Raw genomic sequence first — 282538 nt, forward strand, 5'->3', positions numbered from 1 at the left:
ACGAAAAAGACAAAAGTAAAGGTAATAATATATTATAGGTACTACAGTTTTTAGTCGGACGACTTAAAAGTGAAAAAAATAATGATAAATAAAACAAACAAAAACATTTTTCCATATACATGTTCATATAATATAATATATAATATTTTTAATATAACAACTAATATAAATATATATATATATATATAGAATATATATATTTATATATAAATATAATATAATATATACAATGTGTACACGCGATTTACATAGTAATAATAATTATTTTTTACAGGTACGAATAGGTACAATAGTTATCATATTCAATGTTTTAGGCCTATAGGCGTGTTAAAAAACAAAAACTGCATATAAAATATATACATAAGAATAATAATTATTCACATAAATATATACGCGTTATCTATCCACAATACAACGGTCGTCAAAAATAGTACCTACACTTTACACAAAATATAAATCGTTCACAATAAATGTATTTGACACGATTTGTTTGATTAGCATGTAATACAATAATAAATAATAAATAATATGAATTGCGGATGACAGTGAAAGCCAATAATATTCAATTCGAGGAAATAAATAATAAAAAAATGCATATCGTCCTGACGTAATAAGTATATATATATTTATAGATTATATGTAAACATATTTGAGCTTTATCGTTTGTACTGATGATCTAACCTCCTAGGTCGGGACACGCGTATATAATATAACATACACATGAAATAGGTACATAATAATATGCCCAACACACTATATTTATAATATATATAACGTACAGATAATATAAGTATTTTCTTTGCAACAATAATAATGTAAATACATTTTTGATTCTCATCATAAATAAAATATAAAGACCGCTCATTCACGTCGAGTGCAAACGATAAAAATTCTTGAGTGGGCTGGAGGGTGATGATGGTAAAATGTTTGTAGGACATAAGGACTGTGTTTCAAGGCCACGTCAAAAACGACTCTGGAAGGGATGATTTTACGAAGAAGTAAGACATCTGAGTTTTATTTTAATTTTAGATAGTTGAGCAGACTCTTCAAACACCATATTGAGATCATTTCATTAGAGTAGGTGCATGTGATTGCTGACGCAGTGAACAAATGAATAACCTATACATTTACTATTTAATCATAAAAAGATACGGATACGATTACCTATTATTGCGTATATACAAACAGCGTATACATCGCAGACGCGCAAAACCTAACGATAAAGCTATTTAAATAACATCGTCATTCGTGTGTGCAAATACTAATGTTAGTCGGACTTAACCTGGATTTTCATCACGGCAATTATTTATTATTCTTTTAGGAGGAGAATTGATTGCGATCGATATCGTTATCGTATAGCAATGATTTTCAACCAAAAATATTAAACAAGCCAATAGTATTTCGTGTAATGGTCTTGCATTTTTACAAACAAATATTTGAAATTGTAATTATAATATTTTAATGATAAAATGTACCAATAACTATGAAATATATATTATTCAAATTAAAAACGAGTAGATATACTAATGTACATAGAATTTTGAAAATATATAGGTAGGTATTCAATTATTAAATTTTTAAACTGGTTGCACTAAACTTAAAAAAAAATGGTTGTGATTGCAATTCATAAAAAGTTGAAAACCACTGCTCTACAATATACTATAGTCACTATAGACATAACTTTCAATTCCTGCCGGTCAATGATGATTAGAAAACTTAATGGTATTGTCAAATAGTGAGGTGCCATTTATGATATTATATCACTGAGGGGGACAGTGAATGTATTCAATAAAAAAAAAAATAACTAATGTTAACACATAATAATAATATACTAGTAGGTATACACAATGCAAGAAAAAAACGAAAATAGTACAACACTAATCAATATTATTTTTAACAGTTTAACACAACTTTTAATCAAAATAAATTATTTGGATAATTAAAAAATTTAAGGCAATAATAATAATAATATATAATAATTATTGTTGTTGTATATTCTTTGTACAGAAAATAGTGGTTAGAAACAAAAGTTAAAATGTAATTAAAATTGAAAAAAAAAAGGTATAATAAAACTATATAAACATATAATCTTTATTTCGGATTTTAATCGTTTGTTCATTTATGAAGTTGAAACATGTGAACTTTCATAATTGACGGCTTAACAAATGGCACAAGGTGAACACATATTTTTAAATAATTGTGAATACCGAAGCCTAACAATAATTTTTAAAATAATATCAATTTTAGTTTTTAATTTCAGATTGAACTCTCATTCTATTTTCAAAGAGCCAAGTTAAGCATTATTTGTTTCTATTCGTTCACATATTTAAATCACCAAATTAGAGAATAATACATTTTTATAATGTTAACACTAAACAAAACAAATAAACTAGTATATAAGTCAGAACTATAAGGAAATATAAATATATGTATATATATATATACATACACACATATCTGATTATGTATAATATATACATAGGCATTTGTAAATTTTTACCAACAAGTTCAATGACAAACATCAATGTTTGAAATAATATTATACAGACTGATTTTTACAAAATATACACAACTCTATGTCCAAAGTATAACTAGAAAGTTATCCTTAAATAAATAAATTCAGGAGCTTGGATTTAGTTCATTGGAAAGTACTACCTCCTCAGTAACAGATTCCGATATAAAATCATTTCCCGTCATATCTAAGTCTACATACATTTTGGATTTTTTTTGTTGATTACAGTCACCATTACGGCCATCCACGTCATCGGGTTTGAATCCAAAGTGGTCGAGACCAACATGAGAATTGGAATTTTCTGCACCCGTACACATGAGGACATTGGACAGTATCATTTTCTCATTGTCGTTTTGATCGTTTGAGAAAACCTCTTCACTACTGTGCATTTGATAATCACCATCTTCGGCAGAAAATTCAATAGTATTGTTCATCATTGCTTCTAGAACACTCATATCTTCTTCTGCAACATCTTCTATTTTCATAGTATTATTAGTTTTCAATGAATCATTTTTATTGCTTATACTAGAAGAACCCATTATGTCCATTTGTACACTGTCTTCTCCGACAACAACATATTCTACATCAGTATCTACAGTACCAACAGACTGTGTACAAACGTTATTCATTTGTTGTAACATATCAGTATCAGAACTAGTGTTATTTAATTTGAATGTCCCTCTTTTTCTAAGAGGGAGTCTGCCTAATAGAGCCTCTGAAAACTTTTCATTACCACAGTCTAAAATTTTAGTAATCAATGGTAATGATTTATTTTCAATCGGCACATTTATTTCAGAAACGCTTAATAGTGGCGAATCTTTTTTCCTTTCAGGATTTGAATCCATAGACTCTTTGAATGCTTTTATGTCTTCTGTAGTCAAAACATATTTTTCAATGTTTCCATTATCAGCTACTTTATACAGAACAACATCGTCTGGATTGTCTGGTGGCATATGACTTTTAATATTCCTTAATATCGGATCTTCTAAATTGGTATCTATTATTGGTACATTAGACTGAGCTACTTCTTGTATATTACTAACCATTTCTTCTGGTTGCTTAAGATTAGCAAGGTTCATATTATCAGTGAGTTGAAAATGAAGAGCGTCTTCTTTGGCTAATATGTCATATACATTCTCAGTTAATGTGATGTAATTACCATCGCCATTCTCAATTAATATTGGGATATCCGTTGGAAGACCAGCTCCTTTTAATGCATTAATGTATCTTTCAGAATTCTGAGTTTGGGTTTCTTGAGGTTTTTGTACTTTAAGTTTATCATCAGATTTATCATTTTTGGTTAATAAGCTAGCTAATAATGGTGACCGATTGACATCTTCATCTGTCTTGATATCATTAGGCATTGATTTTTTTACATCATATCTATTCTCATCCACCGAATCTGCCGGTCTTTTTCTACTACGTTTATACTTTAAGTCTATGTCATCGCTGAACTTTGGATTATTATTGTCTAGACCATTACTCATAGGTAATTCTTGATGATTTATAGTCGCTATACTACTATCATTAGTTCTGTGTTTTGAAGGCGATATGTATGATTGATTAGATCCTGCAAGTGATAGTAGTATTTGGGCGGATTCTGTCTGTGGTGGAGTAATAGGAGCTGGTTTGCTTACCAATGGTTCACAACATGGGCTCTGAAGATGAGCTTTAGGCCGACCCCTGCCAGCACAAGGCCGCCTTTCATTGGTATTATTATTTTGGCCAAGCCGTGCAATAACAGCTAAAAAATAATTACAGATAAATTATCTAATTTCTTCAATATTAATTGTTGTAGTTCATAAATACTTACACACGGACGAAGGGTAATTTCCATTTTCTGTAACTTTGGTTGCAATAGATGTAACTGGAATTGGTGTAGGTGAAACTTGACAGATTCTAGTTTGAGCTGTTGTAGTACAAACAAGGGAAGGTGGTTTTATAGACTTGGAATCTTGTAAGCTTTCATGAGCTAGTGATGATAAGCCTTTAACCTGAAAAAAGAGAAATTAATTTTATTATCAAGAACTTAAAACTTTATATCTTAAAAAATATGTCAGCATACTTTAGCTTCCTCCCTCTAAACCACATGAAACATGATAAATTTGCAAAACCAATTTAATGTTGTTATTAGAGTAGGGTGACCATATTTAAAAAAACAAAATGGGACAAACAATTTTAGATCAATTCTAAAAAAAATAAACCTTCAAAAATCCAAATTTAATACACAGAAAACAAATAATGTGCTGGCATCTAAAGTCTTAAAATACAATAAATGATTTTTAATGAAACTTAAACTATGTGACAACTGACAATTAGCAATTATTTTTTTATTCATTTCAAGAAACATATTATATTAGTAAATATTATCTCCATGTAAAATTAGTTATTACTTTACATTTTATTATTTACAAAATTATACTTTTATATTTTTTGTACATATTGTTGAATGAAGTTAAAATAATTGTTTTAGACTACTTCAAACAAAAAAAAGTAAAATCAAGTATCAAAGAAAATCAATTGCTTAGTTTTAATAAATAAAGAAAAATGAATAAAACCTTAATTTTAAAAACAATCATTTGCTTATCTTTTATAATTATTTCTATTAAAATATTCAAATATGAAATTTGAAAGAAAACTTATCATGTAAATATAATATATATACTAATAACAACTATTAATGTCATAAATCATAAATAACCTTACAACTAACTTAATCTAAAAAAATGTTGACAAATTGTACTAAGAAACGTTATTACTTAAAAAAGCAACTTAAGTTACGAAATAATAAAACCATAGTAATGCGTGAACAATATTTAAACATTTCATGAATCAATAGAGAGCTAATAATCTTTTAAATGTGATACTGCTCATGATTGGTCAATTAAATTGTATAGAACAGTTAAATTCATTATTTCTTCATGCAACCATGAATAAATAAAAAAAAAAAAAATAATAAATGTATTAATATTTTTAATATTTTATTTATCAAAAAAAACATAATATTTATTAAGTGAACTAATTCAATAAGTTAATATAGATAAAATGGTAAAATAAAATGTAAATTTTCTATTTCATTGAGCACAAAATATTTTTTTATTTCAATTGACTATCTTTTCTTTTTCTTTTTTTAGAAAATTTATATAGATTATTCATCTACAGAATTTTCCTCACTGTCACTAAAAAAAAAAAAAAAAAAAACAAAAACAAAAAATTGGTCACTCCCAAGCCAAAGGTGTAAGTGATATTTTAATATATTATTTTAACATTTTTATTTTCAAAATGTAGTAACATACTCCTTAATAACTTAAAATTCTCAACATTTAGATAAAAATCCCTTTCTAACTTCAACTTTTTATTGTCTTGAAATTAATAATTATCTATATTTTAAACTATTTTTGTTTCCTTTTAATTTTCGAGTTCCCAAAATCAACTGTATGAATATCAAAGTATTTATTATAAATACAACATTAATAATTGCATTTCTTTATAACTAATTTGTTTTAATTAATATTTTCTTTGTAACTACATTTTTATTTCTGAAATTATTCATTATAATATTATTTTATATGATTGTATTTAATACTAAGATTTATTTAAATTTATATCGCTATCAGTAATATATTTTAAAACTAGTTTTATAACATGAATTCAGCTAACAGATGAAGATATGAATAAATATAAACAACAAATACATCAATTTTTTATTATGTATGAAAATATAGCATACAAGAATAGTTTTAGTATATATAAGATAACCAGCAAAGTATTAAGTTTAGTATATTGATAATTTTATCAATAACTATTATAAATTATATAACTTGCACAGTAATTTGTATAATGGTAGTATCTTAATAGTTAATAATAATAATTAATAATATAACAAACTATAAAGTGGATATACTATAATTAACAAATGATTTATGTTTATAAGGATTATATTATCTAAAATTTAAAACAAACATGCAGTAGATGCTACTTAATGGACTCACTTTATGAACAAATTGGGACCAAAACATTTGAGTCCCATTAATCTAATGAATTGAAAAGACAAATGGTCCAAGAATAGCAATATAAACATACACGTTTTAATAAAATGAAAATTTAATTTGCTATGTACTTATAAATACTTATTATTATATATTAGATATGAAATCATTCATAAAAGAAAAAAATATAACAATTGATAACTAATCAGCTTATCATATCTTTTTTTTCAATACTGAAAGTATTTAACTTATTATATTATATAGGTACTAAAATCCTTCTCTAAACATAAAAAATGTAGTAAATATTATAATTTATTTTGCACAATAATTAAAATGTTTATCTATTAGAATTAATAATTAATAATAATTAATAGATGTCACATTGCTTGAACATGCAAAACTTTAAATACTAAGATGCACTATTTATAAAAAAAAGATTGTGGATTATTTTTATACTTCACTTTTTTATTAGCAATAAGTATATTATATAAAAATGCATGTAACATAAAAAAAATGTTGTATTAATATTTATTAAAGTATAGGCATGGGCACCCATAGGACACATTTTAAGATAAGGGAATGCAAAATAAAATAATCTCAAATTTAAGTTAAATAAAGATGTAATGTTGAACATATAAATATAAGCTATATGTTATTATTTATATAATTAATACTTAGTATATTTTAGTTAATTAAAATACATTTTAATAAGTACAGGAAAAAAAAGTATAATAATAAAATAAAATATAATAAAATATATTAATTGATGTTAGTAAATATGATTTTTAAGACATTTCTTCATTTTATGATGTCTAAATCAGTAGATAATAATAATATGGTAATATTTATTAAATTATTAGTTAATATTATTTTCCCAGGGAGACAAGTGCCTTGTCCTGCTTTCCTCCTTTACAAATGGGCATCAATGAGTATTGTTAACAATATATTTATAAAATATTAGATTTATATCCAGGAAATAAGTTTTGTTTGACAATAAAAACAACTAAAATATGTATTAAAAATAAAATATTATTAAAACATAAAATACAAATATTACACTATTTTTTCAATAATTCGCAGTTAACGAGTTGTGTACCGACAAAATTTCTCATACACGAGTTGTGTGATAAGAGTGGGTTACACCAATTGTGTCCCAGTGATAAAAGAGAAATATATGAATTGAGTCCCAACTATTTTATAAAGTTTTACACAAGTTGTGTGTTGATAAATCAATATTTTTCACAAGAATAAAATATGTTGTTTCGTTAATTGAAATAAAAAAGTTTTATAAAGTCGAGAAATTTGTCCATTTCAATGTTGTATAATACCCATGTAATATATTTTATAAGATATTTACCGAATAACACTTTTCGATTCTGTTCATTATTATTATTGCATGGAGATACGACGAGTATATTATTTTTTTATACAAACTTTTTCATTTTTTGTGTAAAATATTATAATATATAACATACTTTTAATTTTTTAATAGACAAATTCACGATTTGAATTTATAAAAATTGTTGAACACAATTCGTGTAACCCAAAAATACTGCCGGACACAATTTGTATGCAGCCATAATTTCCACCATAATTTAGACTTATAACTAGTTTCTATGTTACTTCAAATGTAAGGGGAGATTATTAATTTGTTTACCTATTTTTATTAATTACTCCATGGCGTATACATGATACTCATTAGTTTCAAAATTGTTTTGTTCTTTTTCAATACGTCAAAATAATAATTTAACAACACATATTTTGTTTGTTTTTAATACAAATTGAATTTTAGTTTCTGGTCATACCTCAATAATTTTAAAAATCAGTGGTATTCATTGTTACAAAACAATCAGACAAAGGTTTTTGTCCAGATTAAGCAAAATTAAACAAAATCTAATTTAAACAATGTGTATTTAACAATATTTGATTCGATCTTAAGAATTTTATCTCTAATACACGGTTAACAGCAAACAAATTAAAGAAATTATATTATATAATTTATTATCAAATAACAAAACTACAGATAAAAATAAAATTAGGTATAAATATGATTTAACATAACATTTGCTAAAATAAGTTACTAATAAAAACACTAAAATTAAACAAATTTATTTATTTATTCTTTTTTTTTGATAGTTATTCACTTAATATTATATTCCTATAAAATGCATATACATATTATACAATCAATTATTTTTTTTAGAAAATATTTATATGTACCTATATAATTATAGTAAAGGGTAAATACTAAATTCTTTGATTTATAATTTTTTTTACTGATTTTAACTATTAGAATTAAAACAATAACTAATGTAAAAAAAATAATTGTTTTATCAAATATAAAAACTTCCTAAAATATATTGAACATTTCAACTGTTAACTTTTATTACATATACAAATAAATAAATTATTTTTAAATACAAATTATATCTACATTTTTAAAATCGCTAAATTAATCTTTTTTTTGTCACTCTTGTCAGTCTTATCATCAATAAACATAACAGTAATAATTCCAAACCATTTCATAAGACAACATAGAAGTAACCTATCTATACTCTGTCTCAAAAGAGAATAATTACTTTTTGTGCATACCGACTGACCAGAGTGGCAGTGGCAAGGCCAAATTTCTCTCACCTAGCTAGCCAATTTTTTCTGAAGATAATATATAAACATTTACGACTTATACTCATAATTAGTAATATTATTACTTTTAATTTAGGGACCGCCCAATAGTACGGATTGTTGGTGGGAGATACAGGGAAATGGACAAAAGTTGGTTGGCCGACTGATTATTCTCTTTTGAGACAGAGTATTTCAACTGAGATTTGATAGAATAAATGAAAGGTAATAATACAATATCTGGTTTGGACAGTAAAAAATCATTTCCAACGCTTCAACTGGCATCAAAAATTAAACTTTCAGTATAGGCGTGAAAAAAAATACTTAATATTTTATTAAAATTTCTTCTAAAATAATTACCTATAATTTATATAACGTAAATAAATATTATACAATAATATGTTTTATATATAATGACTGTAATTTACCAATGCATTATTGTAAGTAACTTTTAATAAATAATTTCACATTTTGTATTTAAAATTTATAAAATAGAATAAGGAGTATAGTTTTCAATAAGAAATTAAAATGATTGAAATATTATGTGTGTAGAGCCTATAGAAACATTTGTACAAATATATTTTAAAGTATAAAAAAAAAATTATTAATAACATGAAATAGTTATCAGTTGATAAATTTTACCACGGTTATAATCATAATTCATAATTCATACAAATCATTATTTAAACATTTCCTAACTTTTTTGTATAATATTTTATCTATTAAAAAATATAAACTATAATAATAGCAGTACCTAACCTAACCTATTATAACTATTTTTATTGAATATATTTGTAGATACTATCTTTTTAAGCATAGATACTAATTTAATTTTTTTAATGATGATGTTTATTTCAAGTGCATTTTAAATAGCGGAATATATTTATTAACTATTTAGAAATTAATAAATAAATTACCTCAAAAAATTTTGCTGCTTCCACAAGAGCGTGTAAATTATCTTCAGTAACATTTGTTTCGCCACAATACATGAACTCAATTAATGATTTGAGTACACTAAATTTCATATCTTTGAGAACAATCATGGGATGATTACCTAATTCACGCTGAAATTAAAAACATTACTGTTTTTAATATTAATATATATATATATATATAATGTAATTTAATTAAAAAAATAATTAATATTAAAAACATGAAATGATACTAATAATCAAGTTTAAAATGCTTCTAAATCTTATAAGATTTTGGTGTATTTAAAACAATAAAATTACCTCAAAGTATGGGCTGCAAGCTGCAAGAACTGATCTATGAACTTTGAGACTATGTGTATTACACATCAAAGTAACATCAACCAACTGTTGACGTTCCAAAAGATATCCCAAACGTGCAACTAAATGAGTAGAATGATCATCCCATGAAACCATAAAACGTGTTGGATTCCCCATCTAAAAATTTAAAACAACCATTATTACACAATAGAAAAAAAAATGAAAAAGGCAATGCAATCATCTTACTGATAAGAGTTGATAGCCTAGTAAATAATAACTGTATCTAAACAAAAAAAAATTAATACTCAATATAAAAAAACCACCAAGATAACTATTTTATCTTAATATAATTTGCGTTTACATCAATAACTATTTAGAAAACACATTACACATGCCACTCTATGGCAAAACATGAAAAGTGTCATTAGATTTTAAAAATGGTCTTAATGACATAACCATAAACGTCTGAAATGGTATAACTATTAAAACAATCAAATACCTACCTATCCAATGCTGCTAACAAATTGTCTTATAATTATTGCATGCTAAAAATTACAACAAAACTAATCACTTGGTAATCAAGTTTATAATGTTTATATCAGAAACTAGTAAAATATGCAGTAGAGCAACTAACCACTAACTAGGTATTGGGTATCACAGTGATAGGTACAATATAAGCTTGGAAAATATATTAACACTTTCTCCAATAAGCAGTATTGCACTATTGCAGTAAGCACTTTAGTACTATACCACTATAGGTGTTTGCTGCTCTATAGAATATTATTGTTGCCAATTCATTGCTGCCGCATTTTAATTAAATGACAACTGACTAGACAAAAACGAGGATAACGTTTATAGTGTTTATACAGACATCTCTGACTGTTTAAACGCAAATCGTAATTAATTAACAATTATTATCAGCGTTGTACTAGAACTTTAACCTTACAATGTTGTAAAAAAACAATTGGAACTCAACACACCCAATAATATCGTTTTTCAAGTGTCCAAGACGTTATCGTTACTGTTAACAAATCGTTTCAAATCCAAAACACTCTTCGACTGACAGACGATACGCTGTACACGCGTAATTAACCACACGCCACCACTTTCGCTCGAGAAACCCGAAAACTGATGGAAAATCGCGGGGAAACCGAGAATCCAAAACGCAGATTGGTCACAAAACCATTGACTGCTTTTTCGTAACGTACGAGACGGCTGGGACCGATGGATCGGATCGGACTCTCGTCAGCGGTCGTCTTGGTGTGCCAGCACTAGGGACAGTTGGGTCCAAAAAAAGGACCGCGTGGGGGGTCCCCCCTTCGAAAAAAACTAATGCATGGCGTACGCGACAGCGACCCATGCGGGGGGGAAAATCGCAGCTGCGGGAAAACATATGACGAACCGCGAGGTCTGATAGACAACCGCCAAGGCTAACAGTTTTTCACGTGACAACGACGGTTGATCCGGTAATCCGCCAAAAAAACCAAAATCGCATCAGATCAGTCGAAACCATCTCCTCAGCCAGTCCGAGGAAAAACGTAAAAGTTCTTGCGAAACCGACACAGCGAAAAGGATGTGGCCAAACGTACTCCCCCAGGTTAGATCTCCTGTTCTTCTTACCTTTGCGGTGCGGCGACACTACAAGAACACTGCAGACGACATAGGTCACAGGGCTATATAGGCATTGCGGTCTCCCCGCCCAGCGGCAAAGGCGACTCGGACTTGCACTCGACGAACTTGGACCGCGACGACGGCGACGGACGGCCGCAATGACGAGACTGACGGCGACACCGTCGGGACTGCGACTCGGCACAAGACGACGACGACGACGACGACGGTCGCACGGACATCATAACAACCGACCCGACCGGACGACGATTACTCCGGCGGCGATCTCGTCGTCGTCGTCGCCGCAGTCACCGATTCTGCTGCCGCTGTCGTCCGGATCGCCGAGACGTCTTTGGTCGTCACAAGTTCGCGTCACCGTCGCCACGATAACGACCAGCTTCGTCGTTGCCGCTCTTTCGTCGTCGTCGTCGTCGATTGCTCGCTATCCCGCGGGACGGCCGCCGAAACGGATTATGTACGGACGACGGCGGACGCGGAGTTGTCGGTCGTCGTCTCGTCCAATTCACACCTATAATAGGCGGTAAACCGAGTGTATATCGACCGACGTAAAACTAATTTTATTTGTTTGACGACTGTTAAGTGTGTAAGTGTGTGTGTATATGTGTGTGTGTGTGTGTGTAAAAAGTCAAAATAATATTATTGTGCCACCGAGTACGCGAACAGTGTGTAATAATAACAATAATAATAATAATAATAATAATAACACAAATGTTTGGGAATGATTCGTGATTGTGCGCTTGTACGAGCGGGGATCTACAATCGGTGGAGAGGGACGCGGCGGTCTCGAGACCACAGGTACGGCCAACGGGACCGTCGGCGTGACGTCACGTCTGCCGTTCGGTCGGACGGGACGGGGGCCCCGCGGAGCCCGATCGTTACTTTTCCTTTGTCCGCGCGCGGACGAACCGCCGACGCTCACCTGTGTCCCGGCGACCGCGCGACATGGCTGGCTCGAGTGCTCGACTTCAGCCGCGGCCGCGGGCCGTGTGCGCGTGCGCTCCGCGCGCGCAGTGTCGCCGACTGCACGACCGACCACCGTCCCCGTCCCGTCCGTCGGCCCGTAAATTACCGTGCTCGGCCCCCGTGACCGGAGTACCGTTTTCCGCGATACGTGTAAAATACAGGTATACACAGACGATTTGTGTACAAATAATATATTTGTTGATAATAATATTATTATTACAAGCGCGCCCGGTCGCGCGTGTGTACAATAACAGTATTATCGTACAGAGATGTATGTAGGTTAACGTCGAGGTCGCCACCGCCACCGCTGCTCATTAGCCATTAATCCGGTTCGATTTCCGACCGCGAACGCGTACACCTTTACGCGCACACAATGTACATACGGCAATGGTGTGTGCACTCTGCTCTTCCGACAGTTAATTTTTTTTCATTCTCTCCGTTTTATTTGGATTACCTATATTGTTACCTATTATTATTATTATGATTATTCGGTGGCGTAATCGTGTTTGTGCCGACCGGGTGAGTGGGCATCGGCACGTCCAATGCCCCCCCTCCCGTTGACCTATTGTTTTTGATCTGCGCTAACTTACTATACACTTACTTACTTACGCTATTATTGTATTGTTGTAAAATAGATTTTTGATACCCGATGACATTAAAATATTATATTTTTGTTATCCGATGAACTGCCAAATCTCTAAAAAAAAAAAAATCCAAATAATAATAATAAGAACTTGGAATGTTTTCTCCGCCGATTAGGTTACATGCCTATGTAGATGGCTGAATATGCCAAGAAAAGTATAAATCTATTATTATACTTTATTTTTTAATATTACTATGCAATTATTTTTTACTCTAAAATTTAAGGTATAAAGTATATTTACTTGGAAAAAAAACCATCTATATATACTTCAATATATTAAATTGTTTATTAAGAAAAAGTGTTGACCAACCCCGTGACCCCATGACCTAAACCGGGTACCTTCCTAATTATACCTCTGTACCTAAATAATATCCACGGCAAATCGCAATACTGATTACTGGCACTTATATATTTTTTAACCGGCGGCCATTTTTTTCTGTCTATGCCTACAGTATACGCAGTAATATGCGTGTACGTATTTAAAGTATATGTCCGTATATGGTGTCAAATTATATTTCCTACACCCGTGTGTACTTAACTACTGTATTTGTTTTCGCTTCACATTAAGGTATAACGCGTATACCGTACAGAACACCGAACACCGGGAGCAATAAACATGATGCGTGTGTGCGAGCACAATATAATTCGTGTTCGCATACACCGTAGGTATATAGGTTGCATAACCTTATACATATATATATATATATGTACATAAGTATATCTGGGTGACAGATGTGTGTTTGTTATAATATCGGGTTAACATTCGCGTATGGATTCGACGGCGGTGAATCGAAATGGACTGCAATGAATTGAAGGAAATTGCCAATTTCCCAGTCACGATGACGAATAAATCTTATAGGGGGACTGTTGTTCACTGCGCGTATTAAGTAGTTCGTTTTATTAAAAAAAAAAAAAAATCGTTAAGCTAACGAGTAATACTTGAACGATAATAATATGTCGATATAACGATATTATCTTTCGTAATGATTGAATATAATTGGATTTTATACGTGGCAATGTGGCATCGCTTGAGATTATAGGTTTATAGGTAGACAATTACCACAACTTAACCAAAGATGAAGGGCAATAATATTATTTTATGTTTAATTTGAATTTCGAAATAAATTAACACAAACAATTTTTTCATATTCTATTTTATTTACTTCATTACTTGTTTTACAAAAATCTATATTCCTATACCGTTATTAAATTAAGTAATAGTATAACAACTATAACATTACTAACCTACTGAGTACTGGCATACTGTCAACTGTCTTAACTCTTAACCAATTAATGTTTTAGAATCTGTATAATTGAGTAATCATACATACGGTTTTATATTTATTTATTTTTAAATGTATTGAATTTATTTCGATTTATAAATGTATATATTAGATATCATGTAATAAACAGATTTTATTTAATGATTACAATATTCAATGAGAATTTATTAACTGTTATTTATGCTTTATGCATGAAGCAAACGTAAACACTCAGTCAGGCAATATAAAATAAATTATAGGACATAATAAAAAATCTATTATAAATTCGGCCCTGATAATTGTTGCTAACACAATTACATTTATACATGTAGTAAACTCGACATGATGCTACTTGAAGGCAACAACAAATACATCTAATCGTGTGTATAAAGTCAAAAATTACAGGAAAATATAAAATAGTAGATAAATACAAAATAGCGAAATTATTTACATATTTATGCAAACGTATAAAAAACATAGTGCGTGTTTAAAAATAAATCAAAAATTATTATTTTGAAAAATCAAACTATATATAATTATTTTATATAACTGAGGTCTAAGAATATTCATTAATCGCGCATATAATTAAATAAGAAAAGAGAACATTTTTGGATGGTTATGGGATGTCTTGTATCAGTTGTATCTATTTGTTATGTAGTGTATCACTGTTTTCAGTCCTCACCACAAATCACGATTACTTATCTTTTTTTTTTTTATTTTTAAGCTAGAAAATTGTACAATCTGTAAAATAATTATTTACAATAAGCACAAGTGATTAAAGAGTTAACATAGAAAAGACAAAATTACATAATATAAAGTAACAAAGTTATCTGACGAAGAATTTCCAACATAAGCGCAAATTTAAAACTCTAATTACTAATTAGTACTATAGGTACATCAAATTTTTACCAAAATACCACTTATAAAGTTATAAATCGTTTTACCCATATCGAGCAGTGAGATAAACGCCTGCAATACGAATACGCCACGTTGAGCTTTTTAGTTTTTAAATTTAATGCAGCCCACCGTCTATAGGTATGTATAATATGTATAGTACAACATATTGCGTAATTGTTTAACGTCAAAATTGTAAACAAAATAATGTTGACACACGTCACTTGGTCTCAAAATTATTACGGATCGCATTTTTTAATATTTTCGGATAATATAACGACATTTCCGCACTTGAACATTATTATTGTCAAACCTTCGCGCCAAATGTTTGTTCGACGAACCCCAAACGGTAAACAATACAAGATGTGTGTGTGTGCCTACTACACGCGCCTCATCGTATTCTCGTATAGCATTCCCACACATATATTATTATAATATCGTATAGGTACACGCTACACATCGACTCGCGTGTATGTGGGCACAATACAGGTACAATCGTACTGTGTGTGTGTGTGTGTGTGTGTGTGTGTGTGTGTGTGTGTGTGTGTATTAGATTGGAGTGGAGTAATAATCGAAAAAAAAAAATGTTTTAATTATAATATATATATTTTTTTCCTTATAAACCGTTTTCATTATACGAAAAACCGGTTTCGAACGCATGCGGGCACGTGTCTTTTCCTCTGTACACGGTTTTATAATATATTATAATTCTTATAATATTATGTACTCTAACACATCGTCATTATAATATAATAATAATAATAATATAATAACGCTCGCCGTGACACACGATCCTGTTGTTGTTTTCCGATATGGCGTTACAGACGCATATAATATCTACAAAATTGAAAATTGTGTATTATAATTGCACGAAAAACGTCCAAATTCGATTTTATACTCGTCTGCGTCGGAGAATTTAAGCTACGCGGCCGATACGCGACGTGTCAAATAATAAATATTTAATACATCTACGGCAGTGGACACGTTTACGATTAAAGTCCGTCTCGATAGTCGATAGAACAACTTTCAGATTTCGTAATAATCGAACTACGCACGGTGCAGCAGGTAAAGGTAGATGCACCGCCGAGTGCAGGTACACGCGCGCGCGTGTATGGGGCACGAGATGTGACTGGCCGAGGTCATTTCGCACGACGGGAAATTTTTCCAACTTTCTTCTTCGATGTGGCGTTTGCGTAGGTAGGTGGTACGCGGTAAGCTTTACACGTACGAACGCAGCACGTTCAAACGTGTTTGTATGCGACCGTACTGTTTATAACGATATGGCGTTTTATAGGATTTTTTCTTCTACACTACGAACAGCACTACAAACAGACGTATTGAAACGATCATCGGAATCGAAGACACGCTAATGTCGGAATATTCGTTTTATTTAGGCCCACTACCCGCACATTATAATTATGGTAAATGTATAACAGCTAGTATATTATACAGGGTGATAGAGCAAGCACATGGTCACGTCTATTTTTTCATTGAATTATGAATTTATTCAAATTCTAAAGATTTTTTGTACCACTCGATGCATGTCCTGTGCCGATATAAACTTCAATGTTTGTTTCAAACGACAACGCCCTTTTTTACTGTTAATCATTAATTGGGTAATTTTTTTTTATAAATTTTCATGTTTAAATATAAATTATTCTGTTTATTATTTACGAATACATTTTCAATAACATTTAAAAATAAGTAGCCATATATATACCATAAGAAAATCACTAAAATATACTCAGGGATAGTCTTATTAGTTATTAATAAATATTCTAATATTTGTAATTAAATACTTTTTTGGCATTTCAAATACTCAATAGGCACTTTAAAAATACTTTTTTTTTCATATTTTTATTCCACGGTATTAAATACTTTTTTCGGTTTTACCGTTATATTCCAATAATCATAATTATCGTATTTCACTATTTTAAATTTTGTTTCAAAAATAATAATTAATGATGGTTTCAAAAATTTTCAATAAGATTTCATCAAACAAGCAGATGATAGAAAATCTAATAGGGTCGGTTCCGATTTTGGAATATTGTTGTAGCTTAAATAGCTGTATATATATATATTGGTTTTAAATATTTTTTTAATAAGTTGTACCTATTATAATATATCTATTTGTAAACACAAATGATACCAAGTACTTTATAATACGTATTCTGAATACTTATATTTGAAAAGTATTTTTAATTATAGACTAGTCAAGGACAATTGACAAAACACATTTAAGGGACGGTAAAATAATTTCCTTGGGTAGAATTTTTTTTATAGCCCACCACAGCAAAGCAAACACATTACACACATATATATATATATATAATATTATACGCGTTACGCACACACGCGTGTATATAGTAGACCAGCCTAAATATACATAAATATATGTGTAGCACTGAAGCAGTTCCGTCGGTCGGTTTTGTATAAGTGATTTTTTTTTAAGTTATTCTAATATTTCCAGTTTTTGTGTCTAGATAAAATATATAGACGGTAGGTAGGTACCTCTTCTTATTCTATAACATAATATGCACTGCGACTGCACCTATTATTATAAATTATATTATGTATATATATGCATGTAAGTAGGTAGGTATATTAAATTTCTTAAACCTTTTTCTAAACCTCACGGACCTTGGCTTCCCTCCAGAGTTATACGTGGTCACAGGCGTTACAGCTTACGCCTACCTACTATCAGTATAGTATAAATGTATGTAATACCATAATGTATTATTTTTAATTGCAGTGTTAGGTATAAGCCATAGGATATGTCATTCAAAACGAAAAAATTAAACAATTAAATTAGTATAGGTATTATCGATTTTATTAATAAGCATTTTACATATTATATTAATATTAGATATGTCACGTCTAATGTAGTGCGCAGGCCGCAGGGGAAGTTGACGAGTGCAATTATGGGGCCCTAAAAATTAATCCCCTGAACTACGGACTCGATTTTTTTTTTGCGATTACTAAATAAAATATAATTTTTTTTCAATAATATATAATTAATCGTTATTATTATTATTTTCTATTTTATAAAAATTAATTTAATTATAAATATCTAAACATTCATAATAATTTACTTTACTTAATTTTTAGTAGAGGGCTTTTATGTGAAATGTTCAATGGGTTTCAAAAATGCTGTAGGTACCACTTGAAATCTAGGGCTGTGTACGGCTGTGGTCACGCGTTTGAATAGGTATTAGATATTTTTTATATTTTTTATTTAAAATCAAAAAATAAATTTTATATGATTAGAACTTATTGATAATTTTCATCAATATTAATCTATATTTTATAAGCATGCTTGTGGTGGAGATAGAGAGTTAAGACAAAAAAAAAAATGCATTTAATAAATATTTATATATTTTATAGTCTTTAGAGTTTAAATATAGCATGATACTAATTTAGTTTTATATTTTTACACATTTTAAGAAAGATAATAGAATACAAAAAATTAAATAATATTGAAGTACCTACATATCACAAAACACACTATCCAAAACCTATTAATAGGATTTGTCGTGTGTATAGACAAGTTAAATGCAAGCCTGGATTAATGGGGGAGGGGGGCATGAATGAATGATCCTGATTCCCGGAGTACACTTCGTCCATTTTTATAATACACATTCAAAAGAAATTTCAAAAAATAAAATAAAAAAATTGTTTTAATATGCTATAAAAATGATTAATTCCTAAAAAAATCGATATTTGCTGACAATATGGTATAAATATTAAATGGTAAAATTTGAAAACTATAAACCAACTATAAGACCAAAGGTTATATTTATATAAATATATTTTTAATTTAATGTGAGCTGTCTGTTGTTATTGGTTTTTAAATATATATCTATCTAAATACCTTACATACCCACTTTTTATTTTATTTTTTAAATAATATAATAACATTGGCTATAACTTCACAAGTTACAATCGTAAAAACAGTAATAGATAGGAGGAGAAGTGGGTTAAAGTTTGAAAGACAAGAGTTGCCTAATAGAGGAACTTGTGTTATGAGCCAATGGATCTAAACTGGATTTGGTTAAATAAATAGAAATACCCAAACACTCGAGGTATATCACCATAAGTTGGCATCATTACAAGTCATAATATTTATCTTTATATATTATTATATTTAACACCATTTTTATACATGAATTTAAAAGCTTAAAGCATTGCTTGGTCAATTCAATGTATTTTTAGTTTTTACAAATACAATTTTAAATAATCTATTATAAAAATCACACATAGACAGTCTGTAGTATAATTGTTCATTAATATTGGATAAAAGATAAAAATTCAATAAATAATACATATGAATAAGGGACAATAAATTAAACAAAATAAGTTGGTAATTCCTTTATTTATTGTTGATACAACTTTATCAATCAAACATTTTACAAATGGAATACTTAGTTATTCATATGATATACATTTCATATTATTTTATTTATATATTAATATTAATAAGATCTAATTAGTAATAAATAATATATAGTTTGCTCTTATTCGATAGCATAGTTAATAATATATCATAAATAATAAATGTGTTTTATTTTGTTATCATAAATATTTTATTAAAAAAAAAAAAAAAATGGACTAGATACTTTTAAAATTCCAAAATAAAATAAAATAGTTTACAAAGCCATGTTTAAGTCAATTTGCTTCAATATGAACACAACTCGTGGAATAAATAATTTAATCATAAAATAAAATCTACAGAATTTGTTCAAAGCAAACAAAATAAAATTTTTTTTTAATTATTGCACATTCAATTATTTAAATATATATAGTAAATTTAAAAGAGTTGTATCTATTAATACTGAATACATTTCAAAACATACAGAGATTCAAACTTTTTAGTAATATAGTTAAAAACTTAATTTTGGTTTTGATTTTATGTACATTTTTTTTTATCAATGATAGTTTTGTTAAATTAAAAAATAATTTGTGATCGGTGTACAGTAATTATATAACAGCTTAATTATGTTCACACACACACAAACACACAAAAAATCTAACAATAAGTGTTTAGTAACACCGTATAACAATGTTAACATGTTTGTTTAACACATAACTTTAATAACAAAGAAAAGTTTTATTTGGTATATCATAATATTGATAATAATAAGTAGTGATGATTTTGTTATTGACAAGGAAGTGAACTGAATTACAAAATAATATATTACAATGTGTACAATCACATATATATATATATATAACAATAAAAGATCAATAATTCCTTATGAACAATAAAAAAACTTACATTATTTCAAAACAAATTTACAATTAAATAAATAACATTTTACAAGACTATTTGTCAGGATACAAGTTTTTTTTTAAAAATTATGTAGATAATACATTATAAATTAGATAATTATATTGTATGTAGAAGTAATAGGCAAGATATTTATAATAATGGTAGTTTAATAAGTCAAAATTAAATAATTGGTTTGTAGATCAAAAAATAATTTGGCACATTATAGAATATTATACAAATAAAGCCTAAACTTGGAAAGAAGAAATCAAAATCTTCACCATTTACGACTTCTATGATGGAAGTGTATGTATTTTTTACATACATATATTTATAAGTCTATTTACTTCATTAGGTATTAAAATATAAACTAAATTTTTCAATAAGTAAAAAATAATATGTTTTGTTTAATTATAATGTTTAAGTATTTAAAGATGAGTAATTTGTTAAAGAGTAATTTAATGAATTACATTAGATGGAACAAAAATAATATTAAATATTTATAAAATGTGAAATATTTTTTGTCAAAATTTACTTTTTCAAATTTATAAATGGTATTATATTAGTCTAACCAATTAATAAATAATATAAAAATCATTATTTTTATTATGCAAACATAATTTTAGAATAGTTATACACAAAATAGAGATGTCAAAATAATGTTTACATAGAGATAAATATATTTATATAAATATAAATTGTTCAGAATTTATTTGCATACTTTTGATTAGGGATCAATAACATTATCAAGTGTTAAAAAAATAATAATATAAAAAAAAAAACAAAATAAGATTAACTACACAGCCAGGTGACAATGTCTTGGAAGTCCAGTGGCATATTTTGCAGCTTCAAGCATCGATACTCCTTTACCATGCATAAACACAAAACATTCTCATGATGAAATAGAAATAATAATAGTTATAATAATATAATTCTCGCGCAAAATGTTAATGTGTTGCATGAGTCAAAACAGAAATTTCTGTGCAAATTTCTTGTGATTATCAATCAGTACAGTGTAGTGTGGTAAAGTGTGATATTTTATATCAATCAAAGCAGTTATCTATAAATTTTATTTTTTTGTGATTAAATTTTGTAAGTAATACTCGTAATCTAAGAATTGTTAAATTATACCTACAATGTTTAAAAAATGTATAAGTTTATTAGCAGAATTGCAAACAAAAAATAAATGATACATGCTATAAATTCATATCATAACATATTTTAATAAAATTGAAAGTGTTCGATTAATATTTTGTATAAGTCATTTCTGACAAAATCAAAGACAATTTTTTCTTATGAAATTATTAGTCATTATAGGTTATTGCTATTTTAAGTACACAAGATTTTGAAAAAGCACTACTTAACATTCATGAAGTTTAAATTGCAAACATTTTCATTTAGCTGAAAAAAAGAGTTTATTATTGGAACAAAAATGTTTAAATAGATTTAATTTATTTTATGGTCAAATTTAGCTTTGTAAAATTCTAAAATGTATTGGAAATATTTATTTAGGTATTATACATCTTTAATATGTATTTATAAATAAATCATAGTACATGTTCAACAAATACAAATTCTTTAATAGCACAATAAATCTATTCAATATTCATCAATTAGAGTATAAAATAGACTGATTATTGTTTTTATTGATTTAAAATATTTTTCAAAAAAAATGACAAAATTGATTTATTACTATCTAAATCAGATAATAATTGTTTTAATATAAAGTTTATTACGTAGTGCAAATAATATTTATTTGTTTACTCATCAATTAAAATAATAATTAATAATTAATTTTTGTTTCAAGTATTTAAAATTAGTTTGTTTTTTTTTTTGTTATGTCATTGCGTTTCTAAAACTCAAGCATTTGATTAGAAAATAAATAAAGCAAAAGCTAATTAGTTTGAACTCAACATTATTTCAATCATTGCAAAGGTCATATTTGTTAATAATATAAGTGTTATGCAATATCAGAAATTATGTACCAAACTTGCATATACAGAGCCTAATGTAAATTGATCCCTGCAATTTTCTAAAATAAAATATTGTATCCCTGCACCTGGCAACTCTATCCAAAACCAAAAGTTATTAAAATAAATAATCACAGAATTGAGAATACTCATAAGATTTTTTAAATTGTATACATTAATAATGTGTTGCCATTGTAGAATAAATAGCTGCATTGTAACTATACCTGTTTGAAGTAGGTAATGAACTGTTTTGTTCATTAACAGATACCACTTCTGTTTCATCATCAGTCTCCATTAACGCAGTACTTGAGTCATACTCTGGGTGTTGAATCATTTTAGATCTCAACAAGTAGACATATGTTTTATAACGCTTAAACTGAAAAAAAAAAATAAATAGTTAATAAAAGCATAATACGTACATTTAAGATAAAAACATGGGATAGTTTAAACATGTGGCATCACTTCTTGAATACAAAAGTTATTTTTTTTTTCATGATAAATTAGATGCAAAGTATGTGAAAAGGATAAATATTTATCTATTAGTTTTTATGATTACATTTAATTAATTAAATTATAATCATATGTTTATACTATTTTTTGAAGAGTTAATAATTATTTACATTTACCAGTATTGTTATGAAAAACAAACAGCATTTTTTTCTGCCTTTCTGGTATAAAAAATATTCTGCTTTTAATCTTACTTTTTATAATTTTATTATTTAAGTTAGATCTATTATAAATCACTCAACGGCCGCTTATAATAATTACTCAAAATTATGCATAGTTCTTATTTCTTAAACACTAAATATTATATATTGCAATTTTTACCCTATATTTATAACTTGATTTATAATGAGGCAATTTATTTCAAAATACTGATATGGTCTGGGTTGGTTACTAAATGATATAAATTAAACATAATGGTTAATTATATATATATTTTTTATTTTCAACACCTATTTTTCTTTATAATGTATAAGTAACTTAAGTTATTATGAAAAAATAGTGAAAATGATTTGTATTGTAAGAGGAAGCCAATAATTTCAGTTTTCTTGGGTAGATTTTTTTATTTTGTACACTCTACCAAATGAATAAATATTATTAACTAATAAAACTTACTTCTTCTAATAAATGTGATTCCTTTTCTTTATAAAATTGTAATGTGATGTTTTTAGTCCCACGTTCTGGCGGTTTCTTTTTATGTATGTCAAGTTCTACTTCTAGTTGTCGCAAAGTATCTTCATGTTCACGAAGTTGTTCCCGCTTTAAAAAATAAATAAAAAATTTTATATCTGTAAAAATGAAATATTGTAAATAATCAAACCAAATTTAATTTTGTTGGAGCTGATGGTAATAATGGCCTTTGGAATTTTTTCTGATTTCCAACAGCACTTGGCAATCGTGGTGCAGAAAAACTGGCACATACAAAATTAATTGTATTTATCCATGAATCCAATTCCTTAGAATCACTAATAATAGAAATAAACAAAAGTAAATAAATAGAAATTAAAAATTGTAAATGAGAGCTTAATTAAAATGATTACCTAGTTTGAAATAAATATTCTGCTTGATCAGCAGTAACAAGTCTAAACACATGTTGTTTTTTTGTATAGTCTGTAGCTTTAGTAGCTAGGCCATGATGTATATGTATTGCATTATGAATACTATCACTAATTTGAGATTTTCTAAATCCAGAATCATCTTTATGTAAATAAAGAATTAGATCACGTAATGTGCAATAGTACATTTTCCAACTACGTTTTCCTCTTGCAGCTATAAAATTGTAAGGGCACAATATTATCATTAATAAATATGAAATTATTATTATTGTTATTTTCTTACTTTTCTTTCCATTGGCTTCCATGCAACATTTTCTCATCACATATCCTTTTTTATACTCTAAAGCTTGAGTCATGACATTTTCATCATAACTTCCCCCACTTTTGCCTATTTGGCCAGGAATTTTATTTCCAAGACCATCAATTGGCTGACTAGCAATTGCGTTTTTTAGTTGATTTTCATCCAAATCATCATCACTAAAATATGTTATAAATTTATAATTTTGAATTTTCTATAATAAAATCTTTATCTCACCTTGCCCACTCAAGAGGATTAGACTTAATAGCCATGTACAATGATTTAAGAACGTCACGTGGAAAATGTTCATTATCATTTAAACCAGCTAGGTTTTCGATAAATTCATTACATGTCATTTTACGTCCAATCATTTGGCCATGTAAATCTGTATTTAATAGCATAATGGCGCAAGTTAATGTATGAACAGCATCTAAAAATAAAATAATTTAAAAGAATATTTTATTTGATTAAAAATTGTCTCTTATTTTTAGTTTAAAAATATTGACATATAAAATTAATAATTATGCAAATATATATATATAAAAAAAAAAAATGCAAACTAAAAACTTTTAAACAATTTTCTATAAGATATCAAGGTTGCAACTGAATAAATGAAACTGTTGACATGCCTACATAATGATAATAAAAAAAACAGGCTGTTTGTATTACATCATATGCAAAGGATTGTCTAAATCTACCTACACGCATTCATATGTGTACAATGTACATAACTATTCATTTTGTTTTAATTAAGGATTAGAGAGCAAAGGTAAAAAATTTAATTAAAATAAAATGATATGCAAGAAAAATAAATTGAAAACATAACTATTTACTAAAATAAAAACAAAATGTAAAAAAGATATTTCTTAAAAAATGAAAACTATAAATGTATTTAAACAATAATAGGTATTACAATTTTAATATTACCTTGAGAGTTGAAACATTGAGGATTGCAGTCCAAAAACCGTTTGGAAAAATGGACTAACACTCTTTCTCTTTCTTGGGTTTCTCCGGTCAAACTGAATTGTTTCAAAAAATGCCTTAATGCCAAATCTAACGAATTTCCTTTAAAATCAAAATACTTCAAATATTCTTCAGCAACTGCTCTACTGAATTCGTTACTGAAATCATTTGTTTATTATTATTACTACTTATTTAAAAAAATATATATATATTTTTATACTTTTTACTTAAATGTCGAGATACATCACTTTTTTTGAATCCTTCTAAATAAAATAAGCGTTTGGCAAGTCTTACTGCCGAGGGCATATCCACAGCTTTAGGCGAATAATGAAAACTATGTAAGCTATCAGAATCAAAATCTTCGTTTTGTGTCCAGTGCTCATCATTATTGGTAACAGAATTAGCCAACTGAGCTGCACCTTCCATTAATGCTAATAAATGTTGAACTTCTTCTTCGTCCTAAATTAAAATATAAATTTAAAAAAAAAACTAAATAATTGTAAATATAAAATTCTACATACTTTAAAATCTTGATGTTCATTGTTACTAATATTTTCTTTGTCATTGTAATATCTGTTATTATTTTCATTGTCTTTAACTAAATTTGTTTTTTCTGGACCTTTTACCTGTATGACAATTCGATGGTCTGTATGATTATCATAATATGTGTACTGTCCTTCTGTAGATCGCTTTCTTATCTTTGGTTCGCTTGCTACAATAGTTGAATCACTGTCACTAGGATCTGACACCTCTAATTCACGTGAGTTAATCAAGAAATCTGAATCTGCAGTGTCTTGGAAGTCAGGACTTGATATATTTGAATGACTGCTAGTTGGATGACTGTTGCCACGGAATGATCCCTTGGCTGGTCGTCGCCGGTCAGAAGGTGATGACATTATTGATGAGGATATGGATGTTGGTGACGTAGGTGATAGAACTTTTTGGAGGGAATTGCAAGAAGCTGATGTTTCATCAGGAACATGACCAGCATTATATGTCCACAACACTCTTTTGTCTTCCATTTCAAGTGGTTTTATATTAGTATTTAATAAGGTGTTACAAGAAGATGTAATATCTTCGTCTTCAGTATCAATACTCGTAGTAGAAGACATTGGGTACTCAGAATTTGAACGTAAAGGATCTTCAGAACGAGAGCCACGTTTATAGTTGGACATATTTGTAGGAGGAGGGGAAACTGGTGATGTATTTCCAGAATTAGGTTTTGCTATGTTTGGTCGATCATTTTCGACAGGACTACTAGGAACAGAATTTGAATTTACTTTTTGGAATTTTTTTGGGCCACCATTTTTTACCAAACAATCAACTTTTCGATCCCTCTTTGGTAATAAAGAGACCTAAAAATAATAATGATACATACTAAATTAAAGTGGACAAAAAAATAAAAACAAAAAATATCTTACCTGACTATTTTTAGACATTTTGATAACTCTCTCACCAGTCATCATAAATGCTTCATATTTAGGGGCTTCAATTTTATTTGTATTTGTTCTAGTAACCATTTCTAATGGTGGTGGATGATGTTGTGGTGGAGGTGGTGGGGAATCTATATCACGTAGTAATAATTGAGGAGAGTTTCCATCTTCAGCCAGTTTATCATGTACTTTATTTTTAATAGCAGGATCTAAAAAGTCGTTAATTTATTAATTTAACAATAACTTGAATAGTGTAAATATATACTAACCTCTGACTAGTTTCAAAATAATGGGGTTTTGTGCTAATCTCAAGCATTTCAATACTACAACAAAAGAATATAAATTAATGTTAAAAATATTATGATTGAAAAAATAATATAGACCTAATATAATAGTACCTAACCCTTGAAGAAAAAAATTAATTTAAGCATAAATATTTTCTTTAGATGTATTTAAAGTTTTTTTCACTTATAATAATTTAATAATAGGATCAAACACATTGCTGAGTATTAAATATTGAAATTTTCAAACAATAATTTTACCTTCTTTTATTGTACATGTTTGCACATCTTCATTATTTATCTTTATGATAACATCACCAACTTCAATCTAGAAAAATATTAATATATACTAAACTTTAATATAAAATTTATAATAAGTGAAAGTAATCAAGATTTTTAAAGTATTGAAGTGTATTGGACTCAGGCTTTGATAAGAGTTGGTACAAAACTATTCTGTATCGAATTTTTCTTCTTAAAAATTTGAATTAGCAATTATCAAATATACTTGATTTTTATAAAAAATGTTTAAATTATTAATTGGGTATGTTATAAATGTAACTGTTTATCTGCTATTTAAATCTTACAGAAATTAACATGAAAATAATCATTTCACATTCAGTTTTACAGGCGAGTACAGATTGTATAATAAAAAAACAAAACAAGCGTTGAAATTAGATAAGTATATTATTAAATTATTAGCTTATACAAATGTCTAATATACATATATTTTGAACACAAGTTTATATGGTATACTGTTTTTGTGTATTTTGACATTGTCATTTCAAATATTTCAATCCATCAATTAATTTAATTACAAGGACATTTTTAAAAAGATGCTAAACATTGAATCACATTAAATCATAATTGTTTGTGTTGTTAAGTGCATACAGTTAGCATGAATGTAGGATATTTCACTTAATAATCAATAACAATTCAGGGCCATATCACTTTCCAGATTTAGAAATGTGTGTAGGTAGGCACAAATTCTAAAAAGAGTAAAAATATGTGAGTTTTCTCTAAATGGGTTATGCGTAATGCGTGGATAATATCTATGTAAACATTAACTTGAAAAGGTAATGTTTTTGTTAAGACAGTAACCAATAGGCAGTTAGTTGGACCTCTTTGGTCATCCATAGGTAGGTCAGCGATTCATCATGATATTAAAGTGAATAGTTGGAGAAGAAACGCACAGAGCAGAATATGTCAAACACTTATCGCAGAGCAGTGAAATTTAACAAATAACAAAAACGAAATGGGCTCTATCGGGTGCACTGGACGGTAAACGAGTGCCTACACCTGGCAGCCGTTGAGCTGCTAGACGGACAAACGTCCGGGAAACGGGATTCGGTTTCGCAGACTAATCGGGTAGGTATCGATGGCGAGGATTGAGCACTGCAATACCTGAGCGCATTCGGCAGCTGGCGTGTTCTCGATGATGTCGTAGATGACCGGCGGGCAGTCGGCGATACCGAGCAAAGAAAATCCCAGTCCCGAAGGCATTTCCGGTCGGGACAAAGTAACCGAAATCTCGACGGCCATGGCGGCGGCGGAGGATGCTGCGAGGCTGGGGCTCGAGATGCCACCTGCTCGCGTTAGTGTCACCCCACAACGACGGACCACCGGACCCGGCGACGACCGGTCACTTGTCGGGCACGAGCGTACACACCGGTGACCGCCTAAGTCATGTACTCATGTCTGACACGCGGGTGTATGTGTGTGTGTGTGAGAGTGTGTGATCGGGTGAACGAGTGGGTGCGCGCGCGAGTTCGGTCACTGTTCACAGGCGGCCGAGGCTGCCGCTGCTACGGAGGCGGCAAAGCTGACGAACGGTCGAGAACATGACGAGCAACGACGGCGGCGGCGGCGACTATAATACAACAAATACACGACACTACGACCAGCACGGGCACATGATACGGCCGGTCACGGTGCGACGTGAGGGGGGGTGGGCGGAGGACACGGTCTCGGGTAGTATTATAGTGATATCGGCGACCCCGCGATGACGTCACGGCCGTCGCATCACCCCCACCGTGGCGCCAACGACGGTTATCAGTTATCACACGGCGGCGCACGTCTCGGCGCGTACTGCATTTACGCCATAATCGCGTAGGTATGGATGTGTTCAATATTAATATAATAATTAATAATATAAATATTATTATTATTAAAATATATAATGATGATGATAATAATAATCATCTATTAATACGTTCAACGTCGGAGGTAATTTTTAATATTATTATTGTTATTATACCTATTACAATATTGATCGCGGATTTATTAAAATTTAAACCTACGCGCGTTTGCCTATTATAGGTATAATTATAGCAGTACACACAATGTTCCGTTATAGAAGTTAAATGGTCAGCTGTGCGGTCGTGTCTTATGCAGCACTTGCACTGCATATCGCACTAGAAAACATTTATCTACAATATTTAAATTTTTAACAGACATTATTATGTATTGGGCACAAGCGTATGACGGAAAAATCCACTTTTACACCGTTCAATTATATCGCAGATGTGGTGATTTTTTAGTTTTGAAAAACGACAAACTATAAGAGCATTTCTTTTAGGAGAAATTTCTAAACATAATATAATATAACGAATAATGAACGAATAGTTTCTTAAAAAAAAAAGAGGACCAATGAGGCATAAAAAATATTCTCAGCCTCTCGGGTTGTCATTAAAAAACGTGAAAAGCCAATAAAATAAATTTTAGAAACGCCTAATTGGAATTTTTTTCGGCAAGTATTCATGGTTTGCTCAAAGTTTAAAACTGTAAAATAATTTGTTTTTTTTTTAAATCACAAAAAATGACCATAAAGATAGTGTACGTGCGCCAATATTGATCGCCTGTTGTACAGTAAACTCCGTAAAGTTTGTATAAGTAACGTACACGCATATATTATATCAATATAATATAATATAGATTATACTGCCAACTTTGACAAACGCATGCTGTGTGGCAAGTACGCGAATGTGCGATTATTGTGCAAATGTGCAATACTGCAATATCGTTTCGAACGTAGCAAAATGCTCTCTCGGAAACTATACGTATATTATAATACACAGGTAGCCCGCAGCCCGCTGTACCTATGTATACTATTGCATGCATCAGCTGTGATGGGTATTATTATTATTTTTATAAGACACGAAATTTACCTTTTCTACGTGATATTACATACGTATACCCACTTAATTAGTCCGCTCGCGGATAATATAATATCTAGTTATTATTCAACGTCGGGTTTACCGTCTAAATACGTATTTAATTGGCTTTCACGTGTTGTTCTCGTTCGTAAAGGTAGGTAGGTTAGGTAGGTCTGTTGAGGCATACCTCTCTCGATCGCAACGGCGGTCGGTCGTTACTCGTTACACACGCCCGTGCACACGCACTATGTATTAATAATATAATTTATATTATATATTATATTATTATAATTTTATACACACACACATCGCATCAACGCGCGTGTTTGCTGATGTCGTCGGAACAAGGTCGACTTTGAAACCATAAACGCGTCATTATAATATATATAATATATTACATCAATATTTACGCGCGTATAAATAAATATGTATAATAATATACGAATGCCAATGTCGACATGACTATACATAAACATCAATACATGTTTATGCTCCCAGTCGTGGATCTAAATGCTCGCGTGTGACGTTTAGACAAGGAGTGGAGCCAGCGGAGGCTATCGTGAAATTGTTTTTCAAATCTAAAATAATATTTAATAGGTATTATTGTATTTGTATTAATAGCTTTGTAAAAAAACATACATATTTTAACAAATATACAAGCAACTTTGAATTTAACAATATATTAGTCTAGCCGGTGCAAATTAACTTCATACATTATAATAACCCAATCCTACTCCTTATGAATTCTCTTTTTAAACTTTTTATTTTTTTTTATGGCGAAATCGGGGTCTTAACAATTTCAAATGGATTGCATGAAAGTGTTTGTTACCGATTAAAATCCCGTTTGATTTTTATTCTATCCTGTGAAATTTTGTTCTATTTACAAATGAAATTTGTTTTTTTTTTTAAACTTACTATCAAACTTAAAAGTTAAAGGTAAGAACATCAGCTGTTAGCTCTGGTCAGTTTTTACGATATTTTTATTTTCAAAATAAGTTTAATAAATCTTTCAAATTACTCAAAATTAAAAATAATAATATAACTACAGCTATTTTGTAGGTTTGTAAAACAGAGACTTCGTATGCGGATTGCGGGTGTCTTAATATTGTAAAATTTATCAATTATGATAATTTATTAATGGTTATTCGTTTTAAAGAAAATTTGAGTGGACTTTTTGTATCATTTTTTTAAGTTAAATTTTTTAAATTATTTTAATCTATTCTATAAAATTATGAGTTCATTTTATTTTATTAATTTAAATCAGCTAAATAAAACATAAGCATTTAATGTTAAAATTAAAACGATATATAACTATAACCTAATGTTTATATTACAATAGCTAGAATGCTATTCGGTGGTGATTTTGACGGAAAGCAATAGCCTCGATCAGGGCGAGAGGACCTTAAAGCTTTGTCAAAACTGCTACTGGAGTTGTGGAAATATGTAGTCGTGATATATTGATATTGTGTCTTGGTTGTTCGTCTTTGTTTATAAAATGGCAAGACTATCTATAGTCTATACCGTAGCTTATTTTTTTTTATCTTAGTAATTAGTAATTACAATAAATTATGTAAGTCTATACACATTTTAATGCTCTTACTTTAGGTGCAACTATAAAAGGTTATATTTCTGGGAATGGGAGAGGGAATTTATAATCTTTATATACCTAGTCTTCCTATCCAAAATAATTATTCGATGCGATTGCTAATTCGGCTAAATATATTAATATTTTGTTATAAAACTTTAAAATGCTATATGCTTATGACTAACACATTTAGCGCAAATGCGCAATACCTATAGAATCTATTAAATGTATTTTAATAAATTGATATATTTTCTAATTACAGATAATATTGTATAGGTAATATATCTTACCACTCATTGATCAAATATTTAATCAATGCCAGTATATCTCCCTCTCGAACACATCCTTGAGACTTGAGAGTGAGACATGTATTTAAAAATTATGAGTGATCTGTGTTAAAATAATACTTATTTGAATTATATACGTGTATCGTGTATGCTATTATAAAATAGCATATTCCTTTTAAATAATTAAATATCACTAAAAACAGTAAAAACACACTACCTATATATACATAATAATAATATAAATCAGTCGTTAAAATGTCCAACATTTCTAATTGAACGAATGATTGCAGACTATGGTGTAAATATTATATAATACAATAATACATAGATACTTGCCATGTGTTTAAAGTTAAAAGTGATAGTAAATATTTTTATGGAATGATCCTCATTTTTTTATTTGGTAAAGGATATCATAATAGATACCTGCACAAATAAATTTTAAGACATGTTTAATTATGTCTTTATTGCAGGTCTGTAGACATAAAACACAAGATTGATAAATAATAATATCGACATACAATTATAGCCATGATATAGTGTCACACAATAGGAACTAAAAGAAATTAATACTATTATTTTATTTTTTATTTCTATACGAATAAATAGTAAATAAATAAATTAAAATTACTTACTAATAGAAATAACGATTTAATTTAAGTTTTTGATTACAAATTTAGGATATTTACAGTCTGTGCACATTTTACCTTTTTTAATTCAATGATTCACGAATATATGAGCAAATTTTGATGCTATATAGGATAGTTATAGGATCTATTTAACATTAAAAATTAAAATTAATGAATGTAGGAAAATTGATTTTTAAAATTTATTTCACGATTTTAATATGAGTAATAATTATTATTGGTATTATAACTATTATATTATTATCTATGTACATATTACTCACACATAAATATATAGTTTGTAATTAACCTATATGCAATGACTATAATATATAATGTCTTACTTTATTTTTTATTTTTATGCTAATATATTATGTTATACTTTATAAGTTACTTCTATTTTAAACTTTAAATTTGTATGTGAAATGTTTTTTTTAAATCAATAAGTCTAAAAATAAATAATTATTTACTAGGTGTATTAGTATATAATATACAATAATTATGAAGTCTGACAAAAACACTGGTTGGTTATATAAGGCGAAGGTCAAATTTTTAATAGTTGATTTTTCGTTTGATCATTATATTATTTTAAAGTGGAATCAAAACTAGACAATATTTAAATCGATTAAAAAATGTAGGTATTCTTATCCAATTTCATAATATAAAAAAAAAAATGATAATTTGAACCGTATACAATAATTATTGAGTCCCCCCCCCAAAAAAAAAATCGTAGTTTCGCCACTGACTCTTTGCCTCACGTCATAAAAAGTTGATTTAGATCATTTTATACATAAATGTTATAAAGCATATATAATATATTACACGTATATACATATACCTATTGGCTATTATAGTGATTATACTTTTATAACTTTCCCTTTGCAGGACACACGCTGTACACTAATATGCAATGTGGTCAGTACTTATTGTAATGAATGAAAACCTGTGTGGGTACCGTACGACACTGTTGTAGAATAATTCAAGCTGCAAACATCAATGAGTGAGACTGAACAGGTAAGTGCGCACGCCACGCTACAGTAATGGCAGTGAAGCGCAGACCCAACGCGTTAACTCTCTTTGAAGTTGAAAACACATATCATTATAATATATTATTATACTTATACATTACACTGGGTATAATATATATAATTTAATATTATATTATGCAAATAAAATACGAATATAAATATCACTGGATTTTAGAGCACGGACCTGAGAAAAAGTTTAATTTCTGGTAAACATGCTTCAACTTTCAAGAAAAACGCACAATATTATTATATTATATTTATATTTAGTTATAAAAAGGCAGATAACGATTTTTCATTATTTACACTTTGTAGCAGCGGGTGCCTATTATTGCATATATACTACCGGTACATTAACACTGCCGGTCTGTCTATAGCCTACTGCCTTGCTTTTCTGCACCAGGTAGCGATGAATGGAACATATTTTCACACAAATGTCAATGGAAGAACTACGTGGTGAGTGGTGACGCGTTACGGGAAGTATTATTATATAAAAATATGTTGTATTTAATATTATAAAATGAGGGTAATGGTCATTACCTAGTTAAAATAGTATTCATTTTTTTTTATAGTGTTTAACTTAATTAGTTAATTAGTTTTCTAATCAACTTATTTTTTTTTAGTTTGAAAAATAATACTTCAACAGTTAGAATCATATTTATACATACCAAGCGTTTAAAGTGAAATTGATACTAATTTATTAATTTTAGGTTAAATCATGCTGTACACGAGAATTTTAATTTTAAACTTTCAGGGTTAAGTATATTATTTTTTCGACAACTAACTAATAAGAAATAAATTAACTAATATAATATAATGCCAGCAGTATAACAGTAGTATAACTGTACTTGGGTATTTTCCTATATGACTATATACATAAATACCTATTATTTATACATAATCAGTAAAATTAGCTAAAAATACAAAAAAACGAACTTTTTGATATATAATATATATTAATAATGAATTAAAATATAATCAACAAAACATCTGTAATAAGTATCTTACGAGTCACTAAATTTAAAGGAATAAAAATTATATACAGTTGCATAGGCATAGCATGTCGCGATTCTATTGCAAATTAGAGGCGAATGACATACGAGACTGGATAATGTCAACTAGGAAACTATAAAAAATGTTTGGGTGATCATTATTATCTTAAATTGTATATAGACTCGAAATACATCAATTCCTATCGTCAGTTTGAGGAATATATTATATGATTATTATTAATAGTTAATACTATTGTCGGACGTGAAAAACTGAAGATATAATATAATATATATAGTTATTTTAAAGTCCATATAACGCCAAAAAAAACTATTGATCTTGTCCTATATGCGTAACTTTGATGTGTAACAAATATAATATGTTATGCAAACTAAACCAACTACAACATATGTAATATACATATACAGATATATATATATATATATATATATTATTGATAGATCAAAAACCAAAAATACACGAAACGTGAAATAATAATATGTCCTTAAATCCTATTCAGAATAATAAAGCATATTGATTATGTCTCAGTGCTTATATGTAATCGTATAGAAAGAGAATACACGAATCAATAATGCGCATTTGATGGATGAAACTATCTTTTTTTGAAACTTCTAAATAAAAACATTTGTGTTTCAAGTGTTAAACGATTTATTTTACGAATTATTTTTTCTTGTTCGTTGTTGGTTCGTGTTTTGGTGTACAAATTGCTTCATTTTTAAATGTAAATAAGTATCTATACAAAAAAAAAACTTGCTATGAATTTTAGTATTTTGTAAAGTTTACTAGGCCATTCTGCCGTTTACGGAACGGTGACGACGATAACGAAGACAACGACGTGTTGGCGGTTATACCGTAAACTTCTAAAAGAAAATAATTGGCAATTAAGAACAATAATTTACTTATTCAGCTTTGCATTTTCTGCACGGTGGATTCTACCCCGTGATAAACACGTTTAACAGTTCAAACGAATACAAAAATCGTTCTACTGCTGACATTACCGAAAACAAAATATATATTATGTGCTCCTTATAAATAATTTTCGAATAAAATGTATTATAATTTATAACACTTTCAATAATGAATTAATATTAAAAATTCAATAAATAATTAGGTGCTTTATTGATTACAGAGAGATAGACATTTTAGTATTTATCTATGAGATTGCATTTGCTTATAAATACATTTTTCTATAATATATCATATTGTCATTGTGTTTCTGTAATATTGTATAGCCAAATGGAATATGCTTATTATTTCATCTCCATGTAATATCATGAATTTTTAAATATTATTTTTTTTAGAGACGATAAAAGTACCTTTATCGTTTAAAAATACGTAACATAAATTTAAAAACCAATTTACGGGACACATTACATTTTTTTATAATTTTTAAGGACATATAAAATAATATTCGTACATTTAAAATCGAAAACGTGAATTCGTGAATATATTATATACAAAACTACATTACTGATTACTATAAATGGTGTATTAGATTTAATATAAGTTGGTACGTTATAGGTCCAAAATAACTATTGTTCGAATAATTGATGACCTTGCTACCTGCTGAATAATATTGATAAGTTGTTCACTGCTGTATTCCATATTAGGGAACTATTCACTATTCCATACTTGGTACTTATCCTCTAGATTCAATATTTGCGTGCATTTAATATTCTTTTAAATTATAATTTATTATTAATACAAAATATTTGTTTATCATCTAATTATAGGGATGAATTATGATTAATTAGTGAAGTTGAGTATATTATTTTATAATATGATTTTGATAACAATTAATAGAAGAACATATGCATGTATGCATTAATACAATAATATGTGCATACACGTATACCTACTTTTACAATTAATACTTTCATTTTTAGATTTTAAATAATATTGATTTAAAAGATGAACATGAAAAAATATGTGCAAATGGAAACCGCTCGCTCTGCTGTATGTTAGGTGGTCGCTGTACATATTATAATGATTGTGTTAAATTTTAATTCAATGATGTGTCATTATGTACGAAAAATGATTTTGATCAGAGGCGGTCTGTTAGCCTATATTACTATATATCTTATGTTTTTGTAACTATTAATAGTAATTTATTTTATTGAATTAGGTTTAATTAATTTTTACCGAAAAATTGTATTTATGATATTAATATTCAATTATTATAATATCAATTAGGTAGGCAAATAATATATATTATCGTTATTATTTTTTGAATCGACACCACCTAATCGGGAAAAAGTTTGAATAGGTTCATATTCATGATATTAATAGGTAATAACTCAAGGTTAATCTATATATTTTAAAAATGCCATTGCGTTTATTAAAATTCATAATCATATTTTAAGTAAAATTTTTGAATAATAAGTTTTAACAAAATAATTCACATCGTTATTAATCATTAAGCTATGTAACTTCGTGTAAGTTTGAACATCGAATACCTGTAATTACCTGTGATTATAATATATATTTTAGTTTTTTTTAGTTTCAATACAAACTACTTATAAAGAACTTTGTATTTACATTTTCATGTCTATGGATATAAAAATCGAATATTAAATACATTTTCAACTGCAAATTTTCGTAATTATGACGAATTTTATTTATATTTGAATTTTAAATGCATCTAAAAAAAATGATTCTGCATATGTATTTGAAATATTTTTATACAGATTAAGAACAACTTATATTGAATATTGTATACATTTTCAATATTTTTGATTCAGTAAATATTTTTTTATCATCATTAATAGAAAAAAAAAAAAATTATCAAATTTTAAATGTCTATAATATTATACAATTTAAAAAGATTCAAAATGTTTGAACATTATAGTATATACTATATATACTATATAGGAAATGCAAACATTATAATTTGGTGAAAATTCCATTATGTAAAGTTATTCATTTTTAAGTTATACCAAAAAATAAAATCAATTTTGTTGAAAACCAGATTTCCCGTTTTACCTTAATTTTTTGTTTGTTTTTCCTGATTATTTTGAAAAATACTAGGAATTTTAAATTCTGATCTCTCTAAAGTAACTAGCTGTTTATCATGTATTGACGTATACAGACATATACACGTAAAAAAGAAAAACACCTCTTTGTAAAATCAATGTATTCATCGCTCTACTTAGATTCTAAAATATATAATATATGTACAGGTGATATGTAAATGCAATTTTAATCGTACTAATAATTATGAAAACTTTATCATGTAAAAACGTGGAATCTACATGTCGTTTTAGGGGGTTTAAAATAGGCAATTTCAATGAAATCTAAGGTAAATTCAATTTTATTATAAAAAATATAAAATCATAATATTATTATCAAGCTGTTTTACATGGAAAACACTGAAAATTAAAAATATATAGACATATTGTATACTTGCATTTATCACAGAGTTAAAATGACAAATTAACCAGTAACATATCAGAAATTATTTTTAGTATTAAAATATTATAATATTTTATGAGTTCTCAAAAGAATAAAAATAATACTATATTTTAAATAACTAATAGAAAATTAGAAAATAGCTTTGTTATGAGCACATCTATTGACATTTTTTTTCTTGAACGAAAATCGTATGTCTTAACTATGTACATAAAGTTTAAACATAATTTTTCGTATCCGATAAAAAAAAGTGAGCAAGTAGTGTCGTAATCCTTTATTAATAATATTACTACACATCTACAACACAAGATTTTACTTTACATACAAAATTACTCAAAAATTATGAAAATTATAATCTTTAGTTCATTGATAAAACATTATTAGAAATTATTTCAATATCAATATAAATATATAATATATTAAATTGTACTCATAAAGTTTTTAAACTAATCTAATGTTTCGATACATACATTTAGAATTTATGCATATTGATTATGTAACATCGTAGATTTAACAGCAATATTGCACAAATAATTATGGGTTCGTTGGTCATTTTTGCATTAGCACCAAAAATAGTTTATATAGTATTGTTCTTTAGATTTTACAGATGTCTATCAATAAAGCAGAGAATAGTTTTCAACATAAAATTTAAAGTTCTGATTCTAATTATTTTTTTACTAGTGATAAAAAATATAATAAAAGTATATCTAATTTATTATATAAATTAAATTTTTTTAACGAATTAATCTGAAAACCAACGATGGAATAATTTATGAGCGATAAAATTGTAGTTTCCAGTAGTAGTATTTAGTCTGATTTATATTTTGTTTTTGCTACTACATAATTGGTGTAGAAAATCAAAACATTTAATATCTGTAATATTATATTAAATATTGAGTGTTATTTATCTCGACTTAACTATTAGGGAAGTGGTCTCATAGTATTTTTTAATCTAAACTCAGTTTATAGGGGTAAAATATAAATATTTCATCTTAGCCAATTATTTTGAAAGATTATTATTGGTAATAGTCATGTACACTATGGACTATGGTCACTATATGTACAGCTTAACTGATACTAATCCAGTTTTTTTCATAGAAGACGAATAAGCAAAATCCATCGTTTTAAAGCAGTATTGCAGCAAAAGTCATAATAATAATAAAAAACTGTCAATAAGGACAATGAAGATTTGATAAATGTCTATTTGTAAAATAAAACTTCACTTTTTTTACTCAAATGATATTATACATTTATACTCAGTTTTCTAGTTTACTGATTGAATACTAACCCAGTCAGCAATTTCTAATATATATTTTATTTACTGAAAAATCTAACGCAGTTGAAATAAAATAGTATTTTAAATTTTAAATTTATAATTAATGATACAACAACTGATCACTAATACATATCAAAAAAAAAAATAAGATCTTAGTGCATAATGTGATAAAATAAGCTATATAACCAAATCGTTTATAATATTAACAGTTAGTGATAAATTAATAAGTACCTAAATAAAATTTAAAATAAAATTTTATATTTTTACAGAAAAAATGTACAATATATTTAAACTAAGTTTAAAAAAAAGTTACTCAATACGTACAAAACAAGAAATATTCGCTATAAAAGATCCCATCACTGACAATAGATACCAATTTTTAGAAGGCTGATCAGAGTATACTAGACTACTAGAGGTTACGAGTTGTTGGTTGTTAACTTTCTTATCGAGGTTCTAACCTCAAGAGGTTTTTTATTTTAGTTTAAGTATAATTTTTATTTCCAATGGAAGAGTACTGAAATCATATTAATAAGTAACTGATACATTGGTAAGCCATGTAAAGTAACGGTAGTCGTTTACTCGAGAGTTGTGCGCACAACTGAAATAACTGAAAAATAACGATATAGTAAGCATTAACTTATTTTTACGCATAACGTAAAAAAGAGTAGGTTAAAATGTATACAAAATACGTGGAAACAACACAATCAAATAATTTGTAATTATATTTTAAACATACATGTATAACACTTATGTCTTATATATTTACAAGTTCATAAGCAATTATGTTTTGAATTGTTAAACATAAATACATTTATTTTAATTATATTTTTTAATTAAAATGTTTGTTTTTGTATTCAGGTTTAGTTGAATTAAAAATACTTAACTTCGAGTTATTTTTAGTATCCTTGCTCATATCTAAAACCAATGGGTTGTACGATGGTTATGGGTATTAGCGACGAACATATCGCAGTTAAATTCCGTCTTAACTAGTTACAATGAGAATGGTTTGGAGGAAGCCGTTCATCGTTAGTCAACATAAGTACTTAGGTCAGAAAAAAGTTCCATTCCGATTGAATATCATGATGTCTGTCGCGAGAAACATTCTCGTCCATTGTACAACTGTTAATTGTTTCTGTCTTTAAAAATAACAATAACAATAAAATAAAATAGGTGCTAAACAGTTAAATTGTAGAAACTCACGAATTTTTGAAATTAAAAAAAGTTTACAGTGCATTTAAACCTTTAAAGTAATTAACCAACTGGCAAAATTAAGAAGAAAAAAAAATTAACTAAAAGTTGAAAATAGAACAATAATAGCGTCTGGTTCTTACCGTTTAACATATAGGTAAAAACTTGAGTAATTAATACTAAATAGATAAATAAACTGTCGAACATCAAACATCAAAATAGGTAAATGTATAATGTATTGGTATATATATAACACTGTTATATTTATACAGATTATATATATGTATACGTAAAGTATTTAATAAATAAATAAAATAAACAAATTGCAGTTGTTGAACTGAGCCTTATTTGAATGTTTTCGTGACCAAAACAGTTTATACAATGCTTAAATAAAACAAATTAGTTGAATTAATAATGAATTGTTTAGAAAGAGAGATTGTTTAACAAATCTTTGCGTTTGTGTGTTAACGTGTATCTTTATATATACTACAACAATAACAAAAACACGAACCTGCGGCGAAGGCCTCGTTTACCCTGTTTAATGTAGAACATTCCATTGTTAAGTTTTGAAAACAATGTGTAGGCTTATACTGTATTATACTATTTATACTACACTAATACAATATATATTTATTTTACAATATTAATATTTTATATTCATTCTAAAATAATAAATTAGAAATTATTGATTGGAAATCGGTAAATATCAAATTTGCTAAAAATTCTTAATCTCTGTAGTCATTTATTTTATAAAAAACGAATGAGAAAATTGAAAAATTTACTATTCAAATTGGCACAATAATAACCAACTAGACAATTAAAGTTCGCTGAGAAATATAATAAAAAAATATGACTGTAAAACTCAATATACATACTTTCATCATTGAATCTAAAATATAAAAGAATTTTAAAATGTATACTTGTATATTATGTAGTTACTTAATAATGTTTATTTGTCCATTAAAATAACTATATACTTATTTTTGGTTTTTAAAGTCTGTGATTTATATTAAAGTTGTGTTTGAACGCGTTGAAAGAATGATTTTAATTTGATTTATAATATAAATATAAAGGCCTCTTGTAAGCTTTAATTAAAAGCTCTACGGGGTACCTTAAAAGGGAACTTACATTCCTGTCACGTTACGAGTGCAGGTTAGTACGTGTTACACGTCCAAAACACTCAAAGTAGTGCATTATTGTTGTTATATTAATCGTAATAGTTTCGTAAGATAAAATTTAGTAAAAAATATAATATAATATAATATAGGTACATGTTATAGGTATGAATGGTACGATTAGAACACATGCGTGTGCATATTAGTGCAGATTCAACTATAAATTATAAAATATAATAGTGAATTGACTTATTTTTAAGCATAATAAATATGAAATATAATGTCATCTAAAATCGAAGGGAAAAACAATTGTCAGAAAAATGTTGTTTTGGCACGAAAAATAAATTATCGATTACATTAAATAATCTGAATAAAACTAAGCTTCTTAATGGTTAATTATAAGATATGTCATGAGAACATTTAATTTTAATATATATATTTTTGAACTATTTCACCAACTTCCTTACCCGTAAAATCATTATAACATTATCAATAACATAAAAATGTATTTCCAAAAGCGCAAAAATGTTCTCTATATCGCAAACAATGTTCAACAGCGCCTTACACAGTTATACATTATACCATAATATACTAATATAATAATACAGTGATAAAATAAGTTTAAAAGAATTCTAATGTCAACGAATGGTAACTATTTTTTAACTAATTGAAAAAAATAAATGCATTTTTTGTAAATTATTAAATAATAATTTAAATTTTAAACAAATATTTACTTAACTTTTAGTCATGTTATTTTTGTTGTTTATTTGTTGTTGTTTTTTTTTGTTACTCCCTTAACCACGTATGTTGGTTCTTATTATGCTTTTACTCGTTAAGAAATGTTAAGTAATAAAACATAGTTATTATATTCATAAATACTTTGATACCTACTTTAAATAATAATTCAGAAGCAATCGCCAGTTTTAAAACAAATGACATGATTAAAATAATATATTGTAATTATTATTAATAGATATTTCTAGATATTTACAGCAGATAAACAATACTACATTTTTGACATGTAAAGGGTTTTATCTCCGTCGAATTAAACTGCGTAAAATTTAGATTAATTTAGTGAACATAAAAATATTAGATTTGGTGCTGATGTCAAAATATAATTTACTGACCCACACATGGTAGTTTAGAATTGACCAATATATCTACCGTTACTGTCAGGTTCATATGTCATATAATATCCAATAAATCATGTAGGTGTGCCGCGTGCTTAGATTTTACTATTAGTTGTAAGAAATTAAATCGTAACATTTATTTTAAAGATTCATTAACAAAAAATTATAAATTAGTTTTTCATCGGATCTTGTTTGTAAATACTTACACACACTTAATATTTAACTAGAAATCATTAAATATAACTAACTATAGTCTATAAGTAGGTACCATTATTTATTTTTATTCTAATAAAAAATAAAAAATATTAAATGGTACGTAGGTATTAAATTTTGAAATTATGTTCAGCGATATTATATTATATATTAACACAATGTCATTTAAAACATAGTTTGACAATACATTTTCATTTACAGTTATTTCCTTTTAAATGTATTATGAAACTAAAATTATAGTTATCCCTCTTTTAGCAGGGTCTTTAATTTAAACCTATTAAACAGACAATGTCGGGCTTGGCTTAATTTGTCCTTCATTGTTAGTTAAGTTTTTGCAACAGTGTATAAATAGATATACGTTTGTTGTTTTCACAAAAAACTCGTAATAAGTAAATGCATATTATTATAGCTATAAGAAATAATAAATTTAAAGTAATATTTTTTAATTAAATTATTAGTACTAATTACTTATAAGGAATTTATAAGTGAGTAAAAATTCAAATTCTTACGACTAAAGATTAAGTATACTCATGATCATATAAAACAAAATTAATGTAAACTATACGAGTGTAACTATTAACTTAACAATTTACAAACTGATGACAAAACACAATAAACACATACAAATATTGAAATATGTACTTAATAAATATTTTTATTTAAACATTGTAATTAAATATAGTTTCAAAATTTTCAAAATTTTAAATTAATTAAATAATCTTTAACAAAATCATTGAATATTATATAATAATGACAATTTAATGATAACAATAATTAATTTTTTTTTTTTAATATAAATAAATAATTTAAAACTTTTTAAATATGTCATAAATTAATAACTTCAATGACGTATGAACAATCGTCTCGATATTTGATAATTATAGGGTATATTATCATGTCTTAACGTCGTGTACGATACATTATAATCTATACATAATATTACATATTATACAAGTATTATCATATAGTATACGATTTATATTTTTGTGTACGCAAATAATAATTACTTAATCATAAACACTTTAAGATTTATCATCGTTGTCCGTTGAACTATATTTTTATATTGTATATTTTTAATTATAATAATTAAATATGTGTTGATACGTTCGATTTATTAAATGTACGATTAATAAAAAAAAAACTATAGTATTTTTGTATTACCGTTGATTCCACGTTTTTTTTTAGTTTAGACTTAAGTTTAACCTATTTTTTAATCAATAGTAAATCAACTTAAGTTATTGTAAATTAATAATATTGTACGATGTTTTAGATTCATTTTTGATAGGTATTCATAATAATAGAACTTGGGCATACATTTGTTATTCGTGTAAAATAAAACACTTTTGACGTATATAATCATGAGACATGGTCAACTCCAAAAGACACTGTATTATCACCGTTTACTTTAAAAACAGTTGTATCTGATTCTAATGATAAATATCAAATAATATTATAGCCAAATTTGTGAATTTGTTATTGTGTATAACAATTTTAGATCTTATGAATAACTACCGTGTATTTCACTGGCTTATGAGCTCTATAAAATATCAGATACCTACAGTCTACATGTATGGTATGTATTAATATGTATTCAAAGTTTTATATGATATATATTATACATAAATAAATATAACGTATAGTGTGAGTAACATCACATCGTATAATATAAGAGTTGATACATGACTTTTAGACTATAAAGAAGATATGTGTAATGTAAGTAAAGTATAGCGTAACATTTTAGTAATAAATTCCAAAAGTATTTTATTCTCGACGTTAGTCCGAATTAAATATACTGTATAGTATAATTGTTATTGGTCTGCAGCAATATAGACAGAAGATACTATGGATAGCTTGTAAATTATCCGGAAGTTAAATTCTGAGCCAATTATAAAGGGTGTTCCAAATTCATGCTACAGTCACCACTTTGTACATGAAATTCAAAATTAAAACAGCACGAATAAAAGTTATAACTTGTAGGCTATATAAGATCGTAACTTCGTAAGCCAATGTTTTATAATATTATACATAATGAATAAAAAAGAAGATTTTTGAAGTTGACTTTTTAAAATTAAATTCCAAATAAACAAAGTTGGAAAACTTCCAAGTTTTATTTTTTTTTTTAAACTAATAAAATAACTTAAATTGTAGGTAATATAATCAATATCAATCACATTGGATACGAGTTTACGATTTATTTTTTATTTTTTGTCAAGTTTTGTATGAAAACCGATGTCACATACGTTTTGGAAGATCCTGTACATTTTCTTAGATTTTATTTAACGGAATAAACCAAACGATTACACAGTGAAGTGTATGTACAATAAAGAAAAATTATGTACACACTGCATGTACATAATATTACAAAGAATGCGATTTTCTTTGTGTGCTTATACGAGAATATGCTTTTTTGTGTAACGGGAAACGAATTTTTTAAAAATAGTTCATTTCCGTACGTTATATTATTGTAATACTTAAATGTATAAATATATGGTATTTTCCGATTTAACGAAAGTTAATATTTACATTACATACGAGTATATAAAATGGCCCATAAAATATCGCAGCAATCGATTTTGAATGAATTATATTAGGTACACGGCCGTATTGTATAACATTATAAAAGACTTTGAAAATATGTTTAGATCGGAAAACCAAAGCGCAAAAAATATTGTTTTGACGAAGATCAACACAACGGTGTTTTGAATATACACGTACTAGAAGTTTATAAAAATAATAATTATTATTTATTAAATTATTTCGATAACGTATTTAATATGATGTGTAATAAACATAATATAGATGATGTTAGATAAATATTATATACACATTACATTTGCACATGTGCGCTATCTATGTAAAGTTATGTACTTACACGTGAACTAGCGAGTATTTTGGCATGTCGTAACCATCGTGCAATCAACGGGGCGTCACGATTATTATTTTTATATACACATGTGTAACATAGAATGATATGGATAATTAAGCACCCAAAAACCGCGTCAAAAATAATTATAGTCTCAATAAATATCTAATGTTTTATCCCAATTATTACCTATTGGTTATTCATACTGAAATTAATTCTAACACCACTTCGGTAATTTCCTTCTTATCAATAATTCTAAATACACTTCTTTCAAACGGCACTGTACTGGCTCTCCTTAATTTATATTATTATCTATAAACACTTTAATTATCCACAATCGCAATCTGTTCGTGTCTTATACATTATACTGTTTACTGTTCTAATTTTGCTATAATTAGCTTTAATAATATAATAATACGATTCATTAATAATTAATCTGGTCCCATTACAAATTGTGTTTCTCGTCACATAACTTACATTATTTTTCTTCATCAATGAATTTATTAAATCTCTTGTTACAAAATTCTCATAAAAAACGTGAAGCTGTTTTTGAAAAAAAAATTGCAGAAACACTAACATAGGTACATATTATTAATCAGCTAATAGCATTTAGGATTAGGAATGTGCGTTTGGTGCTTTTATACGACAATATTCATTTCCAAATATCATCTCGTTTTGGCTCTTGTGCTAATCATTAATTTAAACGACATTCAGACGCTGCAAAAACGTAGCGCAAGTACATTCTGGCTATAATAATATTGTTGTACCAACTGAAAATGCTCAGGCCATCGTTACCGTTATTCGTTTAAATACCGACATCAAATACACCTACAACATGCGTTAAGTTGAGTAGCGGCGCCAAAATCGTCCGTTCGTCCGCCATAGACTGAAGCAGACTCCAGTACAGCTACTACATTGTATTATACGTATATACACACCGACAATATTATATTATCATCATACTGCAGCCGGCCGTAATCCGAAGTACTTGATTGTTAAGAGAACGCCACACGCACCCGCCTTTTAAGGGGTTTCATGTAGGTCACTTTTAAATTAAATTTTGAGAAGAATTAAAATTTTAAATACTAACTCGAAGTATTTTAAAAGTGGTCCCGCGTTGTCAACCCCAGTTCCACAGTTAATTGCTGTGTACCTATAATATAACCATGCGATTACATTGAAAAACGTTTCCGCACGGAAAATAACCGCACAGTCATAGTTGAAAAATAAAAACAATACTAACACGTAGGTCGTAGACAATTTATTTTGTCATATAGTAGTATCTTATATTTTTTATACGATTTAAATGTTTTAAAATTCGTTATTGTCGGGGCTTTCAAATTTAAATCGCGTTTTTACATTAATGATATCGGAAAAATAAAAATATTTCCGACACAGAAAATATTGTTTATTATATATTGTGTTTGGAAAAAAAATCTGTGACTAAAGCTCGAGAGGTTCATTATCGTGCAAAACGGTTTTCACAAATAATGTATCTATGGGTGTGTGATGGCGTCCTCTCAAAGGTGACGATCAACGACGTTGTTATAATTACTGTCGATGAATCTCCCGCAGAATATGAATTCTTCGCCGTGGATCCGACGACTGTTGAACAGGCCGGATAACGCGTTCATGTGTGCCGTGGACGTGTCGTACATCCGAGACAAGTTTAATCTCGTCGGGCTGGAGAAAACATTGCCGGACTACGAGACGGCGGTCCGCGTCGTGTTGAGCGACGCTCCGTATTCACGCGTTACAGCCGATGCCAACACTCAATCGGTGGCCGAGATGTTTTACGGTCTGGTACATGCCCGGTACGTAATGACACCTCGGGGCATCGCCAAAATACTCGAAAACTATTTGGTCGGCTGTTTTGGACATTGTCCGCGAGAAAACTGCAGACGTTCGGCCGCCTTGCCCATAGGTACAAAATATCATTAAAATACTCTGTAGGGTGCCACTATGCAGTATGATATAAACCGTCTGTCGCGTGTGTGTGAGTATGTCAGTGGAAAATTTAGGAATTTTTCGTGGAAGAGGTACAGATTATTTTCGTAACACAGTACCGTAGTGAATAAAATGCCGGAAAACGAGGTTTTGAGTTTTTCCCAGAGCCTCAGAAAATATTAAAGAGTTGAAAGTTAGAGAATTTTTTAAAAACAACACATTTCTAAGAAAAACCTGACATTTTTAGAAAATAAAAAAATCATAAAAATAACAATAAAAAATATACAAAGTAAAAAAGTTATTTTAAACAAACTATTTGTAGTAATAAATTTAGCTATTATATTACCAATAAAGTACGGACTAAAAATTAAAGCTGAATATTAAATTCTGATTGGATCATCGTTTTCAGCATTAAACAATTCAATATCTGGAAAAAAAATCCCCAAAACGGGTGCTCGTTAAAGTATAAGAAAATAAATTTAGAATATGTTTTAACACTATTATAAATACAAATATATTATATTCTAAAAATATCAAAATTGTATGTTTATGTACATTTTTAAGAATTTAAATTATAACGTTGTTAATGTTTAAAAGAATCATTTTTCTGGAAAATCTTTTTTTTTTTGTTACAAATTTTGATTTCAATAATATCAACTGTGAGAACGACAACTACGCATAATATTATACTATAAAATATTTATTTTTCGTTTTTTATCATTAGACGTAAAACTACACAACTTTCAAATGTCAGTTGTTGAGGGGGTCAATTGCTGTTCGTACCCCATGGGCCATGGACCTCTCCCCTGTAAATACACCATTGGTGTTTGTGTACCGTGTAGGGTTCAACTGAGGTCAGCGACTAATTTGTTTTGTTGTGAGCTATTTGCACTGTGTGTATACCTATGTTCATGTTTATGTTCATGTGTGGGGAGTACTCTTAACCTATGAAAAAATGTTATTAAAAAGATATGGGTATAAATTGCTATAGTTATTATATAACTGCTGTTAATAAATAATATAAAATAAATCATAACAACGGATAAAATACAGCTAGTATTAATAACTTATTTGTAGGCCTTTTATACCTCAACAATATGATGATTAGAAATGTATATAGCCATATACGAGTTAAATAACTCTGTTGATTTTACCAACAATGTTATAAAGATAATAAAATATATAAAAACAATGTCTTAAGTACCTACTCGCTATGGTAAATGCACATTTTACTGGTAGAACATTAAATATAAATAAAATAATTTACATAAAAACGGACCGGAAAAATATAACGCATATAAATATGAAGTAACTCGCATACCTATCTGTGAATATAATTATTATTAAATAAATTAGGTGTTCGCGAGGACGAGGGATATATACATATGATTCACGCACATTCCTACCTATTAATAATATATATTGTTTATTATACTATAAATAATAACATATTATATCATAAGTAAATAAAATTGTATTGCGGGGCTAACAATAATAATTTTCATTTGTATTGTTTTTATAATTGTTGCTAGTTTTCAATTATAAACTAAACATTTATTCTAAGAATTTCATTATAAAACAATCGAATTTAGAACTAGCAGTAAATTAGCTAACCACAAAGTATTTGTTCTAAATTCGATTATTATACATTGATATTTTCAAAAAATTTAAAAAATAGAAATCGCCACTTAAAAAAGGAAAAACTCGATAAAACGATAATGATAAAAATAGTAAAAGCGTAGTTTTTTCAATAAAAAATATTGTTAGTAACGAGTTCATATTTTATGAATACATGTTTCCAAAAACTTTAATACTCTTATATAGAGAATATTAGCAGTGTTTACTTTTAAAATATTCCCCTCGTACATAACATATACGACATGTACCATATAGAGTAAAGTATTTGTATGATCTAAACTCCTCCACCCACCGCTGTGTCTAAACTGCCGTCGACATTGTGACCATTATTCACACCACACATTAATTTAGTTTTCGCCAAGAGTCTTAGATCCGCTTCCGTTTTGCACGCGTGCATATTATATAATATTATTATGTACGGTACAGTGCGGCGATTCGTGTCTGTTGTTGTCGGCAAATCTCGCATTCTACACTCGACTTGAAATATAATAATATATATAATGTATACCCTCCTCGTCGCACTATTGTCGAATACATCAGTTTTTCAGACAATCGGTGAATTTGTGAACACTCGTCGTAAATATAATATATAAGTCAAAGCCAAATGTAATTCTTAATTAATTTCTATACATTCTATACAGTATAATGTACTTATACGCCTTTCAGTCTTTGACATAATAATATTGATATATTTTTACTCGTATAACCCTTTAGCCTTACACATTTTAATTATCTAAATGTTATGACGCCAATTGAACTATGTTCAATAATAGGTATGTAATAACTCTTGAAACTAATGGAATTTACTCTTTTTTTTAAACTATTTAATGAGTACGTACTCCGTATAAATATACATTCACTAGCTAAAAAGTGGCAAGGACTTTTCCGCCATTTTGCACTCATAAACTCAACAACTACATTATGAATTATGATAGGTTCAAATCAGCTCTTAGGTTCCCACTTCGTTTTTAATATGATTCATTTATTTCGTCGCAATATTGAAACGTCATAACGGTGTCTGAAATAGTCATTTAGATAATTATGATTAATAAATAATACAGGAATTCGGTAGGATCTGGTAATAAATATTAAATAACATTTAAAGCAATTTTATTTAAAAATATTTTTACGTTGGTTGTTTAAAACTTAAATTCAATTGGTTAGGCGTTGTTTAACTAATAAATTAACATTTTGGTCTTGCTAAGCGCGTCACTCATTGTGTCGAAGACGACGTTACATCGTTGTGTCAATGTGTAGTTCGAACTTTAATGATTTTTTTCAATAGTTGAAAGAAACATTCAAATATAATAATAATACGTGTGAAAAGATAAAGCTCCTATATGAATTGAGTTTTACGTAGCATAACGGAAACGCGTGTAACGCAATAATACTTGTGTGTGATGCGCGAGTGTATGATTTAAATAATAATCTCGTGTGTGCATAACCCGTACGAATGTACGACGTTTTACAATTCATCTGCTCGTTTGTTCGGACGACAAAAACGTAAAAAAAAGTCAAAGTAATTCTAATATAAATAATAGTTACCCGCGAAAACACGATGCATGGTAATTCTCTCGTTGTGCTAACTATAACTCATTCTTTCGTCGGCGAGCGCAAGAGAAGAGGAGTTGTAAAAATACGTACAAAATCTAAGAGTAGTTAGGTTTTAACGATATATAGTTACCATCATAGGCATCTTTTGGAGATCGCGTTTCAGCTAAATACGCGAATTTGGAACCGCGTAAGACCATGCGGTTGGGGGGGGGAGGTGTATGACTTCCGAAATTTTGAAAAAAAAAAAAAGAAGAGATTAAGATTATCAATGTCATTCAATATATAGGAACTGCAGTGTAAAATAGTTATCGATGTCCCATCATTTACACGCGAATCGCAGGTCGTGCCCGCGTTGTCGGGCTGTGCATACTATTATATATGACGGGCACGACCCGTGAAAACGCTCGTGATGGTTACCGCCATCGCCTACATCCGCGGGGACGTATACGTTGACCGAATGTCGTTCGTCATATTTTAGGGCTCTGCGACGTGGTGGGATCGGACACGGTGAGGATCTATTGTCCGCGGTGCATGGACGTGTACGTGCCTCCGGCGGGGACGAGAGGGGCGGCCATCGACGGCGCATACTTCGGCACCGGTCTACCGCACATGGTGTTTATGACGCGACCGGAGTACATGCCGCAGCGGCCTAGTGGTCGGCATGTGGCCAAGCTTTACGGGTTCCGAATTCACGATTCTGCGTACGGCGTGCAGCGGAACGCGGCCACCCATCAGCTCAGGCGAACCATGCAACTACAGTCTGCCGGCTCCACCTCCGCCGCCGTGACCGCTTCCGCCGCCAACTGCGCCACAATAACCTCTACCGGAATTTCATCAACCGCCGCGGCCGCCGACACTATCGCTGACGTGCCATCTAACGCAGGCGACCAAAAATTACGCGTTTCAAACATTATTAACTCATATTATAATAATGTCCCGTCATCAAAACGATAGTAAAACAATAATAAAATCGCGTTTTCTTAAAATAGTCTATTATTATTATTATTAATGCTCACGTTTATAAAATACATTGCATTTTCAATACATTTTATCTGTCATATTTACTTATCTCGTATAACTCCGCGAGGGCTGAATTGTGCATATGTATTGCGAAAATGTTCTGTTTTTTTATATTTATAACTTTTTACGAGTACGCTGTATTGTATTCACTGTTGAATAATAAATCATTGTAACAAAACATAATGCTACATTAAAATCAAAAAATTATTATTGTTATAACTTGTTAATATAATAAATTTTAAATACGAAAAAGATTCTGAGCGAAAACAGTCAGCCTAAAATTGAAATAAATTTTATGATATAATTATATTGCCTTTATTGTATTATTAATATTTAATTCTCCTTCGTTTTGTACTCAACTCTTATGATTGATTTTTCAATTGAATACGCACTCTTAACACTTCCCTGATATCAGCTAACTTCTTTCCCTTCTATTATTTTATAAATTAGTTCATTTTCGTGACTCAAATGTAACCAATCATGTTCCATCGACTTGCTATGATGGTGTTGAGTATATCTCCGCGTTCATCAATTTCACCAAGTATATTTTCGTTGGTACGGTGTTCTATCCTACTCACTCATAGCATCTTTCCCTAGCACTACATTAGTGCTTAGCCATAGATACAAATATATATGAAATAGATGCAAATATATATGATTTAATTATCATTATAGTAATATAAATATATAATATTTATTATTATAATAAACTTTTGAGTCTATACTCAAGTCCACATCGACTTGTCGTTGAATGGTATAAATAAGTATATAATAGCTAGAATTATGCTAATGTTTTTAAAATGTCTTTGTGTATTAAAATATAATTTTATACATGAAACTTTCATGTCCCTCAAATAATATGTTTGAATAACAACCATGAATTAAGATCAATTGAGATAGTTTATCTTAGTTCTGAGTTCATGATAACAACATTAAACTAAAATCATTATTCTAAATTTATATATTTAATTTTGAACAAATTTATATTGTATTTAAATGTTTTTCAGATTTTTTGGTCTCATTACTTAATATATGCAAAACGTCTTTTATTAAATTTTTCAGTCTTTTTTTTTATAAAAATTGAACATTTTAAAATTTTTAGCTTCAACATTTTAAAGCTTTTGATGAATTTTGTAAAAGTTTGAACTTAAAAATAAATAATTATAAAAAATTGTTCTTATATATTTTAAATATTCTTAAATAGTTACGATAAAAATTTATGAGAAACTTTGTACTAAATTTTTAAGCATTTGGAATGAACGAGAATATTTTTTGTCAACATTTAAAAACAGAATAATAAAATATATAATATAATATAATATAATATAAAAATAAATAAATAAAAATTTCAAATGAATATAAATACTTAAAAATGAATTAAAATGCTTTAAAATAAACTATACGTCTATACATATGAAATCCTTATATTTTAAACATTTGATTAAATACGATTTTATCTAAAGTATTAACAGTTATTCATTTTTGAATTACAACAAAAAAAGAAAATCTTTTGATGAAAAATCATTATTTTAATATCCATCAATGTCGTAAAATTTAAATTGCAGACGTTTATAAAAAATATTTGTCAAATTACACTTTTTTAATTCATGCAATAAAAACTTTTGAGAAACTTTGTTTTATATTTTCAAATTTTAACTATGAATATTAAATTTTTTATAAATTTTTAATTACAAAATAACTTGCAATTTTTCAAGATTTAACGATTTTCATTACTTAAAAAAAAATATTGTTACTATATTTTTCAGTGAATTTGTACACGAACAAGTTAAAAGGAACCTTGCATTATAAGTTAATGTTCAAGATTTTTAAACTAAAAAAAAAACTTTGCGATACATCAATCAGAAGAAAACTAAAAAAGTTTGAGTTTGAAATACATTTAAATAAAAAAAAAAAATAAAATTACTTAATGTCTAGTAAATGCTCATTTAAATATTTAGTGAATATTTTAAGTCTTCGTATGTTAATATTCTTTTATGAATTATAAGAATAAAAACGAAATTGATTTTGTCAAAAACGGGTATTTCGTAAAAATTACTGTTTTTCTTCATTTTAGATTCTGAGTGGAGTGATGAATGTTTGATTTTAGAAAGATTTATTATGATTATAATCATTTTTTGTGACTATTTACACAAATTTAATCTAGTTTGTACTTTTAAGTTATGAAGATTTAATCCAAAATCTCACATTAGTTATACATATAGTTATGTATAAATATTTAAAATATATATGCTCAATTTTTTTTTATAAACATTTTAAGTTCAAATTTTAAATTGTTTTGTGATTGAAAATATTTATAGTTATAATGATTTAAAATTTAATTCAAAGCTCCTCATAAGTTAAATTAAAAAATCTAAAAACTATAGGTACAAGTATAATTATTTTCTATATTCATTTTAATTTCATATTGGTACAAAATTGCACATTTAAACCATGTAGAGTAACCGAATAACGATTTACATTATTTTGTGATATATCTGTAAATAGGTAACTATTTTTTCCTGGCTATTTTGAAAAATCATTTTTTTTACTTTTGAACAATCAAAGTACTTAATAATTAGTTCTATTTTTTAATAAAAAAATTTAAATGAAAAATAAAAGTATGAACATACTAAAAAAAAACAATCATATAAAATTAATACATTTATCGTTTCCCCTAGAATCTAAAATAATTGGGTAGATCTTATTTCTGTGAAAACTTTAGTCTGTATAATTTCAATAACTTTTATCGTTCGGAATCTATATTTCTAAAAACCGTGTATCATTTAGTAAGCTAAATGATAAGTAAGGATGTGTAAGAAATTCATTAAATATATAATTTGTTTTAATTTTCATCCTAAACAACATTTGATGTTGCTACGAATTTCATTGTAAATTTTCAAATTTATTCTGTAAACTTTGTAAAAAATTGGAATTTTTATTTTCAACATACCCTGATAAAACTAATGATCACATGTCCACATTTCATAAAATATTGCGGTATTATTCTCACTATGCTGAAAAGTATTTACTGGAAAAAAATCCATACATCATTGTAAAGCTGACAGCTTTCTCTTTCCCTCCAGAATCTAAAATCAATACACACGAAAGAGAAGACAATTACAAATTAATAGTTGATTGATGATTTTAATGGCGAGACATTTCTTAAAAAAATGTTTTCTTATGTGTTAAGCAATATAATGTTGTTTTTAATAATTGTGTAATGTAGCATTAAAGAACGTTATATCTTTGAAATAACGTTATATTAAGAATAATTTATCGGGAACGATTTAAAAAAAATTACAGAAGTCTCAATACATCATAACGAATCCTATAAAATAATGAATTCTTTGAAAATGTCAGTACATAATTTTCATTGAAGGCCGAGTACTATGGAAAGTTTTGTAGGCTACCATAACGTATTTGAGGATAAAAATTGGATTTCAATTCTATTACATTGTTATCGAGTGACGAGGGATTAAAAAATAACATTACTCCATGTACGAACGTTTGAAATCAAGTTTTGAAATCCCACTGGAAAGGTTTTCTACTCACATTATCCTCTATAATGAATCCCCGAAGGTATGAATTTTGTTGATCCCCTTCTTTGAAATACTAAAGTTTTCAAAAGAAATGAAATTACTTTATTCGTATAACATTTTAATTAGTTATTTTAACATTAACAGCATAATAATATAATAATTATAAACACTAATATAAACGTATCGTTGAGAATCATATTATACTCGAACAATTTTTAATGAATCTTACGAGTTAAAGTCACCGTCTTAAACACAAATCGATACATAAAAACAGAATAGAAAGTTTAAAATTTTTAAATCGTTTTATTCTTCTGTTAACTTTTATTTAATACAGTTTAGATTTAAATATATATTTTCATAAAAATCAAATATCCCATAAAGTATAGAATCTGTTAGTAATAATAGAATTATTTATGTAAACGATATGATAAATAAACAGTGTATATCATATTTTTATATTCTATTTATCATCTATTTTTTATTTATATTTTATGAATAGCATATTATGATAATGGATATAGAGTGCATTTTTCAAGCAACTATAATTTATACTATTGAGTATTGGCATAAATGACATTGTAAAGCAATATATTATTTAAAAAACAAACTATAATGTACACTATAAAAATATTAAATTAAGTAAACCAACGTATACAATTATTAATATTCACATTCAGCAATGGCAATACGGCGAATACACGAGTGTCATGCATTTGTTTAAGATAAATATTTTTTCAATAACTACATGAGCGTCCTACATTAAGATCTTCAAAAAATCTTTATAGATAATAGTTGATTTTTTTTTCATAAAAATATTTAAAGGGTATCAATATTATATCAAAGTAAAATATTTATTTTAATTTTACAAAAAAATAACATTAAAATACTGTACACGTATTAGTTTGGTTTTGCATCACATATTTTACGGCACAAATAACAATTCGACTTTTATTTAGATAAAGATTAAAACGAAAATATACAGAATGTAGATAAACCGTTAGATTAGATCGAAACCGTCGCCGTTTATTGTGTATTTGTGTTGTATCCAAATATACGGCGGTATCGCATAAGACGTGCTCTGTAAAGGCCCTCGAGATGTGTACATAAAATTACGCGTACATTTGTGAAAATAAAATATATGTGAAATGTATTATTATATCATAAACAAAGCAAAAAAATCAGTTATATTACGCGGGTACACTATCGGTCTAGAATACAAATCACTATTTCTTTGCACGCAATCGTCCTAGACCACCGCCGCCGCCGCCGCCGCCGCGGTTGGACTATTCCAATAGCACCGCCGCTGCAGGGTCGGCACGGGCGCCTAAGGGTGACAACGATAATTATTTTTCGCTCGACTTGACCCTCCGGGGAGTATTTCGAGCAAAACGCGGGCGCGGGTAATACGCTGCAATGGCGGGACGAAAAAACAAACAAAATAAAACAACGATAAATAACGCGGACGACGATCGATACGATATTATACGGCGAGTGTAACGTGGCAAAATATTATATCTTGGCAGTATAGCAAAATATAGCTATAACAGCTATTTTAAGGTGTACCCGAATAATTGATTGTGCCGATGCGATATTGTTATAATAATAATAATAATAAAAACGCACGTAAAACACAATTAGTTCGAATTGGTTTTCGTGTTACACACCGGCGCACCGGCGCACTACGAGTTGCATACACGAGGCGCCGGCTTACGTAAAACCGAAATGAGAAAATCCGTGTACTCAAATATTTTTATAAGCCGGTGGGGGGGTGGCGGGCGGGTGGGTGTGCGAGGTGGCGGCGCCGGAGTGTTGGTCGGCCGGGTGAAAGTAGGAAAATCCCGTTGTCAGCCGCAAGTACACAACATTATAGTGACGATGAACAACGACGATATTATTATATATGATCGTTAATATCACACGATCTAAACGAATTTGACGGTTTTGGACGCATATTATTTTATCCTTTTTTTTTTTTTTTTCACCAACTCTTACGCGCATTGTATTATGCGTGTACGATCATCGGAACAATGGATGGTCGTGTGATTTTTTATTTTTTTTATTATTATTATTTATTATTTCCTCGCGCGGTACACCCGCGCCCACCTCCGCACCAGATGACGGCCGACGACGACGACGACGACGACGACGATGACTACGACTACGACGACTTCCCCGCTGCCGCCACCGCCAGCGAATATGTGAGTTGTGCGCGTGTTTGTTGTTCAATAAACCCCATCGCCGACCGGGGTCATATTTGGTCATGCGCATTCCGCCATCTGTCGGAAAACGGTCGTAGTCCGCGTACACGGGTTTTCGCCCAAATCGAACGTGCCCCAGTAATGCGGCCGCGTCCGTCTGCAAGCCTACTGTCGACGACGACGGCCAGTGTGTAGCGGGTTTTTTTTTAATTCAAATTTTTTTATTATTGTTATTATAATTATTATTATTATTATTGTTATTATTAATATAACCATTATTTGATCGCCGTCGTTGTTTTAGATGTTATTGTAGTAGTTGTTGTTATTGTCGTTTTTCTATTATTATTATTATTATTAATATTATTATCATTATCGTCATCGTTATACTATTGTATTATCATAATTCGATCGGCCGACGACAAACACCTGACCGCTGCTGCAAGTTGTCGTCGTCGTCGTCGTCGTCATCATTTTTTCGTATGAGTTTTTGTTTTTTTTAAACAATTATTTTTATCCGTTCTGTTTATTCGCCCACAATTCGCACACGTTATCGTAACGAAATCGTATTCGGCGTATGCGACCTGCATAATATTGTTTTACTGCCGTACCTATCATCGCCGTCTTCCGCGACCGTTGGACAAGAGTGCTCGGAACATCGTCGACAAAACGGATTGCAGGCCGATATGGTGGTGCGGCCGCGGCCCGCAATGGATTGCGACGGATGTGTGCGGGCGGTGCGTGCACCGTCGTCGGCGCGGCACTGAGACAAAAGGTCCAACGACGATTGCCAGGTAAAAATCGCACGACGGACAGGTATAAACGCCGCCGTCAACGGTTCGGCCGACGAACGCCGAGCATTCGCGGAACGGTTTCATGTACAGTTATCGTATTTTTTACGTATTTTAATTTTATCGTCATCACTGCCGATAATTCGGTTTTCGTGACGCATATCAATATATATTATATTAAACATTGTTCCCATCGATTTGTTTCCGTACCGTCCACCGGTGCCGAGCGACGTACATTTATTAGGTAGAATATTTCGCACGGTCATTATTATACCTGTTGTAGGCACGAGTGCAAAACGGACGGGTTAAACGCCATATCATTGTTATAGGTATATATAATTACGCGAAAACGCGAGTCGGCCACCGCGCTATATTGTGCTCATACGCGAAATTAGAATATTATAATATAATATATTATTGTACGCATATTCATCGCTGTGACGACGTGTAATGTCGAAAGTATTCTTTTGGAAAGGTCACGAAACACAGTGGTCTCCGAGTAGTTTGACCTTTAATTTTTGTTGAAACGACAAAAGTTTACACTAAACGCACGATAATCGCTCACGGAAAAGGTACTCATTTTCCGCCTGTCGGTGCACGGTATATTATGTATGTAGGTATTTTATATATATATATATTATAGTAATATAATGGCATATAAACGTTGGTCGGTCGGCTGTTGTACTCACGATATTTTTGCAAGTATAAAATTACACATTATAGACTTATATTATATATAGGCAGGTAACGAGATTTCGTTTTTACTTTTTATCCGTCTCACCTGGCAAGCTTCTAATATCGTTGCTATGGTGACGTACGATGTGCAGTGCGTTGATTGAAGAGAGGATATTGCATTATGGTCGCCAGTACTTGCGATCACCGTGGTGGGGTGGATGTGGCCAACGGTGGTGTTGTAATAACAAGTTAAACGATTTCACGGTGTAATTTCACACGGAGCACTACTCCTTGTAGACGCATAATATGCATGAAAATACGACAAACGCCGTTTTCCCGGGAAATGCACTCTTAGCTTGTCCGGGATAAATGTTCCGCGTAAATGCACGGACAAATTTCCTTCATTGGATTATGCAAATCTCTTGCTTTTGGCGTGTCCGCGTCACTGTGAATGTGAGCACATAAACAAACACCGGGAATTACTACGACTGGTGTAGTTTAAAGAAAAAAAACGACACAATAATAATAATAATGAGAAGTTGCTCCTTTTAAACCACTCGTTTTATTTGGACATGCTAAACCTGTTAAATTTTATAAAATTATGTTATAACATCTAGTTGTTTAATTCTTTATTATATTTCCAATATTATACTGAAATATTTTATATCATTTCAATGCTTACCAATACTAATAATTTCTATTCAGTATGTACAATATTTTAAAATTAATGGTACCTACTGATTTCTGTCTACACCTTTGACCTAGATATGTATTACGGTTGCGTTTCCAACCAACATAAAACCAAAAACCCTATGCTAATATTATTTGCTAAACGAAACAATAGTGGTATGGTATATAGTGTTTAAGCCAAAAGCTTGTTTCACCGGTTACACTGGCAGTCTGGTAAAGAAATCGTGCGGAAACGTGATTTGTATCAGTTTCTCGTATTATTATTATTATTATTGTTGGCTTTTTTTTTCTACAAAGAGTTTGGCTGTTTAAAAATATTAAAATGTCACTGAAATCGTAAATCTCAAGGTTTTTTTTTAACAAATTCGTAGGATAATGCCTTCAAGAACCATTAATCATTATGTAGTCAAGAGTTATAGACATTATAAGTACAAAATAATTTTGGGTTTTAATTTCACAGTTATATTTGACAAGACCTACTGTAACGGCATATAATTAAACGATTGTTAAAAATAAAAAGTAAAAGCTGTAGAATTATTTAGGGGTTATAAAAACTATAAGTTATCGTATCCTATTTGAGCTTTAAATAACAAAAAAAGCGTAAGTAAATTTTATGTGAATGGTAAAAAACACGAATGTGTTTCTTTAATATTGATGTATTCTTATTTTTTTGGCTGTTCGATTTTATAAGTTCGCATGTCCTGCATAAATAAATAAAATAAAATTGAAATCGAAGCATTAATAATCATTGAACAACCGGTGTTTTCCAGTGATGAGGTTACCTTTTTTAGTGCTGAACTGTCAGTCTTCAGATGTATAGTAGGTACCCACATATACTAAACATAATTTATTTAACGATATAATATATTATACATACATTTCATGCATAACACAGTGAAATGGCGTTTAATAACAATAGAACCTAAGTATGTATTTTGGCATTTTTGATTTTTACTATTTCTAGTTTTATCTTTTTTTTACGAAGAGGGTAAAAGTGCCCCCGGGGTTCTAAAAAGTCAACACGTGGCCTATACTGTAGAAGACGACAGGGATCGATACGGGTACGATGAAATGGTAAAGGTCAATCGCGCTTTTGTCTCTTATAAACTAGACGAAATATTTTGTACATTAATTAAGTCAAAAATATACTTTTGTCTTGTCATAATGCTATAGCATAGCCATTTGACTTTTGTTAAAGAAAATAACAAAAATTTATTCACTCATTTGAAAGACAAATTCTGCTTTTTTTTAAATAACGAAATACGATTCGTGGAATAATGATTATAAAGTGATTACTGATTAATAACTGAATAACAGTTTTAGATAATATTTTGTTAACGCGTAATGTATTACGTATTATAACTTAATAGTAATATGATAGATTTTGACAAGAATGGATCGTCAACTTTTTTGTAATACAATGACTGCGACGGTATGAGATTTTAATTCATTCTTAAATTTTCTTGTAATGTGTGTATAACAGTATAGGATAAAATAATATTATTTTAGAATGCAACCAGCTTTAGAATTTTATTGACACAACTTGTGGGTTCACTAGATTCTTGTAGCCCGTTTATTATTCTTTTACGATAACTAGACAATAATTTGACATTATTCCTCTCTTTATAGTAAACATATAAACGAAATAATAATAGCATGAATAAATAAAACTTATATTCATTATTTCATCGATATTTTGTTAAATAAATATTTGTATTTTATATTATTACTAGGGGTCACTGCCCCATGATCACTTCACTCGCCTAACTGAGAGTTTATAACTTTATAAAAATCTAAATGAAAAATAATATAAATATTAGAAATTATAATAACATTTATTTATTGGTTGTCATGGTAATCATTTGACGTAATTTGTATTCTGTGTCGGATTATATATTATTTTGTGTTGAAAATAATTTGTTTTTAATTTAATGTAAAGTAAAATTTCATACCAATACGTTGCAATAAAGATAAAATAGAATTATCGGAAAACTTAAAATTTAAAAGTTCAAGAATAAAACTTTAAAGTATAAAAGCGAATAAATTACATTAAGTGAAACTAATAATTGTTTACTAAATTATAACTGACAATCTTAAATAACATGTACAGAACTTTTGACTATAATGGAATCGATAAATTTTAATTTGTTTGTGGAGAAAAAATGTTAGTAAAAATATTAAATAAAATGTTTTACACACCAAATCCATGTTACCATAAAATGAGTTAAAAATAATAGAATTGCATGATTAAAAAAAAACGAGAGCAAAATTCGCGTGTTTTTTTCAGTTTTTATGTTTTTCATTGTATCTAATTTAAATAAATTAAGCTAAATTATTGCTTTAAAACTAGTGTTTCTAAAGTTATATAATATTTTATATTGTGTTTGAAAACATTAATAGATATGGATAAGTACAAACCAAAGTTCAAAAAATATATAGTATAATATCATAAATAGAAAATAATTATTCTGGTGGATGTATTAATTATTAATATTACTGGGTATTAACTGTAAAATGAACACAAAATATTATATATATTTTTAAACATACGATTTACATGAACCTAATATATGATAATAAATAAATAAATATATGCCCACAAAAAATAAAGTTATAAGTGTATGCAATAATAGGTCATTATAATTTTAATTCAATCGTAACATTGTAGGCATAATTTCTACAATTTTACTCTATCATAAATTTTATTATGATAAATATATATTAATAATAATTATATTTTATATTATATAAAGATTGTAATGTAACTTCAAATACTAAAGATCACTAAAATACTTAAATTATTGTATTAACTGTGTATTTTTTTTTAAATAAGTATTTAGTATTTATTTTAAGTATTTTTACTGTACACTAAGTGTTAAGGATTAAAATACTACAGGATTTAAGATACTCGTTTCGCTATGTTCATTTTGGCACAATGTAGTATTGTATTGTTAAATTACTTTTGAAAGTAATAATCAAAATCTGAAAAATATTCTAAGTGTAACGTAATAATAATATTATAATAATTAAATTTCATTTTTAAATCTCGAGTATTATTACTAGTGATTTTGATTAACAATTTTTATGATTTTTTCATGTACTTTGATGAAATCTTATAGTTATATCAACAATTAATTTTAAAAAAAAATGTGCAGTAAAGTAAATATTACACATCTATATAAAACAAACAAATATAATTTATGAAAATATACCTTCAGAATTTAATCTGAAAGAAATTTTAAAATAATTTTATCAATATAAGTAAAAATAAATTTTAGATACAATACATTTTCGTACTTTTTATACCATTACATTATACAATATATCTAATTGAATATTTTCCAATATTCGTAATATTATCAAAATGTAACTTGAAATTTTAATGATTCCCTATCAAAGCACATAATAAATGTGTAAAACTCTTTCAATTAAGATTTTATAAAAGTTTTCCGTGTACCATCAAATAATTAATATAAGACCAAATAAAAAAAACACACTGTCAAACCAACTCAACTTATTATTACTAAATATAAAATGAATCTTAAAAATGTATAATTAAATATATTTAATGAATACATTATAATACCTAGTCCAAAAGGCTTAAGAACTTTCTAACAGTATGTGTTCAATTAATTTTTCATTTCAACCCTGTTTTGAAAATTTCATTTGAAACGTTAAGAAACTAAATCTAACAGATATATCTAGGCATTAAACAATTTAGTTAATTTAATTTAATTTATATTTCCTGTTAAATTTATTATATTCAATAATAATACAGACAAATCCAAATAAAATATATAAACTCAATAAATAATGTTATATTTGTAATTATTTTATTTTAAACGGATTTAAATAACTTAACCATTATAGAACCTTACACTAAAAAAATTAAAGAACTAAAAGTAGACCGTCTGAGCTATTATATTATATTATGGTTAAAATTAAAGTCTTTCCCATAGATTAATATATATTTGTATATAATATGAATTTGTTAAATACGTAAAAATATAATATATCATTGAATGTATTTACAATATAAAAATATTAAATAGTATACAAAAACATTATTATTTATCGACAAATTGTGAATTCAAATTTTAAATGAATAATGTAAAATTCAGCATATAATATTTTAAATAATACCTTATATTGTGTATGTATATTTAACACGGGGTCACTATAATAATAATAAATCTACCAATTAAAGGCTCTTCGCTCTTATAATAATTTGGGTTATTCTAATTTGCATATAGTTCCAATAATTTTTATTTAAATAATAAATCTTAATAATTATTATACTACAAATCCATGTAATGACGTGCAAGATAAAATACGATTGTTTGAATAAAATAGTGTAAATACTGTAATTATTAAAATCCATTTATTTTATGATATCTAATGGTCGTAGTTGCCACGTTTTTAGTTAACAAAAATAATAGTTTTATAAATAATTAATTTTAGAAACGGTAATTATGCAAACTTATAATAAAAATATTATATTTATATACCCCTATTGTGCGCCAGGGAACGTGAAGCTAACCTAGTGCTCAACAACTGGTCTGTGTGGCATTGCAGTGACTTGTCCAAATTTTACATGTACGAATGTATCATATAGTATATATCATGTGTTAAAATAAAACGTGTACCTATCTCTTAAAAATGTTTAGACACATAACAATTTATAATATTTATAATAGTTAATTTATGGCATCATATTTCCTAAATAGGTTCAAAACGATTTTGACTATGATTCATTATTATTTATTATGTTTGACAAAGTAATTTCCTCCAGACGGGAATGAATCACGACTTTAACCACATGATTGATTGGGACAATTCAACCGATATCAGTATGAAATTAATTTACATTTTTTACTAGTTGTTAGTTATATTAAACAACGATTATAGTTCCAGACGATATACTTATTTTTTTTTAAATAATAGAAATATATAATATGTAGTACATATTATGAACGTTACTATATAATATTTTGTTTTTATTTTCAGTCATGTTTCAATATACATTTTTATTTTGCACAAATTTTTTTTTAAATACTAAATAAAAATGTTTTAAATATATTATTCATACTACATAGTTATTATAAAAATGAAGTATTTGCAGTTTCATGAAAATATCAATAAAAATATTTTATTGTTTTTAAAACTAAAAACGGCTAGGAAGTCATTCTACTCTATAATTGGTTTCGAATGTAACTTGTTATTAAGATCTGGTCACTATCATGGGTGTTTTTAGCTTGAATTCGGTGATAAATTATTGCATATTATGGAAAAAACTATTACGAATAAAAACTTTGGAAGTAAATCCTCTATTTCTAAAAATATTTTATAATTTCATTAGATTACTATTTATAATTTATTTTCCTATTAATACCTACTATGGTAAATTAAAATAATTATTTCCTAAAATATTGCATAGGTACCTATATTATATATATATACTATATATATTTACATCATATTGTATTATTTTTATTAAATCATTAAATAATACCGTGGTAGGTACTTAAGTAAGGTAAATAGAATCGTAGAATAAATAGTTTAAAATTAATCCAAATATTTTTGTTTTAATTAGTCTGTAAAGAAAACAATAATATACACAATGAACAATATCAAGTCTGCATTGTAAATATTTGAATCCAAACAAAATAAATAAAACCATCAAAGAAAAAATCTTTAATTTTGTTTTAAATAAGTATCCAATTTCATAAAAATTTGAAACTTTAAACGCTTGTGCATAATGTGTATTTTTAATATTTTTAAATGACTGTAATGCTAATTTATGAGTCACCTTATCTTACATTTTTAAGTATTTTGACTTACACCTAAAATTACTAACTACTAATTACTATAAATTAAAATTAATTGAAACAAAATACTAAACAGTTAAAAAATACTCTAAAAAAGCATAAAAAATGTTTGGTTCAATAATATTTCTTTATCATGTTTCAGTTAGATACTTCTTAATTTTAATAATTGTCAAGATTATTAAAATAGTATAAGAACTTAAGTGTACATAGCTTTCATTAATTAGTAAGCACTTTAGTTCATACCTGTGCAACATAACATTTTTTAACACCATAAACTGTCAATCTTGAGTTTCATAAAATTGGCGAAGGTCTTTTATAGTTTCTACACAGAATAGATATAAGGGTTTCAAGATCTCACTATGATTTACTGTAAATTATATGTATAATATACATGTATATTATCTATATTCTAGAAGCACTTTATATGAAGACAATTCATCCAAATGAACGATAGGCCAGCCACCTCTTAATAATTCAATAGATCACTAAGCCATCTGCCATATTTTCTAGTGGATCATCATTTTCTTGTCAACGTCTTTAGAATAGGTTAGATGCAAGATGCAATTTACATAAAAAAAAGTTAAAATTATGTATTATATAAAAATATGAAAAAATACACATGCAGTAATAATAAATATAAACTCTAACTGTAACCCAGTGTTATTCTGATCATCGACATACTTTAAAAAAATATTGTTATTTTTAAAAACGCAATAGTTTTAAATATATCAGCTTTTTAACATAGTTTAAATTTTAAAATGATAAAATAAAAATGAACAATTAATTTAAAAATACTATTATAAAAAAACAATAAAACATTTACCCTAATACTTCGGATAGTTCGACCACTTGGACAGCCTTTCCTTTTATATTACATTAAAATTTTTCCTTCTTTACTGCGTTCATTTTTAATATAATATATTATATTTTTTACTTAATGTAAACAGTAACCGTACACTATGTTTTCATTGTTGGTCAAGAGTTTTTAACTGTTTAAACAATTTGTAGTTTATTCTTTATTGCGAGTTTAAGTATAAAATTCTTTAGTTAAAGTGTTATTTATTAGAAACAAAGTAACCCTACGAATAAAAACAGATGTCAGCAAGTGTCTAAATGTACAAAGGTAATATAAATTGCACTGTGTTTAAATAGGATTTTCCACTGATATGGTAGGTGTTATTGATTATAAATACTGGGTAGTGTAATTAATCTCTCCCTGAAGCTTTTAATTTAGGATAAGGGTCAAAGGTATTCAACTAACTTTATCATCGTGGCAGAGCGCATTGTTGTGTTCCGTAACCACCGGCGGATCGCAATGAGCGGTAGAAACTAGAAAGTGTGTTGGAAGGTAGCCTATAACTGTTATCAATTATCATACATATTAAATCGAAAAAAAAATAGAAAATTTCAAAAATCTATAAATAGATACCATAAAAAGGTCCAACATTTATCTATTGAACATTTGATTATATGTGTAAAATGCAAATACATATAGTTGGATGTTCATTTTTAAACCACAAAAAAACACAAGATCGTTTTGTTAAAAACTGGTTTATGTAAATATTTCCATTTAAAAAAAAAAATTGTTTAATAAGAAATTTATACTTTTGATGATATGGTACAGAAAATGCAATTTAAATATCTAGTTTTCTACAGTGCAGAAATCCTCCTCAAAATTAAGAAATTTTTAGATATAGGTAATTTGGTAAAAGTTTTTGGACTCTTAATAATTTTCATCAAAGTTAAAGAACTTCAAGAACCTGATATATTTTATTATTATTTATTACACATTCAGATGACTTAGTGTGCAGATTTCTGTTAGTCCGGAACGGTTGGAACTATTGAACTTTACATGATACTGTATAGAATTAACATAAGTATTATGTACCATATGTAAACGAGTATGTAATTACGAATGACTACAACATTTTTAGTCAACATTATTCTTTATGACTTACCTATTTATGTTTATGGTTTGTAATAGTGTCACACATTCACGATCCATTACACAAACATATATTACTTAAAATCTAAATAAAGTAGGGATATATTAAATTATGTTTTTATTTTGAATTTAATAATCAACTATTAGAAATTTTTAGTTCATAGATACTATGTATGTATTAAATAGAATAGCACCTGCAGTATAATAAATTATATTATTTAACCTAATATCTGCATAGAAAATTAAATTCAAATGTATGCCATACCAATGTGGCAATATATGTTAGGTAATTCAAAATTATAATAGCCGTATACGTTTTATGGACCCTATATAGTCATCCTATAGTTAGTGGTTAAAGTCGTAAAATATGTTTTGTATGTATAAGCAAAACGCATGTACTTTTAATACGACTATAATACAAAACGCAAATATACGATAAATTATTAATTAATATCAAATTCCGTGTGTATATACTACAATAGGGTGGTTTTGACAAACGAACGCTATACGAATTATGATAGTTAATGAACACAGAGAACGACTCACGGCTGACGTTCTGAGGAAATAAAACGACTCTATAAACTTTATGGTCTACTGAAACCTATTGCAAACGATGATCGACTAAGTACACGCGCATATTATGTATACAATGTATATGATCGAAAATCCTTTAACAAAAAAAAAAAAATTGAACAGCGGATACGCACGACAGAGTGTTATATAATGTATCATATATATTGACATACGCAACTACGCGTCTAATAATATGTGAACATTTCGAAAGCAAATCCGTCTGATCTGACAAGAGAAAAAAAATTGTCAGACAGCAAGAAAGCAAAATATGAAAAATAAAAACCGGGCAATACTTATATATATGGGTAACGTGTGCGCGCGCATGCGTGTGACTGTTAGCGTATAGGTACTTTAAATCGTAAAATCCACGTATACGTGTAAGGATATACAGAGTGATTCACAAAACATGTTCACCTAATTTTTATAATTCAATAATTATTTTATGCAAGTTCTAATTTTTTTAAATTTTGAATATACTTAAAAATCACATTTTCAATTTGTTGTAGTTATTTTAACACGTAAGGGATATCCTATAAAAATAAAAACTTTTGTTTTTCAAACAAAAAATCCCCTTTCCTAGAGTAAATTATCTAGCGAATATTTATTTCTGAAAATTTTGACATACCATAATCAAAACTTGAACAAATAATTTTTGAGTATTGAGGTTCACGATAATGGGTTTGTAAAATATGATGGTAGGTTGATTTTAAAATGATAATAATTAATATAAATATTTATAATTTGTAAAAATGGTCAAAGTATAATAAATACTAGATTCAATATAACATATATTTTATATTTTTCTAAAACCACTTTTAAGGACTATATGATACTTAGTACAAACATCTTAATTAGAAAATAGAGTAACTACTCGTTCAAGTTTTGAATTATGTACTTACAACAAAATTTTCAAAAAAATTATCCATTACATAGTTTACATAAAAAGGAAACTTTTAATTTGAAAAATAGAAGTTTAGATCCTCATAAAAATCTCCTTATAAGTAGTGCAAAAATATGGTTTTCAAGTATATTTAAAAATGCCAAAAATCAAAGTCTGAATAAAATAACTATTAAATTAAAAAATGGGAAGAGCTTACTCTTAGTAAACCACTCTGTATAATACGGTGGAGACGAATGAGCTAATATTGACGGTACGTCACTCGCGATCAGTAGGTACATCACTTTATAGATATTTTTACAATATATAATCTTATGACATGACGCAGCGGATGGACAGTGTGTAAAATATTATTTATACACACACGCGGTATACGTCATATATTTTATATGTGTATGGGATCGTCACCGGCTGTACGTACGCCATCGTGACGATATAATATAGTTGACTTTTTACGATGGCTTTTCGACGAGGAAGCCAATTTGTCTCCAGCAACTCTTGTACACGGATAACCCGAAACAGGGCGATAAAAAAAAAAAAAGAAAACGAAAAAGAGATCTGAGGAGTGTGCGGCTGCGAGGACACGGCTTTGCGGTCCTGCGGGAGGGCGGAAAGTCGATCAAACGACCCAGTTTGAATGGAAAGCACTTCCGCTTTCCGACAACTGTTTGGCATATTGTACACGTATAAATATATATTATATAATAATGGCAGATAGACATACTCACACACACACACACATACATACAATATACATACGCATATACTTATGTATAGGGTCGAACGCAAAAAGCTCGAACGACCGGGTACTCCGAATTAGGCATATAAATAACACGCCGCCGGTGTTTACATAAAACAGCCACCGTCCGTCGTACCACCCCTATAAAAGCTCAAAGCCACCCCACAGAAACACGACTACGTCGCCCATGTCACGCGCGCGTACCCGCACCTCTACCGCAGTCATCTTGTCATCACCGTTCCTAGGCGGCGGTGTGGTGTGCCGAAAGTCCCTCTGGAACCTCCCTCATATCTTCCCCGACTAGTGTTCCATCCCGACCGTTTTTCCATCGCGGAATTGTGACACTCCATATATATATATATACGTATGTATACGGCGTGTACAGTAATATGGAAATCGTTAAATTCTACTATAGGGCCATTGGGTGGAAATGACCGAGTAGAATGTGTATACCCCTTTGCTCAGACTCCCGTGAGCAATGCATAAACAGTCATATATATAGTGTCAAATGAATACTTTATTCTTTTCTTGGAATGCAGTAAATAGTATTCCTATATAAGTGGTACCATTTTTTTTAGAATATATAACACGACTCCGAAATTGTTTAAAAATAATTTAAATCGTAAAAATGTAATAACTCGACGTCCTAGTTAGGCTACTTCAGTATACCACTGTCTCGCTGCACTACTGCAAGTTTAATATCGTCAGTAAGCAATAAGGGGTTAATCGGGAAGTGTTGTGCGGTAAGCGGCGCTGTAGTTTATGTACACAATGCGACGACTGTTTTTGTTTTAGACTCGGAGTGGAACGATAAGAATGTATTGATTTTACAACGATGTGTTTTTTTGTTTGTGCACATGTTTCATAGTAAAAATAATTGCTTTGATCTTCTACTTTAAGGGTACTTTCTGGTACAAAATTTGATCTAGTTGCCATTGAAGTAACTTTAATCGTTCTAATTTTAAAAATAATTTAATTTTTTGAACGACGCATAGATTTTTAATTTGATATTTTAAAGCAGAATATTTTTCGGAGTATTATACATAAAATTCGGACGAGTAGTTTATGAGTTATAAGTATCTAAAGTATTGTAAAGTGGAGTAGCAGACCAATATTTTGATGGGTATCCCTGTACCACTCCACTATACTCTCCTAAACTTTAAATACTTGTTTTATAAGTCTTTCTAACAGCAAATAAAAAATAACGAAAATATACAGTCTCAATTTTGACAAAATCGGATATTTAGACAAAAAATAATGGTTTTAATTATTTAGTTAAAAAAATATTTTTCTAGAAACTTATTTTCTCTACTATACTGTTACAATTCATTTTTCAAAATATTTAGGTTTATTAAAATCACATCATTGGTCTTACGGTCTCACAACCTTTATCCCCACCGTTATTGATATTAACTATCAAGTTAATAACAGCTAATTACATATAAGTGATTTTTTTTAGAAATAATTATTTTAACCAACAATATTATTTTCTAATAACAAAATAAATTATTAATTACAACATAACAATAACAACATATGTTTAATTAAATATATTTATAAATATCTATGTTTTATATATTTTAATAAAAATGTATAATTTCTAATTAATCCACCGTTTCCTAGTTATAACAATCAATAGGAAATATGCAACGGTATTTCTATAGTAACATGGTAAAATGTTCTTACTACGACCACTAACATTCTACACAATACCCTATTTTATACTTAACTGGTAACGTATACACTCTGTGTACGTATATTACATAAAACCAACAAATATTAGACTTATAAGAGTTCATTTTTGCCTTTTGCGCCGCTATTGCCTTCCCAACTCAAGCACAATACTAGGGCGAGAAACTAAAGTGTCTTCGCCGATAAATCTTAATCTATAAAATGAGAAAATAACCACCAGACCTACCCTGTACAACAGTGTGAGTAAGTGTGTGTATGTATTTCTATACAGCTTAAAAGTTTCACTATTCCTAATACTGTTACAGAATTAATAATTCACTAGTTTCGCGCTTCTCTCAATTATCGACCAGTCCTTGTAAAAGTTTCTACATTTAATATACTCCTTTTTATAAAAATGTATTTTTTTTTTAAATTGAATCCATCTTTGCGAAACTTGACTATTTCTTAAAATTTTAAATTAAACGTATGTTTACAATATAAACATAATACAAATAACACAATATACATATCAATATAAAATATGTTTTTATTTAATTTACACGATACATTTTAATCATTAATTTTAAAATGTTTTAAATGCAATGTTAAAATTAAATAAAAATAAAAATAAAATGTTAATACAAAATATATCGATGTACTTTACCTTTAACTCTTTAGTATGTACTTAAATCTTGATTGGAAAATATTCATATATTGATCATCATAAATAAAATAAATCCTAATACTTTCTTTAATTGATGAATTATACATTGGAATAATATATATTATATTATATTTTATTAAAATATGAGTTAGGTACATGCCTTTCTTTAATACGTAAACGTAAAATTTAAATATTTAATTTTAATTTTTTTTTTCTTATTGTTGATTGAAACCTATCAAATTAAATTGAGATCACATATTCGTAAGTCCTATAAAAAAAATATATATAAGTAATTTTTAAGTTGTAGTAATACGTTTTATTAATGAACATTAAAGGCAGTTATTTTAGGAGATTTAAGTACATAAAAACCGAATTTTTGTCGAGTAGCTAGCTCATGAGTTTTAAATATTCAAAGTTTTGTTGAGTAAGGTATAGCGATATAGGTAAAAACTGTACATTTTTGGTTCCGTAATCCAGCGGTTCCCAAACTTTCTTAGCCTCGGAGCCTTTTTTTAAGTAGAAGTTTCTTGTGGAGCCCCCAAGAAATATTAAACGTTAATTTTTATCTGTCTGTGTTCTGAGTAAAATTGTTATGCTATTACAAATGGAGCCCTTGATAAGCCAGTGCGGCCTAATCACTATTCTAATTGTCTAAAATTTAAAATATATTTATAAATAATTCAGTAATTTATTATTTATTTGAAATTTGATTTTTATAAATTGAAATACTTCGAATAAAATAATAAATTATTCTGCTTCAGAATTTGAAATAAAAAATATATTTTGGTTATCAAAAACAAGTTAAAAAAAAAAGATAACGATAAAGAAATAGAATAAAATGTAATTTTTTAAATCCTAAATATTGTTTTAATTTTATTTACAATTGTAATGTAAAAGAAATATTTTCAAAAACATGTTTTCAGTAATTTCTGAAATAATAATGAGTGTCTAACGTTAAACGTATTACACCGTGTATATTATATATAATATATAGTCAGGTAAGACGTCTGAAATACCCAGTGTAGTTAAGTAGCTTGTCACAGACACTGACTATGGCGTTAGTAAATTATTATTAAATGAGCAAACAGCTGTTCGGGTCTCACGTAGCATACGCTGTTTCATAGCAATAAACAACGCGAGTCGAAGAGTTTTCCTTTGATTTTCAACGTTATAATATAATAGTGTTGATTAATTTATAAAATAATATTATAACTTGATCTTCACAACGCGTTATTACAGCGGTCATTGTCGCGACCGCACTCTGAAGTGGTTACCCCAAAACTTCTTAAATATACGTCTATTTCGACTATGGCTATAATACGAAATTATATTACAAACTTTGCCCAGTTTAATAGCAATGGTTTGAACAAACAATTCGATAACTCGATTTGGCAAAAATCAATATCAATTTAGTAGAAGTCATTCATTTATGTATATATACGTGGTTTACTTCTTGTATTGACGTTAATCTCGCATCTTCAATATTCTCATTGAGTAGTTATCCACTTCGAGTTTGTTTATCAGTGAACTATCGAGGAATTCGTGGAGATTGTCAGTGATTGTGGAAAAACATTATTATATTATACACCCACACAACCAATATAATCTATTTCTTGCACTATTTAAGTTCGACAGTTATATTATTTTTATTTTTATTTAAACGTATAAACGCTTAATGGAATTTCTTGTAATATATATATAGCATAATAACAATTTTTATATAATTTATATCAGTGATAAAACAGGTACACGAAGGGAAAAAATTGACATTAAGTTATAGAAACATTATTAAGAGTTAAGGATGCGATACATTCGACGGATTCAATGGTTGTGACTTATGAGGATAGAATGTGAAAGATCATGCGGTGAATGTGCTCGATTTTGAGAACAAAGTCTGAATACGAAAATAATGGATATTTTATCCACCTTAATTATTTGTTATTTCTTTATTAATAAAATAAGGATGCGAACTATTACAGCGTATTTGAGGATTGAGTGAATTAACGCGAATGAATATTATTTATTAATTAATTATTAATATATTATTGTTATATTATACGAGTCGGCGCTCTGCAACAAATGCATAATGATGAATAATGAAACTCGTGTTGCACGCCACCCATCACGATATTATACAGTACCATGATGGCCGCGATATATATTATACAAAATTTGAAAATTACTTTATCGTATAACTGCAGCGCAGAGTTTACCGATAATTTTAACGACAAAACGATTTTTTTCGCGCGGTAGGTACTACCTTCCTATCTTATATTTTAATCATAACACGCATACCTACGTATCACCCCTGCACGTATTAATACGTCATTCTCGCGTGCGCTTATTATTATTATTATTATATACCGTGTGTCGATTATTTTTTTTTTTCGATTGACGGCACGACTCCATTATCCCGCAGACATGGAGACATGCGGATCGCTTATAGAATAGTAGAGTCGACTCTATCCAACCATTATATATGGATATACTCGGTGGTGAGTAATATATTATATAAATATTGTTACAATGACATACTTGCAATTTTCGAGCGATAATTATGAAAATACACGATAAAACCATTACATCAATAGTGGATTAAACACATTTCTGCTATATTGTAGTATTGTACGTATATACTAACAATTCAATTCGTCCGCATTACCATATTACAGTCTGCAAATGACGAATAGCATTTTCAGTTTGACTCATAATAATAATAATTGTATTTACATTGTAGGTATACTAATAAGTTATGATTATAAATAGGTATTATATATTATGTGTATGTGTGCGCGAGTATATTATTAAACACGTCAAAAGCAGAATAATTACGACAAGGTGTAATAAAGTAAAAACTAATACATTGTCACCCTTACTGCTTGGAAGTTTGATTTGATAAGGGGACTGATTCTTTGAAGGTTTCTGTTCGTCAAAATAATAAATTATAGCTTCAGTTTCAATTTCGGTTCTCTAAAATTTCAAATAAATGTTTTCACTGTTGTGACTTCTACTTTAGGTATAATTTAAGCTTACAAGATAAAACGTTCATAATATTAATGTAGTATTGAAATTTGAAATGTTACTACACATAATACTCTTATTCTAAAATTAAAACTATTTGCGACATAATGTAAAACTGAAAACATAGTTTTACGGATACACAGTATATATAATTATTAAAGTACGAAATATCGAAATATATTGCGAGTCAAAAGGCAATATTGAAAATCACTACTAATCCTTGAATGTAAGTTTCAATGAGTACTATAAAATCATAAAATAAGTATGTTTAAAAACAGAAACGTTTAGAGAAATAAATATAAATGTTTTGAATAGTTACCATAAATTATTGTTATTGACTATATGCCTAGTAGTTATAACTGACAAAAAAGGATCACTGGGAAATAAATTATCTATATGACTTTTTGAATAATTTTTGTCAGGACGCTATACTTATCTCTATCTGATTACAAATAGAGGGCATAGACCAATTGCGCCTAAAACAATATTTGTATTTTAGATCAGTACATCAATTGCGCTACTTATATTTTAGGTTCCTTATTTTTACATGGACATATGTAAGTTACTACACGGCGGAAAAAGTTACATATGTATATATATACAATTAAGTATAGCTAACTAATATACATTCAAATATACTTAATTTAAAGAAAAACGTATACGAAATTACGGGAAAATACGACAAGCTACAAGCTTATAGTACCTATAAATGTATTTAAAATACATATTTTTATATACTAGGTGTAATGTAGAATAATATTATAAACCCTGAAAACAATTGAGCGCAATTGGTCTATCTATCCAAAAAAGACAGAGCGCAATTGGTATATTAAAAGGTCATTTTAAGCGCAATTGGTAAACTCCCCAAATAGGAACTTTAAAAAAAGGCCCAAACACGTTTGGACATATCATCAAAAAAAGGCGACACGTTTGTATACAAAATCATAATAGGTACGTTTGAACAACATTTATTAAAACATAATTTTCAACAATACAAATAATGTTTGCATGCTAATTTTAAATTGGGTCAACATCGTAAATTATAATCGAAAAATAATATATCACAGAAATAATACAGAAATATAGTACTATATGGCTTGAATATTTTTTAATTTATTTTATAATATCATTAAAAATATTATATAGTAAAATATATTGCTTAAATATTTTAGTTAACTAACTTATAGTTTAGCTTTAGCCTATTAAAGATATATAATATTTATCGTATAGCTTTTTTTTGTGAAATTGATCTTTCCTTAAAAAGTTCCATTTCACGGAAACAGCTTTTTTACAGTTAATGAATCATGAAAATATTTCTCGAAACGATTACTCCAATTTAATATCATGTAATTTATGTCACAAAAAATTAATATTATTATTTATTTATATTATTAATATTTATTATTACAAGTTTTTCACTTATATACATATACGTTTTATTTATATCAAATAATATTAAGTATACAAAAAATAAAACAAATATTTTTCCAAAAATACTAATTGTCAAAAAATAAAAAAAAAATGTATATTATTCACTTTGTAGTAATTTGTTTTTAACTTGTATTTATTTAAGGCATTTTTCAACAGGACAATGCGCTGTGATAACAGCTGTTCATACTACAATTCATACTATACCCACCTTTAAAACAAACATATTGTTTGGATTGTAATGTACTCTTACACAAACAACTTAGGAGCCCCTAACCTCATAATTACAATTCGAACAGTTTCACGCAAATCTATACAGCAAATATATTCTACTTAACTATTACACCAATATCAATAAAATGTAACACTTCACAAGTTAATTTAATAGAGATATTATTAAATTATTTAATGACCGATAACCATTTGTGTGAAACTATCCAAGTCTTAAAGTTGTATCAGGAGATCAGGGGTTTCTTAGTTGTTAATGTAAAATTACTTGTAAAACCACAGCGTGTGCTTCATTTTAAGGTGCCGAGTGTGAAATTTCACAGCCGTTATCAATACCTGTGGCTCTGCTTTAATAGCTAAAAATCTAAACAAATTACTACCTTTATATTTACTTAAAATAAACTTATTTTGCCCCTTTATAAATAAAATATCAAAATATACTTACATTTTTATTATGTAGAATTAATAGTTAAATAATAAATAATACAATATGCAACTTAAATGCTCTTTAAATACCTTTAAAATACCACTCAATTGAAAATATATACAATTCTGTATAGTGTAAAATACATAATAAATAAATAATAGTTGTGCACAGTTTTATTTTACAAATTAAGTGACCATTTCTTGAAATATTTTCTTGTTGCACTAATTGTAAAAAAGCTGTTTACACTTCTTTTTCACGAAAAGATTAATTCCATGAAGTGGCTATGCCATAATAACATAATATATATTTATTTTATTTTAATGCCTTAATATGATAGAATTGTAGCCTATATTAATTAAATTGATTGTTCTCATAAACTTGGAATACCAAACAGGAAAAAATGATTAATCGAGCTGCTCAAAAATAATATATCAATAGTTACTTACCTACATATTATTAAAGCATACTTGATATTTTAGTTCATAGGTTTCACTGTTTCAGTGAGATTTTGATCGCGTCATTTCCAAATTGTATCCGTGTTTCTCTTCTTCTATGATTCACAATTCTCTGTACATGATTTTATTCATACAACTTCGAGCAAAATTACTTCGACGCTGTTGAAAAATTATATTTTAAAACCAATTTTAATACACTAATACACACTCCACGGTACGTTTCAAGTATATAGTTTTACATAACGACTTAAGGTTAAATGCAGTTTTTAAGTTTACTCAAATAATATATAAAAATGTTTCTATTAAAATTTAAATACGTATCATAATCCAATATTTTCACATTCACATGTGCTTACCATTTCTTTTCTGAAAAACCCGATACTCAAACTAAAGTGTAATTGGTATAGATATCTATTTGACATCATAAATTCAAAAGGTTTCGTCATTGAATAATTTTACTTCGTGTTATTCGTGTTATTTAATCGTCTTAAATGTCCATAATTACTTATTGTAATATTTTTCTGAAGAGTGTAAATTTTCTAATTAATTTAAAAAAAACAATTTTAGACATCGAAATGATAGGTAAATAATAACTGTTAATAATTAATAAAATTAAACAACTTTCCCACGATTTTTGTTATAATTTGGTCTTCGATATCAATAGTAAACTTGTAATCAATTACGAGTAGGTATCATAAATTGTTGATACTTTTTATCATTCATCATTTATTTTATTATTTTATTTATTTATTTATTTGAATTAATTTGTTTTATATTTAATACACTATAATTTCAAAACAAGTAATCATAATATTATACATTTATATATATGTATATATATTTACCATATAGCCAGGTTCACAGCTACGTCGTCGTGTCATGTTGTGTTGAGTGCATTTTATGGTATTCTAATTCGTCGTCGTAATAATTTAATTACGGTATCATTTACTAACCACGATTTACCGGAAAATTTATAGAATTAACCTGAACTGAATTTGTGGACATGTCACGACGACGCATAACTATGAACTGCCGACTTATGACTAACAACGTCCCAACAATACGTATGCAGAATTATGTTAAGATTGTTCAGATAAAAAAAAAAAATCTTTTGCACGTCTCTGCCCTCCAGATCACGTCTCCTGCCCGTCATCCTCAGCATAGCTCAATAAAAAATTACAGTTGTATAACAGGACTCTGTTCAGGTCCTGTCGACCGCTCGCATTGTTTGTAACCCTTCGGTGTTTTGTTGTGTGCGCAGACGAATGGGCGGAAGAAGATTGACGGCTGACTGTCCGGTGTCCGGTTGATGGCCGCGGAACGCAATGCGGGCACCGGATTCGAAAACAACGGCTGCGGCGGCCCGCGGCTGCCACCAATCGGTGCGGCGGTGCGGTGGACGGCCGCAGCCGCCGCGGCCGCCGCACAGCCCGACAGTCAGAAGGAGATCAGGTTCCCGCTCACAAAGCAGCCACCACCGTCCGCGCCGGCGCAGGCGCAGGAGCTGTACCGCCGGTTGCACAGCCGATCGCTGTCGTCGCTGCCGCCCGAACCGTTCATGATAATGCGGTCGAAGGCCCTCAACCGGAGAGTGTGCATAAACGTGGGCGGCGTCAAGCACGAGATACTTTGGCGGACCCTAGAGCGGTTACCGCACACCAGGTTGGGCCGGTTGAGGGACTGCAACACGCACGAGGCGATCTCCGAGCTGTGCGACGACTACTCGTTGGCCGACAACGAGTACTTTTTCGACAGACACCCGAAATCCTTCAGCTCGGTAACTATAAAACTATATTGTGCTGTATGTTTTACGTCGTCATGATACAAAAAAAAAAAATGATATTCTGAGAAAGTTTTATCGTGTGTTGCCATTTACTACGTATGTTACGGATGGAATGTATAAAGTTTGTGACAAAAAAAAAATATTATTGTCTTTTGTGTCCCTTAAGAAAATATAGGGCAAGTTGAGTACATGGTCATATATACAGGTAATCTGCGAAATTGTGTATTAGGTACAAAAATTTTAACTTGCGTAACTTAAAAATATTTATAATAATATGTTTTTTAAATAAGTTCCGGATCTTGGTTCCGATGATTATTGATGAATGAATAACAATCTCTATACTCTTTATGTAAATATATATACATTTCGATATTTAAACTATTTTTAACATGATTTTCCTAACGATTCTTATTATTTATTACATTGATTCAATAGTTTTTGTTCTGAGTCGTATCACAATAAAGACGGTAAAAATAATTTTAAAAAAATAATTCCCGAAAAACCGAATTACTATAACGAATTTGCGTATCTTTTAACGTATCTTCCGTAAGATTGAAACAAATTTGTTCTCGGAGACTAGACCTTGCCATTCACACACGGGCATTTGGCTGTGAGGAGAATATTTGGCTAACATCATTGTGTCAACAATACAGCAAGGCAAATACACAAAAGCTAATAGTTGTAAATTCACGTTTGGTAAACTCGCTCAAAAGTATGTTATAATCAATAATATTTTAGTCTGTTTTTTTAAAAACACATGACCGATTTTTGAGGTACAATTTTAGAAGCAGGAATTTTCATATAGATTTGTTTCCCAAACGTCTAACATGTCATACCTATATTATATCCTGTTCCCTGGATGAATAAATTAATATATTATATGAATCATGGCCAATCCTGATTGCTCGTCATCCAATCATCTACGCGGACGAATATTCGCATTGCGACTTTTATGAGGTCCGAACGAAAAAGATCAATAAAATATAATAAAATAAATATACTGTACTCCCACTCATTCGCTTGTCGACGTTTGACTCAAATCGTTTTACCGTACCATGTATTGCCATTGAATCGAACAGTTTCCACTTTCCGAGAACGCGACAATCGCACTTGTACGTATATATTGTACACACAAACACTGGTCTAATCGACGCACACGTCAAATGATTTAAGAAATTAAATATACATCCATTGACCCATTATCCCTTTATTCCGTCCAAAACACCGAACGTTCTTTTATTATATCATTCACAGCATGTCTTACGCCAATGTACAATAATAATAACTTTCCTTAATAACGTGTGCATAACGTGTGGGTATATTCCCGAACGAACCATTATATTATTATTATTGTTTTCAAAATCCTGCTACAGTATACTTCCGTAATTGATTTTCTTCGATTTCTGACTAGTCTGCAATTTATTTTTGAATTGATACTAAACACACAATTAACACATATATTTCGTATTATAAACATTTTGAATTATTAACGCTGCTCTGTTTTTATTCTAAAAAGTTGTTCAATGTGTTTAAAATGTTGAATCATTGCAAATAATAAAAACAAATTTCTAAATTTCTTAGTTTGTTGTTCACAATTGACGGATAATTGTAGGGGTCTGATTTCTTTTATCCTTACTAATCAACTTTAAGTATTTGAATCAGAAATAAATAGTTTACTCGATTAAATACTTTTCAAAAATTACTATAAATTGAGTTGACTTGGCTCGTTTTCACAGAAAGTCTTATAGATATTGTAACGAGATGACATGCAGAATACTAGAACGACCAGAATGGAACCTATGTGTTATTCAACGAATAAAATATGGTTGAGCGATGGGTGAATGGAATTTCGTACAACAACTCCAATTTTTTAGACGATGCCATGAAATCGAAATGCTATGATAATATTAATAACGTTATGCGAGTTTCCGGAATCAAGTATAAGCATATTGCAGAACGAAAAACACCAGATATAAAAGATTTATTAAATAATATATATATAAAAAAATACAAATCAATAACACGGGTAAAAATAATACATTTAAATTTTGGATAGACCTATTTATAGAGTACATCGTGTGACTGTTATATTGTAATTATATATGTTATAACGTGGTATTATTATTATACTAAATACACGCGCGTGTCCGATGTTGCACAGGTGTTAAACTTCTACAGGACCGGCAAGTTGCATCTGGTCGACGAGATGTGCGTGCTGGCGTTCAGCGACGATCTGGAGTACTGGGGCGTGGACGAGCTGTACTTGGAGTCGTGTTGCCAGCACAAATACCACCAGCGTAAGGAGCACGTGCACGAGGAGATGCGCAAGGAGGCCGAGTCTCTGCGGCAGCGCGACGAGGAAGAGTTCGGCGAGGGGAAGTGCGCGCACTACCAGAAGATGCTGTGGGACCTGCTCGAGAAGCCCACCACCAGCATCGCGGCAAGGGTAAGTCATCGTCGTCGTCGTCATTACACGCCGACAGCACGCACGACGGGTAAGTCCCCGCAGCCGCCGCCGACGCGGACGCCGCCGCCGACGCGGACGCTGCAGCGGGGCCCGCATGCCGCGGCACAACGAGTGCAGGTGACAGTCGTCGTCATCATCACGCATTTTTTGTTTTTTACGACATTTTCTTTGGCCGCGAACCGTTTTTGGACTTCGCAGCTATATCGTGATTTATATTGTGCTTATTATATACGTACAACCGGCTTATATGTACACCACACTCGTCCAATGTGTTAACATAATATGCTGCAGATATCCTGTTAAAAATATTTTTTTATTTTTGGATGGTCGGGGCTTAAATATTTGGTAGCAAATAGATCTGCAGAGACCTTGGTCCTAATAAACTCCCATCTGCAAGTCTTACCGTTACTTTCACGAACTTGTTGTTGTGTTAACGAAACCGACCGCAAATTGAACAGAATAAATAAAATACCGCGACAGTTTACTTTAAAATATGCATGGCATAGTTAACATTAAACTTAATTACAAATTGTAATTTTGAACTATACGAATATAAATTATAATTTTTTAAATATTTTGAGTTTAGAACCGAACTAAACATCTAAAGTAAAAAATTTATCAATTTATTTAAAATTCAATAAAAACCAAAAATATATTTTTTTGCCAAAAGATTCATTACATAATAATTATTATCTATCTATCTATCTATCTATATTTTAAGTTACATGAATATTGGCTCTAATAATAATTATATTATCTCTTTGATTGCAATCCTTTTCTATTCTTTAGCACACGAATGTGCCTTTTATCTTAGTACAAACATTTCCATCTGGTATAAAATGATGACAGTGATAAAAATAAAAACGTGTAGACACTTGACAGTAATATTATCTGACTACTCAGATGACATAATATATAGGTACTTGACACGAAGTAGATGACACATTCAGTGGACGAGTAATGTACTAACCGGATAATATACGATATATAATATTTATCAAACAAACGCCAGGGAAATCGTCTCTCTGCAATGAAATCGCCGGAATCTACTCGTGGGTTGTATTATACAGGATTTACGAGCCATGTGATCACAGGTATCCTTTTCAGCAGGTCTCCCAAATTGTTGTAAGACCATATAAAGGTGTTCTCGGGAAGAGTAAAGGGGTTTTATACTTTCTATAAACAGTTAACCTACATCCACACCTTAGTAACATGGACGAGAATTGTAGGTTCCACTGTAAAAATTGAGCGCAGAGAGACGATTTTCATTTTTTTTTCTATCATATTATATTTTATTTGATACGTTTAATGTTTTTTTTTTTTTTTTTTTTATTACTATTGTTTTCTTTCCTTTTTGAGTGTGTTAACAGGGGATTGTTGTTGCACGAGGCTTCTTTTATGTACGAAACAAAATTTTTTTTGGTTTTTTATATACACTGGCCGCGTGTGTACTATCAAAGCATCATATACGCTGCAGTTTTCTCCTAAAGGCGGCTGCAACAGAGAAAATTATTGTAATACGCATAGAACTCGGCAAATAATTAAAAAAAAAAAAAAAAAAAACACGGCTAAAATATATTTACGCGTGTGTGGAATGTGTTTTGCGCAATGAACCTGTTCGTCACAGAAATCGACAGTCGGCTCCGATTGACCCAAAACACGATTATATTGAAACATTTTTTACGACCGACGTTTCGGGTCACGCGCCGGCGCCGAGACAGCCATCCGATGAGCGAGATTGACTTCCCGGCCCCGGAACCTGGCCCGGACTACCATACGACCACACTCAGACGAATTAAATATTTTTTAAAAACCTAACTACAATAACTTATACCATAAACGAATTAAATACTTTTTAAAATCCTTAATGCGATAGCGTATTACAACTATACATGCCTACCTATAATACATATTATATTATACGTATATTGTGTGCGAATGGTTTTATGGCGTTTGATTTTGGCAACACTGTGGCTTTCTATGTGGATTTTGCTTGGTTTTTCTATAACAAATATAAAAGTGTGTGTGTGTGTGTGTGTGTGCGTGTGTATACACAAATAATATATATGTATAAATAACATATTATTTATACGGTTACCGATAACTATTATATAACTGTATTTTCCTTGTACCCACACGTTCCAATGGTGTTTGCCATGTATTGTAATATCGTTGACCAATATCAATAATAATAAATAGACATAACATCGGATAGCTTTTCAAACAGTTTATTAATAAGGAAGTTATACATTCGCAATTGTTGTTTTCGTCTTACAAACTCGTAGCATTTCTGACTTGTGCTCAACAGAATTTATTTTGTAACGTTAATTTTATTATAATTTTAAGGTAAGAATATAACTGAAGGTATCACGTTGGCTTTTATTGGTGTTTATATTTTAAAACTGTTATATTTTACATAGTTATACCTAAGTTTAACTCATTTTTAAATTAAAATATCAATAATAGCCAACGAAATGATTTAGATGATGTTCTTTCTTTTACATTTGATAGTTAGCCAATTAACTATATTATTGAAATTTGAAACTAACAGCAAAAAATGGATTCTTCTTATCTCAAATTTTATACATTATACATTTTTTAGACAGTGACAAAATAGTGTTATCTTATATTATAATATACATACTTATACTTTATGTTATATACGTATTGCCGTTACCAATTGAATTTCTCTTTGACGAGAATTGGAAAAATAATTGTTACCTTTGCTATCTGATATATAAAGTTCAAAGTTATTCTTTATCTATACAGAATTGAGAATATTTTTGAGATCAAATCGGACTTGGATTTAAATTAAATATAAATTCAAATGTATGAATAAAATACCTTGATTATTTGTGACACTAATAAAAAAACACCTTATTTGATTAAAATCAAATTTCTTTTTAATATAATAAACTTTTTCAGCATTCGATATAATAATTGTTATTATAATTTTACTGTTGAGATGTGAGTGTGATAATATTATTTATTGTCAAAGTAAGACATTTAGGGAAGATAAGAATCTCACAATGGTCGGTTGATTAAAAAAAAAAATTGTTTGCATAAATAATTAAACCAAAAAATTATTTCATTTGAAAATATGAAAATTATAGAAATCATAGATTGCATTATCATGTCGATGCTTTTAATGACTGCAGTCATATGGTGCATTTTTAATTTTAGTTATATCATTTTGGCTTTACTTCTGGACAAGAATAATAACAGTCTAAAAGTAATTGTATTAAATGATAATATTTACCTATAGATTACCTTCATCTTCTTGCTATCATTAAAATTATTGCCATGGTTAACGGTGTTACAATTAAAGAACCACATTAAAATGTAGTACCTCTAACTATAATATTATGCGTATGTAAAGTAGAATTGGTTTTTGTTTTAATACAATTTTAAGTCTCAGGTAATAAATACTATATTACAATATTTTTTTAAATAATTCTATGTGCGTTACCTATTTAAAATAATTATTTTCAAATTATAACATTTAATTTTAAAAAGTAATTCGTAAGTAATAATCAAATGACTATAGAATCGCTAACTATTCGCTTATATCATAAAGCTATTCATGTGTTAATGAGATATTTTTCTACTCCGTAAATTTTATAATTATTTCTATAGTACCTAACCATTTAGCATTTCAGCCCATTATTAAACGCGAGACTTGAAATTTGGAAGTATGCGAAAACCAATCTCCATTATATTACTTGTAAGATATAAAAATAGATTACAAACTATAATCTCGTAACCATTATTATTAAAAAAAAAAAATTAAAATTTTAAACACTCCATAAATGTTCCATTTTGCTTTTATGGTTATAAAGCTAACAAGGTACTTCGTTTTCAGTTATAACTAAAATAAACAATTTAATACTGGTCTACGTTAATTTATTTTAAACGCTGCTGCTTTCCATCGAAATCGCTTATATTTCTTCAGAAGCACGTAATACATTATGTATTTATTGCACTGCGCTTTAATGTTATGTAAACAATTAATTTAAAGCTATTTGTAAATAATACTAAGTTATATAGTACTTATACTAAATAGGAATTTTAAACTAAAAGATATTGTGTAACGATATATTATACTAAAAATGTATTTACTCCTACTGAAGGTAGTGAAGTATCTTGATTTCGATAAAAATAAAAACTTGGAAGTTGGTAGATACCTCATGAATATTAGTAATAACTAATAATGTATAATAATTTATATTATTCCATGTTTAGAATCTCTCTCAAAACATTTTTCGATTTTTTTAAATGTAGTAAATTATTCGAAAAAATATCTTAAATTAATAAAGTTTTACTTCAAAATATATTATTCATAAATAACATAATTTATCAAAAGTATGCCATTTTTTTTCTTCAGAATGTCAAGTTTTTGATTAAGACAATTTGATTAATTCTTTAACATAATAATATATGCGTGCGAGTTTTCAACGATACGGACGTGTAAAATAAAAATCAGATTTCCATTTCACAATCGGTGTATTTTTGTGCGACGAATAATACGAATTCGCGGTGCGTGCGTTGTAAAATACAATTGTTAGATAATAATTAAAATAAAAAATAATAATATATGTTTATCTATATAATATCATACTGTGTGCAATGCATAATTTATTATAATATATTTATATACATTAAACAGTGTACATATATAGGTGACATCGTTGTGGTATTATTATATTATATTACAGCGAAACACGAATCATGAAATCGAAACACGACAGGCGCGTGAGTCGTCGCACCCGCAGCGTTATATCGTACAATAATACATAGACTATATAGTATTTTATAAACACAACGGTAGGCTTTCCACCTTAAAACTATTAGTAATAGGTACATAATATATATAAATGTATATGTGTGTGTGTGAGATATATATATATATATATATAGGTAAATGAGTTTTAATTAAAATCAAACGAACCGCGAACCGTTCGTTAACAACTGACCAGTGTGAACTATATAGCTGGCACACGGCGCGCACGCACGCAAATCGCGAACCTACATATAATATACGAAACAGAATGCTGCTTATTATTATTACTATTATTATTACTATTACTATCGTTATCGTCGTTATCGATCCCGCGTATACCTACCGGAGCTCGAAAACGCCGCAGTGGCACGCGAACCTCACGAATGGTAGACGGAAGGATGCGATAAACCATATAATATATTATGTTATATACTAACGCGATACACACACACACACACACACCAATGTAACGTATATTTTATACCCATATAAGACCTTCATGTTAGCACAAATAGAGCATCATTTCTTTCTATTTTGGTATTTTTAGGTAGTGGTGGTGATGTTGGCAGGATATAGCCGGGATTTCATAATCCGCGATTGGGAAGGTTAGGGTAGAGGACGTCAGGAGAAAAAATGTGTCTGTTCCAGACATAATCGGCGAAGCGTATAAAGAGTGAAAAAATGTATGATCGATTCGAATTGAATTATCTACTCTTCCCGAAACTATCCCGTGGTGGATTCTTAAAGTCCATGTTTTCAAAAGCTCGGGATTTTTTTTCGAATTTTAAAAGGTCAGTGGCTATACAAACTTTTTTCATCAAGCGAATAGGTACCTCCAAGTTTGATGCGAATCGTGTACGGCAAATCATTTACTGTTTGTGTAAAAATAAAGGAAATATATACTTATTCGCAAGAAATTTGTCTCCCATAGTATTCCAATATGTTCAAAATCATCGCAAAATATTATTTGTTAATACGATATTTACAATAACCACATGTATGATGTGTATTCAAAAATTGTTAAAAATCGTGGTGTTCAAATAAAATGCACGATTTAAATACAGAAATGGGACGTACGATTTTTTTGAGTTTCTAAACTATTCGCTGCACGCCTAACAATATACGTATATGTGCAAAAATGTGGATATAGATAGGTAGACGATACACTTGACCTGACGACCTAAACCGACGTGCATCGCTTTGTTGAATGTAGTAACCGTTTTTGACCAAAGTCTTATACTTCCGTTTTTGGCTGATTTACTTTTTTGCCAAATTTAAATTTATAAAAGATAGATTCTACTTCTATCCAAAAATTTTCCTTTCCTTTTTCAGCCAAACCAAAAATTTTAATGTTTACTTTATGTTATACATATTATATAATATATTGTGTCTGTGGAAACAAGGTAGGTACACTTTATCACTCATTATTACCCTGTAAATATTTTTCAATTCTGATTGCGGGAAGTTAAACTGGACTAATGGATCATAAATTACTATGACTTACAATTTTTTTAACTCATGTATTTTTCGCATGTGCAACACTACTTCATTTCTTTTAATGGTAACCCCCATTTTGAATATCATTTTTGGATAAATTAATTTTGATCTTTCAATTTGTATTCTAAACCTAATACTGGCAAAATCAGAGCTAGGTATAATTTAAAAAAAAATTTAGGTATAAAATTTGATTAATTTTTTTAATCGTACGTATTTTTTCATTATACATTTATTATTTATAAATTTATAATATAATATTTGTAAATTAAATTGTAAATAAAAATGTATTGTATTTGTTAAAAAAAAATATAAATTTGTAATTTTATTTTCTAAAAATTCGTGTTTTTATAATAAGTTATGTAATTTCATAATGTATAATACTAAAATAAAATAATAATTCATAATTAGTAAATAATTTGATAAACAATAATAAATGTATAATGTACCTATCATATGGTGCTTAGAACGAAAAAATACGGATAACTAAAAAGAAAAATAATAAAATTTAGTACATTTATTTTTAAAAGTATACTTAGTTCTAATTATGCCAATTTGTTGATAGTTTAAAATTGCTTGAAAATAATTGATTAATTCGAAAATGATATTAAAAACGGGGGTTGTCGTTAAAATAAATGGAGTAGTGTAGCACATACTCAAAATACACGAGTTTAAAAAATTTGTATGTCCTAGTAATTTATGATCCATTGACTAGCTAAACGTCCCGCAATCAGGATTGAAAATAAGTGATAGGGTGTACCCTGTTTTCGCAGGCACGCGGTATATATATATATATAACCTAAAGTAATTTTTAAACTTTTTGGTTCGGTTGAAAAAGGAAGTACACGGTTTTGATCGAAAACGGTCTCATTCGTTGGACGACAGTAGCGTTTGCAGCGGTCAATAATACCGCAAATATTTATAGCAATATGGGTAGGACGAAACCGAAACAACAAAATAATATGTAGTACTAAGTGTTTACGTGAACGGACGTCTGACCGGAGCCGCACGCGGTTGTTTCTATGTGACCCCGCAGGTGATAGCCGTGATATCGATACTGTTCATCATTATGTCGACGGTGGCGCTGACGTTGAACACGATACCGTCGCTTCAAGTGGAGACGAAGGGTGTAATCCAGGACAATCCGGTTTTCGCCATGGTGGAGCTGGTGTGTATCACGTGGTTCACGCTCGAATACCTGCTCCGGTTCAGCGCGTCGCCCAACAAGTGGAAGTTTTTCAAAGGAGGCCTGAACGTGATCGATCTGCTGGCCATACTCCCGTACTTTGTGTCGCTCATACTGGTGGCCGAGACGGACAAGACGGACACACACCAGTTCGACGACGTGCGCCGCGTCATACAGATATTCCGCATCATGCGCATACTTCGCATACTCAAGTTGGCCCGGCACTCCACCGGCCTGCAGAGCCTCGGGTTCACGTTGCGCAACTCGTACAAGGAGCTGGGCCTGCTCATGTTGTTCCTGGCCATGGGCGTGCTGATATTCTCCAGCCTGGCGTACTTCGCCGAGAAGGAGGAGCCCAACACCAAGTTCCTGTCCATACCCGAGACGTTCTGGTGGGCCGGCATCACCATGACCACCGTCGGTTATGGCGACATATATCCGACCACGGCCCTGGGAAAGGTCATCGGCGGCGTCTGTTGTATCTGCGGCGTGCTGGTCATTGCGCTGCCCATTCCGATTATCGTCAACAATTTTGCCGAGTTCTATAAAAACCAAATGCGACGGGAGAAGGCGCTCAAGCGGCGTGAAGCGTTGGAGCGCGCCAAGCGCGAAGGAAGTATCGTGTCCTTCCACCACGTCAACCTCCGGGACGCGTTTGCAAAGAGCATGGACCTGATCGACGTGATCGTCGACAACGGTAAGTCTACGTCCCTGCTACTTGCCGCTGCTACCGCCGACATTCCTTGTTTTCACTCCTTGTCAGGCATGTATTGGTAAAAAATGATTTGAATAAACATCATATTTTTTCTAAAAAAATTATCTAGGAAATTAATAAAAAAAAATACTTGGTTTATTACTATTTAGTAACCTCAAATTTATTTTTATCCACCGTAGATATTTACACATCAGCTATATTTATGATTACGTGTATATTATGGTTCTCGAGTGGTGTGATGGTGATGTGGTGTCACGGGGAACCACAGAATTTAAAAAGAATAAATATAATATAAAACAAAATATTATACTCATTGCTCACAATTTACCGTATAAATTTATAAAATTAATTTAAAAAAAAAAAATTTTTTACGTATACGCATTTCTTTATAAATATTGTTCTAAATATACGCTTCGATATACCCCTGTTTGTTGATTCTATAGTCGTAAGTATAGTGAGATGATTTTTTTCATCCACTTTCGTTCAACAGCAACCCTCGTTTTTCTATACATCTCTGAATCACATGCTTAACGTATTCATTGTTTATAAACATTTTAAGTTCCGGGAGAATGGTGAGATTACACTCCTTTACTCTTTGTTGCACTGTTCCGAAAAGTTCATATAAACAACAATCAACTCTTAGTCGGATATTTATCACTCCTGCATAGAATGCATTTCATTTTCTGAAACTCTCACTTACTGTTATAGTTCGATTTAAAAGAGAAAAATATAATTAATAACCAAACGAATAATAATTTGTTTTCTATGCGATGTATCATATTACTTTGCCGTGTTAAAATTTCCATTAATATGATAAAACGTAGAAAAAGATTCTCAATACGAAAAAAAATCACTCCGGTATATACCATATAATATATTAATATATGTGTTATATTCAACGGGGGATCCCATAAGATTATATAATATTTGACCGTTACCAATTTTGTAACGCAAAATTGTAATAATCCTCTACATATATATTTTTAAGCCTATAATATTTTATATGAGATATGTCACAAAATCCTGTTGCCCCTGTCCTATCACACGATCCCTGTCCTGCAATCGTTGTTACTACAGCTGGTACACAATATATTATTGTCATTTATAATTATTGTATACATGCACGGCCTTCTTATGTACTTTCTGTGTAAGTACCAGCTACTAAATACGCACCATTCGATGTCGTGTAATCGTTTATAATATTATATAATATATGCATCATCCATGCGACTGTTTCTATATCATATAATATAATATTATGGAAACGCACAGACATCTATAATAATCGATCTATCATAATTCTTAATAGTATGATATTATATTACTGGTATAAGAAAATAATATATATTTATGCACCGCATATGAAACACGTGTAAATAACTCAAGTTGATTTTCAGAGAGCGACATCCCGAAGCTGTCCAAGCAGAATTCGCTAAGATCGCACGGTAAGTTCGTTTTGTTTTTGTAAGTACGTTAAATATTTTATAGTTGACTTCGCGGCTCGCTGTCTGAAGTGACGATTGCAACGATTCGGCAATGTCGTTAATTTTATTTAGGTACGCGTTTATCTCTCGCATTGAGCAATAAAAGAGTCAAATTTTCAACCAGGAGAAACTATTGTATTCATTTATAGACATTTTAGTTAGGTAAATGATAAATCATACGACCAGCCGAGGAATATGTATATACAGTAGAACCTCATTAATTCGGACCTCATTAGTCCGGACTTCGCTTAATCCGGACAGCCATTTATAATACGTAAATTACGCTAGTTTATGTCATAGATTAAAATAAACGAGAAAACGAATTCTAAAAATATCCTATATGTATTATGTATCATGTATTTTTAGGTTAAATATTGTAAGACATACATATGTATTTATATTTAGTTTGAATAATAAATTAATATCCAATATATTTTTTTTTTAATTTATAATTTACGATTTTTGGTTATTTTGTTTAATCCGGACTTTCAATAATTCGGATAACTTAGAGCCCCATATAGTCCGGATTATAGAGGTTCTACTGTATTAGATAACGGAGACACGGAGTTTTGATAATGCATATTATTAGTTCTATTCTTGAATGTCGTAATTTACTTTTTAGTTCAGTGTAGAAAAATAGTGCAAATTCATATAATTATGATAAATTACGTTAAATGAAAAATAATATTATTCACTAGTCACTGACATTATTGACCAAATATATAGACGATTGTGGTTAAAAAACAGAATAAGCTATTTATTCACCATAGATTTTTGTTGTTTATGCTCTTGATGCGACTTCAACGCCTGTACGAAAATCGTCACTATATACAAATCGTATTCGCTGTGTTTCAACATTCATATGTTAGTGTGTATATATTATGTGCAATGTGTGTTCAAACAGTGGGCAGCAATTATTCGCAGTACGACGGGACGAGTAGTGGCAGCGAGACGGTCCCGTTGAACCCGGCACCAGCGCGGGGTGCCGCGACCGCCAAACCGGAACACCAGACACTATTGGACATCGACAATCCAGAACAAAATGCCAATTCGTTCGGGAAACCTTTCGAAAGCTCGGTGAGTACACGCCCTTGCGAATCGTACGCCACTACAGGTGCCTTACTGTGGTTGTATACTGAGCCACTACTGGAAATTAAAAATTTCAGTTTTCTGCGCAACGATAATATTATTATAACGTAACGAAACATTATACAGAGTGTATTAGTAGAAAATTATTACTGTAATTCTGCTATCACGCTAAAATATTATAATATCAAATTCTTTTTTAAAATTCTCTTTACCTACGAGTTACAATTTCACAAATTTCATACTGCACTACCTACGATATATATATTATCGTGCAATATCGCTGAAACACGATTATTATTGCCCTTTCTATAGAGCAGTAAATTTATAAAAATTTAAACGAAATAACAACTGCAAACTTTTTGACGCTTCGGTAAAATGCCTTATTTACGCGTTCTAGTGGACACGCTATTTTGAATCAAAGTGTGTGCATGTTTAATAAATAAAATCCCATGACTATAAATAATTTATTTGGGGAATATAAGAAATCAGCCACTTATACTTTTCTGTCTTCATATACTTACACCATCGCGTACCGTTTCAATATTTCCTGTGATTTTACGATACAAAGCAATAAATTAATAAAAAATATTTCAGTACTTACTCACATTCAACAAAACTACTGATTTTTGAAACCACAATTATATCCACTAGCTTTCGGTGTGACCGGATTTAAGAATTTCAATAGCTCCACTGTTCAAACTTTACGAGTACCTTATCGTGTTATCCACTTGAATGCTCTTAATAATTTTTTAAGTAAGACGATTAAAATTTAAGGATAAAAGAAAATGACAGTCACTTTACTTGGAAGATTATGATGTGGTTTACTGTCTATTATTATTTTTTCACTCGAATTCCTTTGGGTATACCGACAACGGCGACAACTTTAGATTATTTATATTCTCATGACTTATAAGTTGATAATAATTTATATTTATATTTTGTTCTACAAAACTCAATATTTCAACAACCTACACACATTAAATTTTGTATTTTATTTCATTATCCTGACAACTCAATGATTTCGTTAATAATTATTTATCGTTTATATTTTCTTTAAATTCCACTTTAAATATTTTTATTAACATATATTTCAATGACTTGCAAAATAAAACCTAATTCTCCTAATAAAATTATTTTATATGATTTTTTATGACTTGTATATATTACTAAATTATTTATACCACTTTTTGAATCTTTTAATATGGTTTTTATTTGTTTTGGTTCAATTTATATTTTTAGTTTACCAAACTACGTTAATTTAAGATTGAATAGCCAAAATAACAAACGATTTGTTGAATATTTTCAACTTACCCAGACCAAAAAAGCTTTATCTTGAATCATTGATTTAAAAAAAAAATTTTCAGAAGGTAAACAAAATCCACCAAATCAAAAAAAATTGATATGATAAATAAACTACTGCATTTAAATGAGATAATTGGAGTAAAATATTCACCAAATAAAATAAACTATTTTTTTCGCTAATCCATGCTAATTGGTTAAAAACATATTATACTTTTCTAATTGATCTAAAATGATCCAAAAATAAAATAATTTTATTCTGCTTTATAACGTAACATTTTACGGTACAAAATAACCGATAAACCAACTTGCATGTTTTCAATATATTAAAAAGGTACATAAACACTAAACATATATTAAATTCGTTCATTTATATAATAGTGTTTATTTTTTGAGAAATACATTCAATGCATTATTTTATAAATAGATATAGGTACAAATACTTGTTAAAAAATACTTACATTAATCAACAGCATGAAGTTCCTTAAAGTCCTTTCACTGAAATATTTTACTTTAATGAAAAGTAAAAACAATACTATAAAATAACCAATCTAACAAGATTTGGTTAATTTCAATGTAACTGATTTTTCAAGAAATTTACTTTATAAAAATATTATTTTTTTTCGTATTGATAATAACATTATATGATCAATTAATTTGGAAATAAATAACAATAAAAAAAAAGAGTATGAACTGATATAACTACCTAATTAGTTAGAAATAATATAAAGATTTCATAATAATTAATTTTTTTTAAATACTAATTAACTTTATATTGAAAATAATATAAATAGTGATCAAAATATATGCAAACTGAGTGTTGTTAAAATTCAATATTAATATTAATATTCATGTATTATTAATACATAAATTCATGTAATAGGAATAGAATAGTTCACTCAAATAGAATAATTTCTCTTATGACAAACACTACAAAAACAAATCGACAAATTTAAATAAACCATTAAATTTAGGAACTGTATTGTTTATTATTATTTTAACATCGTATTGAATCAAGTTTCTTTGATAAATTATTGCACGAAAAAGACTTAAAAGGGTACAAACGCAAGAGTAATCTAAGAATTCCTTCAAATATGACCTGTGATTTGTTGAAACTCTGTTTAATATTTATTCTGTATTCCCTAATGAATGCTAATCTCCATATGTACCAATATACGTAGTTATATGAGTGTGTTCCTGAGCTTTGATTTGCTCATTAAAATAAAAATGAGATTAAAATTTTAATCCTTTTAAGTCATAAAAAATGAAAAAATGATGTCATATGGTTCTAAATGTACAAAGAAAATAACCTTTTTACGCTTACTGCAGACCTATTTAGTTTTTGTTTGGTTTTTGCGTGGTTTTTTTTTTATGAATGTTTGTTTTGTTTTGTTTTGTTTTTCTTTTAGGGGAATATGACCGTGAGTTGTTTTAACGAAAAATTAGACGAAAATTTCAATGAGTTCGAATGTTGCTCTTGTAGACAAAAGGTACCATGAAAGTTGTTTAAATGACAAGTTATTTTAGTGATACATTTTATTTCTAATATCAAAAGTCTAACCAAAAGTAGACTTCATATATTTATATAGTTGCAAGTAGAATTTAAAAAAAAACTGTCCTTAGTTTTGATTACATACTATATAATGTATCGACTAGTCACTAGATATATACGCGTTATAGCTTATATAAATAAATATAATTCCACATTTTTCGAGTAACAATGTTTGCATATAATATAAAGAAAATAATGTTGGATAAAAAAAAATCATGATTTTTACTTTTTTAATCATTATTTAAACCAATATTTACCGAAAAACTAATTATTTTGAATAACAACATTTTAATAATATTCTGTATAATATTCTAATACAAAATAAATACATTTCATTGTTTGTCACTTAAGAAAAAATTCTAGTGAAATATTAAATAAAACAGAGTAACTATAAGCTATAGTATTTTTATAACTATTATGATATTATATAATAAATAGTATTATATATAATATATTGTCTATTATTATTATACAGTTATTAACAGCTGATACTGTAGTATGACATAGATTATAATATAGATGCCGTAGTTGGCGATGAAGATGATTCGCATTGTGTAGATATAGTAGTGTATGAACTAGATACAATGTAAATCACAGACAAAGATAAAAAAAATTATAATCTGACACAAAAGTGTGCGAGAGGGTTTTAAATTTAATAACACGTCATATCTATCGTCTCGTGGATCAAACTAATGAAAAACATTACCACTTTTTTAATATGGAAATAACATGATTGTCGTATACGTTATAGAAATTGTTCATACAATCTATTATTCTGGCGTTAAATCATATAATTATTAATCAATTATTTTAATATTATATTGCACTAATATTGTACAACGATTCTACAACATAATATTACACCGAAGTCCGTGTCTTGAGAGAGATGAATTTTTGGTTTGAGATACACCGTAGTCTTTGATAATGGCGATGTAAAGGGTTATCCACTATTTCCGTCTTTGTCTTCAACGAAAACTTTGAACACGCTGAACCCCCGATATCTATTGACCAAATTTCCACTAACCCTGTATATATTAACAATAACACGAAAAATACCTCTAAATAATTGAGTACCCTTTTTTTATCGATTCAATAAAATCTTATACACGTTTGCATACCTTGTTTGAGGCATACCGGTACCAACCAGAACTGTTCTGTCCTTACTACACGGTTGTAAGCTCTGCAACACTTTTCGTTTACCCATCCTGTTGACCTAGATTATTAACGCGAAACAAATAACGTATTATAATACATGCAATATGCGATAATAATCATGTGTACATGAACTACAATGGATAATAATACTAAAATTATGTACGTGTTATTATATAAAATTACGTTTTGCACGAGATTCCTGTTTTCGTCGTTTAGATCCATTTAAACTTTTTGAGGACAAAAAAAAATCACGGTGACGTGTGTAAAATAAATAAACCGAAATACCTAAATTCAGTTACAAATAAAACACGTTTACGAATGAGAATACGATATTATTTTTGACACAGAGATAACGATTATCAAGAAGTTCGTACAATATATTGCAACTCGTCATCGTTGCATATTATTTTAAATGATGACACAACAACCATAGAGCATAGGCTTTATAATATTACATTTTTTTGTTTATTTGTATATGCCTAAACAATATGACCCTGTTTGGAGAAAATATTATTTTAAAACTGTATTATTATTTATTAATTCATTCTATGAAAATTGGAATATTTCAGTCCATTAAATTACGTACTATATCTTCATTATTGAAATAACAAAACCGGTGATGGCATACCACCGCAAAAATCACTGCCACAACCACTAGCTATATACCAATTATATAAATACAATTAAAAAATACTAACATTAATAAATAAAGTTTCGAATTTGAATAAGACCAACTATTATTATTTAAGTGGTAAAAATATTAAGTGTAACGATGTAGAAAATATTCAGTTTTTGCTAATTTACATCCCTAGTTCTCGCGTTTTATTCTATTGTATGGTTGAATTAATATTTTTAGATAAACAATAAAAATCTGCTAGGGCTATCCTAGTATAATATTATTAATATTGTTTAAATATTTTTTTCAAAACCAAGTTTATTGACATAGTTTGACCTCCAACCCTAGCGAAGACATGTCCGGATAATTAAACATCTATTTCAGTATAGTATTAATATCTTGAGTTTTATAATATGTAAAATTTAAAATGTCTAGGTTTACCTTTCTATTTAAGATATTTTCTTTTTCTAAGGGAGATTTCGCAAATATAAAAAAAATTAAAATAGCTTTCCCCAATATAGTAAGGTTTAAATATAATTTCAAGTGCTTTTAAAATTATTTGCAGAATTCTATAGTACACTCGTTGGACATTAATTATTATAACGAACAATATATTACACCTAGGTACATTAACATTACAATAGGTAGTCAATATATTTTCATTGCTATAATTCTCGTACATGAACCACACGCCACTCTAAATAGTTGGTACAAATCTTGCATCGTACTTGAATAATTAACATAGTACTAAATCGATAAATCCACGACGCATGATGTCCACCGCTGTTTATTCGGGTGCAACGACTCCATGTTTTTTTGAGTTATTTTGGTAAACCAGCCACCGTGGCGCCAAAGCAGAGCGCTCTTCGTTAATCGTTTATCTAATTAAAAATTAATTTTGCACTCTGCACAAAATGCGTCTTATTATGAATTATGATTAATCCACGTGTAATTCAATTTAACATATTACTTAAATATTATCTGAAACAGTATAACGTTTATTAATGTATGAGTCATGAGTCATATCGATGGCGTGTCAATATATTATATTGGTAGGTACCTACTGCACAACAGCCATGACTCATAGCTCATAAACATGATTTTTGAATCGAATAATTTGGTATTTATATTTGATTTATATAATATATAAATACATATTTATATTATGACATTACATAGCTCCCCGCGAAACAAGAAAACTCGATCGAATTATGTTCCAAACTTAAACGTAAATATATTGAATTTAAATGTTGGTTGTAGGTATTAAATACTTACCGTCCTTCCAAATTTTCTTGAAAAATGAATTAAATAGTACTTGCCGTAGGTAACCAAATTAAATTTAACCACTAAAATGTGTTAATTTAATTTTGCTAAATTTAATTCTCGATACGAAACTTTGGATCTATAAATATAAAGAAAATTATATTATAATATTACAATGCAATCACTTATTATTTGATAAAATAAACACAGAATTAAGTAACCATTTGTGATGTTAATCGTCTTTTAAAATAACTTAATCAATAAAAAGTCCGTAGATAATAATCTAAACATTTTTATAGCGTGCACGAACTATTTTGATCATTAGTTACCTATATTATATAGAATTGCATGATTTATTATTTATTTATATTTTATTTTCTAGAAATCTTTGTTACATCAATTTTATACTTACTTTATTATATTTTACTATTTTTGATGATTAGGTAATAATAAAAATGTTGTAAATATTTGAAAATCGTTTATTTTATTTTTTCACAGTAATAAGTTCCAACAAATATTTCATATTTTTTCGTGCAATTATAATGTATACTATTATGTTGTAAACGTTCATTTGAATAATATGAATTCATATAAAATCATATTTATCAAAATGCCTGAGTAAATAAAAATGTAGTTATTACGCACTGATAAATCAGCAATGAACGAACGAACGAACGAGTACTTAATACTTTTGCTGATGTATTTCTGTAGGCCATTAGCTGCTAGAGCAAATTTCAACGTTTTATTTATTTTTCAATCGATATCATTATTTTTTTAGAAGTGATTTTTAATGGTAAATATTGTACGTAAGCTGTCTTAATAGAAAACATATGTAGTATGTACATATAAACACAACCATTACACTATTACACTGCAATAATACTATGCATCATACCAGTGATTTAGTGACATCTCGTCGGCCGTCAAGTCCTATTATAGAGTATAGACTATAGTCATAATACTTTATGTCACTTATGGGTTACACTATATTATGTAATAATAATATGATAGTACTAGTGCGTATTATCTATATTATATGTGTGTGCGAAGCCTGCAACTATATGTAGGGAAGCCGGGGCTAATTGTCACAGTTTTTGATATTTCATTTTTTTTTTCAAGCACTGTTAGTCACATTATTCAAAATATCATCTTGAGACCACACAAAAAAAAAGTTACAGTTACAACGTTTGCTATACTATATATAAATGACAAATTAAAATAGGTACATTCATGAAAAAAAAATACTCACAGACTTAAAGTTCACTTCGGTCGTCCTCTTAAATGTATTGTACAACTACAATCAACTCATAGCCAATATAAAAATTATTATTTTCATAGTGATGATGATATAGGTAGGTACAGTACATATAACGAATATAGATACCGTCGAGTTTCTAAGTTATACCTCTCTGTCTATATATTAACATTGTGACAATGAACCCGTGTGAAAACTAGCCCCGGTCTTTCATATAGTCCGTCATTTAACTATATTGACGGCAATCTAATCAATCGTGTTTTGGCGTTAACGTTTTCTAATTTCGTATTTGTTTTTTGTTTGTTTTCCCCGACACGACGCACGTGTGCGTACGTATATGTGTTTGCGCATTTGTGGTGCGGTTCTGCAGGAAGTTAAAGAATACTTGGACGCGGAACACCTAACGCCGTACCCGACCAGTGACCTGCGGACGCCGCTCAGCGTGGAGATGAGAACGCTCAAGGAGGCCGATGGGTCGTCGTCGGGTGGCGGGCAGTGGCGTTCGCGCAACGAGGTGGGCAGCGTCGACAGCTCGGACACGTACATCAGCTGCAAGTCGCAACCGTTCCATTCGCAGGGCGACCTGACAGCCGATGACCTGCACGACACCGTTTTCGAGCAGGTCGGCCACGTCCCGGCCAGTGGCGTCACCGCCGCCGGTAAGGGCAGTGACGGCAGCGGCAGCGGAGTTGGCGTCAACGACTCCAACCTGTACGTAAACCCCCTGGAGAGTGCCGGTGGTAAAGGTGGCAAGGGGGGCCCGCCCCGGAGCTTGGGCACGTCGCCGATGGACGAGTGCAAAGAGTTCTCGGGCAGAACTGCGGCAGTCGGCAGTCGCGGAAGTCTCAACGAGACGGCCAAACAGCGAAAGACAAGATTTTCGCAAGTAAGTCGTACAGGTGTTGTACAATAATTTATATAGAAATAAGTGAAGGAAAAAAATGAGTTCCTATGAACACATATTGACATAGGCGGAGAAAAATTATAGTTAAATAAATAAATATAAAAATTATATTTCAAAACGTTTTTAAGTAACGATATAGATATCGATACTGTTCGACTAAAATTTTAAATGTTCCGGTTTTTAAAAAAAAATTATTAGGTAAATCATAGGTTTATGTGCATTAGTGATGGTGCTTAAAATTGTGTAATGCTTTTTTCTAAATCCTGCCTGTGAATGCCGACCACCAGAAAATTTGTTACCCGTCGGTTAATAATTCCGATACTGTATTGCAAATTTGACGCTGAAATCACAAACCTATATAATTTACAATAATACAATTATTATGAGAATTAGTGCGCATACTATCTCCCTGAAATCCCAAATATAGGGAAGTCTGAAAACCCGTTAGGGTTACCTAGGTACCGGATCAACAGCAGCTATAGTATATCGAATGCTTTTCCAAGCATGCTGGCTTCCATTTGCTCATTTATTAAAATTCTTGAAATATTTAAATATAGGTACTTAAGTCCATATTTTCGAATTCTAGAGATATTTTGTACTACTTAAGGAGTATTTTGTGATAATTCAAAATTTTAGTTTACTATAAATAATTTATTAAATTATTATTATTATTATTATTTAATAATATGATGCTTAAAATGATACTTAAAATTTGAACTAGTATAGTTTTTCAATTTAAATCAAGGATAAAAGTCTTTAAAAATTATTTTATAAAAATAAAACTTTTTAAGTACCTAATGCGAAAAATTTCAAAAATTTCCAAATATTTTCTTAAAGTTTGTATACAAATTAAAAAATCAGATTTTGAATAACTGTAATATTTAAAGAGTGGTCAGTACCTAAGTCTGATGAATCAAAAATATATTCTGAAATATCGGCAGAGTTAACTGTTCGGTCGAACCGTGGATAAAACATTTTAATGCAATAATTTTTTCCTACAATATAATGTATATGGTCCCCCAATGATAATTATTTTACCGCCGAGAAAATCGAATGGCATTAATTAAATAGCAGTAATAGTAGTAATTGCGTCAATTTATCACCACCGGTAGGTAATATTCCCTCCGCTGAAGCCGGCAGTTAAATTTATTAGTATTATTGATATATATATATAATAATAATATATTAAGAGCAATTATTTTCATTTGAAAATTGAAGTTTCATATAATATATAATATAGGCTTTGTGACGTTTAACAATGACCAGTTGCTAATGTCATATATCTATACTATAACAATTCGATTACCTATTTAACTACAACGGGGCAGTATTATACGTATACTATCGTTCCAATATAATCGAATATCAAATTATATACATTATAATATCCGGAGAAATTTAATTCGTTTATTTTATTTTATTTGAAATATTAAAATTAATATTAATAGTAGTCTAAACGGCAGTGTGATATTATATCGACGGTTATTTAATTATTTTTTTCCTATCGTTAACCTAAGCACCACACCAATCATCATAATATTTTTATAACATATAAGCGTAATAATACAACATTTTGTTGAAAAGCAGTATAATATGTATGGTGTTATTTTACCATTGTTCAAGCAATCAAACATAGGAGAAAGTTTATTTGGCCGATCGTCTCAAGAAAGTTTGGATGGTGCACGGAAACGACGACCTTCGTTCGGGTTGTCGTCCAAAACATTGACTAATGCTACAAGAATAATCAATCAACATTTGTTCGGGTTACCACTAATATCTAATAAAACAGGTACTATATTATTATGGAAAGAAACTTTCCGTTTAGGTTATTTATAAATTTAATTTAATAACGTACGTATTGTATATTTTACATTTATATAATATTATGTTTATTTTGATAAGATAACTCTGCATAGGTTCAAACAATTAATAAATAATATTAATATTTGTAAATATTATTTTATTTTATTTTTTCGTTTTCGAAGAATCAAGAAAACTATTATTACCTATATATCTGAGTAATAAATGTTATTATTTAATGGCATTTAACAAAAATCCAGATATTTACTATGGTTTGAAAAATGGATACATATATAAATAATAAAAGTTTTGGCTTACTATATTATGATAGTTATTTAATTTTTTAATTATTAAATGTTAAAAGTTCAAATAATCAATAAAATGTATGTAACTAAAAAAAAAATATATTTAGAATCTACCAATCACCATTACATACTATATTATAAAGTAACCAATTATCTGTAAATACCTATTGCTACTACAAAAATAATAATGATCGATGCGACACAGCTAATGTCTATCATGTAAGAGATAGTAAATGTGTACTCGAAACTTTGATATTGCGAAATATACTTAAAAATTTATTTATTTTACATAATATATACCAAAATTTACTGAGCAACAGCTAACAATAACTAAAATACCTAGGCACTGGTAATGATCTAGATACTCAATAGTAATTTGTGATTGATATACTCAATAATTTACCTTTTATAATAATTTAAAATTTTGATTTAAATTGATTAATCGTTGAAAAATATTGTATTAATACATAGATACCCATACGACCGACTTCTACGAAAATTCAATTTGGCAACATGTGCATCCTTTGTGATTTTCTTTACATAAAAAAAACCCCCATATAACAACACCAATAAATATGTTCGGTGGCAATTACAAAATAAAGTCATTAATGGTTTACACTCCATATCGTATATAATATACACATAACAGTCATAACACATAGGTATATATATACATATCTAAACAACAAATCTCGTCATCATAGCAGAACATATCAAGTACCTAACTATTAAACTTAAGAAGCGTGATGATTAAATTGTTTGCGGAAAGTATTCAGTTATTTCAGTTAAATCTAAAATAAAAGCGAGATTATTTTGAAAACAGGTAGATTACTTACTTTTATTCTCAATATTGTTCAATATTGTATTCTATGTATTCCTCAAAAACCAAAAGGAAATTCAAAAAAATCACTACTTTGCAATTAAATTGTGATTGCTGGTTACATTTTCAACCAAATATAGAGGTTTACAACAGCTGTTGTATTAAATTGGTCCCTTTAAATGTTCCGGAAACAAATACATTTTTAAGAGAACATTAACGTAATATCTACTTCGTTCAATTGTTATGCTTATAATCTAAAACAAATCAAAATGTAATACTGTGATAAAGACGATAATGCAATAAGTTAATACGTACTTAATTAAACTCAACCACACCTATTTGAGTTGACAGCAGTTGAACGTTTAAAATAATGTTATATAAATACTCGTTTTTTTAATTCACTGAAATGTGTTTTGTTTTAAATTTTTATTATATTTATTTAAATTATTAAAATATAATTTTCCCAAATATATTATTTGTTTTTATAATATTTTATTTTAACAACAAAAAACCATCGAACCTTAAGATTATCAAACAATTTTTTTTTATGTCGTGTATGAAATTGATAGCTATGTAAGAATACAATTTATAATTAACGAAATAATTTAAATTAAATTAAACCGGTTGCTGAGAATTTTCTATTATTAGAGACAATATTATAAACGATTTTTTTAAATATCATAACATTCATAACTATCGTTGCACCATAATGAATTAATGGCTTACTCGTATAATTAAATTAAAATTAATCATTTAATTATTCACGACTTCACCAGACTGAGAATAGATAATGATTTCAATTTTTGAAATGAAAAACGTTTGAAATTATAAAATTAAAAATACCTACGAATTAAAGTTTCCCATTAAGTTATACACAGCACATTGTATAATACCTACCTAACTCACATATTTACATATATGCATTTTAATTATTATTATTATATATTAGTACCACTGTTCAAGTTTTTACTTTTTAGATAAGTGGTTACTAAGTAACGTAGGCAGTAAGTACCTATTAACATATCTATCTGCCATTGCGAGTTGTAACTGACGTTATACACGTTTATCCTTTATGAGTTTTAACTTATAATAGGATTAAATTACAGCTCTAAACATATGTAATATGATAACAGCCATAAATATTGGCGTAGAAACTTCATAATGTTTGGACATTACGTTAACGACCGAAGGGGATGCTGAATTTAGGGTGAGTTTGAGGAATTTAGTCTTTATATGTATATGATGTGATCACTATATAGCTGATGACTATCGAAATAATAGATGTATTTTACTTATTAGTTATTTATACTACTTACCTACCTTATTATATTATACTATTTATGCTATCTATCTATCTACACATAAATAAAAGTAATATTATAATGTATGTATAGTGACTATATAGTGCATAATATAATTATACGATATACAGTATAATAAATTACAAATCAAAACAAATAGTGGACGACTTAAAAAACTATATTATTATTCTATGATTCTTTTATTCTTAATGTTTGTTAAATAGTAAATACACAATAATTATCAAAACACTTATCTACTGTTTTCATTGCTTGTTAAACTTTTACGTAAATATTCGTAATCATAGACTTAGACTGTACCCAATGGAACCATGTCTATACCCAGTGATACTATTATATTATAATATTTGCTTGATAAAATAAACTAATTGTAAAGCAAATTTGTATAGACTGTAGTCGATTTTTTTTTATTATTGAAACTACTATGATTGGCTGTAACAAAAAATGTAATCGTGACGATTTACTGATATTTTATCGTCAAAATCGTAGCGAATACATTTGGTAGGTATAAATACATAATATGAATAATATAATATATTACCTACATCATTATGTCGGTATACATATATGTATATAGGTCATATATTAACTATAGATTTATACGTAGGTATTAATTTTAGTATTATATTATATTTAATATTTATATTTTATATAGATAAGTAGGATCTTAAAATAATTGAGATCGTTATGGACAAGAGTGGTATCTTAGATATATATTTTATTTTATCAATAGTTGTAATGCATCTTCTAGGTTTCTCGATTTTAGATAATTATAAAACTTTATAGACGTATGCGCGCAAAGGCGTATTTCGAATATTTTTTTCAAGAGTGCTGTGCAGAGACGGCCTCTAACAGAGTCATAAATATTTGCCTTTCCACCCCTTTCCTATTGCTTAGTCAACCAATATGATTGCAATGTCTCCCATAAAAAATTATAAGCACAAATAATATGTGATAATTCACCCTAAGCAATCACCTCCTCTAGCATCCACCCCGGTGTACGGTCTAAACTGACTAAACTCAAACATAATATACGTCAGTGCGACATACGTCTTGTGCATATCTTGTACATTGTACTCTAGTAAAACTGTATACACATTATATAAATATAGCTACATGTGTACAATAATTTAAACTTTGCGTAAGCCATTGAAAACTTTTAGTTTTGCCTGAATTACATAATTTATAATATGCAACCGCCATTCGTAACTAAATATGCACATTTGTAGGCGCGACTAGACCAATATTTTTGGGGGTGCACAAATTGAAAACGCTAGTAGACACCGAAACCTGTGTAGGTTTCACATCCACCCCACTATTTTCACAATCCCTATAATGACATAATATATTCAAATCTATATTTATGTATACATATAATTTAAAACCCATGTTTAAATATAAATAATATTGAAAAAACAAATACAACTTAACAAAATTAAATTTTTACAACTATTTTAATATCCAGTATAATTTTTCATGAAAGTACATTCTATATTATATTTGTTTAAAATTTATGAACGTTTTAAATTATTTATAATATCCCTGTTTATATTTAATACTTGTAAATTGGTGGATTGTTATTGCTGTAGCATCGTGCATAGCTACAAGGAGCCCTGGAGCCTAATATTACATACCGCTAACGGTAAAGTTTATTGCTCTAAAAATAGCATACAAATTGTCGATAATATTTACTAAACAACAATAAAAAAATAAAAGACCTTGAGTTTAGGGGATACAGATATACTTTTGATACCTCTTCTAGTTGCGCCGCCAATGTGCATATTGCGTGTATGATGACGAAAATATTACTCGGGTCAACTTTATCCATAATTATATAATATAAATTATATATTATTACAATTTGACTGCTTATTGCAGGGAAAAGCGGCAAGTCCTCGCCATCAGTGTCAGCTGAATCAATAAACCGTTCTCCGGAACCGCATCGGAGGTCAAAGTCGATACTGAAACGGCACCAGAACCAAGGGTCGTCGCAGGTGACTCAAGACTCTCTGTCTGGTAACCACGCGAGGATAGGTATCCGACGTACAGCACATGTGGATCCAGAAACGGAAAAGCTCATACCAGACAATCTATCGGACTGTTCACCGGGCAAGAGTCCGATGTCCCCGCAGCAGCAGCAGCAGAATCAACCCCCTCAGCAGCAGCAGCAGCAGCCATCGCCGCTGCCGCTGCCATTGCCACTTCCGCAGCCTGCACATCCGCAACAGCCACGGCACAACAACAACCTCCACCACCATCAACAGCAACAGCATCAAAACCACCACCGCCACAACAACAACCACCACCACAACAACAACAACGGCCGGACTACCAATGGCGGCGGCGGAAGAGCGCCGGTCGAAGTGGCGCTGCTGCAAGATCTTCTCGAGGACTCGGGCGGACCAATATTTATATGTCCGCCACCGCCGCCCATGAACGACAACACCGACAAGAGGTACTCGTAGCCGTCGCACTACGTGGTACTTGTATACGTATATTATATGATATAAATATTATATTTGTGAAATCGTATATCACCACTCGCAAGCAAAATTCGCAGACGCACGCGCGTAGAATATAATATTATTATGATACGAAGACAATAATAATAATATAATATAATAAAATATATACCTACAACTACTCGCTCGCCATTAAGCTACCTATATGTAGTATACTAGTAATATTATGTATATTTTATTATATTATGATATAAAATATAATATATGTGTACAGTCATCAAGTGCCGCTGCCATTGCAGCGAAATGAGCGTATTATGATGCGCATCCTGTAATTATATTAGCCAACGAATTGCAAGAACGCCGCCGCCCGTCCTGGCTGGGATACCTCCAATAATATAGTGGTCGCGCCTTTGTACGGCGTTTTATTTTAACAATACATTTTACGTACAACATACAATATATATGATAATAATTATATGTATACGACCTCAAGAACAACGTATATATATATATATTATATGCATACCTACTATAAAGTACTATATATATATTTATATATTATATATGTATGATGTATGTCGTATGACATGTATGTATGTAGATTTTTAACTATAACGCAACTCTCGTTTTTTTAAGAGAAATTTTCAAATTTAAATCATATGTATATGAGAAATGCTCATTTTATCATCATCATTAGATTGTAATAATTATATATATTTTAGTCTCGAAGTAAGTGAAGAAAACGAAATATAATCATTTACCGTAGTATATACGTAGATATTTGTAAAGGACGCTTCTTTTTAGGCTTCCTATCGGTCAACTCTGTTATTTAAATCATCGCTATCATTCATTATCAACGTAATCATCATCGCATCATCATCGCCATCAAAATCATCGTTGTCGTCGTCATTATAATATGTTATGTACGTGGTGTACAATATTTTCGTGTCGAAACGATTTTGTTCCATACATCGGCATACGCATCGTCGTGTTAACCCGAGTTTAACCCGTTTACGTTCAAAATATACGTTGCCAAATTATAACAATCTATCAAAAAAAATTTCAACTATTATACAATGTTACTGTTTTGTTAAGAAAAAAAATCAAAAAGAAAAAAAAAATTTCTTCGGGTCAATTTTCTTTCCTAAATATTTCTTATATATATAATAAATAATCAAACGTTACCTACCTGTAATTTGATTTTTTTTTTTTAATAATAAAAATTAAAGACTGGGAAGCAAATGATGAATTCATTATAACATTAACAGGAAATTAAGCATGCATTTTGCACTGGCCTTTTATAATTATATTTTAATTTAATTATATATATATTATTATTGATAATTTTACTTTATACCCACTTGGCACAAAAAAAATTTTATCGCTACGCAAAATTAATTTTTAACGCGATCTCAATTTGATATACCGACGGTAGATAATTAAAAATGTATAATGATATTTTGTGAAAGTATTTTAGAAAGAAAGCAATATTGTAGTTAAATATAATTGCGTAGTTGACTTAATCATGTAATTTTAATTGGATTTAAAAATGAAAACATTGTATACGTACCAATCGATATAGGTACGCAAAAATTGTAATGTGCATTGAGCACAATTTTTTTATAGTTCGGTCGAAACGAGTAATTTATTAGTATAGAAGTACATAATATTAATATATATGAACAAAATTATAGTTTCCGTTTTTTAATTCGCCTGTGATTTATCTTTTGTTAAGTTTATAAAATATGTGTATGTATATGTGCAACAATATACATAACAATGTTATTGAGCATTTTGTTTTTGGTTTGACGTCCTTTTTCCTTATTTATTATTATTTAAAAATTAATATTGAATACAGAAAATAATGTTTGTTCAAATTAAATATTGTGGTTCCTTTAATGGCTAAAAGTAAGTGTCCAGTGAAACTGGTTAAAATAAAAAAATATGATTAAATAATAAGAAATTTTAAACAATGGTAATTATTTCAGTTAAGACAAAAGGGTTTATGTTTAATATTTGGTATAATATATATTTAAATTTTAAATAGTAAATACACAGATTAAGAGGACGTTGCACCCACATGTGTTGTCTCCGTCTTATACATGTATGACATATGACAAAATGTGTTTACGCAGTCTAATTAGAATTCGCTTAATTTTGATTCTAGAGTAAATAAACCTATTATAAAATTAAAAAATTAAAATATTTACCAAATATTAAAAGTACAGAATCTAAAAATGTATGATGTTATTTGGATAACTTTTTAATACATACTACAGTGTATACTAATAACTCAAATTCATATGATGTCACCTGGCACCTATAACACTAAATAATATTTATTATAGTTAATCAATTTTAATTACCATCTAATAAATAATATAATCTTAAATTATTTATCGCTAAAATTATTTTACTTAATATTTTATAAATTAATGAAAAATATGAAATAATATATCTTAAACCGTTTTAGACACTAATGGGCTATATATTAGAGTATTAGACAATAATATGCATGATCATCAATTATTATCAACTTATTTAATTGCAGTTCATTTCAATAAATATTGATCTGGAATGATAAATAAAATACAAATTATCATGTATTACAAAAAATATATTTCAAAAAAGAAAATCCACTTTAATATTTAATTATTATTTAATATTTATATATTGGAATGTAAAAAAATATATTAATTTGATTTGTGCTTATATTAAAAATACAAAAATAAGTTTTAAAAAAAATGATCGAGTACTCTCTGAACACTCACAAATTTATCACAGTTATGTAAACAACTAATAATCTAAATTAATTCTAATGGCCCTTATAAATTGGAATAAATCAAAACTAAATAAAAATAATTCTACAGGACGGAACAATTTTCAGTGATGTTTAAGTACATAAAAAAGGAAAACATACAAAAAAAAATTATAGAAATGTACATAGGAAAATGTAAAAAATTCATTTCCATAAAAATATGATAAATATTTTAAAAGTAAAGGCAAATTAAAAAATTATACAACATTTTCGCCTTGTTTTCAATGGATCACCAACAATCACATCTTCAGTATCACCAGCAAATCTATTAAATGCAGCTTCTGAATCGGATGGCAGATCTGTACTATTAGAAAGAAGACCAGCTGCTGCACGAGTTTGTGCTCGTTGTTTTTTCAACTCAGCCAAAGTACCTGCATTGATAGTTACCGAAACATGTATGTTTATTTTACCATCACTTTCTGTTGTATAACAAGTTTCAGCAGCTGGGCCAACATCAACAGATTCCAACTGTGACTTTTCATCAGTAACGTCTTCACCTTCAGGCTCTCTACGTTCTGTAGTAGGAATTATTGAAGGAACAGGATTAGGTACAGGAACAAATGAATCAATTGATGAATCTCCTTCTAAGTCACTAGTTATACGCTCATTAGCTAAAAATTTTTTTGCAAACTAAAATGATAAAAAAAAATAATTAAGTTTTATGGAAATTAGATGTAATTAAATTAAAATTCCATATTAATAGATAACTTTACTTACATTCTGAGCTTCAACCCTTAACCTAGCTTCTTCTACTGCATCCTTTTTAGATGTCAGTGTTTTTTCTCTAATAGATGTTCTTCGAACTGATTGAGCTCTAGTGTTATTTGATTGTGTACGTCGAACTCTTCTTCTCTGAGCTTCTTTTTTGGTCTCTTGTTCATTACGTAATTGTAATATACGATCACGTAAATCTGGATCTTCACAAATGTCTGCAGGTGTTTCATCATTTTTTGTCTTAGCATTCAAATCAGCACCATTTTGAACCAATATTTCCAACACTTCCAACTAATTACAAGTGTAAAATTAAACATAAATTAAAAACAATTTTAGTAACCCATTTACAAAAACTGTTCAGGAATCTATCTTAGAAAAATGTATTCATTTTTTTATTCATATTATGAAAAATAAGTAAACAATAAAATAATATTACTAAAATTAATTAAACTATGTCAATAAAAAAAATACAGGAATAATAATAATAATATTTAATTTCTTTTGGTATCTGCCTATAATTTGGAAGTTGAGATAATTTAACTATTCTATGGATGCAAAAGTAGCCTTAAACATATCTTAAAATTTATCGCTGAATTTCCATGTAGAACATCAACTTAATACATAAAAAATGATTTCGTTTGTATAGCCGTCATTTTAGAAAAATATATATTACTGTAAAACCTCCTTATAAAGGAATTATTCAGGATCAATTTACTATTCAATAATAAAGGAACTTCATTTATGGGAGTTACTAAAATATATATGGAATATAAGTTTATAGAACTATTGTTATTTTTCATTAAAGGAATTTTCTGTCTTTTAAGAATCCACTATAACAAAGTTTTACTGTGTACCATAATTCAATATAATATTATAAAAATCAATGGTTCTAACTTAATGATCTAATTAATAATTAAAATTGAATGACCGAAACATTTAATTTATCAAAACTATACTTACATGACCCCAACAAGCAGCTGCATGAACAGGTTGCCATTCATCAGAATCTTTAACATCAGTTGCAACGTGGTTATCTAATAAGTATTCAACAACTTTTAAATAACCATTGGCAGCAGCAATATGTAACTAAAATATAATTAAATATTAAGTAATGTTCTTAGAAAAAAATAGGTATACAATATATATTACAGGTGTAGCTCCTTGATGGTCATACGATTCTAGTAAATAACTTTGATTATTTTCAACAGCTTGCTGGAGTTCTTGTAACATTCGATGTTCTGTAGTAGAACGTGTGTTATCAATCAATTGTTGTGTTACACCTCGTCTAGCCATTTCACTCTCAATAAGATCTAATGCGGCTTCATCTTCACAGATATCATATGGCATATTACCATCAGCATTTACAGAAAGTAAATTAGCACCCCTAAAATAAATTATTATAACTAAACAGTAAAGCAAAAAAAAAAAAAAAAGAAGAAGACAAAAAAAATAATAACATACTTATCAATAAGATATTTAATTAGGTGTAAATGAGCACAAGTAGCTGCTGCATGTAATGGAGTCCACTTTTCGCTATCTTCTGCGTTAACATTAGCACCAAACTCCACTAAGAGTTTCATCATTTGTTCATTATCATCAATACAACACTAAAAAAATTAAAAAATAACAATATATATTAATATTTTAGTTGTTTAAAACAGAAACCTAGATTAATTAAAATTTTAAAACACATACTACAAATAAAAATTTAAAACAGTTACTATTAAATTGTATTTATTATTTTGATAAATAAACACCTTTAAGTGTTTAAAAAATGTGAATAAAATGACTAATTTAGAATTGTATAGGTATAGTAGTTTAATGATGATATGGTAAGAAATAATATCATGTACTATACTTGTATCAATTACACAATAGTTTGTAATTAATTTGAGGATTCCATCAAATTTCAATATAAATGTATTCAGCTTATTTACATATTACTATATAAGAGATTTTAATTTTATAATTGTCATATACCATTCATAAAAATGTGTATAATTGCCAAGAAGAGGATATATGTATTTTTATTTTCTATGTTTATAAATAAATTCATAACTATTATAATAACAATTGTCAATCACAACTAACAACTCAATCTCGATTCTGATATGATACATTAACATATTTTAGTTTAAGTGTTCTAGTATTTTTTAAATTGTTGTGTGGTAAAATATATTAGTTATTAATTTATTATACTGAACTAGATAAAATGTTTAAAAAAATGTACTAAAAATGATTTTTTTTTTTAGTTTTACATATTTTTTTGTTCTAAACACCATATGATACATTAAACATTTATTATTAAAATAAATAAATAAATAAATTATTTACTATAAAATAAATACATACAATGAAAAAAAAACTACTAAATAAAAAATCAAATTTAATACATTTTTTCTAAATTAATCCTAACTTTAATTTTGCCAATTTTTAGTTTAGAATACAAGTTTATAGATCAAAATTATTTTTAAAAAAAAATGAAGTTGTACTGAGCATGTGCAAAATACATGAGTTAAAACAATTGTAAGTTATAATAGTTTATGACCCATTAGTCTACATCCCGCAAACAAAATTGAAAAATATTTACAGAGTAATGAGTGATAGAGAGTACCCTGTTTCCGTAGACACAATAAATTTATAAAATTGTAATGATTACAATGACTAATTTTTGAGTTCATATTAAACAATAATTTACCTGATGCAAGGCAGTAAGTCCATCTTCGTTTGTAGCATCTGGACTGACCTGTTTGACCAGAAGTCTTTTTACTGAAAACATTTACAACTCTTAGCTCTTACTTTGCATCAAATTAATTCATAATAATTTATTTATGTCATACCTTCTTCAATATCATTTCTAGAAGCAGCTTCCAACAACATGACATTGTCACTGAAATATATATGTCTATTGTTGCGTGGTGGAGACGACCGTCGACGTTCGCGATCTTTTTGGGCCCACAGTCGTAATTGTTGAACTCGACGCCGTCTAGCTAGAGCCAACCTATCTGCTGTGGGCATCCGCTCCAAATGAGACATTTCTAACACTAACTCGGCGTGATCCATTTTGCTTAAAGGGCTTCTGATGCAAAAAATTCAAGCGATTTCTATCTAAGAAACGTTTAGTACCGACTGACCGGTGACACCATTTCTTTTTATTGTCACCGGTTTGATTTGCATAGTTGAAATGTCCATTATCGTACACTGTGGTGCTTCTCAAACTCAGTCGTAAAATAACTGCAATACTCAATATGCAAAGTTAAAAGTTCTATATTTTACGATAGACATTATTCTAAAAAATATCCAACAGGATGAGATTCTTAAATCAGTTAAATCCTAACTATTAACTAAATGACTAAATCTAAAATTAACTAAAATATAATAATAAAATACCGTTGTTTTTGTTATCACATGTGTGTTATCAACTATAATTTTCACAGTGGTTTTACTGTGTTTATGGAAAGCAACAACTTGCTTCGTGGCGAATGTCTGTAGGGCTACGTAAACACGTGCAAAAGAATTCGCGGTGAATTTGAAAATTTCTAGTCACTTATAGTTATCACGAATTAAAATATACTAAATAATAATATTAATAATAATATTTAAATTCGTGGTAGTTATTATGAATTTATTATTTATGTTTATGTTATAAATGTTATAATATTATTATTTTCAAAATTTTACCAATTAAACTAATATTTGTAATTGGCATATTACCTAATAGTAAATATTGAATAGATTAACAAAATAAATAAATAACTTAAAATTATATACCGAATATAAAATGAGTATATGATATTTTTAAAAATATCATTGTATCTATGTAGATAGTAATGTTATATGTAATGGTGACAAACTTTCAATTTATACATATTAAATACAACACAATAATATTTTAGATTGAGGAAGAACTGTATTTAGGTAATCATAATACAAAATTATTTTTATTTATAATTTTTAAATAATTGTTTATAAAAAAAATTAAATAAGAATTAAATGTAAATAAATAATAAGAGTATACGACCATCAATCTAAGCACACGCAACAGTACTACAACGCAGGTCAATATATATGTTTTGGATTTAGATTACAATGAAAAAAAAAATAAATACAAAATATATAAAATTATGAATTAAAAAATTATTTAAATCCTATATGATAAGCTACAGTGGTTAAAAAATCCTATTTTTAGTGTATCAAATCAAGAACACAATAAAAATAAATTTTGCAAATTTTGCCTGCATTTTTTTCAGTGTTTTTGACTGCAAAGTACATATATCATATTGTTCTAATTTTGTTACGCCAGAATCTATCTCAAGCCGGTTTTTTTATACCTTATTTCGCATTTGAGTATTATTAGTTTATAAATATAATACCGCGATATAAACAGTCGAACGTAACACCGTTAATCATTATACTTTTCGGTTTTCATAATATTTCAATATTTTTATTTTTGCTTTTTACATAATTGTATTTTTTATTATTTTTTTTTTCAAACCCCATAACAATAACAATATGTGAATTTAAAAAATAAAAATCTTATGGAGACTCAAGCAAACAACAATTGAGATATTACATAATATATCGCGATCAAATTTATTTTCTGTATGGGTATGTTTTTTGTTATTGTTAGTTTAATTAAGATGAAGTATTATTAATGCCGAAAGTTATTTCGTCATTTTTCTATCGCTTAAATAGATGTGTTTAGCGTGGCGCCGTTGCCCCATATAAACAATTTTGGTCATTTTTAAAGGGCATTATTACGTTGAAAAGGTATTACTGGTTATTTTTAATAGTTTTTGTGGCATTTAAATACGGACCTAATAATAATAACATAACATCGTATTATTAAATATATTATTTTAAAAATATAATAAATGTAATGTTTTCATCAAAAAATTAATACAATCTAAAGTAATACTACTAATAAAATACATTATTTTTATACCACGATTAAAGATATATATTGTCATAGACCTATAGACTTAGTTAGTAGTTACTACTAAATACTAATTAGTTTAACTATAGTTTATAGGTCTACACTTCGATCTTAGCTGATAGGTTGAGACGTTTATAAACCTAAAGGTTTATACATATTGGACAATGAACAGTCCGTGACCCTTGTTAAACACTGAATAGTGAATACCACGGACTAAGATCTCTTCTTTGTGGTGAATACTGATGCATAGAAAAAATATGTCAAAAAGCTTATCAATATTTCTAACGATACGATATCGTTTTGTTTGTAGATCGGAACATAGAAACGAAAATAAGTACGAAACTAGTATGGTATGTGCTAGTATCAAGTGGAGTGTTAATTTTGATTTACGAAAACGGTTTTCTCCCATAAAACCAATGCATCGTGTTTAGGTGACTGATATTCATAAACAATTTATCTCAAACCATAATTTTTAGGTTAAAAAGAGTTCAAGACTTCAAGTAGTTGCACAAAACAAGTAGAACGAAATAAGTTAAAGTAAATTTAATTTAATATTTAAAGATCAGGGTTTAAACAGGCTAACAGCTCGATTCGTTCGTTTTTGGAAAAAGTATAAGTAATAACGTAAGTATATTTAAGTATATATTTTATAGTTATTTGTTTAATATCTCGAAATAAGTGTACCTATTTGCACTAGTTGAAATGAGTACATGTAACTGTAAACACAAATGCATGTGACGAGTAGTATGTTAAGCCATTATGGCTTTAAAACAAATTGAAATTAGTAAACAATACAAAGTTGGACATGATTCTAACACCAAATATTAACTGTATGTAAATGTTAATACAATACCGAATAGTGAATAAATAGTCGATTGTTAAAATTTTTCTTCGACCCTCTTCATATATATATATATATATATACATATATATTATTTATAAAATTTTCCCATAAAAAATTAACTTGTATTTTAAAATATTTATTATTTATTTATGATCAATTAATATATGAACATCTTAAAATATTTAAATTATTAAAATGAAGTATCTAATTAATCATTCTAAAGTAAACTAAAATGTATGGTACCTACATTAATCATAATTTAGCAAACTTAAAATGTTGTCATTGACTTATTTCATTTATAGTAATATATTTTGTATTTTCTAAGATTATTAACATTGTCAATCAATATTCCTTATAATAATTGTTGTGTATAATTTTATGTAAAATAAAAATATGTGATAAATGGATCTGTTAATTTTGAATAAAATACCCTATTTTATGTTTGTTATATATTTTTTAATTTTACATTAAATCATTAGGGTATTATTTAGTTTAAATGTATAAATTTTAAACATTGTTGATTAGGTAATACAACAATTTAAATTATAGATTTATGAGTAATTATAAGTAGACAGTAACATGTCTGTAATACAAATTAGTTGACCATTATATATTGCATCAATTTTGTCTAATTGACATTAAAAAATCCTGTCAATCTTGTGATATGAAGATAGGACTTAAATTTAAAAATGTGAATCTTAATATTTATGATCTACATCAAAATTTACATGTTAAGAAATATCTTAATTTTTTATTTTATTTGTAATGCATACAATTTTTTTGTAAATAGGACTGGTTGGCAATATATTATAATTCAATAATGGCAGTCCGAGCACAGTTTGAAAACAACAACGAAATAGGCGTATTCAGCAAGTTGACAAATTCCTATTGTTTGGTTGGAATTGGTGCTTCAGAAACATTTTACAGTGTATTTGAATCAGAATTATCTGATATTATACCAGTTATCCATGCGTCTGTTGCTGGATGTCGCATTGTTGGCCGTATGACAGTTGGCAACAAAAATGGGTTACTATTACCTAATTCTACTACAGATACTGAATTGCAACACATACGCAATTCATTGCCTGACAATGTCAAGGTACAACGTGTAGAAGAACGTTTATCTGCCCTAGGAAATGTAATGGTGTGTAATGACTACGTAGCACTAGTTCATCCTGATTTAGACAAGGATACAGAAGAGATACTTTCGGATACTTTAAATGTTGAAGTATACAGACAAACTGTGGCATCCAACTGCCTAGTAGGTTCATACTGTGCTATTTCTAATCAAGGAGGATTAGTACATCCTAAAACTACAGTGGAAGATCTCGATGAATTGTCCGGTCTGATTCAAGTTCCACTTGTGGCTGGAACAGTAAACCGTGGTTCAGACGTTGTAGGAGCTGGAATGGTTGTGAATGATTGGTGTGCAGTTTGTGGTACAGATACTACATCAACGGAAATTTCTGTCATCGACAGTATATTTAAATTAGATCCAGATGGTGTGCACAAAATGAAAAAACTTAAAGGTCCACTTATCGATAGTATAAAAGCTTCGTAATCATTAATAATTTTAAAACACACTTTATGTTTATACTATATATATTATCAATGTACTTTGTAATAAAAAAAAAACTCTGTTAACAAAATAATTGAGCACGTTTACATTGTATAAATTATTTTTTATATCCTGAAATAATACAAATAATTCCATATACACAGTTATTATTTATAAATATAACACCCTATGCTTAAAATAAGTAATGACATAAATAATATTAATTAATACATATAAAGGAAAAAAACTAATATAAGAAAAGTATTTTAGGTCACCTATAAGTTTTATTGTAAAAGTTAAAATACATTACTTACTACGATTGTACATAATTTTAATGAATTTATTATTTTAGATGAGAGTAATATTAACATATCTGAGTAAGTAATTAGGTTAAAAATTTAAATAAACGAGTTACAAGTGTGTACTGTAGCACAATTGAAGCGAAATATTTAATACAACTGCTTGTACTCTGTAGAACAATAAATTTAAACTAAGAAGTCATTACGTATGTACCCTGACAAAAAAAATAATGAATGAGTTTACAGCACACGCCACCTCTGAAGTTTTGCATCTATTTCATTTTAACTGTAATTTACATTGTTACACCCTCCTAACTTATTAGGCTGACTCAAACATAATTTACAAAACTATTTTTGAAATTAGTAAATAAAAATATATTAATACATAACAATTAACTTCAATAAATTATTTTTTATGGGTATTATACTAATTCAACTAAAAAATATTATGTAAACAAAATACAGTTAAACTCATTTTATTATAGTTCAATTAATATGTGGTAAAATATGATATGCAATATTAACACGTCAACAATATAAATAAAACTGCAGATAATTTAGATTTTCAATAATTTGGTATACCTTTGTTCACTAATTTAAGATAGCAAGTATTTCAACACAACAATACATTTTACATATTAATGTAACTATAGTATCATTAAGTAGGTACTTCGAGTTATTTATCATTTATACCTATAGCTCCTGTACAATAATAATAAAAAAATATATTAAGTTATTCACTTTTATTTAAGGTACTATATATAAAATTACTATTCAACTATTAATGTCTAACAATAATGTATGAACCTATTAATTTTCTATATACAACTTTAATGTAGCTTAAATATAATAAAAATAAATAAACATTTCATTATATTGTCATTATATTCTTACAAATAAAATAAAATTAAAAGAGAAATTATTCCTTCTCTTTATTATGCTTTGAAAATTATAATTAAATACATTAAAAACTAGAGAATATTTAAAGGAAATAATCAGCTGTATGTTTTTTTGTTGGCATTCCACGTCTTACTTGTATAGCCGCTTCAAATATTATAAAATCTCTTTGTAGTGTTTCACTAAGTTCTAATATTGCCGCAATATTACCACAACTAATAATGTATACAATTTTATAAAATAACTAATTAAATATATCTTATAATAAGAATAAGTAGTATTTACCGATAACAATAATTAGGTGCCGACCAAACAGTAAGAACAGTTTCATCAAAATGCCATTTGTAACCTTCCATTACTAGTTGGTGAGCTCGACAAATAATATCCAGACCATTTGTAGTAATAAATCTGGAAACAACATCAGAACCAAATAGGTATCCAGCACCTCGAGGACTCACACCCCATCCTGGAGTATCTAAGATACAAATAATATATTTCATAACTATTGAATACTAATGATTGATTTATTCAGGTATTTACTTTCAGGATCGGACCATAATAAATCACACATAGGTCCATCATGAGGAACTTCCTGTTTTCTATTAATTGTTCTAATTTGATCTAATGTTTGTATTGAAGGTGACAAACCACCATGCACACAGAATATCTAAATATTTTAATATACAATAATATTTAAAATTATTTTAATGAATAAAGATTTTTCATACTTTTCCATCAATAATAGCAGATAAGCTCATATAATCAAAAATATCAGTACAATAACGCCATACAGCCACACTATTGTATTTTCGTAAGCATTCGTCATAAAATCCATAAACTTGGGTAATTTGACGTGATTCATGGTTACCACGTATCAATGTTATTCGATCAGGATATCTTACCTATAAAAAATATTTTATAATTATTTCTTACTGAATTATGAAATAATAAATAATAAAATACCACATTTTTATGTTAAATTGATATAAACAAAATAAAATGGAACAAATAACTAATTATTTTTATGAATTTACCAGTAGGAAATTAATTAGTAAGTAGCCAATATAGTATTATAAATTTTACAATTTTTATTCGGCAGAACATACAAGACAAGTATCATTTAATTTGTTAGTTAAAATAATTATTAAGAAAAGATTTTTCAAATGACTATGTGTCTACATAAATGAGATTTTGTCAAAAAAGCATTGATTACTTAATAAATAAATTGCTTAAGAAGGGCTACTCATTAATTACAACTAACCCCAGACTTGGGTCAAATACTTTTAAAAGTATATTTATGAAAAAGAGTAATCTGAATACGTATTCAAATATTTCATAAAAATAATATTCCAAATAAAGTATTTTTTTTTTGTTTAAATTGTTAAAAAAAATTATGCCAGTCTTCAGGAAAATTTGAAAATATATAAATATTTTATATAGCTTTGATAATTTATGATTTAAAATAACTAAAAAAAACTAATTTTTATATGTGATAAAAGTATTCAAAATAAATCATTATATATTTTTGGGATACAGTATTCTGAAAGTATTCAAAATATGTACTTGAAAAGTAAAAGCTGTAGGTAATCATAATGCTACTAGTCTGCAACAATAGCATTATAATATTATGTTTACATTATTACACACATATTATATAGATTCATCATCATGTCATTAAAACTTAACTACAAAAATTTTAATTTATAACTTAATAAGAAACAGAATAGTATTAATAATAAGTCATTCTGAAATAATTATACTTAATAGTTATATTATCTACTTGTTTATAAATTACATAAATGACTAGTTTTTTAGCATGGATAATTTTTAAGATTTAATTAGCAGAGAATATTATATTATAAAATGTAAATAATTAGTAGGTAATAAATACAAGATAAGTAACTAAATATATATTTACTTTTAATGCAAGTAGAAGTAAAAATGTCTCAACACTGAAAAATCCTCGATCAACAAAATCACCCATAAATAAATAATTTCTTTCAGGAATATCACCACCTACTTTAAACAACTGTTTTAAGTCATAGAACTGTCCATGAATATCTCCACATACCTGTAACAGAATTAATTGAATGGTTTTAAATCATTTTTTAAGGATTTTTAAATATTGGTAAAAAACATAATTTTAAATAATTTGATTCAGAGAAGAATATAGAGATAATAAGGTATATAAAACAAATTGGTCAGTTTATTTTCAAAGTGGGAAACTAAACTATATTAGATTATATGTGTGTAGTACAACCAGATTTATCTATCTATATTTATAGGTTAACAGTAAAAGGGTAGTGTTTCCATAGAACATTTTATTTTATCAACTATCTATATAGGATTTTTAAATTAGGTAAGTCATTTATTAGGTACTTTCGTATAAATATTGACTGAATTTTTTTTTTTTGCATGCGACAATAATAATTAATATGGTACCTACTCTTTAGGCAAATGATGAAACACAACCGTAAGAAAATAATTTACTTATTAAGACTTAATTTAGAATAATGGCTCAACACATTTTCAAAGATAATTTTAAATAAAAAAATAAGGGCAAGGCCATAAACAAACACTGCTTTGAAAGTGGAACTATCAAATGCTTTTGAATTTCTGATATAAATCGAAATGTTACATATTCACAGCTTGCGACGTGGTTAAGGGCTTAATCAAATGCCAAGTATAAGTTTATAAATTGTAATGCTTATATATTATTTACCATGATTCTAAAATCGTAGCACCAATCGCGATAAAATAATGAAATATTAGACACTTATTACTGGGAAAATATTGGTTATAAATTTAAAATCAATAGGCACAACGAGTAGATACAGCCATAGATATTTACAGTGACAGGATCAATGCTTTTACTCTTTTTGAAATGACTAAAATAACACGGCTGTCGACGATGATATTGTTTTATATAATATAAGGGTAAGTGTATATCTAAAACAGTAAAATTATTATAGAACTCACCGTGACAGGTGAGTCAACGCGTTGCACGTTGCTCTCTTCAATAAGTATTTCACGTGCTTTGGAGCACAATGCTTTCACCTCGTGTTCCACGATGATTTCGCATTGTCTAAGCTGTTCGATTTGACGATCTAAGTCATTACTGGAACCAGTGAAACCATACATATTTGACGTTTGATACTTTGAATCATTTAAACCAAGAGCGAAGAAATTCAAGAGCTGATGTTATGAGTCGTGACCGTTAATCGAAGGCGTGTTACCATTGGATAATGGATATTACAAATACTTATACAACATACACACAAATATAAAATATTTATTTATAAATTAAAACCAATGGTATATTTTTATTTGGTATAATCTAAATATTATTATTTATTGTAATTTTATTTATTTTGTACAACATAACATGTTTGTGATCTATCACCTATAACGGCCGATGACTGGCCGTGGAAGCGGAAATAAATACTAAATAATTGATCTTGATAGATGTCAGTGTGTTTGAGACCGAAACCAAAACGTCCAAAACGTCCGTCGTGTTTTTGCAATTAATTTATTGATAAAGTCAATGGTTTCCGCTTCGACGCTCCCCACTACACTGTACACCGAATGTCCTCGATGAGTTTCCGAACTTTGCCGATCAACTCAACTTTATGACAAGCAGCGAATCGGCAGTATGCATTATTGAATTTATTATGCCGCTAAATTGCTAAAAGCTAATAACTAATGACCAGAATTGCCATAATTTCATCGAGCAAATCCGGGACAGACAGAAAAAATACCAAATAACCAAATAAATTAATAAATAAATATTATTGAATCATATTAGCCACTGGGTTTATGCCGTTTAGGGTATGTATTACAAAAACGACACAATAGGTAATAAGTAATAAGTAATAACTAATAATGTTATACACTTTATTATTATTTTATATTTAGCCTATGGATTTGGCATCATTGATTTATAAATTATTCGTTAACAACATTTTGACTTGAGATTACAATTATTATTTGAAAAAGTTTTCGAAATTAAACAATTAAAATTGTTTCCTAAAACCGGGACATGTAGGCGTCCAGAAGTTTATTTTCGGGACACCGGTTCATGGATAATGGTACACTAAGTCAAAAACCAGTGACAGTCCGGAAGACCGGGGCGAATGGCAACCCTACTAATGACTAATGAGTAATGAAACAATAAGAGTATTAGACTTCCCTAATGGCTAATAGCTTTTTCTATGCGAGTTATCGTCATCGTCATAAAAAATGTAGAGATTTTTATCACGTCTGCGCCGAAAGTTTAATTTTCGATACTAATTATATATATATATATATTTATTATATTATTATGTAAACTCTAGATCAATGGTTTTTAAACTTTTATTAATCACGTCACCATTTTTTTGGCGCCAAATTGGTGAACAAATTATAATTATATTGTTTAATTAGAAATGTGTCTTCTTATTTTTTTTTTTTAAGTCTTGAAAATTGATGTCTGTTGAGCGTTACAAATTAGTTAATCGATTGAACGATCAGAACAAACCGTTGGAATCAGTGGCGTAGTTACTGCAGGGGCAACAGAGACAGTTGCTTCAGAGCGCAAAATAACAAATAAAATAATATTGGTTTTGTGTAATTGTAAATTTATTTTTATTTAATCTGAAACAAAATATTTAATGTGATGTAAGTGTGATTGGGTTAATCTTATAAAAAAAACATAAATTTGGTTACGGCAGTTTTAATGCCAAAGGTCGAAGAATCGAATTTATATTAGGTAGGGCAAAAAATATATTTTGCCTCGTGGCGCTGACGAGGGTAGTTACGCTACCGGTTTGAATGTTGGACGCTTCGTGCCCATTTGCCATTTTATTATTTTAAATAATTTATGTATTAGAACATATAGAACATATTGTCCAGTAGTGGAGAATGGAGATACTATTGAAACAAATTGTAGTTGTATATTTAAGCCAGCATTAAAGTCTATGATTTTACAGTCGTGATAAAACCATAAAAAAAAACACATTCTATAAAATGTATAATAGGTAAGCAATAGAAGTTATTATAAATTGCTGATTTGAATGAATTGTGGTTTTTGTTTTGGACACGCAATTAAGTTAGGGTTGGACACTAGGTACATATAATGGATGTACGATGATGGATACTGTCGATACTGATTAGTGACTACTGACTTTAGTGTTTGGATCATAAATCATAATATATGATCTTAAGTACTGACTACTGACTATAGTAGGTACTTAGTTGATGACTGAAGGAAGGGACGATAATTGTTAATTAGTGATTCCCGACTACTGATTATTGTGATTAAAATTATAGAATTAATGTGTTATGTCTTATGTCCATATAGCGACTATAGTCCTTGTCACCTGTCCTGTCGTGAACTTGTTCATTTCGAGTCTGTACTCTGTAGTTTTCAGTGTTTACAGGGGTAAAAATAATTGACTCAATTTTGGAATAAAGAATTCGTTTTTTTCTTTATTATATTATTATGTCGATACGTGTAGCATGGCCAGCACGTGGTTGTAATAACCGGTTTAGTTTGCGAACCCTTGGCTAATTTATCACGCGGGCCGCGGTACAACTGAGCTCACGAATCACTGGCCAGCCAATAGAGATTAGCGAGTGCTTATATAGTTGAAAATAATAATTTATAATTTTATACTCGTCTGTAATAATCACAGATATATATTATTACTTAAAACCGTTGATGTAAAAATGATGTTGTCATGACTGTGACCATTGATTATCATTTTATTTTATATACATACATGCAGTTGATAGTACTTAAATAGCATATTTTATCGTAAACAATTATTAATATGAAATATAATAATAATAACAGGAATACACGATAGTACGACACATTCTCCACTGGAATTAAAAACGGTATTGTTAGGTTGTTATTAGACTGAATAAGAGTAATACCTAATTCTTCTTAGCAACATCGACGACGACGGACATTTTGACTTTTTGTCTTGTCCCGAATAATTATTTTCATAATCCTTTATCACTGTTGTCTCTATTTACATGCCATATTCTTATTTTATGAAAAAAGTTGAGTGATGTATATGGTGCATCAATTTTGACGTTGAAGTTGAAATACCTTTCGTTGCCATTTGGGTGAGTTATAATAATTTACAATATAGAAATACGCGTACCTACAATAATTTTATCATTAATCATACTTAATCGTTACATTGAAGATTTTTTATTATCTGATCGCAAGCCACAATTCCTTTTTTGATGTCGGTGATAGACGGCTTGATTTTTCGTTATCTCCTCAACGTCTAATTAATAATATATTCATGTTGCGTGAAATTATCAAGATAATATGTTATTGTGCAATTTTAGATTTGATTAGTATGATCTGTTAATAAAGTTCAAATGTCAGAATTATTTATTTTGTACAAGTTATGAACTTATGAATTATGATTACTTATAAATGATATTTGTTATACCTATTGGCTATTACCAATGCCAATATGCCATGCTTACTTATGTCTGATAAATAAATAATTATAGCAAACAATAAATGTATAAATTAGTTTCTTGAACAATAGAATGAGTTCATGTTAGACATTTTTTAATAACTAGAGGTAGGTATATCGTTATATTAAACGGTTGTGGTAGAGTTGACATTATGTTTTAGTACCTAGACGTATTTTTTTTTTTTAAATACCTATATAACTATTTTAAAATTATAACAATCTATACAGGTGTACAATAAGTAATAATTATGGTAAAAAACGAGAGACTAAGAACTAAAGATGACATGGTAGGAAATCTCACATTAGAAACACCTAGTGGCTTTATATACTTTTAAAACTTATACAGTTTTTAAGTCATGGTACCAGTTTTGAGTCATCTGGCTGGATTTCTGGGTAGTGTTGGTATGGCAAGGTCCCTGATGAGCTGGTTGGGGTTTGATTGTAGTTTAGTGTGAAAATGTTTGTAGTATATAGTGGCAGTTTCATTGACAAAGCAGATTTTTAGGTCAGATAATTGCATTGTTGGAGATATACCTGGGTGCTCCAGTTATTATACGACAGCAGATATTCTGGAAGGTTTGTATAGTTCTATTGTTTGATTTTTTATAACAGAACCCCTAATTACTACCCCGTACACCCACTCTGGTTGTAGAAGAGTTTTGTATAGTACGAGTTTGAGGGGTAATGCTAGGTTTGAACAATATATGTATAATGTGGAATTATTGAAACTGAATGTATTAAAATAAAAAAAATTTAGCCTAATTTCTGTTTTTACTTTATCTGACATTCAATAAGTCTAATGTGATTACCAGAATGAAAGTTATAAATTAGTATAATATCATGGTGTACTGAGGTATAAGGCATCCATCCATACATTACGATTATAAAATGTCTCAGTTATCAAAGAAAAATAGGGCAGGTTAATGAAAATTTTTATTTTTTTTACCTTAAAACTATTTTTATTTTAAGCTTATTTTTAATTAAATAAAATATCTTATAATTTTAAATTAGGTATGCCAATGTTGTTCTACTCAAGACTTACAACACTAAATGTATACAGTAGAATCCGCTTATTTAGGACGCCACATAAAGGGGACATCCGTTTAATAAGGACAAGTTGCATAGTCTCGAATGAATGTATCGGTTTATTAGTTATTCGGATAATGGGGACAAATAGGTAACCACCCAATGTGTCCCAATTAAGCGGATTCTACTGTATTTATAAATATTGCCATTATCATTATTATTGTTCGGGAGTGACTGGAGCTAAAACAAGCAGAATATAAATGCAAATATTCCCTAAAAAAAAAATAATTAAACAATATGCTGCATAATTTTTTTAGTTAAAAAAAAGATAAACATTTATTGACATTGTTGTATTGCTGGTGTATTATATATTAAGAATTGTTTTATTTAAACATCAATAATGAATAATAATTATTTGATGTGTGAATTAATACATTTTATCATTTGAAAAACAATATTATGAATAACTTTATTGACTAACATTGCCTAACTATTAGTAATTTCTACAAACAAAGACAACGCCATTTAAATACAACAAATGGGATAGGATTTATCCTATATACCCCCTTTCCCCTGATTATGATCCCACTACAAAAATCCGTTGTCTTAAGTATTATTATGTTTTTCATCTTAAGATTTCTAGTTAAGTATCAATTAAAGATGGTCAATAAATCATTTAGAGACTTCTATTAGTTAAAAATGTTTTAATGATGATTATTCTGTTTTTTAGACAAAGTTTTTAGTTATAAATTATATTTGATAATCAAACAAATATAGTATGTATTGAGTTTATAGTAATCATAACTATACTATATTAGAAAAAAATATATTGTAAGAAAACTACCCAATAAATATTCTTACTCACTTTTAGAGACATACCATATACCGAGAGCTAAATTCTTGTACAAGCTTATGGTATGGTATTATTCAATGATAGATACTTCAGTAGTTAACTATAAAAAGCTGCTTTAGAGAATATTTTGTAAAATCAGATAATATTTTTTTAAATATAATATTTCTATTAGAGTCCATAGTTATTATATTCTTATAAAGATAAATATATATATTATTATATAATATAATTGATGCAATTATTTACTAATAACCCTAAATATATGAAAAAATATATAACTAGGTAGACACTTTAAATTCTATATGTTATTTCATTGTAAAGTTTTATTCTAATATATTTCATGTATTGTTTTATCTATTTACTAATGTATTAAATGTTTGTATTTTTTTTTATGTAGAATAAAGTAGATACCACCATGTCCATTTGGCAACAATTTGCTAAAGGAAAAATTGAAAAAAAAATGTTGCCAGGATCTGATTTACATTTTTATTCAAAGCATGAGTATAATTCAGATCTACTTCAGTCTAGTCATAGTTATGTTGACTATGACGAGCAAGGTAGAAGTTATGTTAATACTGGTTTGAGCGAATATGACAAAGAAAATGAAGAATATAATGAAGTACTGTTTTCTATTAGTTTATTATTCAATAATATATCCTATATAGATTTGATAAATGTGAAACTAATTTAAATTCTGTAATATTTAATGTGTGTTATTCCTATATGTTATTTAATTTGTTTGACTTTATAGATTTTATAGTGTTGAAATTTTTTTTTTAGTTATCAAAAAAAGCTTTACATGATTCAAACATGAGTTCTGTTGATAGTATTACTTATGCAAATTCAGTGGCTGATCTAAAAGATTTAGATGTAGATGAAATTAAACTTTTTGAACATTATAAATTTAAAGACCCTTCTAATAAGTCAAATGATTTAGAAATTGCTGAGTCTAAAGATAAGGTAATATAATTATGAATTATTAAGACTTATTAATACAGTTTTATAACTAATTTAAATAAATAGGTAAATATAATTGTATGTTAAAAACTTAATTGCATTGATTCCTTAAATAATTTTTACATTACATGGCATTTGGTAATTTAATTGGTTTTAGGGCTAGTGCTAGACACTATAATTTATCAAATACACAGGTTAACTAATCTAATATTTTCATTGCTTTAAATAAAATACAATCTGTCCCAGTTTATTTTTAAATGTATCACTAGCATGTATTGTATATGGCACAAAGGCTTGATTTATAAACTCAAACAGTTCTTTCCTGCTCAGTTCCTACTACCGTCTAATAAAATCTTATTCTCGAAAGTGCCTCATCTTCTTACATTTGTATTCAAGCAGGGGTGCCATAAGGGGGTTAAGTAAATTGAGTCCACAATAATTTGTATTTATTTTGAAAGCAGTAAGTTGAGTCTCGGGTATTAAAAAGTAGTAGGCTAGTTGGGTCCTGGCTATAAACCATAGTTTATAATATTAAAAACCCCTAATAAGAGGGTGTAACTCCCTACATTATATTGCATAGGATATATCTGTTTGGGCCAGGGTCATATATAGTGATACACCATTAATTCTACATATTAATAGATTAACAAACATATATCTATTTAGAACATGATATAAAATCCACATATATTTTAATTTTTACTATTTATAAAATTTGACGTATTATATTTAACATACTAACATTTTTTTCCGGGATTCAACTTATCTACTTCCTTTTTTTTCCCGGGACCTAATTTACTGAGCTAAGGTCTTTTGGGACCCAATTTACCAATCACGACTATAAGGTAATAATTGCAATCTTTCCCTAGACCTATTCAACATTTATACTGCTTATACTGCCGACATGGCAAATGTAACTATGGCCCAAATATATCAATGATATAGTAATGTTCTCTCCGGAAATGGCCCAGTACAAACTTCTGATGCATTTCAATACCACTTAAATTAAATTAAAAATAATCATCTAAATGGCAAATCAAAATCAACTGAGAAATCAGTTCATATCAATTTTACGTTTTAAAAAAAGATGAGTGTCCTCCACTATATTTTTCCGAGGATTACATATTCCTATTTCCTTTGATGTAAAATATCTAGGTATTATTCTTTGCTAAAGGTTAACCTGTTTCTCTATTTTATAAACTAAATAGTCGACTACATCTCCTTCGACCAATCCTTAAGTCAAAGATGTAAACAAAATAATATTGTACATAAGTTACTCTCACCACCCATGTAGGATTGTACAAAACCTTCACAAATCCATACCATGCAGGCGTCTAGTCAATATCCTTTCGTTTCACCACTTCTGCTCCCTGTTACTTATCCAATGACACAGTATTTTCACCTTTTAAAAATATATGCTTTTTTGATATTAGTTTGATAAAAATAAAAGTTCTATTATTTTTAAATATTTTAATGTCTATAACTCATAATTAAAATATAACCTTTATTTTTGTAGATTATCAATTCCATAAATTCAAACTGTACAGTTCTGATATCTGGTGCTACAGGATGTGGGAAAAGTACCCAAGTTCCTCAGTATATTTTAGATGACTGTATGAGTAAAAAAAAATATTGTAATATTGTTGTTACTCAGCCTAGACGTATAGCTGCAATTTCAGTATCTAAACAAGTAAACAAAGAACGTTGCTGGAAAGATGGGCTCTTGGTCGGTTATCAAGTTGGGCGTAAAAAAAATTATGATCCTACCACTACAAAAATTTTATATTGCACTACAGGAATTTTGTTATTAAAAATTATTAAAGCAAAAAGCCTTTCTGAATTTTCTCACATTATATTGGATGAAGTTCATGAAAGAACACTTGAAATGGACTTTTTATTATTAATTATAAAGAAGTTACAAAAGAGCAACTCTCAGTCAACTCGTGTAAGTATTTTTTAAACTCTTTATACCTAGTCGGGCCATAAGTTCTATCCCTATTTATCAGTTGTTCTATAAATATTTTACGATAACACTAATGATTGTTTTTTTGATATAATTTTCAATGTTACCTATATCTATTATTTCTGGTTAGTATGATAGTTTATGTCACATATTAAACATAGAATGGGTTATTAAAGAAAATTGTATTGCTGTTATTGTGTTATTTAAGTAATAAAACACTATTAAAGATTTTTAACTTGATAACTGTTGAAAATTATGAAAAAAATTTGTTTATCGGACCATTAAACGATTTAATGAGTTGGACACTATAGATGACAAGCCTAGAAGTGGATATCCATGTGAAACTTGAATAAATGCAGCAATGTAAGCTGTCGGTCGCACAGAGGATTTGCAGAAATCCACTCTGTAAGCTAAAAATCATGACTAGAGAAATGAAAATTCCACTAAAAACTATGTCACATATAATTTTATCAAAGAAGCAGCGGTCAGCAGTGTTGACAGACACTTTACGTCAAATTAAAGTAACAAGAGCTGTTTACAGATGAAAAAATGTTATCGTAGAAGAAAAAATAAACCACCAAAATGATAGTTTATGTTCACAAAAGTGAAGCTGCTGAAAAAATTCAGAGTACAAAGAGGGCATTATCCAACCTCAGTGATAGTTTGGTGGGAAGTGTTATATGAGAATGTTACTCAACTGCATTTCTTGAGTAGGGAGTAGAAACACACATGGTTAACTACCAAAGAGATATTTTAGAAAAGGTAGTGAAGTTTTTAGTGAGTACTTTTTTTGCAGAAAAGAACTGGACCTTTCAGCAGAATTCAGCATCTATACACAAAGCAAAAACAACACCACGCTGGTTGGAAGTCAATTTACCTATATTTATCGCCGCTCAAGATTGGCTCTTAGGAAGACAAGACCTCAATCTTTTGGACTACAGTGTGGAGTTTTTTAGAGAAGAAAAACTGCTCTAAGCCATACCGAAAAATTGAATCATTAAAAGTCAATTTAGTGAAATCACAGTTGCCTCAATACCGTTAGAAGTGATGCTTACTGTCATAGAAGTGTGGCCAGATTGTTTGAAGAAGTGTATAAATGCAAATAGAGAACATTTTGAATAATATTTAATTTTTTTTTAGTTATTAAGTTAATGAACAACATCAGATTTTTATATTTGCTTTACTTTATTTTTTAAATATACACCTTTATATAACCGAACTTATGGCAAGACTAGGTACAAATGTCCCGCAATAATTTACTCATTTAGTGTAATGAAATAATAAATCAATTATATCATTCATAGATTGTTATATGAGATTATTGTGGACCACCAACAATAATATAAATATTCAATTGTTTATTTTATAATTGATCCATGCTAATAATTATTTAGGTAATACTGATGTCTGCTACAGCAGAAACTGAAAAATTAAGAGATTATTTTGGTGATTATTATGGACATCCTTATAATAGACATCAAGCAGCACCATTAGTTACAGTTGATAAGGCACCCAACTATACTATTCATGTAGCATATTTGGATGATTTATATGGATTGATACCTTCTGTAAGTATAAATATATATAATCAAAATACAAATTATTAGTTATTAAATAATTAATAAAATATTCTAATTTCTAATTTTCTTACTTTTAGTAAAATTTAATTTGATGTTAATTACATTTTTTTTATATATAAATATAAATTATGAATATAAGATATATAATACATACAATATGTTTCTTTTAACACTTATTTTATAATTTTCTTTTTGAGAACTGATATATCCAATTTCTATTTTAGATTACAAATATATTTAAATGTGTATGTTCAATTTTTTTTTCCTGTTATAGTGGTTAAATAATAAATTAGTACAATTCTCAGTAATTCTCAAAAAAATAAATACTATCTGCTGTATTAATAATAGTAAAAGAAATTAGTAATTTAAAATTACTAATAGCCATACTAATATATGATAAAATATACTATGTAATTTAGGTAGACTGTTTGTCTCTATTTAGCATTATTTTTCATGCTCATTAATTTAATTTATTATTGAATTAAAATTTAACATATCCCTAATATATTCACTTTTGGCATGTTGTGTATTAAAGACGGAACTAAAAAGCAGAGCAGTTTCTCTCCTTTATTTATGTTTTCAAGCCTAAATTTAATTCCATAATGTTCTTATTATTTATCTGTATAAACCATTTATGAAATATAATTAGTTCAAGAATATACTATTACAAAATACCTATAATATATATATAAACTATAGATCCTCTAAAAGAATAAAATTATAAAGTAGTATAACTAACAAATTATTAAAAAAATTAATAATTACAGAATTTAATGGATTTATTTGTAATTCGCGGACCCTAGTATAAGTTGCTATTTAAAGTCAAAAGAGAGAAATAAACTATAAAACTGAAAGTTATTTAAACTGTTAAAAAACATGTATCTAAAATTTAAAAAAATAGTAAATGATATTTTTTTTTTTTTTAAATAATTAGTTTTTCTGTTCTAACAATTAGTGTATACCATTTATGGTCTTATTTGTATATGTTATTTAAATTATTTTGTATGTAATTTAGGCCCGAAAAATGGAGTTTGGTAAAACACAGATAGATGAAGCCGGTTATGAGACAGCTGTTCAATTAGTTAAAGCATTTGATGAAATGAAAGTAGATAATGACGACAAAAAATCTGTATTGATATTCTTACCTGGTATTTATGAAATTGAAGAAATGCATAGACGTATGGAGGATTTAATGACTTCTGAGTAAAAATATTTTATTTTATTATTTATTTAATTAGTTACTAATCAAGTCAATTTCAGAAATCATAAATGGATTCTTATACCATTACATTCATCAATAACAAGTGAAGAACAAGTCAAGGTTTTTATACAGGCACCATTAAATTATCGTAAAATTATTTTGTCCACTAATATTGCTGAGAGTTCAATAACTGTACCTGATGTTTCTTTTGGTAACTAAAGATACCTATTTATTTTTTAATTTAAAAACTTAATATATAAAATAATTGCTAATAAACAGTTTATAATAATTTTAATAATTAAAGAAAACAATATAAAATTAAATGCTTATGATCATGGACATGCAAGGTTTACAAATAGTTGAAATAAAAAATATACTTTTATTTACTTACCAAATATTGGTTTTAGAAATGGAAAGTTCTTTATCAATAAGTTTATTAGATTAAGTATTATTTTTTATTTTTAAAAAAAAAGCTTCAAAAGTGACCACTAAAATTAAAAACTATAAGAATTTGCTTATTTCTAAATATATTTCTTTGATATGAAGTTTAAAAATTTTAAATAATTAATTATTTAATTTAGAATAATTTCAATTTTCAGTTTTAATTTCTTGCATTAAAATTCTAAAAAGAAACTATAAAATATTATAGGTTAAAAATGTTAATTAAAAAAAACAGTGTTTATTCTTACTCCGTATATTGTAATTGTATAATGCAATATACATAATATTTATAAGAATATTGATTTTAAATTATTGAATTATAGTTTATACAATTTTAAACTTAAAAGAATGTTTGCAGTGCGCAACAAACAGTGCGTTTGTTTTCTCTCTAGTGGAACATAGATAAAATGCATTTACACAGAATTATTTTTTTTTATGTTTTTTGAGTAATTTTAGATTAAAATCACCCATTACAAAGACGATAGAGAATAATATTTTTGAAGGTATGACAAATCAATTTGTCTAAATATTGTTTTAATACAATTTAAACATCATTTAAATTAAAAAATTTTTTTTTTGTTGAAAGTCAAATATTAAATCAAATAACAATTAAATATAAAATTAATGCGTCATTCTCTCAAAAATATTATTCTCTATAATTTTTGTAATAGGTGATTTTACTCTACAATTACTCAAAAATTATAAAAAAAAAAAAAAAAAACGATTTTAGTTGAAAGCGTTTTATCTCTTTTGGATCTAAGAGAGAAAACAAATATTGTCCTAACATCCTCTTAACAATTTTAAATATTACATTTTTTATTTTCATTGATATTGTTTAGGATGTTTTGGATTAATGTTTCAACCTTTTCTATAATAACTGATAATAACATTCTAAATTTTCAATAAAAATATTAACTGTTAGTAACTGGTATTTTGTATAATGATCTTCATTTAATTTGTATTAAATTACTTTATGTACATGTTTATTTTTATTAATGTATTGCTGAATAGTAATATAAACTATATCTGTGTATTATGAATCAAGTCTGTAGTTGACTTAACGTTGCATACAACTTCTAGAAAAATTATTCAAGATTCATCAACATCCTATAATTTTTATCGCTCAGTATATCGCTAAGCGATTATAACTGATTAAGTTTTCAATTGGTTTCAATATTAATATTCAAACTAAATTTTATATACCTATGATTACATACTTTAAAGTCCATTTTTATGTTTACTAGTTAACTGCTTAGTATTAATTATTATCTTAACACTAAATTTAATTAAATAAAAATACTTCTGTAACTGTGTTTTCAGTGATTGATTTTTGCTTAATGAAACAATTAAAAAATGAAATGAGATCTAATTATTCTATGTTAATTATGACTTGGGCATCAAAAAGTAATTGTAATCAAAGAGCTGGAAGAGTGGGTCGTGTGGCCGATGGTCGTGTTTATAGGTTGATTCCTAAAAGGATGTATAATGTAATTACTCTATTTCACTTTTTTTAAATTTTTTATTTAATTTTTATATTTATAATTCATCTAGGAATTTGATGATAATGAATTGCCTGAAATGAGTCGTTGTTCTCTCAGTCGTGTTGTATTAATGTCTAAAATATTAGATATGGGAACACCCAAACAACTCCTTGCAAGCGCTTTGGATGCACCATGCTTAAAAAATATTATACTCACCATTCGTACTCTTAAACAGGTAATATTTTATTTTACAATTTTAGCTATTTACTATTTATCCAGATATAAACAAACAATAAAATAATATAAAGAAGAATCGACCATATGTGTTGTATCTAACAATGTACAATTTAGCAAACAGTTTTCGTGCAAACAGTACTAATTTTGTGCAATAACCTTAGATAATTATGCGAATTGACCTATTATCAAACTCAATAATAACAAGAACATTATCTTTTAATTTCTAAGTGACTAATTGAGTTATGGAAATTTTAAACTGTACCTAATTATTTATTCATATATAACTTGCTTTAAGATTAAAAGTATTTGTAAAAGAATAACCGAAAAGTGGCCATAAAACTGCTCATACTGAGAAGACGAATCATTATTAAACAGGCTAAGAAAAGTTCATACAAAGCTAACTTAATGAACTCTTAATGTCCAAAGAAGACCCTCCAATAAAAACCACATGCGGAACCCAACTTAAAATTAAACATATTTTAAGTTTTAACAGACTATCTCAAATATTAAAACTCAAGAAAAAAAAATGATTTTCAAGAACTCCGCTTTAAAATCCTAGTTAGGACGCCAAACAGAAAATTCATACAAAATAATACATAAAAAAAAACAAAAAAATTAGGATTATATAAACCAATTTAGTAATATATTTCAGGATATGCCATTAAAAAAAAAAAAAGTATTTGCACAATATGAAGCTACTGCAAGACTCAAATATTTTAAGTTGTATGTTTGTAAGATGATGACAACACAGCAGGTGTAGAATTCTTTTAACATTGTCAAATTTTTAAGAATACTTAATGACTAATGTGTATCTTCACTAATGTACTTAAAATCTTAGACCATTTAAATTAGTTAATGACATTTTAGGTTGTAATAAGTTTTACTAAAATTATTTTGATTTTATTGTGAGCTAATTTTTCTTAGGTAGGAGCACTATTATCAACAGTAAATGGAGTCATTTCATCAATGGATGGTGATATAACATATATGGGAAAAGTAATGGCACATTTACCATTAGAACCACCAATGTCAAAATTAATCTATTTTGGATATATCTTTAATATTTTAAATGAAGCTATGATAATGGGTAAATAATAGCAATGTATTTTCATGTTCTTATTGATTTTGGTACTTAACACAGCATAATTTGTAAATTCATTAAAAATATATATATGCCCACAATAAATAATACTAATATTGTTATCTAGTTGTCAAATTTTAAAATCTTGTATACTAATCAGTACATAGAAATGTTAAAAATTAATATGTTAGACTAAACCAGTCAAATAATTTGTTTATAAATGAAGGACTCCATACTTTTCTATATTAATATAGGTTTATCTAGAGAAAACCCCATACTTTAATTAGATTATAATAAGTTTCTGACTCTAATATATTTGGTCTGATTATACTTTTTGATTGTACATAAAAACTGAATTATGATTCATAAGATAAATAAAAAAGTAAATAATCAACAAAAGCTTTTTTTTTTAGCATGTGGTCTATCAATAAAAAGTATATTTAGTCAGCCTTTTAATCAACGTTTAGAAGCTTATACACAAAAGTTAACTTGGGCTAATTATTCTTGTAGTGATCCAATTGCATATATCGGTGCATATCAGGTACTAAAAGTATTATTAACCCTGCATTACACTATTATTTATTGATTAAATTCTTTATTTGCTAATGATCATATTTGTTTAGAGTTGGCTTGAAAATAAGCCAGAATTTGATCGAAATCGAAATATTGAAAAAACATGGGCCTTTAAAAACTACATACAACTATCAGCGATACGAGAGTTATATGACTTGATTGATGATGTATCTAATAGATTGAATAGAAATTTTGGTATAGTTGCGAATTCTGGTAAAATGAAATGGACCAAACCTGAAGAAAAAGCGATGGCTTGCAAGGTACAATTTAAACAAATAAATACATTTTATTATCTAAAAAGTTATAATTTACTTAAGTATTGAAACTTGAAAATAAATCTTTCTGTTCAAGGTTATATTGGCTGGGGCATTTTATCCCAATTACTTCATACGAGGAACAAATAATGCATATATGGATGAACATGAAGTACTAAAAACATTAAATGAACATGACCCTTATCGAACAGTTTATTTTACTGGATTTCCAAATGATCAACCTAAAGAATTATATAAAGAAGCTATTGAATCCCTATTTCCCCAAAAAATTGTTGGCAAACCAACAGCACATTTTAGTACATCTAAGTGAGAAAACAGATATTCACTATAATTCGATTACATTTAAAAAGTATAATATGTTTACATTTCTATCTAGGTATATTACAATTGTTTAATCCATGTTTCAATATTATAGTATTAAATATTTTAGAAGTTATACTTAGTATTTTATTTTTATAATTAAATACTAAAACTACATTTTTATTTTCAGTAAAGTGTATGTAGAATTCCCAATGTCAAGTATAAAGAACACAACATCTAATAATAATCAATATGAAGAAAAAGAAAATCAATTAGTACCAGGAAATATATGCTATGGTGTTTATGTGGCTATAAAAATGCGTACATTAAAGTTTAATTTCAATATACCATTACTAAAGTAAGTAAAATGAGTTAATAAAAACTGTTCTATTTGTGTCCCCAAAACAATACTTAATAGTAAAATATATTATTATCTATTAAATTGATCATTATTAAATATCTTAATATCTGATTAAATTTTAATCAATTATTTGCAAATGTTATAAATCTAACACATTATAATGAAGAATATTTAGGAAAATATTTCTTTAGGAATATAATTATTTGTTTTTAAAACACTGCTTTATAACAATATAACTTTGTAATTATAAATATTTGAGTAATTAGTAATTACCTATATTTAATTCTTAATTTTATTTAAAATGTAAAAAATAAAAATAATTTTAAATTTGCAATCAACTATAAGTATAAAAACCGAAATTTTTGGAGTACTTATCATTTAATTAATGTTATCTAATACTATTTATATTAATAATAGACCTATTGATGCAAAAAAAAAAGTAGAGTTGATAACCCAACAAATGGCTGCACAGAAAATATTTCATAAGGAAGTATTACCAATTCAACACTGTATACTTGAAGAAATTGAATCTAATAATAGAGCAATTGTTATTACCGTAACATTTGTAAGTAACTATAAATAATTAAAACATTTTTAAAATAGATATTGTTACGGTATTATGCTAAGGTTTAGAATTTTAAAATAATATGGTTTATAAAATTTATAAAATATGAGGTTTAGAGGGACAAAAAAAAAAAAAATAGAAAATCCATTTTTCAATTTATTTCTGGACATAAAACCATTCTTAAAGTTATTACAATTTTAAATTTTAAAGTAATACAATAAGTAATATACCCAATACATACAAACTTTGTAATATATAATTAGTTATTTTTATTTGTTATAGTTTGAATCTGTTGATCGTTTTTGGGCTCAGATTAGGGATGAAAAACATGATGGAATATTAATTAATCTATGGAACTTTGTTAATCACAAAATAAGTCTCTTAGAAATTAATCCAGAAAATTTAGAGATAGGCAATATTTATATTGTGATGCATAAAAATGAAAAATATAGAGGCAAATTAATGGAGATTCCTCGTGGTCCTAAAAAAAAATTCAAAGTAAAGTATTATTTTTACTATATATATTATATGCATAAGTAAAAAAAAAACATTTTTTCAGTTTTTATTGATTGATTTTGGAGAAACTGTTCAGTTATGTGTTGAAGACATTTTTAATATTGAAGGTGAAGATACAAAAAATAAAGTTTATAGTTTTCCAACTCTAGCTTTCCAATGTAAAATAGCAAAAATACGTTCACCTATGAATGGACAATTGAAGGCTAGTTGGTCTGAGGAAACTAAAAAGTTTGTTGTTGAAAAACTATTAAAAAATGCAATAGGAAAAGTAAGTTTGATTATCATTTACATTATTGTGAAATTAATGACTCATTTAATAAGTTATGACAATAATAATTAGGTAGTGTTAATATTTTGAAACGATTATAATATCTTTGTGATATGATGTTTTTAGTACTCTAACTATGCTTATTCTTGTATAATTATTATTTTTTCTACATCTTAAAAGATATTATAAGTTACTACTGATAAAAATATAATTAAATACTTAGTAAAATTAATTTTTTTTTTCATGACTGTTGTTAACAATCAATGAATTATAAAATCAGAAGTTTGATTAAAATTAATACTTAGTTAATTTTGATACATTGTGTATGTTTAAAAAGAAAATTTGTTTTTTAACTGATTCATAAACAATAGACCAAAACATATTAAAAATAATTAAAAGTAATATTATATAAAATATAATATACAATATTATATTGTATTAGAGCAGATGTTCCCAAACTGTTAGTTGCCATTATATTGTTAGTAGGTTGCATTGAGTTTTTAAATATTGTTTTATAATATAAAGTATTTAATATAAGAATACTATAAAATATATAATATACAAAAAAAAATATTTATATATTTTATGTGTAAACTAAGATAAATATGATATAATTTCTTACTATTGGACCATTAGATTTTACTATGCAGGTGATCTAAGATTTAAGATACAATGCTTCTGTTTCAAATAAATCTTTATTTTTGATTGCAGTTCCATATTTTAAATTTTAAATTTTAAATATTTTTTTTTTTATGTTTAAGATATATTCCATAGTTGATGGTGTTGTGTCATTTGAAGATCTTACCTTCATAAATGAAGAAGAAAGTATTTTAATTTCAGAATACTTAATTAAAAACAATTTAGCTACTCGTACTGAAGAGTCTTTTGCTTCAAAGGTATTAAAAAATAATAATAAATAATATATATTAACATATATGCTGAGTCAAACAATTATTGGTTATACTTATTATAGGTCATAAAATTGTTGATAATTTATATTTATATTTAATTTATTTAGAATTTACTTGCTTTTGTAAAGAATGTAAAAACATAATGTCACTAATTATAGACCAATTAATAGTGTTTGAAACAATATTCTCAAAAAAATTTTGAAATCTTGAATTATCTCACTTTATATACAATGCTTTAGACTAATAATGTCAATTTCTACCACAATTTAAGATATCTTAAATCGCGATTTCTACAAATCTTGCTTTATCAATCTAAAATGTTAATTTGTAAAGGGATCTTACCTATTTATAAATAAAATTAATATCTAACTGCAATTCTATTTTTAGATAGATCATGAAAAACGAATTAAGCTTATTGGATCTGTTAACAATGAGATGCATCAGAAACCTAATGTTGTATGTCTTAACCTGAAAAGTCCTACAGAAGAAGAGTCATATGCAATTGTAAGTTTTAATAGTTAAATTTTATTTATAATCATTGTATTTGTAATTATTTACAATTCTTTTTATTAAATTATTATAAATTCATTATATGATATTAAGTATTCTTAATATTGGTTTTACTAAGTTTTATAAATAATGTATTTTAATATAATTTTTAAATGATTAATCACTTATAATTATATGTACAAACATAATTTTTAAGTACATAATTTTTGACAATCTTGATTTTGTAATTTAAGATTGAATTTCAATTTATGATGGTTGAATAATAATAAAATAAAAAAATTATCTCTGTTGGTTTATTATCATTATAAATAATAATATTTATATATACTTTTTATTGTAGCACAATTTAAAAGGACCTATAAGTCCACTAGAAATGTCTGTTAATGGAATAAGTCGTAATAGTACTTCTAAAATAGTAAAAATAGAATGTCAATCCGTCAATTCTATTTTATTGGATACTGACCCAAATGATTGTCATGAGAGGCAAGCATAATACAATATTCCTAATTATACATTTATTATTTACAATAATTATTGTTATTTTTTATTAGATTGTTTGTTGCCGGAAATGTATGTTTAAATGAAAATGATAAGTTAACTCTTTGGGATACAACTATGATGCCAAATATCCCTGGGATGCCGACAATTATCTGTTTAATATTCTCGCCGTGCGTGGAAATCAGGTACGCTCTTTAAAAAATTTAAATAACTGTTAACAAAAATATGTATTATATTCATATTACTTTTTGTTCTTAGACACAATTCTTCTTATACTAAAATGATTGGAGCCATTTGTGGTTTAGGTTATCACCCAGAAACTGGTAGGCCATTGTTTGAAGAGAATGATATTGAAATTACCTTTGATACTATTATTGATATTAATTTTTTGAACAAGGTAAATTAACTGTGATATTTTTTATTTAATAATGTGTAGCTATTTAAAATGGTTTTTATTTCTATTAGATAAATGTTATAAGAATGCTGTTGAATAGATGTGTTAATCCAGAAGACGAAGAAGGTCCTGGTGATATTTTTCAAATACAACATAGCTTACAAATGTCTTTAATAGAGTATGTAATATTTATAAATTTATTCGTTTTGTCACAATTTTCTATACTTATCTCTAAGTACTATTTGATAATGAAGGATATTTAGCCAACCTACAAAGTTCAAAGGGCCAGAACCTTACTCAAGAAAATATATGTGGTCAGAAATTCGAAAATCAAGATTGCAATCGCCATATCAAGAAAATAGCCCCGTTAATCACCCGATGGCTGGTTCTGATGTTTATAAATTGCTATGGGGCACTATTTTATCGCAAAAAATGTCTGCTATTGAATGTAAAGACTTGATGTTTAAACTAAGCAAAATCAAAAGATTAGAAGAATGGTATATCTAAAAATAATATTTATGTAATTATAAAATCAAAAAATTGCAATCATTTTTTTCTTCTAGCTTAAATTTCAACAATTATACCAGCGAACGGTGTTTAGAAGAACTTCGTTGCCCATTATGTAATTTGGTATTTACTAACACTTCATCTGTTCTAATGCATTTCGACAATTACCAGCATATTGAACGTTATAAACTTGCTAAAGAAGAATTACAACTGCACTATACAGGACCATTTCGAGATATCAAAAACTTGTAAACTGATTTTATAATGTATAACAAAATTTAAGCTCAAATGACATTTTAATTATTAAGAAATTAAGAATAAGAATGCATATTAATTTCTTAAACTATTTTTAACAAGTTAAAAACAGTTATAACTAGTATGATGACATTTATTTTATTTTATAATAAAGCGGTTAATTTAAATTTAGATGTTCTTAGTTTTCTTGTAAGTCGATTATAGAAAGAAAATATTTTAGCTCATTCATTTTGAATGAAAACTGTATGAATGGTAAGTAAATTATAGACATATATTAGTATAATACAATGTATGTATATATATTATCCCATTAACTACATTTTTGGCAACACTATAAATTCCTTACTTTATCATGGAGTCTAAAAGAGGCCAATACATAATACATTTTACAAAATATTGTGTTTTTTAATTATTCTTGTATAATTAATTTTTATCCTTGATTTTAGTTAACACACGTTAGTTTTAGTGGTAGACTGGAGGGTTTTGTCTTTCCATCAGTTTCAGTTGTAGTTTCTGCATTATAAGAAGTTTTATCAAATACTTTGAAAATATCTTGTACTTGACTTGACAAAATAATTATTTGACTTATTTTCAAAAAAACAATATGATAATAATAGGGAATCTATAGTAGAACCAGGAACAATAACTAATAATTTTAAATTGAATTAATGAACAACATATTTATTTTAAAATAAATTTGGTTATACAACTAATTAAAATAAAATATTGATTTGCTGTTAAATTAGATTAAATATTATTTGATTATGTTATAGTATAACAAGCCAATTACTAGAATTACAAATAAAATAACATTCATACCTTAATTATGAAATAACTAAAAGAAAACTAAGAAATTTTTCTAAAATTAATTTTAATTAGTACAATTGTTACAGTTCATGACATTACAGAAACTTTAAATAAATAAAATAAATATATTACATAACTTCAAAATATTGGTTCATATTTGCTGCGTTTCTTCTTTTTATTTTTCGATTTACTGTTATCTAAAAAAAAGAATATTTTAATGATTAAACAATTGAATAATGTTGGTTTGTCATTGTAATTCGTAAGTCATACTCATACACTTGCTATATCAAATTTATCTTCTATAGCAGCGATTCTCAACCGGGGGGTCGCGACCCCCTTGGGGGTCGCCAACAATTTTTTTAGGGTCGCCAATTCATGTGGGAAAAAAAATGTTTCACTTAGAATCTTATAATTTTATTAATAGTAAGTGTTAAAATATATATATTTTTGTTTGGATAGTCCGATAGTCGATAAAAACGTACTATTTATTTATAATACAATGCAAGGCTAATTACAGATAAGATGACAATATAATCGATTACGCGATGTTCTGAGTATTTTATCGGTGGTTCGTCAGTTGTATGTCGTACACCAGCTCGCTGGTAAAGTATTGTTATTATAAGTTATACGCTATTTGTACATATTGTACGTTTATTCAATACCTAATTATTAAAAAATGAGTAAGCAAACATCTTTGTCAAATTTTTTTAAACAACCCTCAACATCAAATTCATCGTCACGGTCCTGATTCAGATGTTAGTGAAAATGAATTAAGACCACCACTTAAAAAGGTAAAACTAACTACAAAAATTTTGAACTACAATGAAAATTACGTCGAATACGGGTTTACTTATTTACGTGAAAATAATATAGATTTACCTCAATGTATTATATGTAGTATGGTGTTGGCCAATGCATCTCTAAAACCTAATAAACTCAAAAATCGAACTTTGGGAAAAAAGATCACAAAAGCTTACGTTTGATATGTTCCCATCTTTTTTTAATATGGTGGAAGAAAAAATAATAAATGAAAATGAAATAAATGAAATGCAAAATGTTATTGCGATTCATTTATTAAAACTAAAAGAAAAATTTCTTAAATATTTTGATCCAACGACAGATATTCGTTTAAACAATTTATGGGTTATTAATCCATTTATTAAATCAGAAAAAAATAAATTATCATCATTAAATGAAGAAAAATTAATTGAGTTGTATTCAGACAAAGGGTTGGAACAGATTTTTCATAGTAATAAAAACATAAGTAAATTTTGGATCAAAATTCAATCTGAGTATCCTGCATTGACAGAGGAAGCTTTAAAAAAGTTAATTCCATTTTCAACGACATACTTATGCGAAGCAGGATTTTCTACGATGACTACAATTAAAACTAAATCGAGAAATCGGCTGGATATATCGCCAACAATGAGAATAAGTCTATCCAAATCTATTGAGCCAAGGATTGACAAAATTATTTCAAATCAACAACAGCAAAAGAGTCATTAAATTAAAAAATATTCAAATGTACATAGTATACCTTTTTTTGTAAAATATTTAAGACGAAAAAAAATTTAAATTTAATATTATATTACCTATTTATTTAAAATTATCGGTAAGTCGAAATAATTACTTTTTTTGTAAAATATATACATAAATAAATACAATAACAGTTTATTCAATTTTTTAATGCTTACTTTACAAAAGGGTCGTTAGACATCTTGGTGACATTATAGGGGGTCGCGAACTCAAAAAGGTTGAGAACCGCTGTTCTATAGCATATTGTAGTACTTAAGTCTTTTAAAAATATCTGAAGTTAATATTTATTTAAGTATAATAAAACCACTTAAAATTAGCTCTATAGCCAAAGAAGAAACAAAGGCTCATGCAGGTAAATTTTAGTAAGTATGTAACCCTTCCAGGGATATAGTATAATTAAAGTCAACATTTTTTAGTTTAATATTTGTAAATAAATTTAAAAGTTGTAAAGTATAGTTAACTAGATTATCCATGAAGTAGGGTGGTGAAGCAGTTACAAGTAAGCCAATTCTACAGTTAATTCACAAAATGACCAAAGAAAATTTTAAACTAAATTAATAAAAGTAATGTAATTCTTATAGTTTGACGGGAGACCACTTTCCATTTTTATCATTCAGTGTCCCGTGATGATTTACCCATTGCAATATCTCCTGAAATAATTGATATATTATAATTATGATTTTTAAAAGACTCACAGAGAGAAGGGCTAAAAGTATTTCATATTTTAATTTAATTTAATGTTTTGTTAAAAAAGTTAAAACAAATAATTTTTTACTTAATTATTTTCATTAGAAACGAGATTTTTAGTATATTTTTTTTTTAGTATTGAGAATATTTTTGTATTATTAAACGGACATGAGTGGCAGGCCACATGTTTGATAATACTGAAAACTAGAAAACTAAAAAAAAATATATAAAAATCACGATGTTGATAAAAAAAATAAATCTTCAAAATTTAATGAAAAATAAACTTATTAACTTATTAACTTGGCTATCTTCATTTTTTTTGAAAATAATTAAATAAAAAATTATTTTTCTAACTTTTTTACCAAAACATTAAATTAAATTTAAAATATGAAATACTTTTATTCTTTGTCCCGGCGAATCTTTAAAATAAAACATAATTATGATATCTCCATTATTTCAGGAGATATTGCAATGGAAATCCTCACAGAAAATCCTGTATAATAAAAATTTAATGTATATAGAATTCTTTGCTTGGTGTATAGAAAATATGCTTAGTTAATAAAAAAAAATATAGGGTTAATTATTTGAACCCATGAATATGTCTAAGGATTAGATAGATGATTTGTGATCATTTTAAAGTAAAAAAATACATTTGTAATATTTGATTATGAGACAGATCACAAATTTCCTAGGATAATAAATATTTTTTTATATATAAACATACCATGTAAGTTCATGTTGGCTACAGCATCCTCTAGAATATTGTTCATCGACATAGAATTTGGTCTAGAACCCAATGTAGGCCATTGAGATGATATATTAGGTAAAACATGATCTGACGAAGAGGAGTTACTTGCAATACTTTCATTCTGCAATGCCTACAATACAAAGCTTAATTGTTATAAAATTTCATAAATGTACTAAAAAACAAAATAAAATAATTGTAAGTATATAATATTATATTTTATTCCAAATATGAATTTTAAAAATAAGCCACCATCCAAAAAAAAAATATCATTAATATTTTTTGTATTTTAATTATTCTAGCCTCCCTAAAAATTGAATTAAATGTCTGCCATAATCTATTATTGTAGAAAAAAAATTGAGAATATTCACACTGTACCTTTGCAAATGATAAATTACTTGGTGAACCATTAGAAGTATTTACTATAGCATGATCTGAAGTTGAAGTTATTCCAATTGATTCACTCAAAGGAATCATGCTATTTAAAGATTCAAAAATTGTTTAAACATTTAATTATAAAAATTATATATCACGGAAGAATAAATATTATATACCTTTTGTCAGCAAATGGATCATAGCCACATTCTGGGAATAAACTCCTATTATGCCATTCAGGAAGTGGCAATTCCTTTTTAGAATTTCTTTCTTCAATGCGTTTAGCAAGTCGTTGCTCATCACGAGCACGTCTATCTCTAATAGCTTTTTTTTCATCCAAGTTGGCTAAATTAAAAAGATTTTAAGTTACAATATTTATTTACAAGAAATTCATTCTAGCAGATATACAAAAAAAATTCTATTAAATATTTTTAACAATATCAAAACAAATGTTGGTTATAATTACTTTTAAATATAAATAAGGTTTCTTGATTGACAATATTGGTCAAATCTAATTCAACCCATTCAAAAACAGTAGTTATGGGCAAATGTAATAAGAATCTATAGCGTTTTCTTGATGCTTCAGTCATCGATAAGGATTGTTTTTCAATTACAATAGCATCTATCTGTTGTGGACTATTTTCTAGACTTCCAAACATACATTCTAACATTTCTACATTAACTGCAGATAAATATATATGCTGACCATCCAAAGCTGTTAAAATTAATAAGTATGTTAAAAATATTTACCAACACATTAAAATAGTTAAATATTTACCTTGATAGAAAAAAAAATCTTTTTTGGCAATTTTTTTCTGTGAAACCTCTTTATTATCAGTGTTAAAATTTGTTTTCATTTCTCTAAAAGTTAAAATATTTTTTTAATATTTATGTACATAATTTTTGTTCATCTAATAAACTATAATTCTATATTAGAAAAAAATAAGTAATTGTGGACTAATAAGAATAGATATGTTCATTACTATCATTATGTTTAATATTCAGTTATGTATAATCCTAAATATTAACATCTAAAATACAACAAATTTTATAATTTTATATTGCAATACCATGCTTTGATTATTATCTTGGCAGATATGTAGAGGATGCAAGATACTCAGTCAGAGACGTAATTTAGATTTTTTGTTTATAATAAATAATAATTAATACATCATATGTATTAATAGGACGTCTCACCCACATGTGTTGTCTCCGTCTTACACACGTACAACAGTAAACTTTTGTTCGCCAATTTCAATAGTGTGCTATTAATTTTAATATTAGAGTGAATTGACCTATTATCAAACTTTTAGGTAAGAACATGAGTTCTCTCATTGGTTTTTTACGATATTTTAATTTTTAGGTGAGTTATGAGTATGAAATTATTAAATATTTAAAAATGCTCATAATTCACTTAAAAATTAAAATATCGTAAAAAACCAATGAGAGAACACATATGTTCTTACCTAAAAGTTTGATAATAGGTCAATTCACTCTAATATTAAAATTAAAAACACACTATTGAAACTGGCGAACGAAAGTTTACCATGTGTAAGACGGAGACAATACATGCGGGTGAGACGTCCTCTTAATACATGATTTATAGATAATAAGACTATTGCTAGATAATAAGTGCTAATATATAGAATATGTTTACATTACTATTAAAAAATAGTTAGGCTATCTATTACTGTTAAATATTCTTAAATCATTATTATGATATGACATAAATTACGAAGAAGTTAGGTAAATTTTTTTGTGAGTTGTTTAATTAACTTAAACGTGTACTTTTACACTAATAATGTTTTTTTTTTAATTGTATTATGTTATTTGATTTTGATCAAGGAATTTTTAACATGTATTTTATTATCTTACTTTATACGTGCATTTGGATTGTCATCCAAGACATTACCAACATGATTGGAACACCCAGGAATCTCTAGAATGTTCTTTAACGGTGATTGCTATAAAATAAAAATTTGTATTATTTCATAATAAACTGATTAATTATATTAATAGTAAACACTCATTATCTCAAAAAGTTATATCTTTTTTTATAATTTATACAAACATAATATTTTTGGTATTGTACTTTTTTGAATAGTACATTTTTAATTTTATATTCTTAAGTAATAAAAAAAGACTAAAAATGATTAATGACTAATGAGTATTCAAACTATAAATGAGCAGAGGAATTTAACAAAAAATGTATATATTTGTTACTTGACCTAATTTATTTACAGGCACTAATCCAGGGGGCCAAGGGGCCAAGCCCCGCATAGACTGCAAAACAGGTAAATTCTAGGACGTCTGTTTTTGGCAGTCGATGAAATATGATATGCACATGCAATACCTCCCCCCCCAGAAATATACTCTGGATCCATGCCTACTTATTTATTTGAAAATGTACTTTTAAAAACTAAAATTCTAAGAAAAATTATTCTGCTACAGAATATGAAATAAAAAATTTATGAATTCATCCAAAAAATAAAAACTTAGAAAATATGACAATATAATACATTAATTTATTTTTTAATAAATAATAGCTTAAAATTATGTTAAAAATAATAAATTTTCAAAAGCTTTTAATACTTTTTGTGATTATGTTTACTGTTAAAAGATCATCCTGCATAATTTATATTAATTTTAATTGAATTACTAGTGATGCCGGTGGTGATCCAAGATTTGCATTTAGTACAGGATTCATAGGTTCACAGTTTATTCCTTTTGTTTCTAAATTCTTATTAAGAGAAAAAGAAAATTAAAATGTATCTTACATAATGCATGATTTTATTTTACAAACAACTTACTGGTTCCTGGTTCATTAAAATGTCTTCTCTTTTTGATAATAACTCAAGAGCTTCAAATATATATTTTTTTTCTGCATCTTCAGTTTCCCAGTAGTCTAAAAGTAGAACAAGAGCTTCCCTTTCTTGGTTTAAAATATTTAAAATCTGAAATGTTACATTGGTAAATTTGTGTTTACAAATATCTTAAATGTTTGATTTCTTACTTGGCTTTTATAACCAATTAGAAGTCTGGAATATGCAGTAGAATAATTAGATTCACAAGCTGATAAAGGAATATCATCAGATGGTTTAAAAGTATTTTTACGGAGTTCAGATATCGGATATGCTTGCAAAGAATTTCTAGCACGCTTCATTAATTGTAAAGTTATTGATTGACCAACACAGCATTCTTCTTTAATAATTATTTCAACGCTAAAAATACCAAAATTACTACATTGCATAAACATTTAATTTTTCTTACAATGTAGGTACATATAATATTTTTCAAACAATTAATATTTAAAATAATAAAATGTTAGAATATAGTGTAATGGATTTTATATAATTAACAATAGGTTTTTTTCAAATGTCATTGTTACCTTTTTAATTCTTTTTTTAAAATTCTAGAATGACATATGGGACAGCCAGCAGTATCAAGTTCTTCATTTATATCTAAATAATGTAAAATGCAAGGCCAACAATATATATGACCACAACGAGTCATTTTTGGTGTTATTGGTATATCCATACATATAGGACATTTAATAAATTGAGTAGAAAACATTTTCTGAAACAATAAATGTATTATTTAGATTAAAAAACAGACTATCAACTGCTAATTTTTATTACAAACATGTTTTTGGCAAATATTTTACTTGAACTGATATAAATTCTAACTAAACAATTTAAGCTTACTATCTGTTCAATGCAATCCCAATCAACAATTTCATCCTGATCAAACATCCACTGAGAATAATCTTTTCCAAACTTGACTACGAATTGACAACTGTTTTAACAAAATTATTTATCAACGTCATATTGTAATATTCATTTAAAATGTGCTAATAGTATTTAAGCTAAAAAACAAAAAAATACTTTGCTATCAAAAAGTGTTTGACATTGAATTTTTGTGGAAATTCTTTTTTTCTGGATCCGTAGCCACTGCGCATATTCCATTTATTATTATGATCCATGTGCCTTAATGTAGGCAATATATCATCATCATCAACATCATTTAATGATTCAGTTACCTAATAATTATAATTAATTAGCAAAACAGATTTAAAATAAAAATGTAATACTTAGATATAAAACAAAAATATAGTACTTATAAAATAAAAAAATGTAGCATGGCTCAAGTAAAATATATTATTATTTACAAACCTCGGAACTCTTCTTTCTACAAAAGAGACTAGCTCGAGGTTGCGGCTGTTTACTGTTATTTGAATTCTTTTTAAAGCTGATATTTCGGTTAGCTTCAAATCTCTGAGGTTGAATATTAACAGCTTTTCCATTTCGACGATTTGAATACTTTGAATTTGATGAATCTATAAAATAAAATAAGTAAAAATAAAAAAAAACTATATTTTTTTGATTAAAATTAATTAATACTAAATTACTTTATTCAAGTTTTAGTAAATTTTTAAAAAACATTGAATATTCATAAGTAATAGCTAATAGACATTCTAAAAAAAAAGTTTACTTCCATATTTAATGAGATGCAAATATTGTAAATTTCAAGATAATGAAATTAAAAAAAAAAATTATGTATGTTGTAAAATCCTAAAGGTTCAATCAATTGAATATTGAGGTACTCTGTACTTATAATTTTGTAAATTTTAAAGTAAATTCTACAATTTTGTATCAAGTAAATCTACTTACAATCCTAAAAACAAGAGAAAAAATTCAGTAGGTTCAATTAAGTTAAACTTAAAATTAAAATTATATTCAATGGAATATGATTATCATATATCGCTACTTTCCATTTTTCAAATAATAATTATTTAGTGTCTAATAAATTTTTTTTTTTTTTAACATTTATTTTATTTATACTATCTATACAGTGTTTAGTATAATAACTAATAAGCATAATAGATGGTTATAAAAAGAAATACAAAATTTAACAGAAGGGCTTGAGTGGAGAAGCCGCCCACTCTGGTAACAAAATATAATTGTTAAAAATACATTGGTAATTTATTTTATTAATATAATATTACGATTTAAAGATATAATTATTAATTTATTATATTCCTATAGTTTCATTCCTAATTGGAGGAAAATTGTTACGGCACACCTGAACCCCCCCCCCCCCACCTTACAAACACCAACTGTTTTTGGTCACCCTCTATTCTGTCTTGTCTATGTTCTTCGATCTTCCTCTTTATTTTTACATTTATTTCTATAGCCACTAACACCACCACTGAATTATATCTGCGTATAATGTGACGGTTGTACGACACTTGGGCGCAGGACATTTGGGCTCGGCAAATTGGGTGCAGGACAATTAGGGGCAAAAACATTTATTTATTAATTCAAATTATAATAATACTATTATGCAATATCTACTTAAGAATATTAAATCTACACAATTTTTAATAATTTAATTTATAGGTAATTAACATTTTTTTTTAGCGCTTCGGTAAACTTCCATATGAAAGATGGAGTGCATTTAATGTTGAATTAAATGAATTATGCCATCCTTCTACTGAATTATCCGTCTTAGGAATATCATATTGAACAAGATTGTAACAATTCCAAAGCTGTATTGGAAATCTAGGACTTCCGCGTTTTTTATTACGACATAATTTCCCGATCCACGTACTCTCAAAATAATCCAAAAAACCTGACAATAAGATTTCATTTTCAATATAAAACTCAGTTTCCAAAATAGCTTCATATGCATTAATTACCAAATGCGGAGAAACAAATGATAATGCATTTAACATTTTAATGATTAATGTGAAATTAAATTCTTCATGATAATTAATAGCTAACCCACTAACTTGGATATGTCTCCATAAAGCTTGCACCAAATTGTCATTGCGCTTAAAAGTCCCGCACCCAATTTTTTGCACCTAAGAGTTGGCCTACCTAATGTGACCGAATCATCTCGCCATCTCAACCAATTCGTTCTAATTTAGTCATACTCATACAAAAACATACCCACATAACTTATAAGATAAATTCGAATCGAATAAATGCCAGATTAAGGTATCTGCTAATGATATATCATAAAATGTTACAGATATAGATATTATTATCAATACCTGTGTAAAATGTAATTTAAATTTTTCCATCAAAGCCAAATGTGTTGGTTTAACTTTGGTTGTGAGTGTTGTGACTTGCGAGGTTAGCGCAGTGTGCGGTGTATTTGCAGCTGTAGCATATAAGCGGCAGCGGCAGTACCACCACTACCACCACAACGGAGGTATTCGACTGATACGATAACTTATTGTTTAAATTAACAATGGAAAATGTTATGATACAACCGATAACCGGAAAATATGCATAAAAAATTTAATAAAAATTTTTAAGTTGTAACAAAAAACAAGACACACATAAAAAATATACAACATGAAATTACAAATTTTGTTTTTTCATAACGTGAATCCAATTAGATTCCATGTTGAGTGTTGACATTGTTTACGATTACACAAATAAACATGCAAATGCTGAAGTCTTTTAACCGATAGGCGGCGACTGTTCAAATAACAAATTATCCATTTTCTATGGTCCAAATGCAACAAATCAATATCCATAATCCATACCATTATACCAAAAATATAAATAGATTTATATAATATTTATTTATATTTATAGGTACATTATAAATTTATTTTGTCATGACCCATATAAATAAATGAAATTATAGTTTCGTTTCTTTTCCATGAAATTGTGGCGTTGTCTAATGATAAGAATTCATAAACCGATAACCGAATGGCCGCACAGTAAGTTAATGGCCAGTTGGCCGTCGTGTAAAACTGGAAAACAAAAGAAATAACTCATCTTCTTAAAAATCGTTCAAACCCAACCTACCGTCCGCGTTCGCTTTTCACTTTTAATATTTTAACTGTTTAAATCATAAGTTAATCGCTCGATATGGTAAATAAGTGCAGTGTGACTTGTTGCAGAAGCCTGTACGCGAAGGACGATGTCAAAGTTAGATTACACAGGTAATCTACTAAAAACGTACTCGGGACTACCTCCGTTGTGGAGGATGGAAGTTGATGGAATGCATTGCAACTAGATTTGGAGCATTATATCAATTCGTTTTCATTCTTATCTTTTTCGTTTAGGTTTCCTTTATCGGATCCAGAAACACTACCTTTGTGGATAGCTGCCACCGGTAGAGAAAAAGATTGGAAACCTTGTAAAAGTAGTAGATTGTGTGGCAATCATTTTGAAAAATCTGAATATATAATTGGCCATGGCAAAGGTGTTTTAAAGACAAAATCAATCCCGACAATTGAATATCGTACAGAGGATATGGTATGTTGTTTGAAAATTGATTGGTTTAAAATAAAATATATTCTATATCTATATAATATATATATATAATGTATATTACTTTAGAAATACCAAAAAAAGAAGTCGCTAAATTCAAGCAGTGATGACGGGCAAATGAACAAATATTTAAATGTATTTATAATTAATAGATTGATAATTTCTAACTTTTTTTTTATTTATGAAAATTTTTAAATTATATAGGAAATTAGTGATACAAATGTTGAAATTGTTCAACTTGACTATTATGATCTAAATAATGAACATCAAAATAAGGGTAACAATTGTGGTAATGAAGAATCATATTATAATAATGAGAATGTAAATATAGAAGATGAAAAATACATAAGAAAAGATAAACATGTTAATTTTTCAAACTCTGAGAGTGATTATGACAACAGAGATAATTCTAATTGTGACGAGGCCTTAAAAAATGAATATGAAGATTTTAACTATGAAACAAACAATGATATTTGTAACCGAGAAAATCAATGGTATGCTTTTTATTTTATGTTAACAATTTAAATTGGTTCTTATTAATAATACTGAATAAAATGTATTGCTTAGTTATATGTTTACAAGCAGTTTCAAGGAAGGTGCCGAACCCATAGTTTTAACATCTCCGGATGAAAAACCATCTGAAGTATCATTGAGCATGGTAAGATTATAATATCTTAAGAATTTATAAATAAAATACTTACATTTGACATTAATATAATTTCAGAATATTGACCAATCAATAGCGGATTCCAATTTTAATAAAATTATGGCTTTAAAATTAAAAAAACAAAGACGCACTAAAGATATTTATTCATTATACTTCAAGTCTCTAAGGAAAAAAAATTTTCAAAAACAACAAAAAAATTTAAGTTCTTTTAACAATGAGACAGCGTCATTTGCTGCTTTTATAGAAGCTCAAATGAAAGATTTACGTAAAAATAAACAAGTTTATTTAACAACAAAACACAAAATTCAAAAAATACTAATGAAAGCACAGCTTGAAATAGCAAATTGAATCAAGTTTGAAAAATGGCCCAATTTTATTAGTAGTTTTCGTTTAATCTAATAATAAATTTATACATACCATACATTATACTATTAAAATTATATCATATAGTATTTTATTAATGTAGAATAATATTTTTATTATAATATGTAAGACTAATAATGTAAATTGTATTATAGTTTGTAGATGTATATGCAAACATTTATTTAATTTTATAACATTTTATTTATATATTAATAAATTATAATTAAATGAAACATTTTTATTTTAAGTTTTTACCTTAAATAATTTTACTCTAAAACTAAACAAACTTATTTGATTTAATTTTAAGATGATATCACTTATTTATTGTATTATCTAACTAACATAACAAGAAAAATTTAGCGTTTAGCAGAAACTACTTTGTGTTAGATTTTTAATATTAGAATAAACTATCTTATTTTTTTACTAAAAAATTAGAACATTACTTGTATTTTCAATTTTTAATGAAGTTATTAGCACTTAAAAAGTAATATTTTACATAGGTGCCTACTCCAGCTTTAAATACCACATAGTAAGTTTTTGTTTACCAGTTTCAAAAGTGTGCTTTTAGTTTTAATATCAGAGTGAATTGACCTGATATCAAACTTTTAGGTAAGAACATCATCTGTGTTCTCTCGTTGGCTTTTTACAATATTTAATTTATAGGTGAGTTATGAGTATGAAATTATTAAATATTTGAAAATGTTCATAATTCACTTAAAAATTAAAATATCTTAAAAAGCCAACGAGAGAACACAGATTAATGTTCTTACCTAAAAGTTTGATAATAGGTCAATTCACTAATATTTTTAAATACTATTGAAACTGGTAAACGCAAATTTACTATGTCTTAGGTGTGTAAGACGGAGACAACACATGCGGGTAAGACGTCCTCTTAATATTAATTATTAATGGCAACAACACATAATTGATTCTGCTTAACACAAATTTACTATGTTAAATGTTGTACATATTTTGAAAGATAAATACAACTTAATATACAGGTATGATGTCCTTTTAATGGGAACATAAATTATCTATTATTTTAGTCAAGATTTTTTTAAGTTTGGCTTTAAAATTATTCATGATTTAAGTTGAAAGAGAAAGACATGGCATATTATAATGTACTACAAAACAAAATAATATAAAAAATAAAACAAATCTTATGAACTTACAATTATTTTACATCACTGATATTTTTCGTAGAATGCACTTTTGTTAGAGATGCAACTTGTAATTTTTATATAAATTAACTAACTATGTTTTAAGTTAAGAATCCTCTTTGCCATCTTAAATGAAAATGGCGCCATGATTTATTATTCTAAAATGTTATAAATTTAAAATTGATAGTGGTTCACTTAAAATAAAAATTTCAAAAATTACAGTTTGATAAAAGCACAAAACATAATATCTTGAAAAAATGTCAGAAGGTACTTGATGAAATAATGAGTGTTTAATGATAAAAGAATCACTCTGTAAATTATAATGAAAACAATTTTCTGTAAAATTTACTTAACTTAATATAATTTGAAATCATATCGGTATCATATTGGATTTTAAATTTTAGTATAATGAATTTATCAAGTACATAATTTTAATGTGATAATCATAATAATTTATAATCATTTTTTTTAATACTAACATTTTAAAAGAATCATTAAAAATTTTGATGACATTAATAGGCCATCGTGGTGTTGAAAACCTTTGGTCTGTATTAATTAGTTATTAACAGTGCTTGAATTTTGGTGGGGGTGCGCAGGGGAACAGAGCTCCCCTAATATTTTTTTAGCGTATCCCAACTTTATTTTTTCACAGGAACGGGGGAACAGCACAAACTTATGTCCAAATTAATTTTTATTGAAATGTGAATTTCAATTTATAATATAACAAATTTTACAATTTTTAGTATTAAAGTTATTTTTGATAATAGTTTATTAATTTATTATTATTATTATAACTTCTATGGCCCTACATATATTTTTTGTAGTTTGCTTATTAATTATTAATTAATTATAATACCATACTGTTCTTTGCGGAAAAAACTTTGCCTATAATTTATTGTACATAATATTTATTCTGTCAACTTATGAAGGTAAAATTAAAATATCTGTATATAAAAAAAAAAATAGTGGAAAAAAATAGTGGAAGTGGTATTTAAAATATAATTAAGGAAATCAAGAGGGGTATGGGAGCAAAGCCCCACACATGTCTGTGTTAAGTAATTGTACACTTGGAACGCAATTTTTAAATCATTGGATTAAGCTCCTCTACTTAATTTTTCATAATTCGAGCACTGATTATTAATGAGAATAAATATAGTGAGAGATCGTCCTTTTATTTTCACCCTAATACCATATTTAGTGTTTAACATGCATGTACACTGTGTAGTGGTTAAAATATTAATAATTAAAACTATAGGATAGGTATTAAGTATGTTTACTTAATTACAGGCCTGACTTAAGTGTTTAAACACACCTAGGCAAACTTGAAATTTGCAGCCCCTTACATGTAAATACTACATCAAATCTATAATACAAAAATGTTAAATGCTACCCTAGGTGTGGGCCTATGTTACCTACCTACCTCTTGAGCCAGGCTTGCTTATGTTGTCATTGAAATATTGAATAATGAATATTACACAATTGTTGTAATCTTATCAATACTCTTATCAGAAAATTATATTTAGAAGTTGTATGACTAGGTGAATTGCATTTCTTGCAACAAATAATGTATTTCGACATTTTAACAACGCTATTGCCTATTGCCAATCATTATTTATTGGTAAATGTCACATGCCTATCGTAATAACCGTTTTTGTTGAATGATGAGTTTATAGGAAAGTTTAAAACTTTATAAAATCTCGACATGGCGACAGATAAGGTGGACTATAGTTTTGAGGGGGCATAGAACGACACAATATTATTATTATTGCTTCGTTATTGGTATTTTAATAGCACGAATATCACTGCACATCGGCTTAAATCGTATCACCACTAACCCGATGAGCCTTGACCTCTAAAAAAACGAAGCGTAAGTGCCTCTAACCTACCTGTCGATTTCTTGGTGTCCGTCTTACTGTTGGCCTGCAGCTGAGACTTCGGCGCGGGCACGTTCAGTTTTCTCTCCATCTGACGGTTGTCTGACATTGGTAGTGGTTGAACGGGGATTGGAGGTGTGATCTCCAGGAGGAGAATAAGATTGACGCGAACCGGACGGCGACATTGTATTCATTGAAATGCCATTATCACACGAACGAATCTCGGAAACAATCGTATTGTCGTTGTTGCCCACGAGATTGGGTCGGGGATCCGGTTCGACGAACGAAGCGCACAGGGAGTCAAGGGGCGGTGATTTGAGAGCTGGACCCTCTCTGTTTGCGCACTGAATCGGCGAAAATAAGAAAATATTGGGAATTCTAGTGATCACTCGACGAGTTCGAAAGCGCTGAGTATTGTTTAACGCGGGTGTCGCGGTCAAAGCGATACGAAACCGCTACTTTTTCGTACCGTGCGAACGCTATGAGGGAACGACGTCTGTCGGTCACTGAAACGTCTGAAACTGTCGTCACTACTCACTTGATATCTCGCACTGGCAGAGATGCCTTATAGCTGCTGGTGCGTGCACGTCTTTTAAAGTCGCAACGTACGAATCGTTACTCGTCACAACGTACGGCCGTGACGATTAGGCCCAAAACGTGATTGCGTATCGCCAATATTGCACTTTATATTATTATTTATTATTATCATTATCATAATAATACATTATACCACAATATTTAATTCTACCGACTTCCATCTACCCAGGTTGAAAAATGTCCTCTGTGATATGGGAATACGCAGTCTGTCAAACGTTTTTCATCCATGAAAATCTGAAAGTTACGGAGGTAATTTCAGTTTTACTAAACGTACCTAGTCAATTAATATTTAAAATAATAATTATATTCAATAATAATTAGTAAGTAGTAGATACTCTAATAAATAAAATAAACGAGGAACGTCTGCACGTATGGTTACAATAAATTGTAAATTGTATTGTAAGTACATATTAAATACATATATACCGCCGTATTATATAGTCACAACAGCACAACATATTTAATCGTATAACATACTTAATAGTTGTTAACTTATCTGTGTATCTATTTATGTACAAGAATAACTCTCACCGATTTAAACGATAGAAGAACTCTCTATAATATATCTTCTATAATACTATTCTAGTAACTGAAAAACAGTATATTAAAATATAAAAAGTTCAATTGTATGTTGTAGTAGTGTGTTCTTTTCATTTTTAGTGTTTTTGTTAATCTCTAATTAATTTTTGTTACAACTATAGAATATTTTATGAGTTAGTCTAAAAAAATTGTATATTTTATCTACTTACCCAAAATAAAAAGAATAAATTAAGCCAATGAAGGATATATAGGTGAGTAAAAGCAAAAGCACATTTTTTTTTTTTGAGGGGTGACTAGTGACTAGCTCCTTAATAAAAACTCAATTTGCACTAAATATTATAAATCGTTGTTGCCAGTAAGGACGGAGATCGTTGGGTCGACAGTAGAATAAATTATAATTTTATAATAATTAAGACCAAATCAACTATTCATAAGTAATAACAATAAGTAATCATAATAATTAATTAGATTATAATATTCGTTGTTACCACTTACCAGTAAAACAAGTTTTTAATTAAAGCTTAAAGCCTATATGATAAAACCAAACATTTTTAATATGTATTAATTTTTTTTATGTATCTACCATAAGCTTTAGTAAAATTATTAATAAAAATACATTAACAATATAAATGAAACAAGAATTCACGTTTCGTATAATGGATCAAAATTAATGGGACGATGGCACTAATTCAATTTATAAAATTTACCTATTCCAGATTCTTATATTTTCAGTTTTCATTAGTTCTTAAGGTACCCAAGTTTATGATAGAAAAATACCTTTTATTTGTTAATCAGTCATCTTAGTAGATAATATTTTTTATTAGTGTAGATGATATGTGATATGCGAATGTAATTTTATAGGTACACATATTTTTTTTAAATACAATATTATAATTAAGTATAAACTATAATTTTTTAAGGACTCGTATAGATATAGTGAATTGGCATATCGCGTGTGCATGTATGCGTTATTATTGCATGCACGTTCTTGTGTGTGTGGTCCGCCTATATAAAACCATTGTAATACCACTAATACCTATATATACATATGACAATTCAAATGATAAATGAATAACAGTTCATAGAAAAGTAGGGCGGTTGTCGACTTAAATATATGCATGCAATAAATGAATAAATATATATAGTATAAACTACATAGTACATAATAATATATGTATATTACATAACCTAGATTATGTTTATATACTAATATACTATATAGGTACTCGGGTATACGATGATACGAGAATCCATCCGTTCCTTGTACCAGCATGCGACTACCCCCGACTCATATATATACGTATATTGTTAGTTTAGGTTATTATACCTATTTATTTTATGTTCACGTTTGAGTGTGAGTGTTTGTGTGTTCAACGTTAATTGTATAACTGAGCCGGATGGGTTGGTATCAGTTGGGGGCAACGAGGTAGGGCAAAAAAAGAAATAGTACTAGAAATAACGCAAGTATATAGGAATTCAATTTCTATTTAAGTGGTGTTTTTCCGTCTTAACTATATAACACTGTTCACGTCGAATGATGATGATATATTAATATAATATTTCTACTGCAGGATGTGATTTTTTTTTTTAATAATAGACACTGTATACACTTGAAAAGTACTAATGTTTTTTTATAAATTATAAATGTTTATTAAGTGATTAAAAAATATCATTTTTAAAAAAAGTTATGGGCTTTTACTATTTTTATCATTATTATTTTTTAAGTTTTTAAGTTTTGAACAAGAATATACATTTTTATACTTAAAGTAGAAAAGTATTTTATTTACAAAAATCGAATTTTGAATTAGTAATTTGGTAAGATATAAGTTAAAACTTATAAGTATTAATCTATTTAGCAGAGTGGCACAGTCCCCACAGAGTTACTGTTTAAATATATTATTGTTGTTAATGCTCTAGAAAAAGTGAATGAATTAGTAAAAAGTGGAAATAGAATACGAGTAGTTTAGGACTTTTTAATTGAGTTTGGTACAGGTACGGTAGTTACATAACCAATTTACTATTTAGTTCAGAGTTAATTATTATTATTCAGAATACAAAATTAAAAAAGTATTAGGTAAGTGGGTATCGCTCTGCTGTACATTAGGTAATGAGTGATGGATCACTATTATAGATGTGTTAAATTTAAATTCAATAATTTTAATATTATATCTATGGATTATCATTAAATAAGAAAAACAATTCTGAACAGAAACGATCCATCAATGATCAGTTTCTATCACTAAGTCATCTGTTTTTTTAATATAGCTATTTAAGTACATCATTTATTTTACTTTTAGTATTTTAGTAGATATAATTTTTATATGTTTAAAATATTGGATTTATTATATTATTATAAATTTATAATAGGTACATATAATAGCTAATATATATATTTTATACCTTATTATTTCAATAATATAACACAATTTAATAATATCTTTCTGTAAATACCGTAAGATAGTAAAAATAAATTTAAAATGCCATTATCTAGTGACTAGTATTCTAGTAAGTACCTATTATGTGATATAGTGGAGAAAAACGAAAATTCGTTTTTGGAATAAAATGGCTACGGCCGTTTTTATACCACAATACGAAGACATTTGTTAGAAAATAATAGAAATAAAAGTTCACGTTAAGTACACATGAAATAAGTAAATAAAAAAAAAAGGGAGAATGTTAAACTTCTACAAATTTAGGAAATCTCCTACAAAAGATAGTGTTAACTCCTACAAAATATAGAGACGATAGAGTTAACTTACTGAGTTAACTTCTACAAAATAATATAAGAATAAAAAAAATATACCTATTTTATTAGAAATCAAAGAAAAAACTAATGGTATATAATTTTGATTCTTAAAACCATGAATAGTAAATAACTGCAGAAAATATTTTGTACCATAATTAAATGTACAGTCTAATAATATTTTTTCGTTAGAACAAAGAAATTTTAAATTTTCTATTCAAGAAAATACTATAATATGGGTATCTTGATCATTTGATAAAATAAATGACAAATTTTCAAAGTAGTTTGTTTTAATATCCATTACATTTATTGTACCATGAACTTTATAATACTTTTAGACAAAGGTGACAATATAGATTTACTAATATTATACACATTTCGTCTAATATAATTAATATCAGTTATAAATTGTATTTACTTATGATCATTTTTAGCTTTTTGAGCTTTTCACTTCCAAAATTGTGTACTCGAGTAAAAATTTTGGAGTATAGTATATTAGGTACTAGAATTTTTTTCGGGTAAAAAGGTCCGTGTAGGATATTACAGTATCTTTTATTTACAGATAAAAATGTTATTTGTGTAGGAGTATACATTTGACCAAAAAAAGTCCCCATTATAGTGAATTCCGTTTAGAAATGTTGAATACAAAATTAGGTATACAATTTAAGACATTTAAGTATACCTATGTAAATTCTAACCAAACTATAAATTTAATATTTTAGAAAAATAGTCTATAATAGAATGTCGCAAAGTATAACTTATTACAATTTTAAGTTTTAAGAACTAAACTGTCTAAACTGTAAATGTAACATAGACATACCACGTATACCAATAATTACTAAATCCTTAAAAAAAAATACCTACCTATACTGACATAATATGTCAAAATGACATTGTCATTGCTAATCTTATTTACTAGATTTAATATCTGATTATTGAGCAAGCTCTCTAATAAAAATTATGGTTATTTAGTTCTAAGAAGCCGTTAGAAATAAATAAAAGTTACATTTGGAATATTATTATTTATTATTAATATTATTTTACTTTGCTTAATAATTCTATATTGTACATTAAGAATTCAATGTAAGTATTAAATTATGTCACTGACTTTTAGTCAGAAATGAAATGATTTAGTTAGAAATGCCTTTCTTATTTTAAATTTGTAAATAATTATAAGAATTGGGAAGATATTGGTTCGATAATAATGTATCATCACTATCATGTTAGTGTATAGTAGTAAAATATCATTATAATATTTCTAGTTATTAATATCAATTTGAATTTCGTAATCAACATTTATCTTATACTTTATCTAAAAAATTACATTTATAAACTTTTGACTATTGTCTATAAATACTACTACCTTAATGAGGAAAAACAAGGTGTTTTGGTATCGTATAAGCTTATACAATTTTTCACTAAATCTATTATTGACATAACACAAAAATATAACATCTCTAATAAAAAAAATAAACTGTAATTCAGTCATATTATTAAGTATTATATCTCCAATAATGTATAAACAGTGAAACTAAAATTATGTTAATCCAAAAGTTATTGTATTTTTTGTATGACGGCAGAATACTAAAATAGTCTAAATCACAAAACGTTATAATAATAATGTACTTTTTTACATTTTATATGGTATGAAAATGTTTTGTTTTAAAATCATGTGCCATTGTGTGCATAAAAATTAAATTTTCAAAATCCTGTTGTAGCTAAAATTTATAATCGGCCAGAAATAGGGAGATACATTTCAGTTTTCTGTAACGTTCAAAGTTGAACCTCATATCAATTTTTTCCTTTATCTCCAGAAATGTTTTAATTTTTCTAATGAATCACTTTTATTTTATTTTGTTTAATGGCTCGCCCCACCTTTACAGTCCGGACGCCATGGCTGGCTTCTACTCGTCTAATCTAACTTGAGGCCCGCTTCACATGGACGCGTACGTATGCGGAGCGTTTCAATTTACATTGTTTAAAAGGACGTTACACCGACATTTACTGTCTCGGTCTCTCTAACGGATGAGATAGAAAAACCTTGTGAGAGAATTATCATCAAAGCAGCTACAGTGGGTGTTTGATCAAAATTAAAGTACCACCTATAGCTTAAAATCGAAATGAAAAATTTGGTGTATAATTCCACATTATGTTCATTAATTTAATTGTAAATTAAAATATCTAATTTATATATTAGGCATTTGTAAATAATGTTGATTATCCTATTTTGCTATAAAATAAATAATATCAACAAAAAACCTATTGTTATAAAAGTTATTTTCTCACAATTTCATATAGTTATTAATTTTAATAAAGTATATAATTTTTGTTTAAATTGTTTAAAATTTGCCGTGATTTTGTGAAGAATAAGCATAAAGACAAAAGTCCAATGGGTGAAAAGAGTTCTTTTGTGAGCTAATAACATTGAAGGTTATAAAAATCATTGCGGTAGTCATAAGCGCACACTTACCGTTCGTAATCGCACATTTTACACCGTTCAAAACCGCACACATTTGATTCACAGTTAAAAATTAAACAGCAAAATCATAAAATTGTTTTTCATCTGGACAAGTAGCCATAATCTCAATAAACGTTTATAATAACGCAAATATTAGGAATTATATGTGATGGTAAATAAGGCGAACCAAAAAAAAGTTTTAACGATGATCCAGATTTGGAATTTTTATTATTGTAATTTTTTTTTTAATATTGGAATAGAATTGATTTTGCTGTATAAACCCAAAAGTTTTATTTTTATGATTTTGTGATTTTGATTAAATATGATTAACGGGTGTTATTAATATATATCAATGTGTGTGGTATTGAACGGTTTGGTATGGGGAAAATATGCAGGATTAAAGTATAAAAGTGTGTGGTTTTTAACAACGACCTTTTTTTGAAAGTGTGCGTTTATGAACGATGCCCAAAAATCAAAACCGACTTAAGTATAGAGTATTTTTACTCTATGATATATAAAGCACTCTAAGAGGGTTAAGAAGACTTAGTCTTTGCAATATTAATCCAGACGAACTGATATTATTAGTAATTTTAAAATGTATCAATGTAATATTTTAGATTCTGAGCGGAGCGATGAATGATAAATATATTAATTTTTCAATGATGTATGTGGTTTTTTTTTTTGTTTTTGTAAACTTTTTTGAGGCAGTAAAAATACTTCGGTTTTAAAAAATGAGGGTGGTTTCTGGGAGAAAATTGAATCTACTTGGTACTTTGTTGGAAGTAATAATAAAATAATCGACGAAAAAAACAAAAAACAATGAAGAAAAAACTGGAAATTTGTATGCAAATCTAATTTTTGATAAAATCGTTTTTGATCTGACTAAAAAAAATAACTATAGATATTTGAATTTTTTACCAAATGTTTATTTTATTGTTTTTTTAAAATATTTTGACATTTTTAAGCTATATACTTATGGGCATAAGACATTTAAAATTTTCTTTTAGTTTTTCGCTCTAGAAATGTTGATTAAAAATTATTCGCTGGGTAAAAGTGCTTGAAAATTCAATATAATATTCCTTATAAATTATAATTTTTCAATTAAAAAATATCGAAAAATCTATAATTATAATTTTTTTTACACAAAATTAGTAAATATTATTTTATGATTGAAAATTCATTATTTTTTTTTTATATATAGGTATCTAAGATTTGAAAATGCAATACATGTATTTTTATAAGTTTTCCAATTTATAGGTACAAATTAAAATTAATATATAGGAATAGAATATTTTTAACAATAACACATAAATTAAAAAAATAATTCTTGCAATAAAACGTGCAATGTTTTAGCTTATTATTAAAGTTGAATTGGATATTATATTATTATTTATTAGTGATTGGCACTAAAAATAAATTGTGCTTTGAAAATTATGATAGGTTGTCCTTGCTTTGGGGAGTGGTGTCGACCCACTAATAATGTGAATAATGTTTCGCATACCTACCATTAACGTATTATTTTAATCTTTAATAATTTTTACAAAATTATGTGTTAATAATTTATTATACAGGATGAACCATGATGATGTTTTCTCCGAATATCCGTACACATAAAGATAACAAGGGCAAACATCACGCTCATCGTTCCTGTAGTGTTGTACAGTTCATTAGGGATTTTTCCTGACAATAAATATCAGATGACTCATTTTACCTAAATTAAAGTTTCAATTTAGATTGAATTTATAAAATTTAAAGAATATCATCAGTATACATTTTTGGTTTTTTTTAAGAAATTTAGCAGGCGCGATCAAAAATGTGTTTAACATAGAATTTTAAATATTTTAAGAGGAAGCAATTTTATAAAATTAATTTCTTCGTCTGTTCCACGTATTAATGTGTTATATACATATGCTATATAATAGTGTAAATCGTACATCGCATATATGGTATTATTTTATTAATTATTTAAAATATATAACATAATACTACGTATAAATTAATGTATATTATTTAGGTGTATACATTACTCTGACATTCCACTCCTCTATTTATCACTTTATAAATAATTTTAAATTGTATAAATAAGAAAACTTTCTGAGGTTTTATATTATAATTTTGGGTTTAAGTTATAAACATTTGAAAAAACCGACAACTCGCTCAGTAGTATGTTTAGTAAGTAGATATTGAGTGTACCTCATCATTGAGAAAATCACTGCTATATATGTGTTATTATGTTATATTATTTCAATCCAATGATAACATTTTCTACAGGACAAAATAATTTTGCGTTAAGATGGTGGATAGATAAACATCAATTTCTAAGCTTCAATCTAAAGATGGTATATTTTTATTACATTTATAATATTATTAGTATTTTCTCAATTTGTTAGTTTCAATTTTTTTTTTATTAAAAACATTGCTTATTGTTTATATATAACTTATAATATACCAATCCATTATGATACTCACTTCAGAAAACACATTTTTTAAATATTTCTTTTACATAATTTTAAGTCATTAAAAAGCATAAATAATGATAAAATAATTGAAATGATTAACTTGGATTTTTATTATAATTTTTTGTAAAACATATTTTCATTCTATAGTAGTAGGTACAATGTAACTATTATTGGATACTTAAATATTAAATAATGAATAAAAGATGATTTACTATTTTTTAAATACCGAAATGTACGTAACTATATATTTGAGTATTGATGCACCTACATGTAGATTATAGTTATATATTTAACAATCAAAAACAGGTGACACTACTGAGGGTCTTCCTATTCGAATATTTTATAATGTTATATAAACTTTGTCATCATACTTACTGATTATTGTAAAATAGATTGTAAATATATTTTTCTTAATAAAAAAAAAAAAAAAAAACAATCAAAATAAATGACAGCGGTGTTACCCGTAGTAACACCTAACTTAAATTTAATTTAGAAATAAATTGTAACTTAATATTATAGAAGGTTCTGTTTTTGATATAATTTCATGTAGAAATATTTACGAGGAGAAAAATGATTATTAATTTAATTTAAAAACAATATCTTAAGTATAATATAAATAGTTAATGGACATGATTATTAGTTATTACCTATACTTTATATAAACAAACTTATAAAGATTATTACTTATGGCTTGTACCTACTATAAATCACAATTTTAAGTTCACTGTTATTTTAATATAAAAATCATGAAATTTTTAAATGCTGTGCATCTGTTTTATTCTGTAATAATACAACGCGTAATTTGCGCAATAGTAATTTTGTACTACACATTATTTGCAATTAGAAAATAACATTTGTATTATAAATACATAATATACTACTTAAATAGTAAAATGTATATATATATTATATTTAGACTCAAGCAATTCCTATCACTCCTTCAAAGAAATACATTAAATGACTAATATGAGAAACGAAGGAAATAATAAATATTTTTGCAACACTATAAACTGCGTCCTGTATGTATGGGATAACGATGAGACGTAATATAGTGCGTCGATAAAGTCGTATTTTGGGTATACTTATACATACCTTTCATCTGCAAATCAAGTGCAGGCTCATAAAAATATATATTTAAATGTAAATAACACAAGTAGGTATAATAATTTTCAAGGAAATCGTCCTAGAAGCGACCTCGGTGTAATCCATTTGTGGTCATCGACCAACGACTGCAGGATCTGCAAGTGATGTATGCAACCCTACCAGTGGATGAACAGTGGGCGGATATACACATATATAATATATTATTATATATATTATATTATTATTATTTACGTATACGGTTTAATAGTGCACATATAACTGGTGTAAGTGCATATTAAATATCCAAATCGTGTTTTTTTTTTGTTTTTTCATCATTATTATTATATTGCGATGAGGGCGGTGGAAGGGGCCGCTGACTCGTGAGTCGCGGGTGCAACCGACCAAGACGCATACCCGTATTACAGTTCTCGTGTACGGCGGTAGCGGCGGCTGTCGCGCCTATATAAGAGCGTGAGCACGGTAAGTGACGCGTCTCAGTGTCTTTCATTAAGCCCGTACGAAACAACTTCAAACGTCGCCGAAAAACCATATACACAGTCATTTACTGTTGAGACCAAAACCGCTGCAAACATTCGACGAAGATGGTAAGTGGATATTAGAGTTTTTTTTTTTATTATTATAATTATAATTATTTTTATTTTTCTTGTTGTTAAAAATTTATCGAATAGACTTTTGAGTCATTGCGTCGCCGGCGTTCCGGAACGTTCGACGACATTAGTCACGATTTTCTTCGTCTTTTTTGCCGCGCGCTTTCCATTTAGGAAAATTGTCATTTCCCGAGACGACGGTTACGTCTTACACTAAAACCGTCGCTAATCGATTTGACCGTTCGTCGTCTGCAATGGACAATATATTATATACATACCTATACACATTTAACGCTGCACATCTGCGGTTTTCACTTCCTTTTCGATTCGTTGTTTCTGTAAATCCACTTTTATGGGTGTGCAGGCGAAGGAGAGTAAAATAAAACACGTATTATATTATAAATTTCTCACATAATATTTTCTCCGAACTTAAATAAAAACCATTGATTCTACACGAGTGAACGAACCCCGTATATAGTATAGTACACAGTGTAACACATATACACATTTTATGTTGATGACAGTCGCTACACATTATATCAACAGCCTGTCATATAGGTACGCATACATGTGCATGTGTAACAAATCGCTAATAATTGCGGTGGACACCGTGAGCGTATTGAGCGTATACTCCATCACACCACATTAAATTTAAAAGAGCTATACATTCTATAGATGTCGTGGGAACATGTGAAATGATGGAAGGTCTTCGGTTAAGAGTTAAACTATTTTAAAAAATATTGTTTAAATTTGGAATATATACCAATGCTATTGAAATTAAATATATAAAACAAATCCTAATAAATCAAAAGAAATTCGTTATTATATTATAATCATAATAAGATTCTAAAAAATCAAGTTTTTCGTTTATATTAAACAATATTTTAAAGTTGAACTTATAGAAAAAAAAGGTTTATAGTTTTACATGAAATTGTTTTCATATATTTCATATATATATATTAACTTTTAACAGATGATAATTTTATTGAATACAATATTTGAATTATTTTATTTGTTTTACAATTTTTCTTCTTCGTCTCTAGAACATAAATTTATTTAATATTTTATACAAATAAATATTTTAATATTAAAATATGTTGTTTGAGATTTAAGTAAATATAAAAAAATTAATATAATCTTAAATTAGAACATACATAATTATACCAATAACAAGTTACAATTATGAATATCTTCAACAATTCAAAAAAGTGGATATACTTCAACATTATTCAAAAGTATAGCGTAGTTGAAGTATTTATATTTTATATAGGTACCAGGCACCTATTCAATTGATTGATAATATCTAGCATACGCGTATAACTTAGACAGTACAATTTTTTATGTATAGAATTTTAACCACTTAATATAAATAATATTATCTAATAAATATAAGAAACGTAGATTTAAAAAAAATAATACTTAAATTGTATGTAATATGTATATTCTAGAAACTCGGGTTTGAATTTTGAAAAATAAACATATTGTTTTTAAACGTAAAATTTCTTTTTTGATGAGAAATAATTTTAAAACTAAAAATTTTTTTAATTGTTTTTCTGTTTATAAAAATAATATATATGTTTATATTATATGTATACATATTAAATAGTTTTGTTTAAATAAAATATCTTTAATTATCAGTAAATATATAGTAAAAATAATATTGCATTAAAATGAAAACGGCTTTGCGTGACACCTTAGTTATCAATATTTTCGTGGTTAACAAATTAGGATGTAATCATACAAAACAGTTTTTTTGTTTCATGGTTATTGGTGTAACTTTATAATGGAATTTTTCTTTTCCTATGACTTACTTTTGGTTTACTTTTTATTTTGTATAAAGTCGAAAAGCCAACTTATATAATATAGGCACCTAATACTATATAAGTACTTATAATATATATTTATTTTATATCTAGATATTATACATAACAATAAAATAACTATAATAATCGTTGTATTAATATATAATATTATTCTAAAAATAGTAATATAGATACTCGAAAATTTTTTTACTAGGTATCTAGGTAAACATAAATATACGTACATAATACATATTTAATAATTTGCGATTAATGAAACTTCTTTTAGTGTAATTACATAATCTATTACACTACCAATGTATAAAATCAGTTATATTTTTGTCTTATTTATTTTTAATTCATTCGTTGTCAATTGCCTATACAATAGTGAATAAAATAATAAATAAGTAACAATTTTTTTTCAATACTAAGTAGTTTCTATACATAAGTGATGGTCCTAAATGGCTAAATGTTTAATATTTAATGAATGACTATAATATATTATGATAATATTTCATTAATAATTCCATTTAGGAAAAAGTACTCTTTAAGGAGAATTGATGTGTTGTAATAAAAAAATAGCTTAGTGTATTCTTTTTTGTCGATCGTTCAAAGTGTCTATATTTAGTAGGTAGTTAGAGTATATTATGTAAATTAAATATGCATTTATAATTTGATAATTTGCTTTATATTATTACGAGTTTGATTTTATAATGTATTATGATGATAATTAACAGTAAGTATGAGATTTTTTGATAATATCTCATGCCCATTAGTATACAGCTCAAAAATGTCAAAATATTTTGAAAAAAAACGATAAAATCCCTCAAAATAATGACATGTGTATCGATAATCACTACGAATAATAAATAATAAATTATTAAAATCACTCATAATAGGTTAGGTACCTTCGTATTCATCAGAACTATATTTAATATGAATGATCCACAGTCATTTGCGTTATTGTGTGATACTGTGATAGTAATTTAAGCAGACATAATTTGTTTTGCAACAATAAAATAGTTGAATATATGTGTATGTATATTAGGTTTCATTAAAATGCGAAAACAACGAGTAAAAAAAAGTTGCTTAGTCATCTACGATAAGCCACATAAAAGCATAATGGGTGTGAAATTTTTTTTTTCATCGACCATGTGCTGCAGTATTAAAATATATTGGGTTTCAACAAGAGTTCTATGCTATATACGTGATAATACGTACTTTCAAGATCGAAAGTATATAATAGATGAAAACAATCCCGTTATATTGGATAGACATGTTTTAGAAAAGAAATACGGCAGCGATGAGGATTGCAAATGTGTTAAGTCTTAAGTATATAATATGACAACTGACAGGCGACAGAAATAATAATGTTAACAATATTATATATAATTTATAAAATAATGTTTACAATAGAATATAAAATAATATTATACATAATACCATAATGTGTTTTTTGAGTATTAATATTTTGGAGTTGAGCAGTAATAATAATTATTTTAATTAGGCACCAACATAAAGAATTAAAAATGTTTCTCAATTTTGATAATTTAGATAACATGCGTTTTATAAAGAAAGTAAAAATTTATATTTTTATGTTTAAAAATAATTAAAAATAATTTCAGATTATATTATTGATTATATTTTAAAGTTAAGAATAGAGAGAAATATACCATATTTATAATTAGAAATATTATTTTTATTTAAATTATTTTAACAGCATTATGAATTACTTAATTAAATTAATTATTATTTCCGACTAAACCCTAAAGAATTATCATAAATACATTAATAACTAAATGTGTTGAGTTGCAGCAATGTTATAACACTAAAAAAAATTTAAAATTACCTATTTTTTTTGAGCAAAAAATAAATGTTATTATTAGACTAAAAAAAAATAAAAGTACAATAAATTATGACATTAATCGTTATTAGATTTAGTTAGGTTTGGTAAGATCGTATTATATTGTATTTTATTAGATAGGATAGTGATAGTTTTCTAATTATTTCTAAAATTAATCATATGTAAGAATATTAAAACTAAAATACATTTCTTTATAACCTTGAACTTCTGCATAATACCTATGGAGAATAATTATATCATCATAATAACAATATTTTAATACACTCAAATTAATTATTACTTATTGTTAAATAGTACCAGTATAATTTGTATTTATTTAGACTTAAGTAAGAAAATTGGAACTTAACTTTAAAGAGTGGAAAAGAATTTCAAGATAGGTATGCATTAAAAAATAGTGTTTATTTTCGTTCGTCACTTCGTCAATCGTCAGTAATCAAATATCACAATGTCAGTTAAATGAGTCAATGAGTGCTTGTTGCCTGTTATCGTGGGTACCTCTAACTGATTATCGGAAGAAAAATAATAAACAATAATCAAGTATTAAATATTTTAAAACATCTATAATTATAAGGTTTTATAAATATTAAAAAACAAAAATACAGCTGAAATGAAAAAGATGTATAGGTATTGATTATTATACATTATAAGTTTATGGCTAAACAGAAATAATATTTTTTTTAATGATACGATATTTTTAATAAAACAAGTACTTAATCAATTTATCAAGATACCTACGTTTTATTTACTTACCTATATTATCTAAATTAAATTAAAGTTCTATCTCACATAAAATTACTATAACATAATGTATTAGTTCACTTAAATAAGTAGCAATATTATATTAAACTGACAGCTATCACCTATCAAGTATTTAAGTATCTAGTTATTTATTATAACTTTTAATTATTATAGGTAATCTGATTTTTTTTTTTATTATTTTCTATTTTCAACGAAATATTTTTTAATTAACTTAAGTATAATGTAGATAGACATGTAATGCAAAAACAAAATAGTAATATACATTGTATTCTTTATTTTTATCAAATTAAATAGATTGACTTTTTAAATTATTGAATTACTCGATTCATGATATATAACATATATAGGTATAATAGGCACAAATTGTGTGGAATATTTCTAGTTATACACTTCAATTTTATAAATTAAGAAGTAGGTACTTTAATTGAAATTATGTCGATGGTAATAAATTCTCCTCAATAATGTGAATTGGGTGTGCATTGATAAAAATGATGTAATATAGGTTGTTGTCTATATTTTATATATTTTAGGGACATAGAAATGTATTAGGTTTTTTTCAGGGTTAGTGTCAAGGCAATCATTATTAAAACAGTACTTAGAAGAAAATTAAGCAGTATATATAGACTATGGTCATATGGCATATGACGATCAGATGATGTCTATTACGATTTTTGAGATATCATGATGTATCGAGGCTATTGGGTTAATAATAACGATTTTGTGCGCGTATTGGGAGGAATTCATTAATAAGACGATTGACAAAAAATACACTAACTGTGTGGCCACTATAATTTAACTGTATGTTGGGCGTTTATCTCAAATGTATCTTTTGATGAAAAAATCACTGTGCAATGTGCGTCTTTATTTTATCGACTCCATTGAAATAAAATACCTTTTGACTCCGTCGGCTATTGTTCATACTACGTATTTACCTATATGGCTATATCGACTCCGTAGTCTTAAATGTGTATAAGAAAAAATGGTAGAAATTGGCCAATAGACAATAGTTAAGATTGTATTAATATTTCACTGATCAATTAATTTATTAATGTATAATATTATTATTATGTATTTTATATACCTATTAGTATAATGAGTTTCGTCAATGTGGCACCCTGAATTCTATATAGGAAGTCAATAGCTTATCATGATTGACATTGCCGTAGCCAGGATTTTTTTCGTGGAGAGGGGGCTTAATTTTTGATGGCCAATTATGACAACAAATTAAGTTTACACTGTATTTCTGACAATATAATTCATATAATTATACATATTAATATATTATGGATAGATCAAGTAAGTGTGTTAAGAGCGGCGTTGCTTTATCACCACAAACAATAATTAAATTAATAAAATTATTGTTGTGTCTGAAATTTCGGGGGAGGGGGGGTTGAGCCCGGAAACCCCCCTGGCTACGTCATTGGTGATTCATATGATACATTTATTTATTTAAGTTCTAACGGACCAGGCCAAAATACATAAATTATAATATTTTTATTTAATAGAAATATTTAATTCAAAGTAATGATTTATTGATTTATATAATATGTATAAATTTGAAAACAAATCAACTAGATACTATATGGTCATCAGTCAACACTTTTAAAGTTCATATAGATATAGTTTTAAATTTAAAGTTCTAGTGGATCCACAGGTAGTAAATATTAGTATTTAATAACTACTGTTAGAGTATATATTATAGTTGGCAAAATCAATATCCCATGGAATTGATATTATACTTCACCAATTTTTTATTATTGTAGTACTTACTATACAGAACAAAGAATACCCAAAATAAGTATCATGTAGGGATAATTTACTTTAGAAATAATTACTTCCATTGTTAACACCAAACAAAAAATGTTTACCATAATTCTGAATATTATTCTCTCCAGTCTCCATAATACTCACACATTGTTGTCAAGTATTTGAATTTAGATAATTATAAAATTAAAAAAAAAATCTTTATTTAATATTATGTTCACTTAGGTATACAAAATGATTGTGTTATATATATATAAATATATTGTTATAATATCCTATACCTATTAGTCTAGGAAATTTATTTCTAGAACGTTTATATGAGAAATTGTCGCGTAAAAGTGCTTCTGTACAATTCCATGCGTTATATTTATTATTTTTATCATTATCAGTTTATCACTATCACATCTTAATTCATAATAATTACAACCGCCGCCCCCATGCAATTATCCACCTAGCCCAACGCCTATATCGTCCGGTATATTATGCGTCGCTCGTCCTTAAATTTATATTATATTATCTTATATTATAAATTATACATATAATATAAATGCTCTATTATAGTATAATATGCCTGACAAAACCCATATAACATAATATAATAATTATGGTAATTGTTTCCATTAGCGATTTCTGTCGTTTTTCATTTTTATTATCGCCGTTGTCTTTATATTTTATTATATTTTTTTCACCATATCCGACGGAGAGAGAGAATATACCCACACACGCACCAGTTTATATCTAATTTCGTCGCCGCTCCCGTCCGGTAGACAACAGTATGATTACGATATTAGATTTGTATTAAATATATGTAGGAATTGTGTGTCGTATGATGGTTTCCTGTGTCCCAGGGTAATTCGCAATTTAGTTCTCCCATTTTATTGGTTACGGTGGGATTACGATAACATTAAGAGTCTTCCGTTCACCACAACGCCTCTCGTATATATTATTATTTATTATCATTTGCCTTTCATTTTCGTAGTCTTCAGTCGAACCATTTTCGGATCGCTAGTCATCTCACGACTCGACGATGACGATGACAACTAAGTAAAATACATAATAATAATAACACTGAGTAATAATATAGAACACACTAAATCCGAAGACACGGTTTAACGCGTTGCTGTCGTCAAGTGTACATAGTACATGTGCAGAAAAAAATCCATTTGAGCATAAAAAAAACCATCATTAAGAAAAATAAGCAATTCAGATAAAAACAATACGTGTTTCCAATCATTATTATTTTTATTTTCTTACGTTTTTACATTTCAAACTAAACCTATCTATCTTGTATATTATTTTTTTAAATAACACCATGTGGATAGAGGTAATGACAATTAAGTTTCGGACATCTATCTATATATTTCGGTATTCTTACGAAGGGAATGATCGTTGACTTATAGTTTAATTATTGGTATTTAATGAATTTTCTCCGCACTCATTACTTGACGTTTACTATTATTACCACATTATGAATGTATACCATGTTATAATCGAATATAAATATTATAAATATTACTAATTATAAATTAGTAATAAGAAATAATAGTACCTACTCCTAGGTCCTGATAATATTCTAAAGTGAAATGTATATTACGAATAATTATTTAGTAATATATGCAAATATGATGGAAAATGTAAATCGATGTAAACTACTTTTATCTGAATTTATAATTAACAAATAAGTTATGTCGATTAAAAGAAAAAAAATGTATAGGTACAAAATGTTATTTGCTGTTGATATTTCAAAGATATAGTTTTAATAAAAGCAATGCTGAAATATTATTCCCTTGTATTTGTTTCTAAAAAATACTTGTAGACTTTGTATTTTTACAACCATGAACATACATTAGTGATTACCGATCTTTTTATATACATAATAATCTTTGTCGATAATTTCCATTATTGCCTATTAAATTCACGCGCTGGTTCATTAATTTTTTTATGTGATGAATTTCGAGTCACGGAAGTTATATATAACCGTATGTATTTATAAATCCAAATCAATCTAATTTCATAAAAATATCCGAATAAATTAAAATACACTGATATTTTAAAAGATACACGAAACTAAAACATTATTGAAAATTGGTATTAATATATATATTAAACATCGTATACGATTAGATAGAACATGTATCAATAATGAAAATTTTACCCCACGGCACATTTTAAAAACAATCAATACCTAACCAAATTTTAATTCAGGTATAGTCTATCCAGCGAGAGAACGCGCCGGTTCTGCTCAACCCCTCGCGTCACCATGCTATCAAGACTGGTTCACTCAGGGCCGGCCCTAGTGATTTTTTATACGTAGGCACAACTCAATTTTGCCGCCCCTGTGGTCTAATCATTTTTCTTCCAAATAAATAGGTGACAATTTTTTTTTCTTAATCAGAACTAAAATAAAACTTTTATAGTTTATACAACTACATAATAGTAGGTATATATATTAGGTAAAAATAGTAAAATTACACATATTTAAAATAAAATGTTTATTCATTTAACATCAACTTAAAAATTTAATTTTCGTGCTTTTAAAGCTGCAAAATCTTTTACGAGATCATCAATGTCCAAGTCGTCAGCGATTTCATGTTCAATTGAAATTGTTGCTAGTCCTACCAAACGGTCTTGTGAAATTGTTGAACGTAAATAGTTCTTAATAATTTTCAATTTAGAAAAGCTTCTCTCTGCTGAAGCTGCAGTTACTGGTATAGTTAGCAATTTCATCAGTACGATACTCTTGAAAAAATTGTTTAGTTTTGTTCAATTGATAAATTCGATTGTACTAAAAATATGCCTATTATATAACTAACACTATGCGTCGCAATAATAATTATTTGTCGTATATAACCAATTTATGGTATTTCATAATATGTACGAATGAAAGATAATAGTATAATACTATGTTAAAAATAAAACTTAAAATAGGTAATATTCATTTGAATTTTTGGTACTTTTATGTTATCCCTACTACCGTTCGATGCCGTGACTACCGTGGCTCTCAATTCTGTTATCTCGACTACCACGCCGGTGCCGCGATTGCCGCGGCATAATTTATATTTATTTAATATCGTATTTTGACGTTTTTTTGATAATTTTGATGATTTCATGTTTTATACATGATTTAAGATATAGTACTATTTTAAATAACTCTCCACTACTGTGATAATTTATGTGATTACTGATAATAAACGTTATACTAATACAAGGTTTATAGATTATAATATACATTATTATATAAAATATGGCAATTCATGTGTATTATGTATTAAAATACGGAACTATCTTGATAGTACTATAGTAGTCGAGATAACAGAATTGAGAGTCGTGGTAGTAGGGATAACAGAATAGTACCGAATTTTTTTTATATATTAATTAGGTAATATTTTCAATTTTTTTCATAACGATGTCAAAAAATGCCGCCTTTTTAAAAAGTGTTCTTAATGCCGCCGTAGGCCTGGGTCTACGTCGCCTATGCCTTAAGCCGCCCCTCGTTCATTTTAGCTGGGTATCATTGAGGTTAGCGCAGAAAAACTGATTTTGGTCGGTCTGTGGCACGTTCTCTCGCGGGACAGAGTATATAGTTATATGGGCAGTTATAAAGTATAGAAAAACATAATAATTTACAAGTCTATAATATTAAACATATTTTATCAATATAAGTAATAATATAATTATTAATATTATTCATACATTTATTTTTAGCGTGAATGTATATCAGTACATATTGGTCAAGCCGGTGTCCAGATCGGTAATGCGTGTTGGGAGCTATACTGCTTAGAACATGGCATTCAACCCGACGGACAAATGCCATCGGATAAGACGATTGGCGGCGGCGATGATAGTTTCAACACGTTTTTTAGCGAGACCGGAGCTGGAAAACACGTCCCGAGAGCTGTATTTGTCGATTTGGAGCCAACCGTTGTCGGTAACCAATTTTTTCCCTACCTCGTATTATATTAAATGTACTTAAAACTGTCATCAGACAACCGTATAATAGAACAATATGTAATCAATGATCATATATGTTTTAAAAACAGATTGTGTTTGATGAATCTTTTTATGCTTGAATGATCAAAGTATTTAATTGTCCATGGTACCTACTTATTGATTTTTTGTATTTTTAATTATACTCACTCTAGCTATTTTCGTATAATCATATCTTTCTCTATTTCTCCTTCTTTTTCTTATTACATCCGATTCACCTTTACTCATAAGTTATTAATAAATAAATAAATGTTATTGATGCATATTTTTATACTTTATAGTGCATAATTTCATGCATATTTTTAAATGTTTTTAGAGAATAAACATCCGTTACCTACTCATAACATTATCAAACCATTTCAACATATTCACTCTCGTTTTGTATGCAATTCGTGCTACTCCTGTATATTACTCTTATTAATTCATTATGGGTAGAATGAATTAATTTCTTATTCTATCTTCCCTTGTCATTCCACAATTCCATATTGGCCTTCACGGCTTCACATCTCCGTTTCACTTACCTTGTCTTCCGTTTTATTGAACACTACCCAATATTCGAATCCATACAACATTTGTATACCAACCATACTGGCTTTGCAGTTATTATTTTATAAAATTTCCCCTGTAATTTCAAAATAAATACATCTAAAAACTTTATCCAAAATTGTATACAAATTATACAATGTCTTCTGTGTTATACACACAAGCCCGTAGATCCTTCCCTTTTCAAGCATTGCAATTTTCACTATACTAACGAATCATGGCGTATTATGTAATTGTATATATTAAATTATAATTAAAGTCATCAACTAATGTTGTTGTTACAGACGAAGTGCGTACCGGCACGTACAGACAACTGTTTCACCCCGAACAGCTGATCACTGGCAAAGAGGACGCCGCCAACAATTATGCTCGTGGTCACTACACGATTGGTAAGGAGATCGTAGACATTGTACTGGACCGGATCCGGAAGCTGTCTGATCAATGCACTGGGCTGCAGGGTTTCTTAGTATTCCACTCATTCGGTGGCGGTACCGGTTCCGGGTTCACGTCACTACTCATGGAACGGCTGAGCGTGGACTACGGAAAAAAGAGCAAGTTGGAGTTCTCCATTTACCCGGCGCCGCAAGTATCCACGGCCGTAGTAGAGCCGTATAATTCCATATTGACCACACACACCACTCTCGAGCATTCGGATTGTTCGTTCATGGTAGACAACGAGGCTATCTACGATATATGTCGCCGAAACTTGGACATTGAACGGCCCACGTACACCAACCTGAATCGATTGATCGGCCAGATCGTGTCTTCCATTACAGCGTCGCTGAGGTTTGACGGCGCGTTAAACGTCGACCTGACAGAGTTTCAAGTAAAAAAATCACAATAAAATTAATAAATACCCGAATACATACGTATTCATACATACATATCGTCTTTCATACACAATGTATTGTAGTTATTATTGTTCGAAAAAAATTATTGTTGCAATTATTGTATATCTAGAGTAGGTACTTACGTCTTTTTCATTGCCCTAAAACGAATATTTTACTTTAATCTATGAATCTATGACCATGAGTATATAAGTACCTTAAGGCAATAGGGCTATACCTTGCCATTGGATCTCTAAGCATAGAATTATTATGGAACTTAATTTGATTAAATGTAAACTGATGTATATTAACAGAATGGAAACCATGTAAGCTCCTAAATTGTGTTGATCATTATTGTGTAGATTATAAATCTAAATATCAAATTTTTGAAGATAAACGATAAAATACTATGAATTTACAAATTTACTTAAATAATTTTATAATTTAAAATTAAAAAATGAACATATTTTATCAGTGGTATCAACATAACCATTATAGAGTTCATATACCTATTTCCAATTCAGTTTTGCTAGATTTTATTAAATTGCTAAAATTGCCACCATTGTATTTACTGTGTATAAAATCGTTGTTATGTTGTTTTAATAATACAAATGTTGAAACGAAATATACAATAACATCGTTATATTCTTTTCTGTGATAGTACATTTTACATGATATGACGACGAGTCCATGTAATTGTCGTTTGTTGTATACTTAAATAAATAGCATTTTATAGGATGTATTATATATATATATCCACATATTTTGTCTCCGTTATACTAACGATCAACATATCATATTTTACGTTCAGAATAATCCATTAGGCTATTACATTGAATTTTAGAAATTATAAAAGTAAAAAGTAAAAACATTAACTAAGGGCTATACCAAAGTTTATTTTGACATTTTAATTTAGTAGAAAGTTATCAGCATTTTAAATTTCACAAAAAATTTACGATTATGAAATACTTATAATAATTGCTTTAAAAATAAAGTATAAAAATAAATAGTTAACATTGAACAGTAAGAAAATGCAAGTGTCGCATATTTAGCATCAATTCCAACTATATCACCGCATAGATAACAATAATTTCATAAGACATTTTGTAATTATTTCTAGTTTAGGTATTGTTCTGTTATGTGTATAATATATTAATCTGTTATCAAGCTATTATTGATCTAGCTAGTTATTTTACTGTGGATTCAGTCAAAATTAAAAGTATATATTATAAGTACTAAGGTACCAACATAAATAAAAACTTGGTAGATATGATAACTATATGGATAATCTGACTTTAAATTTGTTAAAAAGAAAATTAAACCCGTCTTAAACATTTGAATAGAAGGGGGACGTAGAGGGTAAAACTCCAACGAGCTATTTAAAAAAATATAATATAATATACAAATAATAAAGGATTGCGTGTATGTATCTGATTTGGTATAGACGAATCTGGTGCCGTACCCGCGTATCCACTTCCCACTGGCCACCTACGCACCGGTGATATCAGCCGAGAAGGCGTACCACGAACAGATGACCGTGGCCGAGATCACCAACGCTTGTTTCGAGCCGGCCAATCAGATGGTCAAGTGCGACCCGCGGCACGGCAAGTACATGGCGTGTTGCATGCTGTACAGGGGCGACGTGGTGCCGAAGGACGTGAACGCGGCCATCGCCACCATCAAGACGAAGAGGACCATACAGTTTGTGGACTGGTGCCCGACCGGATTCAAGGTCGGCATTAACTACCAGCCGCCGACGGTGGTGCCGGGCGGCGACCTGGCCAAGGTGCAGCGGGCCGTGTGCATGTTGTCCAACACGACGGCCATCGCCGAGGCCTGGGCCCGGCTCGACCACAAGTTCGACCTGATGTACGCGAAACGAGCATTCGTACACTGGTACGTGGGCGAGGGCATGGAGGAAGGCGAGTTTAGTGAGGCCCGCGAGGACTTGGCCGCGCTCGAGAAGGATTACGAGGAGGTGGCCACCGATTCGGCGGACGGCGACGGCGACGACGGAGACGAATACTAACGACCATCACTCGCACCTCCACCGCCACCACAGTTTCAACACCGCGACGAACGACTGCCGCCGCCCGACCTCCCGGACTGCGATCTCTCTGGTCACAAACATTTCCGCCCTCGAGTCTCGCTCGTACGATGAAAATAATCTAACAATAATATTATAATCACTGCTCGAATTTGAAAAATGAGTTGTCATAGACTTTTCAGCATAACTATAAAAATATACATACTCCGATTAATGTACAGTGTACACCAAATAAAAATTCAATAAGATATATTATTATATATTATATATCACAGTGGTCCTAACTCATGATTTTATCATTAATGCATTTTACAATTTATTAAACTTATCTTAGTCAATAAAGGACCGAAGAAGGTGCATTATAATATATTAACAATATTATATCAACGTTGAATATGGTTTTCAGAAATATTTTTGTAAAAGAATGTACCGTCCCCTTGTCTCAATAAAATATATTAATAGAAGATCTTTGTACCTGTGTACCCCTTCTTATACAATTCGAGCTTTGAATATTAGTAATAATATACATCTTAAATACAATACATAATATATATATATATCATCTCACCTCCAACAGGAATCGGGCGCGGGCTATATCGTTGAAATGGCTATTTTGAATTTATATAATACCTATATATCGTTTTTAATTCTGAAAATTGAATAATTTATTTACACTAACGCTTACACTCGATCGACCATCTGTTTAAATATAATATTAATACATGAAGATTATTTTTTACTAGCTAATAACTAAATTATAATATTGTATTAAACGTGTTGATCGGTGGCATAATGGACTGCAGGAATTTTTTATGGTGGAGGGGTGGGTAGAGTTCATAATTATCACAAATCATTAAAAAAAAACAATTTTATAGTAATAAGAATTTGTATGTTTTTTCGGTTGTAAAATTTCAAGAGGGTGGGATTTGAACCCCTACTCCCCATTCCATTTATTTCCGTATATATAATATATTATATATTATACAGCCCCACATTTGTTAAACAGATCGATTGCATATTTATCATATAATATCTACGCGCGTATAACGACTAACAGTACCTATAGATTAAGTCGTATGTGTTTTTTCTTTCAAATTTGTTCTTTTTAGCTTAAGATATGACATTAACATTAATATTTAACTTAAAACTTATTAATTATTATTGACGTTAACTAACGTAGATATTAGTTTATAATATTATATATACTTAAATATTTTTACGATAGTGTTATATTATGTTATTGTAATGATAATTTAAATTCGTTTGTAGACAAATAATAATAATAATATAATAATACATTTTATATTATATATATAATGCTTTTTACTCTCTTCTTTGATAAAAACAAAGAATTGAACAAAAAATCCCTTGTTTAATTTTGTATCCATTTTACCTGGGTATTTACATCTTTACACCTTTCAGGTTTAAGAAATATTTATAATTTTAAGTAATTGGATATTATAGAGAGTTATTGATAACGTACGATAGAGGCAAAGTACACCTGCAAGGTGCAAGATGCATCTCACTCACTCTCACTACACCTGTGTGCAAATGTGCAATGCGTAAATTGATTGATTGAAAAGATTGCAGGGTATTTAAATTTTACATTTTGGTTGTAAGTACTTCAAAATTGACTACCATATGTCAATTTCTGTCTTTTAATTTGTATATAATATATCAGGATTTTAGTTCTTATAGATTAATTATAGTAGCAATTTAAAGTATAATATGTTTCTCAAAGTAAGTATTCTATTTAAAATTGTTTTATAGCTTTTACAACCAAATCAAATGTTTATATTATATCATTTAAATAATTAATTGACTGTAAAATATCATTTTCTGACTCCAATAATATCATGAGTCCAATTAAGTATTTTTATTTATACTAGATATTCGTTCTGAATTTGTTTTTAATTCTTCTAAGTTTTGATAATGCTCTTCTAACAGAACAATACTTACTATACAGTACTTACTACAGTACATAGGTACTGATGTAATTTAATATTGTAAATTACTATGTATTCAAATATAGTATATTGTATAAATGTATTTAATTTAAATAATATTATACAGTAGAGATCGTTTATTATGAAGTTCAAATTTCAAAGGTAACTTAACCTGTATACAGGAAAAATAATAACCGATAGCCATAACAATAGAAATAAAAAAAAAGATTTATACTGTATAGATTTTGCATATTATTATGCTTATTTTTATATGCAATTACGATAAATAGGTTATCTTTGATCATTCTTCTATAGGTAAAGAACTAAAGAAAATAGCATATTTCTGCATATTAGTCATATACCCTTATTACCTATATTTATATATTTGAATAATACAATTTTATGTTTTCCGGACTTTAATAAAAGTATAAAAAAATTTGTAACTCCAAGTTTGCTATTTATAGAAGCTTTAGAAATTTTTGAACAAGTTACACTTACAGTATCTATTAATATTTTAGAAAATAAAACTAATAATATAGTAATAAATACAATGTTCTAAAATTATCAATAAAAATAGAAACTTGCTGGTATTAAAATAAATTTATAAAATTTATCATGGCGAGAATGTTGACTTCAAGAATTCTTCTCAAAGTTTTTTCCTAGAAATATTACAAGTTTTAAATATATACCTATTCACAATGAACGTTTACGAAAATGAAGTTTTTCTGCATATATAATCATATTCGTACAAACCGTCGTTATAATTTAACTGAAACCAATATGAAACATAATATTATCGTTACTTATTGTTTTTAATTAAATTGTAAATTGCAATTTTTTTATTATTATTATTTTGTAATAAGTAATTAGTTATAGATAAATAATTGTATAATAATATTTTTTTTATAATGAATCAAGATTTTTAATAATAATCAATAAATAATTGTAACATTATAATATAGGAAAAAATTAAATAGTAAGATATTTGAATTTTAGATTCTAAGCGGAAGAATGTATTGATTTTACAATGATGAGGTACCTGTTTTTTTTTGTGTCTGGGTACCAGGCACGTATACAGGGGAGGGGTGTTCAATCCTCCCCACGAAATAATTTCGAGTAACGACGAAAAAATTGTTTTATTATGTTGTGGCACAATTTGTATTGCTAAATTTTGTAAACCCCACTCGACATTTTTTTTTGTATACATGCCTGCTGGGAACATATTTTGTGGTAGTAAAAATATTTTAATTTTCAACTTCAGCAACTTTTCTGATAGAAAAGTGAATCTAGTTGGTATTTTGGGGGAATCAAAAGTAAAAATTTCGCAATATTGTTCTTAATGATCGAAATAAACAAATTAAAAATTAAGAAAAAACGAAAATTTTTACGCAAAACCAATATTGTATTTTTAAGTAACTCTAAAAATAATAACCGTAGATTCATGAAATTTTCACCGAATGTTTATATTAACATTATATATATTACGGTCAAAGTGGGGTAGTCGGGAATTGTGCACAGTGTCTGGGTATTATGCACAATGCCCAATTTTACTGGTTAAAGTGAAAATAAAACATATTGCTCGGACATTTGTGTACGATTTTCTTATTTTGTTGTAATTTAAAAACCATTAACTTTAAAGACTTGAAATGTTCACCAAATGTTTATTTTATTATTTTCTATACATAATAAAATGTTCATATTATTTTGACTTGTTTTGAGCTATTTATAAATATTTTAAATTTTAGTTTTTTTTTTTAGTTTTTTTTATGAATGTCAATGAGAAATTTTTATTGGGTTTAAAAGCTTGAAAAATTAATAAAAAGTTCCTCGTTAAGTTGTTATAACTTATAACAGTAGTTAAAAATATTAACAGGCATGAGTTTTTTCATAAGCATTTTAAGTTCAAATTTTGACGAAATTCATCATATTCTCGACAATCTGAAAATTAATTGTTGTTAGATATTCATAAAAAATGTATTTTTTATATATAAATGAAAATTCAATACATGGTTTCTCATATGTTTTTATGATAGCAGTTGAAAAATGTTAAAGATACAAATGCATAATTTTTTTCTATAGTCAAAAAAATGTAAAAAATATACCTATTATTTATTAACATAATTTTTTTTTTTATAGATATTTATATTTAATTTCAAATTCGGATGAAATTAGTTATCTACTTAAAAATTATTTGTTGAAACTTTCATAGTGACATAGTACCTACCTACCTACATTTATATTATTATTATACTACTTAATGATTTTTTCAAATGTTTACTTAGGTATACCTACCATGAACCTAATCATGCCCTGATAAATCACCTCTGCTCAAAATCGTTTTTTGTATACAATCATATTTGATCGTTGAATCTAAATAAAATACCTTCCATTATAGCAACTAATAACCTACTATAAACAGAGCAGTACCCACTACTCACATAACCACCTTCTTTTTGCATATTTTGAGCTTTTAAAGTGCATATTGAAACTTTTAAATACATATCATATAATTTAAAACAATTAAAAATCTGGCCTTTAGACTTAAAAGTGTATATTTATATTATACCTATAAGGACATAATAATTTAGTTTTTGTTACCTACCTACTATATTCACGTCAAATAATAATTTTTTTGACATGTTCATTTTAGTTTTGGTAAACCATCATAATCTTTCCCATTTGCTCCTCACACTGTTCCAGTAATTACACTTGTGTTTGGTAAGTGTAGCACTCACTCTCTCGAGCAGTTAGTCATTTATAATACCTATAATATTATGTTTAATAATTAATAGGTATAATTTATAACACTATGTAGGTAAAACTTGTAAAACTGCAACTACACTGGTAGTCATGTCATACAATGACAAATATATTTTTGTTTAGCAGTAATAACATGTATCATTAAACATGGTTAAAATAAACACTTAAAATTATTGTAATTGTATAGTAAGCTAGAATGTATGAAAAGTAGCCAAATGGTAGTTTTATGTTTTAATTAGCTATAATTATGTGTAAACTGTACACACAGTAATTTAAAGCAGTACCTTTTTTTAAAAGCCAAAAATGGGCAAGTAAGTTTAGGTGAATAGTTCAAAATATTGTTTACAATAGTTATATTGATAAATTAATTAACATTAAAATATACATTAATCAATTACACATTTATTTTTACTAAATTGTTACAACTTAAAAATAATAATTTTACGAGACAAAGAATGTTCAATTATTTTTAGAATAAGTCAGGTATACAGTAGTTTGGGATAAATAGATTAAAATAATATTTATGATTAAGAAATAAGGAATAATATACAACAACTTTGACTTTTGTCACAATAAAAATGGGAAAATTATAATTAAATATATTTATCAAAAACATATAACACAATAATAAGTAAAAAAAAAATTACAAAAACATTTATTTTAAAAGTAATTATATTAATAAAAACTTGAAATACAAGAGCAAACATAAAAAAAATTTAATTTTTCTAAAAATAAAAATTTAGACTAAAATACTTAAAATTTTTATTAGAAGAATTATTAATATATAAATGGAATAGTAATCTATGATAATTAATAATGTGTTTTTAAAGTAATAACAACAATAGTATGTAAAAAATAATAATATAATATGTATGAATTATGTACACATAGTCATTATTGTAATTTGAACACATCTATAAAACAAAATATATTTGTATACATATATTTTGAATTGTGGATTAAACCACATTTAGTTAACATAAACCTTTAATCGATTCATATCAATCACAATAGGGACTAATATATTTATTATGTTTATAACAAGTTTTTATTTTTGTTTTATAAATATATAAAATATTATTATTTCTATCACCGTCTGCAGATTAAACAAAATGTATTTTTTAAAACATAAAAAAAACTTAATAAAATGTTGTAATGTAAACACTAAGTATAAAAAAAATACATAATAGTTTGAAAATGAATAGTTTAAATAAATCATTTTACTAAAAAATAAAAATATTAGGTAAAGCAAAAGAAGACTTAAACGAGTTATTAATACAATAATACCTAAAAAAAAAAAGATATACTATGAGATTTTATGAAAAAGTAAGTTAAATGAAACGTTAAGAAAAAAAATGGTAAGTTTCTATCACATATTCAGATTTAAAATATTTAATATTATTAAGTTAATAAATACTTTTCTAATTTTTCTAAAAGTTGTATGAAGTATGACGTAGAAATATTTTTTTCTTTCTAAGATGTCGTCCCTTGGTGATGATATAAATGTTTATTTACATAAAAATTATTACATGTTATAATTTTCTGGTTGAGTAGATGTAGTAGTAATTAATCCATTTGCGACTATTGCTGCAGATACAGCTTGATTGAAAACATCATCGCAGTCTATTTCTGGAGGTTTACATTGAGGTTGTGACACAATCTAAAATTAAGGAAAACATCTATTGATTGGAATAAAAATTACATTAGATGAACATTTAGGTACTAACTGTTTTATTTTGCAATTGCGGCTGATGGAAATTATGACTCTGTAGACCATGTTGTTCAATAGCCATTTGTACAGCAGTATCTTCCAATACTTGTCCATTATCAGATTTCCGTTGGAATTCAAGCCACAAATCCTTAACCCTGTTGGCTTGTTCGACAAGATGGTTGAGTACAGCTGATCGGTGAGAGGCTATTTCCATTTCGACATTCAAGTGATTGTCAAGTATACAAAGGCCGTGCATATGATGCTCCCAACGTTCTTGCCGTTGGCGAGCAGCTTCGTTACGTGAAAGGTCGTCAGTCATTTTAGTCTGTTTAATCGAGAAAAAGAAACACTTCAATTGCGGAACTTCAAAAGATTGTACGAGCATGAAAAGTGGGTTAAAACAGTCCTTGAACTGCGTCATATGTCTTACGTGTACGCAGTAATAAACTTACTTGGTATGTGGGTAAACAAGATCGTTAACAAATTTGCCAAGACATTGTAAATTGTTTTTAAAACTTAAAATATGATGATAATTTTCAAATTTTTCGATACGAATCCAGGATTCAGGAAGCAACAATATTTTTAATTATTATTTATTATTATTGTTTTTGATAAGTCAATAATATTATACATTGATAATTATATTTGTTTCCATGCTTTTGTATATATATATTAGTATCACAATCACGGAATAGTCCTTATGTATTTACCACAGAATATAAGAAAAACAGACGTATATATGTGTTCGTGATATTGACGGGTCTACAACGGTACAGATAATAAAAGATATTATTATCAGCTATGGGTCGATGTCACGGAATAATATGTACATACGTGATAACAATATTATTTGAATTTTTGAAATTTTGTGACAACTCTTCTAAAATATAATAAAATATAATAACAGTTAAATATTAATATACCTATCGGATTTTTGCAGCAATTATTATAAGAACAAACGTCGGACGGCTTATAAAATAATATAATAATACATTATTATACTATATACACGTGTTGTTAGTGACGTGTCCGTTTGCCTATTAATATAGTTACATGTTTTCGGTCGAGGAGAACGTCTCACGATGAAATTGAACGTAGTCTTCCTGCACCCCGATCTGGGCATTGGCGGTGCCGAACGGCTGGTGGTCGACGCGGCTATGGCGATGAAGCAATCGGGACATTCCGTTCGGTTCGTCACCAACCATCACAGCGTCTCGCACTGTTTCGAAGAGACCAGAGACGGTACGTTGCCGGTGACTGTCGTCGGCGACTGGCTGCCGAGGACGGTGTTCGGCAAGTGTTACGCGCTGTGCAGCTACGCGCGTATGGTGTACGCCGCGTTGTACCTGACGTTTTTCAGTTCCATCCACCCGGATGTGGTGTTCGTCGACCAAATATCGGTTTGCATTCCCATACTGAATTGGATGTCCTGCAAAGTACTGTTCTACTGCCACTATCCCGATCAACTGTTAGCCGCGCACGACCACGCCTTGAAGCGATATTATCGGCTGCCGTTGGACTGGCTGGAAGAGAAGACCACTGGGTGCGCTCACACGATCTTGGTCAACAGTCATTTCACATTGGACGTATTCAAGAGGACGTTTAAAAGTATAAAGACAGTGCCGACAGTCGTCTACCCGTCCATAAACACAGAGTTTTTCGACAATACTGAAACCATACAAGTAAAAGATTTAATAGACGTGGACAATTGTAAATACATTTTATCCATAAATAGGTATGAGAGGAAGAAAAATCTGGGTTTGGCGATCCATAGTTTCAATTTGTTATCCGACAAGAAAATAAAGCTTGTCTTGGCGGGGGGTTATGATCCTTTGAATTCAGAAAATATTGAATATTTTCAAGAGTTAGTGAATCTTGTTCAAGATATGAAACTCGATAAACGTGTTATATTTTTTAAATCACCGTCAGATACTATAAAAATATCACTCCTTAGATATTGCTTATGCTTGGTATACACTCCGTCCTTTGAACATTTTGGTATTGTGCCATTAGAAGCCATGTACTGTGGTAAACCTGTTGTGGCAGTTAATAATGGTGGACCCAAAGAGACCATAGAAAATGATCACAATGGATACTTACGAAATGCTGAACCTGAAGATTTTGCTGATGCTATAAAACAGTTAGTAGAAGTTGAAGGAAAGGCTGATTTATTTGGAAAGCATGGTAAAAAGAGATTTAATGATATTTTTTCATTTGGGGCATTTAAAAATAAAATAGATAGTATATTAGAAAATATATATAAGTCTGAATAAAATACAACTTGGATTTGTATTTTGTGATATTTGATTATAAGTCTTATCTTTTTTTTGTTTTGTTTTGAAGACAAACTTAACTTTTATGGCTTATAAATGTATTACAATACCTACATTTTAAACAGGGCACTAAAGTTAAAAGTATATATTTTTTCTTAATGTAATCTTGTTTTTATTTCACTATTTGGTGATATCATATTTATACTTAGGATCATTTAAATTATAATTACACAGTTCAATTTATTTGAAAATCTATCATTTTTGTCATCAATAAATATTCAAGGATGAAAAAAAAAATTCCTCAAATATTTGTCAGACCTGTTTCCAAATATTTTTCCTCTTGCTTTTTCAAAGTGTTAACCAATCATATATAATAATATTATTTATATATTATTTTATGCTATAAAAATGAAATACCTAGGTATTTCAGATATGTTTGTAACATCCATAAAATATTATGTGAATGTTACTATACAGCAAGGATAGGCAACATAATACTACTAAAAGGCCAATTTTTTGAAATTAAAAATCTAGCGGACTAGAGAACATAGAAAGCAAAAAGAAAAAGAAAGGTCAATAAAATTTACAATTTACATTTATTTAGCATATTTATAGCATGACACGACAGAACTGATAATTTATTAGCTATGTTAACTATGCCCCTTTAAATAATATAATTCATTATAATTACATTAATTTTATAAATATAATAAAATAAGATACAGAAAAATCCTAACATTTTATATTTTTATAAAGTAATTTGGAATGTAGCACGAGCCAGTTAAAAATGGAACGTAGGCGGATGTGATCCGCAGTCCACCAGTTGCCCATCCCGTGTATACATTATATAAGAATATTTTTTTTAAATATATGGTCTATTATAATATAAATATAATGATTAAATTGTATTATAATAATTTTAGTTTTAAAAGTTGACTTTTTATTTAAATTTTCACACTTATATTGTAAATTCAGGATGAAAAATCAATGCAATAAAAATATGATATAAAATTTGTATTTTATTTTCAAGTAAAAATGTAAAATATAAAATATAAGTACAATATATACAAATACAATAAATAATAATAAATAAAATAATTATATAATATAATAATAGACTATGAGGAACATGAGCCTTTGGCGTCAATAACATTAGTGTCTTTTTTCCTTTTCCTTCGAAGTATAATTGCAAAAAAAAAAATATATATATAAACCTAGCAGTGTAGAATTCAATAATAATAAAAAATTATACTGTTTAGCAAATTAGCAAATGTAACTGTTATACTTGTATACATAGAGCAATAGCTGGTAATAAAGCTTATAAATAGCATGGAGACAAAAAAAATGTATAGTACATGAACACAACACATATAGAATAATATACATAAACTTCACATTAAAGTATTAAACATAATGACTAGTAAAATAAAAAATAGAGAAAATAAATAAAAATTATGAATGGGAGTTATAAGCCATGAAGCCATAGGTAAATAATGCATCCCAGGTTTGGTTAATTATTTATTATTATTATAGTATAATTTGGTATGTAGCTTGAAGACTACACATAAAAATGAAAATAATATTATAAAACTACTCCGAGAAATTGAAATTTGCAATATTTTCTTTAAAGGAACTAACACAAATAAATTTAATTTTTGAGTAAAGTTTATCACATGGTTTTTTTTTTTTTTTTTAATAATAAGTCATTTTGTTCAAAAATAATAAAACAATACTGTATGTACACCAAAATAATTACACACAAGTAATAATTAACTCCTAAATAAAAAAGATAAATATAAGCACCATTGTGTATGTAAAAAATTGTATATAAAAAAGCGGGTGTCATGACAGCAGTCTTTCGTCCACCCCCCAAAAATAAATAATAATAAAACATCTTTCTTTATACTGTTTATGTCAACCACCATTACCTGTTCCCAGAAATAGTCGGTTTGGTCGACACCGGAGGATTCTTTTTCAGTACACTCCCGTGGCTTTCAAATCTCTTTTGAATATCAGCTATGCCCTTCGATGGGTATCGGCTACTATCCGAGAGCTTTTTTTTCAGACCCACCGTAGCTGTTAACGCCGACTTGCTGGCCACACCGACAACCGGTTTTGGAAACAGTACGGTCGGTTTGTCGGCTGTAGGTAGCTTTTTCGCTTCGAGCACGTCTGGCGAAGGGTTTAACGATCGGTTTTCATCACAGTTTTTGACCAAGTCCGGCTGATCATACGAGGCCGCCCGCGACTTGACGTCCACGGGACGCATGTACCCAGAACTGGTGGTCGAACCGGCCGGCGACGACATATAGTTTTCGTAAGTCTGCTGTTGCGGTGGAGGCGGATCGACGGCTGGTTTACTGGTGTAAATGGACTCGTGATTTCGTTCTTGTATCGCCGACACGATTTCGCCCAGCAACGAACTCTCTAACGACTTTGGTACTTTATATGCGCACGAGTCGTCATCGTCCACCGTTGGCCGCTCGTCGATCACCGAATAGATATTCTCCAAGTGTGGCTCGTCACAACTGACGTTTGCGGCCCGTAAAACGTCGTTTCTGCAGTCGGTCGCCAGCGGTCTAGGTATCTGGTAGTCGGCATGGACCTGGACCGGTTGCGAAGCCGGTGGACGCGGCGGTGGCGGCGAAGTGGGCCTCGAACAGGTGACAGCCGCTGCTGCTGCCGACGCCGCCGCCGTCGGGGCTGCAACGCTGGTGGGCCGCTTGTACTTCATTGACCCGAAGTTCGGTACGCGTGGCCTTTGATTGGTGTTGTTGGCAATGCGCAAGCTCTGAGCCCTGAGCACGACGGCTTTGTGTTGATCCGCCTCCAGTGGCAATGGTTCCGACGGTACGTTTATCTCCTTCTGGAGGATTGGGTTCGATATTTCCAGTTTTTTCAACTCTTCCTTGTCGAATTTCGCGTTGGCGCGGGGGATCGTGTTTTTTTTATCGTCGGTCTTTTGATTTTTCATAAACGACGTAATCCTGCGCAGTGTCGGATACCCTCCGGCTCCGGCACTACTGTTTTTGTTGTCCGCCGCCATCAACGACGCCGGTCTGGCGGCAGTTGGTACTGGCGGCGCCGGTTTCGACGGTATGGACACCAACTTGTGTACGGTAGACGACGTTGTCGCGTCCAACACCGGTTGACTTATCTGCAGCCTACCGCCCCTTTCGTTCAACACGGCAACAGCGGCAGGCGCAGAAGGTGCCGGTCTGCTTGGAGTCCGGGAGACGACCGGCTGTTCGTTTGGCACCAACGGTTTAATGCTAAATCCTTTGTAGTTACCTACTAGTTCTGCACGAAGTGAAAGTGGTTTTTGATTGTCTATCAATAATGTACTCGAGGGCGAAACAGTACCATTAGGTTTGTTACCGATTTCTGAATCATTGCTGTTAAAAGAAAATTTGAAAATATTTAACACCGGCAAGTGAAAGACCAATAGTAAAAGTTCAGTTGAATAAAATGTACATAATTGTGTAGCATGCATAAGACAAGGGTAATATTTCATCGACCAACAATAATTAGAAACACAATACGCAATATAAAGCAACATGTAAAATAATACAAGTGTAATTAGCAATTACTAATTAATGTTAGTTGTTAAGAAAAGCAATATAGTAAATACATATCCACAATTCACATCTAAGGCATATGTGCATTATATGTTATGCAAGAATTAGTTTACTAAACAAAAATATTTTAAATTAAATACATTTTGGCTAAATATAATGTTTTAAGTTTAAATATCAAGTAGATATTTACAAAAAAATTAACAAAAAATAAATATAATTGTAATGCAAGTATTAATTATAAATGATAATACAAAGAATGTACATTTATTAAATACTATTCTTCATATTATGTCTTAAATCCAGCATAGACGGAACCAGAGTAGTAGAATTTATAAATAAAAAACTGTATTAACTAGTTATACATATTATTGTTATTTTTAATTATATATTTTGTTTTTGTTATGCATGAGTTTTTGACTACAGTCTTGAAATTTTCTTGGATAAAATGTACAATTAGTTTATCGGGGTTATCAGTTGAATTTATCAATTTTATATGTGATGATAAATATTATATATACATTTTTTACAAAAAAATCAGAAATTAATTAGTAATCACATACTGACACATAATGTTTAAATTTTAAAATATGCAAAGAAAATATGTTTATTAATTAAATTGAATTAACATAAAAACCATACAAATGCATAAACAATTCTAGCTATAAGCTAATTATTATTATTGAAAATTAAAAGGGGTGGGTTACTAGCCGCATACAATAATCAAGTAGCCAGATCTCTAAGACTTCTATGCTTAGTGTAAGTAAGTAATCTCAATTTTAAAGTTGTCATAAGTTATATAAATTATAATTTACTAAAAGAATAATTATTTTGAATTTCCCCACACACCATTTTGCAAATAACTATTCACTTGAGGATTAGTTGTAGACATAAGATTTGTAATAATAATATCACTTTTACTTAGACGAGATTTCACGGCATCAATATAATTTGGCGATTGTATAGAACATGCGTTGTTGATATAAGCATTTTCTAAAATTTGCTCTGATGTATTATTACAAAAACTACTAGTCTTAGATGGTTCTGTGTAAATGTCATTGTTGTATTGCGTAACTAGGGATGACACAGTGTTTATACTAGGTAGCTGTCTAGTTGTAGTAGTAGTAGTAGTAGTGCAAGCATTGCTATTACCATCACCATCATCAACGACCAAATGTTGCAAACGTTGGATAAATGGCAAACATTTAGATACATACGATAGCTTTTTGCGATTAGTCTTATTCCAGTCAGACGGTGAATGATTCTTCGAACAATAGGCAAATAACAAAACAGCTAACAAGAGTGGAATGGCCCCAAATGTTAGAACATACATTCCAGTCATGAATCCTTTGAATGCTGAAATTAAAAACAAATAAATACTAGCAATGAATACAATCATAAAACATTATTTAAAGTACTGTTTGGACTGGATGCTGGTCCAGAATCGTCACTTCCTCCAGGACCAGGATGATCACAGTATGGTGGCGCATAACCAGTTTTACAGTGACAATGTCCTTGATTGTTGCAAACTCCATTTCCATTACAATTATCTTTACAATTTTTACTTTGGGCTCTAAAATCTTTCACTGCCACACATTTTTGGTTCACACACATCTTAAAATTTAAAACAATATATAATTCTATAAGATCAAAAATAATTTTTATAATCTATATTATTATAATACAAACCTTATTGTCACCACATTTTGCACCATCTGGTGTTAAACCAGGATCAACATCATTTAAACCCAAGTCCACAATAGCAGTTCTACAAGGTATCATTAATCCGTTAGAGTTAATAAATGTGTGTGATACGGTGGATACAGTTTCCATACCAAATTCTAAACGTTCATTTTTATGCTTACATTGTAACATGCCACATAGTACATTTCTAAATGAACAAATAGATACATAATACAATAAAACCAAAATTAAACATTAATATCTCAAAAATGAAAAAATTATTATAAAAAAATTAACCTACTCTGGGTTACATTTTACATAAGTCTGGTTCAGGCGATTATAACCACAGTTACCTTGTGGTGAACCCTTAATATTCATCATTTTGTAACACTGTTCATTTGATGATTCCCCAGTAGGACCCCATAATAAACGACATTGATATTCCTTTGTCCGACAACTTCCATTGAAGCAAAATGCCTATAAAAGAAAAAATTATAAAGTATAATTATTATACTTAAAATTAATTGATACACATGTTTTAAAATAGGCAAAATTATTAATTATAATAGGAATTAATATTTTGGGCATTAAAAATTTGTATTTTTATAATATTTTTAAATGTAATTGTTCTAAAATTTAACATTATAATGTTTGATATCCTTTTTTACAAATGGATTATCTTAGATATGAAATTAAAAAAGAAATAACGGCAAAAATTCAAACTGGAAATAAATGTCTATGATCATACAAAATGACTAAGATCATAATCACTTTCAAAAGATTTTAAAATACAATAATACATTAAATTAACACAAGTAATACAACCAGTAAATACATATGGACCTGAGAGGTGGCTATTAAGAAAAATTGATCAAATATTATTAGTTTAGGAGAGAAAAATACTGCAAAAGATTTTTGAACCTACTAAGGATTCACTACATGGTAAATGGAGGATAAAAATATTGAATTAGGAACACTTTTCCATAAACTGAGTATACTGAAAATGACAAGAAACAAAAGACTTCAATGGGCTGAGTATGCATAGCAGAGTCTAAACCAACTCATACACAGTATTAGAAGAAAATCTTTATGGAAAAAGATCACTGGGAAGATCACAATTTAGAAATGAAGACATAGTAATGAAAGATGTGGAAGTATTAGGAGAAGGATTCAACTGGATTATAGAGGTCCCAAAAGTGATGTATATTGACCTCCTGGGGTCAATTGTGACTTGCAAGGGATCCATGTCAACGAAAAAAAAAATTGGGGCTACATGAGGTGTAAATAGGGGTCCACGAGAGTTATTAGGTCAAAAATGGGTATATTGTAATTTAATTTAATTTGCATTTCCTATAGTTTTAATTATTAAAAAAATTAAATAAATATTGTTATTATTAAAGAAATAAAGGTATGAATAAAAAAACTTAACACGTTTTTAGTTACAAGAGGATTCAAGCATTGGACAAAAGTATACAAAGGTTGTATATTAAGATGGTCCTAGACTCCTAGTGACCGACTTACCTAATGGTTGGATATTCTATAATATACAATTTCAAAAACTTAACTTTTATAAAAATAATTAGATACCCTTAGAAGTTTAAATACAGCATATTTTAAATATACCTCAGTTGTATCACAAGCAGATCCGTCAAATTTGAACACATTATCTGGACAATACTCTGAATCTCCTGTACAGTACTCAGGTAAATCACATTCATGTGGAGCCGATCTACATTCCACACCGGCCAACTTCAAATGGCAAGTCTAAAAAAATTAAATTAAATTTTAACTATTATGTATTGAATATTTATTAAAATTAAAAGTAAAAAGTTTCAATTTACATTTAAATCACAACATTCCCCTGTAGCACAAGTGGCATTTTCATAAAACATACACGTATCTGGATTGCAACAAGGATTGGTACACATATGTTTTAAACCACAATCACACTGTTCTCCTTGTTCTACAAAACTATTACCACACTCTGGGCTTTCAAATAATCTAACAATAAAAGAATACAATTTAAGTAAATATGTATAATTATACGAGTAAACTGAGTGATTCTTTTATTAAACAACATTCATTACTTTAATATCTATTCACTGTTTTGAAAATACCTATTGTTTTATTTCAATTGGAAATAATGTAAAAAAATATTTTCAAAAAAGTTAATAAATATTGAAGTAATGAGTGTTGTTTAATAAATAAATCATCCTGTATATTAAAAAAAAAATTTTATTGGAAAATACTTTACAATTTTGTTTAGTAAGCTTTACCTAACAGGTTTATTTCTTAAACAATAGTCCATTCCATGTTCAAACGCAAGTGCTAAATATTCCAAACTACAAGAACTCCAATTGGTTGGACTCTGTGCTCTAAAGAAAAATATAAAATTAAATATATTATTTACATAATTTAAGTTTAACTACCATCTTACCCTGAAGAAGGCGCCATAACACATCGTTCATTAGGGCATTCACACTCAGGTGTATCATGTTCCATACCTAAGTTGTGGCCTATTTCATGTGCTATAGTTGTTGCTACTAAACCATGTACAACACTGTGGTCACTGTTTACACCCCCACTAAATTCATAAGTACATATAGGTCCTTTTAAAGCTTTACCAACAACACCATTTTCAAATTGGAGTTTTCTGAAAGAAAAAAAATTCAAAATTCAAAAACCATATACTTAATTTTTATAATTTTTAAAGTATTATAAATACGTTAGTAATTGAGCATTATCATTAGGATGATCTTTGACAAGATGCTCACGACGATAGGTTAAGAAATTAGTCAATGTAGTGTCACCATTTGAAGCTATTGTAATTTCATTATAATCAGTCCATACAACCACTCCAACAAGTGTAATGAATATGTTTAATGGTACATAAAGCTGAAAAATAACAATAACATGTCATGCAATGTCTTAATATTAACAGATATCACTTACAGAATTTATTATATTTGCTATATCTTTAGCATGCTGGTGGACTTTAGACAATTCGCTGTTTAACGATTTATACTCTTCTTGGTCAACAACAAGTACTAATTCGATAAATCTAGATTTATCATTTTGTTTATATGGTCCCTTCAAGGACCTCGTGTTTCTTCTATTCTAAAAATATTAAATAGATACATATTATATACTACACAAAATAACTCATTTCATAGTAATCATTGATAAAAATAAATCTACTTACACGTTTGATTTCATTAGGTGTTAATTCAGGAGCACTAGAAAATCCTGAAAATAAAAAGTTATGCTCAAAATTCCAAATATAATTTTACAATCACTTACCACAGGTATAATTAGTTTTTAGATCTTCATGTTTGTACAAAATATGGTACTTATCACCTGGTTCACGTTCAACATTTTCAATATAATGGTATGAAATCCCATCAAAAAACATTCCTCTATAAAAAGAATAGTCACTAATTATTAAATTGTTCTACTATTTTATAAGTAGTTATTATAATAACCTTATGCCATTACACGTAGAAATTGCTGCCCAGGAATTTGGTATATCACGAATTTTACCATTATAATTACAAAATTCAAGTTCCTATTAATATATAATTATAAATTAACTAAATATGATTAAACTGTTAGGATATAATAAAAATGTAAATTTACATTAGCTTTTGGTCTATTTATCACATGAGATCCATCCTTCTGATGTTTTTCAAAATAATTAATTGGAATTAGTCCTCTGTGGATAGAAAAAAGTTATAAAATAAATTAGTTTTATAATTATTAAAATTGTTGTTAATTAAATAATATTTTGACTTACCTATTAAGGCTGAGATCAATAATATATTCTTGTCGATTGTCGACAAATGTTAAGGTAATACCATGGGCATGCTCCAGGCCATTCTACAAAAGTACAAAAAAATATAATAAAACAAAAACATAAAAATAATTATCTTATTGAGTAAAATTAAACTTGTAGATAGCTTTTCAAACTATATCACTAATAAGAATTGTTGTGTTTCACCTACATAATCATAATGCAAAACAGAAACGATATATACAAATTTATTACGTATAAACATAGAACTATAGAAGATATTAATTTATATTAAATAGTTCACATATTACATTAATAATATAATGTAACTGAGTGATCAAATGGGGGGGAAGGTGCGCAGAGCCCGCAGTGGGACGAAGTTCCTCTACTATTTTTTTTTCATACCCCAACTATATTTTTTTACTGGAATGTCCGAATGGGGGGACAATATAAACTTATATCTAAAATAATTTTTATTAAAATGTGGATTTCAATTTACGTCAATATATAATGAATTTTACGATTTTTAATATAAAAAACAATAATTATTTATTTTGTTATCTATTTAGTATATTGAATAAATGTTGATTATTATTTTTTTTCTACTGTAACATGTAGGACGTAGGTATTACTATCAAAGTATATTAAATTTAGAATTTATCTGTGTAACTGAAAAGTGGTATTCAAGATATAAGTAAGGTCGGTGAGGGGGGAAACCCCACGGGTCTGTGTTAAGTAATTGTGCATTTGGAATACAGTTTTTAAATCGTTTTATTTAGCTCCTCTACTTAATTTTTCCCAATTCGAGTACTGAATAGCTTCAATGATTCGTTTTTTAAAGTTACTGGATATATAGTAGATGTCACTATTCAGACGTAATAAAAAACACTAAAACAGTGCCTGATTTTCTACATAGTATTATCCCCAAATACAATAAACTTAAAAAAAACATGTATTTTTAAATTTATAAAAATGGTTTATGTATTTTTAATTTCATGACCATATTTAGGATAATTTTTGGAAGACTAATTATAAAATAACTATGAATTAATTATATTAATTTTAAAATGTACACAATATTTTTTAAAGCATAATTATATTGAACAATCTATCTATTGTAATATTACATTAAGTTATAATATGATTTTACCTAAGTATATTCGATTACACTATTTTATAGGGAATGAATTAGACAGTTTAATAATATGATATCTAAAAATAAATATTAACTTTCAAAAGAGAACGTTGTCCATTGATAATGACGCGCACGGATGGACAATTTTCTGAATCTGATGAATTAGTGACAATGTAGTAATAATTCAGAAACGTCCTTGGTGTGTACGAGTATTGGAAGATCTTAGACGATGCCATAACAAAGACGATTCTTCAAGCCTCAAGGTAAAAAGCGATACGGCGCTCTACTTATAAGTACGGGCATACGGGTTATTGATAGCTAGGACTTAGTTTGTATATATTTACTGGTCGACTGTAGTACACCGTATACTAAGTAAAAAACATATATGTTTAATGAAAAGATGATTAAAGTTACTAATTATTTCAGAGTATATATTTAAATGTATTTCAACATTTCAAAGTTTTTAAAGCTTATTTTAAACATTTTAAGACTATTTTTGATGTTTTTATGGCATAGTGTATGACTTTGTAATTTAAATAAAAACTTTACGTATACAATTTTGAGAAAAAATAAAAACAAAGATTTTAGTTTATATTTGTTATATAAAGCCTGTCAATTCAATAGAAGAAAAAGAGATAAACTCAAATTCTACCAACTCATCAGTTATTATCTAATCAATATTATATTTTTCTGCATTTACTATAATTTTATCAGAAATTATAACTATACAATGATAAATGAAAAAATAAACATTGCTGTAACCCCGTAACTTATTTTATTAATTTAAAACCTAAATCATACTTTTGTAAAAAAAATATGGTTTTAGGGCATATTTGTCCATTTTTTATGCATATATTAACTGGCATGTTATACAATATTATTTATTTTAGTATTTATGTTTTACATTATACATTTATAATAAATTGCATTTAAATTTGGATTTATTATTTTATTTAATACTTAATTTTAAAGGTACTTTAATCGTAAAAATAAATAAAATATTACCCGTTTTGTAATTGAAAAAGAAATTGTTAATGCTAGTTAGTGTTTTTGAAAATATACATCATAAAACATATACATTTTCTAACTTAGTATTTAATATTAATTCGTTGCGACTTTAAACTTTAAATTAGGGGTCAATAAATCCACATTTATAATTACTATTTTATTATGAAAATGCTGGAAATGAGACGTAGGTACTAATTATTTTTTACGTAAAGTTGGTTAAATATTATAGTCATGGCTATGTATAAATGAATCAAGATTAAAATAATTATAAAACATTGTATATACTATTTTTTTGGACGATAAGGAGTAAATAAAATAAAATTTTATTATTCAATAATTTATGAGTGTCATTTAAAAGTTTCTAAAGAGACCTATAAAGGTTAGGTATATACACAATTGCAAAACACCGGAAATGCTATTTTAAAATCATAAAATAGATGTCTGAAAGTGTTTAAAGTTTATCAATATGGTAAATAATATTATCATTGGTGTCCTCGTTGATTATATAATCGCAGATGTAATATAATAAATTAAGAGGCGTAGTATCACCGGTCAATATTTTAAATCAGTATAGGTATAGGTACTAGATAAATATTATTGATGATATGTGTATTATTGATAAATTAGTAGGCACCCAAATGGCAAGGCCTGCTATAATTAAGCCATGGCACTATAGGTAGTCACATTAGAAGTCTAATGGTAAAATTGGATTTATTTTTTTTTAATCTTCTTTTAGTATTGTAATTTCCAACAACTACTCATCAGTCATCGAAGCAAATAGTGCAAATTGGCATTGAATACCAAAATTCACAGATAAGCTATTGCGTAAAAAAGTAACAAATTAAATGTTCTTAATGTATTTTGAACTTAAATTTTAAAATGTAGTATATCTTATCAAACAGAAATATGTACACTATACAACTGGTTCGAAATTGCCATTGATATTATTGTTTTTATAGATAAATCGTATATTTGTATACGACGATTGAAGATAATGTAATTAGTAATGCTTATATTGTGGTCCCACTGAGGCACTGATCAATTGGCTCACAAGAAAAACATGTGCGATGTGCAGCATAATACGTACATATATTAAATTATGAACTATTTGATGCATCAGAACGCAAAATATCAAAATATGAAATATGTACTATATGCGGAAATATAATAAGATTATGAAGGTATTACTTTTTCACTAATAATAAATAATAATGAATTTGATTTGATATGTATAATTCTCAGAAATTAAAGAATTTAAATTTAATTTGAAATTACTGGTTTTATTAATTTTATTGTACTCAAACAATTTTGCCACATGAAAAATTATTTTTTATATTTTTTAAATGCTTGAAAAACCATCAATAAAACTCAATGTTGGGTTTGATCTCTCAATAGACAATAATTATATAATTATATTTTCTGAATAAGAGTTAAAAATGTATTTCATTAATTGATATAACTTATAGGTACGTATTTTAAATTAAAATTGATTACTATCTTAAAATTGTTAGTATTTCACGAATTCATTTTTAAAATAAACGCGCAACAATTAATTATTTCTTTTTACAAAACTTCAAAGGATACAGGACATATTTTAGAAATACTAGACATTTAAGTGCCCCAAGGGCCAAGAGCATTCATTAGAACAATTGGATAAACTTTTGAAATACCAAACTTTTCCGTTTAATGAAAAGGGGATGTCTGGATATTTGTGCATTATTTATAAGTAGAGCTAATTTTATATAAATTACCCTAGGTCACCTATTAAATATTGTCTGCCTGCAGACTAAATATTAAATAGTATAATGCTGGAAAGAATTTTAATAATTTTATAATGTACAGTACTATACACAGATACCCATGTAGGCAGGAAACACAATAATTATCATGGATTTTAATCAGTTTAATTACAACTGATAACGTAAACGTAATCCATGTGATGATATTTATTTTAATTATTAAAATAGCAAAAACAGTGAGAAACCCAATTACATCAATGTCACGTTTAAAATTATTTAAACGATGTATTAATATGTTCTACATATTAAATAAATGTAAAATAATTGTACATATAATATAATATATATAATATTGTTTAGATTGTATTTATAAATGTATTATTGATTACACGAAACAATAAGCATGATTTAAGTATTTTTATTCTCATATAATTTCAAATAAATTAATATAATTTATAATGTATAATATGAACTAACCTGATTTATTTTGGTTGATTGAATTTCTCTTTTATGCCTTGCATTAAATAATTTTGGTTCTATAAATGCATATTTATTGAATTGATTGTCGATTTGATCAGTCATTCCACCTGTAAATTACAAATATTCAGTTAAGTATAATTATAGTAATATAAATTTCATACAATTGAATATATTTGAAAATAAAAAAAACTTCTGAAAAAGTTAAGCAGGAATCTACTAAAATTAAATCATCACATAAAATTGCTTTAATGTTCTAACATTAAATCTATTATGGAAATATAGCATACAATTAAAAGATATGCCAACTATTAAAATGCCTAACACCAACAAAATAAACATTTTACAATACTATTCTAAGGAAAATTACAATGCTCTTTAATTATATACTAATATTCAAATAGATTCTCATTTCAGTAGCTGATTGCTGGATTAAGCAAGTGAGGGTTAACTTCACCTCTATAATATAAATAGATGAAATTAAAAATATTAGTATTTAAATAGGTACAGGCACGTTTACAGGGGGGTGTTTTGGGGTTCAATCACTCCCCCCCCCCCCCGAAATAATTTCGAGTAACGAGAAAAAATTGTTTTATTATGTTGCAGCACAATTTGTATTGCTAAATTTTGTAAACCCCGAATTTTTTTTTTGTATACGTTCCTGAATAGGTACAATATATTTTTGATTGCTATAACAAAAGTATAGGATAGTAAAAAAGCCAACAAATATTTCATAAATTTAGACAAAACAATAATCGTTGATTTTTTGATTCGTTGATTTCATGAAATTAAAATCAGTGATGTAATGTCCGAACTCGAATATTATGTTTTTATCATATTCATATTCATTAAAAAATTAAAAATTTACAATATTATGATTATGTGCTACCGTGTGATACAAAAAAATAGGAATAATAATTAAAATGCTAAAATAATAAGTGAAGCAAAAATAAAATTAAAAAAATTGTACTGCAGAGCATAAAGACGGAACCAAATTTTTGATAATTATTTTACATCAATAAAAGATGACTAGAACTAATAATTAATGATGATTAAAGGTTTTTAATGGTTATAATAGTTCTAAATTAAAAGAAAATATTACAAATGTTTTTCATAGGCATTTTGGTGAGCATGTTGGTGAGCAACACCAAACAAATAACACAATAAAAAAACACCGTATCATAATAGAAACAATTTTTTTCTAAGTTCATATTTTTCACTTTAAATATAAAAATGTATAGTCACACTTTTTTATAGTTAAAAGTGTATATTTAAGGATAACTAATTTCAACTTAAAATAATTAACTATAAATAGTTTAAAAATTCAATAGAGCTTCTATTTAACTTTTAATAATAATAGGCTTCAATTATTATTAACCAATTAATAATTATGGTGAAAATTGTACATTATCAGTTAAATTTAAATAAGAATTTTAGATAACTGCACATTCAACAATACAATTTTAGATTCTGAGCAAAGCTAGAAATCTATTAGTTTTAAAATAATGGTTAACATCAACTATTCTAGAAAAGGTTATTTCTTGTCTCCCTGGTATTTTCCAAATGCATAACATGAAAAAATTACTGACAACTGACAGAACATTTTTAAGAAATTTAAATAAGTGATATTTTACATTACAAATCGCTAATTTTTTTATTATTGTTAAAAATATGTGCTTATTCAGGTGAGCGAAGTGAATCGATTGCTTGAAAACAAAATATCTGTATATTGTTTTGCTTTTTAATATTCTAATTCAATTTATGAAACTTTCTACCTACATTAATTTTTTTTAAATCAAATCAAACATATTATTTAACCTACAGGTTTTTAAAAAATACAGCAAAGTGTTTAAAATGTTTTAGGCACCTCAAAATTAAAAAAATATCGATAAAATCTTTCCAGGAAAACACAGCTAGATTATGGTTTTATATCTAAATTCAATAATATTTAAATTGATTCCCAACAAACGAAACTAAACGTGAAATTCTGAACGAAAATGTGTTACGTCGTTTGTAATACGAAGACAACAATTAATAATAGCATTATTTTGAATTATTTATGTTATCTTTTATAATCCAACCATTCCAACCTCATTATAACAACCATTGAAAGCTAGAAAGGTAGAGAAATATTATTCAATGGGTTTGGGAGTTACGATTCGAGCACTCGTCCTATTTACCTTGACACAAGCATAGAATGAAACAATGTATCTACTACCTACTAATAATGTACAACGTTGTATTTATAAAATTAAACGCCTAAAAGAACGTCTAAATATTATATTAAAAAAAATATTTTAAGTGAAGCTTAATTTACTAGTATTAACTATTAGTACACAATAAAATAAATTATAAATACATTTTTATTTTATTTTTTTCGTCTAAAAGAAATATATTTTCAATTTTCAATTCATATATATATTATACCATAAATAATAATAAGAAATATGATCATTTTGAAACACCATTATATGATACCAATAACCATGATTGGTTAGCGTCGTTAGCGAATACATAATGGCTAGATTGTATCTATAAAAATCATAACAACTATACATTTGAAGAGTTGATGAATTTTAAATTTATTTTAAATATACACAGCACACAAGTGTAAGAACTTTTTTTGGAAATTCTTCTATTATTTGATTCTTAGATCTTACGGCTAAATAGAAGTAGCAAAAAAAGTAGAATAATTACTTAAAGAAACATAGATCGTCATTGTAAAATCCAAAACGTTTTTTTAAAACGATAACCTATTAAAAAATTGACAATGTATTATTTACCCTACTACAAATATAATTCATAAATAATATCATACACCTTGATAAATTTAAGTAATCTATACAGTGAACAAATTAATAAAAATTAAATTAATTAAATTAATACACATTTTTTTAATATATAGACGTTTTTTAGGAGATAAAATAATAGTTTATGAACTTATATATAATAATTTTAAATTACATACATTAAATGGAAATGTAAACATATAAATTATAACTAATAGATAATTACTATGCAATTTAATTTTTTTTAATAATTACAGGAAATATCAAGCTTTCGAAAAAAATTTAAATAATTCTTAGTATGAATTCTTAGTTAAGAGAACACCACACCCGCATATGTCGTATTTGTCTTACAAATATACAACATATTATAGAAAAAATATGTTCAATAGGATCAATTTTGACATCACGTAGACTTTTGCATTGACTTTAACATTTTAAAAATATTCATAACTCGGTTTTTTACCTTTAAATTTGATAAGATAATAATTATAGGTCAATTCATTCTTATATTAAAGTTAACAACGCAAAATTAGTTCTACTGAATTCAAATTTGCTATGTTATACTACGTTTGTTAGATAGAGACAACACAGCGGGTGTGGCGTTGTCTTTATCATAATATTGTTCTAACTATAAAATAATTTAATAAGAGCTATAGTAAATAATATAAAATCTTACATACAACAATGATTTTAGAGGTTATATTTTCAAACGTCAACTATATGACGTATTGAACAGAAAAATATGTTTTACTTTATTTTATTAACAATACAAAAAGGAGATAGTTAAATTATATTTATAGAGATGTAATATTTCACCATTATAATGTTAATTTTAAAGTATACAGATTATAGGTATAGGAAAAATATAATTTATAAATAAATTCCTTTCAAACAGATAAATTTAACACAGCCGAAATAAAGATTAAATAAAATACTCAATAAAATATAAAGTACCTAAGTACATTTATAGTTTTAAAATCAATCAATTGTTATATAATTTATTATAACAAAAAAAATTAATAATAACATAATAATTTAAATATTTATGATGATTTTTAATTAAAAATATGGTTCTGAAAAATGATTGAAATTAAGATCTTTTAAGAAAACGTTTGACCCAATTTATTGTTTCCTTCTTACAAGTGCGTAACATGGCAAATTGGCGTATAGCAATTAGCAGTTCACTTTTTGTATCATTAATTATAGTGAATTAATCAGTTATTATACCAAACCTGGTAACAATATTGTCTATGGTTTGTTAGACATTTTTTTCCAATATTTTAATTTTTAAATACGTTTTTAGTGGGATAAAAGTGATCATAACGATAACTCATTAATCTGTAACTGATAAATCAGAATTTAGTCTAATATTAAAACCAAAAAGCTAAACATTAACTACTGGGTATAAATTTGTTATATTATGTATTTGTAGAATGGAGATAAGAGATAACAAATGTGGGTGAGCCGTCTTCTTAATATTAAGATTAATGTTTTATAAAATACAAATTGAATATATATATATTTAATTAGGAAGTTCACTATTTACGAGTATTTTCATAAAAATACTTTCCAATAAAAGATTAAAGTACTAAAATAAAATGTAGTAAATACTGTCAATACTGATCAATGATTTGATCTACCTACTTCATATTTTGGATACTTCGTTTCCATTATGTAATTACAAATTATGTACTTAAATGATTTGCAGACATTATATTTTAATTAACTAGTTTATTTAAACACATACCTATAAGAAACATTGATTTGTATAATATTAACTTAATAATTTTACTTTCTTATAATTATTATTCGTACGTAATCGTTGGAATCCGTTACAAATAAAAGTAAATGTTTATCAAGTATAGCTAACAGTTTTACTAAATAGAAATGATGATGAAACGTTAACCACCACAATGATCGAATATTTCAATGACACAGCGAATCAAATGAGTACAAATTAAATAAATTGCATGTCATAGGTATATGATAGTTAGTTATTCGAATGATATATTCAATATATATACATCCTGCATAGAATGGAACAATGAAATGACCAATGAAATTAACTTTAATCGTATAATAGTTAAAGGATTACATTTTTTTACATTAAAATAGAAAAATATACAATTTATTCGTATACGATGTAGATAATACGCAAGTAAAATAAACAAAAGCAGTATTGAATGATAGATAGAAATCTCATCATGACGTCATCTCGAGAGAAGATATGAGCGTCTGCGTCAAAGATTAGCGTTTAAAAATTTAATGATTTAAGTAAAATATAAAAATTTTATTGGTAGCCAAAAAAGAATTGTTTTAATATTACAAATTACTTACTTAAAAAAAAATCCTTGTAATTAAGATTTTAAATTGGATTAAACGGTATGCTACATTGAAAATTTAGAAATATGTATATTTTATTGACAATAATAAATATAACTAAAATCACACTTCATCGTTGTATATAAACCAGAAATCATAATATTATTTTATATTATTTTAAATTATAAAATGTGAATCCTAACAAATTATTACATTTTTCTTAAGTTAAATTTGAATGGTATTTATAAAAAAAAAGTTCTGAAGAATGAAACTATCATTGGTATTATTCGTTATTATGACTCATCATATGACTTCTTAATACCTATGTCATATTAAAACTCAAGACAGCGAGACCTAGTAATTACATGATTCAACTTCCGGTTTCGTCTTTGAATAGCATTATTTTTTTTTTAATATTATCATTATACTCCCGGTATATTGTTTATATATTATATTATATACATAATACGTATATAATATATTATATAATATTAGTCTATTAACTATTTGACCTAAATATGTCGAGTTTAATTTTTATACATATAAAGTTGCTAGTTACAATACTGTATTGTTTACTCGATCTTATTATTATTATTTTATTTATCTATTGAAGATCATTTAGCATAATCTTTAAAAAGGTTTCATAAGCAAGCTATATATACATTAGTACATTACATATATAAATCATTACCATATTGGTAACTATAAATAAAATGGGCCCTACAACTATAAACATTGTATTTAACGGCCTTTGATTTAGGTACTCTAGAAATTAATTTTGTTTTAATATTTGTTGGTCTTACTAATTTCGTTACTAGAATTAACTTGACGTTTTGGTAAAACATAAACGGTTATCAAAACAAATATTGTGTAAAGAACTTTTTTGGAGGATGAAAATAAACAATAAAAATATTTTTTAAACAAGGTCTGGTAATATTTTTTTTAAATATTCGTGTTGTTTGTTATGGTGAAATATCAAATAACACGTTTGTATAGTCTATATAGATACACAAGATTACTGCGTGTTACAAGAACAAACGCATATTATTTATAAACTGGTCATCAAATAAAAATTAAATATTATAGGTATAAACTAGGTGGTTATTCAAAAGGTAAACACTCATTTTTTAAACGTTGTAACGCTTACCAAAGCATAATATTTTTGTTATAATTTAAATGAAAAAAATCAAATTTTGAGTAGTTATTAACTAGTTATTTAAAGTTTTGATAAGTGAAAAGTGGAAAAATAATTTACGGGGAAATTCCTGTTCTATTCCACATTTCCACTCCGCTAATTTAAACTTTAGACACTAAAATAGTTTAACTTTATTTTAAATATTTAAAGGATTCAATCAGGCGTGGATTCAGGAGGGAGGGGGCTATGAGTACTCGAGCACCCCCTATTGTCTAAGCCACCAAAAGGAATATTTAAATTTATTACTCCAGAGGAAGTTATTGAAGAATTATATGTGTAACAATATATGTAAGAAGTTGATGTAATTTTTAAGTTAATATTTAATAAAACTGATGTTTGAAAAAAAAGTTAGCTCTAATAAATTAAATAGAAAGTAAAAAGGTGTAACATTATTTTTTTCGAGCACCCCTGTTAAAATTTACTGGATCCACGCCTTGATTCAATCATAAATATAAAATTTTAATTTTAAATAATAGTGAAATATTTTAACGTTCTAGAATTATTAGTTATTTAATTACAACATAACAAAAATTGTTAAAGAGGACGTGGTACCCGTATGTGTTGTTTCCGTCACACGTAGTATTACGATATAGACAAAACGCGTTTCGCAGTCTGAGTAGAACTCGTTCAATTTTGATTCTAGAGTAAATTTAATATACCTAATATACAATTAAAAGATGACAATATTTTGAAGGGAAAGGCGATGAGATTTTTAAAAAAAAAATTTTAATTTTGAAAAGTTAAAGATTATTTAAAAAATTTGAAATTTTCACCATTTCTAAACGATGTAATGAACGTTATTATATTGGGAATAATGGAAAAAACTTATTGTCTTTCCCTCCATAATATTGTCATATTTTAATATGAGTAAATATACCTATTATAAAATTAAAAGATGACAATATTATGGAAGGCAAGTTTTTTCTATTATTTCCAATATAACGCGTTCATTATATCGTTTAGAAATTGTGAAAATTTCAAATTTTGTAAATAATCTTTAACTTTTCAAAATTTTAATTTTTTTAATATTTAATTAATATTTATAATAAATTGAATCAATATAAGTTTAAAAAAGGGTTAAATAAAACATAATTTTTAAATGTTTATAAATAGCCAAATTATATATTTAGGTAATTACATTTATTTTGAAAAATATATCATGTCTAAAAAATGATAAAATAAATATTTGGTATTTTTGTTTTTAATTCTGATCCTTTAAACTATAAATTAGTTTCAATTTGTTTTAAAAGTAGAAACTACCCTCAATATTGAAAATTAAAGCAATTTCTGGCATAAAAAGTTTTTCAGAACAAAAACAACTTACCTATTGTAAAATCAATATATTTATCGCGCTCATAATTTTAAAAAATATTTACGTATCAAAATTCAAAATTATAGGTTACTTGTAAATGTTATAATTAAAAAGCTACTTAGCAAGTTTGAATTCATTTCTGTTTTACTTATTTTTTATTTTTACTAATTTAAAATAATATATATATATTACTATAATAAATTTAATAATATAATTGTAGCCTGTATAGTTAATCAATTCATATCCGTCGTGTTTGCTATTTTTTATCATTTATTATTATGTTTTTAAATACATATTTTTATTCAATATAATAACAAATTATACTAAATTAAAGATAAATTAATTAAACTTCCTTTGTTTATTACATTTCTAACATGTCTTATCGTTCTCTGCACGTGTTATACAAAGAATTATATTTGCATCCGTGACGATCCATTTTCAAAGAAAATGCTCGCTTATAAAGGGTTGAAAATGTAATACGAGCTTGATATGAAAACCAAATCTATAATAGTCATCCCGCATAACGTTGAATATGTATATATATATATATATAAATAGAATAATGTACCTATGTTTCTAACATATTGTAATATTATAAACCATTATAGTGACTAGTATTTAATCAACCCATAGTTATTTTAATCTATAAATTATACTTTATGTAAGTTGAACTATGACATTATGTGTCTATGTTGTATTATGACTTATGCTGTAACTATATACGTTAGTTAAGAAAATAATGTATATTTTTGTTTTAATGTAATGAAAAAAGCAAAATAGGTATATACTTTTATTAAAATATTTACCTATTAATCACTTAACAAAAAAATAAAGAATAGTGAAATAAAATATAAGTATCAATTTTTTAATAATAGCTTATCGGAAAAAATTAGAATTTCAATTCTGCAATTGCATACTTATAAATTACTATATAAGATGTAAAAAACTAAAAACAAAGATGTTAAGATTTGTTATTTAAATTTATTTTGATGCTCTTAATTTTGTTTATGTTTGATAGTATAAAAAAATGTTGAATCACTTGAAAGTGTTGACTTGTTGATACTGATGTTTCACAACATTCACAGAGTTATTGTATATAACTTTTCAATCGTTTTGAAATATTTATTAGGAAATTATTTTAAGTGTGCAGTTACCTTATTATTTAATGGAAGTTATAATTTTAGGCATTTTAAACAATTATATAAAAAACGACACAAATTCTATGTACGAAGACAAAAAAGAACAGCTACAGTACAAATAATTTAACCTGATCAGTATCTAAACTTTAGACATATATACTGAAATGATGCCTACTTATTGGTAGATTATATGAAAATGGAATTTAAGTTAAATATGTCAAAGAAATTTGGGATTATTTCAATTAGAATGATCTAAATTATTTACATTAAATCAGATTAAATATATCTTATTTCAGTAAAAATATATATTTACAATAAAATCCATTCTCTAGTTATAAATTTATGACTAAGTTTTCAAAACCCACGGCAGTCGTGTAACCACATGAATTTTAAATTACATCCGAATTGGTTCCTGATATGTTATGCGACGGACGTCCAAATCAGTTCCTACTGGTATTGAATGAAAAATCTAATCTTATTATTATAAGGAAATATAATATTGTCTTAGGTATAACTTTATATAAAATAATTTTTTTAGATATCCCTGCATATCCTGTTAGATATTTATTAGATTTTTTAAATTCCCATAATACTATATCGTATCTAATATATTTTCTATAGTACATACTACATAACGCTTGTGGTGAATTTCTGTAGAAGTAGGTACTGCACGACGCACGTGTTTCATATATACGAATAAGATAATAAAGTATATAATTAAAATTGTGTGAATAACAATTCAGTTTTTTTTATATTCAAGGAAATAGAAAAAAAATCTTAAAAACCGTTTCGGTCGCTATGTTTCCCATCGCTTAAGTCTAGCACTAGACCAACAGTAACACATGGGTATTATACCGTTTATTAATTTTAAGTTTTTATTTTATTATTGTCATAATATTTTTGGTCTCACATAATTTTTATTTTGTAAATTAATAAAATTATTTTTAAACTATTATAATATCTATTGTAATATCTTTCTATTTTCCTTTAATATGTATAGATCTGCATACAATTCTTATTTTTAAATCGCTTAATATTTCTGTATCGTTATACAAACTAAAAAGTAAGTAGAATGCAAAATGGCAGCAAATAGACGGCAATTACTAATTAGACAAATCGGCTAATGTTATACGAAGTTGTAACATGTATGTTAATATTTTTTTAAATATAACTTAAGAATCGAATTTTGAACGAGAAGTTAATTTGGTTATTACTTTATAAGTTTATAACACATTGCAATTTGAAATGTTTTAAGCTATACACAAAATTAGTTCCACTGAACAAAAATTTGTCATAATATGTTATGTTTATTAATGTAAGACGGAAATAGCACATACAGGCTCGGCGTCCTCTTAAATCGTGAATTTTAGTAGTATCTCGACCAAAAATTTCTAGATAGGGGTAAATTCAGATTATAGTCATTAAACATACATAGATACATCATATTATTAAAAATTATGATATTTTAGGAGTTGTCGTCATTTTTCTTTGTAATTTGTAATAATACTTGGAAATGTATTCGCTGTTGCAATTGAAGTCAAAGATAATTTATACTATCTTATAAGATAATTTTTAAATATTTATTATAATATTAGGACTATTGTTAAAAGCATAAAAATGGATTCTTGATCTAAGTATAGGTACTCGAAACGATTGCAACTAAAATAAAAGCAAAAGGGGAAATAACCGCTAAGCAGCTGCTTTTAATAGTATTTCTCGATTAAACGGTTTTAAGAGATGTACTATTAACTACACAGTATAGTGTAAAACTATTAGATGTGCTTGTTCATCAACTAGATTATGTAAATCCTAATTTTGAATTTTGTACATTTATTTATACCTACTTATCACACATTTTTAAAGCAATTAATCTATTATATATTGGAGTTGATTTGTGTAAATGTGTAAATAGTAAATACAGATAAAATACATAATAACTTTATTAGTCTTTAATCATTATAGTCAAAACATAAAACATTCATTATAAATACAAATTATAAATTCATAAATAGGTTATAAGCTTATAGCCTATAGGTATAAAGTTTATTTAACTTATTACTAATGTGTATAGTAAATAAAATTACTTCTTATGAACAATATACTTATTAACAGGGAAAAACTGAAATATATATATGTATATGCAAAATATTTTTTACCTTCCTCCCTTGAGACTTGTCAAGGACTACTACTGGTTTGTGTAAGAAGCACCGATTAGGAATTAAAATTATTGTTAAATAGATAATAAATAGATAATATTATAATATATGTTTGTTGGGTTTAATAACTAACCTACATATATCCTAAAATAAAAACAATTGTCCATATGGCAGAGAAGAGATTGATATAAAACATATAGGACATGGCAAATGTTAAAACATTAAACTAATCAACAACAAAAAAAAAAAAATTAAATATCTGTACAAATACATGTAATATTTTATAATATTTAGATATAACAGTGAGTACTACAATAATAAATATCATAAATTAATGATTATTTTACTTATAAAATATTTTTTTAATTAGGTAAATATGTAAAGAAATAATATCAGGTAGTAAAAATTGAATCACATGAATGGCTTCCTATTACATCAGTTGCGTCCTGTTTTAATCATAAAAAAACACATACCATATAACCCGCCATATAACACAAAAATTGCCTACCATCTTTATTCAAGGTAGTAAGAAAATTAATCATAATTCAGAAGTTACAATTAGGTATTTTTAAAAACAATTATTGGTTTTAAACTTTTTTTATAAGATAAGTATCTTAAGATATTAAAAGAAATCATAAGTTTAATATTATTTAATCATTTAGGACACTACTCATTTTTAATAATTTACACTGTATATTTTGAAGTATAGTGTTACATGTGGTTTTATTTTTATTATATAACAATGAAAGTTGATATTACAAATTAAAAGAAAAAAAAAGGATTAAAAATTGTTTATAATTATAAGTATAGGTACCAACAATTTTAAGCAAATTGCAAATATATTATATAATAATAAGTATCTAAAAAACAGTAAAAAACATGCAGAATATATATATCAACATTTACTACACACTGTTTAGTTTTTGTAGGAAAATGGGGGGACTTTTTAATCTATTATAAAAAATTAGGTGGATTTTAATTTTCAATGGCTTCAACTATCAAAATTGTGTTCTTAAATATGTATAGAGGTGAGGTATATACATTTAAATAAAGTAAATACCTAAATAACTAATAAGTCATAATATACTTGATTTAATGTTATAAAACTAAAAGTATAATAAATTTTGAATGTTAACTTTTTATGAAGGGATTTGAAAACATCCTAGGGAACTTAAGACCTCCTCCCTTCCCATCACAATATCTTTCTATGAACACAATAATATCTACATATTAACAATAAATACAAGGATAACCGAATAAATACTATGAGAAAGAAAGGATATTTTATAATTTTAGAAACTGCTTGTAATCTTGTATAATCAATCAAATTGCCTCAGAATAATCCAAAAGGTAATTTGATTGAAAAAAGAGTAAGACTTTTTTTTTAATGTAACTTACTTATGACCACCAGTTAAAATCAGCAATTATTATTAGAACATAGATATTATGCATACGCTCTACACAAAATTATTGTTTAAATGGGGTCTACAATAAAAAAAAGAATTCTTAAGATAAATAATATAGACAATATCACATATGTATTTAGCTCTAATGGCAATATGCCAATATTACCTACTAATGTCAGTAATTTCTCGACTTAAATAACACATTGTCAAATTATATTTCTTTAACATTGTAAATTGTAATTCAAAGAAAAATACATTGACTAGAACATAAAAAAATATGCCCCCATTGAATAAAATATGATAAATTTAGCTATATACTTAATTCAGTAGACTGCACTTGGTAAATTCATCTACATGATAAATAATTACCATTAGATTTATGAAAATAAGCTAAAACTAACAGTAATAAGGACTACAATATACTCTTTTAATCAGAAAATGGTTGAATTTTAAAATAGTAATAACAAACATTTTTAATTGGAACTATTTCGGCATCTGTATCAGGTTTAATTATAACTTAAGATATTATAAAATCGAAAAGAAAAGGTAAATTATTTACAACTCAATATATTAGTTTTTAGTATACCTATTTTAAATCATATGATACTTATGATGTATACAATTAATATAATATGTTATAAAATTAAAAATACTCACAGCAAACATATTGAATATGAACTAATGTTAAAAATGTGAGAACTAGCACTTTCAAAATAGGCAGTATATGATACAGATCCTTTGATGTGAGCATATCGTCGATGAGCATTCATCAAGCTCAGTCTGCTGTTAAATTTTCAATAGGTACACAAGAGTAGAAAACAATTGTGAGGATAAAAAATGTTAACACTATCAACCGATTTACTATAGTGATATTTTGAAATGGTGAAACACTCAACACTGTAATCGAACAATAACTGTAGAAAATGAAAATATTGATATTATTAAGTATTAAACAGTTAAATTATAATAGAATTTAATTATTTCACGTGCGACTTGCCGAACCCTACGCATGAGCGGACGGAACAGATGAGCGAACGATAATTAACTAAACGTTGTTAAAAAAAAAAAAAAACTATCACGATTTTTATTTTTTACCATTTCCACTTCCTCCGGCTAAGAGGATTTTTATTATCTTTATTACTCCCACTTGTCTTATCAACAACAATAATAATAACGTATAACGTATATATATATTATATTATATCAATAGCGATATATAGGGGTCGCAGTGCAGCCAGGTTCGGCCGCCGAATAAATCTTTATTTTCCGTCCGCCGTTGTTCACCGTCAAGTAGAGTAAGTACGTAAAGACGTCGCGACTCACGAAACTAAGGCACTGTAGACACAACTTTATTGGGCCCTAACGAAACCGTTCCGAAAAACGCAGATGCTGTGATATACCATCTTTGCTGATATAAAATATATTACAATAACGATGGACAAAAAATGATCAAATGAACAATAAATAATCATAATATTGTTTTTCCAAACACATGCAATCAAAATAACAGTAGCACATATTATTATTTACAACAAACATTATATAACATAGTAATTTTCCTCATATGAGTCATTTCACATCAGACCATAATATACCAATCATCAGTCGCAGAATAGGTATAATACGAGTAATATTATCTATTTACTATTAAATTGCAATATGTTTTTATTATGCGTGACAACTATAATAACGAGACACGAGTCATGCATAGTATTATATCATAGACCTATAAAGATTTATATTATAGGTCTATGTATTATATACATCGATTCGATCTAAATTGTAATAAAATTACAAATAATTAATAGTAAATACAATAAGTAAATAAAAACAATGTATATTTGTATGTCTGTACCTATGGCACTTAATAATTAGTAAGGTATTTTATTGTTGAAGAGAAGCGACGGCGGGACGTAGGTGAACAACTATTATGTTTATTGGACATAATAAATAATCTAATATAATAAAACGTGAAGGAGTTCGTTCGTTGTCCTCCGGAGCGCTGCCGGTACTTTAGCGGAGAGCCAATCACAAAATTCCGACCTTATCGCCTTTTCGCTGTTATTATCGCCGACGGCTTCACCCGTCGCCGCCGTCGCCCGTGCCGACGGCCGCGCGACTCCCGAAGCCCGCTCTTATCACCGCCGTCCGGTATCGTGCTCCCGCGATATTTTAATGCCTATCGTTTTTTTTTTTTCCGAAAATTTCGACTTTTGAGTAGCCGTTCGTGCGGTCTCGACGTGTTTTTCGCGTCTTCGGTGTGCTCTCTTTTTACGCGTTTGTTTTCTCCGGGTCGCGATCGCGTTGACCGATCTCCCGAATACGATTTCACGGCCTTTGAGTTATTTTTTTGAATAATAAATCATGTTTTATACATATTACGCTAAATGTGATTAAAAAAATTACGATGTCTCGGCGGACGTCGTGGGCGAAGAAATAAAAAAACGCGTTTAGAGTCGAATCGTACGGATTTCGTGGGTAAAACGGTGCTAGACGCCCGATTCGTCGCGGCTCGGAAACGGCTCAAGTGCTCGAGATTCGACGTCGGTTTTCAACTCGAACTGTAGTCGATAGGTTTAGGCGTTAGGATAGGATACAGGATTAGGCAGGTGTGACGAGAACGAACCCCGCTCCGGCGGTATTTCCGGCGGCGCTTTGATTCACACGGCCGCCCACATTTTTTGCACTTTTTTTCGATTTTTTTTATCACGCGATTTTATATCTTAAAATTTCGACATTTTTTTTTTTCCGTCGTAGATCGTTGAATTATTATGACTTAATAATAAATAACCTCATTATATCGGTTTTACGTACGATTTTATTTTACGCGTGTGCTCATTGCCGTCGTCGAGAGTCCAGTGATCTGTCGATAGCGGTGTACTGATATGACGGAAGGTTTATTCGACGGTAAATTTCCTACGACTTTATTATATATCACACGTATTTCGTTTTTTGTACGTTATAGTTAAGTCTGTTATACATACATAATAATAAAATATTTAAAAACACGTCACGTTTAACGATATTAATAGGTTTAACTATATACATATAATTTCATATATACGTCCACGATATATAAGTGGGAAATCGTATAAATATATTTGTGCGTGTGTTTGTGTATGTACTATGAAAAAAAAATGTGAGTAGGTATCAAATATAATTAAAATTATTAAAAAAAAAAGAATCGAATACATTACAATAATGGTAAAATAATTTTAAACATAAATGATGTTACTTATATTTTTTTTTTTTTATCATAATAATTGTACATCGACGATGTTCTGGTGGACTTAAACGTTACAAACGTGATATGTTATAAGTGTATTATATGTGTAAAACTCATACTCTCCTCATCTGTACACAAATTATTGTTACACCGATTATGTAATAAACATTAAATAATTAAATAAATCATATTTCTAATGTTTTATATAATATCTACCTAATAAAATACGTGGGATTGTATGTAATATTTAATTTTTTTAACACGATACGTTGCAAATTTAATCGCGTGTATTATATTTAATAATAATATATAATATTAACGAGTGTATTGGCTAATGTTAGTATTTAATATTTCATTTTTAAATACCCATTAGGTATATTATGCTGTAATGGTCGCGATCAGATTGCCTACATAGGCTTTATTATACATAAACTGATTTTCACCGTTGATTGCTGATCACTAAAAGTACTTTGACTTTCTTACGAACAAATCGACACTCTACTTTCGACTTCCGAGGGAATCGAAACGGGGGTTAGAGAAAAGTTCTTATTTCACTGATTGCGCCGACATTGTCTGCGATCCGACGTAGGCGGATCGCCTACCTGGCTGGTTTGGTTTTCCTTAAAGCTTTTTGAAAGTTGAGTTCGTACAACGTTTTGATTTCACTTATTGCGCCGACGGGGTCCGCGATCCGACGCAGTCGGATTGCCTACCTGGTAGGCATAGTAGTTGCATATAAATTTATTTTCACGAGTGATTACTGATTATTCGACGCTCAAAAGACGACATTCGACTATAACATTTTTTCCTGCTTTCGACGCCAGGAGGTCAGACAATCCGCCGTAGGCGGATTCCGCAGCCGGTTATCGATTTACACCGGTAGAGGGCTGATAGCTAGACACTCAAAAGTCTACGTCTCAATCTCGACTTTCAAAAACTTTTCACAGTCGAAAGAATACCGCCAAACAATCGACAACTTATCATCATCCCGATAGAAGACTCGCAGTATTACTAATCAGTGGTACCAACACCGCGGACTTATTACCGCCAAATCTTTCTTTTTTTGAAAACTTTCCGCTTTCAAGCTCTTCCGTCCGTCCCAGGGTATTCACTTACAGCGAGTTTCACTCAAAGCGAGGCACACTCACAGCGAGGCACACTCACACCGAGGCACACTCACACCGAGGCACACGGGCAGCTAGTCTTATATTATAAAACGCGTGACGTTTCGCCCGAAAAACACTTGAGTGCGCTTGCTGTACTCGCCGCAGTTCCTAAAACGGAAAAAAGAATGCGCTCCGGTCGCCGTTATCGCGTCCGGTCGGTTATCAAAAATGCGTTGGACAACTATACTATTACTATTATTATTATTATTATATATTTCACTTTTATACGGATTTTATAGCGTTTTCCGAGTTTTCCCGTGTTCGCGTGATTTACGATATTTTATATTGGCGATATATTAGCGATTGGGCGTGAGAAAAAAGTCGTTTAATACGTATATATATATAATAATAAAATAAATATAAATAATGAATAAAATACACATCGAACGGATATTTCAGATATTTACAAATATATTTTAAAGAAAATCAACGAGAATGTCTGTGTGTGTGTGTGTGTGTGTGTGTGTAATGAAATACGAATTAAACGATCACGACGCGAATTCGGTGACGGTTCGGAAACGGTTTAAGTGCTCGAGATTTGACGTCGGTTTTCAACTCAAACTGTAGTCGATAGGATTAGGCGTTAGTATAGGATAGGATTTAGGCAGGTGTAACGAGATCGAATCCCGCTCCGGCGACATTTCCGGCGGCGCTTTGATTAACACTGCGAGTCGTTTTTTGCATTTTTTTTCCAATGTTTTTTTTATTTTTATATGATTTTGCCGGCGACGTCGGTATATTTTTTTTATTACTCGACTAATAAAAAGCAGTATTTCAACATTTATGTACTATTTTTTTTTTGAATATTGCGAGTGTTAAATATACGTGTTTTTTGTAATAGTACTTATCGACTACCACCGAGTATGTTATATTATATTATTTATAGTATATATTATATAATATGTAAACACAATATGTGTAGTGTGTACGTATGGAATATTTATTAAAGTCATATAGATCGGGTGTGTACACTAATATTTAATTACAACCCGATGTGATAAATGTATTGTGGATTATTTCACTTATAATAACTCATAATGCTCACATCGTCCGCGATCCGACGCAGTCGGATTGCCTACCTGAGGGGTTTGGTAACACTTAAAGTATATTCAATTTTTAGCAAATAAAAAATTCAGATTTCATAATTTGCGCCCACATAGTCTGCCATTCGACGCAGTAAATAGGACGTAGATGGGACGTTATAACACTTCGTTCGACTTAAACTTTTTCCCCTACTAAACGACATCAGACTTTCGACGTCAGGAGGTATAACAATCCGCCGTAGGCGGATTGCCCAGCACAGATATCGATTTGCATCGAATGAGGACTGATAGCTAGACACTCGATTACCATTTTTCGTACTTATTTATTTTTTATATATATTCAAAAAAGAACCGGGCATGCGACAAGACACGGTATTACACCGGTTAACGACTGATAGCTAGACACTTAGTTACCATTTTTCAAACTTATTTAGTTGTGTATAAATCAATTTTCCCAAAAGATATGACGTTCGACATAAATTTTGTCCCCTACTATACCACATCAGACTTTCGACGTCAGGAGGTATAACAATCCGCCGTAGGCGGATTGCCCAGCACAGGTATCGATTTGCATCGACTGAGGACTGATAGCTAGACACTCTATTACCATTTTTCGTACTTATTTATTTTTTATACATTCAAAAAAGAACCGGGCAAGCCTCGAGACAAACTATATATAATGTGATAGATTTCTAGACACCCGATTGGTAACACTTAAAGTATATTCAATTTTTAGCAAATAAAAAATTCAGATTTCATAATTTGCGCCCACATAGTCTGCAATTCGACGCAGTAAATAGGACATAGAAAGGAAGTTAACACTTTGTTCGACTTAAACTTTTTCCCCTACTATACGACATCAGACTTTCGACGTCAGGAGGTATAACAATCCGCCGTAGGCGGATTGCCCAGCACAGATATCGATTTGCATCGAATGAGGACTGATAGCTAGACACTCTATTACCATTTTTCGTACTTATATATTTTTATACATTAAAAAAGAACCGGGCAAGCCTCGAGTTGAACTATATATGTGACCGATTTCTAGACACCCGACTACCATTTTTAACCGAATTTCCCTTGGAACGATTTTCACTCGACCCCCTCGAAGGCGCCGGAGGCGGCTTCCACAAGCCGGGAATCGAGGCATATATATATAATAAATAATAATAATTTAATAAACAATATTATTATCGACGCCACGAACGTCTTATCAATTCCCGACAACAACCGCCTTATCATCATTCATCCCGATAGAAGACTCGCAGTACTACCAATCAGCGATAGGTCTTCCTTTTTTGAAAACTTTCCACTTTCAAGCTCTTCCATCCGTCCTAGGGTATTCACTTACAGCGAGTTTCACTCAAAGCGAGTTTCACTCAGAGCGAGGCACACTCAGAGCGAGGCACACCCGCAGCGAGGCACACTCAGAGCGAGGCACACTCACACCGAGGCACACTCACACCGAGGCACACTCACACCGAGGCACACCCGCAGCTAGTTATCATGTTATAAAGCGATAAAATGTAAACATTGTAAGTAAATGATAAATAGTGCCTATTGCTACATTATAAAAACCAATATTAACACAGTATTATTGTGTTGTAATTTGTAAGTAAACGATATTATTTATAATTGTTTGTCATCTGTCAAGTGTCAATACTTAATGTCTTAGGTAGTTACTTTATTAGTTAAGTATGATGGTTATAGTAATTAGCTAATTATAGGTGGTAACACTGATAACTTATGTTTTAATACAACTTATATTATAGAGTAGGGGTGGCCATTAATCCTAATTTTGGAAGCCAAAAATGTATGAAGCTAATTCGATGCGAGCAACATTGTTAAGTGATGTTATAAAATGGTTTATAATTATAACAATTTTACTCTAACTTGATGTCAAGACTCAAGAGCCGCACGAGACTAACTCAAGAGCCTCGTTGTACCCACCCCTTTCATTGTATAGTATCATTATATCAATATCTAGTCTATCACACCGTGTCTGACGTAGAATACGTAGATAGGTAACGAGTAACGATTTGTGTCCCAATGATTAAAGTGGGATACATGAATTATTGTGTATTTGTGTCCCAACTATTTTATGAAGTTTTACACAATTTGTGTGCTGATAAATTCAAAACGATATTTTACACAAGAATAAAATATATAGTTTTATAAATATAAACGCTACAAGTTCACATGATGAAAATTAAAAAAAAAAATTATATGAAATCAGAAAATGAGAAAAAAATAAGGTTATATTATGCACCACAATTTATAATGTAAGTTAGATCAAATTTCGCAGATCATGTCTGTGCAGGACAGGCAAAACCCTTAAACACGCTTATATGAGTTTGTGGTAATGTTTAAATATATATTATAGGTAATATGTATATATTTGTATTTATATCCACTAAATATATAATTAGAGATTAATGATTTTAATATTTTAAAAGTTCGTGAACGTTTTGTGATGAAAATATATTTATTAATAATTATATTATTATTTTCATAAGAATATTGAATGTATTATCATTATACGAGTATATACTATATATAGGTATCTGTTACCTATACCTACTATTTTAAATAAAAATACGAGAATATGCTTACAAATAGATCAAATATCAAGTTGTTTCTTTTTGGTTATTAATTATTTTATTATATACCTACAAAATTCCTGTTTAATAAAAAAACGTATATTATGGCATACTTCTTTATTTTTTTATCTCAAACATTGCATAATTATAGGTAAATTATACCTATTGTAAAATATTCATGTAATACTTCCTTTAAATAACTATTTTTTTTTTAATTTATCATCAGAAAATAATCATCCATGGACCACATTTATAGGTACTCATTTACAATTGACCTAAATATTAATAAATTATTTATTCTTAAATATTAAAACAATATATTATTTCTTTGTAACATTTCCTTTGTCGTGAACATTTTAGAAATAAACACGTCATTAATATTAACTGGAAATATATAAAATACTGTTAAATATTATCCATCCGCAGTGACAATAGTCAATTAAATTATAATTCTATTCTTCGTAGAACTAAGTAACGTAGAATTTGATAAAAAAATTCTTATACCGTAAATATTAGTAATGACATTTTATAAATTTTATTAGATTATTATTTAAATACCCATACAAAATAGTGAAATTATAAAATATTATATAATAATAAATATAACATTTTTAATTTAAAATCCTATCAATTCTTAGAATTAAAAATATGTACATGAAATTTACTATAGATAGTAAATGTACTTATACCATTCTTATAAAAATCAGAGTTGGGATGCGTTATGAAAAAGTAAAAAGCGAACTTGAAAAATTATGATAAAAATAGAAATAATGTATAAGTAATGTAGTATAAAGAGTTTTGAAATAATAAGTATTTACACTGTAAGGTTTTTGCTTTTTTCATGCTCTTTAGTTATTCAAACAGTTTTTACCTGGCTGTATGTTCAATTAAATATCTATTAAATTGCTTTTACATACACTTATAGGAAAAAAATTGCTTTATGATCTTTTCTAAAATCTAAATTATATTTAAATTCAATAGTTTCTTTTAATTGAGTTGAATATTTTATGCAATATTTAAGATCAAAGAAAAATGTACCTAATAAATCCTGAAATTAAAACTAAAAATTTACAACGACGATGAGAAGTAAGTAGGTATAAGTACCTAATATTGCAGATATTTTGGTATGCAATTATTGAATTGTTTATACTATACGAATTACGAACTAAAAATTATAAACTAAAAGTCCATCCATGATATACAGACAGATAACTAAAGAGAGACATATCGTATAGTTTAGGTCACTTAAGATGGTGTAGCTAAATAGCTTATTACTTATAAGTTGTAAGTATTAAATTGGGAACACTAGGATATAATTTAGACTATTTAGAGTCTAAACTTTAGTCTATATATAGGATGTTAAAGAAAATTAACATACGCAGTATATTTATTTAAATTTTTTTTTCGATATAAATAAATGGATTTTAACGGTGTAACAATAGTACATTACTAACTGTATATTAATATATAATATATATTTATATATCAATATAATATAATTGTTATATAGTATAGTAAATTTTAAAATATTTTACAATATTAACATTTAATAATTAATTTAAGATAATTTGAAACACACATAAAAGTAGTAACACATATACTCGTGGGATTCCTATACTGCAATATAAATATTAATTAAGTAATTAAAAATTAGTTCGACTAATAATTGCTTGGTATATATATTTGTGCTTTCTATTAGTTTTAATAGTTTTAATAAACAAAATAAATATAGTATCGTCTAATAACCATAACAAATAATGTTTTAATGTGATAGATATTGTTTAGGTATACTAAATATTTTTGTATAGATAGGTATAACTGATATAAGTCGTATAACTATAACTTAAATAATAGAAGTTCATAACATATTTTAAAACTAGTATAATATTATAGTATTAAACAAAAAGTAAGTAACAATTTATGGTTACAAATATAGTAATTACTGCTTATACACAAAAATAATAATTTTGAAAATTTAAAATAATATACTAATAATAGATAACAAGGATATTAGAATATAGGAATATTATAAAAGCATAACGGTACGAAGAATATTAATTAAGCAGAATATAATAAGGTAAATGGTAATTGGTAATAATAAATATGATGGATTTTATAGTTTATAAATTGTTTATAAGTTATTATAGCAGGTATTTGATACGGTATACATATTAATTATTATATAGGTAAGTACAATTTGACGTAAATAAGCTAAACGTTTAATAACATTGTCTTAAAATTAACTATCAATACAAATTTAATAATATACGACTTATGAAACTAATTATTGTCTCGATTATTATAGTATTAAATAAATAATTTAACATTATTTAATGATAATGAAGTTAAATAAATTGCATCAACACTTAAGTTTACAGTAGGCATTCATATTTTTTTCTAAATATAGTATTATTGCAATTAATCTAAATACCTAATATTCAGATCTTTTAATAAAAAACAAAAAAATAAAGAAAGGAAAACCATAAAATGTATTAAGGTAGTATCTGAATAATTAGCTAAAAAAAAAAAAAAAAATGTTTTTAAATAACAAAATAATAATAAAATAATAACATTAAAAATGTTCAACAGTTTTTAACTTTTATATACCTATTGGTATATTATTTATAATTGGAAATATAATAACAATAATTATTATTATTTTCAACTAACATAACATATGTTAATAACTTGCGAATAGTTATTTTAATTATGCCATAATTTCGATTGAAACAATTTTGAAAAATGTACAAAAAAAATTTTAAATTGGAAATCCAAGTGTTCCATAATATTATATTATTATCCCATCGAATGTAATAAAACAGTACCTATTTAGTTTATAACTTATCTAAATTGTGCGATTAGTAATACCATAACTTTTGTTTAATGTATGATCCAAATTGGTAAAATAAAACTGAAACTATAAATCAGCATGTTATTGTAAGAAAACATCATGGCATATAAGTTTTATGACATTTCCAATTAAAAATAATTATTCCAGATAATATCAGCATTAATCCCAGAAAACGCGTTTACGCAATTTAAGTATAATAGTTTAATGTATTATACCTAATATTATATATTTTCTTTATAATATATTACTTATACAAAAAAATCACAGGATGCTGAACTGTCAGGCACGACAGGAGAATAAAATTATTTTGAACGAAAAATACAAAACAAACATATTTAAAATCAAAATAAATTAATAAATTATACGTAACCTATTGTTTAAATATTTTGTATAAAATAACATTAATAGTCGGTCAAACAACTCGGTGGATTCATAGTACCATTCATTTCGTATAAGCTAGCTATTGCGATGAAAATTAAATACCACAACATAAGGACAGCTCCAAATTTTCTATCTAACTTCCATCCATTCATGTGCGTTGCCACCAACAAAAATACTACGGTCGATAGAAGTGTTAATGTGCAATAAGTTAAACCTATAACAATAATAACAAAATTATGGTATACACATATGAAATATGAAGGTCTGCAAAAAGATACAATTTTTTTTCATTGAAACATTAATTATTAATTGGAGCAGGCTGAAACTATAATATTAGTGTTTTTTTTATTAGTCTTATAAAATTAACTTCATATAAATAATAATACAAAATAGATAAATGATATAAAACGAATACACATGATAAACGTTAAAATGTATTGCTTAATATTCTTGTAACTTTATTTAAAATTTAATTTAATGTCAATAATGTTAATTAAATTTGACTTACCTTTACTGTACACTTTTACAGTGCTCCCTGGGTTAAATACAGCAGTTTGCAAAAACCACGGAAGTCCTAGGCATACTAATATGTCAAATACGTTACTTCCGATTGCGTTAGATACAGCCATGTCGCCATAACCTAAAATTAAATTTGGCAATATGATTATGAAGCATGATTTACAAAGCATATTGTATAAAATATACATCAAAATCTGTACTTGAATTATTAAACATTTATATGCTATAAGTGGCTATAAAAATAAGTATTTTATTCATATATTTAGATCAATTATCTGAATAAAAATAAATATACTTTCAGTAGTTGGATTTTAATATTTTGTAAACTAATTTTAATTTGTAAGTCTCTTATATACCTAGACTTCTTCGGTAATTATATAACATTAATATTATATATATATAAATATAATATTTTATTTTGAAAATAATTAAATTTACTATTCTTAAATACATATAATATATATATATTATGTATCAGTGATACGTATATTTTACAAGTAAAAATTAATATACAATTAAAAGCTGTATTTACAATAAATATTAGAACATTATATAATGTTTGTTTTTCTATTTTGAAACTATTTATAGCAATTAATATTTTGACGTGTTAATAATATGTGCGTTTACAAGTTTTGATTATATTTAAAATTTGGTATCTGGTGAATTAGTCGCGAATACAATTAATCGCCAGGATAATTGATCGTCGAACGAACATTTTTAGTTTTTAGTTATTTTATTACCTTAAATATATTTTTGAGTTTTATGTTTATTATTTTAGAATATTAAAATATTCTTACATTAATGTCTATTGTCTATTCTATTTCTATTCTTATTTATTTATTTTAAAAAAACGGACAGTTAATCCAATTTACATTATTATAATATTCATATTAAAATATTTATTTGCCATTTACAAATTTAAAATTAAATCAAATTAAAATTACACTTTATATTATTGTTAATAGTTAATAATTACACATAAAATAGGATAATAAATAATGTCAGTTCATTACAATTAAAAAATATAATTTTAATTCAAAGTTGAAGTTGAAAATTATGGGCTATTCCTTTTAAAAAGTTTAGTTTATTCCTCGTATGATAGTCATCACGTATTTTTATAATTCTTTCTATGTGGTCTCTGTACGTCCGTTTAACACCCATAGTACTTCTCGCGATTAATTGTTCTACCTGTAGCCGTATATAAGACTCTCCTCCTTCTTAAATAAATCTATAAATTTTCATATAGTTGGATGACATGCGTTCAGACTAGATACAATGCTATTATGCCACCCTTCAACAGAATTGTTGGTCCGGGGGATATTTTCGAAAATATATTTAAAATAATTCCACAGTGAAATTGGACATAATGCTGGTTAAGTTATTGTTACACCAGTTCAATTATCTCGTGAGTATATTATATAATGATTAATGGTATATATTTAATGATATTTGTAATAATATCTGTTGACTGCATTGTAAATTGGATTAACTGTCCGTTATTTAAAAATAAATAAATAAGAGTATTCTAAAATAATATACATAAAACTCGAAAATTCGTGTATTAATTATGTAATTAGCATAATGAAATAACTAAAAAGCCAAAAATGTTCGTTCGACGTTCAATTATCCTGGCGTTCAATTGTTCGCGACCAACTCACCGCGATTCCTAAAATTCATATCCCGGGTGATTTAATTATTATTACACGCTATAATAAAACTAAAATCATTTACTATGATGTGATTAATTAAAACACTATCTCATTAAAAAGTTTAGTATTTAAAAGAATAAATGTTATAATATATCTTAGTAACATTTTAACTGTACCTTCTTTAACTACTGAAAGACTTGATAGAGCGTCTGGTACACTAACTCCAGCTGCAACAAAAGTTAGACCCATGACTGTGTCTGGTATACCAAGTGTATTACCTGTAAGTTAAATTTAATTTAATATAAAAACGTATACAATATTCAATACAAATAACATATTATTTATAAACTTTTTAATAAAATAATTTATAGTACTTTTTTTTCTCAAGACACGTCAATCATTAATCATTATAGCCATCTAAGTATTTGCAATAGAACTTACCAATAACTGTAATCATCCAGACCATTATATAAGAATACACCGAAATCCATAGCATAGATATGACGAATGTTAATCCGTACCAGTTTTTGAAATTTTCTTTCCGACAGTCTGGCATTGTATAATAACAACTAAAATAAATTGGATACATAACGGCCCATTGAATAACATGTAAAATGTTTCCATTTTCCGGCTTAAGCAAAGGATTTACCTAAGTTATAGTAAAAAACAATAAAAAGTGTTATACAATTTTATTATTTATTAGGTTTATTAATATTCAATTTATTCAGTCTTTATAATTCATGTATTTACGTGTACATGTGTACCATTTAAAATGTACCTATTATGTCTTGTAATATTTTATTGAATGATTTTGTATCCTACGTTACTAAATTTAATAATAATCATTGATATACTTTAAGGATTAAGGAATCAATAAATTTTGTAAAATAAAATAAACATAATTTAAATGAATAATACATATAATTTAATACCTAACCCATGTTATATTTAATACATTATTTAGCTAAGTTAGGTTAGGTTAACAAAACCGTGATGTGTATGTCTATATTGGTCAATGACCAAAATTATCAAATAAATAGGTATTCCACATTCACTAAAGTAAATGACCAATTTTTTTAATTTTTCAATGTTTACCAATTTAGGATGACAACATTTATTAGGTGATAAGGTGACTGTCAGTATTCACCAACTGCGGTCATACACTATTATAATAAATAAATATAGTTAAACAAATGATTACACATACCTCATCAGCTTCATGATACACTTTAGGTATATAATAGTCTGGATTTTGTTGTATTTGTTGATTTTTTTGCTGTTGGTTTTGTTCTTGTTGGTCTATTCCTGTTGATCCAGTGGTGTCATAACCCGTTGGACTTTTAGTACCGGTCAATTGAATTTGTTCTTGACCTTCTTTGATATCTGATGTCTGTTGATCCGCAAATAATTCATTTATCTGTTATATAAAATGATAATTATATAGTCGCAATTCAGTATCGTGTACATATAATATTCAATAAGTATTCAATAACTTGTCCGTGATTCCTTGGTGGAAATGGTAAGTTCCAAGTATTGGCCCATGCCTCCAAATACAAGTTGTAGTACAGCGCTACACAATATATGACATACGCCAGAAGTAACATAGAACTTTCAATCCTATAGTGTTAAATAAATTTAAATTTTAAGTATTATGAATAGTTTGTTCTAAGCAAATATAAGTTTAGGTAGTCTTATAATTATTAATACCATGAAATAGTTTCGTTATAAATAGCCAACAGCATGATGAGTATGCTTATGGTGTAGAAAAACGAATCCCTGCAAAGTGGCCACCAGTTGAGGTAAGTCACAGTTGTGGATGCTAAACCACAAATAGCTATGACAAACATGATATTGAAAACGGCAGATCCGATGACTCCACTCACGCCTATATCGTCTTTGGCTAGAAATACACCAATGACAACGGTGGCTAATTCAGGCGCAGAGCTACCAGCCGCCATAAATGTTGCACCCGCGACATCAGGACTTACTTTAAGTTCTAAAAAAAAAATTGAAATTTGAAAATCATAAGCCTATCAATTTAAAATATATATATTAAATTGACTTTTATTAACTGAATATTTAAAAAAATATATAATACATTATAATAATACAAACAAAATGTTTAAACTTTTAAAATGTTCCTTTTTTCAGTCTTATTAAAAATAAATTCATAAATATTATGCAGCAAGAAGTTAATGAAAACTAGTTTTGGTGCATAAATTCATTATACACGTATTATACAACAAAGCTTCTAAATACTAGACACTCTAAGTCGTTGACATTTTGACTACTATTAAAAAGTGTCAGATTCTGGAAGTTTTACTGTTTAGATAGAAGATAGAACACACTGATATAATTATATTTACCTTCACAAATTCTATCCAATGACTTTACAAAATAGTGATCACATACGATTGCTAATCCCAAGAAACTATAGATACATATAATTATGTGTATTAATATTCCTCCTCGTCGTCGCACTGAGGGTCTCATAAAGGGTCTAGGGAACTGTTTTATTGCTGGCGGTGTGCATTTCTCAGCCAATTCGTCGCTTATAGTTGATGATGTGTTTGCTGTACTTTGATCCTAAAATATAACATTTTAATTTTATATAAGAAATTTAATAGTTATAAAAAATAAAATTCTAATTTTACAATGTATTCTGTTTAAACATTAATAAGGGTCTTTTAAACTTTTATTGATAAAAATGTAGGTGGACGTTGTATAAAAAGCTAGTTAATTGTTAGAATATTGTGCATATTTTTAATTTTTTCAAAAGAAAATGTCGAATTATTATTAAAATTATTATTATTAGAGAATTATTTTTGAATTAATAATCAGTTAAAAGAATCTTAATACTCAAACTATATAGACATATTCTGTTAATTGTTATAAGCAGGGGTGTTCCCATAGGGTATACTACATATACGCCGTATACTCTCAAGATTTTTTTTCAATATTATGGGTAACTGCGTATGCCCATAAATCCATAATATATGCGTATTTGATGATATAGTATACTCTCAAAAAAATTCATGGGAACACCACTGGTTATAAGTAAATATGTATTTAACGTGTAATCGTGATATAATTTTTAAGAAATTGTTTAAACTTATGTGCATGTAAATTAAAAGTAAGGTTTTTGGTTTTATAGGTATTATATATGTATCAATCGTAATCAATAAATAAGGTTGTAACAAAAATAAAAAATAAATTAAAAACAGAGAAAGGTCGTAGATTAAAAAATCACAAATAATCCAAATATATTTAGGTAGTATAAAATTGTTATGTGCTCATGTTTAGTTCTATGTACAATTAAGAAATTTCATATTTCATTAAAATAAAGAAATTATAAGAAGAAAAATTGTTATTTAAACATTAATTTGCTAAAATTAAATTACCCCGATGTATTAATATGAAAATTATTCTTCATATTTATATATACATATGTTATTTATTTTTTATAAGACCATAATAGTATATTGCATGATGTGTATGTTAATTGTATAATGTATATTGTATATCTATATCAATAGTAAAAAATAAAAATATTAATTAAAGTAGGTTGAATATTTTGATTATATAATATTGTTATTTACACTTAAATACAAAATAGTATATTTACCAAATTGTGTTATACAATGTATTTTCAATTAATTGTTAGTTTCTCAATACTTTAATATTATTGTATTTAACTTATTTTTTTCTTTAAAGGATATTATGCATTTTAGTTGGAAACAATTTTTAGTAGTATCCAAGCGTGTAAACATTGATATTGGTATTTCGCTGTAATTAAAAAATAATTAAAGCGACAAACAACCAATTGATATTATTATTAGTATTTGAGTATTTCTAATTTATTTATCTACAGAACCATTTTTAAATAATTTGTAGTATGTAGTTGTAATGTTTGTCATTAATAATAAATTATTGCAATATAATATAAAATAGAATGACGTAATTGAAAAAATATATATTTATATTGATGTCTAGCAATTCAATTTGCCACTACATAGTTATTATAGCCTAAAATTATGCTATACTTTATTAAGAATTATTTACACGTATTCGATTTATCTTTTAATTTAACCATACAAATTAAATGTCTAAGAGGTTATAAATGATGCGTTTTTAACTTTTAAGTAACAACTATTTAATATTATCGTAATAAAAGATAAATACCGAAATGCTCTCTATAGTTTGATTTTCATTTTGAAGTGACGATTGTGTTGGAAGAATAGCTTGACCGTCTCCAGACGCATAAATATCATCCGTGGTCTCCGGGGCTGCGGATAAAAGTTGGTTGACATTGGACGACAATGGAATAATTGTTGTGCTTGTCCCATTGCTTTGAGTGCAATCTATGATTGCGGTAAGCCCGGCGTAAAGCAATAGAAAGCCACCCCATATCAATATTGAACATGATCTACTTGGCCTCTTCTGTCCAACCATATGACAGACACGCAATTCGTTCTAGAACAAAATATGTATAAAATATTATGAAAAAAGATATTCTTAAAAATAATATTATAATTATGATATATATCTATATAAACATAGGTTACAATAAAATAATTAAAACAAACACAAGTAAAAATTAAAACATATATTTCAGTAGTTGTATACTTATAAGTATATATATATATACATTATACAGTATTATATAGTATACAATATATTGTATGCACACCTCTATTGATTATCATAGGTCCATTAATTGTGAACATAAATAAAAAAATCGTGAAAAATGATATAACTTATGCCACACCCATTCTTAACAAAATCAATTTGGTTAATATTCAAAATAAAGATAATCATTTTAGTGTAGTAGCACCATTAAAGATTTTTAATATCTGTGCCAAAACTTCAGCACGTCAATTTGTTTTCCATCAAAAGGCCAATTTTCATTCATAATAATAAATACATATTTGTATATATATTATGTATTTTATTAAGCGTTGCATGCCTCTGGGGTCGAAGGGTTGGATTTTTAAATATTTTAATGAATTAAAATTATTAATAATTTTAACAACCTAACTTTTTCCCTTTTATTAGATATATAAATACGTATATATTAAGTACTGCATTAACCAATACAATTTATTTTGTATTTTATAATCATAAAATGGCATTAATTAACGTATGCATTAATATTTTTTTTTATATATTAAAAATAATAATAATAATAATAAATACTATAGTTATATAATCTTATACATTGAATATTAATATTATTAAACAATTAATACATTAATACCATTAAAGAAGAAGATTACATCGATTTAGAATGTATCATATCCCATATATAGGTATAGTATGATTTTCTAATGTATTATTTATACTTCCTACTTAATATTTTAGCGCAAGTTCATTTAATGCTTATCGTTCAAGTTTATTTTGTTAGTGACGTTAATGTTATATTTCTTTATTCTTTATAGGTCATGAGAACCTAAGATAAGATTTTATTCTTTTAAGTGATGAAAAATAAAACTTTCATTGTACTCAGTAGTCAGTACTCTGGAAGGGTGTTAATAATTTGAAGTATACTTAAATCTTGAGTGTTTTTTAAATGTGTCTGGAAGTTGCTTGAGTGTACCTATAGGTTAGGTTAGTATAAGTTAGTATACATATCACTAATTTAATCCAAGCCCAGGTGTAAAATAATTTTAATTTAAGTATAATGATTTTACATAAGTAAATTCAAATGAAATTTTTAACATATTCATTTAAAAATATTTGCAGTGATTAAGAAAATTATCAAGTATATAAACATCCCGTATTAAAATAGTTAGGATTTTTAAAATCATTAATTAAATATCTGGAAAAATGTTTTCAGCCAGTTTTTGTGGAGGCAACTATAATAATAATATTACGCGTTTGATTTTTGTACATTATATTGTAAAGCTTATGCTTATATAATTTTATTATAATAACAAAATATGTTTCTGGAATGTTAGAAATAGCGTTTTTCATGTATATTCCTATACCTTCATGTATATTGAATATGTTACTGTCAATGTCGGAAATTCCACAATGTAGATATAAGGTAGGTGATGTCAATAATACTGTTAGACACCAGTTATTATGGGTAAACGATATGTATTTTTTAAATTAACTAGTAAGTTTATTCTATGTCATTTATCAGTATTGTCTAAGGTGATTAACGATTTATTACTCATGAAACTTATATTGCATTTTGGCTAAAATATAACTTTTAGGAGGGATTGGGGCTAATAATATGTAAAAAAAAAAAGGTTTTTGTGTGGAGAATAACCACATACAAATACAGAATGTTTATTAATTATTATTTTCATTATTGAAAATTACTGATTGTCGACATTGATGGTAACAATTAATTTTAGTATTGCTTAATTTTTTTCTTAATTTTTGAATTACGAGATAATTTTAATAAAATATGTGGCTTATATTTTAGAAATATTCAAATTTGAACTTCTTGGATCTGAAAACTTAATACAGATCATTCATATGTTATTTTAGTTTTAATGATAATTGAACAAAATAAGGACTTGATATAGATATATTTTGTGTTATAATATATTAATAATTAATTATTTACAATTTTACATAAAATAGAGAATGAATCGGTTCCGATAACACACCACTGAATATTGATATAGGACGATAATGAAAACGTTTTGTAATGTGTTGTCGTTCTACATTATATTTATCACTTTAAAGTATTATCTTAATAAATTGTAAATGTAATTTTACAATTTTTGATATTATTTATCGCATTAATTTGTATATAGATTAAACTAATTTGCATGACACCGTGTGTTAGAATACATTAGTAATAACACTCGGTAACGTGATAATAATATTATGTTTAAAAACAGAAAACTGTACAGATTTAATTATATAATATATTATATGATTTATGCTCAAGCAATTATAATACATTTATGACTTATACTACAATATATATTAAGTTGAAATAAAAAAACTTTAAAAACTTAATTAAACTTATAGACTGGTTCACCTTCACAAATTTATTTCATATTCTTTTGACAGACAATCCAAAATACGCCACTGATTCTATTTAAAAATTAAAAATGATGTATACATAATTATTATAACTAATAATTAAATTTTTGAAATGCTTTAATGTTTAGTATAATTTAAATATTTTTATCCATTATTGTATTGTAACTATATAATATAAATTTAATTTTGATATGCATGTAGATAGAATAATTATCGTAATTTTATGGCTTGGTTGTTTGTGTGATTTCAAATATTTTAGGAATAAAATCTCGGATTCTCGTGATGGGTAGGTTAACCATAAACAGAATAATGCCGTCAATGGCATGTTTGGAATTTTACAAGTAAGAAGAATGTCCGTTTTCAGAGAAGACATAAAAGAAAATATGATAGGGAGAGGAAAATAATCCTAATAGTATTTCGCATATCCACGACGTTTATTAATACAAGAGGAATGCAACGGGTTTGTGAAATTCCGATTCGTTTTTGAGGAAATAAACAAATTAAATATTATTCTAATCCTAGTCATGATAGTGATAAATTTAATTGATAGCATATACATTATACAGCTTAATAGAAAGTTTTTGTTTATTTAATTCTACAAAATGTGTTTGAATTCGTTGTTCGTGACAATAAAAGCAATATTTAAAAAAATGAGATAACAATATAATCACAATATAATAGTAATACATATTGGATTTAAATCGCTTAATTTATTTTTTAGAAAAATAATAAAAAATAAAGAGTGACAAAATATAATTGTGTGTCAACTAAGAACAAACATTTTCGTTGGTTGAGACCATTAAGTTGGCCACATCGGGCTACTCTATATTATATAAGTAAAATTGGCGACTTTATTACAACGGCCGAGTCCTATACGCCCCCCGAAACTTTTTATCGATTCCAACTGTTCCTACTCCACCGTCGCTCCACTCTTGTTGCCCGCAGTTGGTGCGACTATATAGTATATACATTATTATCATACTATATAGTATATGTATACATACACCGCTGACCCATCTTTAGCGTTTAACAATGTCAACATCATGCAGTATAACCATTGTAGTTTACTAGTATATCGACAACTAAATATTATAATAAAAATAGTTTAATGTATAGCGTATATTTGTGTGTGTGTGTAATATTTTTGGAAAAAAATATTTTTTTTATATAACAACATAAAAAAAAAATGACTATCGCGCGCGATGTATTTTAGTGTCGGTCGATTACCCCCATATAATATCATAATATACATTATTCATGTGCGCATATCATGACGTGTTTATTTATTATTATAATTTTGTAACCTAACGTCCCGCATTGTTTTTTCTCAAGCGATTATACGCGTTGTGTCATATGATAACATAATATGTTTATCTTTTTTTTTCGGTTGATGCAACTTCAAAGTCTGTACACATTATCGAGTTTCACCGGAAAACCCGTCCATCATGGGGGTAAAGACGAATCGACGTATATTCAAACGATTTCAAACACTCACCCGCCCACATCATATACAAGCTCTCGTAAATCGACCGATATAGTTAATTTCGTGACGGGCAAATCGATGACAGATCGGATACCTATAATATGAGCACACGACCGCAGTTCGGGCGACGTTTTTGCTTGCGGAAACCGTTACGGGCATTATAATGTCATACCGATCGTGTATAATCTCTTTTGTGTTGTTAATGAGACAGCAAGTGCCACGCCGCAGCTGTGTGCGCGCTACTCGTCGAGAGACGGATAAAGTACGGCGGCGGTTCCGTCTCCCTCTCGACCTTCCATACACCGCGACCGCAGCCAATCCGCGCGAATAACAATAATAGTAATAATAATAATAATAATAATTGTGTGTGCATGTGTGGGGAGGAGAGGAAAAGGCACCTGTCAGCAAAATTCGCAAACAGCTCGAAAACCCAATTACACGTCGTTATAAAGACGTCGACAGCGCTGCGCCTGACGTTTATCGGGGGTAAAGCTGCAAGCTCGACGACGTCCACGGCGCGCGCGTGTCTCGGACGTGTCATTTGATCGAGTACGAAATGCTTAAATACCCAACGACGACGACGATAATAATAATATTATATCGGCGAACGCGCGGAAAAGTCGTTTTATTTTTTCCCCGTTGTTCCAATATTATAATATAACCGGAAAAAACCGACGACGATCGTCGTAAATACAATATTATCGTGATTATAAATGTCCCGTTTTTTTTGTTTTTTGTTCCTTTTTACCTTTTGACTTTTGTCCGAGCGGTTCGCGTGCGACGGCAACGACGTGGTCGTCGTTGACGCGTGCAGTTTGTCGGTTGCTGCTGCTGCTTCTGCTGCAGTGGCGGTTGTGCGTGTTTCCCGTACGACGCGTTTGGCGTATAATGAGCACCGGTCGACGTGCGGAAACGGAAAGGCGATATACGATTTTGACGGGGTTTTTTGCACTATATATACGCTGATATATCGTAATGAAAAATAAAGAATTGACAGTGTGTATGTGGTAGCAGTAGGGTGCACCGAAAACAGCGCTTGACGTGCACTTTCGACGCGGAGGGGTGAGTGACTATTATACATACACTGCGGGCAATATAGCACGGCGTTACGCGCGAGTGTGCGTGCGCTCGTTTTGTCCACGACTGTCTGTGTGCGTGTATATCGCTTGCGTATATACGGCGGCTAAGGCGCAAGCTCGGCAGCGAATCCGCAAAAGTCGAGTGGCGTTTCTATATGTAACAACACGGGCAAACGTATCGATATTTCGATGGCGCCGCCGCTGATGCCGCCGCCACCGCCGCTACGCGGAGGCCCGTTATATTATTATTATTATTATTATTTACTATATTATCGTCGTAATTTTGTAAAGGCCCGCCGCGGCTGTTCCGTTCTCGTGCAGGGGCCCAAACACTATGCGGTCACCCATCATCCTGCGAACGAAACACGTATTATATACCAGCTCCGGTATATATACATAGTGCACCACGCCATAATGCAGTGCGTGCACGAGTACTTATAATACCTATACATACGATACTATATAGATTATCCTATAGAGAGCATTCATTATAATCTAACGGCCAGCTCTCCTATATCATATCCGAAAGGAACTCTTGTAGCACAAAAACCTATATACTATCCAAAGGGCAGTAGTCAGTAGGTCACTAGGCCAGTATCTACGCCTTTGTAGCCCTATGCAGAGTATATGTAATAGACTTTTGAACATTCTGTATCCATAGTAGCGCACGCACGCGCTCGCCCGCGTATTTGTGCGTGGGAGTGTATGTGGGGTGTATGTAGGGTGTGTGTGGGGCGTGTTGGGGTGTGTGTTGGGGTGTGGGTGTATAGGTGTGCGTGGATCGTAAATGTGTGTATATTTAGAAACAACACGCATTATGGTATGTCGAATATATGATGGACATGTCTCTGTATGTCAGGAGCAGTCTGGAAGTACTATATTAAAATTATTTATAACATAATAATTAGTGTTTGTTCTCTTTTAAAGGAAATTGTGATTATAGTAGGTATAACTGTTTTAAATAATAATAAATTAATTTTAACTATGCAATTATTATTGGTTAGTGATGGTTACCGTCACTTTATTGAAAATTAAAATTACACGTTGTGATTATAAAATGTTAAATAAACCATCTCCTCTATCCCTTTGTATTGTATTGGTAGTGTGCACTTCCCCAAAAATTGAATAGGTACTCAAACGAGTCAAACGCCAATCGATGAATTGTCTTTTAGTCTATTACAGTGGCGCACAGTCATTTTCCACTAACCCGTGTAGTTGATAATTTAAATCACTCACCCTTAAATTTCTAATCAGTATTTTGTGCGTCGTACTGCCGTCGTTGGCGGGCGGCAGCGAATCTTATTGTTATCGGGAGGGAAGTATAGTTAGTATAGAAATCTGTGGTATAGGAATGTCGTAGTTACGTAACTAGATCCACCCACCACCATTGAGTACCCGTGCAATTGCACTATTTAGTAAGCAATTTGGACGCCTATTATAGTACCTATATAATCATTTTATATAATTCATATTATAGTGTACACATTTAGAATATCCTATTTATTATTATTATTTAACAATTATTGTTAATTGTTATTTGACATTCGTTATCAAAAGTCAAAATATTTGCACACAAACTAGCCAGGTATTACTATTACTATAAGTACGTGTATTTTCGATGTTATAAAAATACACTTCTGTGAACAAATATCTTCTTGAAATGGGAAAACTATTTAAAAAAAAATCAAAAGTGGATACATCCCCATATTTACCTTCTCTATAAAAATACAAAAATGTGAACAATGGTATATTATAAACAAATATACAATTTTAAGATCTGTTCGGTGTTCACTTTAACTACGTAGATAAAATAAATAATAGTATCGGGAATATTAAAAATACCGGCTAAATCCTTACGACAATATTAAACTATAAACTGTAAATAATAATACTCACAAATATTATATATATGAAGAAATATTTTTACTATAATAATATTATTATATTATATATTCACAGTGTACATTATGTGTTATATACGCATATCTATATGCTATAATTATATATACCTATAATAATATATATATATATATATACCTACTTGGTAACAATGTATAATTATAACTACAACATTTAATTTTTAATTTTATAATAATTTAATTTAAGCATATAATTTTGTATTAGCAAATATCTGATAATATATTATGAACTTAATTTGAAAAATTCGTAATAGAATCAGTATGGTTATTTGCGACTGTCCATGAAAAGCGCTAAACAAAAACAATACCTACGTTAATTATCACTTTTAAAGCTTATATAAGATGTAATAATTAAAAATTTAAACCGACCTAAACATCTTTCAAAACAATATAATTGCTCATAATTAGGAAACACAATTTAATGTATTGAAAACCTCAAAAATACTCTAAAAATGTTCTCTAAAAAATAATGGCGTTATAGTATGTTAAAATTGCAGATCATGATAAATTATGTAATTATATTACTTATTACCTAATATAATAATAATAATAAAATAAAAATGTTTGAAACAAAAAATATATTAAAATTTAAATAATATCTATTGAAATTATAAATAAATAATCTTCACGTTCTTCGAGTCGTTTTAGTTTTTCATGTTATGAAGAATTTATTATAATATTTTTGTAACCATAAATGGTTACCAAATAATTTTCTTAATAATATTATAATAAAAAAAAATTAATTTTGTTTTACCCAATTATTTTAATAAGACAAGTTCTGAGAAATTTTTATTTTTGACATCCTCAAATACAAACTATATCCCATTTACTACTAAAAACCTCTGTAAAAGTTGTATATGTTTTTAACTATATAAATTAAGTGTCATTGAACATAAAAAAATATACTTCATTGTAAAACCAATACATATATTATAATATATTATATTATTTTTTATATACATCATTATTCATTCATCGTTATAAAAATCTAAAACAGTGATACCCAACATTTTTTCTTCAATGGGCCATACTAGAAAAAAATATCTTAATCAATAATATTAATTTAATATTTCATTACTATATTCTACCTACTTGTATGTGCATCTTTTACTTAGGTATATACATTTTACATTTTACAATGCAATATCTCGTTTTTATTATAATTCATACTAATAATCTTTAGAAAATTTAACCACAGGTTGGACATTGCTGTAATAGCTGTATTAAAATAACACATTATTATTTTAATCTTTAGATACCTAGATACTGCTATATTAGTCATTATCTATCATAGTTTTTTTTCAATTGTTAAGTTAATGATGAAATTGATTGTTGTTTTGACTCTTGATTGAATCGCGAGAGAAAGTCTAAAGCTGATGATATTAGGAGCATTTTATTTTATGATTTTCATAATTATGGCATACAGATTAATTTTGCTTATTAGTTATTTGTAATTTTTATACGTAAACTACGATTTTCTCTTTAATAAACTTAAGTTTGGAATAAGCGTGAAAATCAGAATGAACATAAATAAATAATTTATACATTATAATATACACATTGACATTTGTCGTATTATATGACATTTTCTGACCTTATAAAATCATTGTAATTTATAAATACATATAATATTATCTTAAATACTTTATTTACCCATATAATATACATCGAAATTGTCTTTTATTTATTATGTATGAGTTAGTGAGACAATATTCATAAACGTTAAAAAATAAACTAAATATATCTACCAAACTTGAAATTTATATTGTATATTCGTAAACATTCTACATAGGATAATACTAAATTGTCTAAATAGCTATAATTAGGTACTTATTCGATAAACAATAGAGTTACAATTCATAGTAGTTACTAGTTTAAATAAATGAATACAAATTAGAAATATGTTCCGAAACAGATTTTAAATATGTAACTAATATGCATTTAAATTGTAATATAGGTAGTAATCTATCTATTATATTATATTATAAATATGTTAGTAATTACAAAATTTGTTTACGCTTTAAAAGATGCCACTAAAGGCTAAAGCCACTATTTTAGATGAATAATTTTAAAATTTGAATTGAAATATAGTATTTTAATAAGATAAAATACTAAAATGTCAATACAGGTACCTATATTATCTCCAGTATAAAATTGCTCATACATTTCGATAAAATATAACATATTTATAGATAAATCATACATTTCAACTCTATAATTTACATACATTTTTTTTTTTTTTTTTTTTTTTTTTTTTATTGAACTTAAGCCCGGCGACTAAGGCCATCAGCTGTTGTAGGGGTTATGAATTGTGGTAGGGATTTAGTGGTATGGTAGGTTGTGTTACGGTTGTCACGGTATGGTAGCAAACACGTGTATATGTGTGGCAAGGTTTTTAACTACTAAGAACCCGAATGGTCACCCATCCGGGTGCTAGTAGCTGTGGCCGTTACTTACTCCCAGTCGCATTCCACGACTGGTAGCAGCCAACGCGCCACGCCAAGCCACTTACATACATTTTATAATTATAAGAAAACATTTATTATGCAAAAAAAAAAATGTAATAAAAAGTATAGTAAATACGAAAATCTATAAAACATTGCCATTGCTATTTAAAAAAAAAAAGTAAATTGCATTGCACATGCGCTATGCGCGTACCAAATCGGTTAAACATTTGAAATATGCTCTAATGTTTATTTCGGCAAATACTCCCTTTCACCTCTCAAAAACCCAATTTCAATCCAAATTCATTCATTCGAAATATTTAGTGGAAGTAGTACCATTTATGTTATTTTAAAATCTTATATTACTTACCCAAATAATTAAATTATAGATTGGTTTTTCGTCTTATCGAGAAGGTATCTCATCTCAGTTCATCACCAGTCACCACAATACCCTACGCATTGCAGAGCCCAATTTACGAAATATGGGCTCGGGGCAATATAATTTTAGGGGAATTTAATATTTGTGAAATGGAATTATGACATCATGTAAATGTCTAACGAAAGCAATAATATCATAAAATGTCACATTGCTACTTTAATATTTATAATCATCAACAAGAGCCCGATGCCCCAAATAATATCGGAGCCCGGGATTGCAGCCACCCTAACCCTCCCATAAATTGGGATCTGTTGCATTCTCATAAATCATAAACCCATCTTTTGAACGTTCATACTTTTATATTTTATAGTAGTATTGCCATATAGTTTTGCATATAAATATAATATTTAAAATCTCGTATCAGTAAACTACTGATGCTTGCAGCATAACTTAAATGCATAGGTACATCTACACATTCACTATTAAAATTATTTGTATTAAACTAATTATTGATATTTTTACTTAATAAAATTACTTAGTTATTTATAGAGATTTATATGTAGTTCAATGTCGTACTCATCACAGTGAGGGGATGAAAGGGGTTATATATCTACTCCCTTTTGAGTATATTTTTTCTAATATTTTTCTATATTTGAAAAATTGTATAAATAGTTCAAAATATAAATTTGTGTTTTAAATGTATTCCATTTTTCTAAAAACTATTTTTTTACCATGTTATTTCTAATAATTCATGTGTTCAATTGATTACAATTGAATGTGTGATAATAAGTATTGTATATTTACCGTACAGATTTCTCTAATATTTTATTGATTTTTAGCACACACAAATATATTCAAAGGTAGGTTATACACTTATACCTTATACAGTATAATTTAATCAAAACTCATTAAATGAATAAAAACTTTATCAGTCGTTCAAAATTCAAATTCTGCAGGTTTTGAATCTATTTTTTTCGAAAAATCTACATCTGAGTATTAGTGAAGTTGAATACTCTTGAAGTCTTTTTAGATTTTTATTCAACTTATGTACATAAAGACAACAGTTTGGTAGAATTAAAACTTTGGTGAATAGAATTATTTCAAAACCAAATGGTCATCAGAACGGCATTAGATACACCGTACACGAATAAACATTTTATAATAATTATAATAATTATACAGGTGAAATTACATTATGTCATAATGAACGCATTGGACCAAAAAAACCAGTCAATGATCATAACATTGCAGCTATAGAAACTTAAATAGAACTATAGAAGCTGCAGCAAGTGGATATTTTCCGAATGTTATTCAGCTTTTACTAATTTTAACAGTATTGTCACTTTGTCAGTCACAACATGAGAAATGTGAATGATCATTCTCTAGTATTCATTTTACGTATAAAAAAAATACTCAAGGAATAGTGAGTACAATGGAGGAAAATCTGGATTGACATTTCTTAATATTTACAAAGAAATCAATGTAATACCAGAAGATGTATTAGTCGTCTTAGATTTATTTTTCAAATAACAACCTATAAACGTATAGGACCTATACGTTTACAGTTTTCCCTACAGTTATATATATATATATATATATATATAGGTAAACTTATTTAATACATTTTAAGTTATTTTTCTTTATTTTGTAATCTTATAATTGTTTCAAACTTTTTTTTTAAATTAAATTTTACTTTTAATAATTTTTGATGTCAGAAAAATTTGAGTTACACTTTATTTGAAGACCCAACATCAAATCTTTAATATATTGAGTTTATACAAAATTAGTATGAAAAATTTTGGGCATCAAAAAAACTCATCCTATATATTCACCACTGACTACCACGGGTCTGTGAGAAATATAAAATGTATCTTATTGAACCTCTACCCCCTCCCCCCCTCCCACGGTATACAGGCTTATGTGAAACTAATTACCCATCATCCTGATGTTTTTTTACAATAAGTAAATTTTTTTCGGAAAAAAATAAAAGTTCATGCAAAAAGGGATTTTGTTTTTTTTTTGATATTGTAATTTTTTTTTTTTGTTACTAATTCTGGTTTTTATGGGCAACCGCTTTATATGGGTAAACAGGGATGGTCCAAACGTGCTCTAATTAAGCAGAATCCACTATATATAGGTATTACATTTGTTTTTTTTAATTTAGTTTATAATATAGTGAATGATTCGAATTTAAAAATTAAAATAGATTAAAAACGTTATATATTTTATCATCTGCGATTTCTTGATTTCTTCCATGAATCTTATCTATGGTTGTAAAACACGTTATCATATCTTAAATTGTTATCTTTATAAACAAATTTATAATCAAAATAATCATAGTCGTATAAATTCTTAATACTTCATACAATAACACGTGCGTTTGAAATTTAAATTAAATAGGTACCTAATTTATTAGTTTATTATTGTTATATTTGCGATTATTTTAAGATGAAAGTTAAAAAAAATAAAGAAAAACAACCTAATCCATTTGAATTACACATAAATAACAAGAAGTTCACCATATTAGGTCGTAAATCCAAAAATGAAGTGGGTAAACCTGGTATTGCTCGGTCGAAGTCTATCCAAAAGGTATATGATTATTTTTGTGTCAAAATCTATTCAGAGTTAATTTATGTTTTAATTTCAGAGAAAAAAATCATTATTGCTTGAGTATAAACTTAAAGACAAATCGAATAAATTCGTGGATCGTCGAATTGGTGAAAAAAATCGAGCAATGACAGCTGATGATCGTGTTATTGCCCGATTTACTGCAAGCAGAGTTAAAGCTCAAAAAGTATTTATTGTTATTATTATTTTTATTTTAATAATCATTTTTATTATACATAATTATATTTATTTTAAAAGAAAATGAAGTATAACTTGGGCGAAGAAGAGGATCTTACTCATCATGGTCAATCATTGTCTACCATTGAAAAATTTGAAAAACCTATGAGTGATGATGATTCTGATTCAGATGATGATCGAAATGGTGGAAAGTTGGGAGGTTTGGAACACATTTATTTGTTTTTTACTGTTTACTTTTTTATTGCATTTTGTACTTAATTTTATGAACAGTATATAATTTTATTTAGCTGAGTTTGTTGAGAAAGCTCATTTTGGTGGAGGCGTTTTAAGTCGAGCTGGTGATGGTGAAACTAGTCATCGCGATTTGATTGATAAATTGATAGCCGAATCCAAATTGAGAAAATATGAAAAGAAACAACTTAAACAAGAAACAAATGAGCTTACTGATCAGTTGGATAAAGATTGGAAAGAACTCATGCCTGTTGTACCTACAAAGAATCGTGGTGAAACAGATATTGAAGATGAACCTTCTACTAAAAAGAAAGTTGATAAAAATTCTTATGATATTTTAATGAGATCGTTAAAATTCGACCGCAGGGGAATGGTAAAATTATTTAATTTTGATTTAAATAGCTTTAAATAGTTATATTTTAATTTATGCTCTACATTTATTGATCTAATAGGCTAGTGATAAATTAAAATCTGAAGAAGAAATTGCCAAAGAAGAAAAGCAACGACTAGAGAAGTTAGAATCTGAAAGATTAAAAAGAATGAAAGGAATTGAAGATGATGGTATTGTTAAACACCGAAGTGCTGACGATTTGGATGATGGGTATGTATTATGTTTTGTACAACATTTAAAAGTTTAAAAACTATTATTTTCATAAAACTTAATGTTTAGTTTTGATTTTGGTGACGATGAAATACAGCCTTTAGCCTACAACTCTGAAGGAAAACCACTGAACTCTGATTTAATTTCTGTAAATGAAGAACAAAATGGTAATATATACTCAAATTTCATGAAGAAATATTATTTAATATAATATTTATGTTTTATACACTTTTGTTATTCATTATAACTAATTATAAATTAATGTTGATTAATTTTTTTTTTATTAAATATCTAAATAGTTTATGATAATTTTCTAGGTTTAAACGATGATTATTCTGAAAATGTAGATGATAATGAAATGGAATCAAATGAAGAAGAAGAAGATGATGAAGATGATGATATTGATGATGATGATGATGATAATGAAAATGAGAACAATTTAAATAATGATATGAGTGATCTTAAAGAAGATGATGAGAGTTCTAATGAGGAAGAAACAAATATAAATATTAAAAACACGGATAAAAATAAATCAACCGAATTATTTGCTAAAAAATTGAAGGAAAAAAAAGTATTAATGGATGAAGCGAGAAAACAATTACCTTACACTTTTACAGGTAATGGTTATATTATAAATTATAAGTAGTATCTAGAATGATATCCTAGATGATATTTATATTTTTTATACATTTATAAAATGTTTCCAAACATAACTTCAATAATATGTTTTGTTAATAAAATGGTAAAAAAATGTAGAATATTTCAACTAATAAAACAACCTGATAAAATGTATTTTTAAATTTTAGTTGCTGAATTATACGAAGGATTCCAAGAAATATTGGAAGATAGAACTATTACAGAGCAAATAGTAATTATTGAGCGAATGATCAAAGTAAATCATCCAAGCTTAGGTAATGATAACAGGTCAAATTTACAACGCCTGTATCCTTATCTTTTGCAACATTTAAATGATAATTCATGTTCTATAGTGAGTGTTTTTTTTTAACTAAAAATTGTACTCTTATATACTAAGTATCTATGTTTGTGCTTTTTAGGATGGTTGGAAGATACTTAACTCATTAGCCCCACATTTGTATGACCTAACACAGTTTTTTCCAGAACACGCGGCTAAATGTTTTATTGAAGTATTGAAAGAAAAACATACTGATTTTATTGATTCATCACTAAAGCAGATAACTTCAGATATGGTAATTGGAAAATGATTTAAATATTGTAAAGTATAAATTATGTTTTTATTTTTTGTTATAGTTAATCTTTTTTAAACTGGTTCCTCTATTATTTCCATCGTCAGACTATTACCATCCAGTTTGTACGTACGCTGTAATGATAGCAAGTGAGATTTTATCACAAACTAAAATTAAAAAACGTTCAGACATAGCATCATGTTTATTGTTGACAACAATTTTATTAGAAGTAAGTATCATAAAAAATATTAAATCAAATAATAAAGTTATTTCTAATAGTTAATTTTAATATTATGCATTGTTTTTAGTATGTTCAGTTGTCTAAAAGATACATACCAGAGGTAATAAATATCTTACGAGGCATGTTATTAATGACTACTGCTGACAACCGTGACGTTAGTTATGTACAACAATTCAAGCCTAATATGAAATTACTAATGTTAGAAAAGAATGCAACGCAAACTGAATGGTCAAAAAAATTGAGCATAAATGAAATATTCAATGAAGAAAACATAGATGATGCATTTAAATTTACTTCATTATATATCGTATTAGATTTAATATTTAGGTTTAGCCAAGTATGTGAAGGTATACCTAGTGTTAGGGAAATTTGGACACCCCATTTGTCAATTATAACTACATTAAGGGTAATTTAAAATTTGTTATTTTCACTATTTCTAACATTATTTTTAATTTAAGTCTATTGGTATTTACTAAAAAAAAATTTACAACTTATTGTTTATTTATAATTAAAAAAAAGTTTTAATTAAGAAATTTGTTAATGAAAAGTTAATTATGTTATAAATAACAATAGGTTAATGAAAACTATAAAGAATTATATTAGAAAAATTGTAGTTAAGAATAGTTTTGATAAAAGGTTAAATTACTATACCTAAATGAAAGACAATAAAAAAAGAATGAGACTAATCACAATTAATTTCCTTGATATTTAATACGCAGAAGAGAAATGATTTAAGGAAAAGCAAGATAGGGTAGATACGTAATAAACAAAACAATGTTGGGTACTTTATTTCAATGATATGTATAGTTAATATGTTTACAATGTTTATAAACTACTATGTGTTATAACCTATAATAGTAATTTATAATGTGTATTTAAGTACATTCTATATAAGGAAGACATCTTCTGTATATCAAGTGCTACAAAAGATGTTAACAAATTTTAATATAAGACCCCAAAAAGTATAATATTTTTTATATAAATATAAAAATTATTCAAAAACTAACTTATATCTGCTTGTATTTTACTTAATTAAAATATCTATAACCATTTATGTTTTAAGTTTAAATTTGTATGTTTCTATAGTTATTTTACTTATATTTTATGTATTTTCTTAGATTAAATCTGATGAAATGAAAGCACAAATTGATAAAACAAAGTGGCAGCTAGAGACGATAGAAATAAAATTAAAAAAACTTCAGACATTATCTAATAGACCAAAAGCACTTCGCTTGTATGAACCTAGAATTCAAAAAGTGTATGTTTTGATTATTAATATCATAATACTTTTTTAAAACATGTTCTTAATATTCTTTTTTAACAGATATGATGGCCGAACTTTCAAAACAGAGTCCAAAGAAAAAGCAGAGAGATCAAAACTTCTGCATCGATATAAACGTGAAATGAAATCTGCTGTTCGTGAAATTAGAAAAGATAACAGTTTCTTGTCTAAACTCAAGTACCATGAACAAGTTAAAAGGTAATAATATTTTTAAATTTTATCATTGTTAATACATTTTATTCTATTCTTTATTAATATTGTCATTAATTTTTAGTGATGCGGAGAGGCGTAATAAAGTTAAGCAAATCTACAGTTGGGGCGCAAATCAAGCTCATGAAATTAACAAACTTGCTAAAAAGAATAAAAAATAGAAATTCTATTATTTGTTATGTAAACTTTTTTTGTGTACTGGCCAACGAATTAATTATTAAATGATTTAGGTCTACTTTTTTTTAGTACATTGTGTTTTTATTAAATATAAGATGATTAAATTTTTATATTGAATATTTTTAGACACAATAATTTTAATTTTAATTATTAACTAGTGTCAAGACGTATTCGTAAGGCTTAAACAGGACTCATTAGAGTAACAGTTTATGGTAATTTATATTTTGTATTATTGTTTATGTTAGTAGAACTGATCCAATACATCATATGATATTTCTTTTAGTAAAATTAGTTACTTTGGTTATTAAAAGTTTCCTGAATCATATTTTATTCTTTGATTTTAAAAGAATATTTAATTTCAAAAGAGATTACCTAAGCTCAATTCAAACTTAAATGAGCTGTATCTGAAATTCCTAAGACCACACAATATATCAAACTGTTGAATATTAAAAATACTAACTATAAGTATATAGTGAGACGTCATTAACTCATAAAAGTTATTAGTTAAAAGTCTAGGGTTCAGATATTTATGCATTTATATATTTTTAATGAGTTTATGGAATTCTATGGGATTAAGAGATATTGACAATTTGTATAGCAGAAAAAGCATAGCAAAAAGTGTATTTTGCATAAACATAAATGCATATTTTAAGTATGATGATGTATTTAAAGAATTTTGTACATTTTGTATAGAAGTTTATTAAACCAATTATTTTATTTCTATTTAACTGTAGAAATTATATTATGCTTTATGAGACCATGACCTATTGTACCTATAGTAGAGAAATAAATTGTATTTCATTCATTTTTTTGGATAATTTGTGTTTAAATTTTACCTTGTATAATGCAACGCGGTCATCAATTCATCATCAACAACTGAACGGTTTTATTTAAATTTCCTTTTTAAAATTGTGTTTTTATTCTTATGTTTTGTAGGTACCTACCTAAAAATATGCGTCGTGTTGGACATTATCGCCAAATAGTAGTTGCCCATAGAATACACTTACACTAGATATCGTTTCGTGAACCGCGTTCCGTACATACGTTTTTTTGTATGATGTTTTTTATTAATTTTTCAAGTATCTACTTACCTATATCGTACATTTGTAAATTTTAAATGTTGATTATAAAATAAAACAGACCACATCATTTTTACCAAAGACAGTTCCGTAATGTTTTGTCAGTTGTGTAACAAAAACATCGCTTGCACAAAAATATTTCAATGTTCAACTGTTCAAGTACAACATCATATTGATACCGCATTAAATAGATAGCAGCTAGTGCTTTAAAAGTTTAAAACGTAGAGCAAATGAAAACAAAAAACAATTATTTGTGGAATATTGGATGCAAAATCAAAATTTTAGAGTTAAAGAATTTTTGCAACCTAATGGCTAATTTTACATATTATTAAAAAAAATAAAAGCATATTAAGTGCATGTTTAAAAGTTTTTAAGTGCATTTAAATCCAAACACTAGACGATCTAGTATCCAGGGCACTGGGGGCAAATGCCATCCCCGTTGGAAAAAAATAATATTAAAAAACATAAATTTTTATTGTATAGTTTTTTTTTTTTGGTGAGGGGCTACCTATATCTATTTATTATACAATTTTTCCTATAAAGTGCCCCGATCGTAATAAATACATAAATACATGCTGAATCCGCCCTTGACAGTATATTAATATCTATTAGTATTTTGAGGTTTATGTTCAATTTAATTTAGAAATATGATTGCCCCTCCCCCCCCCCAAAAAAAATACTGCCATTAGTCCTAAGCATCGAAAAGTGAGAAGGAAAGTTTTAACATAGGTATCAAAATGTATATTAGATAAAGTATATACTATATACTGTATATAGGTACTTACTTAATTGCATAGTGTATACATATTTAATAACTTATTTTTGTTACTCAAGTTTTATTGAAATAAATTGACCGCAAATGACATGAAAAACGGACGCTCAGGAATTAGGCTAGAATGAACTATTTTTTCAAAAAGGTATATGGTAATTGGGCCACTATTTTAAAGAAGCGTGAAGTCATTAAAAGTGAGAAAACAAACTTAAATTATGACTCTGCGAGTAGAAAGAATTATATTTAACGAAGAAAGGGCAAAAACCAGATTTTAATTTGTGAAATCTGTATTGTATTATTTAAAAACAAATTAACAATCATTTGACTAATTGTATGTACCTACCTAATTTATATTGTATATTAATTAAAATAAAAAATTAATTATAAAGGTTGGTACTAAAATTAATAAATTTTATAAATCGTATATTTTTTGTTATACAGTTTAGCCCAATACCCGGGTAATAATATGTAAACAAATATTGTATACGAAACAGGTAGATAAAATGTGGTCCAATTATACCGACGGTCCGTAAAACGTGTCGACCGCAAATGTCCCACAATAACCCTGATGTCGGTAATGTATTTTTTCCGAATTTACGAGTAACAATTAATTCAAGTTAATAGTTAATATTATTTGAATTTTATTATAGATCTATGCTTAGTAACATAGGCGTAAGCTCGTAAACTGGGGTGGGGGTGCAAGGAGGGGCCATTGCCCCCTAGAATAAATTATGAGTAAGTACCTAATATAATAATAATCAATAATATATTGATATGAAAGTATATATTTGCCTCCTAATAAATTTCTAAGTTATGCTCATACTTAGAACCGTTCTCATATTAAATTATTATGAATTCAAAATATGTATATAATAAATAATAATAATAAACCACTGTGCACAACTTGCTTACTTATAACAATAACTATAACAATTTTATAGAAAAAAATATCAATATATTGCTCAATTGCTGGCATAAATTTAAGTATTTTGAAGTTACCCTAAACTTTTACAACTGAAGCTATATTATAACTTACAAGGTGAGGTTACAGACTCTAACATAATCGTCATGATCTATGCAGCAGCCACCTAATAAATTAAGTATTCGAATTTAAGCTGTTAATATTAAAAAAATACCTAACTAAGCAAGTAGTTATTATGGGAGAAAATTTTATTAATAAATTAATAAACTATGTGATTTCAGAATATAAGAACTTATTTTTATCAACGCTGGAAAAATAATGCTGACTTGAATTGTGGCACTGCTGCAGTAAACCTGCATTTTTACTTGAGAAAAGTACGTGCTTAATTGGCCAGTATTTAACTCATCATTCACTATGCGAATTTCTAGTAGTTGGGTAACTCGAATGCAATTAGTGACAGCTTTTAGATCACAAATGAATTGTATTTATTTTGGTAGATATGGGAATAGGAAAAACGTGGTCTATGCAACAGACAACAGTATTCCACTCATTTTAAGTGTGAAGCTTCAGAGAGATTATTTGCAAGTATAAAAAGAACAGCTTTTAACTTCACACATAAATATAAATGCACATTTAAAAATGTATTTAAAAGACTAATTTATTGGTAAGTTATTACTCATTAAATATAAGTAGGTATACTTACATGTATTAATAGCATTATGTGTGTTTCGATTATTGTATACTTAGATATTATTTAAAATTTTAAATGTTTTGTGTTTAAATACTAATCAGTAATCTTTATACAGATAGTATTTTTTAGTGATGTACACGTACCTTTAATATTGACTTATGCCTCTCACTTAAACACTGCCGTACCAACAAAAATAATAATTTTTAACGAATTTTAACTATTTACGATATTATATGAGTTTATTATTTAAAACTCTTATAGACATGAATTTATATAAAAAAAATGATTTAAATTACTTGAATAGTAAATCAATAATAATTAATATATCATAAAATATACTTAGTGATGTAGGCTGAGTAGGCTGGCTGACCATTACGGATTAGAGTCATTTTACGTATTGACTAAAGATACAATAATACATCATTGAATTCAAACTTGACAAATTCACTACACAGTGACTCCTCATTCGACATCTACTGTACGAGCGCAAGTAAACTTTACCACAAGTACCTTTTTTTAGTGTAAACTTTTCCAGACAAGAAAAATCAGGTTAGGTTATTATAACATAATTTGTTTAGTAATAATTGTCCACATTAAAACAAAATTACACATAATAATATACTAAAAAATATATAAAACTTAAAAATAAAAAGTTATAGTTAAAAATATAAAATTACTAACCTAACCTTATTTGATATAATAATACTTAAAAATAATAACATTAATCGTCTGAACAAATCAATGATCCAAATTAAATCAATAAAACTGATGGAATTTACATCTGACCTTTATATTAGGTACCTTTTTATCTAACCGGTATTCTGGTGGTTTACAATCACCCTTATACTGTACAGCAGAACAGTGTTCAAATTGTTCACTTTTTTTAATTTGTTACATGTATATATATTTTAACTATGAGTCTATAAATTGTGTTTGATTATGTCATATTGTGGTACTACTACAAATTTATTTGAATTTTTTTTTTAAATACGTACAATAGACCCATCTTAAAATGATTAATATTAATCAGATCGCAGCTCAATTATAACAAAAAAAATACGAATCGAGATTTAGATATTATAATAATTTATAACGAATATGAAAAGCCTTTTGGTGACATACTGGCCACCAAGTTTAAAGATCTAAAATTAAAGGCCCCCTGTAAAACTCATAATATGTTTTATATGCTAATTTTTGTCGGTTATATTATGGTGTTATTATAATGACCATAAAAGGATTTAATTGCGATAAAATTTAATAAAGGTATACCATAAATGGGATAAGGAAGATAAAACGGCCATTGGTTTTTAAAATATTTTTTGAGAATCACCTGATATCTACTAAATATCATTTGAGAATTGAAAATTTGAAAGTTACATACAAATAACTATAGGATATCTATTTTTTCGTCACTGAAGGTTCTTATAAGCATGTGTATGTAAACTATAACTTATAGATATAATACTGATCCAGTGGCGCAACCAAGGGGAGGGGTTAAGGGGTTGGAACCCCTCCCGAAATTTCTCTGAGGCCTAGTATAATAACTTATGTACTTATCTTAATATGTATATATATTGTAATAATGTACCCCACTCCCCGGAATTTTTTTCTAGTTGCGCCACTGTACTGATCCATATGGATATGACTGTATACCGCCTGCGTATCATCGTACATTTATAGAATTTATATAGAAACTTTACGCTAAAAAAGAATCTCAAGAAGTGAGTTTACTCTGGTGTGATCAGATGTTATCACTAATTCTGTTAATAGGTAATGTGGCTAATGATTATAATAAAAGAGACAGTGGAGTCGATACGAAATGGGCGGAATGTATAAAAATCCAAAGAAATATGGGCTCATAACCATTTACTGTGCGTTATCCAGAGTTATCGTGGTAAAAACTTATTTTACCCTCGCGTTGTGCACTTGTGCATAAAAAAATTATATGTATAGGTACTTATTATAATAGCGTAATAGCCTCGATTTCGACGAGAGGCGTTGATATGCTCTCTGGTCCGTAATATCCACTATAATAATAAAAATACATTTTTTCCTCATCATAATCGCTTAAGCATGACGAAAAAAAAAGGCTTTCAGCTCACTGGAATTGTTCTGTTGTTCTAACTGTCAACTACTATTGCGATAATGTTGATACATGGATAAGTGAACTACGCGCACATGTGTTACGCGCAATTTTATTTATTATTTAATTGTATTTAATTATTGTCGTGAGATACAATCGAGTTTTTAATTAATTTTAAAGTTAAATTGTTTGTTTTGTATACTTTCGTATACGATTTAAAATGTAGTTCTTTAAAAATTCGTACGGCGTCGGGTGTATGCTAATACATGAAAAGTTTGCTTAACAATTAATTACTCGCGTATTTAAAATATTATACATTTAATGTTTATCAATTCAGCTGATCACGAGAAATCAGCTCAATGTATGTTTTACGACATTATATTCTAATGTTATCACTTTATCAGTATAATAGTATAAATTATTATTTGGTAACTTTCGGAATATTTATTTATTTCATATTTATTAATTACCACTTAAATACTTAATTGATTAATGCACGAATTAGATATATTAAATATTAATTATTTACCTATATGATATTTAATATTGTTTTTTAGAATACCAAAGAGCGTTTCAAACACGTGTATTCTATACAAATAATTGCAATAATATAGTAAAACAACTTCTCAAAATATTTAAATATCTATTTTATTTTATTAGAAACTAACAATTTAAACTGCTATAGTATGTTTATGATTAAATACATTTTTAGAATAAACGTATGAATATAATAATTAACCTTTATTGAAAAAAAGACAAAAGAAAAAAATTACAATTTATATAAAAAAAAATAATATTATTTATTTATAATTATTGCCTATTTATTTATTTACATATATATATATTTACACAAAAATTACACACTTATATATTATATTTTTAATTTTTAGGATATTAAGGCATTGGTTGTTTTTTATGCGCAACATTGCAAATTTTCGTTCGGAAGAACCAATCTTGTGGTACTATACTACTATATAGCTTTAGTAATGAATATTAGTTGAAATCGATCTACTATTAAAAATGTAAGAAAAAAATTCAATATTATTATCTGTGTTTCGTGTTTGTACACTGGGTTTTCAATCACATTTTAAATTGTTTACGTGATTAATGCGAAAATTTAAATTTCAATATATTGCACACTCGTAACTACTATTAACTTGCATACAGATTGAAATATTGTAAAAAAGCCAACTATAAATTTGATTACTAGTTAATTAAGTCTTACATTAAAACTAACAACGCAATATATACGGGTTCCGATGGAGTTGGTCACAAATCTGCAATGTTCTACACCCTACACCGGCAAAAAAGAGGAAACAATTAATAGTGCGCTGACATATTCTTAATACAATTTAATATAAGTAATTTATTTAACAATATTTAATTTATTATAATTGTGATTAGGATATTTATGGTAGATGGTATAAACTGCGACAAAATTACACCTTTTCTAAAAGTCGATATGTAAACTGCGCCAAAAAAAAAATTAACTTTTTACAATTTGCGACAAAACCTATTAAGATACATTATACAAACTGCGAAAATGTATTTTATACTATGTACATAACCGATACGATAACACATATACGTTAATCATTTAATTAGATATATATGTTATGTCTGTTATGGTATAGCTATAGATTATGTACCTTCTTGTAGAGTAATATTTTTGGAGTGAACATGGTTTGCGTACATTTACTAAAATTACAACTCATTTGCGCACATTTTTACAACTCGTTTGTGCACAGATTATTTCTAGTGCAACCACTCGTTTGCGCACACATTTCCCTTCCCACTTATACAGACTTAGGACTGTCAGTGAATATTTTAACTTCACTGGTGTGGTTAAAAATGTGTTTTTGGTGTGCTATGTGTTAAAAAATATGTACAATTAATTTTTATTGTAGCGGCCATTTGTTTATATTTATTTTAATTACCTATTTCAATGGTTTACCTTGGAAGCGGTTGCCCATTTGTTCCAAGTAATTCAATTAGTAAATTTTGTTAACGCGACGTTTAGTTTAGATTGTCTTAAAACCCACGTTTTTTTCTATTTTCTACTTCGTATAATATTTAAAACACGAGAATTAAAATGAATAATAATCGCAAAAGTTGGGTATGGCAGTATGCTAATCGGATAGGAAATAAAGCATATTGAAGTTGCCAATTTGTGTTACGAGAGTGAAAATAATGAGTTCTGTTGTAATGGTAGATCCACAGGATTTTTAGGAAGACACTTAGCAATAATTCATAATATTATACAGCCGATAACTAAACATCCTAAATCAAAAAGGTATGTACGTACATAGTTTTAAATGATTTAATTTATAAAAGGGGTTAAGTCAATCGCTCTTACGCAATTTTGTAAAAATTTTAACTAAAAACGATCAGAATATTATTAAGCTATTTTTCAGTAATTTTTTTTCAAGATAAAAATATTCGATTTATTTAGATTTTTATATAAATGTTGATAAAAAAATGTTTAGCTGAATTAAAATACTTAAATATTTAATAAAAATTCTTCATACGTTAATCTTTCAGTAATTCGAAAATTATCAAAATAAATATGCACAATTTTTTTTTATTAGTGTTTGAAGTTCAAATATTGACAAAATATAATAAGAAACTATAATAAGAATATTCATCACAAGTTCGATTCAAACATTTTTACGTGTCTAAAGTTTTAATTTTTATGAAATCAAAAATGATCGCGTAATTCATTGCTTTTTTTATTCTTACTATAGAGATGCCAGTTGTCAAAATCGATAACCCTGATATTTCCACTGCTTCAACATCCACCTTGACTCATCAAAGCACTTCTGAATCACAAATTACCGATAACAATTATCGTCAACCTAGCAAACGTCGTCGAACAATAGAGAAAACAATGACTCTTGTAATTCTGAAGAAACGAAACGTATACATCAGCCACTAGCTAAAATGATAGCCATGAATCAAATGTCTTTATTATTTTGCTCAAGTGTTGAGTTTGAACAATTTATGGACATAGTAAAACCTAACTATAAAATATGCAAAGAAGAAGCAATTAAAAAAAGATTAAAATCATTGAAATTATCAATTCAAGATGTTATACAGAGAGACTTAGGAAGTGCTAATAATATAGCTTGTACGTTTGTCTGCTGGTTAGTATATTACGGTTATTGCACATATGAATATATGATTAGTGATGAGTGGTTCAGAATAATCACTGTGATTATGTTCGTTATGTTATCGAAGTAATATTATCGATTGCAGATCATTATCTGCGTCCAAGAAGCAATTACCCTTATACCTAATATCATTGTTTGCATATGTGTTGTGTGCATCCGTGTAGGTATATAATTATATTATGTACATGATATAATCATGGGTATAGTACGTATATTATTATGTTAACGAGAGGTCCCTTCTACAATATTATATTTTGTGCGCAAACGAGTTACAGGTTTTAATAGAGAAATGTTAAAATGTACGCAAACTATAGTTGTAGCCATATTTTCGTTGTTTAAGACCAATTTGGCTCTGCATGTTTTCTTTGAGCAAATCCACGTTGAATAACCGCTTATTTTGGAATTTTATTTAAATTTAAAATTGTTTAGCACCAATAATTGTTTGCTGTTTTGGCTAAACATTTTTGTAAGTTCGATTTTAAATATAATATTACACGACACAGCACGTACTAACCTAACTTGTGATAATCTTGTACTCGTGAAGGAGTCCATATTTAGTTTATTGTGTTAACATTTAAAAATAAATTTGGATTTTCCTTACAAATTTGTCTCAAACATAACATATAAATTAAATATTATATGTACATTGTACATAATAATACATAGGTATATATGATGCATGTATACACCTATATCTGTTATCGTATCGGTATGTACATAGTATCTATATATTATATTATATTTATAAAGTAAATTGTTGCAGATTGTATAATGTTAATTTTTTTTGTCGCAGTTTACATACAACCATATTTATAACGATTATTAATTTATTAGCTAGTACCTACTCAAGTATAATTTTCAAAAATTAAATAAAACTCTGTACTTAAAACATGCATAATACAAAATTATTAATTCATTTCATAGTTTATCAAGTGAAATAAGTTTATAATGTAGTTAAAAATTAAGTCAAAAATTTAATTTATTTTGTTCAGAAATATCACGATTTTTGTCCCATAGGTATTTATTTATCTAATGCCAAATGATTTTGTATCAAAATAGGATCACCGAATTGAATATATTCTGAAGTTTATAGATTTGGTATCTCAAACAATGTGTCAATTGGATAATATAAATAAATAAGTATATGATGTTACAATATATTGTTTTGTGGGAAGCAGAAAATATTTGTAATAAAAATAAATTATCCTTTTTGACACGTGTGTCTTATACTTCTACCACATTCATATAATAATAATATTGCACATTTTTAGCTTCTTATATTTTTCAACGTGACGTGTTATTGAAAAAGTAGGTAGATACTATACCTAGATAGGTAATTGATATAAGATTTAAAAAAATCTTTTTTTAGGCATTGCAAAAACTTTATTATATTTAATGCTCATGCACAGAAACTAAGTATGTAGTACAATGCATATGTAAATATTACATTTTCACCTAGTATAATTCTGGTTTTAAAACATTTTCTTAAAATATAACATTTTTTGAAAATATTTGTTTTTTATAATTGAATCACAATCAAAAGTTATTATTTTCATAAAAATGTATTTAATATTCATGGTTGTGAAAGGTACACGCATAGTTCAACAGTTGCTAAATATTTATAAATATGCGATTATTTTTACATAATTGTTTACTAACGGCATTCAAAATGTTTTTTGTAATATCTGTAGCATCACTAGATAAAAATCTTATGTTATAAGTTTTAAGTTTTCTTGTTTTGAATTTTGTTATTTTATAGTACCGTATATTTCTCATGACGTATCCACGTATCAAACTATTAACAACAACCTCTAACAACTAATAATTTATGTACAATGAATTATAACTTATAAGTAGGTACTTAAATATAATAAATTATCTATGTTGAGATATATCATATTATATTTACTGATAGTTAAGACTTGTGAGATATATTATTGTATTAAAGTGTTTAAGATACTGCAGATGATATAATACCTATATCAAATACGATGACCAATCACCAATATGTAAATAATAAATACTTGATAACTCTTTAATATCGTTTTATTAATGGAAACTTGAAATTGGTATGGTTAGAATGAATAATAAAACAAATAGTTTTCTCCGTGGGAAGTGAGTTCTGTGTTATTGCCTTTTGTGAAGTACCTATAGCCATTTTATCGGCACTATATTTATTATGACTACAGTCTAGTATCTTAAGGAAATTGTAATTTAAGTGTCTAATAAATATTGTTTATGGACTTGGAAAACAGAAGTTAAGATTTGTTGTCTGTACATATTTACCCGCTGTAGGACTATCGTTCAGATAAAGCAATATAGCTAATATAGGTACCTATTTCGCAATTCAAATAGTAAAACACTTGAATTCTCTGTTCTGTATATTCTGATTATGGTTTAAACGTAAAAACAGCAAACAGAAATAGTGGTACTTATAATTTTTAGGAAGTTGCTCATATTATTACCTATTTATGTTTAAAAATTGAGTTACAGATACAGAAGTTATAAGGTAAACTCACAGTAAAACGAATCTCAAGGGACTGAGAAAAAAGTTAGTTATATCAAGAGTTCGTTACATTGATATTCGTATTTTATTATTTTATTTTCAAGGGAACGAGAGTTTCGTTTGTAATATGTTATATCTAAATTTTTGTTAAAAACCGAGTTTTGTTATATTATTTACTGTACTATAATTTTAAAAATAATGATGATATCATGTCGTTTATAGATCATATATTGTTATGTTCAAAATAAAAATTAAAAAAATTCTGAATTTTTAAACAACTCGTAGGTAAAATTAAAAATATAAATATTTTTTAATTAAACAAGAAAATTTAGTTCATTGTTAAAAATTAGTTATTAAGAAAATTGGTATACTTTATACCCACACTATCTATTCAATCGTGGTGAAGAGATAATAATGTTTAACAGAACTTTTTAAATAAACGTAGAACTTATCATTAATCTTGTCGTTTATTCTTATAATAACATTTAGTAGAAAAGGTGGGAAAGTTAATTGAAAATATTAACTCAAGTTAAATTAAATGAATACAAGGTCGTTAAGTTTAAAGTTAATAGTTAACAAATAATAAATTTAATTCTCTAAGTTTAAAGTTAATATGAATAAAAATATTAAACTCAATTAAAAAAAAAAAATAATCTACTATTTTAAGTACGCGAAACCACTGGAACACAAAAATATTTTGCGCTATCAAGAAATATAACAGAAATTGTAGTACTAGATTATTTTTTATCTAAAACTATGCATTTAGTAATTAATTTATAAAATTATTAAAACCAAAAATGTGCAGTATATTATTAATTTAATTTTGATTGGTTTTTAAATTAACTTCAAAAATATATTTAAACCGTGTATAAGTGTATAACAAAATATAGAAAAACAGTGTTTACAAATTAAACTAGTTAAGTTCATAAATTAATTAACTAGGTAATGTCCACCTTTGATTAGTAGTAAGTACTAATGTAGTAATGCTTCTATAAAAAAACATTTTTAATACTTGACGTTTTTAATAGAGAGTATTAAATATTGATCTAGAAACTGAAAAATATTAGTGTTAAAACGGACTAACTTTAATTAGTAGGTTAAGGGCGTAAATGATAATTGAAAATATATAATTCAGAAATATAATTTCTGTCAGTGCCATTTTGTCTGTAATTTAATATTTTCATTTAAGTATAAAATGTGGTTTTGGTGTTATGTACAAAAACGTTAATTAATATTAACGGAATTTAATAATAATTTGTGTTTAATTCAATTTATTGATGAAATGATGAATGATGTTTTATGTCCACCTATACTGCTACCAGGAAACATAACAATTATTATTATTGTACTTATGCTTGAATAAGCAAAAATAAAAACGCTAAGTGCTTAATTAGGTGCGTTGAGCACAACGTAGATTGCAATTCAAAAGAGATAAGGTTAATCTTGTCGGTTTGGTAATAATTATTCTGTTAACTGATGAGAGAAGATTGAGGTTTTCATACCTATTCGACGGTAGAGTAATATCTATTGATTCGTTGAATAGGTAGGGTATTTTAGATTTGTGTGAAAGACGAAAACAGATAACAATAACGTGGGGTAGTGGGATACAATATATAGAGATGAATATACAATACAAAAAAATAAAAATAAAATTGGATCGTCAACGGAGGTGAAAAACTTACCGTTATTTTTATATAGACGGGTTATTGTTCCCTAAGAGTTTTATTTTTATTTTTCTTGTCACGTATGGATTAAGTAAGAAATTCTAAACGCTTTATTATTGATGTGGGATTTATGCAACATATATTGTAGACCAAATTGTAAATTGGCATTTTTTAAAAAGTAAAATCCACAATTTATTGACTATGTAGCCATGTAGGTATATCTAATAGCTTAATATTCTGTGTTTCTAAATCTTATTTTTTAAATTAATGATACACATAACTGTTGAAACATTTTATTAGTGTATTATAAATAAATAATACATAAAAGGTAAATATATTAGGATATATTATTTATATATTACTATAGAAAATAAGATATCATATTTTATATATAATAATAATAATGTATATTATGTGGTCTACAATATAAATATTGTAATAAATGCAATGATTTTTTTTTTAAATAATTAGGTTGGTATATCTATTAAAATTATAATATTAATATACTAATATAATTTATAAATGAAAATAAAAATATGTACCTACATATGTATAATTATATTATTTATAACTATGTAATTTAACTAATTTCTTTAGTCAAGAATAACTATAACATTATTTTATAAGCTTTTTTAAAAGATTGATTATATTCTATAAGTATATATTACATATTTACACGTAAAAATAACTTGATATAATCAACCACAAGTGATACTAAATTAACTAAACGGTTGTACTTATTATAGTTATAATCGTGTTAGTTTTATAATATTAATCCTGGAGATGTATATCAAAATTTGTACCACCGTGACAGCCCAGCGCCCTGATAATGAAATTTCATACTTGTTTCCTTCTGGAAAATTCGTAGCCAATTTGTAATAACTTTTAATGTGAAATTCTGTATTTGTGTTCCAATATTCTATTCTTGAATTAATGATGCATTATTAGGGATTCTGAACTGACGCTATGTATAGTAGAAGCCCAATACGTTAAAATTAAAACTCTATAGTATAATAGATGTCGAGTGTTTGACTATAGGTAACTGAAATGGATTTGTTAATATGAATTTAATGATAAATAATTTCATACGAAAAACGATTCTTAGCGGAGACGTTTGCAGTCGGTTATATTATATTATTATTAAGTATATATTGATCATAATATGTTTATATTGCTATTATAATATAGTAATTAATTTTAATAATAGTACTTCAGCATAAACTAAAAATAGAAGTAGTTTAAAATTAATCTAAATATTTTGTAAATGGCATTGTGTATAGTAAAATATAATTATATACGTATTACGTACATATTTCAAGTCCCCACGAATATTTATGAATTATAACAATATAACTACATAATAGCTTCTGCAGATGGATCTGATGGAAGTAACCCAAGTTTGTGTTTAAGATCAATTTTATTATACGCTACACGCATACGTTTTGAGTTACCAGTAATTTTGATACTATACTTTGTATTTAAGTTGGATGCGATATTGTTTGCCAAAAATGATCTTTTAGTTCTTGATAAAAGATAATTTTTTTCTAATACTTATTCAAATATATTTTTATTTTAGATTCTGAGTCCACAGGATAAACTTTATTTTTTAACAATTAATTATTTATTACATTGTCCTTGTTTGAACCAATAATATCGTTTTTATATTTAAGAATTTTTTTTAATTAAAAAATTATTCTTTTTTCTCTTTGTCATTTTTTAAACTCCAGTAAAGAATTTAATTTAATTTAGTTAATTTTTCTATTTTTGAAAAATGTATACTAAATTATTTTATTTACAAATGTTATAAATAATTCCTTGATGTGTAAGTAAAAACATTTTTTAGGATCACAATTTAATTTGTCCGTGAAAATCTTTAATATAATATTTATAACATTTTTTAATACCTATACTTCAACTTTAATTGTCACTGTAACTGCCTCTACAGGTTTCTAGGAGAGAATATTTCGTGTGTCTGGGTGAAACTCAAGTGTACTGATATTTATGTTTCAATAACGAAAAAAATAAACGTTAAATTATAGTTTTAATCATTTTATTTTACATAAATTAAAATCTATTTTTTATTTTAAATAACTTTATAATTTTATAAAATAAAAATTTCATATAATTTGTTCAATAAGAACAAGATACTTAATCATAGTGAATTTTTGCGTATGAATCATTTGTAAGTAATTAGTATTGAAAAACTCAAATATCGTGCTTAAAAATTTCAAAAATACTGAATATAATATAAACTTTATTACATGTATTATAGTAGTAGTAGTAACATGGCTTGATTACAATATTATTTATGCTTATCATTAATAAACATATTCTTACTACCTATTATGATTACAATTGTAATAAATACCTACCTAATCATATTATAAAATTCAAATCATGAACTTTGTCTTAAATACAAAATAAAAACTACTTAAAATCATGATGGTTATTATAATTCATAATACTAATAATAAAATCTAATACTTACCTTATAGAATGCATATCATAACTTGTATAAAAACAATGTTGGTTATTTAATAAACGTTATAAACGCTTAAGTCAAATACATCATAAATAATTAATATAAAAGAATAAAAAAAAAATTAAATATAAGTTTTTAATACATTATATTTATTATTTAGTATTAAACAACTACTTATAAGGTATTTATAGTAATTCCGCTTTTTCATAAAAAATATGCTATAAATCTTTAGTCTTAACACTCTCAACGCATAGTCAATTAGGTATATAATAGGCGATTAGTTTTGCTTTAAATAAACATTGATTCTTATATTAAATTTAACTATTAATCTATTTATAGATAATTGAAAATTGATTTTTTTTAAGTTTTTTTTTTTGAAATGCCGATGAAAATAATTTGGCATTCCAAAAATCTTCAAAATTTAGTACAAGATTTCTAAGTTAAGTTGTACTTATCGTAGTAAAAAAAATCGTTAGTCACAGTAATTTTGTTTATAAGCGTTTAAAGTTAAAATGTTTACATAATATTTTAAAAATGCGAAAATGTTGTTATTATATAATCAGGTATCAGGTGATATTTTAGTAATTATGTGTTTTTTTAACATTATTACTATTATAATATGTTCAAATTTAAATATATGTAACATCCTAGACTGACAAATTATCGCATGGATATTATTGCATTCAAATTTAACACATACATTATAGTGACCTACTCTCCACCCCTACTATATAGCAGAGCGATATCCATTTACCTACATTTTTTTAAATTGATAACTAAAATAATATGAGAAAAGTAGATTTTTTAGTTTTGTTGTAGATATTGGACTTCTATATAATGATGTTACCCTAGAACTACTAACACTGAAACATTAATTTAAGGGTAAAATTTTGGATTAAAAATTATGAATTTTATATGTTACAAATTATTATCAGTAGCTTAATGGTAAAAAAAATAAAGTAGAATTATTCGTTTCAGGGTACTGGGTTGACGGAGTTGATTAAATGTTTAGAGGTTTAAAATTATTATATACATTACGATAGTCATAATAATGATACTGGTATTCCAACGATAGTAGATTACAAAACATTAATAAATATGCGGTCTATCGACAATACGTACAATAATCATGGATAGTACATAAATCGCAGTTAGATCATAGGTCGGGTCCCAATAATTGGGAGATAACAAACATTTTGATGTACAATGTACTAGCATGTATGCAATATTCATTGTTGAACAAATGTACCTACATATATATTTTTACCAATATAGGGATTATAAGCTTCGACTAGCAGAATAGTGCATCTAATGTTTGGAGATTCACCTCTCATCTTTTTTAAATTTAAACATTTAATTTTGAGAAAAAAATCTAGCCATCTAGGTACCTATTATTATTATTATTATTATCATCATAAACGTAGTTATGCATAATTAACTCTACATCTATAAAATAAATACTTCCATAGTATTTATTTTATAGTATCTTAGGTACCAAGAAAAGGTATCCGAGAGCCTTATTAAAAAGTCATAAGTCATGAATGCAAAGATTTTTGTATCTAATCTTTTCCGGAATAACAATTTAAAGAATGCATCTATATAACAAGACGTATTCATTTACTTATTTTTTAAAGTTAGTTTATTGACATATACAGTTATATTGATTATGTATATTCAATATTGCATATGTGTATATATAATATTGTCGATATAAAGCTTTCATTAAAGTCATAACATGATGCATTTATAATATGACTACGTTTGTAACACTTCTTTTTAAGTAAGTAATTTTAATTATTTCTTGATATTAATATCTCAAATTCTCAAAGTTTATAGGCGTTGCAAACGACTTTAAAGGTAGGTACTAAAATCTATATCAGTTGGGTAAACACATAAAAAAAAAAATAATAAGAATAATATAGAGAGTGGACTTTTGAGTGATTGTATGGCTTGAAGGAAACTAGACACTAAAATCAAATTTGATACTCGCAGCGTAAAAATACAAGGTTGACATAGTCCTATACATTACACAATATTTTTAATGCAATTTAGAATCTCTTCCTATTATTTTATATTATAATGTAGTCATATAATACTTTATAATATACACTTCTCCGAGATTATTTTGTCTCTATCTTATTTATTTTAATGATAGGGTTTCTATCGTTTTTGAACAAATTTTGTATTCCTATCGTTGAATTGTAAAAACTAAAAAAATATGGAAAATAATATAATAAAGACATCGATGTATATTGTAAATGGAGATAGCATATCTTCGATAAATTATTCATTGTCGATTTTGTAGATACACATTACACAGGTATACATAATATACTCGTAAATACACAATATACATTTTATTTATTGATTATATAAATTTATCCAAATCGTTTCTTGTGCGTAGGTATATAATAGTTGATAAGTTAAAAATGTACTAGTTGTAAATTAGTAAATTTAAATGTTGAATGTTCTTCAATATGGTTATTTTATATATTATTTAGTAGTATTTTTTAATGTTCGTATATTTTTAGTTTTTGTTGGAGGATAATTACTGTTGATATCAGCATATTATTATCGGCTACACAAAGCACAAATAATATGATTTATCAAAATTGAATTTAAAACATTTACATATTTGGTTGATTGTTATAGATTAAGTATTCACCTAGACACGTTATGGTAAATTGTGAATATAAATAGATTGGTTGAGTAGGTAGGTACCTCGTTAGTAGTTATTATGCATTCAATATGCGAGCAATGTTTAAATATTGCTTGGTATACCAATATAGAAAGGTATCGTTTTTATTATTATTATTTATTATTGATATTTTGGTTGAGGACAAGTATCTACTTAATATATAACAGCATACAAATACATTTAAAAATAAATGTCTATAGTTGAACAATTTTTCATTTAAGTTGTACCTGTGAGTTTAATATTTTAGAATTAAAATATTAATTTATATTTTCAAATCTAAAAAATAAAAATTAAATTAAATACAAAGTGTGACCGCTGAGCCTTTTATCATTTAAAACATGTCATATTTTACTGCATATATTCTTATTGTGAATAAACTTTTATAGATTGTATATTCAACCAATAAAACATTTTAAAATCAAACTTTCAATCATTTTTACTTAAGGAAACAATAATAATATTACCTAAACAGTAAACATATAGTGGCGTGTACATTATTTTTTTTTTTATAGAGGTGGTCAGATATGTGAAAATATCCAATCTATCATTTACGTACGAAAACGGTTATTTATAGTTTTTTTATGACGCTGAAAATAATAAAAATTAAACAATGTTAAAATAATTTTTGAGACTCAAACTTTCAAATTTTCGTAATTATACCAATCTAGTTTTGAAATTCATCCCGTAATAGTCAAATTACATAAAAACAATAGAAATACGTATTGATTAGAAAGTAAACCACTGTTCAATAATTTGTACACCAGTTTGATATATCAAAAATGACTAGACATTTTCTGCGGTTTTCAAAGTTTTCTTAAGATTACCAGAGATTTTGAAAGATTACCAAATAGGGGGGGGGGGCGTAGAATAAAAAAAAGTTGAGGAAACACAGCTATAGAATGCAAACATAACCGTAGGGACTTAGATGTACTGCGTAACGTGTGTCTATCTGTATATATCATACCTATAAATAGTTTCTTTTTCTTTTAGATACAGATTATAATTTAGAAGTAAGAATTTAAAAATTTTGCTTGTTTTATAAAGTCGATTTAGTATAGGTACTTACCTATTAAATCTATATACTCCTATTAGTTTTTAAATCATAATACTTTTACACCGATAAAAATACAATATAAAAGATTATATTATAATTATTTATTGTTGTACGTACGACGTATATCTGCGAAAAATTAGCCTATGCATACATAGATTATGCCTATAATACTAGGCTGTAAATATTTTATCATAAAGAGTAACTGCTTAAGTATATTATCTATACTATTTTTTTTATCCGATAAATAATAAAATAATTTATTAAAACAACTAAATATTAGTTTTTTTGAATGAAATATAATTAAAAATTATGAATACATTGCTTAAATACTAATAAGGATTGAAAAAATATAAAAATAATTAATTTTGTCTTACACCTTTTAACAATTATGTTAATTATAATTATTAGAGACAACTGTAATTTTACAATGCGACTATGTTATAGTGCATTACGATTTACAATATGAACAATTGTAAAATTCAGTCTATAGAAATGGGTTGATTTTTTAATTAAGTACATTAAATAAAAAAAATGCTTTAAGTATAGTAAAAGTAGTTGTTTGTATTAAAACATAGCAAATTTGCGTTCAGTAGAACCGATTTTGTGTTATTGGTTTTAAATCCTAAATATTAGAGTGAATTGTGTTACTATAAAAGTTAAAGGTAAGAACATTTAAATTTATCTGTTTTTAAGTGTTAGATTTTTTCGATATTTTAATTTTAAGGAATGCATGAGTATACTGAGTATAGTAAGAGTAGTAAATTAAAAATGCTCATATCTAACTTAAATATTAAAATATCGAAAAAAGTCAACGTTTACGTACAGGTAATATTCTATCTCTAAATATTCATACATTTAATTTTTATGATAGGTCAATTCGCTTTAATATTAAAGTTATAATAACATAACATTTGTTTAACTGAATGTAAATTTGCTATATTGAAGTCAACATGTGAAGGTGTAATTATTTTAGTGTCTTCTCAACCAAGATTATGAAATAGCAATAAGCACTATACTTTCATAAAATGTTCACACTAAATGTTAATGATTTCTAATAATTAAAAAACTTATTAGAAAATATATTATTAAGATTAATAATTAAAAAACGTATATATTTGAATTCAAATACATTTAATTATATTATTTACAGTAATTTGTAATCAGCATATTATTATTTAATAAGCATTAAAAAAAGAAGTTCAATAGTTTATAGGTATAGTTAATTTTACAATCATATAAAAATATTATGGTATTAAATTTCCATACTGTGAGGTGTTTATAGGTTCTATTTATTTTTACAAAATAATAAAGTTTTGCATGACAGTATGTTGGGATGATTTATGTAAGGCTCTTAAAAAAAAACCTATTATAGAAACTAGTATAAATATCTACTGTATGTCTGTATATTATATATATTATTCTAAAAATAATAGCAAAATATTGACAGGTTGAAAAGTTTTTTTTGTATGAGATATTACCTATATAATGAAATAAATAAATCTCAAATAAGTGTTCACAAATGGATAGTTAAAAAGAAAGTTGTTCTTTTATGAAAAAAATCATTGAATCGTTATATGTACGAAAAAAATAATATTACCAGAAAACGTAATTAAGTAGGTATATCAAATGTATGTATATTGTAACATAATATGATGTATTAATTATTAAATAATATTATATTATGAGCTGTGGCAGTTGTGCGTCTTTTTATTTTCGATTTTTTTCTAGCTTGTGAACTGTATACATATATTAATAAATTATATCTATAACAATCATTACTTTCATAAAGTTTTTAAATTAAAATAAAATTTAAAGTGATTATTGGGTACTTATTTTAAAATATAGTTAAAGGAAATTATTGTATTATGATAATTTATTAAAACATTCAACCCTATTATTATAAATTAATGTCGATCAGACTTCAAAATAGAATGCTGCTTATAATGTTTCAAGTTTTAGTTTTAAAGTAGAGCAATGAGTATGTTTTTTAGTTTATTACTAGGTACTGTTGGATAAAATCGGTTTTTTACATTTTGTAATTAAAAGGAATAATCTTAGATACTTGAAATGTTCACAAGTTGCTTATATTAATTTTGTATAGTAATGATATACATTTTTGAATATTGTGGTGGTTTTTGAGTTGTTTATAGATAATTTTATTCTTGTATTTACCTTTTTTCCAACCTATGTTTATACATTTTTTTTTGTGGTTTGAGAATTTAATACACTGATTATCATGTACGTTTTTTATAGCAATAAAACTATATTGAAAATATAATCTCAAACAATATTTGATTATTATTTCTTAGATAAAAATTCGAAAAAGTTTTAAATTTTCATACCTAAGGTTGACAATTTATTATAAGAATAAATATTTATTTATTTTTTGCAAAATTTATAAACTTTTTATGAGCGTTTTAATTTCTAATTTTTATGAAATTAGATATTTAAATGAAAAAATAATGATTTTGCTATTAGTTATTTTGTTTTAACTAAAATAATATTTGTCGCAAGGACTTGCAACTTATTCTTACTATTACGTATGTTATCGTTATCTATGCACAATGAAAATTTAATAAAATACTAACTTTAATCTCAATATCTCACTACCCTATTCACACTATTCTTATAAGGTACGTCAATATTGACTTTTCAGTTGATAACATTAATATTATTACTATATATTGTATATTATGTGATTTTTTTGGGCGAAAAACAGTATAAAATACTGTTGCCATGTATTAATAGAAAAATAAATTACAGAAACTCCTTAAAAATAGATGTTAAAACCGTCTCTATTTAGAATAATTTTTCGCAAACAATAACTATGTATCAATGATATCAAATATGATCCATTTACTATAATGACCTACTCAATGTCGTAGTACGTTCGATGCTTACTAAACAGCAGAACCGATTTCCTGTTTATATTTTTCTACTATTCATTTTTAAAAAAATGTTCATAGCATATAGATATATGTGTAAACATACGAAACACGAATTTAATTAAAATTTAAGGTATGCATGTTATTATTATTTTCGTCTAAAAGATTATTTTTAAATTCTTTATTATTTTTATATATTACACATAAGTCGTTTTGTAAAAAATGGTGACAGTTTTAATGATATTAAAAACTTAAATCTAGTATAATATTTAATCATAAATTTCAGTGAAAATAATTCGTGGTCGAAATGTCTCATTATAATATTTTAGTATTACTTTATTATTTTAATGTAATAAAATACATTATAACAGGTCTTAAATAATGGTTAAAGCACAATTTCATTTTCGGGGTATCATTGAAAAAATTATAGGTCTGTAATATTGAACATTATTAACTGTTTTGATTTAAATTTTTTTTATTAGTTATTAATATCCAAGATCACGTGTAGTAATTAATGAACGATTTGTTAAAACAATTAATATACTACATAAATATTAAAAGTAAAATGTATAACACTTAAACTACTGATGAGTACGAATATGATATATAATTAATAATAAATAACGAATAACGAATTTAATATTTTGAAATACAATTTTACAACTACCTATAACACAACGCGGCCTATAAACTGAAGGAACAAGAATATAATAACATTTAATAACAGGTATGACATATAAATATAGTGATATAACAATTCTGTGTCTATATATTTCTTTATAATAAAAATAATAATATGAAACGCAATATGCACGACTAACAGCATACATCTAAGGGTATTATTTTGTATAAATAAACAGATTTAAATTAAAATAAACCTTAAAAACAATTATTAAAAAAAGTAAAAATTTTAAATAGAAAATCATTTTTTAATAGCAATACCAACTGATTGTAATATATAATAATTTTTTATTTGAAGATAAAAAGATAAAATATTAATAAAAATAAATGTATAGTATATTATTTAATATATAAAATATAAAAATACCCAAAATACCCAGGAATTTAAATTTACGAAAATAACTCGGTTTTTTACGTGGTATTTTAATTTTTACTTACGTGAATAATTTTTATCATTTACCTCTGGGTAGTGGGTATACATTTTAATGAATACGGTAACGAATAAGATAACTTATTTTGTTACATAGTAAATTTAAGTTGTCAGTTTGTACCTAGCAAGCTATATGTATTATATTCTATAATTTAATGTAAGATAAAAGTGATAAAATGTTAGATAGCACTATAAGCAAGTCACGTATAATCGTATAAATGTACAATATTATGAATCATTATACTTCTGGAACATTAAAAAAAATATATTTTTGTTTAATGTTATTATATATAACAACAGCATCAGATAGGCATCACCACTTTTTGCTAAAAAAATTCACCTCTTTTTTTTGACTTCTACAAACGTTTGTAAATATTTTTCAATCAATTTTCTATAACATTTGGCAAGCAAATATGCTATTAATATGTAATAAGCATTAGCATATATTTTGTTCAATATGTGCAAAAAAAAGTTTTCTCTTGTTGGTTAGGGCCGTATGAGAAATATTTCAAGTTCTAAGAACTGTTTAGTGAATTGCAGCAAATTAGTTGTTTACGTTTGAACTCTTCAATACAGTGATGGCGGTGGAAATATTATGCAGGTGAACATTTGACAAATTTGAACATTGAAGGTAGTTTCTGACAAGGCCGGGCAAGTTAACTAATTTTTTTAACTCATTAAGTTAATATGGAAAAATTTAAGTTAAGCTTTAAGTTAAAAGTTATTTTTCTTTCTTTTTAATTTGTTACTTTTTAAAGTTGATTAGAAAAAAAAGTGGCTTAACTTAGTTAAAAATTAGTTACTTCAGAAAAAAAACTTCGAAACATACCTGTTTTTTAAGCTTAACAAATGGTATAGTAACATAATATTGCTGGAATACATTTGTAAAAAAAAAATGTATAATTTTATTATTAATAAATATTTCTTGCTCTTACGAATCACGATATAATATTTTAATCAACGATAAATTACAGTAGTATATCGTATTTATATATAGAAATACAGATTGGCAAATTTGCTGACAAGAGGAAATACAACTCTGCAAGATTATTTAAAGACAAACAAACTTTATGGGCTCAATGATGAAGGGCCTGGAAAACGTTATTTCAGCTAGCACGAAGTTGATCCGCTATTAATTACAAGAGAGAGTATGATGTATAATAATTTGTGAATAATTACCAGTCGAACTCGGAATTCGTATATAAGTTGCATAATACATTTTAAATTTCAGCTCTCAATTGACAACTTCAGACCACGCTAGAAATTATTAAAGAAAAACAAACACTTAGAATGTATGTTTTGCATATTTCTTCTTCCACCAGCTTATACTTTAATAAATGTAGTAGCTAATAGTGTTACAGTATAAAAGATTCTGTAATTGTCTACCTTGCCATCTGTAAAGAAATTTGTGCAAAGTACTGTTATAATCTAAAATGTAACTTATGTAATTAATAATTATGTAAGCTAATTTTAGGAGTTACGTTGGACGAGTCTTCTCCGTTTGTTTACGTATACCTTGATAATTAATTAATCATATACTAAATAGTATTCTTATTATATACAATTTAATTGTCACACATGGGTAAATTGTGTAAAAACTAAGAAAGTAAACGGTTTTTATTTTATACTAATCTGTTCACAATAAATTTTTTAAATTTGATATTTCTGGAAAGTACATTTTCACTAATATTATGCACTGTATAATTATATCATTTATCATATATTTTATTTAATAGCTTTACACCAATTAATAATAATAAATTATTATATTAAATAATTTAAAATTTTGAGTTTTCAGTGAAAAGTACTATTTATCTTTTGAATAATATCATATGTTTATTCATTTTCTACAATATACATACACGACTTTTTAAACGATGGCCGTTGACAGTCCATACAAATCGTATTAAGGTTTCGACCGAAGTGGGTTAGTATTGCATTTTCATAGACTAACTAAAGAAAGTACAAAACGAAAACGAAAAACGAGGAATTCTAATGAAAGTCAAGGAATTTCCCTTCAAATAACCGAATTACAAGGGTGAAGATAATGGATGAATTCTCGGACTGTTAAAATGGAGCTACTAACAAGATCCATTAGTTTTAAACATTGTTTAATGAAGAAATTGTCATAATAGTTTAAATGATTTGTAATTGTTATTATATTTTGTTAATTCTAATAATAAAAATTACATTTTTATCATACAAATTTAGAAAACAAATGTTTGTAGCTGTAGCATAAACGTATTAAAAGTATTTTTTTTTTCTTCTTATTAAGTATTAAAATAACGTTGCTATACGACAATACATATTTTTGTAAATTAAGGTAAAATGTTATGGTGAAATTAAAATTAATCATGAAGTAAAAATTAGTTCCAAGAAATATAATCAAATAAAAATATTTTAATTTTAAATTTAATTTATGAAAGTGCAAAAAATAAATATCAATAATGTACTATTGTTTTTTCTTTAATCTTTTTAATCACGACGTATAATAAAATATGTATGACTATTTGAGTTTTATTTATTTACTTTGAAATAATAATAGCGTTAAAAGGTTTTCTTAAATCCCTTGTTGATGTTAAGGTGAGGTCGAAACACTAACAGGTGGTAAATATTTTGAAATGTTCACAACCCATTATTCTCAGACATTAATGGTTTTTTTTTCGTTCACACGCATAGTGAAAATATAAGACAACGACGATAACAGGTGTGGCAATTCACTTCACTTGATATATATTTTATTATTATAATAAAATATATAAGTTCGATTTAGTTAAAATTAGTAACTACCTTATGATATTAGTTAAGTTTTTTAATTTTATGCGTGTACATTTTTTTAAAAATTAAAAATGTAAATTAATAATAATAGTAAGAAAATAACATATACAAATTTACCTGAACGTTACATTTTTAAGACATAAAAATATCTCATAATTACGTGAATACCTACAGTTTTTTTTCGATATGTAATTTATAAAATTATAATATTTTTAGTCACTATTCCATTTACACTATTTCTTCCAAAAATAATATTTTTTGGGACATTAGGATACGTATTATAATATATCTGTGATTGTAAATATCAAATTGTAATCATAATTATACAAATAATCAGTACTTATATAAATCACTTACATGATATTAGACAGTTGAATATCTCACTTATTAGTAATAAGTAGTAAGTTATTACCTTTTTAAATTTTCTTTTATTACATTTACCAAATTTATTTTTATAACTATTATAGAATAGTTATTAATTATTATAATTTTCATTTTACGTCTTTACAATTACACGTACCTATTTTTAGATCTGTTGCAATGTTCTTAGATATTATGCATTTTTTATAAGTTTAATTGTGGTTGCACTGTTTTCATCTTGGAAGGTTTCTATAATAATTGTGTTAATCAATTGTAGTTTGGATTAATTAGACGTAACTTGATAATGTGGATTACACTTGTCCCATTTCTGTTTACTGACTTCACTTTGTTATATTAGTGAGAATTCTGTATTTAATACAGCATTATATTACATACATACATTCGTTTTCGAATAAGTAACTGTACGAATAAATAAGTAGTCTAAAACTTAAAGGTAATAATGTAATATTTACCAATCAAAAAATGTTTATTATTTAAATTTTAAAAATTTGGTACTATATTGTGCTAGTTAAATTTGACTTAAGAATTTTAATGTTAGTTTCATAATATACTCATATGTGATATTACGTATTGCTGTATTAGTACACTACACCAGATGTTCCTAAACTGTTGGTTACGACCCAAAAGTGGGTTAAGTTTGTAAATATGTATACATTTTTTTATAGTATAAAATATTTAGTATAAAATAACTATAAAGTTTAAGTATATGTATAAGATATGATATATTTTGTGTATTTATTCATATAAAAAATGTCGAAATAAATTAACTACGTGTTAAAAAGGTATTTGGTCATTATAATGTTTTACACATTGGGTTAAGATTATGTCGTTGGTTAAATATTAATATCACTTTAAAAGTTTTATTGAATTGTTTAAATGTATGTGAAACGCATAGATTTATCAAATATTTAAATTATTTAATTAGTATATTAAATTTGTTATTTTTAGATGTAAATTTTCTTTTTCTATAGATTTTTTTATGATATTATTGTATGCTTATATACATATATTATTAATTTTTACTATTTTACTTACCTTAGGTTAGGTTAGGTTAGGTTATAGTGATAAAAATGACTCCTCCGGCACAAGCTTAGCTTTTAGAGGTGCTAAAATATTGTAATTCAACTAAATAATCAAAAATGTATTGTATATTATTGTCACAAAGACATATATTATTCTATTATTAAAAAAAAAAATATGATACAGTATTTTTTGTCACGTAATGATTCTACATAGATGATCGAGCTTAATTTCTCATTGATCATTATCTACGTCGATTACAAATTTATAAGTATGTCACTACGTCAGTGATGAACATTATGCTAGAACAAAAGTTATTGCAAAGATAGTGATCAATAATATGAAAACAAAATAAAGGTCTAATGACCATACTAATGTATGATATACTACCATTTAAAAACTTTCCAAAATTGATCGTACCATGAAAAGTTTGTGAACTTTTGCGGTTGCACTACACGCTGTATTTTAAATTATAAGATATCCTTAGAAATTGTGAATGTCGCATTGTCTCCATTCAGAATTTTTTTTTATAAAAGTTTATTGTCACATGATTGACCACCTAAGTTAATTTATGCAGTTTTATTTTTATATTATTTAAATTTATAACATTTTATGATTGTATAATTAATTAATAGTTTTCACATACTAAATGTTTTTACGATTTTTTTTTATAATTTAAAATTACGTTAAGATGATTTTTTTTTAATACATACTTACCGAGAAAGTTAAGTGAAAAAATAATCATCTTCTATACTGTTTATGTATTTTGTTAATATTGTTATTAATATATACATATATATAATATGTACTATTGAGAAACTTAAGTTGATGCTTCAAAATTAACTGTATATATTTATCTAAAGCCACTACAACTACTATAATTTTTACAAATAGTTTAATTTTAATTGTTATAAAATACGATTTAAAATAAACTGTAGCACGACCCCACTTAAATGTAGTGTTATTTTCCTTTCCTAGCCCAAACCTAAATGTTAATGTTAAAAAAGTGATCATAGAGAATATCGTTGAACTAACACAACACAATATTAAATATTTATTTTGTATTGTATCTAATTGTAAGGTATAGGATTTATCTGAAAATACCATATATTTTTTTCATGCTATTGGTCAACCTTGTATGAATAATGTTCTTTTCATCTGGGTGACTCTTTATAATTAGTTACACACCTACAATTCAAAATTATCAACCCTTTCAGTCCAATACATTTTAACTTAATGTGGATTCACACATGTTACAACGAAAACAGTTTTACATTTAAAGTTCAACGTTTCATAACATATATTATGTAAATCAACAGTAGTTGTAAAACAAACACTTTTACGAATAACAAAAGTCTACATAATTTTCTCAAAATAATATAAACTAAGTTACCGTAATTTTTATTTCATTTAAAAAGAGTTAAGTATAGCTTTACTTTTGTAGCACGCGTTTGCTAAATTTTGAAAATAAAAAAATACTCCATTACATATTTTGAAGTAATAAACTATTTATTTAAACAAAATATTCACGAATGGAAAAAATTATTCTCATTTTAAATTCTAACTTTTCAAATTAGGTACGATAAGAACTCGGGAATAAATTCAAGTTAAAATTAAAATCACGTAATGAGTTTGATCTAGGTGTAAATTATTGAAGTTTGTATAATGTTTTTGTTAAGTATCAGTATTAATTAAAAATTCACCATGATCGATTATTTAAATAAAAACTGCTGTTTCATGCTGAAGGGTATTATATCTACAGGCTCTATTATTCATACAAATAGTATGTTTAAAGGCGTCTATAACTATTTAAATATAGCTATATTATTCTTATCGTCAAAGATTGTTAATCAATCTCTATTTCAGGATGTATTCATATTATGTATTTATTATAATATAGAGTTATTATTTTAAACATCTTTAACTTGAATCAAATCTTTCAGGCTGATAAACAAACATTTAAGTTACAAATGCAGTCTGCAGTCCTATAATTTTTTGCGTATCTAAAAAAAACAGCATTAGGATAATGGTAGAGTATATTATATTGTTATTTTGGAAAAAGTGTACTTGGTTGAGTTTTGTGGTTATTTTTGATGGGAATATTGATTTACAAATAATAACCATATAATTAAGTTATTTTAAAGATCGTCTGTATAAAATGTTGTAAAAAACTTTGAATGTCATTAACAAAACATTTATTACATTATAAATTGACACTAATCGATAACATAATGAAAATGTGTCAAATAGAATATTAATCTTACATGATTTTACTAGATATACAAAAAAATAATATTATGGACCCGGATATATCTAAGGAAATCCAAAAGTTAAAATAATGACTACATTTATCAATATATAATTATAGGTCTCTTAGATTTGAATTCAATGATTATAATATCGTTGTATATGAATAATGATTCTGAGCAGAAACAGTCTATCAGCCTATATCACTAAGTGATATATTTATTTGATAAAGCTATTAAAGTAATTTATTTTACTTAAAAGTAATCGTCTTTATACATTCTTTAGATTCTTTGGTTTCGTATAAAATACTTTGAAGAATCTCGTATTAATTTTTCAAGAATGCAATCCAGTGAATAATTTTTGATCGACGTTTATAAAAATCACCCACTCCCCCCCAAAAAAATTGAAAATTAATCATGTCTTTAAATAACTCAAAAAGAGTTGAAAATTTATTAATTTAATGAATAATAAATTAAACATTTAATGAAAATTACAAGTAGTTTTTTTTTTTTTTGAAACAATAAAATATCAAAAATTGTTTTACGGGTGGATATCAAATGTCGCTAAACATTTTAACTTGAAATATTAAAAAAATAAAAATAATAATAAAAAATAAAAATTTATTAGGCTTTCTGGTAAAATTTTTTCATTTTAAGTTTGAATTCTAATAAATAATCTTGTATTACATTTTTAAATTATAAGTATAAAAAACGATAATGTATATGGATTTCTAACTACAAAATAATTGACATTTTAATTGGAATGATCTACTTCAAACAGTTCAAACACATTTTTATCAGTTTAAAAATAGACAGTGAAACCTCTATTAATGGACATCTCTCAATAGTGGACCCTTCCCAATAGTGGACACTTCTAAATTCCCCGGCAAAAATGTATGCGCATAATAGGAGTTATAACCTCTTAATAGTGGACACTCCTAATAGTGAACGTGGACACAATACATGTACATATCGAAAACGTTTAAGTGCCTAATAAAAATACTTTATTTATCTGTTATACATTCGTCCATATTTTATCTTATCTTAATGGTTTTCCTATTCGAAAAATGACATTTGTTTCGGTTATGCGTTCGGTCGTTAGTTGTGTGCAGGGTGCAGCACATTGTGTGAAAATGTACCAG

At 27.6% G+C, this 282538-nt stretch overlaps 16 protein-coding genes across 26 annotated transcripts; 8 read left to right on the plus strand and 8 right to left on the minus strand.

Annotated features, from left to right (window-relative positions):
* Positions 1-1867: 1867 nt before the first annotated feature.
* Positions 1868-12713, minus strand: LOC132919273 (uncharacterized). 3 transcript variants are annotated; one of them, XM_060980706.1, is made up of 5 exons: positions 11970-12713; positions 10353-10526; positions 10038-10184; positions 4326-4506; positions 1868-4256 (listed from the first exon to the last, which is right to left on the minus strand). In XM_060980706.1, exons 2-5 carry the CDS (start codon positions 10524-10526, stop codon positions 2620-2622), a joined length of 2139 nt encoding a protein of 712 aa, XP_060836689.1. In that variant the 5' UTR covers positions 11970-12713; the 3' UTR covers positions 1868-2619. The 3 variants fall into 3 exon arrangements, with proteins under 3 accessions (XP_060836689.1, XP_060836705.1, XP_060836697.1); XM_060980722.1 differs by lacking the exon at positions 11970-12713 and adding an exon at positions 11330-11588; XM_060980714.1 differs by lacking the exon at positions 11970-12713 and adding an exon at positions 10853-10934.
* Positions 12714-20093: 7380 nt separating this feature from the next.
* Positions 20094-29455, minus strand: LOC132930205 (PH and SEC7 domain-containing protein). 2 transcript variants are annotated; one of them, XM_060995944.1, is made up of 14 exons: positions 28912-29455; positions 27772-27838; positions 27499-27552; positions 27218-27438; positions 26318-27151; positions 26017-26255; positions 25761-25954; positions 25071-25263; positions 24819-25012; positions 24521-24749; positions 24301-24445; positions 24096-24239; positions 23201-23352; positions 20094-23074 (listed from the first exon to the last, which is right to left on the minus strand). In XM_060995944.1, the coding sequence occupies exons 1-14, from the start codon at positions 29047-29049 to the stop codon at positions 22984-22986; spliced, it is 2895 nt and encodes a 964-aa protein (XP_060851927.1). In that variant the 5' UTR covers positions 29050-29455; the 3' UTR covers positions 20094-22983. The 2 variants fall into 2 exon arrangements, with proteins under 2 accessions (XP_060851927.1, XP_060851936.1); XM_060995953.1 differs by having other exon boundaries at positions 20094-21870; positions 28912-29453.
* An 18508-nt stretch (positions 29456-47963) lies between these two features.
* On the plus strand, positions 47964-52854 carry LOC132917352 (casein kinase II subunit beta-like). Its single transcript, XM_060978058.1, has 2 exons — positions 47964-48310; positions 52004-52854. Exons 1-2 carry the CDS (start codon positions 47965-47967, stop codon positions 52477-52479), a joined length of 822 nt encoding a protein of 273 aa, XP_060834041.1. The 5' UTR covers position 47964; the 3' UTR covers positions 52480-52854.
* Positions 52855-58410: 5556 nt separating this feature from the next.
* LOC132918518 (potassium voltage-gated channel protein Shab) lies at positions 58411-109852 on the plus strand. Of its 2 annotated transcripts, XM_060979777.1 has the most exons (10): positions 58411-59073; positions 79574-80089; positions 82257-82541; positions 89873-90719; positions 92135-92182; positions 93126-93298; positions 96019-96099; positions 100821-101336; positions 102978-103143; positions 107477-109852. In XM_060979777.1, exons 2-10 carry the CDS (start codon positions 79622-79624, stop codon positions 108061-108063), a joined length of 3171 nt encoding a protein of 1056 aa, XP_060835760.1. In that variant the 5' UTR covers positions 58411-59073; positions 79574-79621; the 3' UTR covers positions 108064-109852. The 2 variants fall into 2 exon arrangements, with proteins under 2 accessions (XP_060835760.1, XP_060835761.1); XM_060979778.1 differs by lacking the exon at positions 96019-96099 and having other exon boundaries at positions 58412-59073.
* Positions 109853-110656: 804 nt separating this feature from the next.
* On the minus strand, positions 110657-115000 carry LOC132928692 (protein phosphatase 1 regulatory subunit 16A). Its single transcript, XM_060993540.1, has 7 exons — positions 114433-115000; positions 114291-114361; positions 113054-113199; positions 112742-112976; positions 112553-112678; positions 111596-111883; positions 110657-111508 (listed from the first exon to the last, which is right to left on the minus strand). Exons 1-7 carry the CDS (start codon positions 114653-114655, stop codon positions 111068-111070), a joined length of 1530 nt encoding a protein of 509 aa, XP_060849523.1. The 5' UTR covers positions 114656-115000; the 3' UTR covers positions 110657-111067.
* A 1988-nt stretch (positions 115001-116988) lies between these two features.
* Positions 116989-119089, plus strand: LOC132928708 (eukaryotic translation initiation factor 6). Its single transcript, XM_060993565.1, has 2 exons — positions 116989-117152; positions 118163-119089. The coding sequence occupies exon 2, from the start codon at positions 118193-118195 to the stop codon at positions 118931-118933; it is 741 nt and encodes a 246-aa protein (XP_060849548.1). The 5' UTR covers positions 116989-117152; positions 118163-118192; the 3' UTR covers positions 118934-119089.
* Positions 119090-119955: 866 nt separating this feature from the next.
* LOC132928700 (serine/threonine-protein phosphatase 4 catalytic subunit-like) lies at positions 119956-123644 on the minus strand. Its single transcript, XM_060993552.1, has 6 exons — positions 123106-123644; positions 122045-122197; positions 120855-121028; positions 120667-120793; positions 120412-120601; positions 119956-120341 (listed from the first exon to the last, which is right to left on the minus strand). The coding sequence occupies exons 1-6, from the start codon at positions 123265-123267 to the stop codon at positions 120212-120214; spliced, it is 936 nt and encodes a 311-aa protein (XP_060849535.1). The 5' UTR covers positions 123268-123644; the 3' UTR covers positions 119956-120211.
* Positions 123645-125896: 2252 nt separating this feature from the next.
* LOC132918687 (probable ATP-dependent RNA helicase spindle-E) lies at positions 125897-143529 on the plus strand. 3 transcript variants are annotated; one of them, XM_060980103.1, is made up of 26 exons: positions 125897-126237; positions 127111-127181; positions 128882-129103; positions 129265-129444; positions 130958-131386; positions 132799-132972; positions 134000-134187; positions 134245-134396; positions 135947-136113; positions 136178-136342; positions 137269-137431; positions 137839-137966; positions 138049-138258; positions 138350-138579; positions 138764-138931; positions 139352-139499; positions 139782-139997; positions 140059-140283; positions 141045-141179; positions 141582-141698; positions 142045-142187; positions 142256-142387; positions 142461-142599; positions 142668-142774; positions 142851-143093; positions 143160-143529. In XM_060980103.1, the coding sequence occupies exons 3-26, from the start codon at positions 128900-128902 to the stop codon at positions 143353-143355; spliced, it is 4359 nt and encodes a 1452-aa protein (XP_060836086.1). In that variant the 5' UTR covers positions 125897-126237; positions 127111-127181; positions 128882-128899; the 3' UTR covers positions 143356-143529. The 3 variants fall into 3 exon arrangements, with proteins under 3 accessions (XP_060836086.1, XP_060836085.1, XP_060836087.1); XM_060980102.1 differs by lacking the exon at positions 127111-127181 and having other exon boundaries at positions 125898-126237; XM_060980104.1 differs by lacking the exons at positions 125897-126237; positions 127111-127181 and adding an exon at positions 126480-126713.
* A 489-nt stretch (positions 143530-144018) lies between these two features.
* LOC132918689 (E3 ubiquitin-protein ligase RNF10) lies at positions 144019-159559 on the minus strand. Of its 2 annotated transcripts, none has more exons than XM_060980105.1 (15): positions 158877-159559; positions 151681-151844; positions 151393-151547; positions 151213-151303; positions 150897-151084; positions 150522-150729; positions 150319-150462; positions 150168-150248; positions 149384-149472; positions 148287-148369; positions 147975-148223; positions 147688-147853; positions 147512-147611; positions 147113-147266; positions 144019-144362 (listed from the first exon to the last, which is right to left on the minus strand). In XM_060980105.1, exons 1-15 carry the CDS (start codon positions 158971-158973, stop codon positions 144304-144306), a joined length of 2028 nt encoding a protein of 675 aa, XP_060836088.1. In that variant the 5' UTR covers positions 158974-159559; the 3' UTR covers positions 144019-144303. The 2 variants fall into 2 exon arrangements, with proteins under 2 accessions (XP_060836088.1, XP_060836089.1); XM_060980106.1 differs by lacking the exon at positions 158877-159559 and adding an exon at positions 153564-153689.
* Positions 154230-156350, plus strand: LOC132918690 (rho GTPase-activating protein gacZ-like). 2 transcript variants are annotated; one of them, XM_060980108.1, is made up of 6 exons: positions 154230-154469; positions 154593-154785; positions 154870-154935; positions 155005-155294; positions 155368-155458; positions 155525-156350. In XM_060980108.1, exons 1-6 carry the CDS (start codon positions 154396-154398, stop codon positions 155813-155815), a joined length of 1005 nt encoding a protein of 334 aa, XP_060836091.1. In that variant the 5' UTR covers positions 154230-154395; the 3' UTR covers positions 155816-156350. The 2 variants fall into 2 exon arrangements, with proteins under 2 accessions (XP_060836091.1, XP_060836092.1); XM_060980109.1 differs by lacking the exon at positions 154870-154935.
* A 9631-nt stretch (positions 159560-169190) lies between the features above and the next one.
* On the plus strand, positions 169191-184259 carry LOC132931722 (tubulin alpha-1C chain). The gene is made up of 4 exons (XM_060997676.1): positions 169191-169349; positions 179244-179466; positions 180353-180894; positions 182340-184259. The coding sequence occupies exons 1-4, from the start codon at positions 169347-169349 to the stop codon at positions 182922-182924; spliced, it is 1353 nt and encodes a 450-aa protein (XP_060853659.1). The 5' UTR covers positions 169191-169346; the 3' UTR covers positions 182925-184259.
* Positions 184260-187984: 3725 nt separating this feature from the next.
* On the minus strand, positions 187985-189970 carry LOC132932317 (uncharacterized). 2 transcript variants are annotated; one of them, XM_060998637.1, is made up of 3 exons: positions 189812-189970; positions 189376-189684; positions 187985-189308 (listed from the first exon to the last, which is right to left on the minus strand). In XM_060998637.1, the coding sequence occupies exons 2-3, from the start codon at positions 189676-189678 to the stop codon at positions 189174-189176; spliced, it is 438 nt and encodes a 145-aa protein (XP_060854620.1). In that variant the 5' UTR covers positions 189679-189684; positions 189812-189970; the 3' UTR covers positions 187985-189173. The 2 variants fall into 2 exon arrangements, with proteins under 2 accessions (XP_060854620.1, XP_060854618.1); XM_060998635.1 differs by lacking the exon at positions 189812-189970 and having other exon boundaries at positions 189376-189790.
* A 187-nt stretch (positions 189971-190157) lies between these two features.
* On the plus strand, positions 190158-191791 carry LOC132932309 (alpha-1,3/1,6-mannosyltransferase ALG2). Its single transcript, XM_060998624.1, has one exon. The coding sequence runs from the start codon at positions 190442-190444 to the stop codon at positions 191630-191632; it is 1191 nt and encodes a 396-aa protein (XP_060854607.1). The 5' UTR covers positions 190158-190441; the 3' UTR covers positions 191633-191791.
* Positions 191792-192631: 840 nt separating this feature from the next.
* Positions 192632-218463, minus strand: LOC132932295 (disintegrin and metalloproteinase domain-containing protein 9). 2 transcript variants are annotated; one of them, XM_060998604.1, is made up of 18 exons: positions 218016-218463; positions 205040-205149; positions 200684-200766; positions 200527-200602; positions 200373-200455; positions 200191-200306; positions 200093-200136; positions 199843-200007; positions 199616-199785; positions 199328-199543; positions 199167-199265; positions 198732-198891; positions 198514-198654; positions 197192-197367; positions 196897-197098; positions 196626-196821; positions 196425-196563; positions 192632-195027 (listed from the first exon to the last, which is right to left on the minus strand). In XM_060998604.1, the coding sequence occupies exons 1-18, from the start codon at positions 218122-218124 to the stop codon at positions 193557-193559; spliced, it is 3756 nt and encodes a 1251-aa protein (XP_060854587.1). In that variant the 5' UTR covers positions 218125-218463; the 3' UTR covers positions 192632-193556. The 2 variants fall into 2 exon arrangements, with proteins under 2 accessions (XP_060854587.1, XP_060854596.1); XM_060998613.1 differs by lacking the exons at positions 200373-200455; positions 200527-200602; positions 200684-200766; positions 205040-205149; positions 218016-218463 and having other exon boundaries at positions 199843-200002; positions 200191-200305.
* An 8457-nt stretch (positions 218464-226920) lies between these two features.
* On the minus strand, positions 226921-240441 carry LOC132932168 (probable sodium/potassium/calcium exchanger CG1090). Its single transcript, XM_060998409.1, has 10 exons — positions 240030-240441; positions 234976-235266; positions 233160-233379; positions 232501-232789; positions 232287-232410; positions 232001-232210; positions 231235-231442; positions 230970-231071; positions 229134-229265; positions 226921-228839 (listed from the first exon to the last, which is right to left on the minus strand). Exons 1-10 carry the CDS (start codon positions 240360-240362, stop codon positions 228646-228648), a joined length of 2103 nt encoding a protein of 700 aa, XP_060854392.1. The 5' UTR covers positions 240363-240441; the 3' UTR covers positions 226921-228645.
* A 7007-nt stretch (positions 240442-247448) lies between these two features.
* On the plus strand, positions 247449-251922 carry LOC132932453 (nucleolar protein 14 homolog). The gene is made up of 14 exons (XM_060998835.1): positions 247449-247691; positions 247750-247896; positions 247968-248106; positions 248195-248511; positions 248591-248739; positions 248809-248906; positions 249057-249356; positions 249546-249727; positions 249795-249947; positions 250009-250173; positions 250253-250591; positions 251304-251443; positions 251510-251665; positions 251742-251922. Exons 1-14 carry the CDS (start codon positions 247551-247553, stop codon positions 251836-251838), a joined length of 2523 nt encoding a protein of 840 aa, XP_060854818.1. The 5' UTR covers positions 247449-247550; the 3' UTR covers positions 251839-251922.
* Positions 251923-282538: the final 30616 nt, after the last annotated feature.

Source organism: Rhopalosiphum padi, chromosome 1 (assembly GCF_020882245.1).
Source record: "Rhopalosiphum padi isolate XX-2018 chromosome 1, ASM2088224v1, whole genome shotgun sequence".
Classification (NCBI taxonomy): domain Eukaryota; kingdom Metazoa; phylum Arthropoda; class Insecta; order Hemiptera; family Aphididae; genus Rhopalosiphum; species Rhopalosiphum padi.

Excerpts from the sequence above, each read along its gene's own strand:
- LOC132919273 (XM_060980706.1), bottom strand. The coding sequence starts at position 10,526 with ATGGGGAATCCAACACGTTTTATGGTTTCATGGGATGATCATTCTACT. Across the intron at positions 4,507-10,037 it reads AAGCAGCAAAATTTTTTGAG|GTTAAAGGCTTATCATCACT; the intron begins GTAATTTATTTA and ends CTCTTTTTTCAG. Across the intron at positions 4,257-4,325 it reads AAATTACCCTTCGTCCGTGT|CTGTTATTGCACGGCTTGGC; the intron begins GTAAGTATTTAT and ends ATTATTTTTTAG.
- LOC132930205 (XM_060995944.1), bottom strand. The coding sequence starts at position 29,049 with ATGGCCGTCGAGATTTCGGTTACTTTGTCCCGACCGGAAATGCCTTCG. Across the intron at positions 25,264-25,760 it reads TCAATGTTTCAACTCTCAAG|ATGCTGTTCATACATTAACT; the intron begins GTAATATTAAAA and ends TTTTATTTTTAG. Across the intron at positions 25,013-25,070 it reads AATCCTCTTGAGTGGGCAAG|TGATGATGATTTGGATGAAA; the intron begins GTGAGATAAAGA and ends AACATATTTTAG.
- LOC132917352 (XM_060978058.1), top strand. The coding sequence starts at position 47,965 with ATGAATTCTTCGCCGTGGATCCGACGACTGTTGAACAGGCCGGATAAC. Across the intron at positions 48,311-52,003 it reads TTCGGCCGCCTTGCCCATAG|GGCTCTGCGACGTGGTGGGA; the intron begins GTACAAAATATC and ends GTCATATTTTAG.
- LOC132918518 (XM_060979777.1), top strand. The coding sequence starts at position 79,622 with ATGGCCGCGGAACGCAATGCGGGCACCGGATTCGAAAACAACGGCTGC. Across the intron at positions 82,542-89,872 it reads CCACCAGCATCGCGGCAAGG|GTGATAGCCGTGATATCGAT; the intron begins GTAAGTCATCGT and ends GTGACCCCGCAG. Across the intron at positions 90,720-92,134 it reads CGACGTGATCGTCGACAACG|AGAGCGACATCCCGAAGCTG; the intron begins GTAAGTCTACGT and ends GTTGATTTTCAG.
- LOC132928692 (XM_060993540.1), bottom strand. The coding sequence starts at position 114,655 with ATGGATCACGCCGAGTTAGTGTTAGAAATGTCTCATTTGGAGCGGATG. Across the intron at positions 114,362-114,432 it reads TAGAAATGATATTGAAGAAG|TAAAAAGACTTCTGGTCAAA; the intron begins GTATGACATAAA and ends AAATGTTTTCAG. Across the intron at positions 113,200-114,290 it reads GACTTACTGCCTTGCATCAG|TGTTGTATTGATGATAATGA; the intron begins GTAAATTATTGT and ends TAATTTTTTTAG.
- LOC132928708 (XM_060993565.1), top strand. The coding sequence starts at position 118,193 with ATGGCAGTCCGAGCACAGTTTGAAAACAACAACGAAATAGGCGTATTC.
- LOC132928700 (XM_060993552.1), bottom strand. The coding sequence starts at position 123,267 with ATGTATGGTTTCACTGGTTCCAGTAATGACTTAGATCGTCAAATCGAA. Across the intron at positions 122,198-123,105 it reads GCGTTGACTCACCTGTCACG|GTATGTGGAGATATTCATGG; the intron begins GTGAGTTCTATA and ends ATTCTGTTACAG. Across the intron at positions 120,602-120,666 it reads ATTATGGTCCGATCCTGAAA|ATACTCCAGGATGGGGTGTG; the intron begins GTAAATACCTGA and ends TTTGTATCTTAG.
- LOC132918687 (XM_060980103.1), top strand. The coding sequence starts at position 128,900 with ATGTCCATTTGGCAACAATTTGCTAAAGGAAAAATTGAAAAAAAAATG. Across the intron at positions 137,432-137,838 it reads AAATGAAGCTATGATAATGG|CATGTGGTCTATCAATAAAA; the intron begins GTAAATAATAGC and ends TTTTTTTTTTAG. Across the intron at positions 139,998-140,058 it reads GTCCTAAAAAAAAATTCAAA|TTTTTATTGATTGATTTTGG; the intron begins GTAAAGTATTAT and ends ACATTTTTTCAG.
- LOC132918690 (XM_060980108.1), top strand. The coding sequence starts at position 154,396 with ATGGTAAATAAGTGCAGTGTGACTTGTTGCAGAAGCCTGTACGCGAAG. Across the intron at positions 154,786-154,869 it reads AATATCGTACAGAGGATATG|AAATACCAAAAAAAGAAGTC; the intron begins GTATGTTGTTTG and ends ATATTACTTTAG. Across the intron at positions 155,295-155,367 it reads TGTAACCGAGAAAATCAATG|TTATATGTTTACAAGCAGTT; the intron begins GTATGCTTTTTA and ends TGTATTGCTTAG.
- LOC132918689 (XM_060980105.1), bottom strand. The coding sequence starts at position 158,973 with ATGTCAGACAACCGTCAGATGGAGAGAAAACTGAACGTGCCCGCGCCG. Across the intron at positions 151,845-158,876 it reads GGACACCAAGAAATCGACAG|ATTCATCAAATTCAAAGTAT; the intron begins GTAGGTTAGAGG and ends TTTATTTTATAG. Across the intron at positions 151,548-151,680 it reads GTAGAAAGAAGAGTTCCGAG|GTAACTGAATCATTAAATGA; the intron begins GTTTGTAAATAA and ends TATAATTATTAG.
- LOC132931722 (XM_060997676.1), top strand. Across the intron at positions 179,467-180,352 it reads TTTGGAGCCAACCGTTGTCG|ACGAAGTGCGTACCGGCACG; the intron begins GTAACCAATTTT and ends TTGTTGTTACAG. Across the intron at positions 180,895-182,339 it reads TCGACCTGACAGAGTTTCAA|ACGAATCTGGTGCCGTACCC; the intron begins GTAAAAAAATCA and ends GATTTGGTATAG.
- LOC132932317 (XM_060998635.1), bottom strand. The coding sequence starts at position 189,780 with ATGACGCAGTTCAAGGACTGTTTTAACCCACTTTTCATGCTCGTACAA. Across the intron at positions 189,309-189,375 it reads CGCAATTGCAAAATAAAACA|ATTGTGTCACAACCTCAATG; the intron begins GTTAGTACCTAA and ends CCTTAATTTTAG.
- LOC132932309 (XM_060998624.1), top strand. The coding sequence starts at position 190,442 with ATGAAATTGAACGTAGTCTTCCTGCACCCCGATCTGGGCATTGGCGGT.
- LOC132932295 (XM_060998604.1), bottom strand. The coding sequence starts at position 218,124 with ATGCTCATCGACGATATGCTCACATCAAAGGATCTGTATCATATACTG. Across the intron at positions 199,786-199,842 it reads TAGCAAATATAATAAATTCT|CTTTATGTACCATTAAACAT; the intron begins GTAAGTGATATC and ends GTTATTTTTCAG. Across the intron at positions 197,368-198,513 it reads CTGCTTGTGATACAACTGAG|GCATTTTGCTTCAATGGAAG; the intron begins GTATATTTAAAA and ends TTTCTTTTATAG.
- LOC132932168 (XM_060998409.1), bottom strand. The coding sequence starts at position 240,362 with ATGTATAATAGTCACTCACCCCTCCGCGTCGAAAGTGCACGTCAAGCG. Across the intron at positions 232,790-233,159 it reads ATTGGATAGAATTTGTGAAG|AACTTAAAGTAAGTCCTGAT; the intron begins GTAAATATAATT and ends TTTTTTTTTTAG. Across the intron at positions 228,840-229,133 it reads TGTAAAAGTGTACAGTAAAG|GTTTAACTTATTGCACATTA; the intron begins GTAAGTCAAATT and ends TTATTGTTATAG.
- LOC132932453 (XM_060998835.1), top strand. The coding sequence starts at position 247,551 with ATGAAAGTTAAAAAAAATAAAGAAAAACAACCTAATCCATTTGAATTA. Across the intron at positions 248,907-249,056 it reads TGTAAATGAAGAACAAAATG|GTTTAAACGATGATTATTCT; the intron begins GTAATATATACT and ends ATAATTTTCTAG. Across the intron at positions 250,174-250,252 it reads TGACAACAATTTTATTAGAA|TATGTTCAGTTGTCTAAAAG; the intron begins GTAAGTATCATA and ends CATTGTTTTTAG.